Here is a 255,802-nt window from a genome sequence, read left to right as displayed (position 1 = left end):
ACTCGTTAAGTCACACGTTTAATCGGGCATCTGCAACAGGCCCGCGAACGCATGCTGTTGTAAATGGCTGGCAGCCTACTTCTGCAGAGCTGCTGCAGGCGGCCAGCTAGCGCTGTATGATTACTACCTACGAAAACAGTACACTCACCGTTAACAGGCCCACGTTGTCCGTGTCCACCACTCCATGAATATTTCTTAATCCGAGCGTCACTTCGAACACGGTGTCATGCGTGACCACCATTGAATATGCGCCTGTTCGCTAGAACACACACAGCGGCCAGGACCCCAGACTAACGCAACGCATTTGAAAGACGATGAGACAGACAGAGCGACGTTGAGAAGGAGGAGGCACTGGCGGCGCCGCAGCTGCCGACGCTGGTGTTCCGTGACGCAACTATTCGCTTATCTACGCCGCCGTTGTGGGAGCAACGCTGGCCGTGGTGAGCGGGGTGGGGGGGGGAGGAGCTTGAAACCCGCCAGGACGGCGCCGAAAGGCAAACGCTATGGCGCATACGGCGGACGGCCGTTCGTCGCGGAATGACTCCTTGTAAATGGCAACTCTCCTTCCAGCCAGTCGCACAGCGACGCATGTTATTTACCAGCCTCGGGTTCTTTGAGTATTTTGACGGAATACGATTGCAGTGGGCGAAAAATAGTGAAGCAAAACTTGCGGAAAACAAAGTGCACCATGGAATGGCCAGAAACAATAATTATTTCGTCCTCGGTGGCATTAGCGGGAGAGCATCGCTACACCTTTTTCCAGAGGAATTTCTTTTTGCATTGTCTGTGTCTGGCACTTCCGCGTATGGTGCCGCAAACACTTAATGCGTAGTCGAAGCTGTAACAAATTAATCCACAGTCGCGGATGTTTAGAAAGCTTGTCCCGCACCACGAAACGTGCCGAGGTTGTTATAACAAACTTTTTGCTGACCACATGATCAGCACATAATCCCATATGGTTACCCAATGAGCTAGCTAAGCATTTGTAGCAAAGGCAGGGCACGTTCTTGTTAAACGTTGTTAATATAAATGATGGTTGTGCATAAGTGCAGTGACAGCTTTCCGTGGGAATTGTTCATAACCCACGTTTTCGAGCGTAGAAGCACCTCAGCGTACCTAATCAGCTACCCCTGCAAGTTCGTAAGCAACGATCAGGTACGAAAATGTGAAGCTGTTTTTCATGTACTGAATAGTCCGTGTACAGTGCGTTGACCACCGCCATTCCTTAAGCCACCTCCCATATAGACTCCCAGTCTGAACAAGTGTGGGACCTTAAACAATAAGAAGCAGTGCCTCCCCCCCCCGCACACACACACACACACACACACACACGAAATTCGAGGGTGCACGGGCTGATACACACGCATACTTATTCACAGGCGCACACACATACGTATACACACATACGGCCACACACACACGCGACCGTAAACGCACGCATGCATGGGCGTACACATGTGCACAGGCACGCTTAACACAAGCACGGACTCGCACATACACGCGCACGCACACATGCACGGGTGTACACACAATCGCGCTTACACGCACACACACCCATACTCGGGTGAACATTATTTGTGTGTATATAATCCATAGCAAACATGCAGCTTATAACCAACGCTAAGGAAAGCTTTCGTAACATGGATTGCAGTTAATTGCAATTATAGATGAAACGCGATTTGCTTCTGCTGACATTCTGCTGTATTCGGAGAGCACCTTCACACATTCTAAGTCAATTAGGCCGTCATTTAACGCAAGGTCCACATATTCGTGCAGTAGCTGCACTGCTCGGCCACCAATCCGAAGGTCGCGGGTTCGATGCCGGCCGTGGCAGTCGAATTAAGGTGGAGGCGAAAAGGTAGAAGCCTTTACACTGTGCAATATGAGCGCTCAATAAAGAACACCAAATGGTGAAAATCTCTGCAGCTTTCCACTACGACGACCCTCATAATCATATCGAGGTTTTTGAGACGTAAAATCCCAAATATTATAATTATATGTTCTTATGCTGCATATTTTATCTGATGAATCGGCACCTACACCCTTCTCAGGCACGAAAGCACCTTTAGAGCCTATTTTAGGGTGCTATTGAGGCAAGCACCCAAACAAAGGGGTGCTTTTTTTTCAATCGACCATTTATGGGTGTTAAAGGGTGTTGCAAAGGGTGCTTTCTCGTAAAAGCACCCTTTTTACACCCTTTTGGGTGCAAAAATTTTTACTGTGTACTGACATGCCTCACGTCTTTCCTGCTAGGAACTTCAACTGCGAAATAGCAGTCAGGTGCTTCTTTATATAGGCCACATGCAGACCCCATCAGAGGTCCCTATTAGTAATGATGCCCAGAAACCGCTCAGTTCTGGCGTAAGAAATGGGTCGCCCGCAGATTGAGATGACATAACCGGTTATTGCTTTGCAAGTGAAGGACACCAGTGCGCATTTTCTGGTGATACGCAGAGACCACGTTTTAACAAGTAGTTGGTAATCATAGTTGCTGCTCTTCGAAGCCGGGAACGTATCTGAGGACATGTGACTGGCGATGTACAGGCACACATGTCGTCGGCATATATTGAGATCTTAATTGTACTTGGCAAGTATTCAGCAAGGCCAATTAGTGCAAGATTGAATAGCGTCGGAATAAGAACGCCACCTTGAGGAACACTCTTGGAAGTATAGTGCCGTGTGGTTGGGTTGTCTTCTGTTAACACAATGATCTTGCAGCCAGGTAACTCGAAATCCATGGAAAGACTCGACCACCAAGGCCAACCACCGCAAGAGAACCCAAAATGGCTTCATGTAGTACATTATCATACGCGCCTTTCACATCTAGAAACAAAGCTGTACATAGTCGCTTACGGGATCTTTTGTGCCGAACGTACGAAACTAGATCAACGACATTGTCAACGGAAGAGCCCTTGCTTCGGCAACCAGTCATGGAATTCGAATAAATCTTGTAGTATTCAAGATACCACTCCAGGCGGCCTAGTATCATTCTTTGTATTATCTTTTCTACGCAGCTGGCCAGTGCTACTGAACGGTATGAGGTGATTTTGAGTTGGGATTTACTCTGCTTCAAGATGGGTACCGAGCGGCTTACTTTCCAGTCGTGAGGAACATTGCCATCCTGCCACGAAATGTTGTAAAGGCTCAAGAGTTTTCTCCTTGCACCTTCCCTAATGTTGCACAAGGCCCAGTACGAAATACCATCTGGACCCGGAGACGTTGAATGCCTCCAGAGAGCTAGTGCCGCCTTGAGCTCCTTCATTGTAAAAGGGAGGTCCATGTAATAGTCACGGGAACGGCAGACGTCACCTCTCACTGGAGAATCTGCTACAGCTACCAAAGGTGTTTATGACAACAATGTCTATATTCATTGTTAATCCTTCACAGTTGGTGTCAGAAAGAGATGTGTTAATAACCGTCAACCTGGATGCGTCCACGTTATATGGTGCTTTAGCTGCCTAGCACCACCCTACATTGCATACGTTATCTTATAATATTGAACAATAAACACTAAATACGTGAGGACACGTTTTACTTACGAGTTATACCAATCGCTATAAGACAGAGGGACTTGCCACGTTTTTTTTTCTTAAATAATTGCAGTGATCGTCCTCTTCCTGGCTCCGCAAGCATTCCGCAACTGAGCTGGTTTAGCGATGCCCAAAAGTTAGGAGGCATTGTGATGATGATAATGACTCAAGCATTGCAAGCTTTCTGCCCTTCACCGGTTCTTCCACTTACTTCGTTATCACTTCCCCAGATTTGCCGACCGATGAATTTGACAGCGAAAGCTCTGTATGGTCAGGCGAAATGTAAAACTACTCGTCGCGCGAAACGATAACTGTCTTACTTGAGTGCACGTCAGTGACGTCCTTCATCCATTCGCACACATGCCTCCAAGCCAGCGTACAGCAGTTTGACCTTAGAACATTCACACGGGGTGGGTATAGATGGAAGGATCGCGTGATTAGCAGACAGCATTCGACAAAACGTTGCTGACAGCCGTGAGCGGACGCCGAGTTGATGCAGCATTCCACACTAGAAAACAGGCCCGACTGACGAAGCACACGCAGGAACTGCGCATTGAGGATCCAGCAGCCTTCTGAGCCTAATGGAAGCGACAACGGAGAACCGGGGCAATGGTTCTGCTGCCAGAACCACGTTGACGTAGCAATGGCGCAAACGCATTCACTAGGGCCGTCAATCACAATTAGAGAGAATTTCTGAAGAACGCTTGGGCGTCGAATGCGATTCCTGCAACTGCTGGTGGCCGCGCGTTACAGCTTGACTGATTTATCATATGTAGAAATTGCTTGAGCGCCAATTTTCGTTCGCAGCACTGTTGCACACGTCACCGATGAGTAAGGCCACCGGCACCTATGGTGAATTTTGCGTTTTATGAGCCATCTCAGGCTTACGCCCTAAATAAGTTAATCAGCACAGTGAACATACAGACATTCGTGAGCAGCGGTACTTTGAGAGTGGCACCACAAGAAAATCTGCGTCATCCACAGATTGCGCGTAGATGCTATGCTATTCTTCATAATTCATGATTGATATGTGGGGTTTAACGTCCCAAAACCACTATGTGATTATGAGAGACGCCGTAGTGGAGGGCTCCGGAAATTTAGAACACCTGGGGTTCTTTAACGTGCACCCAAATCTGAGCACACGGGCCTACAACATTTCCGCCTTCATCGGAAATGCAGCCGCCGCAGCCGGGATTCGAACCGGCGCCCTGCGGGTCAGCAGCCGAGTACCTTAGCCACTAGACCACCGCGGTGGGGCTATTCTTCATAATTCTTCGAAGAAGCATGATATCGACTACACACCTGCAAGAAATATTGTGCAAACGTTTTTTTTTTTTTTTTGCAGTGACTGACGACAATAAAAAAACATGCCTGAAGTGGGTACGCGCCACAGTGATTGGGTGAACAAGAATAAGCTTTTTTTGTGGTAATGCGTTGTAGGATTGGATGACCCAACTTCACGCTACTCGCAATGTGTAACGGCTGGTTGTTCCTCTGATGTTCTTAATCACTTTATCACTAATATTAGCGCGAATATTTTCCCGACATCAAGCATGCCTATAGCCAGTGTTTAAGTGATGTTTAAGCGCCGGCGTGGCTCAAGGTTAGAATACTGCGCTGGTACGCAGCGGACGTGGGTTTGAATCCCAATGTGTGTTTGGTGCTGTTGTTTAACAGAGTTTCTTTTTCCTATTTCTTAATACATAGGCTACGGACACCGGCGCTGGCGGCGAGGGACAACTATGGCAATTTCTTGTAAAAAGCATTTTCTTGTATGAGATAATTGCTCTTTCATGATAGCAAAACTACCTTTTGCTGTGGAAAGACTTTTATTGAACCAGTACTAGCCCCTTCCCCCCCCCCCCCAAGAAAGAAGACTGTGGGTGCCTACACAACAGGGAAATTCCCGCACCAGTCTCCATAACGTCATAGAGTTTGATTGAGTGCAATAAAGCCTATGTAAAATAGAGGGAATGGTTTTTCTTGAGAGCAAGTGACTTTGAATGCCAGGTTTTGGATCATATCAATGAGGCAATGCAACAACAATCAAAAGAAACACTTTGGATTTCGATGCGTCACCAACTTTTTAGAGCCACACCTTTGACATTAACTTCATTGTCAAATAATCAAACTATGCTGTGTGAATTGACCTCCATGAAGCTTTCTATTTGAAATTGATCAGCCCGAACAAATTTACAGTAGCACTTCAGTGTCCCTTTTAAGTGCGCACATGTGCGCATAGGAATATGGGGAAAAAACTACCGCCCAGTATGTGAGTTGCTACATGCGTCAAACATAAAATTACGTGGAAAATTCTTTTTCTGAGCAGCTGTTGTCAGATACGTAGACTATTAGGTCACTGCGTCCATAAAAAGTGAAGGTTGACTCTTCAATTAACAGAAAAGAAGACGTAGTTTCAATATGCATAGCAAATGGGAGCAGAACAGGTACGTCCTGCACACTAAACGAAAATGACCTGAAATAATCTCAAAAACTGGGTAAACCATTTGTTCTCTAGCGCACTACCTCTCCTGGGTTTTTTTTACCACCTACTATCGAGGTAAAAATTTACTCTCGTGCTAACTGAGTTTTTGAACGTAGAGAGAGTAGTAATTATTTACCCCAGCGAGGTTTTGAGCGAGTATAGAGAGAGTAAATTTTTACTGCCTTCACAACGTTTTTGAGGTGATTTCTGGGAGTTATTTCTGGTGGTAAAAAATAAAAATTGGCGGGTGCATTCACACAGAGTCGACTAATTTATTAAATAGCAGAATTGAATGAATATATTAAACGGCAGAATCGGAGACACATAGATTTACATGCAGACAAACACGCACACACATTAAATGCAGAATAATACACCACTCGAACAGACTGCACGTGTTGCTCAACTACACTTTGACAATACGGTATATATAGGCACGACTTTTTGACCAACTCTGTAGGACCGGTAGGAGAGCTCTTTTTTTGCATTGATTAACAACAACGGTTGAAGCTGCAAGCGTAAACTTATAGTTGGCTGCAGGGAACTAAATGTCACACCGACCTTTTATTATAAATCTACCCAATCTCACCTTTTTGAGTATCAAATAATTACTTGGCACACCGGGCTCATGGCCCCACGCGTGTTTCCACTGCTGATCCACAAGTCCATAAAATATACATAAGTACGCACAAACCATGGTGGCTCAATGATTTTCATTGAGCGACTGTGCACAAACACAGTAGCAGCACGTATTCATCACAACGGGCGTAGAGGAGCGGTGCACGCCTGCACACAAGCTTCTTATCGACGGCGTACTAGGCCTTTTCGAGGAGCACGGCTATCCGATGAAACACAGCTGGCGATCACAGAACACATATCCTGTGCAAATGTCGTCGTCATTTCAGACACAAATGAACACGTGACCGCTATCTTACGGGGACGGGGCGGTGTATGCATACTTCCAACGAAAAACCACCGTGCGGGTTTTCTTCGTGCTCACCGGCAGCCGCTTGCTGGTTCCGTCTGCCTCGTATCGGCTTCGCGCTACATGTTTGAGAACAGTTGGTGCATGAGGTGGGCAATTCGGGCAGCACATTACTCACGCAGACATCGCCTACTGTGGAACAAAATATATGTGATGCTTCTTTCACCTGCCCCGGCGACACACTCCCACTGGTCACTGGCGGCCGCGGCTCGGTGCCGACGACAGAGTGAAGCATTTTGGTTATTGCTTCTCCAGTAGGCAAGCACGAACGATGACACCAGATTGATTTTGTTACCACTGGCAGATATTCGCGATTCGGCTCGGAAGCGAGATATCCGCGACGTGCAGGTTCGGAGGCGCTCGGAAGCGCACTGTCGTTTGACGATGTAGGAAACACGTGAGATCCATCAGCCCAACCAGACACACAGTTACCGAGCTTCTTGCACCGTCTGTCTCCAAGGCACCACCGCCGAGCAAAAGCCAGCAATTTGCGAAAATATGCAGGACAACTTTCCACAGCAGGTTTTCTTTCTTTTTTTTTCTTCTTTTGAGATCCCCCTGTCTTTTTTTTTCTTTTTCTTTCACAGAATGTTGTTCTCGCTCGTTGTGCTTATGCTGCCCCCAGTTCCAGTGAAAGTGCGCTGACTCAAAGTCAGTCCTGAGGCACGTCAATGCCAGAAAAAAAAAAAAGATCTGTGGTCCTCGCGTACCTTTAGGATTCACTGAGAGTGTCACGATGGGGCTATGGGGAAAAGCCACCGAAGCAGCTGCACCTTGCAGTCACGTGGTAATAAACTCTGAAATGCAGGTTAAAAATCACGTGATAGAAAACTTCCTACGTGGTAAAACTGGATTTTGACATCCTTTCACTACTTGCCTGAGAGGTGGTGGTAAAACTATGTCATGTACCATCTTTTACTCCTACACGAGGTAGTAATTTTAAACGCAAGAGAGTTTTCAGAGGTCATGAGCCGCACAAACCCGAAACTCGGATAGTTTTTTCTTACAGTGTGGGACATAAGATGAATGTTCAGAAGGGGTTCAATTACCACGAAGAATTGTCGAACTTTATTTCCTGCTCTGCCCTGGCCGCAGAACGACGCATCATGGCGAGCTGTTACTGCCTGCTCGGTCTGGCTGCGGCCACGGTGGAGGACATTCTTTTTCCCGATGCTTCAAGATGCTATCCTTCCGATCTTTCCTCGAGTTCTGCGCTTATACAGACCTCACCAGTTTAAAGACAAACGCTTTCTCATAGAGCTGCTGCCTGCTATGACAAGAGTTTTTCTTGTCGTGCCTCTCACGTTTTGCATTTTTTTCTCTTCTATCATCTTTATGTGTCCTTCCCTATCCCTAAATGCGCTCAACCCTGCCTCCGCGATGGAAGGCAGACAATATGGACACTCTCAGCTGAATTTCGCTGGTGACGTAGGCATTGACGTCAACGTGGGCGTTATCTTCCCTCACCGTACATGTATACGTATTTCTTTTTTTATTGGAAGAATACCCGCCGCGCCATCTTAGGGATTATTGCGGGGGGCACAGTGCCTCACAGAATGAATCTGCAGTCTTGCGACCAACTAAATCAGCTGGTAACATATTTCATTCGACAATGGCTTGCGGAAAAACAGAATGCTTAAACAGATCCGTTCTGGGATGTATGGCCGTACTTTAAATTTGTGGTCATGACGAAAAAAATGATAATGCGCTGGTTTTAAATATTCTGAAAGATTATTGCCTGTTTTCTTGTTATAGATTGAATAAAATAGTTCCAATCTTGTGAGAATTGCCAATTAAGTTCTTTTTTCATCCATTGAGAGTTTTCAGTTCAGTCATATTTTCCCAGAACAAATCTCGCTGCTATCGACTGAATGCGCTCTAGTGCATGATTGTGTACTTTGTGAAACGAATACTACACAGGACAGGTGTATTCCAGTACTGGCCTGACAAAAGCGTAATATGTTGCCTGTTTAATCTCCTTGGTTACATGTTTAAAATTTTTTTTGTAAAAAGTTTAGAACTTTTCCAGCTCTGCTGAAAACACTGGCAATGTGATAAGACCATCCCCCATCTTCAGAAAATGTGACACCTACCCATTTGTATTTCTGTTTTTTTCCTGGTACCTTCATTGTCTAAGATGTACTGATTTGTAAACTTATTGACGCTTTTGGTGAAACTGACGTGAACGCTTTATTAGTACTTAGTACCATATTATTTTTACACCATACCTCTACGTGATTGAGGTCAACCTAAAGCTGGGTGGAATTCATTTGGTTGGTCAGTTCGATATTCAACACACAGTCGTCAGCAAACGTTCTAATACGAAACTTCGTTGTATCCGAAATGTCATTAGTAAGCACAAGAAAGAAAAGTGGCCCGAGTACAAAACCCTGGGGTACCCCTGATGTCACCGAAACTAAATATGAACATGATGCACCTAGAACAACCTTCTGTTTTCTTGAAGTTAAATAGTACACAATCCATCGGCAAATAGTTTGATGAATGCGCAAGTGCTACAGTTTTTGAATCAGAGTCGAGTGCTATACCGTATCGAAGGCCTTTATGAAGTCCAAAAATAAACAATCAATCTGTCCTCGATTATCTAAAACTGATGCCATATTATGATAAAATTTAGTAATTTGTGTTGTACATAAAAAACCCTGTCTAAATCGGTGTTGTTAAGGCTTAAAAATCAATTGAAGACAGTTGATTCATTAACGCAGAAAAAAAAACATGTTCAAGCACTTTACAACAAATAGGCATAAGAGAAGTTGGTCTGTAATTTGATACATCTGACTTAGAGACACTTTTCAAAATGGGCACAACATTATCTATTTTCCTGTCATCAGGAAGCTTGCCTTCATGAAGTGATTTTTGTAGATAACATAAAGATAACAAGCTACTACCTCGGAGCAATGTTTTAAAACTCTTGTTGATATGCCATTTGGGCCAGTTGCTTTACATTCGTCAATGCACTGTAACAATTTCACTCTGCCATTGAATGAAAGCTCTATCTCACCCAAAGGCACACATTGTTCTTTTTTATTCACGACAATCACTAGTGTAGAAGGGCGGAAAACCAATTTTAAAAAGTTGTTGAAAAGTGTGGCTTTATGTTTATCCTCAGTAACACTCTCGCCACCGTAGCATATTTGATGGACTAACTTTCTCATTACAACATCGTCTTATATACTTCCAAAACGTTTTCTTATTAGGAAAGTCAGTGGCCGAACTCTTAAAATACTTTTTTGGCTCCTTTCAGTTTATTTTTATAAAGTGATGTCAGATCTTTAATTTTATTGAAATATTCAGCGGTTTCATTTTGGCAATATTGCAAAAAGGCCCCCTTGGGTGTTTTGATGAGCATAATGAGATGTCTATTATGCCATGGTTTCTTTATTTTGCTGGTTGATTACATGAGATGCTCGGGACATGGCTCTGAATGAGTCCAGAAACGCGTTCCTTAAATATTTGCCATAACTGCTCAACAGTTTCTTCATCTGCACTGCATTCAAAAGACGTAAATCGATGCTGAAGTCCCGCTGATATTTGCTCAATGTTTGCTTTACTGTACAAGAAGATTCTCCTGGATTCACATTTCTTTGCCTTTACACTAGATCTTGCTAGCTTTGCAAAGACAGCGTTGTGATCAGTAATACCGGGAATAACGTGTGTTTCATTAATGACATCAGGGGTATTACAAAACAACATATCCAGAATGTTGTCAGCCCGCGTACGACTTGAGACATAGTGCACGAAGCCGAGCACGTCAGTCAACGTTTTTCATTCACAATATGTCACTACATTAGAGTTTAAGACAAAGTTACCGTTTTCGCACTCCGCATGCGGCAAATTAAAGTCACTAGCAAGAACTACACACTCCTTAAAAAACGTGATTGATTGATTTGTGGGGTTTAACGTCCCAAAACCACGCTATGACTATGAGAGACGCCGTAGTGGAGGGCTCCGGAAATTTTGATTACCTTGGGTTCTTTAACGTGCACCCAAATCTGAGCACACGGGCCTACAACATTTCCACCTCCATCGGAAATGCAGCCGCCGCAGCCGGGATTCGTTCCCGCGACCTGCGGGCCAGCAGCCGAGTACCTTAGCCACTAGACCACTGCGGCGGGGCCTCATTAGAAAACGTGCAGACAATTGTTCTCAGCTCACGCGTAACATTCGGTTCAAAGACAGGAGGCCGATAAAGAGCACCAACAATAAAACTAGAAACGATCATTTTGCACTACGCGGCACCAAAAAGATTCAGTTTCGTTGTTATCTATAAAAATTTCTTAGGACATGAAATATTCCTTTACAAGAATGAAAACACCACCACCATGTGTTGACGGGACTCTCAGGTATGTTTGAAAATTGCAAGGAAACATTTCAGAGCTCGAAAGTGCTTCGTCGTGCCAAAAGTTTGGCCCCATGACTATGTAAGCGTTCACTAACTTGATAAGGCCATCCAGATCATCAACATTATTCTTAACACTGCGGCGATTCATCATTAGAAGAGAAATACCTCAGGCACCTTGGAACTTTTGTCTCACTTCTTTGTTATCGCGTCACGAACGTTTACTTTTACCACATGCTGCGCATCACTATCCCAACATTAAGTTCTACCGTCAATGATACGCTTATCAAAACAAAGTTTCACTGCTTGACCATTTGCTTTTTGCTCTATATGTATGAAAACGCAAGAAATAAAAATAATCCAGAAAAAGATTCCGGTGCGGAAAATCTAACGTGGGACTTGTGAAACGGCAGTGCGAGGCGTTCATCACTGAGCCATGGAGGAGCGCCTGCTTCAATGTTCAAACGTCAAGCTATTTATATTTACCACTTACCGCTGTTGAGGAGCAATCTCCGTTGGAGAGGGGGGGGGGGGACTCTCCTATTTTTAGCAATACCAGCAAGACGACGCAATGAGCGCGCGTCGCCACATTGTCATGACGTGGTGACGCGCGCTCTCATCACCAGTGCGCACTTAGCAACACGGAAAGGAGGGGGTGGACGCTCACTCGCGCACCCTTATCTCCTTTCGCGGTGGGGATGGAAATCGTACGTCTAGGCTGGCTTAGGGCTTTCACCGAAACGATTCTCTTTCAGTAACAGGGCGCACGAAAATCACTGCAATTGTTGCACAGTTTCCGTTTGCGAAAGGAGCGCGCTTTTCAGACACAGCGAATTAACAATTGAGATGTTTATTCGTGTTCATGTGTACCTGTGAGCATGTGGCGTGTGTCATTTGTGCTTGGCAATCGCGGGGCACGTTTCGACATGCTTGGCATTCTGCACATGACCTTCCAATTTGTTGGTATAGTGTTCATTGTTTCACCTTTGTGGTAAAGCTGTGACTTTTCATTCCTTCCTTTTTCCTTGACTACTCCCTCTCGCTCTCGAGATTGTAAATGTGAAGCATTTTTTGCGTACTAAATGTATCCATCTATCTGTCTGTCTATCTATCAACCTACAAACATATATATATACATATATATATATATACATTCCTTGGCATTACTGTCTGTTAGATCTCATTATTATTGTGTCAATTGTGTCAAAACGAGCCCTTAGGTATACACTTCTTTCCCTTATATATATATATATATATATATATATATATATATATATATATATATATATATATATATATATATATATATATATATATATATATATATATATATATATATATATATATATATATATATATATATATATATATATGTCTGTGTGCTCTCATAATCAGCCCCTTAAAGGGTCACTTACCATGCTCTCAAAACACACACAAAAAACGAGCGCAATATTCTCTTCTCATATATTACGCCACTGGGCGTTTCTGTGGCGCACACAGTAGTTCCCGTGACGTTTATAGTGTACAAGCTCTCGGTTGGTTCATATACGCGAATTATGCAAAGATATTTGTCTCATGCACTGTTTCGATATGTAGCCACTAATCCGTTCTTCCTTCTCTCGCATGAATATCGTGCACGATCAACCAATAACACTTCTTTTGTGTGTTTACAAAAGGGCAAATAGCGATAACTGCGGGTAGCTGAGCAGTATGAAATCATGATACGTTCTAGCGTTATAGGCGTTCACACGGCTCACCTGCTTTTAAAGGGCCCCCACTTCCGCGAATTCAAAAATGAGAGAGTTCTCTCCTCTTCCTCGCTACCCTTCACACACGCGATGCATCCACTTCATCCCTTAGTTGTTAAAAGCACGTAAACAATGTCAGTTCCAAAAATACGAAAATATCGGATACTGCGTTCTAAAAGAGAAGATGGCTACAAGAACGTTGAAGGAAGTACAGATCAAAAGAATGTACCAAAATGTAGGCACGGAAACAAAATTAAGTAATGCGTGACGTTGTTGTGAAGTGAGTTCAAGTCTTACGAAATGAGAAACGTGTACTAATGTTCGAAGAATATGTCAGGGATTCCAAACACGGAAACGCCAACCTTCATGGCAGCTCACACAGCTTTTTTTCTCCTTTTTTGTCCTTTTGTTTGTTTTACTGCTTCCACTGTCGGAGTGGCAAATCGAAAAAAGCCATCGACATCATAACTGTGTGTGGTTTTCAAGCAGACATCCTGTAGTCAGAAAATTGATGGCAGTAGCAACAGGATTAGCTACATAAATTCATATAAAGTTCTGTCAAGTATGGTATCATTATGTAAAAACACGAACAGATGTAAAATAATCAAGCACTTGACATATCTTTAAATTACAAAAATCGTTGGGCAGTGGTAGCACAGAGGAAAAAAAATGTTCATGCGCTTGTTCCACATGAGGCTCATTCCACTGTTGCCGTCAGCGACGTACAGTTATGACGTCACATTATGGGTACAGCTGTATGTTCTATGCAGAAGTGATAATCATTTGCTCAAAGAGTTAGGGCAGTTAGTCGAGATCGTTTACAGGTGCCCAAAAATTTCAATAAGTAGACAAACGTTAGCTACCCTAATTAGTAAAAAAACATTTGGTTGAGACATCCCTGGTTGTTAGACCTACTTTCTTTGTGACATGCAATGCTTTCGTTGACTTAGATTTTAATACATCTGTGAAACGTGACGCTCAAAATTTCGGGAACCTTTCAATTGACTATATTAGTTCAGAAAAAAATTCGTGAGGCTCTTTTGTTGGAACAAAGCGAAGATTGCTGAACTTCTTGAAAAGTTTTAGCTAGCGAAATAAAATACTACGTTTGGCTTGCGTGCGTCGCTATCTTAAGACGTATGGAGTCATGAGCAGTAGCCTGAAAAAACAATATTTATCATACATCTCCTATTTTCTTTTACGTAAGTTGCTAGGTGTAGGATTCCTAAGCAAATAATGAAGGAATATCTCCTCTTTGAACAATACAGAAATAATCAAATAACAGATAGCACGTTTTCGTAGACCCTACACGCTATTTTCATTATCTAAAGGAATACTGTTGTCTGGCGTATTTGTATGAAATCAAAATTTTTATTAGGTGGAAATATGGAAGGTAAATCTAATGTTTCAGTTGTATAGAAAACGCCAAAACAAAAACCTGGAATAATATTCTGGTGTTTATTAGAAAGCACTCGAAAATGAAAGTTACCTTTATCGTTCAGAGATCTTGAATTTAAGCTCCGCCGAAAAACCATGACATGCGTAGATTTAGTGAGCTCATATGTACAGGAGGGTCAAAGTTCTCAGGGCTCTATCCCTTGTATTTTAAGACAGTGTGGTTTGGGAACTCTTGACTCCACTGTAAGTATTTATTGGAAATTCAAGATGGTTTTGCCCTATAAAGCCTAATTACACCACAGTTATCTGACTTGCGCATCCTTCACATGACATCAAGTCACATGGTACATGGCATACACCGAATTTTTTTTTTGCCCAGTAACACGCTTAAGGTCGTGCAACATTGGCGAAATAAAGCCATGGCGGAATAAAGGCAACATGCTTGAGTTGAAATTTGGGCAAATATTGAGCAAAAAATTTATAACAGTAGCTGATTTGTGTACTCAGAAAATGAGGTTTGTTTACCAATGTGTAGTCACAATAGTAAAGCCCACATCAGCTTCAAAGCCTTCTGCAAAAGCAGGACAAAATACGTATTGAGCGATTGCATTTGATACGTAGTTGGAATGCGGGTTGTAAGCCAGGATAAGGCCTCACATTATCGGGACACCGAGCACGCAATTTTCACCAAAAATGAAAGAGCAAAGAAAATTTGAGTCATAGTTGCACCAGTTCGGGACGGCGAGATGTTTAAGCCTGAACAAGGGTTTGGCCTAGTGGAGCATGAAACGTACTCAACGTACTCATCAGGGGCACAAGCATGGTGAATATAACTTAGCGTTGCCATGGTTCCTAAGCCACGACCTGCTTTCGCTAAAACAACGGATATACGTGTAGTAGGTGCATCGCTGTGAGCAGTTTGCAGACAACCCAGGCTATGGTACTGCGTCACATATTAGTTTACTAACACTTATTCATTGTGACCTCGACTCAAGAACCTCCTCTGCGCCTAGTGAGGGAGACTTAAGACAACAAATACTTTAATTAGGTAGCCCACTGGAAATAAAAACCAAAGAATGCAGGGCTATTGAATAATATTTGGGATAGAACAAAACGTGTACTATGACTATCAATACGCTTATGTATTGAACAACCATCATCAGCTATAGGTAATGTAACCCAGTGAATACAAGAGCAAGCACACTTATTGACGTGATCTAACTGAGTAAGCTATCCAGGTTCTTTTCTGATAAATGTACACGCTTTTGATGCGCACGCTTATCTTCTATTCCACAGCTCTCAGGGGCCTGTCTGGCCATCGATCTTTCAGTGTATATTCACCATTGCAGAATAGACGGTCAAGCACAAAAATGTATTCACCTTAATTTTATTTTTTTTCTCTCACAACATTATATGATTAGGTCGGTAATAATTGTCGTCCTAAAGGGCCGTTGTATGAGTTCTTGTGAAAGCACTTGTGGAACGCAAGGTGGAAATCATTGAAGCTTCAACATAGTAAAGTGGCATAAATATTCACCGTGAACTCGTGTGTTTCTTTCCACAGTGTTGCTTCTTAATACACTCTCCTCTGCAGCACCATCCCAAAGGCTGTTCTCTGGTGGGCTTAGGAAGCTGCGCATAAATTACAGTACCAAATAAGAGCTACAAAAGGCAAGAAGCCGGTCGATATGAAGTAGGAACAACGCGATGTCCTGCACGGGAGTTAACACAAAACAAGAGACAAGGATAAGCGATGCCTGTTGTGTCTCCGTGTAGAATATCACGCTATTAGTACTTCGTTTTACAAAACAAACTAGTCCTACACTTCACTTTACTATAGGTCAATATGAACAATAAAGAAGCGTAGAACTTCTCCTAGACAGTATATTTCTATTTCTTCTATGCTTTCAGCCTTCAAGCGATGTATAGACCACTTCTAGCCCATGGATGGGGTATGAGATTATTTAGAATAAACAGGCAGTCAACAAGGGTGTATATGTAAAATATGTTTTTAAAGAGTGACAACTGCCGTACCTACCATACGCCGTTAAAGCCAGTGAGTCATATATCTGAACTTTTGAATGTTCATTTGCTTAACGAGAACTACGTTTAGTATACGACTGCACATAAAAATGGCGGTGAGAAACATATAACTGGGCCATTCAGTTTGCATAATGTGAAACCTAAAGGGTGTACCGTGGTCGCTAGTCTTAACCACAGTGATATCTTTACTGTTTGCTGCTTAAGTCGCGATCACGCTGCAGACATGTTTCTGGAAGTGTGGTTTCAAACACGTCCCTTCATGGTAAAAAATCGCATTTGTGTTTCTGGTAATAAATAAGAAGTGGGTGCCTTGCTAAATTTTGTGAGGAATCCTCTCCCCGCTGCTTAGCCAAAGATATTATTTAAGGCAGTAGCAACAAACCTTTCAATGATAATATTCCTACTATGGAACGGTGGCGAGTAGTGGCCTTTAGTGAATCTGTGCTGAAATTGCCCATTTAGCATGGGCTGTCATGACGACGACAGGATTTGCCGTGAAGCCGAGACCCGATAGTGCTTTATATCTGAGGCTAAAAAGAGTAATATAGAAACGTATGGAGGGGAGGCTTTTGTTGTTTGATAATATGCAATGCACACATATTCTATGGTTCAGTATAAGCAATTGGCGTTGTTTTTCTTGCTCCTATAGCTCATTTAATGCAATACTGCATTCAGAACATTGTAGAACCTTGCCACTTCTGAGGCAATTTGAGAAAAAATTTGCTTATTGAAGCAGACATGCTCTATACATGTCCCCTCAAACTAGTGTCTTTGAAAGAGTACATAGCTAAGAGAGCAGTCTTCAGCTTATTCTCATAGTAAACCTGGATTATGTAATTTATTGAAAGGTATGTTCACAGTTAAATTTCTCTTCTAGTATCCATTTCGCTCACTACCTTTATAGACGTTCACTTTCTGAAAACTCTCATTGGGAATAGTGTTGTGCTTCAAAAAAATGAACTTACGTGGCATGCGCTGGTAAGGTTGCTATTGTAGTAACCACTGTACCACGCGTGGTTTATTTGACAATAGTAATGACAGTTCCAGAGGACCATTTTCTGCGAGAAAAAGACACTAGGAGCGTTATATTTAGACATGCTTCAATAATGGTGAACAAACTACGTTAAAACAAAACAAAAAAGGGCTTGGCAGCTCTGCTACTGAGACACCTGAGGAAGTGCGCCCAATAGGCACACAGTGATTCCGGTTCGTACAGTTCCTACTGCTTCGTATTTAGTGATGTGCCTACTCCAGAGGGCGCGCGATGGACTTCAGCGCGGCGTTTAAACCACTTGGAGCAGCCGCTCGACGTCGGGCTTCCACAGTTCATTCCTCAGAGTACAGTGAATTTTTAGCTGTCAAACTTGCTAATTTAATTTTTTGCAGAGGGGGGATCACTTTACCATACCTCCATAAGCATGTGGTGTTTCCACGACATCAATAAATCCTTCACCGGCACAGTGTAGTGACAGGCACAGTGACAGGCACTTGGGGTGCGTCAGAAAGGCCACTTTTTGCTGCGCTTTTTATTTCCTTTTTGCTATGGCAGTTGCGACATGCACTTTCTGCATTAACACCGTAAGGTCGTTTCCCACTTCAGATAAAGTCCCCTAGTGACTCTGTACCGCACTAATCTAAATACGGTGCAGAAGGAGGAGCATGCGCACGCACGGCGAGGTGGTGAAGCCCTTACTCGTGCTCTGCTCAAGTGAATCATATGCTTATAAAATAGTTTGGCCATTATAAGTACATTATTGCAATTACTTCGCAATTTTTTCTGTTCATTGTAATATTTTATACTTTGGTCACTCATATTAATCCGGAATACACCGTTTGTAGCCTTGTTAGAGCCAGTAGTAAGCGCTTTACTGTGAACCTGATCCCGGCACGTGAGATGTATACAAAAGATTGACAAGCTGGTCTCCTCCAGTGCTCTGCATCTCTCTTTCTATAAACGTATGCATGATACATAATAGTAACGGGTGCTCTAAACGTACCCAAAGAAATCGACATCTAATTCACAACCACCACAGTTCTGCATAAAGAAAGGAACAGAATCCCCATAAAGAAGGGTTTAAGGCAGGCAGACACAATCTGTTCATTGCTATTCACCACGAATTTACAGGAGGTTCACAGGGTCAAAGATTGGGAACACTTGTACATAAGAATGAATAGAGAGTATCTTAGTAACCTGCAAGTTACTGATGACATCGCCTTGATTATTAACTCTAGGTACAAAAACAGTCCATTATTACTGAATTGCACACGGAAAGCGGAAAACGACGTCTCAAAAGTATTATGCATAACACTAAAGCAATGCACAACAGTCCCGGCGGAAAACAGCGCTTTGCGGTAGGTGGAGCGACGCTAGAATTTGCAAAGGAATACCTACCCTTAAGACAGGTTGTAACCCCGGAACCGAACCATGAGACTGAAATAACTAGAATTATACGGATGGGGTGGGTCACATTCGGCAAGCATTCTCATATCATGAATGGAAATCTAGCACTAACTCTCAAGAGGAAGGTACGTGACACTGCATCTTCCCGGTACTTCCCTAAGGAGCAGAGACCTAGATACTGACAAAGAGGGTTCAGCTTAAATTGAAGATGAGGAAGCGAACGATGGACAGAAAAAAATAGGTGTAATCAAGGTACAAGAAGAGAGCAGAGTCGGTCAGCAAACAAACCGGGGTTCAAGATATCATAGTTGAAATCAAGAAGAAGAGAAATGGGCTGGGTACGTACCACGTAGGCAGAATAACCGCTGGTCTTTCAGAGTAACTGAATGGATTCCCAGTGAATGCAAAGGCAAGACGGGGAGACAGAAAGTTAGGGGGGGGCGATGAGATAAAAAAGTTCGCTGATATAACGTGGCTACAGAAAGCACGATACCAGGTTGGTTGAGGAATCGTGAGAGAGACCTTTGCCCCTCAGTGGGCGGAGTGATGATGATGATGATGATGATGATGATGATGCAAAGAACAATAAAGAACACGCGGAAACCTACTGTGCTGATGTTTTCATGTTGTTAATTCTATTTTACAGTATAAAGTGAGGTTCAGTGTAACTAAATTTGCCATTCTCGAAAATCACGTATCACGCTGAACGAGTTTGAAACGCAGTTTTCGATATCAGTTACATCACCTCAATTCCTGGTGACAGACTGTCGCACTTCCTACGAAAAAATGTAGATATTACCCAATCACCGGCACAAAGGGCAAGACTGGTTTCTAAAATACTAGCAGGAGGCTTTTCAATGGTGAAACTGTTCTTAGCCGAGATTTCCCCGTCCGCTGTCATAGCCCTGGTTAGGGGTCTTGCGACGTGGTAGTAGTGGAAGTCGGTAGGAGAGAAAGGTGTGAGCCGCGCCAAGCTGGACGATGGTGAGACCCTTTGTAAAGGGTTAACCAATGAGAGACGCACAAATATGGATGAAGGGGAGCCCGAGAAAGGTAGCTCAGTTTCGCTGTTTTGAAACTGTACCCGAGAAGGAGCTGGCTGTAATTTTTGAGGTATTCTTGTACAACCAAAACTGCTAGGCTATCGAACCCTATTGGTTCTGAAGTCAGATGTCTTACAAGAATTTAAAAAAAGTATAAGATACTTGCCCGGCTATTTTCTTTCTCTTTGCATCTCATAAGTCGTTCAGGGTGGGCTTGTTTTGTTTCGTGGTTTCCTAGGTGTGACAAAAGTATGGTAAGCGACAACATTTTGGGACGATATGAACCGATATTGTTGTAGCTGCTTATTTCTTACCACACTCATACACTTACATTCTTGTAGACATCTATTTTCAAAAAGAATTATACATTTGTTAAATTTCTATTGAATGATGGCAGTCTAGCAACTAATTTTTATAAATTTAAGCACAATGAAAAAAATTAGCCGTTGAATCCAAAAGGGAGCACTCAGTATCCTATTCTATACAAGTTTTTATATTTTTTACTTCTTCATACACTATAAAATGAAGTTCCTGCAAGCCGTCATTGTCGTGTACCGCGCTCCAAACAACGTGTAACGGAACCTTCTATTGCTCAATATTCTACTTGATATCCGTATATTCGAGTTTGTTCCTGTTTTAGCAATAATGTTAAAGCTGTTATTTTATTCAAAAAATTTATTTGTGGCATTTCATTTTATTTTACCTTAAGTAGGGTGGCAGTCTGGGCTTGTTCATGAGATATCATTCAGTGGTAATGCGGAAAAGACGAGAGAAGATTAGAAGCTTGCCAAAACCTCTTTCAATGCTCTCTATTTGAGACACAAATAAGAAGCCAGGTCTTGGCAGAGCCTATAGGCTCATGGGCCTTCTAATACACTGTTCTTTAAAATTGTCTCAAAGACTTGCACACCTATTTCAGATGGTTCCACGCAGACGCCCTTCTTGCATAGGCCGGCCAGTTTGATACTTTCCACCTCTTCACTCGAGCGCTTTGAAATGAAGAAAAAAGCACAATGTCCAGCTAAGTTGAAACAAGAAACTCCTTTAACGTTCCGAAAATAGCGTTCGTTATTATGCGTCTTCAAGAAAAAACTCCACAATTCGAAGTTTGACCTCTGGTCAGCGAAAAATTATCATACGGTTTTCACGCTGGCTAAGTGGTTATGATATACGGCTGCTGAAGACGTAGCTCCAATTTCGACCGTGATGGTCTCTTTTCGCCGGAGGAGAACATAATAAAGACTTGTGTAGTGCGCAATTTGAGTTGAGGTTAAATGACTTCCAGATGTTTGAAACAATGGGGGCCATTACACAAAGACAAGAATTATGCTTATAATGTGGCTTTGTTGCGTGGAACACCCTAAATTCCTGATATACATTGCTGCTCACTTTAGTGAACTTATACGATGGCTACTTTGGCAACTTTGACTATCATTTAAAATGAACATTTGAAATGCTCACAACAATAAACCTAAAGTAAATAATTGATTCCTCACATTTGTTCGCAAGATATATGCTGATTATCACATGTAAGTACTTTGAGCTTGTAGCATTTTTTATGAGCGATTATGTAGAAGTTTGTATTTTCTCTAAAGAGAGAGAGATAAAGATGCAAGGAAAGGCAGGGAGGTTAACCGGACGTACATCCGGTTTGCTACCCTGCACTGGGAAAGGAATAAAGGGGAGAAAAGAGATTGCAGAAAGATGAGAAGGTACACACAATCACGAGCACACTCGGGGAGCACACACAGTCTACAGGCGGTACTTTCTCTACGCAAATAACAAACTACTAGGGCAGACACTGTGCTCTATTTTTTGCCGGGTAAATTGCCCGCGGAAAAATTATGGCTATGGTTAGATGGCCTAGCTAAACAGCCAGCCGAAAAACCGTCATTTTTGTCTTAAACAAGTTTTGTGGGAGACAATATCAGGCAACATTGTATTTCAAAGCAAAGTAGTTGATTCTTGTTACGAAACAAATAAGTTATAGCTTTACTTCCCCTCTTCGCTTTTCATCGCAAAAATTGTAATTGGAATCTTGCTATAAGAATGATGTGTCCGTTTTTGTCTCCTTATTGGGCTCACAATGCTCACTGATCTTCACAAAAGAAATTGGTAGGCCAGGGGAGGGGGTTAAGCCCAAGGTCTGGTATATGCTTGTCTAGAGAAAAAAACAGGTCTGTGGAATTATGTAGCGCTGCCTTTCATTTCCTGCTTGAAGGTCTCAAAATATCATACGTGAAACTGAACAAAGCATATTGCCAAAGGGATCACTCTATACAACTTCAACGTTATTAGGTGAAGACAGGATGATATGAATAATCTACTTACTGTCTCACATGGTAGTGTTGCAGAAGTCATGCACAATAAAATGGCTTACAATGCAAGGAGTATCTTCTTCGTAGTTCTTCACACGTTCTTCTCCAGTCACGTCAGAACATGTGTAGCTACATGACGTCGTGTATCCTTCCTGTAAAAAAGTTAAATTCATTGTATTTTTATTTTTACACATGTCATACTCCGATAGACATTGTCATTGTTTACTTTTCAACACTTGTATCGTCGTGAATGAATGTGTTGGAGTATGTGGTGGTTTTAAAATCTAGCTCTGAAATCTCCTGAGAAAGCGAGTGGCCGCAAAAAGAAGACGCGTAAAAAGATGTTCGCACTATCATTGTTCAATAATTAGGCCACAGCAGAGCACTTCGGTTTCAACTCGCCTAGCTGCGCATGCGCTGAGAACCAGCCGTCGCCAAGCCACCATTTCACACGTGAATTGTCTACATAGTAGCAGTGCCAAGTTTGCCCTGTGGGGCGCGAGCAGAGTACGAGTGACGAAAAATCCACTCTTCCACCGGGGGTGCCAGAGCCAGGTTTGCACAATGACCTCTGGCGCTGTAGTTTCGACGTTCTCGCAAGGTCTGCAAGAGTCTGTAGTTAGACTCTACTGGGTCTACGTCCAGGGAAGACGAGAAGCCAAGAAAGTCATGTTACGCACCCAGGATTTACCGGTTTAACTGTCCCATAATCATGTCACGGCCACTGTAAACTTCTCTTTTCGTGCTAAGCTCTTTTACCTTTTGGTATTCTTCTTTTTCATATCACACTGGCACAGTTATAATCTAGCGCAATGGTGGTCATTTTAATACACATCTACTAATGTAACAGAAAGCATATAATCAAGCTTATAGCTCGTAGCCATTGACCACCCGGGTAAACATTTCTTGCCAAATGAGCAGTGACATGTCCCACGCTTTGTCACCGGCTTGGGCGCCTGATGACGTACGCTGCATGAACATACATGCTGAATTTTGGGACGCACGTTAGAGCTGATGTAAACATATCCAGCGAAACACACGCGGATGCAAATAATATTATCAGCAAACGAAATGACCGTGTAAATACCCGTACGGTATCCGCACGGGTACCACAGCATATTGCCGACTAATTTAGCTCTAGAAACATGCCGATATTCCCGAGAAGCATTCTTGTGGGTTGTAGCGAACTGACCAGCGAGTGTGTCCGGCTTTTGGGTACTGAGCATCCTGGCGGCTGAAGCGTTCATTCTTACTGTTCAGCCAAACGTCGCTACTTGTTTCAGCCAGGTATAGCGTCGTTTAGATGTGCAATCCTTTTTATTGTGACCCCCTAGATGGACGCATGAATGAGTTGACGCTGGTTTCGCGCTGCCTTCGAGAGAAGGCGTGAATACTCTGCGCGGGTGTTGTGTTTTTTTCCCAACTTTATTAACAGCATACTCAAGGAATATTTTCTAAACAAATGATCTTCAGGACATCAATGTATTTTCGCGGCTGGAAGGCGATGTCAACCGAAGTAAAACGTACGACAAGAGAGTTGTTTTAGTACACGACCTAAGCAAACGTTTCAATGTTGGAAATACGATGTAGTTTTTGGGCTTGAGGGCTTGTTCTAGTAACATCACCGTACTGGAGAGCTTGCTGGTTCCGTAGCATACATACAGTAACTCATCGTCAACAAGTCTCAAAATGTACCATGTTCATGAACTCTAAAGAAGCACTGCAGTGATTGGTTTCGTATGCGGAATACGTGTGGACCTCATGGAGAACTAAGGCTAAAAATGGGAGAGCTGCTCCGCCACATCTTTGTCAAAAGACATGGCATCACGTTTCAGTGGGTTCTTAGTTCCTGCGGCATAATGGACAAAAAGCATGCCGACGCAGCGGCCTTATCTGCAAACAAAGACACATTAGACGGATGGATCCCATTCTCAAGGACTGATGCTGCCATGAAAATACAACATATTGCTGATCAAGATGCGAAGTCTCCATCGAATAAAGCAAGTTTAGGGATACATAGGCTGCATCCGTCTCGTCGACTTCAGCCTCAGTCCGGATTCTCAGCTTGAGACAACAATGCTTGGCTGACTGTGGCTTGGTGTCACTCTCACCAAATTTTTCCTTTTTAAATCGGCCTAGAAAACAGTGCTGCTTGCGATCACTGCGACCGCGATGAAATAGAGCACGTTTTTTTTTGTTACTGCTCTCGCTACAGCGCTCGTAGACGGCCAATAGCTGCTGCATCAGCCCGCCTTGACGATTGATTGATATGTGGGGTTTAATCTTCGAGAACCATCATATGATTATGAGAGACGCCGTAGTGGAGGGCTCCCAAAATTTCGACCACCTGGGGTTCTTTAACATGCGCTGAAATCTGAGCACACGGGCCTACAACATTCCCGCCTCCATCGGAAATGCAGCCGACGCAGGCGTGATTCCTACCCGTGACCTGCGAGTCAGCAGCCGAGTACCTTAACCACTATACCACCGTGGCGGGGTCAGCTTGACGACAAACCATTGTCGAGGCAGTCAGTGCTCGAATGGCGACACGATCTGTCTTAGAACAGGAAATCAGTCAAAACCTTATTGAAGTTCTCAGGTCATACTAGCTGATTGAAATGGCTTTATTAGCACCTCCGCTTCGATTATTTTATTTCGCCCATCTCCTTCTCTCTGTGCCTTCCTTCTAATCTTTTTTCCCGCCATCTCTCCCTTCAGTGCAGGGTTGCAAAGGAATTCTGATTCACGTACTTGCCTTTTCTTTCAATTTATTTTTCCCTCTCGAGTTCAGCCCATATTCTAATATAATTTCTACCTTAGATATGGAAGCTAGCAATTCACTTTGTATACATATATGAATGCAATAAATATACTTAAGAACGTAAGAGATATAGAACTCACTCTTTTATATACTCCGTCACATGGCCTGAGTCTTGATGCTAATAAGAAAAAAATTAGGTTACTCAGTTCCAACAGCAATACAAGGCTGTTGGAACGGGTCACTTCGTGATACTTAATCACGAAGCACTCTTTTGACACGCCTGTAAACAAACAGCAAATAACAGTTCTGAGGGCTGTATCGTAAACAAATTTAATTAACGCTTAAACTACCATATATGAATGTGTCCACTACTCTATAACATTTGCATCACTCGTTCCACAAACATTTTTCAGCACTATAGAAATCAATCACCAATATACACATGTCCGGCTCATAGACAACGCTTTTACTAAATCAGTGTTTATTCGGTTGTATTGTTTCTACTTCATCTATAATTAGAGAGGAAACACGTTGTTGCATATTTCATTGTACACAATACAGTAATCTTAGTAAGGGATGCTCGGTCAGCGACATGCCTACATTGAAACATGGTAACAGAAAACATGCATTTATGTAAAAAAAGGTTTACAGCTACTTATTTAGCAAGTTGGAGGTATACTTACGCGCACTGTACAAAATTGTATCCTCCCTTAAAGATACCTATAGAAAAGTATAACACGGCATTTTTCGCGATGAATGAAGTTCCCGCAGCTTTATTTTTCACTGATCAACGTACGTTACAATTAAAACAAAAAGTGAGCCCTTTGTGCTTTGCTTATTTTCTTCATCATTCACTATTTCCATGAACGTTCTTGAAAGCACGTTCTTTGACAAAAAAATCACCGTCCAAGCACTCAGTGCAAATGGTTAACGAGCGAAAGCTTGAACGTTTGGCCCCGGTGTTTAGCAGTGGTTTCAACCGCCGTGTACCACTGAAGCCTTTCAAAATTATTTGTGGCATTTTTACGGGACCTTTTAGCGCAAAACTAGGAATAGAGACCGTAAGAATGCCACTGTAATAATAAACCAACTCGCTTACCAATTACTTATCTAGATTGGTGACATGTTCGTACTCTTAAATGAAGTCAGACACACGTTTGGCTTGGGTTTACCAAAGCGTTTATTTCACATGCCGCACATTGTGCCTCGCGTGATTATGTTCATGGAGGAGTGTAATGAGAGGTTAAATGCATTTCGCAATGCCTTAATCACAGTGGCTCTCGAACCGCAGGCAATCATAGATATCTCAGCCGAAACCAAAGCAGCGCTGAATAAACTCCCGCGGAAAGCGGGCATTGTTCCCCCGTTGAACGCACTCCCGCAATCATCTCGTTGGCGTCTGAACGCCACTTGTTCGGTGTAGTCACTTCACCATGTTGCCTATTGACACGCAGAAATCGGTTGCCCTTTTTCTTTCTTGAAGGACCACGCATTAATTGTTTGGTGCGGCGTCGTCGCAAGCGTTTGACATCGTGATCTTGCTCGGTGGTGTGGTTTGCTGGACCTGACCGCCACCGGCACTTCCATTCCCGTTCGCAATTTAGTACGGCTTGGAAGGCTGCCTGATCATCGCTATACGCACTTGCTGCCAGGACTCAGCCTGCCTGGTCCGTTTTTGTGCCCAGACTGCCCCGTAAGTTCAGCGAATGATAGTTCTCGCACGTTTCTACATTCGGTGCTCTTCTAGAGTTGTCTATGGCATACCCATGCAGAAGGTTTCAGGAGAAACTGAAGTGCACGTGCTCAATGCCAAGAATTCAATGATATGGACGACGTCACTCACTACGCAGCCGATGTTCTGCATGCTTGGGTATGGCACTAAGATTGACGTAACTAATAGGAATACCAATGGAGATTGCTCGTGACACCACGGCCGGATGCATTTTTGTTTCCTTGCCCACATAGAGCTTTCGCGGTAAAATAAAGGCCATGCTCCTCGTTTATGAATGATAAGGTGTTTAATCTGTCCCCTTTTAGGGGAGCTTCAGCTTTATGAGCTGTTTAAAGTAATATGTGGGCTGTTTAATGTAATTCGGTGTTCAAAGTACTATGCTCTGTGTAGAGAACGGAACAGCTGCTGAAAAATGTTACTATCATATTTATTTTGCGGCAGTTCAGACAGAAAGCTTCCAGCTTGCTTTGTTTTCTAAGTTATGTTAATTTATGTGCCACCTTAACAGAAACGTTTTATCAAATGTGGCGATATTACGTCACCAATAGCTCACGAACGCAGTGTATCTGTTCATCATTTAATGTTGATTTTTCTTTTGTTAAATTCAGCATCAACATTCGACAAAGCGCCAAGTTTTATACTCATCGCTGTTTCGCTTTTTCTTATCACAACTATTGTGAATTCCCATTCATTCTATTACTCCTAGTCTTGTGATATTTGGATTCCTATGATTCATGTTTATAATCGTCAGACCTAATATCTCACATATAAGCTGGCGAGATGTGCTTGTTCTCGACGTTTTTTGTTATGAACAAACTATTTTGTAATGTCTTTGTTCAATTTCTAGACCAGTACTGAAAGATCTGTTATTTCCGCTGTGCTAATATTCTCTTACTCTAAGTCGACTTGATCATACTCAGATGCCTATCATAGTAATGTCATTTAAAAGTTCACACATTACTTCGCACTTTTGCGGTACCTTCAATACTGGTTGGTTGTTATCGTTAATCGCGCGAATAAATATAATAAACATTTCTATAGCCGAGTTCTCTTGTTCCACTTGTCGTTCGAACACGTGCCATAGGACTCTGCTCTCTGGAAAATCGGAACACTAATCGCGTTCGTAGCACTATTGATTTGATACCTCTCACAAGGCGCGTAGCCCCTCATTCATTTCACACGCCTAGTAGTCACGACTAAGGTACGTTTATTTCATATTGATTTGAATATTTACTTACTGTTCTTGATTGTTCCGAAAAGCTGCGCTCAGAATGAAGTAAGACTGGACTGAGACAGGACCGGACAAAGTAAGACGAGAGCATTACAGGGATAGAGTAAGGCTAAGAAATATGGTGGACAGTGATGTGAGACACGATTGGAGATGCAGAGGAGAAGAAACAAATGAAACCGAAGCATTTTTCATGAGAAAGAATAAGAACCAGCGTATTCACATTCCCCACTCGTTATTAGAACAAGCACCTATGGAAACCATGAGATCGCGTTAGAGTGGGTGCATAGAGAGAAAGGCTTGGAAAAGCAGCAGGAAGTCACACAGACTTAAACACATAAAGAGAATAATAAATAGACATAGGTAAAGACAAAGACATGAGTACAGAAAACGTGAAAAAAACAAAAAAGAGAAATCGTATATAGTCATGAATACTACAGTATAGCAAGCGAGTGCGAAAAAGAATAGAAGGAGAGCAGAATGAAAAAGTGTTGAGGCTGAAGCACAGTATAGTCATGCATACTACAGTACTGCATTTCTCAACGTCTAGAAATGATGTACCGTCTAGCCCAACAACAAGTTCTTTTACAGTACTGCAACGGAGTTAAAGAGAAAACTGGGGGTAAGAATGATAAAAATTAGGAAGGTTAGGGTAACCCCTTCATTATTTTCAATGTATTGGGGAAATCAGTTCGTAGCTACCGAAAGTTTTTTTTCCTCTACAAGTACATTTACTCTTGCTTACCTTCACACCACTCGACATTACGTAAGTTTTTCTTATAAGCGGAACAAATATAGATTCATGCGAGAGGAGAAATTTACCATTTAGCATTGTGCATTGCCCGTTTATGCAAACTCCAGTTGTCCAAGGAAGCCTTGTCTGCTGAAATATCAAATGAGCGTGCATTTTAGTGTTACCATGTAGTGACGGTGATTAAAAAAAAACTCGGTAGAACCCACGTACTATGGGAATAGATTACATGCGTAGGAATCAGTGAGCTATTCTCTATAAAGAAGCGTTTGGCTTTCGGTCAGGCGCAACGTGATGCATCAACCTCGTGACATTGTGAACGGAGTTGTATGCACATCGTCCGCTTACCAAGCACGCGGACTACCCTGATGTTTAAAGGGTGACTTGTAGTATGACATAAAATCAGCACTTATTTTAGAGCACCGACAACAGTTTAATTGAAACGAGGCGCGTAGTACACCTCGAATCCCATTTCACATTGCTCGACACAGAAGCAACCATTACACCACCGAATGCAACATATGATATTCAGATCATCACAAGCTACTTGTCATGAGTATAAAAGGGCGTGAGATGCATGCCAAGTGGTGGAATGCAGTGATGGTACGCGAGGCCCCAATGCTGCACATGTGTGCCACGTTCACGCACGAGATTGGTTAGGGAAAAGGTCATGGCGCGTGACTCGAGTGGTGATGGGAAAATCCCCAGAAGATGAGGTGGGACTGTCTTGTGGTGCGCCAAACGAAGCAGGTCGTACGAGATTGTCGCTCTCGCAACGAAAGCTGGAGTTTCCCGGATCAGAGGGTAGCGGCGTTGGAGTGCCAGAAAGCTGCCGCCAATTTCGTAAACCCCGAGAGACGCTCTCCAGACCTGTGACAGCTCGAACCCTCAGTTCCCGGGAGAACTGCTGGTCTTCGCCTTCCCCACAGGGCAGCTACGACCAAGTTTAAAGTCCCCAGATTGGAGCGTCGACGGTTAAGCCTAACTTGACAAGGCCCACGACGACCCGATTGCAAGCGGAGAAGGTAAACGCATCGCGAGGCTGATGCGGCCTGACAACGACGACCGTGAGACTTCAAGGACTTTGATGACGGAAGAATTCATTGTTGTTCCAGAGTCGCATCATGAACATTAACAATTTCCAACTATTACGTGACCACTAGTGAGTAGCCTTCGAGATGCCTACTCGGCTAGAGTCAGCTCAGGGCTCGAAACAAACTCAAGTTGTGCTTTTGTGTTTCCCGGTTTTATTTCTCTCGATAGCCGAATATTGCGTACATATTTGTTTTTGCCCTGAACTTAAAGTTCGTTTTTTCTTTCCATTGGTTGTGTGATAAAATTTGTTGTAACGCTATGGTCTCCCATCTCTCTTAATCGAATCCTTTTGCAAGCGCTCTTAAGGTATAATTGTGACATTATGTAGCAATGCTGTTAATATCAATCATAGCATTAGTAAGTAAACTGGTCCTAGGCTGAGCAATGCTTCCGTAGATTCCCCAGTTATCGCAGTGCCTATACAATGCTCATTCTTCTTTTAGAATAAGAAACATACATTCAGATGAATGTTGACCCTAAATCATCATGACGTCTGTATTTTTGGAGTACACAGGTGATGCTTGTTACCTCGCTATAACATTTCATGGTCAGTACTTGAGCCCCCTATGTGGTTGCATCAACACCCATCGGGCCTTATTAAAACGTTTAGCATCTCTGCGACAGACAACAGGCGACTAGGAGCTCTCGGCTGCCCCACACACTCAAAACTGTCGAGAAAGGGCAAGAGCTGGGGTAACATCGCCATCTTTTTTTTCCCGAATCGGGCGTCGCCTGTGCTAATGGCTGCTGGAGTGCCCACTTGGATTCCGTGGTGGCTTGAACTCCGGAGGACCGTTTCCTATTTATTTTTAAATAAAAAAAATTCGTGACTTTCGGCTAAAGTACTCGATAGTAACGTAGAATTAGTGGATTAAATTTTTCGTAACACCCTGACTTTCATTGTTTCAATTGGTCTGATCAGCGCAGATAATTATGTTTTTTCGACGCTTTCCCATTTATATTACCATTGTCTGTTCTCGCTGTTCCTGTGTAAATAGGTGTACGTCACATGTGGCGCATACTCATATGTCACAGCGCGTTATATGAGAGTATACAAAATACGTGTGTATAGGAACTGGTCTGTACGCGACAAAATTTTAAGGTTATTGGTGTCATTACTTGGTAGTCATGTTCGCCATAGTATATCATTTTACTCTAATATTTTCTCATAGCATGTGAAAGAGGTGCGGACGAGAGCACTCAGATGTTGCCGGTTAGATGATATACTCGTAGGTAGAAACTTTCCGTGCTTTTCGTTTGCTCAGGAATGCTTCACATTTAAAAGCAGGATACAGGCGGTAAGACTAAATGCTCTAGTGAGCTGACGTTGTGCGCACCTAAAGTAAATACAAGCGGCACTCACTGTAAAATATAACTTCTAGCACGGACGCCGAGAGTGCTAGTCTTCTAGCAGAAATGAATTTTTCAAGCTTAATTACGTTACATTTGGTGCAAAATGTCGGTGATTTACTGGAGCAAAACTATGTTGCTGAAGTAGGGCCGCACCTCCTCGCGGCTTTGTATTTCTTATAGAAAGGATCGATTCAAGAGAAACATAAATGTTTTTGTTAACAACCCATGTGTCACTGGCGACTACTTGTAACACCTTGAGCATGCCACTAGCCTAGTTTCCACCAGCTGTTCAGATACTCTGTATGTTTTGGTATGGTCTCAAGAATATTGTCTTACCATCCAGCATATATGACCACCATCGTTTTTATATACCTGCGACTTTTGCTAATCCTCGTACCGACAAATATGAGTCGCTTAACATTAAGTATGTGATAGTACCTATATATTATTACAGGTTAAGTATTGCCTAGGACGTTTTGTGCAATCCGTTGATAATTTACTTGCTGGATGCATTTGTCTACAGTTTACGTGACATATGGCGTGCGCCATGTGTCACGTAACATAAATAGTTTCCCATGATCGTGAACCGTGTTCTAAGAAGGTGTGAGTGGTAGGTATGCCACACGTTGCTATGAATGTTTGTAGCACCCTCCATATCATAAATATTATGCACCTGTCATGCGAACATAGAAAACACCATTGTGTGACAATACAGGTATGTCTAAATAATGCATCGGTACTTGGTATCGAAACGTACTGTTCATCGGAAAGGTTGACTGATAAGAGCTCGTGGAATCGCAATACGCACCCAACAGGGCGTTCCGTCGGGGTACGGAAAGTGCCATGCACCATAGAACGGATGAAATTTGGCATAGTAGCATACAAACTTCGGTGATGGCTGCAAGAGCATAGAAATATTGAGGCTGCAATCAGTAATATTTTTATAAACACCGGAAGAGCGTACATTTCTATCGAAAGAACATTTACTGTATAAAAAACTTCACGTAAGAGAGCCCCAAGGACACATCTTTAATGTATTACTAGCCTTAGGCATCGGCACTTCAATACAAACTTGCTTTATTAAAATTTTTTGGAAAAACATTTGCAGTTATAACACTATGGCATTTCAGCTATGTCCGAACGCGCTAAGTTGGCAATAAGTTGATTTCAATAACTTACGGCATACGTCAACTTTACATGTGTGTTTAAAAAAGTGTTTAACGATTCAGAGTACATGGTTCGTAGAGTATGAAGCCGTCCCAGTCAAACTTAAGGTCACCATACCAAACGGCAAAAGTGTTTGAAAAAAAATGGACGATTTAGAGTACTGTGCGTACTCTACTATGAAGAGTGCTAAGCTCACCGAGAATGACATCGTAAGATTCGATTTGTTATGAAAGAGTGCCGAGCAATTTAGAGTACATGGTACTCTACTATGGGAGAGCGAAATTCGGTACCTTCGGGGAAAATCTATAGCAAATGACGATTGAACAGAGGTACGAATATTGTAGGCGTACACGAGGTTTCTAAATAAACATGATACCTGATATTACACTTGCTTTCAGTGTTGGCGCAACATACAATACCGAAGGAACTTAGAATGAAACCTCAACGTTTGCGCTTGTACATGTGAAAGTTATTTTTGTTGCATTCAGAAGGTTTATCCTAACTGTTGAATCTTTAGTCGACATCAGCCTGAATACAGCGCGAAAGTATTATCCTAAGCTTGGAAACAGAGTACCAGGGAATGCGAAGCAGCCCAAACACAATGATGTATTACGTACAGACCAACGCTGGACCTTCCCCTGTGAAAGTGCAGTTGAAAGTCCAGCGTCCATCTGTGTGTAACACATTCTTCTTGAGTACGTTTTTCTTTGTATTCACTGCTATCTCGTTTTAAACTTTATCATTAACCAAGTTAACATGTTATTATGAAATTGTGTGTTCTTACGATGGCAACAGGGGATGTATACGAGGCCTTGTTGCTGCAGAGGTGGCTTCCAAATAACATTATGGTAACTGCAACAAAATTTCCGCATTCTGCTTTAGTTACAAAACAGACATCTAAAAAAATATTGTAACAAATTAAACTTCGCTCCCAAGAAATTCAATATATAAAAGCATGGTTTACAATTACACTTCTTGTAAGCTATTCCACCAGATAACTACCGGATGAACACTATCTGTGTTCAAGACGTTAAATTGAACAATGTTCGTAATTCTGCTGTGGTGGCGCTGCGGTCAAGGTGCTGGGCTGGTAACCAGAAGTTCGGGGTTTGGTTGCGTTATGTCGATGCGACGTGTTGGAGGGCCGCGTGCTTCGCGTTGTCCGAGCAGATTAGGGAGCACAACTTTGTGGAAATTCTGACCTCTATTACGATGTTTTTCATAAATGTGTCGTGGCCTTCACACGTTATACACTACATAGGGTTATCAGTGTTGTCTATTACAATTCCTACAAGGTAATCTTAAAAATTTGATATAGAAGTAACATTGATATTGCATGATTTTAATATTACCATGAGAACATTGACGACTTTTACCTTCCACGCCGACCACAAGGAAGAGAGTAAAGAAGAACATGTTCTTTTGTTAACATAAAAAGTGTAGAACTACGTACATAACTTCATAACGTCTGATAAAACGCCTATAGGACAAGAGGAGTGAACTGGTGGCATTCAAGCAAAGTTAGTTGAAATGACAGTGGAGCCACTGAACGCAGCTGCTCCATCCACATGTCCTTGAATGTGAAGGTAAATTCTTCTCTAATGCATTTTTTTCAAAGCATCCGTCTTTCTGACCAGACTTTGTTCCCGTTGTTTCATTGTTTAGCTGCTGTAATAATGGAATACATTCTGTTATACTGTGCCTGAATACTTCTGAACCTATTGGCTATTTTACTCGTTGTAGCCTCGATTTATGCGAAAAGTTAGTCCACAGCAGTGGTGATGTATATACTATTCTGATAATGTTTGTTTCAGAAAAAAAAGCTAGAATGTGCAATGTTATTCAGCGAGATGAGTCAAAGAACAATATGCCAACTGTCTATGAATTTTTTATTGTGTGAAATCGCCTTACGACCCAGTTTGCGCTTGCAGGAAGTCAACCAAAAATGAAAGTCATGTAATGTGTGCCCAAGCTGAAGCTTCATTTGATCTTAGAGCGCGAGTAAGAAATACCGAAAACCCCGCAAAATCCTTGTTGACTCGAAAGGTGAAGAGATTTCGAATACTCTATAAACGTCAATGAGGCGAATGTTTTTTGACACCCTAAGCTGCATGGCGTGATGAGTAAGCAGAGAGCACGTAGATGCCATGGTAGAGCGTTCCGTTCGAAATCTCTCAATCAAGTGTGTTACATTGGCGTTAGGTCTTGCACAACGCTTCGGGTGTGCTATACTCATTTGCTGGCAAATAGAATTTTCAATTTTGTCGAGAGAAATGTGTGAAGTAGTTTAGGCAAAAAAGCAGACAGTGCAGATGATGCCATTGGCCTACGAGAATGGCTCGAAGACTTGTGGTACAATCTGATAACATTGGTTCAACAGCCGCGTCTAGTCATTTCTCAAGAACGTAATCCTATAGTTAGTTTTTACTTCCTTTTAGGTACAAACTTTGCGCTTAGCTGCAAAATATTAGGATTATGTATGTCACACCTTTACTAAACGTAATTAAGCAGCAAGCAATAATGCTGCAAATGTTCGATAAGTGCCTCAAGAGTATGAGAACAAGTTGTCAAAGTTTTGAATTACAATTTTACGTCACCTAAGTTTGTTCTAAGTATTGTTTAAGCCACTTTATTGTGTCATCGATAACTCAATTCTTCATATAGAAGCTGTAAACGATGGCACTTGAATTCTCTGCAGTTTGATCCCTATAATTTTTATTTCAACATATTTCTCTTAAAATTTGAGTTTATGGATACTATGAACCGCACGTTTGCAATGGCGCAGTGTGACTGCGTTGTAAATGCGGGTATACTCAAACTTGTAGGTCGATATTTTGAACTACAATAGTCGCGTAAGCTATTGAGAAAGATCAGCTCGTGAAAGTCAGGTACATAGTGCTTGATAGTGAATATGTTTCGACAAGAACTACTGAAAAGCTGTGTGCGTGACAGGAAGTAAAAACAAAACAAAACCTGTAGGTAGTGAGCTAGATTATTTCGTTAAGTGAAAATAAAAGGCTACATTTCGACCATTTCCCAAGCTTTCCTCAATGTGACAAAAGTAAGCCTAGTGTTGCTTTTGGTTTTCAAGATTTTTTGGCCTAAAAACACCAATACACTGATGAATAACCGAACACATGTCCTCTAACGTTTTTTGTTCACATTGTTTCACTCACCTGTTCAAAATATCATCCAAAATACCAAATCTTTGCACAAAAACTATGCTACACAGGAAATTTTGTACCACCTTTAAAAGCATGTAAAAGTTTTACAGCTACTTTATTTAGTCTAAACTTCCTGCGAGGTTTCAAATTTCTAAATTTATGAGCAAGTGCGAGGGAAGAGACTACCAAAAGTGTTTTTTTTTTCCTTAGCGTGCTTGAGGGGGGGGGGGGGCGTGGTTCATGGCACACATAAGCCACCTGGCAAAATTGCTTCTTTCGTAGCAGTAACAAACAGCTAAAACAAACACAGAAATCTGGCCCTGTCACTGTGGAGGAGGCAAATGTTGAAATATTTTGTGAAATGCCAGTGCATTTGTGCTCAGTTGACGCCCTACTTCCTACGCGCAACGGTATACATGAAATATGAGGCAGATAATCACAAACGAGTTGGCAAGTGGGCAAACGTTATTTGTTATGGCTTGGAACTTGGTGGGCAATTTTACGTGTTTGGTTAGGTTAATATGACATGTTGACGTGTTTTTATTTAGGGCAATTAGTCAAGTTTCTAATTAAACATTCGCAGTAAGTATATAATGTGCATGATGAACTTATCTGAATTGCACAAGGCAGCTTTTCGCAAAGCAGCGTTGCCCGACCATAGTGGCTTGATTACTTTCGCTCAGCCTTTAATGGCGCGTAGTAAGTGTATGCCCTTGAAATGGCGCAATTTGCATAGGCATTCACGCCGGAAGGAGTAAAACTACAAAACATTTGTAATTTATTTACAGAAAATGAATTTGGCATATTGGCGAATAATATGCTCACATAATCTGGTGTACCTGAGACACTTGCCATCACTAACAGATGCAAAATTATTACAGTAAGTTTGCAATAACTGTACCAACACCCCGTTGGAGTTGTGCAGCGTTAGGCGAGAAACTTATTATTTGTTGGGGGGGATGAAATAGATCATCTTTATGTGCATTGAGAAGGTGGCCAAATTTATGCAACTCCAGCACTGATGACTTCAATATATCTGATAGAGAGCAAGTCTACATCACTACATCGACATGAAGTTCAGCCCCAATGAGTTTAGCTAGGTAAACTCTCTGTGCGTTTGAGTGCGACTCAACCTGGGTGAGCCCCGTATACTCGTATCATAGAAATAACAAAAACGCAGAGAGGGTGACTTGACTATGCCCAGTTTGATGATGCGCGCATATTGAGGGGAATAAGTGGTCAAAACAGAGATACCAAGATGAAATTTTGGCATATTCCAGAGCCTGCTGGAATCAAAAATATAAAAAGCAGGTGTGATGAAGAAGATGTGCCTGCAGCTAGCAGCATCGACAACGCCCGGCTCTCTCGGCTCGTGTTTCGGTTTGTTGCTGTGCCGATCGCTGGACGGTTCTTCACGCTGTCTCGTCACTGTTTTTAACGGCTAATAAACCTCCTCACATTTGGTGGAAGGTGCTGTTAATCTCCGTTGCTACACCCTGGAGCTGCGAAGCCGCACGCTACCGCCTGTCATGACTGACAACGCCACTACATCGACGCCTTCGGCCCAGTTCAACTGCCCTGGCCATCCTAGGCTACGGGACCCGAAGGTCTTCAGCGGTGCGGATGGGACCGACGTCGAAGACTGGCTCGAGCACTACGAACTGGTGAGCGCTAAAAATAAGTGGGATGAAGCCGACAAGCTAGCCACGTGATATTTTATCTCACTGGCGTCGCCGCATTGTGGTTTAATCACCACAAACACAACATCCCCACATGGAGCGTGTTCAAGACGTCATGTGCTGAAGTGTTCGGTCGGCCGGCTGACTGCAAGCAGCGGGCAGAACAGCGCTTGCGCGTCCGCTCTCAGCAGACTGGCGAGTCCTTTGCCAGCTATATTGAGGACGTCGTCGACCTTTGTCGACGTGCGAATGACACCATGCCCGAATCTGACAAGGTCAAACATATCCTGAAGGGCATCGACGACGGCACACTTCAAATGCTCTTGGCAAGAAATCTGAGCACAGTTTCCGAAGTCGTCGGCTTGTGTCAGAGCTACGACGAGTTGAAGAAGCAACGCACTCTGACTCGGCAGCCTCAGCATGGTGGTGAGTCACTGTCCAGTTTCGACACCCTGCCTGACAATTCACCGTTGCTTCAGCAAGTTCGAGCCTTCGTCCGTGAGGAAGTCGCCCGCCAACTTTCCCTAGTGCCCTTCACTCACGAGACCACCACCCGTCTACCTGCCTCGCTTCGCACTGCTATTTCGGAAGAGGTTGCCCAAGCTGTTCTTGTTGCGCACCACGAGCTGCCTCTATCCAGCCGTGTTCACTGCCAGCGTGTCGCGCAGCCGGTAGGCCCTCCTGTCACCTATCCGCCAGCCATGCAGCCTGTGGCTGCGCTCCTAACGTATGCAGCGCAGCCTGTGGCTCCTCCTGTCGCCTGTTCGCAAGTGATGCAGCCTGTAGCAGCGCCGTTCACATATGCAGACGCTGTGCGTAGGCTTCCGCAACCACCCTACACCTCGCGCTCACAGCCCACACACCCGGCTGCTTATACTGCACCTTGGGCGGCACCACCAGTCGCCACACTGTAAGCAAAAACTATCCGAGTTTGGGGTTTTTGCGGCTCATGACCTCTGAAAACTCTTTCGGGTTTAAAATTACTACCTCAATTAAAAGATGGTACATGACATAGTTTTACCACCTCCTCTCAGGCAAGTAGGAAAAGGATGTCAAAATCCAGTTTTACCACGTAGGGAGGTTTCTATCACGTGATTTTTAACCTGCGTTTCAGAGTTTATTGCCACGTGACTGCAAGGTGCAGCTGCTTCGGCCGCTTTTGCCCCATGCCCCTATTGTGACGCTCTCAGTGAATCATGAAGGTACGCGAGGACCACAGATCTTTTTTTTTTTGGTATCGCCGTGCCTCAGGACTGAACTCGAGTCAACGCATTTTTACTGGAACTGGGGGCAGCATAAGCACAACAAGCGAGAACAGCGTTCTGTGAGCGAAATGGGAAAAAAAAGACGGGGGGGGGGGATCTCAAAAGAAGGAAAAATAGAAACAAAACCTGCTGTGGAAAGTTGTCCTGCATATTTTCTCAAATTGTTGGCTTTTGCTCGGCGGTGGCCTTGGAGACAGACGGTGCAAGAAGCTCGGTATCTGTGAGTCTTGTTGGGCTCATGGATCTCACGTGTTTCCTACATCATCGAGCGATTGTGTCCTTCCGAGTGCCTCCGAACTTGCACGTCGCGGATATCTCGCTTACGAGCCGAATCGCGAAGATCTGCCAGTGGTAACAAAATCAATCTGGTGTCATCGTCCGTGCTTGCCTACTGGAGAAGCAATAAGCAAAATGCTTCACTCTGTCGTCGGCACCGAGCCACGGCCGCCAGTAACCAGTGGGAGTGTGTCGCCGGGGCAGGTGAAAGAAGCATCGCATATATCTTGTTCCACAGTAGGCGATGTCTGCATGAGTAAAGTGCTGCCCGAATTGCCCATCTCATGCACCAACTTTTTCAAACACGTAGTGCGAAGCCTATACGAGGCAGACGGAACCAACAAGCGGCTGCCGGTGAGCACGAAGAAAACGCGGACGGTGATCTTTCATTGGAAGTATGCATACACCGCCCCGTCCCCGTAAGATAGCGGTCACGTGTTCATTTGTGTCTGAAATGACGACGAAATTCACACAGGATATGTGTTCTGTGATTGCCAGCTGTGTTTCATCGAATAGCCGTGCTCCTCGAAAAGGCCTAGTACGCCGTCGGTAAGAAGCTTGTGTGCAGGTGTGCACCGCTCCTCTACGCCCGTTGTGATGAATACGTGCTGCTACTGCGTTTGTGCACTGTCGCTCAATGAAAATCATTGAGCTACCATAGTTTGTGCGTACTTGGGTATATTTTATGGACTTATGCATCAGCAGTGCTAACACGCGTGGGGCCATGAGCCCGGTGTGCCAAGTAATTATTGAATACTCAAAAAGGTGAGATCGAGTAGATTTACTATAAAAGGTCAATGTGACATTTAGTGCCCTGCAGCCCACCTTAAGTTTACGCTTGCACTTTCAACAGTTGTTGTTAATCAATGCAAAAAAAGAGCTCTTCTACCGGTACTACAGGGCTGGTCAAAACGTCGTGCTTATATATACCGCATTGTCAAAGTGCATAGTTGAGCAACGCGTGCAGTCTGTTCGAGTGGTGTATTATTCTGCATTTGTTGTGTGTGTGCGTGTTTGGCTGTATGTGAATATCTGTATCACCAATTCTGCCGTTTAATAAATTCAATCAATTCTGCTATTTAATAAATTTGTTGATTCTGGGCGAATGCACCCGTCAATTTTTATTTTTTTACCACCGGAAATAACTCCCAGAAATCACCTCGAAATCCTTGTGAAGGCAGTAAAATTTTACTCTCTCTATACTCGCTCAAGACCTCACTGGGTTAAATAATTACTACTCTCCCTATGTTCAAAAGCTCAGTTAGCACGAGAGTAAATTTTTACCTCGATAGTAGGTGGTAAAAAAACGCAGGAAAGGTAGTACGCTAGAGGACAAATGGTTTACCCAGTTTTTGAGGTTATCTGAGGTCATTTTCGTTTAGTGTGCAATTCTTGGAGGACGCCCGATAACCGACCGATATGCTACGCCTGCTTTACTCCCGGACATGTTGCCCGCTACTGCCGCCGTCGAGCTCAGACGTTCGGCGACTATGTCCGATCGTCGCAACCCGGCAGCCAACCCTTCGCGCAATACGGGCCGGTCTCGTCACCTCGCTATGCCCCTCCCAATGACCCCGACTTCGTGACGCCACGCGCACCCTCTCCTTGTCGGCGATCGCCCTCCCCCATGCGTCGCCGGCCCAGACCTTCTGACCAGGAAAACTAAGCACCGCAGTTCAAGAGGCAAGAACTGCGCCATTTTCGAACTGTCTAAGCCCTCGCCCCTCTCCTGCTAACGTGGTCGCAGTAACTGTTGAAGGTTATTCTACTTTCGCCCTTGTAGACACCAGCGCCGCTGTTTCTGTTATTGCCGCTAATGTCTGCCGTGTATTACGTAAAGTCACGACGCCGCTTTCGGGACTGTCACTCCACACCGCAAGTGCACAGCAAGTAACGCCTCTCGCAGACTGCACTGCAAGAGTGTCCATCGAAGGCATTGTTTACATTGTGGAGTTTATTGTCCTCGCTGTCTGTTCGCATGATGTCATCCTTGGATGGGACTTCCTATCCCGCCATAATGCCGTCATCGACTGCGCACGCGCTGAAGTTGAGTTTTCACCCTTTTGTGATGTCCCATTACTTGACGCTCTTCATCAGCCACCAAAGTTGTTCGTGCATGAAGATACCGATATTCGACCTGAAAATTTCGCACTTGTTCCAGTTTCATGCAACGCCTACACTGATGCTACAGTCTTCTTTATTCCTTCCGATACTTTCACGAGTCGTCGAGCTCTGCCGCTGCCTTTCGCAACGATTGACCTTGCCGCCGGAAGAAGCAATATGTTCATACTAAACCCACTTTCCACACCTGTCACTTTGCTTGCGGGGGAATGTCTCGGCCGCGTGCAGGATCTCGACCCTTCATCTTTGGTTGATGTCCCGGATGACTTCTGCGACCACCCAAAATCACTGTCGGCCATCGAGGAGCCGTCCAAGGATACGTTTTCCAGCGCCATCACCGACACCCTCACTCCCACCGAACATGCCGACCTGCTTGATCTTCTGCATGAGTTCCGGAATTCTTTCGATTTGTCCCAACCTCAACTAGGCCGCACGTCGCAAGTCAAACATCATGTTGACACCGGCCTACACCAGCCACTGCTTCAAAGACCATACCGTGTCTCCACTGAAGAGCGCCGCGTCATCAACGATCAAGCCGAAGATATGCTTCGTAGAGACGTCATTCGACCATCTCACAGTCCCTGGGCGTCTCCTGTCGTCCTGGTGCGTAAGAAAGACGGATCTATCCGATTTTGCGTGGACTATCGTCGTTTGAATAAGATAACCCGCAAGGACGTATATCCTTTGCCGCGCATTGATGACGCCATTGACACCCTTCACGGAGCGGAATTCTTCTCGTCGCTAGATTTGCGGTCTGGCTACTGGCAAGTTTCAATGGCTGAAGCCGATCGCCAAAAAACTGCATTTATTACACCTGACGGACTATACGAGTTTAACGTCATGCCCTTTGGGCTTTGTAACGCGTCCGCCACGTTTGAACGACTTATAGATAATACGCTACGTGGCCTCAAGTGGAATATGTGCCTCTGCTACCTCGACGATGTCGTGGTTTTCTCGCACGACGTTCCTACGCACCTCCTTCGCCTCAGACACGTTTTGACTTGTCTGACCAACGCTGGCCTGCAGCTTAACCTGAAAAAATGCCGCTTCACTGTACGCGAGCTCGTCATCCTAGGCCACATCGTGTCGAAGCACGGCGTATTACCTGACCCAGCAAAACTTCGAGCAGTCGCAGCATTTCCCAAGCCGACGACCATGAAGAAACCTGGCAGTTTTGTAGGCCTATGCTCATATTTCCGGCGCTTTGTTCGCAATTTTGCATCCACCATGTCACCATTAACCCAGCTTCTTCGCGGTGACGTGAACCTCTCCTCCTGGTCCCCTGCATGTGACGTTGCCTTCACCACTCTGCGCCGTCTGCTCACCTCCCCACCTATTCTTAGCCACTTCGACCCGACGGCTCCTACCGAAGTGCACACCAACGCCAGCGGAGTCGGGCTAGGTGCTATCCTCGCTCAACGAAAACCCGGCTATTCAGAATAAGTTGTAGCCTAAGCTAGCCGCACTCTGACGAAAGCCGAAACTAATTACAGCGTGACAGAAAAAGAGTGTTTGGCTCTGGTGTGGGCGCTTGGAAAGTTCCGGCCGTACTTATACGGCCGCCCGTTCGATCTAGTAACTGATCACCACGCGCTTTGCTGGCTCTCCACGCTGAAAGACCCTTCTGGCCGCCTTGTGCGATGGGCACTCCGCATCCAGGAGTACGACGTTCGCGTCGTATACTGCTGCGGACGCAAACACTGTGACGCTGAAGCCCAGTTTCGCTCACTTTTGCCACCAGATCCGACGTGCGGAAACACATGCCTCCAGACCTTGTCATCGTTAAATCTTCACTCACTTGCCACCGAACAACGTAGTGACCCGTGAATCGCATCTCTTCTCGAGTATCTATCCGGTACGCCCAACCTTCCGGTATCTCGATCCCTCCGACGTCAGGCCTTCCATTTTGCCATCCGCGATCAACTTCTCCATCGACGCAACTACTCTCCTGATGGCCGCCGGTGGCTACTGGTCATTCCACGCACTTTAAAATCGCAGGTATGCGCCTCTCTTCACGATGATAGACAATTTGGCCACGCCGGGGTGTTCAAAACATACGAACGCCTTCGCCATCGCTATTACTGGCAGGGCATGTACAATTTTGTACGAAAATTTTTGCAGTGCTGTCCTGACTGCCAGCGGCGCAAATCAACACCGCTACGTGTGACTGGCGAATTGCAGCCACTTCCGTGCCCTGCCAAGACATCTGATCGCGTTGGCGTTGACCTCTACGTCCCCCTTCCATTGACACCAGATGGCAATCGGTGGATTATAGTGGTGCGTCGACCATCTAAAACGCTACGCCGAAACAGCCGCTTTACCGAGCGCTACCGCTCAGGATGTCGCCTCTTTCATTTTACGTCAATTTATTCTTCAACATGGCGCACTTCGAGAGCTCCTTAGTGACAGAGGCCGCGCTTTCCTCTCCGAGGTCGTCGAAGCTCTGCTTTCGGAATGCCACGTCATTCATCGGAAAACGACAGCATACCACCCGCAGACTAATGGGCTAACGGAATGGTTTAACCACACGCTGGGTGATATGCTCTCAATGTACGTGGCATCCAATCATAGCAACTGGGACCGTGTTCTCCCATACGTCACATTCGCATACAATACTGCAATACAAACAACCACGGGATTTTCACCTTTCTTCCTTCTTTATGGACGTGACCCTTTCCATACAATTAATATTCTACTTCCCTACCGTCCTGATGCTTCCAAATGTCCACCTATCTCCGATGCTGCTCGACAAGCCGAAGAGTGCCGCCAGCTCGCCCGTGCGTTCACTGCGGACGAGCAGCAACGCCAGACAGAAAACCGTTGCACCTCTCTTCAGTATCCCAACTATGCCCCAGGGTCTCTCGTGTGGCTTGCCATCACATACCAAACTTCAGGACTCTCATCAAAACTTGTCCCCTGGTACGAGGGGCCTTACACCGTTTTAGAGAAAACCTCTCCGGTTAATTACCTAATTAAGCCAGTTTCCCGATCGGATGACATGCGCCGACGTGCACGTGACATCGTCCATGTTTCCCGCCTAAAACCGTATCATGAGCCTCTCCCTCAAACTTCTTAGGTCGCCAGGATGGCTCCTTTTTCAGCGGCGGCGATTGTGAAGAAGATGTGCCTGCAGCAAGCAGCATTGACAACGCCCGGCTCTCTCGGCTCGTGCTTCGGTTCGTTGCTGTGCCGTTCGCAGGACGGTTCTTCACGCTGCCTCGTCGCTGTCTTTAACGGCTAATAAACCTCCTCACACCGGCATCGAAAAGCTTGTTGTGTGGCACTTTTCTAAACAAATATGACGTTCTAAGGCAGGTAAACTAGGACTCAGTTTCATCATCATCATCATCAGCCTGACTACGTCCACTGGAGGACAAAGGCTTCTCCCATGCTCCGGCAGTTAAACCGGTCCTGCGCTTGCTGTTGCGACGTTATACCCGCAAACTTCTTACGCTCAGCTGCCCACCTAACCTTCTGTCTCACCTTAACCTGCTTGCCTTCTCTGGGAATCCAGTTATTTACCCTTAATGACCAGTGTTATCCTGTCTACGCGCTACATGCCCGGCCCATGTCCATTTCCTCTTCTTGATTTAAACTATGATATCCGTAACCCTCGTTTGTTCCCTAATCCATTCTGCTCTCTTTTTGTGTCTTTAGGTTACACCTACCATTTTTCTTTCCATTGCTCGCTGCGTCGTCCTCAATTTAAGCTGAACCCTCTTTGTAAGTCTCCAGGTTTCTGCTTCGTAGCTAAGTACCGGCAAGATACAACTGTTATATACCTTCCCCTTGTGGGATAGTGGCAATCTACCTGTCATAACTTGAGAGTGTTTGGCAAATGTGCTCCATTCCATCCTTATTCTTCTAGTTACTTCAATCTCGTGATTCGACTCTGCGGTCATTACCTACCCTAAGTAGACATTGTCTTTTACGACTTGAAGTGCACTATTACCTATCTCGAAGCACTGCTCTTTTCTGAGGTGTTTGTACATTACTTTCGTTTTCTGCAGAGAAATTTGAAGACCCACCTTTTTGCTCTCCTTGTCTAACTCCATAATAATGAGTTGCAATTCGTCGCTTAAGTTACTGAGCAGTGCAATGTCACCGGTGAAGTGCAAATTACTAAGGTACTCTCCATTAACTCTTATCCCTAACTGTTCCCATACTAGGCTTCTGAAAACCTCCTGTAAGCACGCGGTAAATAGCATTGGGGACATTGTGTCTTCTGCCTTACACCTTTCTGATTGGTATTGCGTTGCTTTTTTTATAAAGCACTGTGGTAGCAGTTGATCCCCTGTAGATTTCTTCCAGGATGTTTATATATACTTCATCGACGCCTTGATTCCGCAGCGTGTGCATGACGGCTGATATTTCTACTGAATCAAACGCCTTCTCGTAATCTAGGAAGGCTATGTATAGTGGTTGGTTATATTCTGAGCATTTCTCTATTACCTGATTGATAGTTAGAATGTGGTCGATTGTTGAGTAGCCTGTTAGAAATCCAGCTTGTTCCTTTAGTTGATTCAATTCTAATGTTTTTTTTTACTCTGTTAGCAATTACCTTTGTAAATAGCTTCCATACTACAGAGAGCAAGCTGATCGGCCTGTCCGCGACGTCGTTTACGCGAATCGTAGGGATGAAGAGTATGGCGATTCCTTTTTTTTTGCTTTGAGGCAAGTGGTAAAAGGCAAATTAGAGTTAAGTGTAGCCAAAATTGGCGCAACGTGGGCCTGCCAATAAAATATAGAATATCGGTCTCCATGGGTCACTGCAATAGATAACTTATAGACTGAGGTAACGTCAGGAGCACAGACGTCAACACAGTAAAACTCGTTAATTCGAACTGGCAATCTAGTCCCGGCAAAGCCTTGTATACTTCTATTGGTAAAAACTCTAAATTATTCGAACAAATTAATATCAACGGTTAATTCGAGCTGGGCGCCTTTTGACTTTCATTCCTGCTCGTATAAAAAGGTGAAGAATGATCACGAATTGTCCTAAAATTTTCATGCATCCTTTTATGGTGTAAATTTGCTCTGTCTGCTGCTACAGCTTTGTTGCTAATACGGCCACGTGAGGTAATGTTTGTCTTGAGCCATGTCTCCCTGGACAATTTCAATATTGTTCTAAATAAGTTAGGAAAGAAACATTACATTTTGCACGTGTTAACTCGGCCATGTAAAGATCGTGTTTTGGAGCACAAAAAGCTTCGTATATTTTGCAACTAACTTCTCACGTGGATTGAAATCGTTGCTCGTATTTAGCGTATCACTCACTCATTTATAAGTTAAAGTTTGCTGTTAGAGCATGAGCTTAACTTACTAATTCACGTGCTACACACATGCAGTGTCACCTAATTTTTGAGAACCAGTAAAAAGGTGACTTCTCTGCGTTCTCCTTCTACAGTGTGGCGCGATTTCTGTTCCTTTTTACACCTGCCGGCTAATTCGAAATCGTCCTAATTTGAACAACTTCATGGTCTCTTTGGAGTTTGAATAGAAGAGTTTTCACACTATACCTGAAATGAAGCAGGCCTCATGGTACGAAGATGTGATTATAACATGAAACTTTGGTTGGCGTATTCCCCCGATCACGATCAACGCTTAAAGCTTCCTAAATAAGAAATACAAATGTAATAAGTCGGTTCAATAGTGGAACCTCAGTTTATGTCAAGTATACATGGAGTCTGAGTTCGCGATTTACATATTTATTGTCCATTGCTTTTTAATTTTAGATAGCCAGAACTGCAGCAACAATTGAAGTTGCAGTTATCTTAAGCATGCATGTTGTCTTTCTCCGAAACAGTTTGAAGACTAGGCTTCACTCAGTGGTAGAATAGCTTATTGCCACGCAGAATGCTTGCGTTTGATGACAGCTCAGATCCCATTTCTTTTTACATTTGAAGCATATTATGGTCGAACTCAATCCGTTGTGCGGCGTGACCACCCTTGCAGCGCATGCGCGCTCCTTCCTCTTTCTTTTATTCTACGCATCTCCCTCTCTCGCCTCGCAACACCGACGCTCGCTCTCCCCTCACTTTGCTCCAGGCATCCCTCCCAGCGGCGTTTACACTACCATTGCGCATGCGTGCCCCTCCCTCTCTTCTTCTACGCCGCCACTATCGGCTCGCAATGCCGACACTCCATCCCCCTTTCACACTTCTAATCGTCCCTCCCAGTGGCGTCCACACCCCCAATGGCATGCTCGTCCCTTTTTCCTCTCTTCTTTGACGCTCCCGCTCTTTCGCCTTGCAAGACCGACCAAACAGCGCCTGCTAACTACCCTCGCTCCACCCTCTCTCTCTTCTATGCAGCCCTCCCAGAGGAACTTAACCTCGTTGCACATGCACATCCCCTCCCATTTTCTAGCTTGTCTTACGCTTTCCCATTCTCACCTAGGAACGCCGACACAGGAAGCAACACAAGAACGACTGCTTGCACGGCGTGACCATTCAGTGGTCACCTCGTATATATAGCTGCTGGATCTTCAGCTCCAAGGTAGTGTCGGTGGAAGATTTTTCTTGTGCGTTGCTGAACAATAAGAACTCGCGGCATGCATGTTAACAAAAAAAAAATCGCAGCATAACTATAGAGTGAATGATGATGAGTGGGGCCACACGTTCGTAATTTCATCAACGCTTTCATTCGTCCGTTCATTGTTGCTTCTGTCTGTCAATACGTCCGTCCGGGCGACCAGCCTTGAGACAGTCCATGCGTCCGTTAGTGCGTTCCGGCGTGCTTCTTCTGTCCGTGCGTTTATCCATACGTCTTTCCGTGCACCCGTCCATGCATCTGTACATGCGTCCCTCCGTCTATCTGTCTGCATGTCCATCCATAGGGAACACTCCAAGTACCACCATCTCGCATCATTTCATTCGATATTAATTATATACAAGTACTGTCATCTAGCGGACATTAAGCATAACCACGGCCTGAATAATGATGAGTGGGGCGAAAAGTCCGTACGTTCGTTTGTGCATCCGTCCATCCATCCAACCGTGGGTGGATTCGTCGGTCCATTCATCTGGCCGTCTGTCTGTCTGTATGTCCGTCTGTCTAGTGAACACTCTAAGTACCACCATCTTGCTTCTTTTCTTGGTATATTGATTATACACAAGTACCATCATCTAGCGAAAATTCCAAGAACTAAACTCCCCTGTGGCGCATAGCCAAAAAAGGTGGTTACCAAATACGGAAATGATCGGGTGGTGCCCTAAGGAGCTTCGCCCCTAAAAGCGCACTGTGAGTTTCTGTGTCCCATCGGAGTCTTCTGTCTTTGCAGCGATTGACATATATATTACCTGTTCATCACTGCGTTCTTTGCCTATGCCCAGCTTTATCTCCTGAGCAACACTGCGATTAATGCCAACGCCAGTGTCAACGCCACCGCCAGTGTAAGCGTTTGCGCCCGCTGCTTCACAACTACTTATGTTTTTTTTTTTAGTGAGGGTTAATGAATTTTTTACTCTCTGCATTCGTTGGGCCTACGCTGCCTTTGTATGCTTCTCATAACGAAACGACGCAGACAGACCTTGGCTTTCCGAGTGAAGTGTAAGCTAGCGTCCCATGAGGTGCATACTCGGGTACCATCACCAAGAGTATCCGGGTATAAATGAGCACGCCTGTCTGGAAGAAATACTTCTACTGCATGCGCGACATGGTTTAGAGAATACAAAATTTTGGCAAGTATTACGATACAGTCATATTCCCCAAAGACACTTACCCTTCCGTGCCAAATCTGCTCTACACCAAGTGGAAGACACAATGACAAGAGCACCAAGACGTAGGCAGATAGATAGATGGATAGATAGATAGATAGATAGATAGATAGAAAGATAGATAGATAGATAGATAGATAGAAAGATAGATAGATAGACAGATAGATAGATAGATAGATAGATAGATAGTTAGATAGATAGATAGATAGAGAAATAGATAGATAGATAGATAGATAGATAGATAGATAGATAGATAGATAGATAGATAGATAGATAGATAGATAGAAGCACTCAATATGCCTGCAGTCATAGTTAAATTAGCACTCGGAACTCCCGTGGACGCGTTTTAAAATTGCGCTACAGGACTCTTCGGCTAAATTTTCGCTATTTTAGTGCCACTACTTGCACCCGAGTAAAAATTTTTCTGTTGATGCTTTTTGACATCAGCTGATTACAATATATCTTTACACGTGGAAAACATTGTTGTTTTGTTGTATTTTAGTGAGGTTGACTTTTTACCAACTGCTCGCTAGGAAACAGAAAAAAACGTACATTTGAGTGAGTGTGCACACGCTTTACTTATGCTGCCGACTTGCTTCTGCACCAGAACTTAGTCACTTTTCTTTTTAAGTGACGTCTACTGCATCGCGGGGACTCAACTACAATGGTCAGACATTTCTCAATAATCTGCAAGAAAAAGAGCAAATGTTCAAACATTGAGAACAAGAATATTATCTTTCGTTCCTGTACTGATGACCGAAAAAAAACCACACATAATTTTCTCAATTATTATGCCATGGGATATACCTAACGAGCTCCGCCTTGTGCAGCGACAATGAAAGTAATACAAGAGAAGTAAGTAATGCACGTGATGGATAGGTTTTGAAACAAAACACAATGCAACAAAATGAAGAATAGGTTTTATACTTGTTGAAAGGTAAAAAAGTAAAGAAATTAAAACAAAAAATAAAACAATCAAATAAAAACATTCGGGCTGCCAAGCTGTCCCCCCTCTATTTACAAAATGCATTTTAATGCAATAGCTTCGAAGACCTCAATTTGTGAAAATTTCGGTGAGGGTGTCGGCATAACTGGCTGTCAGCAAATTATGATCAGCTTCTCCGTGAAGGAACTATGTGGAAAGTTTTTCATAAAATAAATAATAAAACCACTCGGTTCAAGTAAGAACCAAACACAAGCCGTCTGCATGGCAAACAGGCGTTGTACAAGAAAGTCACTTTACTGTTTAGAATGCACCGAAAAAAATAATAACGGAGGTAATGAAGTAAAATGTTATAAAAGAAAACAAATTTGGTCAGAGACATTGGTATGTTTGAGCCAAAAATAAAACTAGGCCATCTTTGTGGCAAGCAGATGCCCTACCACCAAGCCACGTTACGGCTCCACGTTTATACGAAGAAAAAAAAACGCTATATGAATGCTGTGAAGTGGAAAGATTGTCTTTAGCACACGCAAGATTGTGTGACAGAAGCGTAGAATCTCGCTATTGGTGTCAAAATACGTGAATTGCAGGAATAAGGTTATTGAAAGCCAACCAGTTTCAAAGTTTTCGTACATATTACTACGTCATCGTCTGAAAAACTACCAAAAAAAAAAGAAGAAACTGTGTAGGTTCACGTGTTACCTCAAAAGAGTGTAGTGGGCCCTTCAATGATTCACAAAAGGAATGATTGTGGTGTAGTAGGAACTATACAGCCCTATTTGCAGGAAGTTTAGGAGAGCATAAAAAGGTCAACTTTGCACGCATAGTCGCTCGTTTTTTTACGGCACTATTGAGGGGAGCATCGAAAACCAAAACAAGGCTACCAATCCGCCTTTTTCACGATGCTCCGACGCAAGTGCCCTTCCCTTAGCCAAACAATCACTGAATGCCTCTCTATTTCCGAGGCTTTGCTTTTGACAGTAACAAATGTTCAAGCGCTTACAAAAACCCTACCATGACGGCTCAGGGCAGCACAGGTAAATGAAAATGGCACATTCAGAAGGTGATGCGCCTGCGGCCCAATTACAATAGGGTCCCGGAGTCGTGACGTCGATGAAGTGAGTGGACTGTAGGTTTCAACTATTCATTTGGCCTGACTTGTGGGCGGTAAAATGAAAGTCAGGCTACAGTGATACACACCGGCACTGATAGAGGTGAACGGAGTACCAGCCGTCATTCAAATTACCAGCTGGAAACGCATCGGCATTTATACGTGAGCTGTCGAATATTCCAGCGTAAATGCTAGCGCCCACGCATGTTCCGGAATAATCTGGAATGTTCACGTTGTCCACTAAATTTTAACAAACTGGTCTATACAGTACTGAAGCTTTTCGAACTCTGCAGGCGAGGTTACAGTGTAACGGGGTGATAAAACTAGCGGAAGGACTGTGCGAACATCACGTTCTACTCTTGATCGCCAAGCTCAAACGTCCTCCGGGTTTTGCACTTAAGTTTTGAGTTTCCACAGGGGATTTTTTCCTGCTGCGGCTTTAAAAACTGCTGCAGCGTAAACCTAACTGATTTTTTACTGCTGCTGCGTAAAACAAACTAAAATGTAGTTTTCGTTTGTTTTACTTTGAGCGTGTAGTTCAAATGATGTCAAATAATTATCAGCTGCTTCCTGCACATTAACATGTTAAAGCCACGGTTCCAAAGTTTGTTAGTCTTTCCATCTGATATGTCTCTCAAGTAGACGTAATGAACTAAATGCTTCTAAAAAATATCACAGAGAATGTCAATGGAGCAAGAGTTCTGACCAGTGAACTTTTTTAAGGCAATGCTGTTGCCCTGACGAGGACAAGTCAACTTTCCAAAACAGTGCTTCCATATACAGTACTAACGGATTGAAACAGGGCAATCAGAGCGTGTGGCAGCCTGTACATGTTCGGTCGCTCGTTTGTACTCATGGAACCAAGGTGTTGCATTGTGGTGTAGGGTAAAGGGAAGAACACCTACAGATCAGGATTACTCAATCCAGTTATATTGAGTTGATATTTACTTCACAAAATGCACACTGTCAGCATGGCGCAGCGAGCCTTACGCACATTGGCATGTAGACCGAGCTTACTTGCAGCTATGCACCACTTAATGGCCTCGAGGACATACCGTGGCGCCACCTACGTGATGATGTCACACATAGGACGGCGGGTTGTGTTGTCTGCTTGAACACCGTGTTTCCCGCGGATTTGCTGTGGACGCTGTGCGTGCCTCCTTTTATTTTGAAGCTTGGTGCTTAAAGAAGCGGTTAGAGCTGGCAATACGGTCAAGCAAACTACGAATCGGTGCCCCCGGTGGCCCTCTCGTGTCTAATTTTCATCGTAAGATTGCGACTAAGAAGCAGCGCAGCAATGGGGGACGATGCGAATGGTGGCACGAAACAAAAGCTGCCGTTTTCCACAACTACAATACTATCTGTGACGTCAGAAGAATCACAGCACGAGCCTCTCTAGTGGTGGCCCTCGCGGTCAATATTGTGGTGCCAGCAGACGATCCTGTTGTTTTGTACACTTAGGCGATGTGGAACGCACACTGTGCAAGTACGACGCCAGATTCAGCTAAAAAATCACGACTTTCTGTGCGTTCATAGAAACGATAAACGTCTGCATCGACGCACAAAATGTTTACTTCGTGGTTTCAGTCAAGACATAAAACAAAGTGAGTCACAAGCCTGTCTTATTGTTACATTGAAACAATGTCGCGAATTTTCCTGCACCATTCCGGCAGTGTGCACTCTGTGAAGTGAAGGCCGACACTTTGGAGACCGGAAGCAGTAATCCTGCTCGCTATGTGTTCCCGCCCCCCATTCACTCTATACAACAATGCAACACCTTTATTCCACGAGCACTCTCGAGTGGCGGCACGTTTACCGGCAGCCACACGCTCCGAGTGTCCTGTTTCAGTCATTGAGTACCATACGTTCTTTCTCGAAAAACTTCTGATCACTTCAAACCTCTCCATGAATCTCAACTTCAGTCTCATGAGGTAGTCAAGTTCCACGAGAAAACTATGCACGCTGCTTTAAAAAAACGTGATTGAGTCGAATACGACGTGTCCTACTTGCGAGTGTTGATAGGTTTTGCATTGGTTCGAATATTCTGGTCTCAACGTTTGCTCATTATGCGCGTATGTCAGTTGTAAAGTAAGCTGCTTTTATAGGTTCACACTTGCACAGTACGTGGATGTCTAGTTTTTATACAAAACGTGCAATAAAAAAGTTCTTTATATTTGCGCAGACTGAGTTTCGGGTTACTCAGAAATCAGTCAGTTTAACTTTCGCTTCTTCAGAAATTGTGAACAAAAAAAAGACATCTAAATTTTACGAACGGCCGCATCGCCTAAGCGGCCAGCGGGCCTTGAGGCACGAGCGCATTCCGCTTGCGTGTGAAGTGGAAAAAGGAGACTTCGCGGCAAACCTGCTCTTCTCGATTTTTCGTCTTTTCCTTCTATTTTGCAACGTCGCCAGTGACGTTATGAAATAAATTTTCGGTTCTTGATTCTGTTCTAGTAGGATGCCCGGCAACTGCCAGTTGTAAAAGCGGCGCTGCAATAGCAGAGACCGAATACACTGGAGGCATAGAGAGTTTTCCAGCCCTGCTCTATACTTTTTATGACACGTAACGTCGTGCCAGTAAGATTTAATCATTGCAACAATCCTCATATCTCCCTTCATTCATACTTCGTCTACGTGACCAATCGCGTGACGTTCCTTCCTTTCCTCATCTCTCAAAGCTCCCTCTTTGGATCTTCTCAGACATCCTGTTTTCACCCAAGTCCAGAAAACATTGATCCAGGGTTCGCTAAGGTATTTAGCCGTCAAAAAAAAAGTTTCCAAAATGGTTTAAGAGTACGTTATCAGAAGTCCTTAGAAGTGAGTTTGAAATTCAGTGTTATATATTCATTTATCTCAGACATGCTGCCATAACCAACAGGAATTTCATCATAAATGAAATATAATATACGAAAATGTATCTTGGGTGTGCTAGTAATATAATAATTTTATACGACTACATTCGACGAACCTTTTTTATTTTATGTATGTTTTTAATGTTTCGAACTAAAAATAATATATTTGAGAAGTCCCGTGGTTGCCATTCAAATTTGCAGTATTTATATTTGTTATTGTACAGAAAGAAGTGTCATTTATAAGTATTAGGATAAGCAAAAGAGTTGATGCATAACTCAGGCAGCATATTTGAACGTACCAAATCTCCGTAGAGGACAACAAATGCAAGGTTGTGTTCTTTTCCTTCGGTGATCTGCAAAGCAGAAGATAGGTGATTAACCACTAATTCTTGTTTTTTCTAAAATGTTAGATACATTATCAAGGAACAGCTCTTGTTCTTAAAGCTTTATTACCTATGACCAAAGTAATACAAGGTGCCATAAACTCTTAGTTCAATATTCAAAACTTCGTCATGTTTCGCAAGTTGTGGTCACCTCTGTTCATTCACATTTTTTTTCTATTCATAAATCAAGGATAACAATGTTTAATAAATAAGCATATTTTGACGCAATTTTTGAAAATTTTTACGTTATTGTATACGTTGTGGCCTCATAAGTTTCATTGACTCATCGCAAAGCGACGTGGGGATTCCTCTATATCGCATGCACGCAATCTGGTTGCCGAAGCATATATAACGATCGCCTGTAGGTCAGGCGAATCGCGCCCGTAGGCAAAAGAAGTGTACAACAGTTCCCAGCCCTGCTCTCTGAAGATTCATCCCGCTTCCTTTCTACCAGTGATGCCATGTTCAGAAGCATCGATAATCGCTATGCTGGGTGGCGGCACATCCCTTCATTCGTTGTGCCCCTTTGTCGTACGAGGAATCATTACGCTAGTGCTGTTATAAGTGTGTTATGTTACGCTGGGGGAACACTATTTATGAGGTGCACGCCTGTGGTTCACTGGGGGCAAAGACAACTGGAAATAAAGAAGCCATAATGAGCACAGAAGCACGAATGACCCCTAAGTTGAGTCGTGCTGCTGCCGCTGGTTTGGCTGACAAACCTCCACACACGCGAACGCATATATATATATATATATATATATATATATATATATATATATATATATATATATATATATATATATATATATATATAGGTATGGGATATGGCACAACGGGAGCGTTGTCAACAAGGATAAATATATATTCATTTCCCAACAGTTTCGGGAGGGGACCTCCCTTCATCAGGGGATGAGTTATACTGACATGAGCTTCCAAACTTCCTTGCTGCCGCGTCCCTCTCGCCTTGAAAGACGTTTGCGAGAGTGAGAGGGAACTGGAAAAAGGAAAAAAAAACAAAAAAGGGGATAAAAAAGACGAAAAAAGAAAGAGAAGAAAGAAAGTAAAAAAGAGGAAGAACCACTGTCAACACTGAGAACGAAGCCGACTGTCCGTCTACATCCACCTACGGTTCATATCACGTGCTGTTCAGTTCTTGGCGTGTGTCGGGCCACCCAATATTGTCGCCGCGGTGCCGGGAGGGTCCGGGACGGCGTGCCTAAAGAAAGGGGTTTCCCCGTAATTGGTTGTTCGGCGGGCGGCGGGCGGTGTGTGTAAAGAAAAGGTTTCTCGTTAATGGGTCGGTCGGCTATTTACCCTTAATCTTCGTCCGTTTCCCTTCAACGGTCATGAAGTGGTAGGCGAACGTAAACACTTTGTATGTGCATGTTAAAAAAAATAAGGACAGTGTACACGTACGAGTCAGTCAGAAAAAAGCATGGTCTCCAGCTATCAATCTTTGTCACCAATTTTCTCCTGGCTTACTTCTCGGAGGCAGTTGAGTTTTCTGGGGTCCTCGTTGATACCGGCTACTAATGTACGAAATTTGAAAATAAAATATGCCTCACGCTGTTCGCGCTCGCGTCTGTTTGAAAAACCGGACTGCAAAAGAGTTACGCTAATATTTTCAAAACTGTGGTTTGGCAGGCGCAGATGTCTAGATAAAGGTAGCTTCGGCAGTGAAGTGGTATGGTACCGGTGATTATTGAATCGCAGCCGAAATGGCGTGTCTATTTGGCCGATATATTCTTGTCCGCAGATGTTGCAATGTAGCATGTATATTACGTTACTTGAGTCACAATTAAGGCTTTCAGTTATGCAGAATTTGAAATCCGAGAAGTTCGCTTTGGTTTCACGTGTTGTGAGCATCTGTGGGCATACCTTGCATCGAGATTTTCCGCAGGGATGGCACCCTGATGGAATTTTGGGGGTGTTTGTTTTTGCTCTGACAAGAATGTCCTTCAGATTTTTATCCCGGCGGTACACCACGTGAGGTGGCTTCGCGAAAATAGAAGTTAGTCGTTTACTTTGCCTGATTATGTTGAAATGGCGGAAAAGTATGTTGTTGATTCGTGGCGCTGATGAGGAGTAAGTTAGTACAAGGTTCGTTTGGGAAGTCGTTTTAGGTACTCTGTTTGGTCCCTTAATTATATCATTCCTGTTCACGTTTCGAGTACGTAGTATGGCATCGTCAATAATGTCTTCCGGATAATTTTGTTTCAATAAGGAATGCTTTAGGTGTTCCGCGTGTCTGTCAAAATCCCGCATATCGGTGCATATTCTTCGGTACCGGTAGGCCTGAGAATATGGAATACCCGTTTTGCAATGCTTTGGGTGGCTGCTGTTGAAATGTAGGTACATTTGACGGTCTGTAGGCTTTTTGTAAAGGTTTGTTGACAAGCGGTCATTTTCGACCGTGACAGTAACGTCCAAAAAGTTAATGGTAGTTTTGAAAATTTTGTGCGTGAATTTTATTGACGGGTGCCATTTGTTAAAATCCTCTATGAAGCGGAAAAGACTTCCCTCATCATGGTTCCATATTATAAAGATATCGTCTAAGTATCTTCTGTAGTAGAAAGGTTTCAAGGTGCGGTCATCAGAGCGTATCATCAGAGCGTATCATCAGAGCGTATGGAAAAAATCGGCCATTTCGAAACAACACATCAAAGTCAGAACGAAGGGCACTCGATGAACTACGAAAAAACCCTGGAATTACTATCAAACCGGCCGATAAAGGAGGCTGCATAGTAATTCTAAATACGTCGGACTGCTTAAAGGAAGGGGAACGACAGCTATCAGACACAAAATTCTACAAAGAACTTCCAACGGACCCGACTCCCGAATTTGAAAGGGAGATAAAAGTAACCCTAAACAATCTCCGCCGGGACGAGAAAATTACCGGCAAAATGTTAAAAGCAATGTTACCGGCCCACTCTGTTCCCGGTCGATTCTATTTGCTCCCCAAAATACACAAGGCAGGTAATCCGAGACGTCCGACAGTATCCAGTAACAGCACATCAACAAAAAATATATCAGAATTCATCAATTCTTTAATAAAAAACATCCCCCCAAATTTTCCCTATTACCTAAAGGACACAAACCACTTCATCTGCGAAAATTCAAGTCTCGACATCCCAGGCGGCAGTTTTCTGGTGACCATGGACGTCTGCTCACTGTACACCGACATACCCCACCACGACGGAATAGCGGCTATGGTTTCTGAATATGTAAAATCTGACTCATCAACTAGTGTAAGTGGCGAGGTACTGTTTACACTTCTTGAACTTGTACTAAATTATAACCATTTTGAGTTCAACGGCAAGCATTTCCTTCAGGTCAGTGGCACTGCAATGGGCACGAAAATGGCCCCAAACTTCGCGAGCACCTTTATGGCTTCACTTGAAATCCCATTCATTGAGGGACGCACCTTGAAACCTTTCTACTACAGAAGATACTTGGACGATATTTTTATGATATGGAACCATGATGAGGGAAGTCTTTTCCGCTTCATAGAGGATTTTAACAAATGCCACCCGTCAATAAAATTCACGCACAAGATTTCCAAAACTACCATCAACTTTTTGGACGTTACTGTCACGGTCGAAAATGACCGCTTGTCAACAAACCTTTACGAAAAGCCTACAGACCGTCAAATGTACCTACATTTCAACAGCAGCCACCCAAAGCATTGCAAAACGGGTATTCCATATTCTCAGGCCTACCGGTACCGAAGAATATGCACCGATATGCGGGAATTTGACAGACACGCGGAACACCTAAAGCATTCCTTATTGAAACAAAATTATCCGGAAGACATTATTGACGATGCCATACTACGTGCTCGCAACGTGAACAGGAATGATATAACTAAGGGACCAAACAGAGTACCTAAAACGACTTCCCAAACGAACCTTGTACTAACTTACTCCTCATCAGCGCCACGAATCAACAACATACTTTCCCGCCATTTCAACATAATCAGGCAAAGCAAACGACTAACTTCTATTTTCGCGAAGCCACCTCACGTGGTGTACCGCCGGGATAAAAATCTGAAGGACATTCTTGTCAGAGCAAAAACAAACACCCCCAAAATTCCATCAGGGTGCCATCCCTGCGGAAAATCTCGATGCAAGGTATGCCCACAGATGCTCACAACACGTGAATCCAAAGCGAACTTCTTGGATTTCAAATTCTGCATAACTGAAAGCCTTAATTGTTACTCAAGTAACGTAATATACATGCTACATTGCAACATCTGCGGACAAGAATATATCGGCCAAACAGACACGCCATTTCAGCTGCGATTCAATAATCACTGGTACCACGCCACTTCACTGCCGAAGCTACCTTTATCTAGACATCTGCGCCTGCCAAACCACAGTTTTGAAAATATTAGCGTAACTCTTTTGCAGTCCGGTTTTTCAAACAGACGCGAGCGCGAACAGCGTGAGGCATATTTTATTTTCAAATTTTGTACATTAGTAGCCGGTATCAACGAGGACCCCGGAAAACTCAACTGCCTCCGAGAAGTAAGCCAGGAGAAAATTGGTGACAAAGATTGATAGCTGGAGACCATGCTTTTTTCTGACTGACTCGTACGTGTACACTGTCCTTACTTTTTTTTTTAACATGCACATACAAAGTGTTTACGTTCGCCTACCACTTCATGACCGTTGAAGGGAAACGGACGAAGATTAAGGGTGAATAGCCGACCGACCCATTAACGAGAAACCTTTCCTTTACACACACCGCCCGCCGCCCGCCGAACGACCAATTACGGGGAAACCCCTTTCTTTAGGCACGCCGTCCCGGACCCTCCCGGCACCGCGGCGACAATCTTGGGTGGCCCGACACACGCCAAGAACTGAACAGCACGTGATATGAACCGTAGGTGGATGTAGACGGACAGTCGGCTTCGTTCTCAGTGTTGACAGTGGTTCTTCCTCTTTTTTACTTTCTTTCTTTTCTTTCTTTTTTCGTCTTTTTCTCCCCTTTTTTGTTTTTTTCCTTTTTCCAGTTCCCTCTCACTCTCGCAAACGTCTTTCAAGGCGAGAGGGACGCGGCAGCAAGGAAGTTTGGAAGCTCATGTCAGTATAACTCATCCCCTGATGAAGGGAGGTCCCCTCCCGAAACTGTTGGGAAATAAATATATTTATCCTTGTTGACAACGCTCCCGTTGTGCCATATCCCATACCTTCACGAAGACTAACTGGCCCATTGAATTATTACTCCCACTGACTATATATATATATATATATATATATATATATATATATATATATATATATATATATATATATATACTTATATATATATATAAGTATATATATATATATATATATATATATATATATATATATATATATATATATATATATATATATATATATATATATATATACTTATATATATATATATATGTGTGTGTGTGTGTGTGTGGTGCCAAAGTGACGAAGATTGTGGAAAACAGAAGAAACCACGACGGAGACTTGTTGCCAACACATCATTGTCAGAAATCTAAAGGGGAGCCAAAAGCTTCCCACGTCATCAGAATGGGCGATACATTCATAGGTGAAAGAAGATTGTAGTCTCATACAACAAGCAATAAAGCTATTCACTCAACATTTGCGTTGTTAGGTGATGTTTCCTTTTCCCAACTTTTCTCACGCTTCTGCGCTTGTTAATACGCTTTTTTCACTGTTACCTCAACATGTTATCGAAATCATCATCATCAGCCTGATTTTTTCCACTACAGGACGAAGACCTCTCCCATGTTTTGCCAGTGAACTTGGTCCTGTGCTTGCTGCTGGCAATTCATTCCCGCAAGCTTCCTGTTATCATCCGCCCACCTAACTTTCTGTCTCCCCCTCATGCGCTTCTCTTCTCGGATGATTCAGTCAGTTACCTTAATTAACCAGCAGTTATGCTGCCTACGTGCCCGGATAGTCCATTTATTTTTTTTTTCAACTATGATATCCAAACCACGGTTTGTTCTCTGACCCACTCTGTTCTCTTCTTCTCTCTTAAGGCTACACCTACGATTTTCCTTTCTATCACTTGCTGCGTCATCCTCAATTTCAGCTTAACCCTTTTTGTAAGCCTCCAGGTTTCTGCTCCGCAGGTACCCGTGGTTACTAAGGTACTCTACATTAACTCTGATCCTCAACTCTTTCTGATAGTTCTGAATGATTGTTTTTCTCAGTTTTAAGAGAGTGGTCGTCTGTGTCCCCTCTTTTTTTTTTACTCTGAATTGCAGTCACTTTGAAAAATAGGAAAAAAAACTGAATAAGTCAACAGTTTTGCCGGGCATACCCGCCATCTTGCTTGCGTCACTAGGAACGTCAAGCGTGGACTCCAATAACGCCTCTGGTTCTTGTAGGCAAACCTCGCCAGTCTGCGATACTCGGGCGTGTCCGGATCCTTCACTTCGGTCCAACCACCGGCTCCCACACTTTCTTCCAAGAGGCTCTTCAGTAATAGAAGCAGCAGCATTAAAGCAGCAGATCGAGCCATACGCTCTGTTGCAAAAACCTGCAGCTTTAATAATGTTAGTTGTACGACAGTCCGAGAGGATTTGGCTGTTGCTTCATAAATGACTCGAGGTGCACCGTCACTTAAAAATATGTTTTTTTTTCTAAAATGGAGACGCACAGGAAAAACCGTATGGCAGGGTTTTTCTTGGATGTACTTGAAAAATAGCCATAACTAAAGCTAGAAGCAGTAAAGTTAGCAATGCTAGTGCTTCTATAGCCAAATTTGTATCCAAATAGACCAAGAATGGTATTGTAAGTTCTAGCTTATTCAAATGAATACTCTTCTTAGTATTCAAAGCGAGAAAGAAACAAGATCATATTCTATTTCCTCTGAATTTTCTTTGAAGCCACACGTAAATTACATAGGAAGTTTCCTTTATTTATTTGTGTTTCCAAAGCCCTCTACTACTGTACTTTTTATAATCGTATGTTTAAATTTCAATTATTATTATTGTATTATTATTATTATTTTTATTTTTGTTATTATTAATATTATCATTATTTGTTTGCTTCTTTGTTTATCTTTCAGAGGCATTCCAGTAGAGAAAAGACACTGCACTAGCAAAGAAGTACCAGCACACAGTGAGTAAAAAAATGACGATGAACTGACTTTCAAGAGACTAGTACTTGTGCACTGGTGGGTATAACTCTCATGAAAATGGTTATATGAGAGAAAAAAAGATTCCACTCCTTTGCAGCATGTGGTATACATGACTTCTTCGTTTCAAACACTATAAACTAAATTCTCTCAAAACCAATCGCCTCACAGATTGAATAGCGGCTACGACATTGAACACAGCATGACCTTCTGAAATGCGAACCCCGCAGCCATGACCAGTCCAACCTTCGGTATATTTCCGAAGCCTTAATTTTGATGTTCTACGGAGAGACCAGTCGTACCTCCTTTTGATCATGGTCGTAGGAAGGCGGTATAGCGGAAAGCACTTTTGTCTTTGCAGCTCTTTTATGTGAGCCACTACACACAAGTTGTATTAAGGGTACCCCTCAGCTACTAGCGAAACGCCCTCCTAATCTTCTTGTTGGGATAAATGTTGAACAGTATATGCAGTAACTGCAACCAGTTTTTGATTCCGAGGCTACTTGAGTATCGAGTTAATTTTTTTTTACTCCAGAAGAAACTATTTTAGTCGGTTAGGGTACAATGATACCACCTTCTAAACTCTTCGATATTTTGCCGGCTGTGTGCTTCTTTACTACCTATTCAACGGTGTTGTACTAGTCTCAATGTCTACAAACAATGACTAAATGGCAGATGCAGCCTAAAGAAGGCCTAAGGCGTGCTGTATTTTGAGCAGCAGCTCGGATGCACAATTGTCTCCCGTAAGACAGTTCACGTCGAACGATACATTAATGCATTGTTTGTGCTGAACAGCTTTCTAATACTTTTCAACATAACGTTATGCTCCTTCCTCTGAGTCATGTGACGAGTCATGTCATCATGTCACTACGTCTGCTAACTACCTCGATACCCCCAAATACGTCCCTTTTTCGTGTCCACATTGTTATACCATTCCCAGAGTGCTAAGAGGTATAACGGGCCTTGTTATTCTTTGAAAAATAATAAGAACAACTTTCAGAGTTTTTATGATAGATACTTAACAAGAGATCTTGCATACAATTTACGTACTGTTGCGTTGGTGGGGCCGCTGTGTCGAACAAACTATGGCATACAGTCAATTGATAACCGAATTGTTTTACTGTGCAACAAGATTCCTGAGGTATTAGAATATGCTAGATAGACAAAAAACATTACAAAAATTAAGAAGCAACTTACGAGGGTAATAATCTAAACCCACTTATAGAGTGCGTGTGCTGAAGATTGGTAATGTATGAAATATATTTGCTGTAATCTTTGTTTTTTATCTTTGTTTTCTACATGCACACAAGTTGTATGTATTTCAGTATATGTTAATAGTGCTGATAATGTATTTGTATTTATCGCTAAGGAACAGCTTTGTTTCAATCTTTAACCGATATCCACTGCGCTGGTTGTATTAATCATTGTTTATTTATGATTTGTATGTATATACTTCAATTTTCCATGTACTGCTTTGCTGTATTTGCCCGAGGTGCCTCACGAAGAGTAGACCTAGTAAGGAGAGGCTCTCTCCTTTTGTCCCCTTCGTGGACATTTATGTAAGGAATGTCCAAACAAAATAAATAAAAAAGTGCGTTATCGATTTTTCACTGGGTTACGGGCTATAGATGGTCGGGCAGCCATTAAGTACTCTGACTGTACGGGAGGTAGGTGCTCTACAAGCAGTAGGTTTGTATGCACGAATGTATACAAGCATTTGGGCGTTTGAAGTGTTTAGAAGGGCACTAGTTGGTTGCACCACGTGCTTCTCACACATTGTGTGTGTGTGTGTGTGTGGGTGTGTGTGTGTGTGTGTGTGTGTGTGTGTGTGTGTGTGTGTGTGTGTGTGTGTGATTGTGTGTGGAAAAAACGTCATTCTTGGAAAAAGTAGGAGAATAAATAAATTAATGACGGAATACTCAGCATTCGTGCAATTTCTTCTCGCTGACGTGTATGCACTTTTCATTTTAAACCCCCTACAACAATGCCCCAAGAGGGCTCTATAGGTACAAGTATAAATAAATAAATAAATAAATAAATAAATAAATAAATTTCTTCAGGCCCACTGGCTATCTTGTGCAGAGGAAAAGGGTTAAAAAAGAATAAAAGATAGACTAAAATATGTTACAGAGACAAGAAAAGGAAAGGAATAAATTGGAGTATCTTGCACTACAGACATATCTAAGAACAAAGTGAGTTGTTCAGAAACAAAATTGGTTCCAAATCTGCATGTTACATGGCAAATGTAGTCGAAAGACGATAGTCTTGCGTCTGGAGAGAGTGAACAAAACGTTGATTTGATGTTCTGCGCAAGAAAATCGGTGAATAGTATTCTGGAGGCGCTGCGTTAGAGTGCCTCGAGCATGTAGCGGAGGCGAACGAGCGCATCGAGGCACGTTAGGCACAAGCGCCATCTGGCAGTTATCTTCGAAAACGAAGGAAGGCATGCGTGCCTTCGGAGAAAGATGCGCGCCATTCTCGGAGGCGATAAAATGTAGAACGCAAAGTGACGGGCAGGTGCCACCACCGTGACGTCGTAGCAAAGCGTTGGAAACACCTTTTGTAGCGTTAGCTCCACTGGCCTCGCTGAGCCAATATCGCGTGGCACTGGTCTGCGCATGCGCAATGTGCCCCGCCGCTGCTGCGCGCGGCTCATCGCCGGTGTGCGCGCAATCCGATGCTCTGTGCAGACGGTCAGTGGTGTCACGCACCGGAGCCGGCACCTCCCTCGTACTCGGCTGCGGCCGCGCGCGACTCGCAGCCGCTGGTGTGCGCTTTCCAGAGGAGTGCCGTCATAGCTTTGGTAGACATATGGACGCCGACGCGCGCGCCTTCCCTGTGCAGTCGCCATCTGACACTGCGCCGGAGCAGCTTGATAGGGCCTCTGACTGGCGTTTGCCACTGTGATATAGCCATGGAGAAGGAGAGTGCAAATGGGGCTCAACGGTGCAGTAGAGCGGAGAAACACAACTACCCGAAGTAGTTGCCTGGCAAAATAATTATACATGTGCCACCTGATACGTATGCCGTGTGTGTGTCATTGGAACAGCTGTAAGCATGATAATCAAGCTAATTCTAGACAATCAGGAAAGCTTTCCAGAGGAGGGACGTCATGACTTTGACAGACATATTGGCGCCAGCGCGGGCGCTGCTATGCTATCGGAGAAAAACAGACAATTCCAAATACCGTGTTGGGGCCATAGAAACGGCAGCGTGTTACTTCCCTGACCACCACCGAGCCGTCTTTGTGGCAATACAGAAGCTACCTGGACGTTGAGCAGAAAATATACATGTGCCACATAATACGTATACCGTGTGTGTGTCATTGCAGCAGCAGTAAGCATGATAATCAAGCTATTCCTAGACACTCTGGAAAGCTAAGAATAATCAGCTGAACCTTTGCTAACGCTACGTATATCCTGGCATAGCTGAGCTAAGCTACTGTCATTTTTTTTTGAGCATCGCGTCGCACTGTCAGTGCAGCGTGATGTACGCTACATTCCTTAGAATTACTCGTGTGTGCCTCTTCTAGTATAAAGGCAAACATGCAAAACTTCGAAGTCTTGTAATGGCGCCACAGATGCGGAATAATTGATTTTTAATTCACAATCGCACAACTATCAACGCTATACCTTGAGCAATATTGGTTGGCGCTGCGAATGGGGTTAGCTGTTTGGTGCCATTTGAGGTATAGTAATGGTGGGCAAACAGACAAATGTACAGACAGACAGACAGACAGACAGACAGAGAGACCAAAATTTTTCCGTCGAAGGTCTCCAAGAAAGACTATCATCCTTAAAAGTGTTCAACAATTTAGAGTGGATGGTACTCTACTATGAGAAGGCTGAAAGTCTTCCCTTGTACCGGGTGAAATCAATGCTAATGAACAAGATAAGCACCTTAGAAATCCTGGCTGCGTTTCTTCAGGTACAGTTTGAACTTTATTACTGTCTCTATTTCTTTCATCCAGTCACTCTTTTGTGCAGGTAATAGTTCTACGTGTTTGTATTTTTTTATATCTCTATTTCTTCCTCTATTTCGGTTCTTTTGTCTTTCCTGCACTTTCTTTCTTATCTTTTTTCTATTTTTTCTCGCTCTTTAGTTTATCATTTTCCATCTTTTTCTCTTTGCGTTTAGTCCTCTTGAATTGTCTTCTTCACTTAATTCCGCACTTAAATTTGTTTTCTCTCGACCTTCATTTCCTGCTGCTCACTCTTACATATATACTTCTCACCCTAACGTTCTCTTCCCACCATATTGCTATGTTATGATGTGCGATGCCTTGCTGTGTACTGCCAGAGTGCCTGAGGCTGGGTGGTCAAGACGCTCGCCTTTCATCCGTGGTTACCCATATTCTAATCTCACTATGCGAGGAATATATCATTCCTAGAAACTTGCACTGTATCTATCTTCATGCTGTACTTAGAGAAATTTTCTTAGCTAACTTCGGCGACTTTGAGCGTATATATCTATGTATCTAGCCACTTACAACTTTTAGCTCACCTGTTCGTTTCAACAATGGTATGGATACCAAACATGGTATGGCATAACATGACTGTATGCAGAACATATTTTACTAGTCACAACATGAAAATCGTGACAAGTATGTCATGAACGTCATGATTTACATTTCTTGGTCTTGCAGCTCTTGCAGTGTTTTCGTTCACATGGCATGTCGCGAAACTGGTATGGTATGGCATGATAGCATGGCGAACACAAGCGACATACCCTAACATGAAGATCATGAAATTCGTGTCATGTAACAACATGACTACCTGCCACGCTCATGATGTGCTCACAGCCGTTTCGCTAGCGTCACATATACCAAATTATGTATTACAGTACGTGAATGGATGGCGAAGGTATGTGGCTGGTGCAAACATGATAATCATGGGATGCGTGTCATGTAACAACATGACTACATGCCACGCTCATGGTGCGCTGGCGGCCGTTTTGCTAGCTTCACTTATACCAAATTTGGTATTACGTGACGCCACTGGATGACGAAAATATGTGATTGGTGCAAAATATGATAATCATGTGAAGCGTGTCCTGTACGTGACTACATCCCGCAGTGAAGACCCCAATACATTTCGACTTGACGCGGTGCACGTGCTCGCCGGCGTTCATTTCGTTGCGTTACGCCGGCGTTGCCACGCTAAGCGCCGGTCTTGCCATATACTCGCAGGTGCATGCCACGCTGCGTTGTTTTCACGCATGTGCGTTTCAGCGCGTCCGTCGTCCCTCCATCACGAAAAAGAGGGGGACTCAGCGTTGTGTGGGTAACACATCGGCACGAAATGCAGCATGTCGCATTTCGCGCTGGTTGCCGTCGGGCCGCGCCGACGCACGCTGGTCGCGCCTGGCGTCAGGCTATAAGTGCTTGCGTTTTGATAACGCAGCGTCGCTGTGCTCAGCGTGCACACACGTCATCGCTACTGGGCCCTTCTTTAGGTGCTCGCAGCCGTTGTTCTAGCTCCACATATACCAAATTTGGTGTTACGTGATGTCGATGGTGGACGAAATATATGACTGGTGCAAACACGATGATCATGACATGTGTGTCATGTATCCGTGGCATCCGAGTGCTCTCGTTTTGCTAACGTTGCGTCGCAGTGCCCAGCGCACGCGACACGTCAACGCTCCATTGGAGTATATATATTGGACCCTTTAGGCTGCGATAGCGGCCGTTTTGGTAGCTCCACATATATCATGTTTGGTTCTACGTGACGTCAATGAATTGAGACATATATGACGCGTGTCAAGTAAGAACATGACAACATACCACGCTCATAACGTGCTCACATCCGTTTTGCGAGATCCACATATACTGAATTTGGTATCACGTGACGTGAATAGATGACAAAGGTAAACGACACATCCAAGCATGATAACCATGACACTGAAGTCATGTACGGCAGCATTCACCTCCACGTCGTAAAGTTGGGCTGATTTTAAAGTGACATATGAACCTTTCTCTTTTGTGCTTCGCATATAATTGATTCCTACTGTACGTGGAATCTGCCATTTTTTTCTTTATTCTATATTAGCATGCTGTCTTATTCTTTCTGCCCCTGTATTAACCACATCGCGCATCAGACATACTTCGTGCTAAGCTGTCAAACGAGCACGTGTCAGGTGCGAGTGAAGTATAAGATGAATGACAGCACGAAGATAGCAGCTGTCAGTTCGTGATGATTAAACCATTCTTGTCGCAACTCACAGGTTACGCCTAGCTTAAAGGGGCCCACAAAACCTTTCAAGACCTCCAAGTTTTTGCCCGTATTACTAGTGGGTTGCGTATGCTGAAGGCAAAAAAAATTAGTGCAGCAAAAACTGAAGTGAAAGTGGCGTGCAGTTTGTGGTTATCCAGCCTAAAAAATCAAAATACTAGAAAAGTGACGCCTACCATAAACTCAATTTTCCCTTGGTGACTTGTTACGTAGGATGGCTGCTCAATGAAATGAACTGAATGTCTTTACCTACAGGAAGCTTGCATGCTATATTGCCCTCTATTTCCAAAGTACTACAGACGCTGTTGCGATGGTAAGAAATAATGTAGTGCCTGAAGATTGAACGACACGTGCAAAACGAGGCAGCAGGCGAACGCATCTATATTGTTTTGTAGCTTTAGTAAGCTTTATTTTTGCGTTGGAGTCTTCATATCAACGCTCTTCCTGTTTTCGGCTTAGTATCTCCTAACAACGGCGCCTCGAGCGTTCCCAGGATGCTTCCTCCAGCGCCGAGGCAGTCGACGTATGCTCTTACCAGCTTCGCAGTTTTCAATTTGAATAATTAAATCTTTAGTCTTTTCCGCGTTCATTGAAAAACCATAGTAAAAAATACAATAGTAATTTTTTTTGATGCAATGACATGATTACATATCACGTTACATTTATCCAGTCACAGGCCTGTACCCTCTGTCATCATACCCCATTGTGATAGCTCTGGCTAGTGCCACTACGTGTTTACGTGGCCATAACCGATGTTTTAATATGTTTCCGCTTAAGGGGCTAAGCTATAGATTCAGTTTCAGTTTAATGGTAGTCAATTGAAATGCAAAGGTTCAGTGTTAGTGGTATCCAGACAAGGGCCTCAATGTCAACCCATTGCAGCGGGACACTTTTAATCCGAGACCCTTTTAAGCCGTTGATATGGATGTACAAAACTGCTAAAGGTGTTTCCGAATACCAGTAGCTTGCAAGAAATTCTGCAATTATTTCAAAGTCTTCTGAGCTGAGAACAAACAGTGATTGTAAATGTGTACAACGCTCTGAAAATTTCCCTTCTGGGCCCTTTCAAGGATTCCGCATGTAAAATCAAAAGAACTCTACCAACAAAAATAATTGTGTGATGCAAATGCAGTTCCAAAGCCAAAATAAAGAACCAGGACATCGTGCAGAAAAACAGCCAAAACCGTTAACAATGGCATAAAGCTGAAAGCAACACGAGTTAATACAATAGCTTGGTTGGTTCGGACTATCTACTGTCTTTCACTGCTCTTTGTTTTGTTTTGTGTGGCCAAAAAAAGCGTACCATCAGAAGTATCTAACCTTGCAGCGGTTTCTATGTAAAGCATGCAGAAATTTTAAAACAGGATTTTTCATTCTGCGTTCATTATTCTTTCATCCATAAGGTGAATGCTCGCTACTGTCATCTATATTGGTCAGTGGAGGCGATAAGAATTGTACTGCCGGCGAAAGTACACAAAAAATGCCGCAATATCCACGAAGTGAATGATAATGAGTGGACGAAGCTCCGGAGGTAAACCTGGTAAACCATGAATCCTCCGTACATTTTGCCCACTCGATTTTATTGCAACGCTCCCCCTAGCGTACGTCGCCGCACTATATCGAACGATGACAAGCGCCATATGTGGCATCATTCCTATTTTATAACACCTCGCATCTTTCATAATCAACTACACGTACCGCCGTCTAGTTTACAACATCTTGCATCTTTTGGACGGATGGACGGACGGACGGATGGATGGACGGACGGACGGATGGACGGATGGATGGATGGACGGATGGATGGACGGACGGAAGGACGGACGAACGGACGGACGGACGGACGGACGGACGGATGGATGGATGGATGGATGGATGGATGGATGGATGGATGGATGAATGGATGGATGGATGGATGGATGGATGGATGGGCGGACGGATGGACGGATGGACGGATGGATATGGCTGTACCCTTTAGATCGGGCGGTGGCTAGCGTAATACTTAGAACTGAACGAGAGGTGGCTACATACAGGGGACGCACAGCCCACGCCTTAAGGAGCTTCGCTCCTAAAAATAAACGCATATTCACGGAGAGAATGATGATGAGTGAGACAACACTGCGGAGGGTTTTATCGGTAAACCGTGAAATGTCCATCCGCTGGCCGCGCCCATCCATCCGTTCGTCCGTCCATTTGTCTGTCTGTCTGTCTGTCTGTCTGTCTGTCTGTCTGTCTGTCCCTCCATCCATCCGTCCATCCGTACATCTATACATCGATCCATCCATCCGTATGTTCGTCTGTCTTTATATTTGTCCATCCGTTCATCTATCCATCCATTGAATGATCACTTCAAATACCACCACCTCGCATTTTTTGATCATATTGTAACGACATCGGTGTAGGATAGTTCAGAGCGTTGCGTAGAACGGCTAGGTGGCAGGTCCTGAAGATGGTCATCGGAAAAACGAGGTGGCGAATACTGCCCACGATTCTGTCGGTGGTCGTCTAAGAAACGTTTCCGGAAAAGCCATCTGTTGCGGCACTGGCGGGAAATGTGGCCAACACGATGGCAAGAGAAGCATATTGGTAAACCATCTTGTGTGCGCCACTCAGATTGATTTCGGTATCGCGACGAGAACCACGGGAACGACGCGGCAGCAGCAACAAGTGGGGCGGTGTGGTAGTGAGTGTTAGGATTTATGGGCTGCCGTGCGTTGCTGGAGTTTTGGGGAACTAAGACGCCCATGTAGGCCAACTCTTGTCGCACAACAGCCTGAATAAGAGATATTGGGGCCGAGTTGTCAGGCACAGGGGGTTGATAAGTGGAAAGAGCCATGACTTCCAGCAGCTTGCGGAAGATTTTTGTGAAGTTTGGAGGATTCACGAATGGTCGTGGGGCCACGGAATTCTCGCAGGAAGAAGTTGCAGTGGTGTTCGGATGTCGGGAAAAATGTTGAGTGATTCTCTTGCTTTTGGCTTGTTCGAACCACCGACAATCATGAGCAATTGAGTCAATGGTGGTACAGTTCTTGAATATCAGAATGTTGAAGGCATCGTCGGCTATGCCTTTCAACACATTGATGACCTTGTCTATTTCGGTCTTGTCTTTCTCGGCCTTCCGACACAAGGCAAGCACGTCTTGGATATAGGCGACCTCAACTCGGTGGAAGATTCAACCCGTGACGCAAGTTCCTGCTTGGCTGCCATTTTTCGAGCAACTGACCAGCCGAACAAGTCACGGAGCTTCTGCTTGCACACGTCCCAACACGTCAGGTCTTCCTCGTGCGTCTCGTACCAGGCGCGTGCAGTACCTCGCAGGTAAAAGAAGATGTTGGCCAATGTAGGTGTCTCATCCCACCTGTATTGCTTTCTGAGGCACTCGTATAAGGCGAGCCACTCGTCAACGTCAGTTGTGTCGGTGCCGCAAAATGTACCCTAATCGAAAAGATGGGAAGGAATCCAAGGTGACCGAGCAGGCATAGACTGAACGAACGGCACACTGCCTTCAGGCGTCGTGGCTGGACGAAGCTAACGTCCGCTACAGATATCCAGAGTCGGAATGTTACCCAGCACCTCCACCAAATATGTGTAACGGGGAGTGTTTATTAAGTGAACGCCGGGTGGGCTAACACTGCATACAGTATGCAAGGATGCTGGAAAAGAGGGCAGTTCAGACACAGCCCCACAACAACATCGTCCTCTTCATTCCGTCTGTGTCATTTCTGCACCCGTGCCTGAGGTACCTTTCTATGCCCGTGACATTTTATTCGTCATATACAAGCACCGCAATGCAGCGCACATTCCAAGGACTAAATGAGAGGTTTCTACCTACTACTACTGCTACATACGTCGAGGACGCACGACCAAATGCTTAAAGAGGTTCGCTCTTAAATCCGAAACTGCGCGCTTTTTTACAGGCTTCAACAAAAATTGCTTATTAATTAAACAGATTCCTTAGTTATCGTTTATAGCACGCACACATTTTTGTTGTCCTTATGAGCGGCGGCTGACGCAGTACTCACGTTTCTCCACCGTTGGCATGCAGGCAAGCAAACACACAGCCGCCTGCGCCACAGGGCACCTTTTGGAATCTCAAAGCAGCCTCAAGTGCGTGAAATACAATTTCAAGTCATACAAGTTTATTTTATGCAAAATAAACATATCTGGGATGATTTCTAGTCCAAGCAGTACATTGACCACATCACTGTTGAGTGACGCTAGCAGTTATTTTTTGTAAACTTTCAACGTGAATTCGAAATTCTAATTCCTTTTTTATGGGTCGGAAACATGCTCGTTGCCGCCGATCTCATGGACAATCTTTTCATTTCCCCCAAAATAAGAACAATTCAAGCGGTAGACAGTCCCTTTAAGCAATGACGTGCTCCTGCTGTGCCAACTGAACAAGGATGTGCCTTATCTAAGGTCCCCGCATTGCGAATCTTTTATCTTGTGTATCAATATCTCAACGCAGTCATCATTTCAGTATGAGCCCATGTGACTGACTGGTAACCATTTCTAGAGTCAATCCGAAGTGGCTATGTGATACTTTATATTACATCCCTTGCAGCTCGCAGTCAACCTTTAGGTGCCTTAGTCACACAACTCATGAAAGTTGCAATGGTTGAAACCCTTGTATACTTTAGAATTTGATGCACGTGAAATGCCTTCAGGTGGTCGTAATTTCTGGAGCCCTCTGCTGAGGTGGCCTTCGTAATCATGTGGTTTTGTGACGTTAAACACCATCAGTCATTATTACGAAAGTTGACGCACCAATCGCGTTGGCATACTACAATACAATGAAGCCAGCTGAGGCTTCAGCTTGCCTATTGTAGCTGTTCTTCGTGAATTGATGAAACTTGGCTAAAATCACACGTTCTGTTTAGGTTGTTCGCTCCCTCGCTCGAAGCTCGACGTGTTTGCTAGGAACTGCGGGCTCAATGCAGGACCGCGGCTCTATAGCGGGTGGTTTTCATGCTGCAAGTTACAAGCGTATCCTTATGACCAGCATATCGCTTGACTGTCTTCTATTATGCACGTTCTAAATCTATCTTGATGGTTGGTGGTAGTTGGTGTTAGCCAAACTTTGGTCCCCACATGGAAAGGAGCCGGTGAACATATAGGGCAGCTAAAGTGTTATAGACGATGCTCTGGCGGGAAATATGTCATGTATCTGATAGCTGAAGTGCGTGACATTTCAGTCAGTGCAGATATTGGTTGGCAAACACGGGTTGGCTTAAGCTTTTTTCTTCACCTTCCGTTTGGCTCTGTGTGGCCTACGAAATTCAGTAAACACTCAGCAGTACCACTAAATCACTTTCACGTATAAGGCTTCTCAAACCTAAATCCGAAAGAATAGCCACAGTGCGACAAGAAACACGTCTACAAGTTCATTCAAAGCCGCAAGCCCAAATGCTACGTGTGGCTACATCATCGTGCCTACTGCAGGAGATAGGCCTCTCCCCTGTTCCGCATTGTCAACTCACTCCTGTGCTTGCAGCTGCCACTTTATGCCTACATACTACCCATAACATTAATGGTGGCTGAGCGATAGCAGCGCTAGTTAAGTCTAATGAAAAATTAGGAAGCTCCTCCGAGAAGCGCAGCCATCTGCCTCCCGCTTGCTCTCAAGCTGGAATTTTCGCTGCCGTTGTTGGCGCTATCCCTCTTTGGATATGTTATGTCTTACAGGTTCTCGCTACACAACGGCTCTATGAAAATTTGTACTCGGTGGCTATCGACAAATGTGCACGAATGGTGGTATATGAGACAGATAAAGTAGAGAGTAACAATGTCATATCACTCCTCAATCGGTAAATCTTCAATAATGCCAATTTTATCGTAGCTGGCGACGGGCCCGCTTTCAGAGCTGAACGTTTCATGGAATGAGTGAAAGAGCGAAATACAGAACTACGTTTCACAGCCTCATATTGCACTGAAGCGAATAGTATGACTAAAAGAGCCACAAGGAACATCAAGGCATTCGTTCCGCTTTATTCAGACTTCCCAAGGAATTGAAAATGTTCTTTTGAAGCTGCTCTTAGCCATCGCAATCATTCTCATACATACCGCTCTTTTGATAAGTAGCCCGTGCTACGCTTACCATGGAAAGTCAGGCTGGTTTCCAGCTAATCATCTTCTTGGCCAAACAGACCTTTTCGTACTCATTGAACGCTAGTATTCCACCGCAGAATATGAAAAACGCAAGGTAGCCGTGAAAAGGCCCGACAAGCGTGTTCATTTCACAAGCACACTGAAAAAAAAAAGCTTTGAAGATTTTTTTCTTATGCGAAAGGGATTGCAAGGTTCGAGAGCTTCTTGCACAAGACCGCATGTGGTGAAAAAAGCCCACAAACAAGAAGTTCTGAAGTCAGTTTTGTAGAGCGCAGGCAACACCACTGAAATGGCACCTGTGATGAACGTGATGCCTTGTCAACAAAGGAGGGTTGGTGACCTAGGGGAGCCTGTGTGACGTTCAGAGGAAAAAGATAAATACCATGCATGATAGCAAAAGTAGACGAAAAAGTACAGTTTAAAACTAACGTGTACGACTGTGCGTTAAAAAAAGAACGTTAGATTTTTGTTGAATAAAAGTTTGGTGGATTTCAAAGTTCGCAAGACATTGCAGACTGGCACTGATTTTTTTAGATGCGGAAGCATCTTATACTCGCGCCTTGTAGTGCGCCGTCCGCGCCGTCCGCACCGCTTCTCGAACATTCGACAGCTGACGCGCGCGCATGCGCCGTCGCGCCGTCGCCCACTCTTCCACCATCTGTGCATCCCTTCCTCCTCTACACACCGCGCGTGCTTCACTCCTCCACCATCTGTGCACCCTTCCTCCTCTACACACCGCGTTCGACATCTACAATTCTCCTGATTCTCCAGTGGACGCGCATGTGGCGTCGCGCTTCGAGAACATTCAACAGCTGACAGTGCATGCGCCGTCGAGCTGTATATATACTCAAGGTCGGCGCTCGCTCGCTCAGTTGCCGCTCGTCGGTTGGTTTGTACAGCGCGTCGACGTCCAAGGACGCGGTGAAATGAATTCCAACGAATCCACAAACACAATGATCGACGTCCCTTCGACCAGCGCCACCCTTTCGCATACGTGTGTACGTGTTCACTCATTTAACACCCCCTCCTACAACCACGTTAACCAATTTAGCCATCGACCCAAGTAAGTCGCAATTTAACACCCCATTTCACAACCACGTTAACCAATTTAGCCATCGACCCAAGTAAGTCGCACTTTAACACCCCGTTAACCAATTATATGCTCCGCATCCTCCTCAGTGTTCCCCCGAGGGAAGCTGCGGGCAATTTTTTTTTGTGGAGGCTGCACACAACATTGCCAGTTCACCGTAGAACCGAAATTGTTTCAGGCGAGCTGACAAAGTCATTCTGTCAGATTTACCAGATTCAAAAGCTCAGATGGTAATATTGGCTTAATAATCTTTTCATTTTTATGCTCTTAGGAACACGAGAATATTTGAAGGTGAGGTCTACCATGGTTCCCCTGACGTATTATATACATGACGTTTCTGTTTATAAGACGTAGTATGCATGGGACGTTACAAAACACACACAGACAGGTGGCAAAGAAATAGACTAAAAATAGGCTTCCTCTTCGTATCCATTCGTGTCAGTTTTTCTAGAGCAGAAAATTGTTTCAGTTTTTTATACAAGAAACAGTTGCGTCAGCGGGATATGAACCTACGAATTTTCACTTCTTCGGGTACTTAGCGAACGGCACAAAACGACTCGGTCATAAACCATACCTTCGTCGAATATCTAACGGCGAGGAAATTTTTGTTTATACACAACTACTGATTTATTGACTGATATGTGGCGTTTAACTTCCCAAAACCACCATATGATTATGAGATACACTGTAGTGGAAGGCTCCGGAAAATTCGACTACCTGTGGTTCTTTAACGTGAACCATTACACCATTATTGTCGGTAGTACCCGATGATACTCGCAAGGCGAAAAAGTCTCGTTGAGTGTGAAGACCACGGCACAAAACTGCGCTTACGGTAGAACATGAAGGCGTGGTTAGGGTAAGGCATTACGTGATGACGTCCCAAATGGAATTGCTGTGTCAATAAACGCTCAATAGAGTTTTTTTTAGTTCGGATGCCGCATTTACATGTCTCCTAGAACCTGATAATGATCCTGCAATAAACACTTATTTCAGTTGTTACGACATCTTGACCACGTTAATTCAAACCTTCCTCTCTACAAGTTGCGCAAGTGAAACAAAATGACTCAATATTCTGCGGGGTATCCCAGAGAAACGCGGAAAAATATTGTGAAGTGCAGCCGGTGCCACCGGAGGGTGAAGAGAATCTGGGAGCAAGCGCATCCGCACAGAAGAGTATGATTGTTTGCTTTCCTAGATCAAATGTCTTTGGAATGATCGGTTACTTATTGAATTTTGAAAATTTTTTGGATGAATTTGGAGTGGGGAATCTGCTCACAGTACAAAAAAGTTCACAGGTGTAGTCCAAGAGATTGCGATAAATGACACCTCAGTTTTGAGCACCGTCTTTTCCGTACGCCGATCTTCCATAGCTGCTTTAGAACTCTAGGATTAGTTAGTATCTATGCGCTTGCTGATTATACATGAAGTTTTATTACCAAAACACAAAGCTGCTGCCACGTTTTCAGTATCCGAAGAATATATATTACTAGGCAACACGAAAGTGCTTACCACACATTTACGCTAACTGACGCTATTCTGAGTTGCATGCCGTCAATACACGATTTTTCATCTCCCTCTGATTCATGATAGTGATGTAATGATGTTGCTACCTTACCTTATGCTGCTTGTTGTTTTGCTAGATTTCTTCTTTATCGAACTATCCAGAAAGAGTTGGGTTGGAACGTGGCCATGGTAGGAAATATTGAATAGTATTTTACGATTCGACGTCAAGACGGTATTAGTAGCCAAAGTGTTCACAATGTCCTCGATACAAGCATAGATAATGTAACAAAAGGCATTGAAAAATATGCCCAACAATGCTCTATGCTGATACAAAATGTAGCACAAATGCAGGCAATCGCTGCCCGAATGATACTGGACTTAGGTGAAATATCACTTAGGGGGGGCATGAGAACGGCTTCACATTGTAAGGTGCTACCATGTAAAAAAAGGGTTGCATTGAAACTGAGAACAATATATAAAGACCAAAAAATTTCAGATCATTTATTTTACTAGCACTCTAGCTATGTCAAAGACACACACTCGTCACAGCTGTGAGCATCAAAAATAAAAACGTAATCAGAGAGTGTGTTAAAGTTCAATCCTGATAAGCCCAACCAAGAATAATTGAAGAGAACCTAGGAATGATGACCCTATCACAGAAATGGGGTCAACAAAGCTTCTCTTGTGTGTGACTGACCCACCATTCTTCATGTATTTATCTATTTATTTATTATTTATTTGTTCCTCTTTCTTATTTTCGTTTCGCTTATTCGTTCCTTGTTTCTTCCGTTCGTTCTTTTATCCTTCTTTGCTTCTTTCTTTGTATCACATAACGTAATTTTAAGTTTTCTTTCTTTTCTTTACAAAGCCAATAGGAGCTTCTGTTATGTGTTTCGTAGCAGAACACTTAAAATCCTGCCAGCATCAACGACGAGCATGAGTTCATATGTAGGCAAAAAGAAAAGGTGGCAACGTGATTTGACGTCATCCCGAAAACAAGAGATGAGACGGGATGAGACGCGACTATCTGTGAATGTTCTCGCATTTGTTGGTCTACACTTTTTTTGCCTAACTCACAGCCTGCAGGTCACTTGTGTTCAGGTGTAGAGGTGAGGACGAAACGTTTGGCTTAGTTACGACCCTGTGGTGAACATGATCTTGTTTTGGAGGAGTAATGACATGAAGGTCAACTGTTGAACGAGGTGTTGTGAGTGCTTATGATATCTCGAAATAAATAAGACTCCCGACTCTAGCTGAAACAAGTGGGGGAGGTCCCTCAGAAGTTCACTTTTCGCCAACCAGAAATGGGCTGTCCAGAAGGCCCACGAAACAGCCGCCAGGTACTCCCTATTGGTCTCTACGTACGAATGAGACGCCCGCTACACGCTAAGTGCGCCCTGCAGGAGCAAAAGTTTTCTCTCCCATTCAGTGAACTGACCTTACTCATCAGTAAAAATACTCTATGACAGTTTGTCAAAAGTATCAGCGCTGAAGAGTACAAACTGAATAGTATACAGTAGACCCAGTAGCACGAATAATGCTGGACTCTTTAGCGAACACAAAAATCCAAGGAAGCAACAATTATTTTACTACACAAGTCATTGAGGCAGTCGGCGTTAAGCGATGTGTTTCAATGTGCACATTTTGCTCTCTAAAAAAGTCAGCTTGTATAAGGAACCAACAAGCATGTTGGCAGGTTTTTCACCTCCCGAAAGCTGTTTCGCGAGATGCCTTCGTCACACAATGCGAAATGTATCAGCTATGTTAAGAGATAGTTCAACGACAGATTCAAAGAACAAATCAACTTTATTGATCCAGCACGTTGTCCATAAAAATCTTAGATATAGATGAATGTGTATGTCAAGAAATAGGAGAAGAAAGTGTGAGCCCGCGAGGACAGCTCGCGCTTGGTGGGCCGAAATGAAAGGTTGCCTGACATCAACGCGTTTTTCATATGAGTCGCGAAACTTCGTATTCTGTTCCATTCTACCGACAAAGACATCTTTATTCGACAGCTTACGGCGCTGAAACCCCGGCGATTCCTCCATGACTGGCATAGAACTCGTACTAAGACTGATGCACATTGTGTACTCCGAACCAATGTGTTTTTTTGTGTGTCGTTCGGCACCTTTGAGGGGGCGCTGAAATGTTGAAAGCTGTGTAGACGACGAAAAGTGGTGTGTTATTATTAGGGTCAGATCAGTGTGCTCGAATACAAAAGAAGTTTACGAGAGGCTTCGAGATGGTGACGGACACTGGCTCTTTTCTGAACAGAAGTTTTCCAAACGAGGTGTTTGCCGTCCATCCCTTCTCCTCTTTCCTTAATGTACATGGGACATCAATCGTAGGAAGCTGTATCAAGTAGCTACGACATCCAGAATCAACATTGCAAGAACCCATCAGCCTTAAAATCTCCTGAGAAACAGGAACTTTGCACTGCCCCCGGTGCAGCCTCAATAAAGCTCCTCAATTTTCAAATTTTTAACAAACTCATTTCGCTCTCTCTAGATTGTTGCGCCAGGGCAAAACGGCGTTGAAGTTTAACCAGTTGGATACTCTGAAAGGTATTGAATTTTGATGCCACATGAACTGTCCCGTTTTTCCTTTGAAGTATTGGCGAACCTCTGCAGTGTAGGCACACATGGCAGCCAAAGAGCATCAACATCTATACAACTTAGTTATTCCCACACTTGTTTTCCTTTCAAATCAAAAGCAAAATAAAAACTAGCATCTACTCTGTTGGGACCTAATCGTACTAGACTGCGTAGCCTTTCGGTAACTGGACCCTTTACATTTTTATAACTTGTGTTCCTTTGTAGTTTGACTCAGCTACAGTGTTTAGCACGAGGCTGGTTCGTTTCTAATATTTACAGTTTAGGTCAACGGTTTATTTGCTCTTCATAGGCACATAGGTGTATGATGTCTCACCTATGCCGCTGTCTATTGAACGCTAAAAAAGTGAGCCTAAATTACGTTACTTTGCATACGAGCAAGTACTCTTTGCGTGCTCTTTCATATGTCGTCCTTTTAAAAAACCTCATCTCAGTATGCACGATCGTGAACACACTGCACAAGTTGGCTTGGCCAAAGTAATTCTTCGAACGTTGTTGTAGCGCAGCAATTGAACGGGCAAACAAAAGAGAAACGCTTAACAACCTACAGCGCTAACCTGCAGCAATGTGTGTTACAACTTTGCGCCATGTTTCTCAACCCAGTCGTCTTCTGTGTGCCTATGAAGACTTCGGATATACCCTACAGTTAACCAGCCTACAGAGCCTCCGTTATTTCATGACGTTCAGACCAATATGCGAGTCTAAGTGAGTCCAGGTAAGAAAACGTTCTTCTATCTTCAGCAGTAAGTAGATTCAGCAGTAGTAGTAAGTATCAGCAGTAAGTTTAGATTAGCAATAAATTAAAACGCAAGCATGACCAAGTGATACTACTTGTGTTATACACACATGAGCGCTTACTTATTACTGTAAGTTTATTGACTGAAGAAAATTTCAGTTTGAGTAAAATTTCTGTGAATTTTGGACAAGTGAGCCCTATGCCACGCTGAATATGGATGTTTTTGAGTGCAAAAAAGCTAAAATGAGTATAATTCAGGGTAGTCATGGTAGGTGTAAACCCAAAACATAATATTTTATTCCAGAGTAAGCCTTTGAAGATTCACCTAATTTCACGGTATACGCCTGCACCAAAACTTGGTTACGATCATTGTTAAGTCAGCTCTACTAGGTGGAGGCAGCTGAATTACGGCGATACACTTTTCAGTCATCTGCGAAATAAAACAAAAACAAAATGTTTAGCTGTCAATAAAAGTAAAGCAGTTATTTACTCTAAAGAAAAGACAGAGAGAAGTTACACGTGACAAAGCGCATTTCTTTTCACTGTCTACTATTCGATGTACCTCAACTAATAGGGCAGAGTTCGTTCTTTATAGAAAAATAAAAACAAAACAAAACGTGTAGATACATACGCTTCCCAACGCGTCATGATCAGATGCATGGGGGAGTACACTTTATAGGCAGAGAGAGAAAAAAGAACAAGAAAGATAACTAGGACAAGCCATTCAATTTTGTGAAGGGGGCCATTCTGTGAAGGTGGACACGATGGTGGCAAGCTTCGTATGAAATGTCAGTTACTGAACGAGCCCATCAGCGTTCAAGAAGCTGTGAAATGCTGAATGTGACATTCCGCTCATGCCAATGCTGTGGAAGCGCACAATTGCCGCTCTTCAGTGGTGAAGCACACCGGCAAGCCAAAATCTTAGGTTTGGGGTAATCGCCATCTCGCTGGGCGGGCAACTGGTTCAAGGTGTTTTGTGCACGGACTTTGCTGCTGTGTTCTTCCCGTGTCGCCGATTTATGGCAGCGAAGCAGTTTACATTGCAGGCAGGCAGCTGAGTGTTCACAGATAAAACCTCAACAATTAAAAACTTCGTCACACGTCGCATAGCAATGTGCTTCCGGGAGGCAAGAAAAAAAAAGAGAGGAGAAGAGAAACTGAGAAGAAGAGAAGAAAGAGGTAACGTGAAATGGAAATACCTGGCGTGCCACCAATCAATGCTCGAGCACACATGGTGGAAAGGCAGGCGTCGTGCCACTGAGCTGACACGCGAGCGCAAATAGAGTTAATCAGAACTACACTGTCACCTCGCCAATGAACGATGACAGCGAGTAACATGGTCGTGGAAGTCGAACTCCGGAACCAGCGTCTCCACGTGAAAATATTACGACACAAAACTTGCTTGAGATGAAGATGGGCAAAGCTACAATCACATAGAAGAACACAACAGTAAAATAGAAAACAGTAGAACATCTGTGGCCTACACCCAACCTGGTGGATCGTCCAAGAACCGCGAAAATTGACTTGATTTATTTCCTTTAATTAAAAACTTATACCCACTGGGGAGGATCGACCGACAAGGCGTAGCCCAATTTTTTTTTCTATGAGCATTGCAAGAAAGTTTATGAATGAAATAAAGAACAAATAATGTTGCGAGAACCTCAGAGAGAGAGAGAGAGAGAAAAAGAGAACGAAAAGAAAACGTGAATATTTCAGATTTTGACATCAACAAACCACTGTGTTTTCTTCACCGAACCATTCAGAGTTTGTGTTAAACCACTTATCAATGTTACGCAACAGTATTCACTTGAGTGCAGATTTACAGCGGAATACGTTCAGTAGCCTGAACAAAATTAGCACACCACAATGAATACGTTCCTTTAGTGGTGCCCCAAAAGAGAGCCAGCAAAGCTTAGCACAGTTTCCATCGTCAGCCTAAAACCTATCTTCAGAGAGTGAATAACTTCAGACGCTTCAATAACTGCATTCTCGGAAATTCAGAAGCTGCTGCTCATGCTTAGCGCTTCGTTCTCCTGCTGTCGCCCAGCCGGCTAATAAGCGTGTCAATATTATTACAGTGCTATAAGTGAGACATTGAGAAAAGAATATATAGAAAGGAAAACGTAGATAGTGAATAATAGACATAGAGAAGAAGGAAAAAAAATCACTAGAGGCCGAAAGATAAAAAAAGAAAGATATTTGCATATGCAAGCTACGCTGCAACGCAACTAGGTGAGTAATAGAACTGAACAAAAGGAGGATGTACGGAAGAAGGGAAAGGCCACCAGGTTTACTATTTTCACAGTCTCCCAAATAGTCGACATTTCTCCATTTTTTTTCTCTTTGTGAGGAAGCTTAACTTGATGGTACAATGTACTTGAGTGAGCCTAAAGCACCAAACGTGCGCTTCTAACCTTGAATATGGCAGTACTCATCGCCGAAAGGCACTGTTCGGATTAAAGATTGCACAGGCTACATCGATCGCCCCGTACAAAATTTGGAACGTCATAAAACATTTTTGTATTTTGTTGATTGGTTGACATCCAACACCATGCACGCGTGTCCTGACAGCGAGTGGTCCAACATGCATTCGCTACAATCATTTTAGAGAGGCTAAAAACTTCGACTTCGGCTACGGGCTTGAACATTCTTCTACACCTAGCCATATTTACATTTATATGCGAAAAGTGCGCACACATACACACGCAAAATAAATGTGTACACAGAAAACTTTGTTTCTCATTCTTCCATTCATTCAAACAGTCTACTTTAGTGAAAGGGTATGTCGTTGAGCTGGTATCCGTTGCTTCATAATCGTGCATTGACATACAATTCGTGTTCGTCATACGGCGATGACTGGTTACTGCAACTTGTGGTTTATGCAAATCCAACCATAGGGGGACAAGGAAGGAGTCACAGAGGCAACTGAAATACAGTTTACGTGACCCGATTTTGATATTGTGGCCTTTCACTTGTATTTCTTACACGTTAAAACAATAGCTATTTTCATTATATATTACTTTAACGAAAAGGCTGCGAAAGCTAACAGATAGAAGTAAGAGGTTTCAAAAATCTTATTTCAGGCTCCGACAAAAAGAAAAAAAACAAAGCAATAAATAAAAACAATAATAGTGTAAAGCGTTGTACATCGACGCATATCAGTATTGTGAATGTTTTAAGAAAAGGGAGGTATTGCAACTTTAGTCCACAAGCTTAAGGAAACAAAGACGTTCCTTCTTGCGTAGTAACAGCAACATTCAATTATGCAAGCAACAAAGACCAACGTAGCAAATCCCACATTTATTCTTTCAAGTTACAGTGCTTGCAGTGTATTTTCACGTACCGTGTTTTCGTTGTAGACAATAAATCCAATATTGTACCTCATTCCTTCCGTATACTGTGTGGAGAGAAAAAGTCAATAAAAAGAACCACATATGTGAGTATTTTGAAGTTGTTGCATGTCAGCAAGTAACAGGTGTTGTGCCTAAACAGTTAATGAACATCTAAGCAGTGCACAACAAAACGAAAATAAAACCTAGTTGATCAAGGGCTTGGTTTTTTTGTTGAACAAAACCTAGTTAAGTCAAATGATAACGAAAAAAAAAAAGCCAATCACAATGTTCCCATTGGGCCTCATGGGTTCTTCTCTGTCAATAAATTGCAACGTTAAACAAAGATTGCATATGAATCTCTTTTTTTAGTTCACTTCTACTTGACTATTTATTTTTTTACACTATAGAAAATAAAAACTACCATAACTTTTCAAAGGCTGGGTATTAGTAATATCTGGGGTGCGTTCCCCGTAGGGAAAGACCAGAAAAACGATAGAGGGCTATAAAAATCAATCACAGGTAGAAAGCTCGCGAGAAAACGTTCGGCTCGTGGCAGCCACACCTGTGGTATGCTGGGTCAAACTGGAGGGACGAAGAAACGCGGCCTCTAAACGAAGGTTGTGCCGAGGCATTTTTCCGTGCCATTTAAAGCTCTCATACAGAGTGACGAGGAAGTTTCATGACCTGAAATAGTATTGAAGGATCATGCTTTCAGTAAGCATCAAAAAGGCTTAGCTTTCTTTTGCCGATAGAAGTGCTATCAGGCGTTGTTTAATTAACAAAAAAGTTATTCCCCAGTTGGTACTTTATTCAGCGGCGCATACGGATGAAATTTCAACATGCACACGACTTCCTGAGTGACATTTTGCTAATTAGGTGAGCATATTTAGAGATATACAAAGAAAATATTATTTAATATCCGCGAAAAATCTAGTAGATGCTACAAAATTATTCTGGCAAAAATACGATCAAAGTGTCCTTCACGTAACACCATTCCTCTTCTTGAAATGGCGCTGCATGATGGATTGAATACTCTGCATATACTAGTACTATGAGGTGTGGGCTTTCTCTAAAGATGACAACTTCATGCATGGCGAAGATTTTAGCTTTACGCGCTTGGAAAACTTACCTTCCACCTCGCTTGCGTTACGCGAAAATGCATGCCTCGGGTGTTGCGGGTCTTTTGATCCGCGTAGGCAAACTCCGCTAGGTGACTGTACAGATTCAGGTTGTGAGATCGGTCTTCTATCCATCCTCCAACTTCGAAGCTTTCTTTACAAAAGCTCATTAGCAGCCAAGCGATCAGCAGTGAACTGTTAACTGCAACCATACTCTTGTTTTTGAAACCTGCAGTCACCATAATAATAATTTTCAGACATCAACACACACAAGTGTCTGCACCAGAAAATATTGCTAAAGTTGAGCCATGCCATGGCGAACTCAGCTAAATCGCGTCATCTTTTACATGAACACTATTTGAACACGACAATGCTTTCACATCAACGCGTAGAAAAATCTTCAGCTACATTGAACAACAGACTGCTAAAGCATTTCAAATATCGAACGCAAGGCTGCGTGAGAAGCCTCAACCAATTGGCTTGCCATCTCAAGAACACCGTTTATCCTCATGGCAAAAAAACTTTCAAGTAATGCGGAGGGCAAGTGGTGTGATTAGAAGAGTGCCGCGAAGAGCTATCATCTCGTGTCATCATCTGTTTTCTTCCCTAAGGCCTCGTCGTCACGCCCATCAGCACATCATGCGCGGTTACCTTTCGCTTCCCTACTGCTTGTCTCAACTCGCCAAATGCGCTAAAGAATAAAATTCATGTGATGATTCGCAAAGACGGCGATACTTTATACAGTCAAATGTGGTTGAAAGAACCGTTGCGTGGCCACTGCGTGCAGCATTTATTGAAACAAGGTCAGAATTAAGTTATCACTATACAGCATCCACCGAAACACGACTGTCATACTACTACAAAAAGTCACGGCCTTGCCGCAAAGGTAAACGAGAGAGCAACAAATTGAAAGGTCACGCGCACAACGGCAAGTAGATCGAACCGTGCCCCGCGTTTCTTGTGCACAAATAACGCATTAAACGTGCTCGCAGGAACAGATGAACACAAATAAGCGACTGAGTTGTCACTTCACTGTGTCGGAAAAATGCTCTCTTTTCACAAACGGAGACTGTGCAACAATTGCAGTGACCTTTTTGTGCCCGGTAACTAGAATAGAATTGTTTCAGTGAAAGCCAAAGGCCACGCAAGCCACATGATTCTCCTCGCCGCGAGATAAGGGCACGCGAGTGAGCGTCTACTTCCTCTTCTCGACGAAGCCAAGTACGCGTGGGAGATGAGAGCGCGTGGAGACCCAGGGAGACAAGACGATGCTTGTCACCTGACGGCTGCGCTCACTTGTGCTAGACCTTTAAGCAACATTTACAATCATACTGTAATAATTATTGTATAACCCAACCTTAAATATAACCCACATCGTCAATGGATAACTGCATAAAAACACAAAAATAAAAAATTTTCTGCGTACAGCCACGAACGGGTCTTTTCTTACTATATCTTCATTATTGTTTTGTTACGAGCATACAGGCTTCGAAGCTTGTATATTTTTGCGTTTTAATTATTTGTATTCTCTAGCAACATATAACGTATAATTCTTGCTACAGCTCAGATTAGGCGCTAGTACGTGTAAATAAATGACACCCATACGGCATGACGAGCGAACTGACTACGCCTAACGCAATTAACTAGGTTATGTCGGAATATGAACTGGTTACGTGTGCACACTATTCGAAACCACTCCCACCGCTTTGACCATCGATGGAAAGGAAAAATTTCGTTCTAAAATACAGATACATTTCACTTTATTGCGCAACTGAGGGAAAAACTGGGGACCATTGCAAACCGCGTTTCAAAGAGTGCATTGAACACAGAGATCGCTATAGTGGGTGCGTCAGGAATCAACCTTTTTTTTTTGTTTTGTTCCTTTTCATCGGGCGAAAAAATGTTAAAAATGAAAGAGACTGAGCACACCGTCAACAAACAATCATTAATATGAGAATGAAATAGACAGCCTTGCGGTTGGTCACTCCTTTTTACAGGCATAAAGAGCACTTTACTTACCGCAGCTACGTAGTAATAAAGTACTCTAAATTGCACATCACGTATGGACATTCATTAGTTCGGCTGGTATTAACGAACAATGTATTCCTTCTGCTATCTTTATCATGTGGTGGTGGTTTTGTTTCTGGGTTTTTTACTTCGTATAACAGAGCCGCCTGTCCATATGGTGAACATAAGTACAATCACTTTTTACTAATAGTCATACCACGATCGGCATCTTGGCATTACTCCAGTTTAGAATACGGTGTTCATTATGTGCCCGATAAAGGCGTAGATGATGCATTACTTCAGGATGAATTGTGAATTGTTTTCAAGAAGACATTACAAAGACATAAAATGAAGGCGAATTAACTACCCTTGCTGCGTAATCGAAGCCTAGGTCTAGTGACTTGTGTGATACCTATTTGAACGAACACGTGTCAAGGTGACGAGAAGTTAATAGGGCACGATGCTACACATATCATAGGAATGCACCTAACAATGCGGGAAGAAACTCAACTCAATTAGCAGCTTGCTAATTATTCGAATGGGTATGTTGTACCCTGCAGAGCTGTGCACATCACAACGAAGAACGTGGTGAGACACTATCTGACAGGAGGATCTAGTTATTCACGATGCAGATCGTGGCATGACTCCCGATTATGCACCCGATAAAAGCGTGGATGATGCATTACCTTAAGACGAATTGTGGATTGTTTTCAAGAATATATTACGCATACATAAAATGCAGGCGACGTAATGGAAGACGACGTAACTACACTGGCTGCGTAATGGAAGCCTAGCTTTAGCGACTACTGTAATACCAATCGGAACGAACACGTGTCAAGGTGATAAGGAGTTAATGGAGCGCGATGCTACACATATCATAGTAATCCACCTAGGAATGCGGAAAGACTCTCAAATAAATGAGAAGCTTGCTCATTGTTTGAGCGGGAAGGTTGCACGCTGCAGAGCTGTGCACATAAAAATGAAAAAAGTGATGAGAAACTATTTGACAAGGTAATCTAGATATTCACAAGCATATTGTAAAAGCATAAAAAAGAAACTTAAAACTTCAGCAGAAATTTCTATGTGGGGGAAATGGGACAAGTGAAGCTAGGCGCACGTGAGCTGCTTGGATAGCTTTTTTTCTTTCTTTTAATAGCATCACGCAATGCTGCCTCTGAGCTGCTCCCAACATTATGCCGGCAAGGGGACTATTGTACACCCGCTTGGCAGTACGACCCGTCAGTTGCCACTCGGAACAACGACGGTGATGTGTTTGTATTCGGGAAACGATTGATTGCAGTAACATAAAATCACAAACATTCATGACAATCTTCAAGAAAGGTTTATTTGCTATATTGGAAATAGTTGCTCGCCGATAAGTTCATGATTGTGAGAACATGAATCATTGAAAAAATGCGCATTTAAATTGTCCACGTCATGAATTTTTACTTTTAAGTAATCGTCGAATAGCTTGGCGAGATTGCGAATGCCAGCCAGATTTCGGTGAAACTGAGGTGAGGGCTAGGCACAATAATCAGAATACGCGCGAAATAATTGAGGCATACGAGATAATTGGTTTGGAAGATGACTGCGCCAGTACGGCTCCTTTGGCACTGACGCACAAAGAAAGGATGTATCTACACCCGTCAATCAAATTGTGTCATTGGTGCGTATTACCTCGGCATGACTAGTCATTTTAACTTTGTATTCAACTGTGTGAAACCTGGCTAGTTGAAGTAAACCCTACAAAATGTCAAGTCTTAGGCGTTTCCCGCGCATCTTCTTCCTACACTACTTATATGCTGTATAACTCCGCTCCTAAATACGTAATATCCTATCGCTACCTAGGTATTCACATAACTAACACTTTCACCTGGTTTGTTCACATTAAGAAAATTATCAGTAATGCTAACCATTCGTTAGGTTATATCCAACACAACTTTCCTTCTGGCTCTGTCCCCTTAAAACTCCTCCTTCACTAAACCTCAAGACAAAGTAAACTAGAATATGCAGCATCCATTTAGGACTTATCCACTAGTGTACTAACCTCTGCTGTTGAGCTATTGCAGAATAATCCTGTCCGCCTTATCCTTGGCAACTACAGTCGCCCGGCAAGTATCACTAACATTCAAAGACTCTCTAAAGCTTCCGTAACTTGTCTGTCACCGCGAATTCGTCCGCAGATGTTTTTTGCAGAAAATATATTACAGTCACACCCTGCACGATAACGTTATTCTCCCTCCATCATACATCTCCTATCATTCTGATCATTCCCAAAAGGTGGGAAGCTTGGGATCTTCAACTCGCACATGTTATGACTCATTCATTCACCGAAACTCACAAGACTTGAATACTCTTCCAGGATCAATCACGTCCATTGTCCGTCATTCTCATTTTCATGACGTTTTATACTCAAGTGTACTGTAATGCAACTAAAGAATGATCTTATTCTTATCTTGGCATACTGTCTCATTCTGCTTTGGTTAGTTAAATCTGCTCCTATTACTTGTTTTTACTATGTTAATATGCTTTCCCACCAACTGTCTGATTCTCGCCTGTGTAGATACAACTTCTAGTGTTACTTTTTTAGCTAACATCGTATTTACAGAACAACGTTTATATTGTGTTTCTTTTAATCGTACCACTCCCCTCTATAATGTGTCTCGCCCTGAGGGTAATTATGAATAAAAATTGATAAATAAAAGTTGAATATAACTATATAAAAATTTTTATGATTAATTTTTGTAAACCTTTTCTTGTAACCATCAAACGCGATTGCATAAAAGCATTACGTGTCTGTCCAATGAACTCAGTTGAAAGCTTTCGCTTGTCTCCATCTAGTCCTACATTGAAAGTGTTCCTCTTAAGCAGTGTGCAATAAACTAACAATGATAAAAAGAGTTTGCGACCTCACAAATCGAATGCCACAATTTTTTTTTCAACTTCAAGATGCACGAGCGGAGTTACAGTGATCTGTGGCCCACTTTAACTATTTTATCAATTGTCCCGACAAATGCACTAAATGCTAAGCAGGCAGGGATGACATTGTTGACAGAAGCTACGTGATGCATGCTTCAATATTTTGAGCAATTTTTTTTTAAGATCGTGCTGCTTACTTTCAGTGTAATGGCGAGCACGCGCGTGGGCACTTGGTGGCTCAAGATGGCCCTGATAACTGTGCACTATGCATAACCAAGAATTCGGTTATATGACGTGGTCATTTGGCACATCACATCATTTGTACCAAAAAGAAGGAACAATTTTCAGAATATATGGAAAATTATAATAAACTCCAGGTCAGACGTTGTGCTATCAGAATTCTCTCGTTTGTCCGTAGGATGCCTGACTACCGATCGCCAGTGTTTGCTAACAATACTACAAGAGATTTGCAGGGCCTTTTTAACACATTGAAATTAGCCCAAATGGAGGCGGGTACAAAAATGAGGTGAACAGGTGATACCAACAACTTTTTTATTGTGAAAACCCTACTGAACTGTATATTCTCAATCATGCATATTCCATGACCCATAACAAAAACACCTAGGAAAAAAGATGGAATCATGGATAAATGGCACTCTCTGGTAAACTTTATTCCGAAAAACGGAGTCCTATTCAACCAACGCTAACTGAAGTGTTTTATTGCGTTAGGAATTATATGGACACTTTAGGCTTGATTTCACCGCCGGCGTCGGCATGCGCTGTATATATATATATATATATATATATATATATATATATATATATATATATATATATATATATATATATATATATATATATATATATATATATATATATATATATATATATATATATATATATATATATATATATATACATATATATATATATATAGCGCAGATTTTATGCCAAATTGGGATGTAAATATGAAGAAAAGTTCGTGAAAAGATAACTTGCCGTGGGCAGGATCCGAACCCCGAACCTGCGACCTTCGAATGACGCGTTCGATGTTCTACCACTGAGCTACCACGACAGCTGTCCCCCCGGGCACTTTGTACGGATTATATGTGAATTTAGCATGGGAGTGTCAGTCAGCGCCACCAGTAGCCATGGCGGCGAGTGTGGCACACTCTTTTTGAGCCTGTTTGGCGTCAGGTAGCACGTGAACTTGTTACAAGTAGGCAGCTGACTAATATTCCCTCGTGTACAACCTAAAGACACTAAGTCTGCCAGTACGAGATCCTCGTTAATGAATGAGGAAAGAATTGTTTACCTAAGGGCTCGTTTTTCCGTGTTTTTACACAATAATAATGAGATCTAACAGACAATAATGCCAAGGAAAGTATAGGGGAAAGTATTAGACCAAATAGTAATGTAAATATGAAGAAAAGTGGGTGAAGAGATAACTAGCCGAGGGCATGATTCGTGGGCAGGACCCACGGCAAGCTATCTTTTGATCACCCACTTTTCTTCATATTTACATCACAGTTTGGTCTAATATCTCCCCTCTACTCTTCTTGGCATTATTGTCTGTTAGATCTCATTTTTATTGTGTAAAAACACGGAAAACGAGCCCTTAGGTATACACTTCTTCCCTATGTATATATAAATATATATATATATAAATATATATGTATATATATATATATATATATATATATATATATATATATATATATATATATATATATATATTGTAACGGATATAACAACCTCACAACCGGGACGTCCTATTTACAAGGTTTAATAAGGGCGAACTTGTGCCCAAAGCCAAAAGAACTACACAGTAGCTGGGAGAAAGCAGCGAACGCTCGTCGTCCTCTTCTTCTCTTCTTTTCCGCTGCTCGGTAGCAGCTCGTGCACAGGCTGGGCCGGCTCGTGCCTTCCGGCGGGCTTCATGAGTCGTAGCGATGCCGTCAGCGTTCCTCTTTTAACAACGTCTGCGTTGTACTGCGCCTTAACAATTCCTCGTGGCATTATCCCCCCTCTCAAGCGGCATCGCCCCGATGCTTGCGATGAGGCTGTTTTTTTTTTTTTTTGTGTGTGCAAGTTTGTAAAAATGAGGTTGCAGTACGTCAAGGTATTGGGGTGGCTAGGTTTGGAATCGGTCGTAGTACGGTTTCATCCGTACAATGTGTACACGCTCCGTGGGATTGCGTCGCCTCGAATGCAGGTGGCCTGCAGGCTTGACTTCGTAGACGAGGTCATTGTGTCGCTGTACGATCTCGTAGGGGCCAAAATACCGTGAAATGAGTTTTTCGGAGAGGCCTCGTCGTCGTACTGGAGTCCATATCCACACTTTGTCGCCAACGTCATATCGCGTGTCAAGTCTTCCTCGGTTGTAGCGGTCGGCATCGATGCGGTGTTGGTGGCGTATTCGGTATCTTGCTAACTGGCGGGCTTCTTCCGCTCTTTGTAGAAAGTCGTCAAGATCGGGGGGGTAGTCATCTTGGTCTATTGGTAACATAGCATCCAGTGTTGTGGTAACAGCACGACCGTAAACTAGTTCAAATGGGGTGATTTTGGTGGTCTCTTGCACAGCCGTATTGTAGGCGAAAGTGACGTATGGTAAAATTTCGTCCCACTTTTTGTGCTCGACATCCACATACATGGATATCATGTCCGCTAAAGTTCTGTTAAGGCGTTCGGTCAGGCCATTGCATTGAGGATGATATGCAGTGGTTTTCCTATGAACAGTGTGAGTCATGTTGAGCAGGCACTTCAAAAGTTGCGCCGTGAAAGCCGTTCCGCGATCGGTGATTACAACCGTTGGAGCGCCATGTCGCAGGACTATTTTGTGTACGAAGAATTGGGCCACTTCTGCTGCCGTTCCTCGTTCCAAAGAGTCTGTTTCGGCGTATCTAGTTAAATAATCAGTGGCCACAACGATCCATTTCTTGCCGAGTAAAGATGTCGGGAAGGGTCCAAGGAGGTCCATTCCAACTTGGCGGAAAGGCGCTTTCGGTGGATCTATAGGTTGTAGAAGGCCCGCTGGTTTAGAACGTGGTGTTTTTCGTCTTTGGCACTCGCGGCATGTTTTGACGTAGTGTTGCACTGAAGCTAGTAGCTTGGGCCAATAATAATGGAGACTGATCCTTGCAAGCGTTCGCGTCACACCCAAATGTCCAGATGTGGGCTCATCGTGACACGCTCGAAGTATTTCTTGTCGCATAGTTGCTGGAACGACAAGCAGGAACTTTTCGCGGTTGGGCTTGAAGTTTCTCTTGTAGAGAACGTTTCCTCGGAGGCAGAACAATGCGAGGCTTCGAGAAAATATACGGGGTACTTGTACGTCAATTCCTTGCAGGTGTTCGATAAGCGGGAGTAATTCTTTGTCTGTACGTTGGAGTTCGGCTATTTGAGTGGTCTCGACAATTCCTACGAACGGAAAGTCGTCTTCTTCTGATAGTGGTGTGTCTGTAGGAGCCCGTGACAAACAGTCGGCATCGGTATGTTTTTTGCCAGATCGGTATACGACGGTTATATCGTATTCTTGCAGTCTGAGGCTCCACCTTGCTAGTCGTCCAGATGGTTCCTTTATGTTCGCCAGCCAGCAAAGCGCATGGTGATCGCTGACTGCCTTGAATGGTCTACCATATAGGTACGGCCGAAATTTACTGATGGCCCAGACGACGGCAAGGCATTCTTTTTCCGTGGCCGAATAGTTTGTCTCTGCTTTTGTTAGAGTCCGACTGGCATAAGCTATCACTTTTTCTTCACCTTTCTGCCACTGTATTAGAACGCATCCAAGGCCGATGTTACTGGCATCTGTGTGTATTTCCGTGTCGGCTGTCTCATCAAAGTGAGAAAGAATCGGGGGGTTTTCTAACCTCTTTCTCAATTCGTTGAAGGCGCTTTGTTGCTCGTTTTGCCACTGGAAAGGCACATCTTCTCTCGTAAGTCTCGTTAAGGGTTCTGCGATCTTTGAAAAATTTCTCACAAATCGTCTATAGTACGCACATAGACCTAGAAATCTCCGTACTGACTTTTTGTCTGTTGGCACCGGAAACCTTGCGACGGCGGCCGTCTTATCAGGATCAGGGCGAACACCTTGGGCGCTGACGACATGCCCAAGAAAACGAAGCTCTTCGAAAGCTAATCGGCATTTCTCTGGCTTGATTGTCAAATCTGCCGAACGGATTGCCTCTAACACTGACCGAAGGCGCTTGATGTGCTCCTCAAATGTAGCCGCGAAGATGACCACGTCGTCTAGGTACACTAGGCAACACTGCCACTTCAATCCGGAAAGCACAGTGTCCATCATGCGTTGGAACGTTGCCGGCGCACAACAGAGACCAAACGGGAGAGCCTTAAATTCGTAAAGTCCGTCCGGGGTAACAAAAGCAGTCTTTTCGCGATCACGTTCATCAACCTCGATCTGCCAGTATCCACTTTTCAGATCTAGTGATGAGAAGAACTTGGCACACCGAAGTCGATCTAACGTGTCGTCGATGCGTGGAAGGGGATATACATCCCGTTTAGTCACAGCATTCAGTTTCCTGTAGTCGACACAAAACCGTAGCGTGTTATCCTTCTTCTTGACAAGCACCACGGGAGATGACCACGGGCTGTTAGAAGGCTGGATAACATCATCTTCAAGCATTTCTCGTACCTGCTTCTTGATGACTTCCCTTTCCTTAGGGGAAACACGATACGGGTGTTGGCATACCGGCCTGGTTGTCTCGTCCGTTATGATCCTGTGTTTTGTAATGCTCGTGCGCCGTACCTTTGAACTGTTGGAGAAACAGCTGCCAAATTCCCGCACGAGGTCGTATAGCTGTTGACGTTGAATCTCTGAAAGATTAGGATTTACGTATATTGTGTCGCAGGCATCAGATGGAAGTTTCACATTCGGTGACGTCGTTTCAAGACTGCATATTTCTGTCACTTCACAGAACTCATGAAGAAACGCTATTGCCGTCCCTTTTGCGATGTGCTGGAATTCGTTACCGAAATTCGTCAAGAGGATGTCTGTGCACCCGTTTCGCAGCTGGATAATCCCTCGTGCCACACAAACGCCTCTTTTCAAGAAAACATCCACGTTGCTCTCCGCCACACCCTCGTAGTCGCTGAATGCATCATTATGCACGAGAACCATTATACTGCTCCGTGGCGGTACAGTCACATCATCGTCGACGACGCGCAGTGGAGTGGTACATCGTTCATCTGATCGTGCTACCTTTAAAGCTTGCTCCGTCGAAAAGGACACGCTCGACCTCTGTAAATTGATAATCGCACCATTAGCTTGTAGGAAATCCATTCCCAGTATCACTTCCCTCGAGCACACAGGCAGGACGACAAAGTCACCGACGTAAGTGAAGCCCCGTATCATGACCCTTGCGGTACATCGGCCGGAAGGGGTTATGAGGTGACCACCTGCAGTACGTACTTGAGGTCCACCCCATTCGGTCAGAACTTTCTTGAGTCGCTTCGCTAATTCGTAACTTATCACAGAATAATCCGCACCAGTATCGATCAAAGCATTGAGCTCTAGTCCGTCAATCACCAACGGCAAGTCTGAAGTAATTTTCTCTGTACTGCACTCCTTTACCTGGAAACAGTCGTCGTTATCAGGCTCGTACCGCAGTGGAGGATCTTCACATCCCAAGTCGCCAGCGGCCTCGCCTCCACAGGTCGCCCTCTTCAGTTTCCCGGATTTGGGCTAGGCGAACGCTGCCTAGACGTGCTTGGGAAGGGACGTGGGCTAGACGAGCGGTAGCGCATAGGGGATGGTGAGCGTGGTTGATGACGACGAGGCGGGTCAAATTCCCGACGTGAGCATAGGTATTCTTCAATCTCGGAAGGTCTTTCGCCGTTTCGCGGACACGGTGCATTGATGGCGAATCCCCTAAGACCAGCTTGACGATATCGGCAGAATCGGTACAGGTGGCCAGCCTCTCCACAGTGGAAACACAAGGGCCTACGTGTGGCATCTCGCCACACATCGCTCTTCCGTGGCATCATCTCTCTCGCACGAGGTGGAGTGCGTGTTGCCTCTACGATTTCAGGCGGGCTGCGCATTGTCTGCACATAAGTACTTGGTGTCTCGATCGGCGAACAGTGCAGAGTAGGTCGCCTGAGCACCTCGGAGTACGTTACCGCCCGTCGTGTCGCCGGCACATCACTCCGCGGCTCCCGCATGGCCTGTCGAATTTCGTCTCGGACAACTTCAGCAAGAGACAGCTCGGGGGTGACATCAGGTGACTGCAGTTTCCTTAATTCTTCCCTGACAACAGACCGGACGAGCTCGCGCAATGTGTCAAGATTATCCACGACGCCTGCTGAGTAGACTCCTGCGGATGCACCGGCTACGTCGCGGTTGTACTGTCGGGCTCTCTGCTGAAGCGTCGTTTCGATGGTTGTTGCTTCCGACCGAAACTCAGCAACAGTACGGGGCGGATTGCGGATGAGTCCCGCGAACAATTCTTGCTTTACCCCGTGCATGAGGTGGCGCACTTTCTTGTCTTCCGTCATGCCAGGATCAGCTCGCTTGAAAAGGCGGGACATGTCTTCGATGTACATCGCGACAGTTTCGTTCGTTCGTTGAATCCGTGTGCGGAGAGCTGCTTCCGCCTTTTCCCGGCGATCACTGTTGGCGAACGTACTCAGTAGCTGCCGCCGAAACTCTTGCCACGACGTCAGAGATGCCTCGTGGTTTTCGTACCACACTCGTGCAGAGTCTTCCAACGCAATGTAGACGTTACGCAGCTTGCCTTCCTCGTTCCACTGATTTAGATTTCCCACTCTCTCGAAATGCTCTAACCAGTCTTCGGCGTCCTCGTATGGGTCACCATGAAACACCTTTGGGATGACCGGTTGGCTTACGATGAGTTGTGCCGGCGTAACTTGGCTCGTCATGGTGGTGGCGGCGCTTGTCTCCGTCACCGATGCCCTTGATACAGAAGGGAGTGGCCCAAATTCTGGCAACTCTCCTCGGATACGGCGGCTGACTCGTTGGTGCACCGGTGTAAGCTCCACTGGTTGCGGCTGGTCAGTGCTTGGACTTCGCTCTTGCGTGGGGCTCGGAATCATGTACCCAGCACCTCCACCAGAAAATGTAACGGATATAACAACCTCACAACCGGGACGTCCTATTTACAAGGTTTAATAAGGGCGAACTTGTGCCCAAAGCCAAAAGAACTACACAGTAGCTGGGAGAAAGCAGCGAACGCTCGTCGTCCTCTTCTTCTCTTCTTTTCCGCTGCTCGGTAGCAGCTCGTGCACAGGCTGGGCCGGCTCGTGCCTTCCGGCGGGCTTCATGAGTCGTAGCGATGCCGTCAGCGTTCCTCTTTTAACAACGTCTGCGTTGTACTGCGCCTTAACAATTCCTCGTGGCAATATATATATATATATATATATATATATATATTGTAAAGAAGAGGAAGTACTCCGGCGCAGAGGCAGCAGCATCGAGTGTGCAACAGCGGCTCGAGCTCGGAAATTGCGGCTGGTGCATCGCCTTCCAAGCCTTCCAAGCACCAACCTTTCTGCTTAATAAATCTCCTTTATAATTGGTGGGGAGGTGCTGGGTACCGTCCCTTACACCTTCCCGCTACCATCCTGGAACTCCGTTCTCGACGGCTACCTTCTGCTATGCCGGACGCCGATCAGCAGACGCTTCCATCTCTTCCGGCCACCTGTCCAGGCAGTGTTCCTCAGCGGGAGCCTCCAATCTTCAGTGGAACAGATGACAACGACGTTGAAGAGTGGCTCTCGACTTTCGAACGGGTGAGCGCTTTAAACAGATGGACGGACGCGGACAAGTTGACACGCGTTTCGTTCTATCTCACGGGTGTAGCCAGCCTTTGGCTTAGAAACCACCAGGCAGACGTCCGAACGTGGCCGCAATTTAAAACGTCAATTGTAGCAGTCTTCGATCGACCTGCCGTCCGAAAACTTCGTGCCGAGCAACGTTTACGCACACGCGCACAAGAAACGGGTGAAACCTTCACAAGTTACATAGAGGACGTCGTCGATTTGTGCAGACGCGTGAACGCCGAAATGACGGAAGCTGAAAAATGTAAGCAAATCCTCAAAGGGATTGACGACGACGCTTTTCAAATGCTCTTGGCGAAAAGCCCGACCACTGTTAACGACGTAATTAGCCTCTGCCAAAGCTACGATGAATTGCGGAAGCAGCGAGCGCTGACAAGACGTCCTCCAGCGCACGATTTGGCATCGCTGTCTAGTGCGATCAGTGGTCATGACCACGCGTCACTAATGGCCGAAATAAAAGCATTTGTCCGCGAAGAAGTTGCACGACAGCTTTCCTTGGTGCCTTTCACACCAGAAGCTACCACAACTTTACCATCGTCTCTACGTGACGTCATTCAAGGAGAGGTCGCCGAGGCCTTACCAGCTGCTCGCGAGCCTAATCTTGTGGCTGCTCCTCTCACCTACGCCGCGGCTGCAGCCATGCCAACTCGCAAGGCGCCTGCGCCTCCGTTCCAGCCTCGCGCGAGCTATCCCCCAGCTCCAGTTCACTGGACCAGCACTAACACTGCCAACCCGTGGCGCACTCTCGATAATCACCCGATATGTTACACTTGTCGATACCCCGGACACGTCGCAAGGTATTGCCGCCGCCGGACGCATATCACCAATGAAAACCGCCGTGAGCCTTTCTTCCCGCTTGACTCCAACGCGCGATACGGTTCCTCCACTCCAATGCCAGCCCGCTACCAGGACGACCACCGCCCTCGGCCGGGACGTCTTCGCTCACCCTCTCCACGCCGCCGCTCGCCTTCTCCTATGCGTCGACGGCCCGCACCTAACGAGGAGGAAAACTAGACGACGCAGTTCCTGAGGCAAGAACTGCGCAAGTTTCGGTTTGCCCAAGTCCTCATTTGTCACCTACCAATGTTATTGATGTGTTCGTCGAAAATATCCCTACTGTCGCTCTTGTAGATACCGGTGCAGCTGTTTCGGTAATAGATGCTGGATTTTGCCGCTCAATTTGTAAGGTTACGACGCCTTTCTCCGGATTATCGCTTCGCACAGCCAGTGCTCAACCTGTTCAACCGACCGCAGTATGTACAGCCCGCGTGACAATTCAGGACCTTCTGTATACGATAGAGTTCGTTGTTCTTTCATCATGCTCCCATAATATTATTTTGGGATGGGACTTTTTGTCGCGTCATAACGCCGTAATCGACTGTGCTAGGGCTGAGGTCGAATTTTGCTCACTGGATGACCAAGCGTCCGTCGACACCCAGTTTGCCGCTAAACTTGTCGTTAGCGATGACACCTACATCCCTCCATGCTCTTTTGCGTTCGTGCCAGTTTCATGCAGCGCCATATCCGACGGCACGGTCTTCTTCACACCATCTCCAATATTCGTCGCCCGAAGAGCTCTCCCCCTGCCTTTTGCTGCTCTCGATCTTGTAGAAGGGTCAATCACAATGCCAATTTATAATCATGAGTCGTCGTCTTTATCTCTACTTTGTCGCGAGTGCCTTGGCTACGTCGAGACAATCAGTTCTTCCAGAATTATATCCGTCCCCGATGAGGTGCCTTCTACCTCCGTCTGTGAACTGGCTGTCGTCTCAGCGCCTGACTCAACGTCGGCAAACATATTTCAACCATTCATCTCTGCAGATTTGACATCTTCGCAGCGTTCACAACTCCTCACCATTCTTGAGAGCTACCGCCACTCTTTCGACGTTGAACAAACATCTCTCGGCCGTGCCTTAGCAGTAGAACACCACATCGACACTGGGTCCCACTCACCGCTGCGACAACGACCATATCGCGTGTCCGCTACAGAACGCCGCGTCATTGCTGACCAAGTAGACGACATGCTTCGCAGAGGCGTCATTCGACCTTCACAGAGCCCATGGGCGTCTCCGGTGGTTCTCGTCAAAAAGAAAGACGGTTCTATTCGTTTCTGTGTCGATTTCCGGCGATTGAACAAGATCACGCTGAAGGATGTCTATCCACTACCGCGCATTGACGATGCTTTGGACAGTTTGCAGGGTGCCGAGTTCTTTTCCTCGTTAGACTTGCGGTCAGGCTACTGGCAGGTGCCTATGGCGGAGGCCGATCGCCCCAAAACCGCTTTTGTCACGCCAGACGGCTTATATGAATTCACCGTCATGCCCTTCGGACTTTGCAATGCACCTGCAACCTTCGAACGAATGATGGACAACATCCTGCGTGGACTAAAATGGAAGATATGCTTGTGTTACCTCAATGATATCGTGGTCTTCGCCCCTAACTTTGACACACACTTACGTCGCCTTCAGCACGTCCTTACTTGCTTAACTAACGCCGGTTTGCAATTAAATCTCAAAAAATGTCGATTTGCCATGCGTCAACTGAACATTTTGGGCCACGTTGTTTCCAAGGAAGGCATCCTCCCGGATCCCGAGAAATTGCGAGCTGTTACGGCATTTCCTAAACCTGCCACCATCAAAGAACTTCGAAGTTTCATCGGCTTGTGTTCGTATTTCCGGCGATTCGTCCGAAACTTCGCGTCTATTATATCACCTCTCACGCAACTTCTCAGCAGCTGTAAAGACCTCTTATCGTGGTCCCCTGCCTGCGACGAGGCTTTCAACACCCTGCGACGGCTTCTTACGACGCCACCAATTCTACGCCATTTCGATCCTGAAGCGCCAACTGAAATCCACACCGACGCCAGTGGTGTAGGCCTGGGTGCTGTGCTCGCACAGCGTAAACCGGAACATCAGGAATACGTCGTGGCATACGCTAGTCGCACACTTACCAAGGCTGAGAGCAACTACAGCGTCACAGAAAAGGAGTGCTTGGTCATTGTGTGGGCCCTTGGAAAGTTTCGCCCATATCTATATGGTCGTTCTTTTGACGTCGTGACCGACCACCACGCGCTGTGCTGGCTTTCGACGTTAAAAGACCCATCTGGCCGCCTCGCTCGCTGGGCGTTGAAAATTCAAGATTACGACATACGCGTGGTTTATCGGTCAGGACGGAAGCATGCTGACGCCGACGCCCTTTCCCGTTCCCCCCTGTCCCAGAATGCCACAGCTGACTCCGCTTGCGATTCCACATTGTCATCGCTTGACTTTGACACCATTGCTATCGAACAACGCAATGACCCGTGGACTGCGTCTCTCCTCAATCATCTCTCCGACACTTCTGAACTCCCAAAGACGCGAACGCTTCGGCGCCAAGTTCCACACTTCTCGATACGTGACACGCTTCTCTATCGACGTAACTACGCACCAGAGGGACGCAAGTGGCTGCTCGTCGTTCCACGAACCCTGAGGTCGCAGATTTGTTCCTCTTTTCACGCTGACCCACAATGTGGCCACGCAGGAGTCTTCAAGACCTGCGAAAGGCTTCGACATCGCTACTACTGGCGTGGCATGTATACCTTCGTCCGCAACTTTGTCCGCTCTTGTGCCGAATGCCAGCGCCGAAAATCTCCACCACACGCCTCCGCCGGTGAACTGCAGCCTTTACCATGCCCTTCCCGACCCTTCGAACGGGTTGGAATAGATATTTATGGGCCACTTCCATTGACTCTGACTGGCAACAGGTGGATAATAGTTGCTATCGACCACCTAACGCGCTATGCTGAGACCGCTGCTCTTAAAACGGCTACAGCACAAGAGGTTGCCACTTTCCTACTACGTCATTTTGTGTTGCGTCATGGAGGCCCTCAAGAACTTCTCAGTGACCGCGGCCGCGCCTTCTTGTCCGAGGTCATTGAAAAATTGCTCGCTGAGTGTGCTATTGTACATCGCACATGTACCGCTTACCACCCACAAACCAATGGGGCTACCGAGCGCTTTAATCGTACTCTCGGTGACATGCTATCTATGTATGTGACGCCTGACCACTCTAACTGGGACTTAGTTCTCCCATTCATTACATACGCCTACAATACGGCAACGCAAGCGACAACAGGCTTCTCCTCTTTTTACCTCCTCTACGGCCGTCACCCCTCCCACACCATTGACACCATTTTGCCCTATCGACCACACGCGTCCGAGTGCCTACCGATCTTGGACGCCGCCAGACACGCAGAAGAATGCCGCCAGTTAGCTCGTCGCTTTACCTGCGATGACCAAAACAGGCAAAAGGCAATTCGTGATGCCCAGACCTCAACTCCCGTTTTTCTTCCGGGTTCTCTTGTATGGCTGTCAGTGCCGCATCACACACCTGGGCTCTCTTCCAAACTTCTGGCAAAGTACGATGGGCCATATCGTATTGTCGAACAAACCTCGCCAGTAAACTACCTCATTGAGCCTCTTACGCCACCATCAGACTTGCGACGTCGCAACCGCGAGGTTGTACACGTACAGAGGCTCAAGCAATACCACGGTTCAACGCCGCCTGAACAGGACTAAGTCGCCAGGATGGCTCCTTTTTTTCTCCGTGGGGCCATTGTAAAGAAGAGGAAGTACTCCGGCGCAGAGGCAGCAGCATCGAGTGTGCAGCAGCGGCTCGAGCTCGGAAATTGCGGCTGGTGCATCGCCTTCCAAGCCTTCCAAGCACCAACCTTTCTGCTTAATAAATCTCCTTTATAATATATATATATATATATATATATATATATATATATATATATATATATATTTTGGGGGCATTTAAAATACCAATCCTCTTCATCTGTACATTATCATCATTATCATGTATTGCTCATGCATCCTCATCGTTGTCACGTATCATCATCATCTTGTTTCGTGCATCTCCGCTGTCGGCTGCCGGTTCCTCGGGCCCAATAAAGGCCTTCCAAATCAAGACTTCATACGTGGTGGAGCGTGCTGTTAGATCCCTCGTCATCCTCTCTACCACTCTACTCCCTGGAGCTACGTTCAGGTCGCCGCTTAGGCCAGGTGTCCGGAAATATGTCGCACCAAGAAGAGGTCGGTGCTGCAACCGTTCCCACTCCGCCACCGCGTGCCGCGCCTTTCACGTCATTAACATCCTCCAGCGTGAGCCCCATCCCTTCGCTGGTATGCGCGGGGAAGATGTGGAGGAATGGCTGGACGATTTCGAATGTGTCGGCGCTGCTAACCGGTGGGATAACACCTACAAACTCGCTCACGTGTCATTCTACCTAACGGGTGTCGCGAAGACGTGGTTCCTCAACCACTTCATCGACATCCCCGACTGGTCAGCCTTCAAAGATCAGCTTCGACATGTCTTTGGCACACCGGCTGTCCGCTCAGCTCTCGCAAAGAAAGTTCTCTCTCTCTCTCTCTCTCTATATATATATATATATATATATATATATATATATATATATATATATATATATATATATATATACATAAATTTTCCATATATATTCCGTATATAGAAGCACTACGATCCAGCGGATATTCCAAGGACTAAACGAGAGGTGGCACATGCACACTTTCTTACGGCTTGCGCTTCGGGTCTACTTTTCACCTTTAACCACCCCGAATTCATGGTATATACTAGTTCACTGTATTTATGGCACGGCGGCGCAACGCTCACTAAACCTTTCTAAAACCAAGGAGGCTATGCCCAGCGGGTATAACGTTGCACCCTTTTTCTGTCAGATAGTGCTCAATGTACATGCCAATGGCTGCTAATGGGAAATGAGAAACAGGAGAATTCGGCTTTTACTTTTTTACGGCTTGCGCTTCGTATCTACTCCCCACCTTTAACCACCTCGACTTCATGGCATATACTAAATCATTGTATTCATGGCACTGCAGCTCAACGCTCGCTGAACCTTTCTAAAACTAAGGAGGTTACACCCAGCGAGTGTAACGAAGCAACCTTTTCTTGTAAGATAGTGCTCAATGTACATGCCAATGGCTGCTAATGGGGATAGCAGCGTGCGCGTTAACTAAAAGCCGATTGCTCCTGTCTCTCATTCCCCTTTAGCAGCCATTGGCATGTACATAGAGAACTATCTTTTAATGTTTAACAACGCACCTAAGAAATCTCTCACTGCACCACCTTGGAGGTCAAACTGTTATACTCGTTACACACTACAACGACTACGAGGGCCGAACAGGTGCCGCTATAAGCAGCTTCGCCGATAAAAACAAACAGTATTCTTCTAACGCTGGGTTCACGCGTGCGAAAAGCCGTTATGGATGCTACGAATTGCATTCACATTAGAGAGGTTTAGAATATCCTTTGCAGGCGCTGCGGGCGTTGCGGACATAGATAACGCCATATGCGTTTTAGAATAGCGTTTGCCCTGATGCACACTGAAACGCACATTCGCAGCTGCACTGTAGGCTCGAAACCAGCGTTTGCGTGCCGCATGCGGGCCGCACATGGCAGCCGCTATTTCAGATTTTCTGTGTGCGGGCAGCGAACGCGAACGGCGGTTCGCGTTACGACGCATGCGCAGTGGCAGCGACCATACCTTCAAGGGCTCGTGGTGCGCTATTTTAGGGGCGAATGGCGTGGCTTGTGCGTCCCTCGTGGTACGCAACCACCAGTAGCACATACCCAAAATAGCGGTCCTTACGATTTTGACCTCCAAGGTGGTTCCGGTGGGAGATTTCTTCTGTGCGTTGTTGAACAATAAAAGATAGTGCTCAATGCACATGTTAATGGCTGCTATAGGGAAATGAAAGACAGGAGCATTCGGCCTTCAGGTAACGCGCACGCTGCGATCCCCATTAGCAGCTATTGGCATTTACATTGAGCACGATCTGACAAGAAAGGGTTGCTACGTTATACTCGCTGGGTGTAACCTCCTTGCTTTTAGAAAGGTTTAGTGAGCGTTGGACCGCATAGCCATGAATACAGTGAACTAGTATATACCAAGAACTCGAGGTGCTTAAAGGTGGGAAGTAAACCCGAAGCGCAAGCCGTAAGAAAGTGTGCATGTGCCACCTCCCGTTTAGTCCTTGAAATGTCCGCTGGATCGCGGCACTTCTATATGGAGAATATATGAGGAAAAGATGCGAGATGGTGGTACTTGGAGTGCTGAATAGATGGACGAACGGACACATAGACAGATGCATGGATGGGCGCATGAACAGACGCAGGCGCGGATGCACGGACGAACGCAGGGACGGACGCACGAACAGACGCACGCACGGACAGGTGGATGGACGCATGGACGGTTACACAGACGTACGCAGGAACGGACGGAATCAAGAACGAATGGACGGACGAATGCTTCGCCCCACTCCCCATCATTCACTTCGTAGATATGCTGCCATTTGTTTAAAATCTCTATTTACTCACGATTCTCCTTGCGAAGATTGAGGCCAACGCTTCCTGTGTCTCTTTTGCTAGGCGAGAGAGGGGGCGAGGGTGGCGTAGCAGAGGAGAGATACTGGGAAGAGATGCACATGCGCAATAGAGCACAGATGCCACCGAATCATGCTCGTTTTGCATCTAAACCTAGGGGGCACTTTGTAACTTGTGTTCAACAGCACACAAAAAGGATCAACAAAAACAGAACGCAAAGTAGGCAAGGCACATTTGATCAGGACATCAGCAGATAAGTACGTATATCAGCTTCAAAGCTTTGGCGTAGCAAGAGAATGAGGTAGCTTTTCTAGCAACGCAATGAAGTATTCGATGAGTTGATTTTTTTCCCGCTGCGAGATTGGCCCATAAAGTCTCTTGCTTGAAAATGTTTGCATAAGCACGGGAATAATGCGAGGGTATATATGTTCTTCGTTGCAAATAAACGTTATTTGCAAGTTAATGCTTTTTCTTTTCGTTTATTTTTCCCGGTAGTTTGTTTTGTCTTTTTTCTGTTTTGAGAGGGCATATAACAGTGGTCGCTCAAGCATTTCGTACAGATGACAATCCAGCGAAGCTGAGACATGTGCCCTCAGTGTTGCGCACAGGCTGTGTTCTAGCGAAGTGCTTTTCGTTCTGCATTTATATCTCTATGTTTAAGAAACGTAGTTTTCATACTTTGTATGAGGTGACTTAAGTTTAAAGCTCAACCACCCTTGAAAATAGAAACAAGCGTGATAATCTCTTCCGGCGTTTATAGCTTTTGTGGCCCAATTTATGATGTCACAATAAAATAAGTCATTTATTGGTCAATACAGAGGTATCTCTGACGATTGGTCGCGTAGCCTACTAAGTTATGTAGTCGCATAGCAGATCTGCCTTGACTCGCACGAGGATGATGATGATGATGAAAGGTGGTATCGCTGTCACGTTTCTGGCACTCGCATGAATATCTTGGAGGATAAATCAATTTTACTTCTTTTTCTTGGCTTTGCGACTACGTTAGCAAACATTGCAGCAGCGCAGTCAAGTTGCGCGAAGTCCTTACTGGCTCAATGTTTGCTTTTGACAGCCCACGTGTTTTCTGAAGAAAAAAATTGGTTCCAGATATCCATGAAACACCGCAAGTGTCGTCGAAAGACGATAGTCCTGCGTCTGGAGAGAGTGAACAAAACGTTTATTTGACGTTCTGCGCAAGAAAGTCGGTTAATGATATTCTGTAGGCGCTGCGTTACAGTGCCTCGAGAGTGTAGCGGAAGCGTACGAGCGCATTGAGGCACGTTAGACACAAGTGCCATCTGGCAGTTATCTTCGAAAACGAAGGCGTGCAGCCCACGGAGAAAGAAGCGCGCCAGTCTCGGAAGCGATTAGGTGTAGAACGCGAAGCGACAGGCAGGTGCCACCACCATGACGTCATAGCAAAGCGTTGAAACAACATTTTGAGCATCGCGTTGCACTGTCAGCGCAGCGCGCTGAAAAGCTACATTCTTTAGATTTACTTGTATGTGCCTCTTCTAGTATAAAGGCAGACATACAAAACTTCGAAGTGTTGTTATGGCGCCTCAGATATGCGCAATATTTGCTTTTTTAATTGACAACTGCACAACTGTGAACGCTAAACCTTGAACAATATTGGTGGAAGCTGCGAAAAGAGTTGGCCGTTGGGTGCCCTTTGAAGTATCGTTAGGGCGGACAAAAAGAGAAGTGTACAGACAGACAGACAGACAGACAGGCCAAATTTTTCCGTCGAAGGTCCCCAAGAAACACTATCGTCTTTAATAAGTGGCAAGGGGGAGAGAGCGCAGTGAAGGTGACAGTCTTTGACCTCTGGGTAGTCTAGGGCTCTTTTGAAGGGTATTCGACGAATTTTGAGTGTGTTCATTTCTCTTCTCTCTCTCTTTATCTATCTTTAGAGCTCGCCCACTCTTTTTTCTCCCAAGGTGTACTATACCAGCCCTCCTAGACTGATGAATATTCTTAATTTTTTTCCTTCCTGCCCCTTCCTTAGGGATTTTATAGTGGTGGCGCTTCGTACGGCGCTTGATACAATCCCAAGTGCTGATATCATCCCTTGTGTTGACAAAGCCTCCGTAAATAGAAGCTGGCGCAAGTGCGGAGATTCTTCGAGACAGTAAACGCTAGCATCCAGGGCACAGATGAACGCAGCCAGTCACCGCGAGAATGAGACTCTAAAGACTTACACGAAAATGTGAATAAATAAGCTGTTCTTGTTCACGATCTAAAGTTACCCCAAGTTAAGCCTCAGGAGACTGAGGTGGCATTCAAAAGACTGCGTTGTCAGCTAAGTTTTTTTTTCACAATTGTAGAAAGTTTTTTACCAAAAAATTGTTTTTTACTGCATGCAGCAGCAGAATCACTGCACCCACTCCATACGTGACGTGATACCGGGAACGGCGCATCTTGGAACACGTGACAATTCTGTTTGATAAATCATCCCGTTAACACCACTATCTTTCCTTTCTTTTGTGTTGTTTTCGTGATCACGCGAAGTTACCTTACGTGAGGTGGCAGGGACACCACGATGTGCCCGTAATTACATCACGAATTCTAGCAATCTGCGGCATGAGGATGACGTTACGTGCATCTATGAAAGCCATTATTTTCATTCCCGTGACATTTTGCATGGTGTGATTGCACGTCGCTGAATGAAGTATCTAATAAAGTGGTTGCTAAAAAATTCACTCTTCAGTAGATCCACAACCACCATTTTCGTAGAAGGTACAGAAAGCGCCTAAATTTGTAGCTGTTTATACGTATTTCTAGTAGTTACATCACTCCCATTCATTCAGGAGATAGCTTGATGTTGACTCTAGCATGCTGAGTGATTGCCTGAACCTATTACGGTAGTTAGTTTTCTATCGAGGTCTTCAGACAACTCGCAACGATGCTCGAGACAGTAGTCTGTAAGATAGCAGCATTACTTAGATCTGGCACCAATGCATATAACTGACGTAGTTGACCAGCTAAGTTTTGTCCCCGATCCAATGTTTTTAGCTCCTAATAAGCATGACTCGGCGCTCATGTCACTAAGAATACAAATATTGCTTAAGGACGAAGCAAAAAAGTTGGGGCAAAGAAGTGAACATACTAGCAAAATTGATTACTATAGAAGAAAATATTAGAGGGCTTGATGTTGGATTAGATTTTCAGAATTATCAAGTTACCGACCCGGATGTCTCCTTTAAAATGTGAGCGTCCCCAGTGCTTGTTACAGTACTTGCAACATGTGGATGTATATTCGCGTAAACCACTGGTCAACTTCTTGAAAGAACCAAAAAAATGAACAGAGGCAAATGACTTCGCACCTAGCAGGCAAAGTACTTGTACAGAGTGTTCACAAAGTAACTTCACATTGAGAAAACTAAAAAAGAAATAGTGACGTTGCAGGCGGCCGTAAGTTGCGTTTCGTGAGGACTATGGCAGAGTTCTTATTCCTTCAATTGGGCAACTCACTTGGGCTCATCACAATGACGAATGTCGATAATTCTACTTATACGCTGCATACCTGCCGACCTCAATGAATTTTAGTTTATTACTTTAAAGATACCTTACCAAAGCGGAAATGTTGTCACGTTCGGATATTATAAATTATAGTGAAAGACGCAGCTTTTTTCAGTGCATCAGCACTTCGTTTTTACCTATGCATTAAAAGCTGTTGCCAGCGCACTGTAAAAGGGTGTTACAATAAATTCTTCCTTTTCATTCAAAACGTAAGAAGGCCTTTTATGAAGTCGATCTTAAAATATCTCGGATAATATTCCAATACAGATTGATATACGGTAGGTGATCATTGCGTATCGGTATTCACATCACCATGTAAGTGTGGTTATGTATATGTGTACACACTTTGCGCATAACTACACGGCCAATTTTAGGTGACACCATTCAACAACAATACTTGCATAGTGTACACATCACATGGTTTGCAGCAATTTTTCAGCAAACTTTTCTTTCTTTCGATAAGAACGAATGATATATTTTCTAGCTATGTTATTCAATTTCTCATCAAGGCGCTATGAAGTTGTCATCTGCTTTAAAGGACTCTGCGTGTGTAATGTCTCCATTTTGCAGCTAGAAATTTTATCTATGTAAGACTTTAGAAGTTAATCTTTTTTGCTTGTAAAAGATGATCCACCCAGATTCAGTACACCGCTAAGCAAACAGCCTAAACATAAACCCAAAGAAAACCCACGTGGCTACCGCATACTTATTTCAAGAGTACCATGCCTCTTTTTTTCATCGCCCAGCTGTTGAGTGGTGCTTCAATGAGTGTCTCAGTAGATTTCGCAGAAGAATGAAATTTAAGACAATTGATAATTACTGCAAATTAGTTTTGCGCAATCTTGCATACTTGTTCAATGGTTGTAGAATAGATGATTGATTGCCACCGAGTTGCTAATCTGACTAAATCGCCCTCGTGAAGTTATTGCTAGCAGGCTGGGTGGATTTGTTACTGGGAGAAGGACATTTTTAAACAAAAAGTCATCTCGTTCCTGAGAAATTTGTGTACGTATCTTAAACCCTTAGTAGTACAGACGGCTAGTTTTAATCTTCCCTTTGGTAAGTCATATTGCCTCCTTATTTTACACAGCTTTCCTAGAAGTAACACAGATGCCTTGTAGGTTAGTTGAGATAGAAAGCGAGACGATTTTATATACGTGTTGGAGTTTTGTTAACAAAAAAAGAGCATGGAATACTGTTCTGCAAACAGCATGGATCACGCCCTATTCTTCAAATGCTGCCACCTCATCAAGCATTCAATTAGGCAAAAAAGGCTTACACGACTGCCACAAAAATAAACGATGGGATTTCGACACGAAATTATGTTAGACGCTGTGCGATATAAAGAGGTCAGGCTATCCATCAGAGATTAAACGAGGGGCTTCGGGAACAATATCACTTTTGAGGCTGAATAGCTTTGAAAAATGGTAGGTGTAGCCTTAAGGGACAAGAAGAGAGCAGAGTGGATTAGGGAACAAACGGGGGTTAAGGATATCATAGCTGAAATCAAGAAGAGGAAACGGACATGGGCCGGGCATGTAGTGCGTAGACAGGATAACCGCTGGTCAATAAGGATAACTAGCTGGATTCCCAGAGGAGGCAAGCGGGTTAGGGGGAGCCAGAAGGTTAGGTGGGCAGATGAGATTAAGAAGTTTGCGGGTGAAAATTGGCAGCAGCAAGCACAGGACCAGGTTAAGTGGCGGAACTTGGGAGAGGCCTTTGTCCTGCCCTCGACGTAGTCAGGCTAATGATGATGAAGATGATGATGATGATGATGACGAGGAGGAGGATCTTTGTAACTTCAACCTTCGGACTTCGAAGTACTTGTTGCTGGGCTAGTTTGTACAGCGTTATGAATAAAAATGAAGATTCTGCACGCCTAAAAACCACAAATTCTTCGTGTTTCTTTGTCCTTTTTGGTGTATTTAGGCGTCTACAGTACTCTTTCATAGACTTTCTTCTTGGAGATAAAGTAGTATTATTGCAACAACTAGCTTCTTGTGTTATTACAATAACTTTTCACAGAAATGAACGAATATTTGTATAAACTTGTGGTACGTGCAGCAGTTTGCTAGGTATCGACGGAGACTTCACCAAGCATAATTACTTCACAATTTCCCCTAAACTGTGTGTGTTTTCGTTTTTTTATGAGTACGCGTGCGTTTTTTTTCTCTATCTACCCCCTCTTTCTTGCCCCTACTTCCCCGCCCCCAGCGCTGGGTAGCAAACCAGATGCCAATATCTGGTTTACCTCCCGGCCTTTCCTTTCTCTCTCTCTCTCTCTCTCTCTCTCTCTCTCTCTCTCTCTCTCTCCTAAACTGATACCAATCTCAAATATTTTATTTCCAAGTTAGGCATCGGCACACCGAAGCGTTGCGCTTCCGTTTGTTCTTGAAATCACCTGCTATATATTGTAAGAAACCAAACTGGAGGAACTGCATGTTTCATGTATACATTGGTAGCAATAATGAGAGTATTTGTACTACTTGTGCGCTTTGATTATTGTAGCGCTTAGTGCTCGGTGGCTGATCCGAAGATCACTGGCTCGATCCCGCTTTAGCCGTCAAATTTCTTGTGGAGACAAAAAGCTCCAGGTCATCGTGACTTACAATGTCAGCGCATATTGAGTAACTCCCTCGTTATCCTATAATTCTGAACCCTCCACTATAACGTCTTGTAATATTATTGTACTTTTGGTACGCAAACCGTTCGATGGTATTGTTATCTTCGCGCGTAGAAAATTTATTTAACTCTGATCGGCTTTAGGAAAACACAGGATGCTATACCTTTGCCGCAAGAGATACAATAAATAATTTAGACAATTAACAATTAGTAACTATTTTAGGCTGTGTAAATTACTGCCGATTCACCACAAGTAGAAAACCAACGCACAAGATGGTTTGCTTTAGAAAAATGGCATTCGCGCGAATAACCGCGTTAGAAACATACGTTGTGTTCAATCTAAAAGGCCAGCCATACCTCATGGCCGTGGGTAGTTGCGTGACATGAGTCCTTATATCTGTGGAACTAAATGTGCATCAAAAAGATAATAACGTGCGAACAAAAAAACTCTTAAAATTTACGATACCTTCATGCTGCTCACCTTACCTTTCAATTTCCACACAGAGAAATGCACTTCAAGACTGTTACTGGTATTGAAAAATTGATGGTGAATGGTATTATGGATATTACTACAGTAATAGCACTTGCCAGGTAAGCTAACAATAATTTATTTTGTGACGGCTCAAGGTTTTACTACTGTATTGTTTACAAGAAAATAAGCAGACTCGTGCATTTAATAATTATATCATGCTAGCAGCAGCCAAGCTCTATATTAATAAGTAATAAAGAAATTGAATCCAGAATATGACTGGCTAAACACTTTGTAACAAAAATTTCATTGAAAAACTTGCCCCTCTCTTCTCCCCCGAAAAAAGTAAAACTATTTTTTATAAGAAAATAGGACGGGAAACAAGCTGAATTATGTGGAACTGTTTTTATGTAGAAACAGAGCGCACGCCACATTGGGCGAAAATTTTGTCCAAGTTTCTAAGAAATTTTGGCGCATTCTAAAACTCCTGCATAACTCAGCTGATCAATCTTCAACAGTTTTTTGTGGAAACGGCAGTTGCAAAGAGCGATAGCTGTCTCCTGCCCTGAAATATAAGAAATAAACAAATCATGCAAGTGTTTGAAAACCGCTAACTCGTAGCTAGCGGAGGCGTCTGCCTGCCAGTTTTTTTTGCGGTTCGTTAGTATGCTCTGTCGCGCTCAGCATCTGTCTAAGTGATGCAATTTTTCGGCCCGCACAACTTATTTATTATAACACAAGAAGTACTTTTTTGAAAGAAGTACTTTTTGCGAGGCATTTTCGTTACAAAACTTTGATGCACATGCCAACTAGAAAGTAGTCACGCATTAACGTGCAAATCACTCACGAACTGGGGAAGATTGAATAACCATTCAACACAACTCATAATAGACAAGCGGCCGATTTTGTTTCATATCTAAGAAAAGCGCAGGTAATAATCAACTGTCTGATATTTCTCGTAAGATTGCACGGGCTTGATGTTACGGGGCACGCTTAAGCAACCACGGCCAAAATGAACCCGCGCATATAGAATCCAACTTCGAGGTGGACCGTGCATGTCGACGTTATGGTGCGCAATGTACTGCCTCGATTGAGATGGCAGCTCGAGGTCTTTATTTCTTGTAAAACTTCCATACCATCTACATTTCCCAAAGACAATTTCGTAAACGAGACAATTAATGGTATTAATAAGGGAACTATCGTAAATTGTAAATGCTGCCATTTCAAATCACAGGGTCCTAATTACAGACGCCTATCAGATAATTAAACACATTATTCGCGGTAAACTTCAAAATGAAACATTATCTGGCAATGATGAATTTTCTGTGACATTCTGTCTGTGGAGAAGCACATGTTGCTTACATGCGTGAATTACACGATACACTGCGAGAAGAGAAGGACTCTGTAGAAGCCGTGCCTATGGTCGATTCCTTTGCAACTAACAGAGAGTTCGCGACTTCTCGAAAGTTTCATAGAACTCACAACAATAACTGAACCTTCTGGGGTGATCAGCTTTTAGCCCAGGAGACCATCCAGAATGTAATGTTTTCGTTTATTCTGGAAATAAAGGAAAAAAAAAAAAATCTCTGGAACAAGTCTTCCATTATTTAGTTTGAACATGAACTGGGGGAAGTCCTTGCGATTATCTTCGCGAAGGCATTCATAGAACCTAAGAAAACTGGCGATGTTTGTGATGAGACAGTCCAAAGTATAGAAAGGCTAAAAAGCGATTTATACACCATACCTGTAGGCGTAATTTTTAATTGATGTCGTCATCAGAAACGATATTCCAATATGGTGTTGCCATTTTTGGGCTCCCCTTGCGAGTGCTTTAAACATGCACAAATACATAAACTGTACCAATGTTTTAGCATTTGCAATAAATGCTACCTTGAGGAAGTACGTGCGACAATTTTTGTAACTTAAGAAAAAAAAAACACGAAACTCTGCTGAGCGGGTAGCTTGCCACTATCACGTGGAAGCAAAAGTATTCATGAAAGCTGCCTTTTGAATTCCACATTTTCATGAAATCTCATGGGGCCTGAATCGAAAGGCATGACAGAACTAAAGCTGTGAACGCTGATCAATAAAAGAATGAAAAAATATGACAACGTTTCAAGGAGAACAATGTTTTCATGTGAATCTTGAGACGCTATTGTTTCTCAACACATTTTCGGCAGGCCTTTCGTGACTAAAACTACTTTTTGTCCAAATATTTAAAGAAAGTTTTGTTGTGTAATTTAATTGTCCTCTGAACATTAGTAGGAATCACGTGAACGCCCACCGTCACTTTGACAGCCCTGCTACAACACTAGGGATTGTTAAAGCATGTTTTAAAAGAAAGGCCTAAGAGAAAACACTGGCTCTGTAATGGCAGTTTCGAATTACCGATGAAGTTGTTGTTCATTGGCATTGTATATTTGGCAGTGTATTTATTACAGTTAAAACGATAAACTTCTATGTAACATGAAACGATGAATGTTTAGCACGTGATATAAAAAGGAGGCTACACCTTGTATCAGAACTCGAATTAACAATTTTTGGTCTAACCATAGTATCTTCATTCCTAGGCAGATGCACATGGAGTTAACCTTCATCATCAATTCGAAATGCCGAAGCCAGAGAGAACGCATGCCATGAATAATGAAGGTATTTTACGAATAAATGAACAAAAAATGCAGCAACTTTTTTATTTTGACACTCATGAACATTTAAGGCCTAAACTGTAATGCCTTGAGAGCACTAGCATAGTTGTTAGTTCGCGCTCTGTAATTGTGGGGGGTCCAGTTCGTCGCTGTATGTTTAAAAGCGTGTTTACGAAATGTGTAATGCATATCGCAGTGAAAACTTGACCATGACCCTGGATTTATTTGGGTGAAGCTGCACGCCGCGCTCGTATACTGAAAATACAAATCAGGATTAGGTTGGGTATTGATGTACCAAGTGGCTCTAGTCCGGTGGAGCTTTGTTTTCCCCGTGAACTCCCCCAGACAAGCATAGTAGTTTCGTTATTTACCTAACCTTACTACGGATGGCAATAACTCTCCATAGACCGTTCTTGCTTTGCGTGCTTGTGAACTAAGTGCATGAGATGTCTTCATATTCGCATATTGCCAGGTTTTATAAGCATGTTAGGGCTGCCTTCGTAGACATTAAACACGCCCAGCGCCTGTTGTAGGCAAATGAAACGCGTCGTTGGCTTCGTGTTAGAGCTATGTTGCACTCTTAGGTTTCGAAGGACCTAAATTGTTTTCTCAGTTGTTTGAACTTTCCCATCAAACTAAATAATTTCGGGGTGGTCGTCAATTTATTAAATCGAGTTTTAGCAGCATATATTGAAGGTATGGCGTTTTGCCCCAGAAATTATTCAGTATCGACATTTTGTAGATTTTATTATGTGGCTATGCGCTTAAACGAAATGCAGAAAAGGCATGTAAAAATTAAAGCGCACCCTTGAAGTTGAATATATATACAATTTTGGGAGAAACTCCGCAATGATGCAAACGTGTACGTTTAAAATGAAAGAAGCACGAATTATTTATTAGCTGACGCGCTGATGTTGCAGGATTGTACTTAAAGCCAGTGCAGGGAGGAACCAATTTCGGGAGCGCTCAAGTCAAACTTGTTTCGTTTAAGCAAACTATGTTGAATTTTTCTAAATACTATGTGAAATTATTTGTCCTAAAAAGAATTGATTTGCACATTTTGTATATACTTTTTTCGTTTACGCTGTGTACTTTCTGCAGAAACCTGCCTTTTATATACAGGTTTATATCCTCTTATTGCAGTTTCCGGACGATGATTCCTTAGGCTGGTGCTGTCGTGTTAAATGCCATTCAAGCATAAATTGCGGCAAAATAAAGTAATGTTGTTGGTTAGACAATGTTGCTGGGAATGTTTCTATTTTGTCTAGTCAGGCAGACAGAAATGAAACATTTGTGTTTGCATTGGGACTCAGTAAAATTATATATTGCTCCTGTACCATCTTAAGAAGACAGATGTTTGCCCAATCTCTCTCCCTCTCTCTCATGTAAAGCGAATGCCTATGAACGAATAAAGTTGTGAAACTCGATCATTTTTTGGTGCTCCTGCTTCTGGAGTATATCATATTGCCGGATATTGAACGTCTTACTGAATGGGCTAAAATCTTAAACCTGCCGAAAGTGAATGCATCTGATCCCTATGATTGCAGTTAGCAGCCACTAGCAGACAACTGTGGAGACTATGTTCGCCGCTCTCTACGTAAAAAAACATAAACTAATTCTATGGCCACCTTCACGAGTAATAGGATAACATGAAAGCTGTCATTGTTCAATACTATTCATGTATTGGCTCACCTTTGGCTCGAGGAGTCACACATTTTAGAAACCCACGGCAGAAAGTAAACGAACATTGTGACAAAAGCGTTCAGTAATTAGAAACACTTGTTGTACCGTATAGACTGTAAAACTCTTTCTATATTTTGGGGTTTCAACGTTTCTACCTTGTTAGGACTTTCGTTCTTACTTCCGCAAAAATAAAATCATAGTGACTACACTTTTTCTATATGCAGGCATGTGTAAACCAGCTGCTAGTCTGCACATTAACTATAACGTCGTGCACCTCTTCAGAAAATTATCTTGCTCATGATTTCTCTTCACACTGTCAATCACCTGAACTTTCATTTGGGACATCAAGGAAGTTTAAAGCTTTATTAAGAAGCAACGCACTTTCTTTCACAGGTACAAATATCATAAGAAAACAATTCACAGAGGATATATTTTCCAGGCTTAATTGATCAATAACTGTAACACGCCGCAAGTAGGCGCCACTAGCCCAAGTTTAGCGAACAATCAGTCACTCTTTTCAAACATTCACCCCGGTTTTAGCAGTGCCGCTCTCACCGCTAACTGCTACAAGAAAGGAAAAATGAAAGAAAAAGTATGGCAGGGAGGTTACCAGCCTATAGGCAGCCGGTTTGCCACCCTGTGCAAGGCAAGAGGATGGGGGAGATGAAAATAGAGAGGAGAGAAAGAAGAGGGAAAAAATTGGCAGCATATCCACGGAGTGAATGACGGAGAGTGGGGCGAAGCATACGTCCGTCCATTCGTTCTTTCTTTCGTCCGTCCATGCGTCCGTCTGTGTAACCGTCCATGTGTCCATCCGTCCGTCCATGTGTGCGTCTGTTCGTGCGTCCATCCCTGCGTTCGTCCATGCATCCGCCCCTGCGCCCGTTCATGCGTCCATCCATGCAACTGTCTGTGTGTCCGTCTGTCCATCTATTCAACACTCCAAGTACTGCCATCTCGCATCTTTTCATCATATTGTAACGGACTAGTAAAAGGTAGAGAAGAGAAGGAGAGGAAAGCTAAGAGTCTTGGCACGATCGCAGTGAGCTGCCGCGAACGACCATCGTTCACCTCCTGAAATAAAACCATTTTATCACAGCTCGCTGTAACAGTTGTGGTGGAAGTGCTGGGTAATCGACACCCGAAGACGGAGGTTGAACCGCACGTTCTTCGATGGAGCCGTCGCGTTGCTGTATTTCCACCGATTCTATCTGGGCTCGGCATGTCCCACAACAAAGATGAACGCCGACCCCTATCGACTTCTGCACCGACCAGTTCGGCTCCACAACTGAGAGATGCTCATCCCTTCGCCTGCAGACCAGATGAAGACGTCGAGGCTTGGCTCATTCATTACAAATGGGTGAGCGCCGCTAACAAATGGGATGCCGCTTCTCAGCTTTTTTACATCGCGTTCTTTCTGATGGATACCGCAATAATGTGGTACGAGAATTGGGAGGAAACGCTAACAACATGGCACAGATTTGTTTCTGAAATCAATGAGCGTTTCGGCGACCCAACAACGAAAAAGCAAAGAGCAGAACAGACGCTTATGCATCGCGCTCAAGTGCCAGCTGAAACTTGCACGACATACATTGAGGAAGTCATCACGCTATGTAGGACCATTGACTCCGGAATGTCTGAAGAAGACAAAGTCGGGCACAATCTAAGAGGAATCGCCGAGGATGTTTACAGTTTCCTCATTGCGAAAGACACCTCGACATCTGACGCCGATGTCATTCCCCATTGCCGCACTTTTGAGCAACTAAAGCCGATGTGCATCACGCCGAAGTTCGACAGGCTAGCCAATGTAACGGCTATCGCGAGTATAGACAGCCACCAGGCGCTTGATCTTGCATCAACAATCCGGCAAATAGTACGTGAAGAACGCGGCCTGTACGCGCAAGTGGCACACCGCCCAAGCACTCATCCCCCCTACCAGCCACCAAAGTTTGATCGAAACGTTGCTTCATTCTCCTTGCACCAAGTGGCGGAGAGCATTGAGGATTCTGATGCCACACCTCGGTATGCGCCACGTCTCTACGATAGAGGCCCTGCCTATGACGCACGATCACGAGGAGAACAGCCGCATTCTTATACTCAGGACTCTCAGCCAGACTACGTCCCGCTGCGGCAAGGACAGTACCGACCCTATTACCAAGATGCAACTTACGACGAATACAACGAATTCCAGAGAGTGGCAGAAACCCGTTCTTCGCGTGATAACAAACTTAACCGCCGACAGCAGCGGCCCAGGATTCGTTCCGATGAATATAGTATAAACCATGACTCTGCCATGTGCTACAACTGTGGATTCACTGGGAATATCGCTCGATATTGCCGCCAACAACGCCGCCAATCACGAAGGACACCAGCCATGTCTTCGCCATCAAGACCCGGTGCTTCATGTGACCTGCGGAATACCACCTTGTTTTCAAGGGACCGTTTTTCGCGTGAGACCAGACGCAGTGATTCGCCAGCATCAGCGGAGTTTGACACCAGCATCCAACCGTTCTTGATCATCGCTCGCCGTCTCCTCTGCGTCATTCTTCTTCTCCGCCACCGACAAACAAGCATTCGCGGCCTATGGAGATGAGGTCGCCGGACCGTCTTTTTAAGATATACCAGTGCCTATTGCTATGCTCAAAAATAAAGTGAATGTGTTGATTGATGAAATATAAACGATAGCGTTAGTTGACACTGGGACGACTGTGTCTGATGAGCCTCGCCTTCAGTAACCGCTTAGGTCGCAAAGTTATGATTTCATGGGACGATATAATCACCTTTCGGGGTGTAGGTGGCGAGCGGCTTAATTCTCTTTGTGTAAGTGTTGCCAGTGTTTCATTGGCTCTAAAAGTATTTGTATCCGAATTTCTGGTTCTATCGCAGTGGTCCTTGGCATGATCGCAGTGCGCTGTGATCGTGCCAAGACTTTTCGTCTTCCTCTCCTCTTCTCTACCTTTTACTAGTCCGTTACAATATACTCCTTATATAGAAGCACCGCCATCCAGCGGACATTCCAAGGGCTAAACGAGAGGTGGCACACGCACACTTTCTTATGGCTTGCGTTTCGGGTCTACTTCCCACCTTTAACCACCTCGAGTTCATGGTATATACTAGTTCACTGTATTCATGGCACTGTGGCCACGCGCTCGCTAAACCTTTCTAAAACCAAGGAGGTTACGCCCAGCGAGTATAACCTAGCAACCTTTTCCTGTCAGATAGTTCTCAATGTGCATGCCAATGGCTGCTAATGGGAAATGAGAAACAGGCGAATTCGGCTTTTACTTTCTACGGCTTGCGCTTCGTATATACTTCCCACCTTTAACCACCTCGATTTCATTCATGGTATATACTAGTTCATTGTATTCAGGGCACAGCGGCTCAACGCTCGATAAACGTTTCTAAAACTAAGAAGGTTACATCCAGCGGGTATAACGTAGCAACCCTTCCTTGTCAGACAGGGCTCAATGTACATGCCAATGGCTCACAGCGTGTGCGTTAACTAAAAGCCGAATGCTCCTGTCTCTCATTTCCCATTAGCAGCTATCGGCATGTACATATGTACATTGAGCCCTATTTTTCATTGTTCATAAACGCACAGAAGAAATCTCTCACCGGCACCACCTTGGAGGTCAAAATGTTATACTCGTTACATACAACAATAGCTACAAGAGACGAACAGGTGTCGCTATAAGGAGCTTCGCCCCAAAAACAGAGCACATTAAGCAGCACACGCATGCGCATTCAGTCATAGTCCAGTCTTGTCTTTCGTGGTGTGGCAATGCTGTTAGAGCCACTTGTTGAAGTCCGTGTCGTGTAGGAATTTTAACAGTGCTTAGTCACCTTCTGATGCAATGTCTTCTCCCGGGCACTTGATAGAATTGTGTCCACAGACATTTGGCTGATGTCGATGCGCAAGAACGGATGCCAATGACTATCTCTGGATGTCGTACAACGGGCAGTCACACAGGATGTTGTGTAGCGTCTCTTCACAACGACAGGCATCGCAGAGAGCGTTGTCGGCCATTCCTATGACAAAAGATTTGGATTTTGTGAATGCCATTCTTAACCATAAGCGATCAAGAAGGGTGGCTTCTCTTCGGCCGAGCCTAGTGGGCATGTAGAAAGCCATTAAAGAAGACGGAGGTGTTGAAGATTCGTCTGGGTGGTCTGGTTGTTTGGTGGGCACCATAGTGAAAACACGCCTTCATGCGCAAGTCTTCGAAGATTACTGGCAGTATCGGTCCGCGAAAGTGGTATGGCGTCTTCTCCTGTACCTTCAAGAGCTGCCCGGGCGGCAGTGTCGGCATGTTCGTTCCCTATGACGCCGCAGTGAATTTTGAAAACAAGCCGTTCGCACGGCCCACTACGCAGTGCGATAGCACAGTTTGTAGGGCAGCCCTTGAATCGCTAAAATCGACCATTGTTGTGGTGGTTCCTGATTAACCACACAAAGTGCAGCGCGCACAGCAGCTAGTTCCGCTGCTGTAGATGCCGTGGAGAGGTGAGTCTTAAAGCTGATGGTAACACCTCTTGCTTGGACAACTGCTGCACCAGATGAACAATGGAGATTCGTGTAGCCATCGATATATATATGCGCACTGTCTGAATATTTCTCCTCCAAAAGAAAAAGAGACGATTGTTTCATCACGGGCGATGAAAGCTCAGATTTCCTGCGGATTCCTTGTACACTAAGGTGCACTGTGGGTCGAATAAGACACCAAAGGGGTATGGATGGTTAGGATGCAGGAGAGAAGCCTGAGGGAAGTTTCTCGTAGTAATTCACAGTAATTTTAAGGAACGATGCTTGGCGTCTCTCTAAAGGCAACGGTTCAATGTGATGACAGGGAGCACGCGCAAAGTGTCTGATGTGCGTTCTCAGGACTTTTACAGCAATATGAGTTTGCATTAGATAGTCACCAGCTATTGCAATTGTTGCCTCTGTTGACATACATTTGGGCAGACCAAGGCACACTCTCGGTGCTTGAAATTGTACTGCCTGTAGAACACGAACATGGGTCTCGCAGGTATTGCTCAGCACGGGCATGCTATATCTCAGAAAACCAAGAAACAGGGCTCTGTAGAGTTCCATCATTGCGTCTACTGACATGCCTCACGTCTTTCCTGCTAGGAACTTGAACAACTGGAAAATAGCAGTCAGGCGCTTCTTTATATAGGCCACATGCAGACCCCGACAGAGGTCCCTATCAATAATGATGCCCAGAAACCGCTCACTTATGGCGTCGCCCGCAGAAATGGGTCGCCCGCCGATCGAGATAACATAGGCGGTAAATGCTTTGCGAGTGGACACCAGCGGGCATTTTTTCTAGGGATACGCAGAGGCCTTGTTTTAACAAGTAGTTAGTAATCATAGTTGCTGCTCTTTGAAGCCGGGAACGTATCTGAGGACGTGTGACTGCCGAAGTCCAGGCAGAGATGTCGTCGGCGTATATTGAGATCCTAATTGTACTTGGCAAGTATTTATCAATGCCAATTAGTGCAAGATTGAATAGCGTCGGGGTAAGAACGCCACCATAAGGAACACTCCTGGAAGTGTAGTGTCGCGTGCTTGGGCTGTCTTCTGTTAACACAAAGAATGATCTTGCAGCCAGGTAACTCGAAATCCATGGAAAGACTCGACCACCAAGGCCCGCAACAGCACCCAAAATGGCTTCTTGTAGTAAATTATCATACGCGCCTTTCACATCTAAAAACAAAGCTGCAGATAGTCGCTTATGAGATCTTTCGTGCCGAACGTACGAAAGTAGATCAACGACATTGTCAATGAAAGAGCCGTCGCTTCGGCAACCAGTCATTGAATTCAAATAAATCTCGTAGTATTCAAGATACCACTCCAGGCGGCCTAGTATCATCCTTTCTATTATCTTTGCTACGCAGCTGACCAGTGCTACTGGACGGTATGAGGCGATCTTGAGTTGGGATTTGCTTTGCTGCAAGATGGGTACCAAGTGGCTTACTTTACAGTCGTCAGGAACATTGCCATCCTGCCACGAAATGTTGTAAAGGCTCAACAGTTTTCTCCTTGCACCTTCCCCAATGTTGCACAAGGCCCAGTACGAAATACCATCTGGACCCTGAGAAGTTGAGCGCCTGCAGAAAGCTAGTGCCGCCTCGAGCTCCTCCATTGTAAAAGGGAGGTCCATGTGGTAGTCACGGGAACGGGGGACGTCACCTCTGACTAGAGAATCTGCTACATCTACCAAACTGCTACAGTTACCAAAGAGTTTATGACAACAATGTCTATATTCATTGTTATTCCTTCACAGTTGGTGGAAGAAGGAGATGTATCACTAACCGTCAACCTGGATGCGTTCACGTTATATGGCGCTTTAGCTGCCTAACACCACCTTACATTGTATACGTTATCTTATAATATTGCACAATAAACACTAAACACGTGAGGACACGTTTTACTTACGAGTTATACCAATTGCTATAAGACAGAGGGACCTGCCATGTTGTTTTTTTCTTCAATTATTGCAGTGATCGTTCTCTTCCTGGCTCCACAAGCGTTCCCCAACTGAGCTGGTTTAGCGATGCCTAATGGTTAGGACCGGGTTAACTGTCGGAACATGGGAGAGGCCTTTGTCCTGCAGTGGACGTAGTCACGCTGCTGCTGCTGCTGATGATGATGATGATGAAAGGTTAGGAAGCATTGTGATGATGATATTGACTCAAGCATTTAAAGTTTTCTGCACTTTACCGGTTCTTTCACTTACTCCGTTATCCACTCAATTATAACGGCAGCAAAGCACACCGGCGTTCTCGTGGGATGTCGTCATGTGATGTAACTTAAAATGGCGTTACGATCACATCCGCGGATTTGCCAACCGATGAATTTGACAGCGAAAGTCCTGTATGGTAAGGCGAAATGTAAAACCATTCGCCGCGCGAAACGATAACTGTCTTTCTTGAGCAGTTTCACCTTAGGACATCCACACGGGGTGGGTATGGATGGAACGATCGCGTGAATAGCAGACAGCATTCGACAAAACATTGCTGACAGCCGTGAGATAGTTGATTTTCACCGGGTTGATGCAGCATTCCACGCTAGAAAACAGGCCCGACTGACGAAGCGCACGCAGCAACTGCGCATAAGGGACCAACAGCCCTCTGAGCCTAATGGAAGCGACAACGGAAAACCGGGGCAGTAGTTCTGCTGCCAGAACCCCGTTGACGTAGCAATGGCGCGAACGCATTCACTAGGGCCGTCAATAACAATTAGAGGGAGTTTCTGAAGGACACTTGGGCGTTGGATTCGATGCCTGCAACTGCTGGTGGCTACGCGTTACAGCTTGGCTGATTTATCATATGTAGATATTGCTTGAGTGCCATTTTTGTTCGCATCACTGCTGTACATGTCACCGATGTGTAATGCTACTGGCACTTGTGGTGAAGTTCTCGTTTTATGAGCCATCTCAGGCTTACGCCCTAAAAAAGTAAATCAGCACAGTGAAAATACACAGTGTTTTGTGAGCAGCGGTACTTTGAGAGTGGCACCACAAAAGAATCTGCGTCATTCACCGACTGTGAGTAGATGCTTAAAAGGCAGTAACACCAAATTTTAAACCTGAGATGTGGCATTTATTTGACTGCTTAGTGTACATCAGTTTTTTTTTGCGAGGTATGAATCGAGTTTGTTAACTAGAAGCTATTTTATTTTGAGTGCAAAGTACACACAAGGCTCATCGGTGCGTTCCCGGCCAAGAGATATCGACAGTATTTTGACGTGTTCAGCAAGCTCCTAGGCCATGCCCCAGGCGCCAAGTGAAGATGAGTAAGTAGCGACGACGTCGATAATTTAAGTGTTGTCATCGCAGGGTCTACATAAGGTAATGCCTAGTGGCGACGCCTGGCTGCTTGGAAACAGCTTCACTTGCTTTGTTTTGCTTTGTATGTGCAGTGCGTGTGTGTGAATCCTACGTTTTCGTAGGGTCACTTTGGGTTAATCGTCGTGGATTCTTGAACGCTAACTTGATTATTTGAAGCTACCGGTATCGTGAACAAGAAACACACACTCAGTGTTCATGTGTCTTACAAGTCAGCATGGCTCAAGAGTGTGTTTTCAGCTGCCTCACCACTGGTTTCTCGGGCGCTGATTTCAAAATCCCCGCCCAGAAGAGGATCTAGTCAAAACTAATTCGCCACGGCGGAAATTGCCATGATTTGATATTCCCCAGTGATTTGATTGTCGCTTGTTTACGCTGATGATGGCGGCGCCGACAATGGGTGTGGCAAAGACATGCCCATACACGTACGCACCGAGCAGGTGAAATATAAACGGGAAATCGCGTCACGATATCACTTGGCCGCATTATCAGACAGGGTTAAACCGCTGGAGGTAACCGCTTGGGAGCGCCGAAAATTGGCGGGCTTTGCACCTGTTTTGAATTGGGTTCAAGACTTGTTAAAGTAATCCATATCACACGTAATATTTTGTTCCTCTGTTTTCAATCACGAGCATCATCATCAGCCTGACTACGTCAACTCCAGCACAAACACTACTCAGGCCTCTACACGGTGCCGCCATTCAACTCGATCCTGCGCTCTCTGCTGCCACTTTATCTCCACAAACTTCCTCATTTTATCTGCCTACCTAACTTTCTATCTCACTTGCTTGCCGTTCTGGGAATTCTGTCTGTTGCCCTTAAAGACCTGTGGTTATGCTGCCCACATGCTACATGCCCGGCCTATGTTCATTTCTTCTTAATGATTTCAATGAAGGTGGAAATGTTGTAGTCCCGAGTGCTCAGATTTGGGTGCCCGTTAAAAAACCCAGGTGTCTAAATTTCCGGAGCCCTTCGCTACGACGTCTCTCATATTCATATGATGTATTTGGGACGTTAAATCCCACATATCAATACATCCTTTTAAATTTCCACCATGATATCCTTAACACCAATTTGTTCCCTGACCCACTCTGCTCTCTTCTCTTAAGGTTACACCTATAATTTTCGTTTCTTTCACTCGCATCATCGTCCTCAATTTAAGCGGAACCCTCTTTCTAAGCCTCCTGGTTTCTGCTCCGCAGGTACCGGCAAGATGCGGCTGTTATATGTTTTCTTCTTGAAGGATATAGTGGAAATCTACTATTCATGGTTTGTGAATGTTTGCCAGATGTGTTCCACCCGATTATTATTCTTCTAGCTTCTTCGATCTCGGATATCGGCTCCACGGTTACTATTTTTTGCAACCTCAAGTGCACAGCTACCTATCTCGTGGAGCAGTTCTGTTGCGAGGTTGTTGAACAGTACTTTCGTTATATGCAGATTAATCTTAAGGCCTACCTCTCCATTCTTCTAGTCTACTTCAGTTTTCATGAATTATAATTCGTCTTCTGAGTTACTCAGCAGTGCAATGTCATCAGCGAGGTGCAGGTTACCAAGGTACTCTCGTTGACTCACATCACTAACTCTTCCTATTTTGGGCCTCTGAGAACCTACCGTAACCACACAGTAATTAGTATTGGGTAAATTGCATGTCATCGTCTTTCTTAGTATTCTGCACTTTTTATGAGGCACTGCGGTGGCCCTTGATCCGCCGGTGATCTTCCAGGACGTTTATTTATGACTGACTCGGTATTGTCCAAATGACTGCTGATATCTCTTCTGAATCAAACGTCTTAGAATCTATGAAGGCTATCTATAGTGGCTTGATGTATTCCTAGCATTTTTGTATCACTTATTTGATAATATGAATGTGATTGATTCTTGAGTAGGCTGTTCGAAATCCCGCTTCTTCCTTTGGGTGATTGAATTATATTGTTGGCTTAACTCTGTAAGCAAATACTTTCTAATTGGCAAGCATGCTTTCATAAATGGCTTGTTTACGACGGAGAGCAAGCTGACCAGCCTGTAATTCTTCAAATGCTAGTCGCCCCCTCTCTTACGGATTGAGATGATGATAGCATTGTTCCAAGATGCTGGTACTTTCCCCGTCAGAAAACACTTCGTAAACAGAGCAGTTAATTTTTCCAACACAATCTACCTCCCGTCTTTCAGCAGATCTGTTGTTACCTGATCCTCACTAGCAGATTTGCCTCGTTTCATTTCCTTCAAAGATTTTATGACCGTTTTCTCTCAATACTGTCGGAATGTCATCTGAGCTACTGCTAGTTCCTATATTAAGGTCGTCGTTGTCCTGGCTACTGTGCAGATCTCTGTAAGACTCATCCGCTGTTTTCACTATTTGATCCAGATTGGTACTTAATTTGCCTTCCCTGTCTCTGAGTGAATACATCTAATTTTCGCCAATCCCAGGTTTCCTCTTGACCTCTTTGACGTTTCCTACGTTCCTGAGAGCAAGTTCAATTGTCTCCACAGTATACCTTCTTACATCAAATATTAGAATTACATTGAATAATATTATTACATCGAAGCAGTTATTTATTGGGTCTTAGTTAAGTGGGCCACTGACGTCCACAATTATTGTCACACTTTATGTCACCCTGAGTACATGATATCTGCAAAGTTGATTTGCATGGTTTACTCAGTGCTAACATTAAGAAAGCCACAAGCTTAATTTGGAACACCTGGTACTGCATTAGGTCGTATTGTACTGAACCAAAAGAGGGTGATACGTTTCAAGTATTAAGATTGCCTAGTACACCGATAAGGTTGGTTTATGTGTGCCAAGTGTATGTAGGCAAATATTGTGATCATTGTAAAATCCAGCTTGAAAAGGCCATTGAAAGAACAGCTCTTCGTGGATTATGCTCACCTGCTTCCCAAAGTTGATCAACTGCGGCCAACAAATAAATCACACCCGAAGTGATATGACAAATATGTGAGGTCAGGAAGACATAAGTACGAGTGGTCATGAAAGCAGTGATTCAACAACATCCATCTGAAGAGACTTCAGCATAGTGTACAGACTCTCTTATATACAAATAGCTGAAAACGTTCGCATACAAAGTTAGGCAGCATCTCGAAAGTATGTGGTTCGGAGGTGAATCACTATTATTAGAATATAGACAGAAGCTTGTTTAATAATTAGCTGTGTGAAGGTGTGGTAATGACTAAAGCGAATAAGATAACTTTTTGATGACAGAAGAGAACATGAGCAAGTTTCCTTTGCTCCAAACAGCAATGAAGGCATCTAATTATCGTTACTGTAAAAAAAACGTGTCGTGCTTCTGGCCTTTATCGTTCTCAGAGTTTCATGAGCTAATATACTAGCTCACTGTAATGCAAGCCAGCGTTAAAAAGTCAGCTGAACTTTCTTTTGAAAATGGTTGATAATAGTCGTGTTGTGACTATTAAATATTTATGAAGAATTTAAACGAAATGACAAAATCAATCATTGCCATAGACCTTTTTTTTCAATACAGTGTGCAAAGCTCTAAAGTTGTATGGAAAACGCCGCACAATAAAAAGATATCACCAGCTTCGCAAAGTCCAATAAGGGGCTTATTTATACCGCAGTTGCAAAATACTCGCTGCGATCAACGTCATCGTTTTTAAAAATAGCTATAAATAGGTTGATCTCTTCTAATATGTTATGTCTTCCTAGTAAAAAGAAACAAGACGGCTTAAAGTAGTGAAAATATGGTTATCTGAATGTGTGTACTCTTATTCGCAAGATTCCTGAAATGGGTACTTATCGATCTGCATTCAACCTCTTCTACGATAAAAAATTCTGCTGTGAACACAGTGGAAGCATTGTTGAGTGAAACCTCATCAACCATGACGTATATGTGCTCACAACGCAACACAGTTGTATCTCCTGTCATAGAATCCATGTTGTTGTAGGAATGAACGATGTCGCATCAATTGCAGTTTGATGTTTGAATTAATAGAAAAAGGTGAACATGACTCAACAGGAGATTCAGTTCGTCGATTATAACAAAATATTGGAAAAATACTAAGCTCGCATAGTCTCCCTATCAATAAGATAACTGCATTTGCTTTTTTCAGTAACGGTATTTTAACATTACGGCGAGCATCGTTGTGAAGTGTTTCATGATTGCTCTAGTGCAGTCCCGCATTGAGGGTTATTTCTAAAGGCAAGTTTCATTGATTGATTGATTGATTGATTGATTTGTGGGATTGAAAATCCCAAGGGACCATATCAATTTGAGAGAAGCCGTAGAAGAGGATGGAGAAAATTCCAAAAACCTGGGGTTCTTTTCACGAGCTCGCAAACCTGAGCACATGGGCCTACAATATTTTCGCCTCCATAAAAAATGCAGCCGCCGAAGCCAGGATTCAATCCAGCGACCTGCATGTTAGTACCAGGATACCTTAGCCACTAGAACACCACGGCTGGATTTGAGGCAAATTTACGGACGATAGAAATTAGAAAATTCAGGACTCATATGTTGCTTTCATTTCATCAAAATTGATTAAAAAATACGATAGATGCACAAAAAAGTTTTTAATGAAGGTGCTGCTGATAGCACAAGAAATATTGGGTTTATTTGCATGACCTGCTTCTCTCACCGTCTGATGAAACGAGCAAAAAGTTAAAACGTTTGCATGTGGTTTCGTTCATAGAACATGAAGCAATTCTAAATAAAAAGAAGCGCCTGGCCTACGCAGAAGGCAAACACTATCACAGAGAAAGCTTGTTCTTGTTCACCCATTGTCCATGGAGCATACTCACTATTGGAGATTGGCCAAAAATTGAGTGGTTTTAAAATTATTGTTCAGATTTAGGATAACAGAGATATAATAGAAAGATTACTGATGACCAAGGGAATTGTGGTGCTTGATCTAATGCATAGAATTGCTTAAATAAAGAAACAAACTTATTCTTAAAATAGAGCAATAATCTAAAATTTATACGTATATAATTTTGTAAACACGTTTGGATAATAAAACAGAATAATTAGTGAACCTATTAGTTTCAACAACATAGCCCCAGACGGTCGCGCATACTGTTGCATTAGAAAACCCAGAATTGGAAGCTCCAAAAGACAAAATGACAGGCACAGATAAACCCATACCAATACCACGTAAACGTATTCATAATAGCGTTTTTCGTATTGTGTAACACCGCCCGCAGGTCAGAAAGAAATGATCTTTTGTTTCAAGTTCGTCACAGAACGCGCACAGTGAAGAAAGTGCCTCAGCAGACCTGTGTTTATAGAAATTTAGATTTGGTACCCGGCAACGCAGCATTGTGATAGCTACTTCTTTTTTGAGAGTGTGGCTGAAATCTCTTCGCCAGGGATACAAAAAAGGGCGATATTCAGTAGTTTGTTAGTGCTGTATTTCTAAAGACTTCCATAAGCATACGTCTGCGAAATCGAGCAGCAGTCACATACGCGGATGATGGACAGTGCGGTAGAAACGGTCCGCTAATAGACGACTTAGCTAAGAAATTGGTTATTTCATTTAGAAATAAGCCTTTATGTCTAGGCAGAATCTTCTTTTACATTCCCTGAGAAACTGCTACTAACACACTTGGTGGGTACCCACTACACCATAAATATTCATAATTTTGGTGAAGTAGGCTGGCATTCACTATGTTATGCCTCATAATTCTTTGAAGAAGCATGACCTCGACTAAAAACCTGCAAGAAATACTGTGCAATTGTTTTTTTTTTTCGCAGTGGCTGACGACGATAAAAAATCATGCCTGAAGTGGGTACGCACCTCAGTGAATAGGTGAACAAGAATGAGCATTTGTAATGGGTTGGAGGACTGGATGACCCAACTTTATGCAACTCGCAATGTGTAACGACTGGTTGTTCCGCTGATGTTCTAAATCACTGTATCACTCATATTAGCGCAAATCTTTTCTCGACATCAAGCCTGCGTAAGGCCATACTTAAAATGAGTTTCAAACGCCGGCGTGGCCTAAGGTTAGAATACCGGGCTGGCACACAGCGGCCATGGTTTTGACTCCCAATGTATGTTTGGTGTGGTTATTTAACTGAGTCTTTTTCTATTTCTTGGTATATAGGCTACGGACATCGGCGCTGACGGCGACGGACAACTACGGCAATTTCGTGTAAAAAGCGTTTTCTTGTATCAGATAATTACTCTTTCAAGATAGCAAAACTATCTTTTTCTGTGAAAAGACGCTTGGTCAACCAGTACTAGCACCCCCTCCACCCCAGATAAAGGACTGCGGGTGCCTACAAAACACTGAAATTCCCGCCGCACAAGTCTCTACAATGTCATAGAGTTTGATTGAGTCGACTAGTGCCTATGTAGATTATATTCGTTAAATGAAGGGAATGATTTTCCCTGAGAGCAAGTAGCTTTGAATGCCAGGTTTTGGAACATACCAATGAGGCAATACAACAAAATTACAAAAGAAACACTGAATTCTGATGCGTCACCAACTTTCCAGAGCCACACCTTTGACATTAACTTTATTATCAAATAATCAAACCATGCTGTGTGTATTACCCTCCGTAATGCTTTCAATTTGAAATTGATCAGTTCGAACAAATTTACAGTAGCACTTCAGTGTTCCTTTTAAGTGCGTACAAGTGCGCATAGGAAAATGGGGAAGACTACCGCCCAGTATGTGAGTTGCTAGATGCATCAAATATAAAAATAGGTGGAAAATTCTTTTGCTGAGCAGCTGTTGTCAGATACGTAGACTATTAGGTCACTGCGTCCATAATTAGTGAAGGTTGATTCTTCAATTGCCAGGAAAGAAGACGTAGTTTCAAAATGAATAGCTAATGGGAGCAAAACAGGTACGTACTGGGACTGAAGAGCAATGTTAAGAAGGGGTTCAATTACCACGAAGAATTGTCAAACTTTATTTCCTGCTCTGCCCTGGCCGCAAAACGACGCATCATGGCGAGCTGTTATTGCCTGCTCGGTCTTGCTGCGGCCACGGTGGAGAACATTCTTTTTCCCGCAGCTTCGAGAGGCTAGACCTCCAATCTTTCCTCGAGTTCTGTGCTTACACAGACCTCACCGCTATATAGACGAATGCTTTCTCTTAGGACTACTGCCTGCTCTGACAAGAGTTTTTCTTGTCGTGCCTCTCACTTTTCGCGTTTTTTTTCTCTTCTATCATCTTTATGTGTCTCTCCCTATCCCTAAAAGCGCTCAGCCCTGCCCCCCGATGGAAGGCAGACAACATGGACACTCTCAGCTGAATTTTGCTGGTGGCGTCGACGTTGACGTTGACGTGGGAGTTATATTCACTCACCGTAAATGTATTTCTCACCGTATTTCTTTTTTTTTGGAAGAATACCCACAGCGCCATTTTAGGCATTATTTAGTGGGCACAGTGCCTCACAGAATGAATATGCAGTCTTGCGGCCAACTAAATCAGCTGGTAACACATTCCATTCGACAATGGCTTGCGGAAAAAAAGAATGCCTAAACAGATTCGTTCAGGGGTTGTATGGGCATACTTTAAATTTTTGGTCATGACGAAAGGAATGATAATGCGCTGGTTTTAAATATTCTGAAAGATTATTGCCTGTTTTCTTGTTATGGATTGAATAAAATAGTTTCAATCAGAGATTACGTCTTCGATCTTGTAAGCAATGCCAATTAAGTTCTTTTTTCATACATTGAAAGCTTTCAGTTCAGTCTTATTTTCCCAGAACAAACCTTGCTGCTATCGACTGAATGCGCTCTAGTGCATGAATGTGTACTTTGTGAAACGAATCCTACATAGGACAGGCGTATTCCAGTATTGGTCTTATATAAGCGCAAATATGTGGCCTGTTTAACCTCCTTGGTTACATGTTTAATATTTCTTTGTAAAAACTCTAGGACTTTTCAAGCTCTGCTGAAAACACTAGCAATGTGATAAGACTATCCCCCATATTCAGAAAATGTGACACCCACCCACTTGCATTTGTGTTTTTTCCTGGTACTTCCATTGTCTAAGATGTACTGATTTGTAAACTTATCGACCCTTTTGGTGAAACTGACGTGAACGTATTTATTAGTATTTAGTACCATATAATTATTTTTTACACCATACCTCTACGTGATTAAGGTCATCTGAAGTTGGGTGGAATTCATTTGGTTGGTCAGTTCAGTATTCAACACACAGTCGTCAGCAAACGTTCTATTACGACACTTAGTTGTATCCGAAATGTCATTAGTAAGCACAAGAAAGAAAAGTGACCCGAGTACAGAACCCTGAGGTACGCCTGATATCACCGAAACTAAATATGAACATGAACAACCTTCTGTTTTCTTGAAGTAAATAGTACCCCATTCGTCGGCAAATAGTTTGATGAATGTTCAAGTGCTACAGTTTTTGAATCAGCGTCGAGTGCGATACCACATCGAAGGCCTTTCTGAAGTTTAAAAATAAACAATCAATCTGTCCTCAATTATCTAAAACTGATGCCATATTATGATAGAATTTTATTATTTGGGTTGCACATAAAAAACCTTGTCTAAATGTGATTTGTTTAGACTTAAAAATCAATTGAAGACAGTTGATTCATTAAAGCAGAAAACAGAACATGTTCAAGTACTTTACAACAAATAGGCATAAAAGAAATTGGTCTGTAATTTGATACATCTGACTTAGAACCACTTTTCAAAATGGGCACAACATTATCTATTTTCCTGTCATCAGGAAGGTTGCCTTCATCAAGTGATTTTTTGTCGATAACATAAAGATAACAAGCTACTGCCTCAAAGCAGTGTTTTAAAACTCTTAGTGATATGCCATTTGGGCCAGTTGCTTTAGTTTCGCCAATGCACTGTTACGACTTCGCTGTGCCATTGATGAAAGCTTTATTTCACCCATGGGCAAACATTGTTCTTTTTTATTCACGACAATCACTAGTGTAGAAGGGTGGAAAATCGATTTTAAAAAGTTGTTGAAAAGTGTAGCTTTATCTTTATTCTCAATTACAATCTCGCCACCGTAAAGTATTTGGTGGGCTAACTTTCTCAGTACCACATCGTCTCATATACTTCTAAAACATTTTCTTGTTAAAAAAGTCAGTGGCCAAACTCTTAAAATACTTTTTTGGCTCCTTTCAGTTTATTTTTATAAAGTGATGTCAGATCTTTCATTTTAATGAAATATTCAGGGGTTTCATTTTGGCAATATTGGGAAAAGGCCCCCTTGGGCTTTTTGATAAGCCTTATGAGGTGTCCATTATTACATGGTTTCTTTACTTTGCTAGTTACTTCTAGAGAAGCTCGGGACATGGCACTGAATGAGTTCAGAAATGCGTTCCTTAAATATTTGCCATAACTGCTCAACAGTTGCGTCATCTGCACTGCATTCAAAAGACGGAAATTGATGCTGAAGTCCCGCTGATATTTGCTCCATGTTTGCTTTACTATAAAAGAAGATTCTCATATATTCACATTTCTTTGCCTTTACACTAGATCTTGTTAGCTTTGCAAAGACAGAGTTGTGATCAGTAATACCGGGAATAACGTGTGTCTTATTAATGACGTCTGGGGTTTTACAAAACAACAAATCCAGAACGTTGTCAGCCCGTGTACGACTTGAGACATAGTGCACGAAGCCGAGCACGTCATTCAACGTTTTTAATTCACAATATGTCAATTCATAAGAGTTTAAGACACAGATACTGTTTTCGCACTTCGCATGCGGACAATTAATGTCACCAGAAGGAATGACACACTCATTAGAAAACGTGCAGGCAATTGTTCTCAACTCACGCGTAACATTCGGTTCAAAGACAGGAGGATGATAAAGAGCACCACGAATAAAAGTAGAAATGACCATTTTGCACTACGCGGCACCAATCAGATTCAGTTTCGTTGTTATCAATAAAGATTTCTTCAGACATCAAGGAATCCTTTACAAGAATGAAAACACCACCACCATGTGTTAACGGAATTTTCAGATATGTTAAATATTTGCAAGGAAATATTTCAGAGTTCTAAAGTGCTTCATCGTGCCAAAATTCTGACCCCATGACCATGTCAGCGTTCACTAACTTGATAAGGCTATCCAGATCATCAGCTTTAATCTTAACACTGCGGCAATTCATTATCAGAAGAGAAATACCTTGGTCACCTTGGGACATTTGTCTAACTTCTTTGTTATCGCGTCACGAACGTTTACTTTTGCCACATGCTGCGCATCACTGTCCCACGAGTGAGTTCTACCATCAATAATACGCTTATCAAAACAAAGTTTCACTGCTTGACCATTTGCCTTTTGCTCTATATGTATGAAAACGCAAGAAAGAAAAATCATTCAGAAAAAGATTTCGGTGCGCAAAATCTAACGTGGGACTTGTGAAACGTCAGTGGGATGCGTTAATCACTGAGCCATGGAGGAGCACCTGCTTCAACGTTCAAACGTCAAGCTATATATATTTGCCACTTACCGCTGGTGACGAGCAATCTCGGTGGGGGGGGGGGGGGGGACTCTCTTATCTTCAGCAATACTAGCAATTCGACACAATGAGAGTGCGTCGCCACATCATCACGACGTGGTGACGCGCGCTCTCATCGCCATTGCGTACTTAGCAACACGGAAAGGAGGGGGTGGACGCTCACTCGCGCACCCTTATCTCGCGGTGGGGATGAAAGTCGTACGTTAAGGCTGGCTTTGGGCTTTCACCGAAACGATTCTCTTTCAGTAACCGGGCACACGAAAATCACTGCAATTGTTGCACAGTTTCCGTTTGCGGAAGGAGCGCGCTTTTCAGACAGCGAATTGACAACTGAGACGCTTATTCGCATTCATCTGTACCTGTGAGTATGTGCCGTGTGTCATTTGTGCTTGACAATCGCGGGGCACGTTTCGACATGCTTGGCATTCTGCACGTGACCTTCCAATTTGTTGGTATCGTGTTCATTGTTTCACCTTTGTGGTAAAGCTGTGACTTTTCATTTCATCCGTTTTCTTTGACTACTCTCTCTCGCTCTCGAGCTTGTAAATGCGAAGCATTTTTCATTTTTCGCGTAATAAATGTATCCATCTATCTGTCGGTGTATCTATCAACCTACAAATATATATATATATATATATATATATATATATATTTATATATATATATATATATATATATATATATATATATATATATATATATATATATATATATATATATATATATATATATATATGTCTGTGTGCTCTCATAATCAGCCCCTTAAAGGGTCACTTACTATGCTCTCAAAACACACAAAAAAAACGAGCGCAATATTCTCTTCTCATATGTTACGCCATTGGGCGTTTCTGTGGCGCACACAGTAGTTCCCGTGACATTTATAGTGTACAAGCTCTCGGTTGGTTCATGTACGCGAATTATGCAAAGATATTTGTCTCCTGCACTGTTTCGCAATACAGCCACTAATCCGTTCTGCCTTCTCTCGCATGAATATCGTGCACTATCAACCAATAACACATCTTTTGTGTGTTTACAAAAGGGCAAGTAGCGATAACTGCGACTAGCTGAGCAGTACGAAATCATGATAGGTTCTAGCGTTATAGGTGTTCACACAGCTCACCTGCTTTTAAAGGGCCCCTCACTTCCACGCATTCAAAAATGAGGGAGTTCTCAACTCTTCCTCGCTACCCTTCACACACGCGATGCATCCACTTCATCCCTTAGTTGTTAAAAGCACGTGAACAATGTCAGTTCCAAAAATATAAAAATATCGGATACTGCCTTCTAAAAGAGAAGATGGCTACAAGAACGTTGAAGGGAGTACAGATCACAAGAATGTACCAAGATGTAGGCACGGAAACGAAATTAAGTAATGAGTGACGTTGTTGTGAAGTGAGCTCATGTTTTACGAAATGAGAAACGTGTTCTAATGTTCGAAGAATATGGCAGGGATGCCAAACACTGAAACGCCAACCTTTATGGCAGCTCACACAGTTTTTTTTCTCCTGTCTTGTCCTTTTCTTTGTTTTACTGCTACCACTGTCGGAGTGTCAAATCGAAAAAGCCATCGACATCATAACTGTGTGTGGTTTACAAGCAGACATTCTGTAGTCAGAAAGTTGATGGCAGTAGCAACAGGATTAGCCACATAAATTCATATAAAGTTTTGTCAAGTATGGTATCAATATGTAAAAAGACGCACAGATGTAAAATAACCAAGCTACTTGACATATCTCTAAATTACGAAAATCTGTTGGCAGTGGTTGCACAGAGAAAAAGAAATGTTCATGCGCTTATTACACATGAGGCTGATTTCGCTGTTGCCGTCAGCGACGTATAGTTATGATGTCACATCATGGGTACAGCTGTATGTTCTATACAGCAGTGATAATCAATTGCTGAAAGAGTTGGGGCCGTTAGTCGAAAACGTTTACGGGCGCCCAAAAAGTTCAATAAGTAGATAAACGCTAGCTATCCTAATTAGTGAAAAAAACATTTCGTTGAGACATCCCTGGTTGTTGGATGTACTTTCTTTGTGACATGTAATGCTTACGCTGACTTGGACTTTGATACATCTGTGAAACGTGACATGTTTCTTAACGTCACGCTCAAAATTTCGGGAACCTTTCAATTGACTATATTAGTTCAGAAAAAAAATTCGTAAGGCTCATTTGTTGGAACAAAGCGAAGAATGCTCAACTTCTTGATAAGTATTAGCTAGGAAATGAAATACTACATTTGGCTTGAGTGCGTAGCTATCTTAAGACGCATGGAGTCATGAGCAGTAGCCAGAAAATACATTATTTATCATACATGTCCTATTTTCTTTCATATAAGTTGCTAGGTGTAGGATGCCTAGGCAAACAATGAAGAAATATCTCCTCTTTGAACATTACAGCAAATACTCGAATAACAGATACCACGTTTTCGTAGAACCTACACGCTATTTTTTATTAACTACAGAAATACTTTTGTCTGGCGTATTTATATGAACTTCAAATTTTTGTTAGGTGGAAATATGGAAGGTAAATTTAATGTTCCAGTTGTATAAAAAACGCCAAAACAAAAACCTGGAATAATATTCTGGTGTTTCATAGAAAGCAATCGGAAATGAAAGTTACCTTTATCGTTCGGAGAATTTTAATTTAAGGCCACGCCGAAAAACCGTGACATGCGTAGATTTAGTGAGTTCATATGTACAGGAGGGTCAAAGTTCTCAGGCCACTATTTCTTTTATTCTAAGACAGTGTGGTTTGGGAACTCTTCACTCCACTGTTAGTATTTAAGGGAAATTCAAGATGGTTTTGCCCTATAATAATGAATTACACCACAGTTATCTTACTTGCGCATCCCTCACATGACATTAAGTCGCATGGTTTATGGCATCCACCGAATTTATTGTACTCAGTGACACGCTTAAGGGCGTGCAACATTGGCGAAATAAAGTCATGGGGGAATGAAGGCAACATGCGTGAGTTGAAAATGGAGCGAATATTGAGGAAAAATTCATGACAGCAGCTAATTCATGTACTCAGGAAATGAGGTTTGTTTTGCAATGTGTTGTCACAATAGTAAAGCCCACATCAGCTTCAAAGCCTTCTGCAAAAGCAGGACGAAATACGTATCGAGCGATTGCATTTGACACGTAGTTGGAATGCAAGTTGCAAGCCAGGAAAAGGCCTCACATCATTGGGACACAGAGCACGCAATTTGCACCAAAAATGAATGAGCGAAGAAAATTTTAGTCATATTTGCACCAGTTCGGGACGGCGAGTCTGGACAAGGGTTTGGCCTAGTGGAGCATGAAACATACTCAACATACTCATCAGGGGCACAAGCATGGTGAATATAACTTAGCGTTACCATAGTTCCTAAGCCACGACCTGCTTTCGCTAAAACAGCGGATATGCGTGTAGTAGGTGCATCGCAGTGAGCCGTTTGCAGACAAGCCAGGCTATGGTACTTCGTCACATATTAATTTACTAACACTTATTCATTGTGACCTCTACTCAAGAACGTCCACTGCGCCGAGTGAGAGAGACTTAAGACAACAAATAGTTAAATTAGGTAGCCCACTGGAAGTAAAAACCAAAGAATGCAGGGCTATTGAATAATATTTGGGATACAACAAAATATGTACTATGACTATCAATACGCTTATGTATTGAACAACCATCATCAGCTATAGGTAATGTAACCCAGTGAATACAAGAGCAAGCGCACTTATTGACGTGATCTAACTGGCTAAGCTATCTAGGTTTTTATCTGATAAAGGTGCACGCTTTTGATGCGCACGCTTATCTTCTATTCCCCAGCTCTCAGGGGCATGTCTAGCCATCGATCGTTCAGTGTATATTCACCATTGCAGAATAGGTCGTCAAACACAAAAATATATTCACCTTAATTTTATTTTTTTCTCCCACAATAGGTTGGTAATAATCGTCGTCCAAAAGGGCCGTTGTATTGAGTTCTTGTGAAAGCACTTGTGAAACGTGAGGTGGAAATCATTGAAGCTTCAACATAGTAAAGTGGCATAAATATTCACCGCTAACTCGTGTGTTTCTTTCCACAGTGTTGCTTCTTGCTACACTCTCCTCTGCAGCACCATCCCAAAGGCTGTTCTCTGGTGGGCTTGGGAAGCTGCGCACAAATTACAGTACCAAATGAGAGCTACAAAAGGCAAGAAGCCGTTCGATATGAAGTAGGAACAACGCGATGTCTTGCACGAGAGTTAACACAAAACAAGAGACAAGGATAAGCGATGTCTGTTGTGTCTCCGTGTAGAATATCACGCTATTCGTACTTCAGTTTACAAAACAAACTTGTCCGACACTTCATTTTATTATAGGTCAATATGAATATTAATGAAGCGTACAACTCCTCCTAGACAATATATTTCTATTTCTTCCATGGTTTCAGCATTCAAGCGAAGTATAGACCACTTCTAGTCCGTGGAAGGGGGATGAGACTATTTATAATAAAGAGGCGGTGAACGAGGGTGTATATGTAAAGTACGTTTTTAAAAACCTACAACTAGAGTACATACCATACGCCGTTAAAGCCAGTGGGTCATATATCTGAACTTTTGAATGTTCATTTCCTTAACGAGAACTACGTTTAGTATACGACTGCACATTAAAATGGCGGTGAGAAACATATAACTGGGCAATTCAGTTTGCCTAATGTGAAACCTGAAGGGTGTACCGTGGGCGCTGGTATTAACCACAGTGATACCTTTACTGTTTGCTGCTTAAGTCGCGGTCACGGTGCAGACATGTTTCTGGAAGTGTGGTTTCAAACACGTCACTTTATGGTAAAAAATCGCATTTGTGTTTCTAATAATAAATAAGAGGTGGGTGCCTTGCTAAATTTTGTGGGGAATCCTCTCCCCGCTACTTAGCCAAAGACAATATTTAAGGCAGTAGCAACAAACCTTTTAATGATAGTATTCCTACTATGGAACGGTGGCGAGTAGTGGCCTTTAGCGAATCTGTGCTGAAATTGCCCGTTTAGCATGGGCTGTCGTGACGACGACAGGATTCGCCGTGAAGCCGAGACCCGATAGTGCTTTATATCTGAAGCTAAAAAGAGTAGTATAGGAACTTATGGAGGGGAGGCTAATAATGTTTGATAATTTGCAGTGCACACATATACTATGGTTCAGTATAAGCAAATGGCGTTGTTTTTCTTGCTCCTATAGCTCTTTTAATGCAAAACAGCATACAGAACATGGTAGAACCTTGCCACTTCTGAGGCAATTTGAGAAAAATTTTGCTTATTGAAGCAGACATGCTCTTTACATATCCCCTCAAACCGGTGTCTTTGAAAGAGTACATAGCTAAGAGAGCAATCTTCAGCTTATTCTCATAGTAAACCTGGAATATGTAATTTATTGAAAGTTATGTTCACAAATAAATTTCTCTTCTAGTATTCATTTGCTCACTACCTTTATAGACGTTCACTTTCTGAAGACTCACTGGGAATAGTGTTGTGTTAAAAAAATGAACTTACGTGGCATGCGCTGGTAAGATTGCTATTGTAGTAACCACTGTACCATGCGTGGTTTATTTCACAGTAGTAATGACAGTTCCAGAGGACCATTTTCTGCGAAAAAAAGACACTATGAGCGTTATATTTAGACATGCTTCAATAATGGTGAACAAACTACGTTAAAACAAAACAAAAAAGGGCATGGCAGCTCTACTGCTGAGAAACCTGAGGAAGTGCGCCCAAAAGGCTCACAGTGATTCCGGTTCGTACAGTTCCTACTGGTTCGCATTTAGTGATGTGCCTACTTCATAGGGCGCGCGATGGACTTCAGCGCAGCGTTTAGACAACTTGGAGCAGCCGCTCGACATCGGGATTCCACAGTTTATTCCTCAGAGTACAGTGAACGTTTAGCTGTCAAAATTGCTAACTTAATTTTTTTGGAGAGGGGGATCACTTCGCCATACCCCCTTATGCATGTGGTGTTTCCACGACATCAATAAATCCTTAACAGGCACAGTGTAGTGACAGGCACAGTGACAGGCACTTGGGGTGCGTCATAAAGGCCACTTTTTGCTGCGCTTTTTATTTCCTTTTGCTATGGCAGTTGCGACATGCACTTTCTGCATTAACACCGTAAGGTCGTTTCCCACTTCAGATAAAGTCCCCTAGTGACTCTGTGTTGCACTAATGCAAATGCGGTGCAGAAGGAGGAGCATGCGCACGCACGGCGAGGTGGTGGAGCCCTTACTCGTGCTCTGCTCAAGTGAATCATATGCTTATAAAATAGTTTGGCCATTATAAGTACATTAATGCAATTACTTCGCGTTGTTTCTGTTTATTGTATTATTTTATACTTTGGTCACTCATATTAATCCGGAATACACCGTTTATAGCCTTCTTAGAGCCAGTAGTAAGCGCTTTACTGTGAACCTGATCCCGGCACGTGAGATGTATACAAAAGATTGACAAGCTGGTCTCCTCAAGTGCTCTGCATCTCTCTTTCTATAAACGTATGCATGATACATAATAGTAATGGGTGCTCCAAACGTACCCAAAGAAATCGACATCTAATCCACAACCACCACAGTTCTGCATAAAGAAAGCAACAAAATCCCAATAAAGAAGGGTTTAAGGCAGGCAGACACAATCTCTTCAATGCTATTCACCAGGAATTTACAGGAGGCTCACAGGGCCACAGATTGGGAACACTTGTACATAAGAATGATTAGAGAGTATCTTAGTAACCTGCAAGTTACTGATGGCATTGCCTTGATTATTAATTCTAGGTACAAAAGCAGTCCATTATTACTGAATTGCACACGGAAAGCGGAAAACGACGTCTCAAAAGTATTATGCATAACACTAAAGCAATGCGCAACAGTCTCGGCGGAAAACAGCGCTTTGCGGTAGGTGGAACGATGCTAGAAGTTGCAAAAGAATACCTACCCTTAAGGCGGGTTGAAACCCCGGAACCGAACCATTAGACTGAAATAACTAGAATTATACGGATGGGGTGGGTCACATTCGGCAAGCATTCTCATATCATGAATGGTAATCCAGCACTGACTCTCAAGAGGAACGTACGTGACACTGCATCTTCCCGGTACTTCCCTAAGGAGCAGAGACCTGGATACTTACAAAGAGGGTTCAGCTTAAATTGAAGATGAGGAAGCGAACGATGGACAGGAAAAAATAGGTGTAATCAAGGTACAAGAAGAGAGCAGAGTCGGTCAGCAAACAAACCGGGGTTGAAGATATCATAGTTCAAATCAACAAGAAAGAGACATGGGCTGGGTACGTACCACGTAGGCAGAATAACTGCTGGTCTTTGCGAGTAACTGAATAGATTCCCCGTGAAGGCGAAGGCAAGACGGGGAGACAGAAAGTTAGGTCGGGCGATGAGGTAAAAAAGTTCGCTGATATAACGCGGCTCCAGAAAGCACAATACCAGGTTGGTTTATGAATCGTGGGAGAGGCCTTTGCCCCTCAGTAGGCGTAGTGATGGTGATGATGATGATGATAATGATGATGATGATGATGCAAATAACAATAAAGTGCACGCGGAAACTAACTGTGCTGATGTTTTTATGTTGGTAATTCTATTTTACATTATAAAGTGAGGTTCAGTGTAACTAAGGTTGCCATTCTCAAAAATCACGTATAGCGCTGAACGAGCTTGAAATGCGGTTTCCGATATCAGTTACATCACCTCCATTCCTGGTGGCAGACTGTCGCACTTCCCACGAAAAAATGTAGATATTACCCGATCACCCGCACAAAGGGCAAGACTGGTTTCTAAAATACAGGCACGAGTGCTTTTCAATGGTGAAACTGTTCTTAGCCGAGATTTCCCCGTCCGCTGTCATAGCCCTGGTTAGGGGTCTTGCGACGTGGTAGTAGTGGAAGTTGGTAGGAGAGAAAGGTGTGAGCCGCACCAAGCTGGACGATGGTGAGACCCTTTGTAAAGGGTTAACCAATGAGATACACACGAATATGGATGAAGGGGAGCCCGAGAAAGGTAGCTCAGCTTTGCTGTTTTGAAGATGTACCCGAGAAGGAGCTGGCTGCAATTTTTGAGGTATTTTTGTACAACCAGAACTGCTAGGCTATCGAACCCTATTGGTTCTGAGGTCAGGGGTCTTACAAAAATTTAAAAATAGTATAAGATACTTGCCCGGCTATTTTCTTTCTCTTTGCACCTCATAAGTCGTTCAGGGTGGGCTTGTCTTGTTTCGTGGTTTCCTAGGTGTGACAGAAGTATGGTAAGCGACAACATTTTGGGACGATATGAACCGATATTGTTGTAGCTGCTTATTGCTTACCACACTCATACACTTACATTCTTGTAGACATCTATTTTCAAAAAGAATTATACATTTTTAAAGTTTCTATAAAGTGAAGGTGTTGCAACAAATCTTTATAAATTTAAGCACATCGAAAAAAAATTAGCTGTTTAATCCAAAAGGGAGCACTCAGTATCCTATTCTATACAAGTTGTTATATTTTTAATTCTTCATACTCTATAAAATGAAGTTCCTGCAAGCCGTCATTGTCGTGTACCGCGCTCCAAACAACGTGTAACGGAGCCTTCTGTTGCTCAATATCCTACTTGATATCCGTATATTCGGGTTTGTTCCTGTTTTAACAATGATGTTAAACCTCTTCATTTTATTAAAAAAAATATTTTGTGGCATTTCATTTTATTTTACCCTAACTAAGGTGTTAGTCTGGGCTTGTTCATGAGATATCATTCAACTTTAATGCAGAAAAGTCGAGAGCAAAATAGAAGCTTGCCAAAACCTCTTTCAATGATCTATATTTGAGACAAAAATAAGAATCCAGGTCTTGGCAGAGCCTATAGGCTCATGGGCCTACTAATACACTGTTCTTTAAAATTGTCTCAAAGACTTGCACACCTATTTCGGACGGTTCCACGCAGACGCCCTTCTTGCATAGGCCGGCCAGTTTGATACTCTCCACCTCTTCACTCGAGCGCTTTGAAACGAAGAAGACAGCACACTTGACCAGCTAAGTTGAAGCAAGAAACTCTTTTAACGTTCCGGTAATAGGGTTTGTTATTTTGCGTCTTCAAAAAAAAATCTCGACGATTCGACGTTTGCCCTCTTTTCAGCGAAACATTATCACACGGTTGTCACGCTGTCTAAGTAGTTATGGCATACGGCTGCTCAAGGTGGAACTCCTATTCCGGCCGTGACGGTCACGTTTCGCCAGAAAGAGCATGATAGAGGCCCGTGTAGTGTGCAATAAAAGTGAAGATTAAATGTCTTCCAGATGCTTGAAATTATAGGGGTTCTTAAGCAAAGACACAAATTACGCCTATATTGAGGCTTTGTAGCATTTGAACACGCCAAATTATTGTTATACGTTGCTTCTTTGTTCATTGAACTTCTACAATGGCTACTTCGGTAAATTTGAGTTTTACTTAAAATCAAGTTTTGAAATGGTCACAACAATAAACTTAACGTAAATAATTGATTCTTTACAATTGTTGGCAATAGATATGCTGATTATCACATGTAAGTACTTTGAGTGTGTAGCGTTTTTCATGAGCGATTATGTAAAAGCTTGTAATTTCTCTACGCAAACCACAAATTATTAGGGCGGACAATGCGGTCTATGTTTTCGCTGACTAAATCGCCTGCAGAACATTTATGGCAATGGCTACATGGCCCAGCTAAATAACCTGCAGAAAAACCGTCATTTTTGTCTTAAACTAGTTTTGTGGAAACAATATCAGGCGAAATTATATCTCAAAGCAAAGTAGCTGATTCTTGTTACGAAACGAATAAGTTATAGCTTTATCTCCACTCCGCGCTTTTCATTGCAAAAATAGTTTTAGAAATTCGCTATAGGAGACTGATGTGTCCGTTTATGTCTCCTTATTGGGTTCACAATGCTCACTGATTTTGACGAAAAAACTTGGTAGGCCAGGAGAGGAGTTAACCCACAAATCTGGTATATCCTTGCCTAGAGCAAAAAAAAGAGAGGTCTGGGGATATATGTAGCGCTGCCTTTGATTTCCTACTTGAAGGTCTCGAAATTATTATACGTGAAACTGAACAAAACACATTGCCACAAGGGTTCACTCTATACAATTTCAACGTTATTAGGTGAAGACAGGATCACGTGTATAATCTATTTACTTTCTCATATGGCAGTGTTGCACAAGTCATGCACAATAAAAGGGCTTACAATGCAAGGTGTATCTTCTTCATAGTTCATCACACGTTCTTCTTCAGTCACGTCAGAACATGTGTAGCTACATGACGTCGTATATCCTTCCTGTAAAAAATAAATTCATTGTATTTTCCTTTTTACAGACGTCATTCTCAGATATACATAGTCATTGGTGACTTTTAAACATTTGTATCGTCGCGAATGAATGTGCTGGAGTGTGTGATGGTTTTAAAAGCAAGCTAATAAATCTCCGGGTAAAGCGGGTGGCCGCAAAAATGAATACGCGTAAAAAGATGTTCGCACCGTCATTGTTCAATAATTAGGCCACAGCAGAGCACTTCTTCGGTTTCACATCGCCTAGCTGCGCATGCACTGAGAATCAGCCGCACTTTCACACGATGAGTGTCCACATAGTTGCAGTGCCAAGTTTGCCCAGTGGGGCGCGAGCCGACTACGAGTGACGAAAAATCCACGCTTCCACCGGGGGTGCCAGAGCCAGGTTTGCACAATAACCTCTGGCGCTGTAGTTTAGACGTTTTCGCAAGGTCTGCAGGAGTCTGTAGTTAGACTCTAGTGTGTCTACGCCCAGGGAATACGAGAAGCCAAGAAAGTCATGTTAGGCGCCCAAGATCCACCGGTTTAGGTGTCTCTTATATATGGCACGACCACTGTAAACTTCTCTTTGCGTGCTAAGCTCTTTTACCTTTCAAAATTCTTTTTTATAGCACATTGACACAGTTATATTCTAGCTCAAGGAAAACCAGTTTAATAGGCATCTTTTAATGTAGCAGAAAGCTTATAATCAAGCTTATGACTCGTAGCCATTAACCACCCGGGTCAACATCTCTTGCCAAAAGAGCAGCGACATGTTCCGCACTTTGTCACCGGCTTGGGCGCCTGATGACGTACGGTGCATGAACAAACACGCTGCATTTTAGGACGCACGCTAGAGCTGGTGTAAACGTATCCGGCGATACACACGCGGATGCAAACAATATTATCAGCAAACGAAATGACCTTGTAAATACCCCTACGGTATCTACAAATGGAGGCGGAAATGTTGTAGGCCCGTGTGCTCAGATTTGGGTGCGCGTTAAAGAACCCCAGGTGGTCTAAATTTCCGAAGCCCTCCACTATGGCGTCTCTCATAATCATATAGTGGTTTTGGGACGTTAAACCCTACATATCTACCTATCTACGGTATCTACACGGGTACCACAGCATATGGCCGACCAATTCAGCTCCAGAAACATGTCGAGATTCCCGAGAAGCACTCATGTTGGTTGTAGTGAACTGACCAGCGAGTGTATCCGGCTTTGGGGTACTGAGCATCATGGTGGCCGAAGTGTTTATTGTTACTGTTAAGTCAAACGTCGCTACTTCTTTCAGCCAGGTATAGCGTCGTTTAGATGTGCATTCCTTTTTATTGTGACCCCCTAGATGGACGCATGAATAAGTTGGCACCGGTTTCACGCTGCCTTCGAGAGAAGGCGTGACTACTCTGCGCGGGTGTTGTGTTTTTTTTTTCTAATTTTAATAGCAGCATACTGAAGGAATATTTTCTAAACAAAAGACCTTCAGGACGTCAGTGGATTTTCGCAGTTATAAGGCGACCTCAACCGAAGTAAAACGTATGACAAGAGAGTTGTTTTAGTACACGACCTAACCAAACGTTTCAGTGTTGGAAATACGATGTAGTTTTGGGGCTTGAGGGCTTGTTCTAATAACATCACCGTACTGGAGAGCTTGCTAGTTCCGTAGCGTACATACAGTAATTCATCGTCAACAAGCCTCGAAATGTAGCGTGTTCATGGACTCTAAAGAAGCACTACAGTGATTGGTTTCGTATGCGGAATACGCCGTGGACCTCTTGGAGAACTAAGGCTAAAAATTAGAGAGCTGCTCCGCCACTTCTTCGTCCAAAGACATGGCATCACGTTTCAGTGGGTTCTAAATTCCTGCGGCACATTGAGCTAAGAGCATGCCGACGCAGCGGCTTGATCTGCAAATGAAGACACATTAGACGGATGTATCCTATTCTCGAGGACTGATGCTGCCATGAAAATACGACATATTGCTAACGAAGATGTAAAATCTCTGTGGAATAAAACAATTTTACGGCTATACATAGACTGCACGCGTCTTGTCGACTTCAGCCTCAGTCCGGACTTTCGACTTGAGACAACAATGCTTGGCTCACTGTGGCTTGGTGTCACTCTCACCAAATGGTTCTTTTTTTGAAATAGGAAACAGTGCTGCTTGCGATCACTCCAGTTCCGATGAAATAGAGCGCGTTTTTTTTTGTCATTGCTCTCGCTACAACGCTCGCAAACACCCACTAACTGCTGCGTTAGCCCACCATGACGACAGAGCATTGACGAAGCAGTCAGTGCTCAAATGACGACACGATCTGTTTTCGAACAGAAAATCAGTCAAAGCCTTACTGAAGTACTCCCGTCATACTGGCCCATCGAATTGGCTATAGCACCTCCACTTTGATTATTTTTTTCGGCCACCTCCTTTTCTCTGTGCCCTCCTTCTAATCTTTATTCCCACTATTGCTCCCTTTAGTGCGGAGTAGCAAACGAATTCTGATTCACCTCCTTGCCTTTTTTTCAATTTATTTTTTCTCTCTCGGATTCGACCCGTGCTCTACTATAATTTCTACCTTAGATATAGAAGCTAGCGATTCATTTTGTATACCTATAGGCATGCAATAAATATACTTATGAATGTAAAAGATACAGAACTCACGCCTTTATATACTCCGTCACAAGGCCTGAGTCTTGATGCTAATAAAAAAATAAAGTTATTCAGTTCCAACAGCATTACTAGGCTGTTGAAACGGGTCACTTCGTGATAATTAATCACGAAGCACTCTTTTTACACGTCCGTCAACAAACAGCGTACGTCCAATGTACGTCCAAACTTCAATGTACGTCCAAACAGCGTACGTCCAATGTACGTCCAAACTTCAGTTGCAGAAGGCTTGCTTCGTACGCTTCGCAACCCAGGATGTACAGCGAGTCGTGATTCCGAGAAACCGAAGCAGATAGTCGTCATACCATACTATCACAAGATATCGCACAACCTAAAGAAATTAGCTAAGCGCTCTGAAGTTAGGGTTGTCTTTTCGGCTCCCAAGAAGTTGGTCAGCCTGTGTGGCCTTCATGACCGTGACGGAAAACCCAAAGGTTGTAGTAAGAAGTATCGAACTGTTTATGTTCCCTGTATCATATGCGTTGTTTATCGTATCCCGCTTCCTTGTGGTAAAGAGTATATTGGACAGACGGGCCGTTGTCTTAATGATCGATTAAGAGAACATTGTAATAATGTGAAAAACGGCCAGGGAAGTTGGTTGGCCATACATTGTAAATCCTGCGGCTGCGCGCCGATATTCAATGCATGCACAGTTATCAAGAGAATGTTTGACAAGCTTACTAGAGAGATTATTGAGGCTGAGGCTATCGCTTCACTGGGGTTTAAGTGCGTCAGCACTCCCTCGCTTGCGCTCAGTGATAAAGAATTGTATTTTCTAAGAAATTAATTGTTTGTGCGCATCATTCATGTCATGTGATGTTATTTTTCTTGGTGATATAGGCGAGTGTGCGGTGGTAATAAACATTATAATGGAAGTTAGCGATGGAGATGACAAGGACTTGAAGAATTACTGGCCGATTAGCTTGCTCTCTGTAGTATACAAGCTATTTACAAAGGTAATTGGTAACAGAGTAAACAAAATATTAGAAATCAATCAACCAAAGGAACAAGAAGGATTTCGAACAGGCTACTCAACAATTGACCACATTCATACTATCAATCAGGTAATACAGAAATGCTCAGAATATAACCAACCACTATACATAGCCTTCATAGATTACGAGAAGGCGTTTGATTCAGTAGAAATAATAGCCGTCATGCAGACACTGCGGAATCAGGGCGTCGTTGAAGTATATATGAACTGCCTGGAAGAAATCCACAGGGGATCAACTGCTACCATAGTGCTTCATAAAGAAAGCAACAGAATACCAATCAAGAAGGGTGTAAGGCAGGGGGACACAATCTCCCCAATGCTATTTACCGCGTGCTAACAGGAGGTTTTCAGAAGCCTAGAATGGGAACAGTTAGGGATAAGAGTTAATAGACAGTACCTTAGTAACCTGCGCTTCGCCGATGACATCGCATTGCTGAGCAACTCAGGGGAAGAATTGCAACTCATGATTACGGAGTTAGACAAGGAGAGCAGGAAGGTGGGTCTTAAAATGAATCAGCAGAAAACGAAAGTAATGTACAACAACTTCGGAAAACAGCAGCGCTTCGAGATAGGTAATAGTGCACTTCAAGTTGTAAAAGACTATGTCTACTTAGGGCAGGTAATAACCGCAGAGCCGAACCACGAGATTGAAGTAACTAGAAGAATCAGAATGGGGTGGAGCACATTTGGCAAGCACTCTCAAATTATGACAGTTAGATTGCCATTATCCTTCAAGAGGAAGGTATATAACAGCTGTATCTTGCCGGTACTTAGCTACGGAGCAGAAACCTGGAGGCTTACAAAGAGGGTTCAGCTTGAATTAGGACGACGCAGCGAGCAATGGAAAGAAAAATGGTAGGTGTAACCGTAAAGGACAAGAAGAGAGCACAGTGCATTAGGGAACAAACGGGTGTTAAGGATATCACAGCGGAAATCAAGAAGAAGAAATGGACATGGGTCGGGCATGTAGCGCGTAGACAGGATAACTACTGGTCGTTAAGGGTAACTAACTGGATTCCAAGAGAAGGCAAGCGGATTAGGGGGAGACAGAAGGTTAGGTGGGCAGACGAGATTAAGAAGTTTGCGGGTATAAATTGGCAGCAGCAAGCACGGGACCGGGTTAACTGGTGGAACATGGGAGAGGCCTTTGTCCTGCAGTGGACGTAGTCATGCTGATGATGATGATGACGATGATGATGATGATGATGATCATACTCAAATGCCTATCACAGTAATGTCATTTAAAAGTTCTCTCACTACTTCGCACTTTAGCGGTACCTTCAATACTAGTAGGTAGTCCTCGTTAATCGTGCGAATAAATATATTAACAATTTATATAGCAGACTTCTCTTGTTCCACTTGCCGTTCGAACACGTGCCATGGGACTCCGCTCTCTAAAATATCGGAACACTAATCGCGTTCGGAGCACTCTTGATTTGATACCTCTCACAAGGCGCGTATTCCCTCATTTCGCACGCCTAGTAGTCACGACTAAGGTACGTTTATTTTGTATTGATTTGAATATTTACTTACTGTTCTTGATTGTTCTGAAAAGCTGCGCTCAGACTGAATTAAGACTGGACTGAGACAGGACTGGACAAAGTAAGGCGAGAGCACTACACGGATAGAGTGAGGCTAAGAAATATGGTGGACAGTGATGTGAGACACGATGGGAGATGCAGGGGAGAAGAAACAATTGAAACCAATGCATTTTTCATGAGAAAGCATAGGAACCAGCGTATTCACAGTCCCCACTCGTTATTAGAACAAGCACTTACGAAAACCACGAGATCGCGTTAGAGTGTCTGCATAGAGAGAAAGGCAAGGAGAAGAAGCAGGAAGTCACACCGACTTAAACACATAAAGAGAAAAAGAAATAGACATAGAGAAAGACGAAGACATAGGTACAGAAAACGTTAAAAAACAAAAAAAGAGAAATCGTAGCATAGTTATGAATACTACAGTATAGCAAGTGAGTGGGAAAAAGAATAGAAGGTGAGCAGAAGGGAAAAGTATTGATGCTGAAGCATAGCATAGTCATGCGTACTACAGTACTGCAACAGAGTCAAAAAGAAAACTGGGGGTAAGAATAACAAAAATGAGGAAGGTAAGGGTAACACCTTCATTGCTTTCAATGTTTTGGGGAAATCAGTTCGTAGCTACCGAAACTTTTTTTCTTCTACAAGTACACATACTCTTTCTTAGCTTCATAGCCACTCGACATTGCGTAAGTTTTGCTTATAAGCGAAACAAATCAAGATCTATTTGAGTGAAGAAATTTACCTTTTAGCATTGTGCATTGTCCGTTTATGCAAACTCCAGTAGTCCAAGGAAGCCATGCCTGCTGAAATACCAAATAAGCGTGCATTTTATTGGCATCATGTAGTGACGGTGATTAAAAAAACTCGGCAGAACCCACTTACTATTGGAATGGGTTACATGCATAGGAATCAGCGAGCTATTCTCTATAACGAAGCGTTTGGCTTTCCGTCACGTGCCACGTGATTCATCAAATTCATGACATTGTAAACGGAGTTGTATGCACATCGGGCGCTTAACAAGCACGCTCACTATACTGACATTTAAAGGGTGACTTGTTGTCGGACATCAGCACTAATATTAGGACCATAGACGACAGTTTCATTGAAACGAGGTGCGTAGCACACCCCAACTCACATTTCGTCTTGCTCGACGCCGAAGCAAGCATTACACCACTGAATGCAACATACGATATTCAGATCATCACAATCTACTTGTCATGAGTATAAAGGGGTGTGAGTTGTGTGCCAATTGGTGGAATGCGATGATGGTACGCGAGACCCCAACGTTGCACATGTGTGCCACGTGCACGCGTGAGAATAATTAGAGAAAAGGTCATGGAATGTGACTCGAGTGGTGATGGGGAAATCCCCAGAAGATGAGGTGGGACTGTCTTGTGGAGCGCCAAACGAAGCAGGTCATACGAGAGTGTCGCTCTCGCAACGAAAGCTGGAGTTGCCCGGATTTGAGAGTAGCGGCGTTAGGGTGCCAGAAAGCAGCCGCCGAATTTTTAGACACCGCGAGACGCTCTCCGGACTTGCGGCACCTCGCAACCTCAGTGCCCGGGAGAACTGCTGCTCTTCGCCTTCCTCACAGGGCGGCTATGACCAAGTTGAAAGTCCCCAGATTGGAGCGTCGACGGTTAGGCCTAACTTGCCAAGGCCCACGACGACCCGATTGCAAGCGAAGAAGGTAAACGCATCGCGAGGCTGATGCGGCCTGACAATGACGACCGTGAGACTTCAAGGACTTCGATGACAGAAGAATTCATTGTTGTACCAGAGTCGCATCATGAACATTAACAATTTCCCACTATTACGTGACCACTAGTGAGTAGCCGTCAAGATGCCTACTCGGCTAGAGTCAGCTAAGGGCTCGAAACAAACTTCAGTTGTATTTTGGCGTTTTCCGGTTTCATTTCTCTATGTAGCCGAATATAGCGTGCATATTCGTTTTTGGTGTGAATTTAAAGTTCGTTTTCTCTTTCGATTTGTTTTGTGATAAAATTTGTTGTTCCGCTATGGTCTCCCATCTCTCTTAATTGAATCCTTTTGCAAGTGCTCTTAACGTATAACCGTGACACTATGTAGCAATGCTGTGATTATCATTCATAGTATTAATAAGTAAAGTGGTCCTAGGCTGAGCAATGCTTCCGTAGATTCCCCAGTTATCGTAGTGCCCATACAATGCTCATTCCTCTTTTAGAATAAGAAACATACATTCAGATGAATGTTGACCCTAAATCATCATGACGTGTGTATTTTTGGAGTACACAGGTGACGCTTGTTACCTCGTTATAACATTTCATGGTCAGTACTTCAGCCCCTAATGTGGTAGCATCAACACCCATAGGGTCTTATTAAAAAGTTTAGCATCTGTGCGACAGACAACAGGCACCTAGCAGCTCTCGGCTGCCCCACACACTCAAAACTGTCGAGAAAGACCAAGAACTGGGGTAACATCGTCATCTTTTTTTTCCCGAATCGGGCATCGCATAGGCTAATGGCTGCTAGAGTGCCCGCTTTGATTCCGCGGTGGCTTGAACTCTGGAGGACCATTTCGTACATATTTTTAATAAAAAATTGCGTGACTTTCAGCTAAAGTACTCGATAGACACGTAGAAATAGTTTATCGGATTTTTCGTAACACCCTGATTTTCATTGTTTGAATTTGTCTGATCAGCGCAGATAATGCTGTTTTTTCGATGCTTTCCCATTTATATTACCATAGTCTGTTCTCACTGTTCCTGTGTAAATAGGTGTCAGTCACATGTGGCACATACTTATATGTCACAGCGCGTTGTATGAGAGTATACAAAATACGTGTGTATAGGAACTGGTCTGTACGCGACAGAAATTTAAGGTTATTGGTGTCATTACTTGGTAGTCATGTTTGCCATAGTATCATACCATTTTACTCTAATATTTTTTCATAGCACGTAAAAGAGGTGCGGACGAGAGCACTCAGACGTAGCTAGTTAGATGATATACTCGTAGGTAGAAACACTCCGTGCTTTTTGTTTGCTCAGGAATGCTTCACATTTAAACGCAGGATACAGGCGGCAAGACAAAATGCTTGAATGAGGGGACGTTGTGCGCACAGAAAGTAAATACTGTAAAATATAACTCCTAGCACGGACGCCGAGAGTGATAGTCTTCTAGCAGCGTCTTAAACAAATTAATTTTTCAAGCTTAATTACGTTGCATTTGGTGCAAAATGTCGGTGATTTACTGGAGCAAAACTACATTGCTGAAGTAGGGACGCCCTCCTCGCGGCTTTGTATTTCTTATAGAAAAGATCAATTCAAGAGAAACATTAATGTTTTTGTTAACAACAGTTGTGTCACTGGCGACTACTTGTGACACCTTGAGCGTGTAACTAGCCTAGTTTCCACCAGCTGTTCAGATACTGTGTATGTTTTGGTATGGTCTCAAGAATATTGTCTTACCATCCATCATATATGACCACCGTCTTTTTGATATACCTGCGACTTTTGCTAATTCTCGTGCCAACGAATATGATCGCTTAAACGTTAGATATGTGATAGTATTTATATACTATTACAGGTGTGAGTATAACCTAAGACGTTTTGTGCATTCCGTTGATGATATATTTTCTGGATGCATTTGTCTACAGCTTACGTGACATATGGTGTGCATCGTATGTCACGTAACAAAATAGTTTTCCTTGATCTTGAACCACGTTCTAAGAAGGTACATGTGAGTAGTAGGTATGCAATACGTTGATGTCGATGTTTGTAGCATCCTCCATATCTGAAATAATAGGCGCCTGCCATGCGAACGCAAAAAACAACATTGTGTGACTATACAGCTATGTGTAGCTAATGCATCGGTACTTGGTGTTCAAACCTACTTTGCATCTGAAAGTTTGACTAATAAGAGCTCGTGGAATCACAATACGCACCCAACAGGGTGTTCCGTCGTGGTACGGGAAGTGCCATGCACCATAGGGTGGATCGTATTTGAGATAGTAGCATACAAACTTCGGTGATGGCTGCAACAGCATAGAAAGATTGAGGCTGCAATCAGTAATGTTGTTTTAAACACCGAAAGAGTGTACATTTTTATCGAAAGAACATTCACTGCATAGAAAACTTCACGTAAGAGCACCTTAAGGACACATTTTCAATGCATTACTAGCCTTAGGCATCGACACTCTAATACAAACTTCTTTTAATAAAACGTTTCGTGAAAACATCGGCAGATATAGTGTTATGGCACTTCGGCGAGGTCCGAATGTGCAAAAGACGGCACAAAGTTGATTTCAATAACTTCAGGAACACGACAAATTTACATGAGTGTTTAGAAAAAGTTTTTAACGATTCAGACTACTTGGTTAGTATAGCATGAAGCCGTTCAAGTCGAACTTACGATGACCATACCAAACGGCAAAAGTGTTTGGAAAAAAATGGACGAGTTTAATACTATGTGTACTCTACTAAATAGAGCGTAAAGCTCACCGACAATGACATCGTAAGATTCGATGTGTTAAGAAAGAGTGTTGATTGATTTAGAGTGCATGGTACTCTACTAGGGGAGAGCGAAATGTATTGCCTTAGATGAAAATCTACGGTAAATGACGTACGAACACAGGTAAGAATATTGAAGGCGTACACGTGGTTTCCAAATAAACATGATACCTGATTGTACCCTTGGTTTTAGTGTTGGCGCTACAAGTTTTGAACGCACTGCAGAAAATAACTGGAACCTATTTAGAAGTAAAATTTTGGAACTAACAAATAAATATATTCCGGTAAGAAAGGTGTACTGCAATACTAATTCTCCCTGGTACAAACGACACTTAAATAGACTCTCTAACTGCAAGAAAAGACTGTTTAGAGCTGCGAGGACATCCCAGTCTTCGGCTCGATGGCTAGCTTACAAATCTGCAGCTGCTTCCTACTTAAGTGAACTAAAAGTAGCTAAATTTACCTTTTTTAACAGAACCTTACCATCAGTGCTGCAAAAAAATCCCAAACAATTTTGGAACATTTTACGAGGTAACAAGCATAGCAACTCGTCTTTAATAATCCAAGGTAATGTAATTCTGGATCATCAGTGTGCATGTTTACTTAACCGTACTTTTGCTGAAACTTTCTCTGAACCATCCAGTAGTAATGACATACTTCCTTCAAAGCCGTTTAATTTTCCCTCAATGGACATAATTGTCACTAGCTCGGAAAGAATACGGTCCATCATCAATAAACTAAAGATTTCATCTTCATGCGGCTACGATGGTATCACCACAAACTTCTTGAAAAACACGGCAGAGTATTCTTCTCTAATCCTTGAACGAATATTCACACAGTCTCTTCTTACGGCAGTGCTTCCTAACGACTGGTTAATTAATAGGGTGGTACCTTTACATAAGTCCGGAACAACCCACGATCCAGGTAACTTTCGTCTCATCTCTCTCACATCAGTACCATGTAAAATTTTAGAACATGTCATTTACTCTCACCTTATCAAGTTTCTTCCAGACAATGATTTCTTTACACCCGCTCAGCATGGCTTCCGAAAACAGTATTCGCGTGAAACACAGCTTCTACTTTTTACTAATGACTTACACATATCCATTGACTCTGGAACAATAACTGACTGCATCTTTCTAGATTTCAGCAAAGCCTTTCATAAAGTAAAACACTCCCTACTACTACATGAACTAAGCCTATTAAACATTGACTCATATGTGCTCGCTGGGATCCGTAGATTTCTTACTAACCGCTCCCCATACGTATCGGCTAATAATTTCGACTCGTCTACTACACCAGTTCGCTCCGGAGTGCCACAGGGGTCTGTCCTTGGGCCATTGCTGTTCCTATATTACATTGACGACTTGCCTATCAATATTTATTCAACAATGCGCCTATTCGCGGGTGATTGTGTAATTTATCGCTAAATATCTAATATTAATGACATCACTACCCTCCAAACAGATTTGACTAACGTGCTTATCTGGTGTAAATTATGGCAAATGGAATTAAATGTTTCGAAGTGCAAGTCTATGTGCATATCACGTAATACTACCGCATGTCCAAATTATTTCCTTAACAGCACCATACTCGATCCCGTCCCCTCTTGGTGTGAATATTACTAACAACTTATCTTGGAAACATCAATATCTTGGGAACTTATCTTGGAAGCATCATATCAACTCTGTCACATGTAAAGCAAACCGGGTTCTAGGATTCATGCGAAGAAACTTTTACATGGCCCCTGTTGATTTAAAAAAGCTTCTTTACATTACGTACGTTCGTCCGCGTTTGGAATACGCGTCATCGATATGGGACCCTGGTAATATCACTTTAGTTAATAAACTTGAGAGCATTCAGAATCGCGCTGTTAGATTTATATCATCACATTATCGCTGTACCGCTAGCGTAACTAACATGAAATCAATTATTAACATTGCTTTACTCGCTACACGCCGTAAGATATCCCGTCTCGTACTCTTCCACAAAATTTACAACAACTCCCTTCTGCGTTCACTTTTATTAACCCCACCGTCATACATTTCAACTCGTACTGACCATGCGCAGAAAGTTGCTGTTTGTCGTTTCAAGACATCAACATATTCCCACTCACTCCTGCCTAAACCTTGCAAGGATTGGAACTACCTCCCAAAAACAGTTGCATCCATCACCTCGCCTTGCAGTTTTAAAACATCGCTCGATAACATACTTGGTGTTGGAAATGTAAATGTTTGATTTTATTGTTAGTTTTCTTGTATAATCTACTGGCTGTATAACATAGTTGCAGTTGATAATAGTTGCTTTCCAGTGTTTAATAATGTTGTAGTGTCTTGTCTATGTATTCGTTTCTTTAACATTGTTCGTCAGTGCCCGCTCCCCTCTGCAATGCTGTAAAGCCCTGAGGGTACAATAAATAAATAAATAAATACGATATCGGAAAAACTTAGGATGAAACCTTAACGTTTGCACTTGTACGCGTGAAAGTTATTTTTGTTGCATTCGGAGGGTTTATCCTATTTCTTGAATCTTTACTTGACATCAGCCTGAATAGAGCACAAAATTATCCTAAACTTGGAAACGGAGTACCAAATAATGCTAAGCAGCACAAACACAATATAGTATTACGTACAGACCAACGCTCGACCTTCCATTGTGAAAGTGCAGTTGAAAGTCCTGTGTTCGTCCGTGTGTAACACCTTCTTCTTGAGTACGTTTTTTTGTATTTATTGGTATTTTGTTTCAAACTTCAATATTAACCAAGTGAACATACTATTGTAAAATTGTGTGCTCTTACGATTGCAACAGGGGATGTATACAATGCCTTGTTGTTGAAGAGGTGGCTTCCCAATGACATTATTGTAACTGCAACAAAATTTCCGCATTCTGCTTTAGTTACAAAACAGACATCTAAAGAAATATTGTAACAAATTGAAACTTCGCTCACAAGAAATTCAATATATAGAAACATGGTTTACAATTACACTTCTTGTAAGTTATTCCCCCAGATAACTACCGGATGAACACTATCTGTGTTCAAGGCGTTAAACTGAACAATGTTGGTAATTCTGCTGTGGCGGCACTGCGGTCACGGTGCTGGGCTGGTAACCAGAAGGTCGGGGTTCGATTGCGTTATGTCGATTCGACGTGTTGGAGGGCCGCGTGCTTCGCGTTGTCAGAGCACATTAGGGAGCACAACCTTGTGGAAACTTTGACCTCTATCACGATGTTTTTCATAAATGTGTCGTGGCCTTCACAAGTTATACACTACATAGGGTTATCAGTGTTGTCTATTACAATTCCTATAAGGTAAACTTAAAAATTTGGCATACAAGTAACATTGATATAGCATGATTTTCAATATTACCATGAGAACATTGATGACTCTTACCTTCCAGGCTGACCACAAGGAAGAGAGTAAAGAAGAACATGTTCTTTTGTTAACATAAAAAGTTTATAATTACGTACAAAACTTCATAACGTCTCATGAAACGCCTATACGGCAAGAGGAGCGAACTGATGGCATTCGAGCAAAGTTAGTGGAAATGACAGTGGAGCCACTGAACGCAGCTGCTGCATCCACATGTCCTTGAATGTGAAGGTAAATTCTTCTGTAATGCATTCCTTTTTCAAAGCATCCGTCTTTTTGACCAGACTTTGTTCCCATTGTTTCATTGTTTAGCTGCCGTAATAATGGAATACATTCTGTTATACTCTGCCTGAAGACTTCTGAACCTTTTGCCTATTCTTCTCGTTCTAGCCTCAAATTATGCGAAAAGTGACTCCACAGCAGTGGGGATGTTTCTACTATTCTGATAATGTTTGTTTCAGAAAAGAAAAGCTAGAATGTGCAATGTTATCCAGCGAGATGAGTCAAAGAACAATGGGCCAACTGTCTATGCATTTTTTTTATTGTGTGAAATCGCCTTACAACCCAGTTTGCGCTTGCAGGAAGTCAACCAAAAATGAAAGTCATGTATTGTGTGCCCAAGCTGAAGCTTCATTTGATCTTAGAGCGCGAGTAACAAATACCGAAAATTCCGCAAAATCCTTGTTGACTCGAAAGGTGAAGAGACTTCGAATACTCTATAAACGTCAGTGAGGCGAATGTTTTTTGACACTTTAGGATGCATGGCGTGACGAGTAAGCAGAGAGCACGTAGATGCCATGTTAGAGCGTTCCGTTCGAAATCTCTCCATCAAGTGCGTTACATTGGCGTTAGGTCTTGCACAACGCTTCGGTGTGCTATACTCATTTGCTGGCAAATAGAATTTTCAATTTTGTTCAGAGAAATGTGTGGGGAAGTTTAGGCAAAAAAGCAGAGAGTGCACATGCAACTGGCCAACAAGAATGGCTCGAAGACTTGTGGTACAATCTGCTAACATTGGTTAAAAAGCCACGGGTAGTCATTTCTCAAGAACATAGTCCTATAGTTAGTTTTTACTTCCCTTTAGGTACAAACTTTGCACTTAGCTGAGATATATTAGGATTATGTATGTCACACCTTTACTAAACGTAATTAAGCAGCAAGCAATTATGCTGCAAATGTTCGAGAGCTGCCTCAAGAGTGTGAGAACAAGTTGTCAAAGTTTTGAATTACAATTTTACGTCACCTAAGTTTGTTCTAAGTATTAAGTCACTTTATCGAGTCATCGATAACTCATTTCTTCATATAGTAGCTGTCCCCGATGGCACTTGAATTCTCTGCAATTTGATGCCTATAATTTTTATTTCAACATACTTCCCTTAGAATTTGAGTTTATGGATACTATGAACCACATGTTTCCAATGGCTCAGCGTGACTGCGTTGTAAATGCGGGTACTAAAACTTGTAGGTCGATATTTTGTACTAAAATAGTCGCGTAAGCTATTGAGGAAGATCAGCACGTGAAAGTCAGGTACATAGTGCTTGATAGTGAATATGCTTCGACAACAACTACTGAAAAGTTCTGCGCGTGAAAGAGAGTAAAACAAAACAAAACCTGTAGGCAGTGAGCTAGCTTATTTCGTTAAATGAAAAAAAAAAGGCTACATTTCGACCATTTGCTAAGCTTTCCTCAATGTGACAAAAGTAAGCCTAGTGTTGCTTTTAGTTTTCAACATTTTTCGGCCTAAAAACATTAATACACTGATGAAAAACCGAACACACGTCCTCTAACTTTTTTTTAGTTCACATTGTTTCACTCACCTGTTCAAGATATCATCCAAAATACCAAATCTTTGCACACAAACTATTATACACAGGAAGTTGTGTGCCACCTTTAATAGCATAGAAATGTTTTACAGCTACTTATATTTAGTTTAAAATTGTTGCGAGGTTTCAAATTTATAAATTTTATGAGCAAGTGCGAGGGAAGAGACTACCAGAAGTGTTTTTTTTCCTTAGCGTGCTTGAGGGCGGGGGGGGGGGGGGTCGTGGTTCATGGCGCACATAAGCCACCTCGCAAGATTGCTTCTTTCGTTGCAGTAACAAACAGCTAAAACAAACACAGAAATCTGGCCCTGTCACTGTGGAGGTGGCGCATTTTGAAGTATTTTGTGAAATTCCAGTGCATTTGTGCTCAGTTGACGCCCTACTTCCTACGCGCAACGGTACACATGAAACACGAGGCAGATAATCGCAAACAAGTTGGGAAGCGGGTAAACGTTATTTGTTATGGCTTGCAACTTGGTGGGTAAATTTACGTGTTTGATTAGATTAATATGACATGTTGACGTGTTTTTATTCAGGGCAATTAGTCAAGTTTCTAATGAAACTTTCGCAGATATATATAATGTGCACGATGAAATTATCTGAATTGCAAAACGCAGCATTTCGCAAAGCAGCGTTGCCCGACCATGGTGGCTTGATTACCTTCGCTGAGCCTTTAAAGGCGCGTAGTAAGTGTATGCCCTTGATATGACGCAATTTGCATAGGCATTCACGCCGGAAGAATGAAAACTACAAAACATTTGTAATTTATTTACAGAAAATGAATTTGACATATTGGCGAAGATTATGCTCACATAATCTGATGTACCTGAGACACTTGCCATCACTAACAGGTCCAAATGATTACTGTAAGTTTACAATAACTCTACTAACATCCTGTTGGAGTAGTGCCGCGTTAGGTGAGAAACTTATTATTTGTTTGGGGAAAGGGGGGAATGAAATAGATCATCTTTATGTTCATTGAGAAGGTGGCCGAATTTAGGCAACTCCAGCACTGATGACTTCAATAGATCTAATAGAGAGCAAGTCTACATCACTAAATTGACATGAAGTTCAGCCCCAATGAGTTTAGCTAGGTAAACTCTCTGTGCGTTTGAGTGCGACTCAAGCTGGGCGAGTCCCGTATACTCGTATCATAAAAATAACAAAAACGCAGAGAGGTTGACTTGACTGTTACCAGTTTGATAATGCGCGCATCTTGAGGGGAATAAGTGGTAAAAACAGAGATACCAAGATGAAATTTTCGCATATTCCAGAGCCTGCTGGAATCAAACATATAAAAAGCAGGCATCGAAAAGCTTGTTGTGTGGCACTTTTCTAAAAAATATGACGTTCTAAGGCAGATAAACTAGGACTCAGTTTCATCATCATCATCAGCCTGACTACGTCCACTGCTGGACAAAGGCTTCTCCCACGTTCCGCCAGTTAACCCGGTCCTGTGCTTGCTGTTGCGAATTTATAACCGCAAACTTCTTAATCTCATCTGCCAACCTAACCTTCTGTCTCCCCCTAACCTGCTTGCTTCTCTGGTTATCTAGTTAGTTACCCTTAATTACCAGTGTTATCTCGTCTACGCGCTACACGCCCGGCCCATGTCCATTTCCTCTTCTTGATTTCAACTATGATATCCTTAACCCTCGTTTGTTACCTAATCCATTCTGCTCTCTTCTTGTGCCTTAAGTTTATACACCTACCATTTTTCTTTCCATTGCTCGCTGCGTCGTCCTCAATTTAAGCTGAACCCTCTTTGTAAGTCTCCAGGTTTCTGCTTCGTAGCTGAGTACCGGCAAGATACAGCTGTTATATACCTTCCTCTTGAGGGATAGTGGCAATATACTTGTCATAGTTTGAGAGTGCTTGCCAAATGTGCTACACCCCATTCTTATTCTTTTAGTTACTTCAATCTCGTGGTTCGTCTCCGCGGTTATTACCTGCCCTAAGTAGACATAGTCTACTACAACTTGAACTGCCCTATTACCTATCTCGAAGCACTGCTCTTTTCCGAGGTTGCTGTAGATTACTTTCGTTTTCTGCAGATTAATTTTAAGACCCACTTTTCTGCTCTCCTTGTATCCGTAATCCGTACTCCGTAATCATGAGTTGCAATTCGTCCCCTGCGGTACTAACAAATGCAATGTCATCGGTGAAGCGCTGGTTACTAACGTACTCTCCATTAACTCTTATTCCTAACTGTTCCCATTCTAGGGTTCTGAAAACCTCCTGTAAGCACGCGGTAAATAGCATTGGGGACATTGTGTCCCCCTGCCTTACACCTTCCTTGATTGGTATTCTGTTGCTTTTTTTTATAAAGCTCTATGGTAGCAGTTGATCCCCCGTAGATTTCTTCCAGGATGTTTATATATACTTCATCGACGCCTTGATTCCGCAGTGGCTGCATGACGGCTGATATTTCTACTGAATCAAACGCCTTCTCGTAGTCTATGAAGGCTATGTATAGTGGTTGGTTATATGCAGAGCATTTCTCTATTACCTGATTGATAGTTAGAATGTGGTCAATTGTTGAGTAGCCTGTTAAATATCCAGCTTGTTCCTTTGGTTCATTGAATTGTAATGTTTTTTTTTTTACTCTGTTAGCAATTAACTTTGTAAATAGCTTGTATACTACAGAGAGCAAGCTGATCGGCCTGTCCGTGACGTCGTTTACGCGAATCGTAGGGATGAAGAGTATGGCGATTTCTTTTTTTTTTCTTTGAGGCAAGTGGTAAAGGGCCAATTAAAGTTAAGTGTAGCCAATAGTTGCACAACGTGGGCCTGCCAATAAAATATCGAATATCGGTCTCCACGGGTCACTGCAATAGATAACATATAGACTGAGATAACGTCAACACAGTAAACACAGTAAACACAGACTGTGTTGATAACGTCAACACAGTCAACACAGTAAAACTTTTTAATTCGAACTGTCACTCTAGTCCCGGCAAAGCATATTTGTATTGGTAAAAACACTCAAGGTGATCTTCAGAGGTGATCGCATTCCATCACATTTAAAGGTTGGTCATTTTCGTCACGTTGTCCGACCATACATCCCAAGACCACTACAGTGCCACAAAAGTCTAAAACTGGGCCTTGTTAGTGCTGTGTTCAACAACAAGCAAGCATGCCGAAGTTGTGCCGGACCCCACGAAGCAGAGGCTTGCCAATAAGCTCTCCTAAAATGCAGCAACTGCAACGGGAACCATGAGACCTCGTCCAAAGACTGCCCAATATTGAAGAAGGAGTGGAGCATTCTGAGACAAATAGGTAAAGACGGATCCTCACGAAAGGAAGCGGTAACGGTTGTTCAACGACAGCGTTCCCGTCTACAGCGGTGCTCGAAGAAAAAAAAAAAGCAGTCCTGTGCCGAAAGTGCCTTCACTTACGCCGCCACCGCCACCACCACCGCCACCACAATCACAGAGACCTCCTCCGCCCTCGCCATCAGGTGGGGTACGTCCAGAGGTGCCGGAAGACACTGTGTCGCAAAAGAGAACATCCGGCTTTGACTAACCCGCTTTACCGCGGGTACACATGTCTACGGAACCACAATATCGACAGTCAACAACGAATATGCCCCCAGCAGGCAGTCTGTCCGCCGAAGAGGTAGAAGTTTTTTCTGTATTGAGGTAGCTCTTGGGGGTTATTCGCACTCTATTGGATAGTCTACAGATCCCTGCCGCTAAATAAGCGCTGCAAATCTTGGACACACTAGAACCAGTTCTTGCTGCACTTCAGTAACAAGATGGCGTACCATAGACCACATCAGCCTTTCTGAGAAAACGTCAAGCGTGCTTCCATATTTCAGTGGAACGCAAAAAGTCTACAGTCAAAAACGCCTGAGTTCAGACAATTCATTTTCGAAAATAAGGTTCCCATCATCATCATTTGTAACCGCATTTTTCAAAAATACCTCGACTGTCGGGCAATGAATCGTTTGTTTCTTCATCGTGCATTGAGCGAAGTCAAGTTGCTGGATACATTCGTAAAGAACTCACTTACGTTCTCCAAAGAGTAGATTCTCGCAATGGAAATCACTAGGTTTGTCTATATGTTAAAAAGAAGAAGTTGTCGTTTACGATGATAGGCGCAGATATGGCACCGTCACGTCGACTAGATCAACAGATATTAAATGGTATATTTGCAACGACTCCAGCACCTTGGATATTGATGGGGGACTTCAACGCCCACCATCCATTGTGGGGAAAAATCAGGATAAATCAAAAAGGCACGAACCTAGTTGATCTCGCATCAGAGCACGGGCTTCAGGTGCTGAACGACGGCAGCCCTACTTATCTCCGAGGCATAACTTACAGCCGTTGCCTGGACTTGACATTAGTGTCCCATAGCATTGTCACGAAAATCCAATGGTTCACAGATATTGAAACACATGGCAGTGACCATATCCCCACGTACGTGACAGTCCGAGGTCTGGACGATTCTCCTTCCCCTGCACATTCAAGACTTATGGACTAGGAAGAGTTTCAGATATCAGTGGAGAGCAAGTGCATGCACGAACCGCCGGAATCCATTGAAGAAGTGATTAGTTGTGCAATGGAGACTTCCACGAAGATATGCTCGAAAGAATTGAGATGCACGGCACTCGACCAAGAGCTGGAAGAACTTCGAGTGGTCCGCCGACGTGTCGAAAGACGATACAGATGCACGAAATCTATCTCTGACCTCAGAGAATCCAGACGCATTCAGAAAAAAATCCAGCGTTGAATGTACAAACTTCATGAACAACGGTGGAATAATTTTTGTGACTCGCTAGACCCTCGAAAGCCCTTGTCTCCCGTATGGAAGACTCTTCGAAGTATTCACTCGTATCCGCAACAGCTTCACCCCTTCGCCGCTCTGGCGCTACATCAACGTCGCTCACAGCTTGATGTTTCTAGTGAATTTTGTGCAAAGATCGCCGGCGACACCTCTATACCGATTGATCTATCGCCTCAGGACGTTCCAGTCGCACGAGATCAGCAAATTGAGGTTGCATTCACCATAGAAGAACTTTATGCAGCATTGAATACATGCAGACGCTCATCGTTCCCAGGTCCGGATGGAGTGACCTATACTGCCTTGCGTCACCTAGGCCCGAAGGCACAGCGCTATCTCCTGGACATTTTCAATAAGTCTTGGCATGATGGAATGGTGTCTGATGAGTGGAAGTGTAGTCGCCTGGTGCTTTTGCTGAAGCCCGGAAAGTCTCCATGCGATTTGGCATCATACCGGCCTATAGCACTAGCAAGCTGCGTTGGCAAGGTCATGGAGAGAATGCTGCTTACACGCATGGAATGGTACCTGGAACATTATAACATCTATCCTGATGCTATGGCTGGTTTTCGACGAGGTCGGTCCTCAGTTGATAGCGTTATTGATTTAGTGACCTCTGTCTAGCATCAGAAAGCTCAGAAGCGGCTGTCGGTAGCTCTGTTCTTAGACTTGAAGAGTGCCTATGACAACATGACCCACGAGGCTGTTCTCAATGCTCTTGAAGCAGCTGAACTTGGAGGTCGTGCCTTTCGATGGGTAAGAAGCTACCTCACAAAGAGATCCATGTTCGCTTCAACTGAAGATGGGTCTACAAATAAGTATTTCACAAGTCGTGGGGTGCCACAAGGCGGTGTTTCGAGTCCAACTCTCTTCAACCTGGTTCTCGTGGGACTCACTGAAATGCTGCCACAGACGTCTTATATATCTCTCTACGCTGACGATATCTGCATTTGGGCGTCCGGCGTGACACGGCCTCAAATGCGCGCAAGAATACAGAAAGTGGCAACAATGACATCGACATACCTTCGCTAGCAAGGTTTGACTATCGCCCCATAAAAATGCGCAGCGGTGGCGTTCACACGCAAACCGATGTCTTTCTACTCATTTTGCATCGATGGCAGATCAATCCCATATAAGAGCACTCATAAATTCTTAGGTGTCATCGTAGATCGTGACCTAACCTGGAGCCCGCATGCCACATACCCGAAGAAAAAGCTCATTGGCATTGAGAATGTATTCAAGTTCGTCACCGGAAAATAATGGGTCCCATACGTGCACTCCATGTTGCAGCTTCACACAGCCCTCTTTTTCGGAACTCTCTCGTACAGCCTTCCTGTCCTGTCCAACACGTGCAAGACTAACATCCGTGCACTGCAAAGCGTACCAGCCCAAGCACTTCGGACATGCCTTGGCCTTCAAGATGCTCATCGACAGTGTCAACTATTGTTATTGCACAAGAACAACCGGTCACAACGCATATCATTGTCGAGACGCTGAGAGCGCACATTCGGCATTTATCATGGCTACCGTCACATCATTTAGCATGTTTGACAGCTCGGAGGCCCCATTCTTTGTACTGCGGTATCATGACAAAACATCAGGACATACTACCGCCTGGCTTGAAACTTGCGATGCATCCAGCAACTGCGCCATGGAGTCTTCGTCAACCTGACGTGCGCTTATCAGTTCCCGGAATCTTTAAGAAGGCACGCATGTCAACGCTAGCCCTGAAGCAATTGACTTTGTGTCTGTTGGACGAAAGGTACTTCGACCACATACATGTTTACATTGATGGCTCTACTGATTCCAACAGCTTTACAGGAGCAGTGGTTGTTCCATCTGAAAATGTGTTGCTTTAGTACAAGTTTTCTCACACCACGTCGTCGACAGCAGCAGAGCTCGCAGCACTTCAAGGTGCAGTAAAGTACATTCTTCGGCAGCAACCTAACCAATGGGCCATCTTTTGCGACTCCAGGTCAGCCTTACAGTCACTACGGTTTGTTATGCAGCACGGGTTACATGAACACTCAGTATATCAGATAAGGCACGACTACTACGAAGCGCTCACGAGAGGTCACGATATTGTACTTCAGTGGTTGCCGTGTCAAATGCGGAATTGTCGGCAATGACCGCGCGGATGAAGCTGCTCGATCGGCTTATGACCAAGACCAGCGCACGCCCATACCACTCTTGAGAACGGACGCTGCAAGGCTACTACAATCACTTGCTCACCGTATATCTCTCCTACAATAGAATACGCAGGGTTTCTCCAACACGCACCTGTATTCGATCGACCCAAACTTGCAACTTCGTTTGCCAGGCTCCCACGATGCGCTGAAACTTTAGTGTGTCGCATGAGGTTGGGCGTGGCATTTACGAATTCGTACTCTCGTCTCCTTAGAATGGCGAGCACTTCGGCAGGCAACATCTGCGCCTGCGAGGAAACGCTTGAGCACATTCTATGTCATTGCTCAGCATACCAGACCTAACGACGTAATATGGAAGCCAAGCTTTGCCAGCTGGATTCACGGCCGCTTACAGAAGAGAAGATCCTGGGACCTTGGCCGACGGCTTCCCATACGCGCAAAGCCACAAAACCCCTCTTGTTGTCTTTAAGGACCACCAGACTTCACGACCGCTTGTGAAAGAACTGTGCGAGACCGTGCTGTGTAGTCTCGAGCTGACTATTCATGCTTCTCTTTCTTACTCCTCTTCTTTTATATCTCCTTTTCGTTCTATAATTCTCCTTTCCCCCACCCCAAGTGTAGGGTAGCCAACCGAGCCAAGCTTGGTTAACCTCCCTGCCTTTCCTCTCTATTTATCTCTCTCTCTCTCTCTCTCTCAATTATTTGAACAAATCAATATCAACGGGTAATTCGAGCTGGGCGCTTTTTGTTTTTTATTCCTGCTCGTATAAAAAGGTGAAGAATGATCACGAATGAGCCTAGAATTTTCATGCATGCTTTTTTGGTGTGAATGTCCTCTGTCTGCTGCTACAGCTTTGTTGCTGGTACGGCCACGTGAGGCGATGTTTCTCTTGAGCAATGTCTCCCTGAACAATTTCAATATTGTTTTAAATAAACTAGGAAAGAAACATTACATTTTGCACGCGTTAACTCGGCCATGTAAAGAACGACGTGTTTTGGAACGCAAAAAGCTTCGTATATTTTTCAATAAACTGCTCACGTAGATTGAAATCGTTGCTCGTATTTGGCGTATCAATCACTCATTTATAAGTTAACGTTTTCTGTTAGAGCATGTTAACTTACTAATTCACGTGCTACACACATGCAGTGTCACCTAATTTTTTAAAATCAGTAAAAATATGACTTCTCTGCGTTCTCCTTCTACAGTGTGGCGTGATCTCTGTTCCTTTTTACACCTGGCGGCTAACTCCGAATCATCCTAACTTGAACTGCATGGTCTCTTTGGAGTTTTAATAGACGAGTTTCCACACTATACCTGAAAAAAGCAGGCTTCACGGTACGAAGATGTGATTATAACATGAAAGTTTGGTTGGCGTTTTCCCACGATTACGATCAACGCTCAAAGCTTCCTAAATAAGAAATACAAATGCAATAAGTCAGTTCAATAGTGGAGCCTCAGTTTATATTAAGTATACATGGAGTCTGAGTTCGCGATTAACATATTTATCGTCCATTGCTTTTTGATTTTACATAGCCAGAACTACAACAACAATTGAAGTTGCAGTCATCTTAAGCATACATGTTGTCTTTCTCCAAAACAATTTGAAGACTTGGCTTCACTCAGTGGTAGAATAGCTTATTGCCACGCAGAATGCTTGGGTATGATGACAGGTCAGACCGAATTGTTTTTTACATTTGATGCATATTATGGTCAAACTCAATCCGGTGTGCGGCGTGACCACCCTTGCAGCGCATGCGCGCTCCTTCCTCTTTTTTTTTCTTCTACGCATCTCTCTCTCTCACCTCGCAACACCGACGCTCGCTCTCCCCTCATTTTGATCCAGGCATCCCTCCCAGCGGCGTTCACACTACCATTGCGCATGCCTCCCCCTCCCTCTCCTCTCCTACGCTGCCAATCTCGGCTCGCAATGCCGACACTCCATCCCCACTTTCTAACTTCTAAACATCCCTCACTGTGGCGTCCACACCCCCAATGGCATGCTCGTCCCTTTTTTCTCTCTTCTTTGACGCTCCCGCTCTTTCGCCTTGCAGGACCGACCAAACAGCGCCTGCTAACCACCCTCGCTCCACCCTCTTTCTCTTCTATGCAGCACTCCCAGAGGAATTTACACCTCGTTGCGCATGCACATCCCCTCCCATTTTCTCGCTTGTCCTACGCTTTCCCATTCTCACCTAGGAACGCCGACACAGGAAGCGACGCAAAAACGACTGCTTGCACGGCGCGACCATTCAGTGGTCAAGATTTTTCTTGTGCGTTGTTGAACAATGAGATTTCGCAGCGTGCATGTTAACAAAAAAAAATCGCAGCATAACCTCGGACTGAATGATGATGAGTGGGGCCACGCATCCATAAGTCCATCCGGGCTTTCATTCGTCCGTTCCTTCTTGCTTCTGTCCGTCAAAGCGTTCGTCCGGGCGACCAGCCTTGAGACTGTCCATGCGTCCGTTAGTGCGTTTGGGCGTGCTTCTTCTGTCCGTGCGTTTATCTATACGTCTTTCCGTGCACCCGTCCATGCATCTGTACATGTGTCCGTCCGTCTATCTGTCTGCATGTCCATCCATAGTGAACACTCCAAGAACCACCATCTCGCATCATTTCATCCGATGTTAATTATATACAAGTACTGTCATCTAGCGGACATTAAGCATATCCACGGACTGAATGATGATGAGTGGGGCGAAAACTCCGTACACCTGTTTGTGCATCCGTCCATCTATCCAACCGTGGGTGGATTGGTCGGTCCGTTCGTCTGGCCGTCTGTCTGTGTGTATGTCCGTCTGTCTAGTGAACACTCTAAGTACCACCATCTCGCATCTTTTCTTGGTATATCGATTATACACAAGTACCATCATCTAGCGGAAATTCTAAGAACTAAACTCCCCTGTGGCACATGCCCGAAAGAGGTGGTTACCAACTACAGAGGATGATCGGGTGGCGCCCTAAAGAGCTTCGCCCCTACAAGCGCACTGTGAGTTTCTGTGTCCAATCAGAGTCTTCTGTCTCTGCAGCGATTGACATTATATATATATATATATATATATATATATATATATATATATATATATATATATATATATATATATATATAAGGTGTAGGATATGGCACAACGGGAGCGTTGTCAACAAGGATAAATATATTTATCCTTGTTGACAATGCTCCCGTTGTGCCATATCCCATACCTTCACGAAGACCAACTGGCCCATTGAATTATTACTACCACTATATATATATATATATATATATATATATATATATATATATATATATATATATATATATATATATATATATATATATACAGATACTGCAGGCCCTACCCGGGCCCATGCAGGAGTGGGATACAAACAATACATTCAAGCAATAACTAGTAATACACTGGAGTACAGGGCATAAATGAAAGAATACATAACTATCAAGAACAGAAAAGTCAAACATATTTTCTCGCTGTTCAACAGAACTGCGCTCAACTAAGAATATTTTCAACATTTTTAGCCGGATGATTTGCCCTCAAATGACACTATTATCTGCATACATCACTTATATGGTGAAATTAATCTTTTCTATCTGTTGAGTGAATGAAGCCGTCGAGGCAGCATTCACTACTTCCGCAGGTAATGCGTTCCAATGAAATATTGCGCGAGGAAAGAGAGCGAACTTGTGGGCATTAATGTGGCTAGGTGGCTGCCTAAACGTTTTGTTGTGATTTGTCCTAGCTGAAAGTTTAGAAGGCTGCTGAAGGTATAGTTCAAGTGATAATTTAAAGTCCCCGTGATCAATTTGGTAGACGAATTTTAATCTGGATATTATCCTGCGCTGTTCTAGTATTTGTAGGCTTGCCCTATTACGTAGATTAGTTACACTATGTTGTCGGGAGTAAGCGGAATATATAAAGCGCAGAGCTAAATTTTGGACCCTTTCTACTTTCTTAATCAAATATTGTTGCCAAGGGCTCCAAATAATGTCGGCATACTCCAATTTTGGTCGCACGAGTGCTTTATACGCTTTTAGTTTTAACGTGGGAGGAGTGTTACGCAGTTTTCTTTTCAAAAAGGATAATTTCTTCAGTGCACCCGAACACACATTTTCAACGTGCGTTTCCCAACTGAGGTTACTGGTAAGTGTAACTCCCAGATATTTAACCCGATCAGCTCTCGTGATTGCAGCATTTCCTATGAAATATGTGACATGAAGGGGTAACGTTTTGTTGGTAAACGTAACGGAATTTGTTTTTGAACGATTTATTTTTAGTCCCCACCTTATACACCATTCGTTACTTGAGCGCAAGGCATCATTAAGTTTAATTTGGTCTTCTTGGTTATTTATGGATGGGTACACTACGCAGTCGTCCGCAAATAGTTTAAACTGGATCGGTGGCTCGACACAGAAATAAATATCATTAATATAAACCAAAAAAAGAAGAGGTCCGAGGACTGAGCCCTGCGGAACTCCCGAATGCACTGCCAACTCTTTCGAGAGACAGCCATTTATGGTAACACACTGTCTCCTGTTACTCAAGTAGCTCGCGATCCATGCTACAACCTTCTGCTCAATGCCTATAGCTAATAATTTTGTTATTAAATTCTGATAGGGTACGACGTCAAAGGCCTTAGAAAAATCCAAAAATATGGCATCGGTTTGACCTTTCAAATTAAGCGTTCTAATTAAATCATCAGTTATTTCAGCCAGTTGGGTGACGGTCGACAAACTAGACCTAAATCCATGCTGCTGAGCATACAGTAGTTTGTTATTTTCTAAGTAAGTGATCATGGCCTTAAATATAATGTGCTCAAATAATTTACAGCAAGTACTAGTTAAGGAAACAGGCCTGTAATTGTTAACTTCCAAAGTGGAGCCCGATTTATGTACCGGAATTATTTTTGCCGAGCGCCAGTCATCAGGAATAACTGCAGCGTCTAACGATGCAGTGTAAATGCGATGTAAATATCTTGCCACCCAAACAGCATATCTACTCAAAAAAGTATTAGATAGTCCGTCCGGACCAGGTGATTTCTTTACATCTAGTTTGTGTAAAAGGCAAAGGACTCCATCCTCAGTGATTTCCACTTCTGGCATGAGGCTATCAGAGTCATATGACCGCAACTGAGCATGCGTGGCTGTCCGTGTAAAAACGGACTGGAAAAAGACATTAAATTTGTTGGCAATGGTAGTCGCGTCAACAATACTTTCTCCCTCGACCCTGATCTCTGAAATGCCTCGTTTATCTTTTGACAGATAGCGCCAGAATTTTTGGGGTTCATTCTTCATGAATGACGGTAGAGTATCTGAAAAAAATCTTTCCTTTGCCGATCGCGTTAGTTCTCGCAGCTTAGAAGTAAGGCTTGAAAAATCACTCGTGTTCTGACGCTTGCGCTGACGCTTAATTTTGCGTTTCAAATGAATCAATTCTCTCGTGAACCACAGATATTCCCTATTAACTCGTTTCTTTTTTAACGGCACATATCTTTGCTCGCAAAAGAGAACAATTTCTCAAAAATTTGACCACATTTCATTGACATTATTAACTTGGCTAAAACAATCAAAGCGCGATTCCAAATATTCTAAAATAGCGTTATCATCCGCATGAGTGTAATCTCTCACGAAAGTATCCGACGGTCTAGTAAATAAACGTGTTCCCGAAACAGGACATGACACAGCAAGCAACTTGTGATCAGATATTCCTTCTTCTACATTGGCTGAACAACCTTGGAACGAGCTGCTAACCAGTGCCAAATCAAGGAGGGATGATGATGAACTGTCAACCCTAGTAGCCTCAGAAACTAGTTGTTGTAAGCAGAAGTTGAATGCGGTCGTAATCAGTATATCTGCACTTCGAGATTCTTTGCCACCATAAAAAAAATCAGCCCAGTTTATACCCGGTAGGTTGAAATCTCCTGTTATTATAATCCGGGATCGAGAATTTGTATTATCTGCAAGGTAGTCTTGAATGGCTTCTAAGTATTCGGGCGAAGAACTCGGTGGTCGATACACGCTCCCTAAAAGTATTCTTTTACCAAGAAATTTAATTCTGCACCACACGCTTTCGTGGTTGTTGATGCCATCCAAAACAGTAAATGCGACGTTATTTTTAATAGCGATTGCTACTCCTCCCCCGCGTGACTCCCTATCTTTACGAAAAGCTTGTAAGAAGACGGTATGACTTCCGAATCTTGCACATCTGCATGTAGCCATGTCTCAGTGATTACTAAGACGTGTGGCTGGTAACAGGAGATAACGTCTTCAAGGGAACTGGCTTTGTTAACACTACGCGCATTCAGTGAAACAACTCTGAGAACTTTGCTCACAGGCTGTCATTTTTTCTGCTGCTTCTCGTGTTCACTCAGGTTGTTGCAGAATGACCAGAATTCCGCCGGGCCTGCGCATCACGTCGTGTAACTTCCAGCCGTTGGTTTGAAAGCTCGTCCCAGATATAAACTTTATCGTCTACTTTCAGTTTATCAAACAAGAGTGAAACCTTTGCTCCATTGGTTTTTTCCACTGCTGCCGAATGCCACAACCTGCGGCGTAAGTCGCGAACTCTCTTGGAAAAATCTTCAGATATAGAAATCTGTGTTCCTTTTAGCTTGAAACAAGCCGACATAATTGTAGTTTTCTCACAGTAATCAAATAGCCTTAACATAATAGGTTGGTGTTTCCCAGCACGTTTAAAACCTACTCTGTGGATGCGCTCTATCGAATTCACTTCGACGCCGAGCAAGTCCTTAAATACTTGTTGTTGAACCCTGTCTTGCAGAGATTTGTTATCTTCTTTTGATTCTTCACTTAAACCATAAATCATCAAGTTGTTTCTTCGACTTCGGTTTTCAAGGTCATCAACTTTAATCGTAAGCTCGTTCACTAGTTTCCTCGTCCCCTTGCACGCTGCTTCGTGCTCAACCAGCTTTTCCTCGCATTTTTGTAGCCGTCCAAGCTCTTTTTCAATCGACGCTATCCTTTCTTGAACACCACCTATAGTTTTTTCCACTTGTTTCAGCTTGGCAGAAAGCATGGTGAGCGTCTTATTGGTTTTCGTTTGCTCTTTTAAGGTTTTTGTAAGAAGCTGACTGTTTACAGTAGCCTCAGATTCTGATTCCGAAGACGGACCTGGGTTCAGCTCCACGTCTCCCGATGCTAACAAGAGCAATCTAATGACAATCAAACAGTCACACAGCGAAACATATATATATATATATATATATATATAGTGCAGCATGAATTACCTGTCCATCACTGCGTTCTTTGCCTATGCCCAGGTTTATCTTCTGAGCAACACGGCGATTAACGCCAACGCCAGTGTCAACGCCACCACCAGTGTAAGCGTTTGCGCCCGCTGCTTCACAACTACTTATGGTTGTTTTTAGTGAGGGTTAATGAATTTTTTTCTCTCTGCATTCGTTGGGCCTACGCTGCCTTTGTATGCTTCTCATAACGAAACGACGCAGACAGACCTTGGCTTTCGGAGTGAAATCTAAGCTGGCGTCCCCTGAGGTGCATACTCGGGTACCACCACCAATGGTACCCGGGTATGAGCACGCGTGTCTGGAAGAAATACTTCTACTGCATGTGCGACATGGTTTGGGGAATACAAAATTTTGGAGAGTATTACGACACAGTCATATTCCCCAAAGACGCTTACCATTCCGTGCCAAATCTGCTCTACTTCAAGTTGAAGACACGATGACAAGAGCACTGAGACATAGGCAGATAGATAGATAGATAGATAGATAGATAGATAGATAGATAGATAGATAGATAGATAGATAGATAGATAGATAGATAGATAGATAGATAGATAGATAGATAGATAGATAGATAGATAGAAGCACTCAATATGCATGCAGTCATAGTTAAATTAGCACTCAAAGCTCCCGTGGACGCGTTTTAAAATTGCGCTACAGGACTACTCGGCTAAATGTTCGCTATTTTAGTGCAACTACTTGAACCCGAGTAAAAACTTTTCTGTTGATGCTTTTTGACATCAGCTGATTACAATATATCTTTACACGAGGAAAAAATTGTTGTTTTGTTGTATTTTAGTGAGGTTGACTCTTTGCCAACTGCTCGCAAGGAAACAGAAAAAAACGTACATTTGAGTGAGTTTGCACACGCTTTACTCATGCTGCCGACTTGCTTCTGCACCAGAACTTAGTCACTTTTCTTTTCAATTGACGTCTACTGCATCGCGGGGACTCAACTACAATGGTCAGACACTTCTCAATAATCTGCAAAAAAAAAAGACCAAATGTTCGAACATTGAGAATAAGAATATTATCTTTCGTTTTGGTAATGATGACCGAAACAAAAACTCACACATAATTGTCGCAATTGTTATGCCATGGGATATAACTAACGAGCTCAGCCTTGTGCAGCGACAATGAAAGTAATACAAGAAAAGTAAGGAATGCACGTGATGGATAGGTTTTGAAACAACACACGATGCAACAAAATGAAGTGCAAGTTTTATATATGTTGAAAGGTAAAGAGCAAAAAACCTAGAACAAAAAGATTAGAAATCCATGCAGCTCCCTGCCACAAAAACATTCGCGCTGCCAAGCTGTGCCCCTCTTTGTAAAAAATGCATTTTAACGCAATAGCTTCGAAGACCTCGATTCGCCAAAATTGCGGTGGGGCTGTCGGCACAACTGGCTGCCTGCAACACATGATCAGCTTCCCCGTGAAGGAAATACGGGGAAAGTTTTTAATTAAATAAATGATAAAACCACTCGGTTCAAGTAAGAATCATCGAAACATCGGTATGTTTGAGCCAAAAATAAAACTAGGCAAGCAGATATTCTACCACCGAGCCACGTTACGGCTTCACGTTTATCAGAAGAAAAAAAAATGCTATATGAATGCTGTGAAGTGGAAGGATTGTCTTTAACGTATAATCACGCTAGGTGTCAAAATACGTGAATTGCAGTGATGAGGTTTTTATAAGCCAACCAGCTTCAAAGTTTTCGTAGATATTATTACGTAATCGGCTGAAAAACTATCGAAGAAAAGAAAGAAACTGTGTAGGTTCACGTTTTAGCTCAAAAGAGTGTAAAGGGTGCTTCGATGGTTCGGAAAAGGAATAATTGTGGTATAGTGGGAATTATGCAGCCTTATTTGAAAGAAGTTTAGGAGAGCATAAAAAGGCCAACTTTGCACGTATAGTTGCTCGTTTCTTTACGGCAGGATTGAGGGGAGCATCAAAAACCGAAACAAGGCTACCAATCCGCCTTTTTCACGTTGCTCCGACGCAAGTGCCTTTCCCTTAGCCTAAAAGTCACTAGATGCCTCTCTTATTCTGAGGCTTCGCTTTTGACAACACTAAATGTTCGAGCTCCTAGAAAAATCCTTCCAAGACAGCCCAGGGCAGCACAGGTAAATGAAAGGGGCACATTCAGAAAGCGACGCACCTGTGGCCCAATTACAATATTTTCACGGGTTCGTGACGTCGACGAAGTGAGTGGACTGTAGGTTTCAACTGGTCATTTGGCCGAACTTGTGGCCGTTCAACTAAAAAAAGAGGCTACAGCGATACACACCGGCACTGATACAGGCGAACGTAGCGTCAGCTGTCAATCAAATGACAAGCGGGGAAACGCGTCGGCATTTATACATGAGCTGTCGAATATTCCAGCGTTAATGCTAGCGCCCACGTAGGTTCCGGAATAATCTGGAATGTTCACGTTGTCCGCGTAATCTTAACAAACTGGTCTATACAGTACTGAAGCTTTTCGAACTCTGCAGGCGAGGTTACAGTGTAACGGGGCGATAACAAAACTAGCGGAAGGACAGTGCGAACATCAAGTTCTACTCTTGATCGCCAAGCTCAAACGTCCTCCGGGTTCTGCACTCAAGTTCTGAGTTTCCACAGATGATTTTTTACTGCTGCTGTTAAAAAAACTGCTGCTGCGTAAAACAAACTGATTTTTCACTGCTGCTGCGAAAAACTAAAACGTAGTTTTAGTTTGTTTTACTTTCAGCGTGTAGTTCAAATGATGTCAAGTAATTATAGGCTGCTTTCTGCTCATTAAGGTTTTAAAGCCCCGGTTTGAAAATTTTTGAGTCTTTATTTCTAATATGTGACTCAAGTAGACGTAATGAAATAAATGCTTCTAACTAGTATCACAGAGAACGTCAATGGAGCAAGAGTTCTGACCAGTGAGCTTTTTTTAGGGCAACGCTGTTGCTCTGGCGAGGACAAGTCAACTTTTCAAAACGCTGCTTCCTTATACAGTACTAACGAATTGAAACAGGGCACTCAGAGCATGGGGCCACCAGTACATGTGCCATCGCTTGTGGGTGTTCATGGAACCAAGGTGTTGCTTTGTGGTATAGGGTGAAGGGGAGAACTCCTACAGAGCAGGAAAACTCATTCCGGTTAGTAGAGAGTTGATATTTAGTTCACAAAATGCACGCTGCCAGCATGGCACAGCGAGGCTCGCGCACATTGGCATGTTGACCGAACTTACTTGCAGCCGCGCACCACTTAATGGCCTCCAGGACATACCGTGGCGCCACCTACGTGATGACGTCACTTATAGGACGGTGGGTTGTGTCGTCTGCTAGAACACCGCGTTTCCCGCACATTTGCTGTGGACGCTGTGCGTGCCTCCTTTTGTATTGAAGCTTGGTGCTTAAATAAGCGGTTAGACCTAGCAATACGGTCAAGCAAACTACGAATCGGTGCCCCCGGTGGCCCTCTCGTGTCTAATTTTCATCGTAAAATTGCGACTAAGAACCAGTGCAGCAATGGGGGACGATGCGAATGGTGGCACGAAAGAAAAGCTGCCGTTTTCCACAACTACTATCCTATCTGTGACGTCAGAACGATCACAGCACGAGCCTTTCTAGTGGTGGCCCTCTCGGTCAATATTGTGCTGCCAGCAGACGACCCTGCTGTTTTGTACACTTAGGCGATGTGGAACGCACACTCTGCAAGTACAACGCCAGATTCAGCTAAAAGATCACGACTTTCTGTGCGTTCATAGAAACGATAAACGTCTGCATCGACGCACAAAATGTTTACTTCGTGGTTTCAGTCAAGACATAAAACAAAGTTAGTCACAAGCCTGTCTTATTGCTACATTGAAACAATGTCGCGAATTTTACAGCACCATTCCGGCAGTGTGCACTCTGTGAAGTGAAGGCCGACACTTTAGAGACCGGAAGCAGTAAACTGCTCGGTATGTGTTTTCACCCCCCATTCACTCTATACAACAATGCAACATTTTTATTCCACGAGCACTCTCGAGTGGCGGCACGTTTACCGGCGGCCACACGCTCGGAGCGTCCTGTTTCAGTCATTGAGTACCATACGTTCTTTCTCGCAAAACTTCTGATCACTTCAAACCTCTCCTTGCCTCTCAACTTCAGTCTCTTGAGGTACTCAAGTTCCGTGAGAAAACTATGAGCGCTGTACTAACAAACGTGATGGAGTCGAATACGACATGTCCTACTCGCAAGCGTTGATAGGTTTCGCATTGGTTCGAATATTCTGGTCTCAACGTTTGCTCATAATGCGCGTAGGTCACTTGTAAGGTAAGCTGCTTTTATAGGTTGACACTTGCACAGTACGTGAATGTCTAGTTTTTATACAAAACGTGCAATAAAAAAGTTCTTTATATTTAGGCAAACTGAGTTTCGGGTTACTCAGAAATCAGTCAGCTTAACTTTTGCTTCTTGAGATTTGGGGAAGAAAAAAAACATCTAAATTTTACGAACGGTCGCATCGCCTAAACGGCCAGCGGGCCTGGAGGCACGAGCGCATTTCACTTGCGTGTGAAAAAGGAAAGAGGGGCTTCGCGGCGAACCTCCTCCTCTCGATTTTCCGTCCTTTTCCTCCATTTCAGGACGTCACCATTGACGTTATGAAAGAAATTTCCAGCTCTTGATTTATTTCTAGTAGGATGCCCGGCAACCGCCAGTGGTAAAAGCGGTGCTGCAACTGCCGAGACCAAATACATAGGAGGTATACGGAGTTTCCAAGCCCTGCTCTATAGTGTGTATGACATGCAACGTCGTGCCAGTAGGATTCCATCATTGCAACAACCCTCACATTCCCCTTCATTCACACTTCGTCTACGTGACCAATCACGTGACATTCCTCCATTTCTTTATCTGACGAAGCTTCCCCTTTAGATCTACTCAGACAACCTATTTTTACCCAAGTCTAGAAGGCATTGATGCAGGGTCTGCAAAGATATTTAGCCATCAAACAAAAAAAAAACAGCTATCGAAATGGTTTAGGAGTTGGTTAATATAAGTCTTTATAGGTGGGTTTGAAATTTAGTGTAATATATTCATTTATCTTAGACATGCTGTCATAACCAACTGGAATTTCAGCATAAATGCAACATAATATACGAAAGTCTATCTAGGTTGTGCTAGTAATATAAAATTTTTATACGACTACATTCGATGAAGCTTTTTTACTTTAATTATGTGTTTGATGCTTCGAACCTAAAGTAACACAATTCAGAAGTCCGGTGGTTGCAATCCAATTTCGGAATATTCATATTTGTTATTGTACAGAAAGAAGCGTCACTTATAAGTATTAGGATAACGTAAACAGTTGATGCACATTTCAGGCAGCATATTTGAACGTACCAAATCTCCGTAGAAGACAACAAATGCAAGGTTCTGTTCTTTTCCTTCGGTGATCTGCGAAATAAGAGATAGGTCATTAACCACTACATCGTTTTTTCTAAAAATGTTAGATACATTATGAAGGAACAGCTCTTGTTATTAATATTTTATTACCTATGACCAAAGTAATACAAGGTACCATAAACTCTAAGTTCAATATTCAAAAGCTCATCACGTTTTGCAAGCTGTGGTCACCTCTGTTCATTCGTATTTTCAACTTTTTTCCATTCTTAAATCAAGAATAACCATGTTTAATAAAAAAGCACATTCTGACCAAATTTTTGAAAAATTTTATGTTATAATATACGTTGTGGCTTCACAAGTTTTATTGACTCACCGCAAAGTGACATGAAGATTACTCTAAATCGCATGTACGCAATCAGGTTGCCTAAGCATATGTAACGATCGTCCGCAGGTCTGGCGGATCGCGCCCGTAGGCAAGAGAAGCGTACAAACGTTTCCAGCCCTGCTCTCTGAAGATTCATCCCGCTTCCTTTCTACCATTGATGCCACCTTCAAAAGCATCGATATGCTGGGTGGCGGCCCATCCCGTCATTCGTTGTGCTTCTTTGTCTTACGAGAAATCATCGCACTAGTGCTGTTAAAAAATTTATTCTGCGCAAACAATATTTATGAGGATGACGCTTGAGATTCACTGGGGGATGCTGCTGCCGCTGGTTTGGCTGCCTCTGCCTTCCATATGGCAGACACACCTTCACACACACACAGACGCGCATATATATATATATATATATATATATATATATATATATATATATATATATATATATATATATATATATATATATATATATATATATATATATATATATATATATAGGCAGGCATGGTGGTTGAGTGGCCGTAGCGTTGCATATAGTCTAGTAGATCCTCCGTGAGCGGTCACAACGTGGTTTATTTCGACGTTTCGGCCTAGAGTCTGGCCTTCATCAGGAATAAAGATACAGTTTGTCGGTGCTCAGCTTTATACAATCTCAAATCAGAGGGCAAGGTAAGAGGAGAAAGAAAAAAAAAAGAAAAGAAAAGGAAAGAAAAAAAAGAAAAAAGATAAAAATAATATACGGTGAACGCCCCTCGGGTGCCCCCCTTCCACTTTTCCCTCCACTCCCCCCCATCTCTCTCCCCCCTCTCCCCTTCACCTTTCTGATGTCAGCGGTCTGTGTATGTTTCCGTTCACTAGCGCATTCCTCCTGATCAGACGGTCCCTCCTGGCACTGACGGTTCGGTGTGGGGCAAAAAAGAGCTTTTCAGGAAGTCCTAAGCCTTTAACTGCTCGGGGTCCCGTAAACAATTCGTCGTAGAAGGACGGGGGCCGCCTATTGTAGCAGAGGCTGGTCAGCGGGCATTTTAGGAAGTTCTAAGCCTCTAACTTCTCCGCGCCCTGTCAACATTTCGTCGTAAAAATAGGGGTGCCCCGTATTGCGGTAGGCTGTGCAAGCGCGTGCAATGCGAATTCCGGGATTTAAATCAAATCGAGAACGTGAACAACGAGAGTCATACCTTATCCACCGATTTAACACCCTCGATAGAGGAATAAATGAGAATCCTGGTACACTTGCAGCAATTAAAGCATTAGAAAACAATAACGGCAACGATGAAAATAGTAACTGAGTTCACGGCACTGCAGCTGCGAAGGGCACTGGACAACCTAAAACAATTCCAAGTGTAACTACTCTTCCTAAGTGCAGCTGTCGTCTGTTTTCTGTTTTATTTTACTACCCAATCAATTGTGCCATGCACGACATGCCCAACAGCAACCATGTGCACAGCCGGGAGGCCCCCACGACACGCGTAAGTTAGAAGCGGGCCAGGAATTCGCATTGCACGCGCTTGCACAGCCTACCGCAATACGGGGCACCCCTATTTTTACGACGAAATGTTGACAGGGCGCGGAGTAGTTAGAGGCTTAGAACTTCCTAAAATGCCCGCTGACCAGCCTCTGCCACAATACGCGGCCCCCGTCCTTCTACGACGAATTGTTTACGGGACCCCGAGCAGTTAAAGGCTTAGGACTTCCTGAAAAGCTCTTTTTTGCCCCACACCGAACCGTCAGTGCCAGGAGGGGCCGTCTGATCGGGAGGAATGCGCTAGTGAACGGAAACATACACAGACCGCTGACATCAGAAAGGTGAAGGGGAGAGGGGGGAGAGAGATGGGGGGGAGTGGAGGGAAAAGTGGAAGGGGGGCACCCGAGGGGCGTTCACCGTATATTATTTTTATCTTTTTTCTTTTTTTCTTTCCTTTTCTTTTCTTTTTTTTTCTTTCTCCTCTTACCTTGCCCTCTGATTTGAGATTGTATAAAGCTGAGCACCGACAAACTGTATCTTTATTCCTGATGAAGGCCAGACTCTAGGCCGAAACGTCGAAATAAACCACGTTGTGACCGCTCACGGAGGATCTACTAGACTATATATATATATATATAAATATATATATATATATATATATTTATATATATATATATATATTTCTTGAAAGTCTTCCTGGATTCCGGTCGAGTTATAAGCCACCAGAAGAAGCGAACGAGCAAACGAAAAACGATGCTTTATTGCCAACGTTACGGCCGAGGACCGGCCTTCGTCAGGGCATACGTCGTATGCCCTGACGAAGGCCGGTCCCCGGCCGTAACGTTGGCAATAAAGCATCGTTTTTCGTTTGCTCATTCGCTTCTTCTGGTGCCTTATATATATATATATATATATATATATATATATATATATATATATATATATATATATATATATATATATATATATATATATATATATATAGTAAGTATACGCCTCTAAAGAACGGTTTATCTGTGACGTTTCGATCGGAGACCGATCTTCATCAGACAAAATTTAGTAGGCTCCGACACGCTTTTAAGCCATCGTCCAGCCTAAATGGAGAGAGAAAAAAGAAATAAAGAAAAAGAAAAAAATACATATACCAGTGGCCCAACCACCCATCATGCACTGATTAGCAGCCAAACGATCACGTGTGCGTACTACGCTTAGCGCGTGCATTAAAAAAAAAAACGCCCCTGAGCCAGTGGCAATACCACCCATTATACACTGATAAGTAGTCAAATGACCACGTAAGCGTACTACCAATGGCAGGTGCATTTTTAAAGAAGAATAAAAAAATAAAAAAACGAGTGGTCAAACAACATACAATCACGGCAAGTTTTTGTCCTGGTGGCTAAATTAAGCAAATTCTATTGATAAAAAGTTTGACTCCTCAGATTCACCTCTCATCAGCTTTCCCCGTAGCTTGTAAAGAATACTGAAGTAATGATGAGAGGTGAATTTGAGGAGTCAAACTTTTTATCTCTCGAATTTGCTTAATTTAGCCACCTGGACCAAAAACTTGCCGTGATTGTATGTTGTTTAACCACTCGTTTTTGATTTTTTTTCTTCTTCTTTAAAAAATGCACTTGCCATTGGTAGTACGCACAAGTGGTCGTTTGACTACTTATCAGTGTATAATGGGTGTTATTGCCACTGGCCCAGGTGCGTTTTGTTTTTTAATGCACGTGCGATGCGTAGTACGCACACGGGGCCGTTCGGCTGCTTATTCGTGCATGACGGGTAGTTGGGCCACTGGTATATGTAAATTTTTCATTTTCTTTTTCTCTCTCTCTTCTCTCTCTCTCTCTCGGCTGGAGGATAACATAAAAGCGCGTCGGAGTCTACTAAACTTTGTCGTATGAAGATCGGTCTTCGATCGAACCGTCACCAATAAAGTTTTTTAGAGGCGTATACTTATTTTCTCCTAATTCTACAGCCACCGAAGCCAGACTCTTTATAATCTATATATATTGTAACGAAGAGCGGCGCGGCAGCTGTGGGCCATGGGCTGGAAAGCGAGGAAGAAGAGGCATAATAGAACGGCTTGCCCGATGAACGGGTAGCCCCAGTATAAAAGCTAGGAATACAAGTAAATCTGCCAGTAATTTTATCACTTGGCGGAACTTCATTTGGTTACTGCCACAGGGATGTATGCTCCACTGTGTTTGATTACTTCAATGCAATCAAAAGATTACCGTGCTAGTGAACCCCAACCTTTTCAGATTTTTAGTTTATAATTCGTAGTTATGTCTATCAAAAACAAGAGATGGTTTGACCGCTTGCTCAGCAAACATTTTTTTTGTAGTATCATTTTTGAACTAATTTTTCAGATTGGCTTCATTTTCATTTTAGTTTCATTTAAGTATCCTGCCTCCTGGTTCTTGGCCCATCCCTCTCTGTGGGTGAGCGCCATCCATAAGAGGTCATCATCATTATAATCATCATCATCGAACGGGTGTTGTGTCTGTCTCGCTTATTACATTGGCGCAGCCGTTCAACGAACCTGTGTGCGACGATCTGCGTGAAGAAACCGTCCTACGGAGCGGACGCACTCTTCAGCAGCCCGCAGCTCCTGCTACCGTGGCCATGGCATCCGACCTGGCCACCACGGGTACCGAAGCCAGCGCGCTGCCTGCAGGCGTCCTTGCCAAACCACAAGGTGACTCCACTGACTTGGCTTCGCGAACGCCTCCTTTCCCAGGGAGGCCGTACAGGCTCCCTTGGACTTCGCCTCAGGTACCATCCCTGGAGCAACGTCAGTACCGTCGCCAGAAGACAGGCGTAATTCCTCACCTGTAGCCGCCAGCGAACTCTGCACGGTTCTGCAGGCCAATGCTACTTCGAGCCAGCGTCTTGCAGACACCACCGTCACCTTCTCAGCAGCCTGTGCACGCACCACGTTGCCTCCTCCGTCTATGGCAGAAACTCGTGACTTTACTGGCGTTGATCAAGACCCAACCGTCTGGCTGGATTAAATCCATTCGTTGGCCCGTCGACATGCATGGACTGACGACGTGACGATATCGCTAGCCGTAAGCCGACTGCGCGAGTCCGCCAAAGCGTGGCATAAATACGATGGCTTTAAGCACAAATCCTGGAGTGACTGGACTACAGCCTTCTTCACGGCCTTCCCACCACTTTCATCCGCATATGACGACCATTTCATGTGCATGCAATCACGTTGGCTGCCTCCATCGGAAGACGCCCGTAAATACGTCTACGATAAGCTTGGGCTTCTCGACAAATGTGGCATTACATGGATCTCTCCGGCTGCCCGCCAGTATGTCGTTGATGGCTTGGCTGACCATACTCATGCTGCCATCTTATCTTGCCAGTCACCTGAAGCGTCACCCAAGGTTTTCACTCAAAGGGCAGCCGAACTTCAGCAAAACTCTCGTCGTCGGCTTAGCTTGGACACATTACTGACTGTCCGTTAGACTTACGCCTCCACACGACACGGATGCTTCAAGTGCGGTCGCATTGGCCACAACGCCAAGGAGTATCGTCAACCTTTCCAGACCCGAATCCACTACCAAGCTTGTCAAACTCCTCGGATGTCCATTCGTGTGGAGGGAATAGGTGACCTATCTGCTCTGGTGGATACCGGTGCGGAATGAACGGCGCTACACCGACGTCATGCTCCGGACACTATCCGACCGTGGACGCAACCTCCCCTCTGCGGACTTGGAGGAAGTGCTATGCCAGTCGGAATGCTCGACATTTCAGCCCGGACGGCAGCGGGCACTAAAGTTCTTCCAGCCATTCCCGTCTTTGAAGACCTCCCTGCCGACATGATCCTTGGGGCTGACTTCTTGCTATCTGATGACATTGAGCTCACCATACATCGCGGCCACGTTGAGCTCCGGTCTTCGACAGCTTGGACTAGCTCTACAACCCTGCCACCACCGACAGGTGAGCCGTCCACTCCGCCTACTTTATCTTGTATATTGGCTCGCCATCAGCTCAGCCAGTAATCGCTAGCAATACAGCAGAACTGCCAGGCACTAATTTGTTGCTCCATCGCATACCAACGGGAGATCATTCGCCAATATGCGTACCACTGCGACGATACGCTGAACGATAACGGGCAGTGATCGCAGAACAAGTAGATGAAATTCTTTCCACGGGCATTATTAGGCCGTCATCGAGTCCGTGGGCAGCGCCAGTCATCCTTGTTCGCAAGAAAAACGGATAACTACGCTTCTGCGTGGACTACAGGCAGCTCAATAAGTGTACAATGCCTGACTTCTACCCTTTACCCCGCATTGTTGACGCTGTTGATACAGTACGTCACTGCAAGTTCTTTTCATCGCTTGATTTACGCACAGGGTACTGGCAGATTAACGTCGCGGAGGAAGATCGATGTAAAACGGCCTTTCGCACACTTTTCGGTTTGTATGAATTCAACCGCATGCCGGTTGGACTAACAACGGCTCCTAGTGCTTTTCAGCGTGCGATGAATTCAGTGCTCGGACCATTGAAAAACCAAGCCTGTGTGGTGTACTTAGACGATATCATGGTCGTTGGCAGGACGGAGGATGAACACCTTTGTTATTTGGACGAAATACTACACAGACTCTATGCAGCAGGGTTTCGTTTGAACAAAGAGAAATGCCAGTTTGGGGTGTCCAAGATTTCGTACCTGGGACATAATATATGTCTCCTGTCGGCATTCAGCCACTCCCGGAGCGAATAGCTGCCGTGTCGCAGTGTCCCACACCAACCTGCTTGAAGCAGGTTCAGTCATTTCTTGGTATGGCGTAGTATTTACGAAGGTTTATTCCCCACTTCGCTTCGATCGCAGCTCCCTTGAGTGGTCTTCTTAAAAAAGACGCGTGGTTTGAATGGGGCGCCTCACAAAAAATGCTTTTGAAGCTATAAAACAAAAGCTCAGTTGTTGCCCCACACTAATTCACTTCAATGAAGACTGCTCCACTGAAGTGCACACTGATGCCAGCCAAGTCGGCCTAGGAGCTGTGGTAGTGTAGCGTGATCCAGATGGCGTGGAACACAGGGTCGCTTACGTCAGCCGAACGAAAACTTTCAGACACCGAGCGCCACTATCACTCCAACGAGCTTGAATGTCTTGCAGTGGTATGGAGCGTCAATGATAAGTTTCGACATTATCTTTTCGTGCGTAAATTCACTGTTGTGACTGATAATGCTGCGATAGCATGGATGTTCTCCAAGCAGCAACTTAGCACAAATTTGCCCGGTGGGTAATCACGCTGCAAGAATACCATTTTGACGTGCGACACCACGCCGGGGGCTAAACAACATCGCCGATGCACTCTCACAGAACCCCTTGACTGCGCGCAAGAAACCAGGCAAACCCACATTTTTTTTCGCCCAGATTGATATATACCAAGCCCAACAGGAGGATAAAGATTTGGCATTCATTATTGCATCTATCACTGACAAGAGAAATCACAGTACTCTTGTGATGCGCAATGCCACATTGAACCGACGTCACTGGCGAGCGGAACGATCCGAAGAACGTTACCTCCTGGGGATCCCGAAATCCCACAGATCAGAAATACTACGAGCCATTCACGACTCCCCAGAAGGCGAACACACCGGCCAACGGGCCACCCTCCGGAAACTACAAGAACGTTTTTGGTGGTCGAAGATGCAAAGTAGCGTCCGTTCTTATGTCGCCAGTTGCAAAATTTGCCAGCAGTTTAAGCGACTGCCTGGATGTCAACCTGGATCACTAACACCAATCTAGATACCCGAAACAATTTTCCACACGATTGGCATTGATTACATGGGACCTCTACCCACCACCACTGCGGGAAATTGTTACGTCATTGTAGCAGTAGACTACCTGTCAAAATACGTGGAAGTGGAGGCCGTTCCGTCTCTTGCATCCACTTACCTAATCGGCTTCCTCAAGCACCGATTTAAATGGAGACATGGCTTACCAAAAAAGTAAATATCTGATCGGGCTACAATGTGTAGTAGCGGGGAACTGAAAAAGTACCTTTGGACGGCAGGCGTGCAGGACCACTTCCCATCTACGTTTTATCCTCAAGCAAACGGCCTTAGTGAGAGAACCAACCAGAACATCCAGGCAAGACTCGCTGTATATATGAAGGCAGGGAAAAGAGGAGAGGCTGACTGGGACGTCCACCTTCCGTCAGCCGCTTTTGCGATTAACACGGCACTGCGGACGTCTACCAGGGAAACGCCCTACAAAATTGTTTATGGGAAAGTACCATAGCTGAAAGCGGTCCTCAGTCTGGATGCTCCCATTATAATTCCACGTGCCAACGATCGCAAAGTGGCCTGTCAGAAGATCCGAACTGAGGTGATCAAGAAAGCCACCCACGCACAAGAAAATCAAAAGCGCCACTATGACCGACGCCGTAGGCCCGCTCCTGCTTACAACATCGCTGACGAGGTCCGGGTGCAAAAGGGCACCAGCGGGCCTGGCAAGAAGCTACTCCCTAAGTTCGACGGGCCATTCATAATTACTCAACGTGTAGGAGAAAATACCTAGCGTGTGAACACCTCAGATGCGAGCTTCACTCTCGATAAACGCAAAAGAAACAACTTTGCCGTGCATGTCTCGCGCTTGAAAAAAGCAGTCGGACCGCTGCAGGTGCAATGAACTGTAATTTCTTTTTTTTTTCGTTGTCAGGTCCGTAGTGTGGCCGAATGTAGCGAAGAGCTGCGTGGCAGCTGTGGGCCATGGGCTGGAAAGCGAGGAAGAAGAGGCAGAATAGAACAGCTTGCCGACGAACGGGTATTGTGTCTGTCTCGCTTATTACAATATATATATATATATATATATATATATATATATATATATATATATATGCGTGTGTATGTATGGCACCAAAATGACAAAGATTGCGGAAAACAGAAGAAACCACGACAGAGACGTAATGTCAACATTAGATTGTCAGAAATCTAAAGGGGAGCCAAAAGCTTCCCACGTCATCAGATTGGGTGATAAATTCACAGGTGAAGGAGGATTGTTGCCTCATACAATCAATAAAGCTGTCCGCTCAACATTTGTGTTGTTAGGTGACGTTTCCTTTTGCCAACCTTTCTAATGCTTCTGCGCATGTTAGGATGCTCTTTCTACATTTACCTCAACATGTTATCCAAACCATCATCGTCAGCCTGATTTTGCCCACTACAGGACGAAGGCCTCTCCCATGTTTTGCCAGTGAACTTGGTCCTGTGCTTGCTGCTGGCAATTCATTCCCGCAAGCTTCCTGTTATCATCTGCCCACCTAACTTTCTGTCTCCCCCTCATGCACTTCTCTTCTCTGATGATTCAGTCAGTTACCTTAATTACCCAGCAGTTATGCTGCCTACGTGCCCGGATAGTCCATTTATTTTTTTTTCAACTATGATATGATTGATTGATATGTGGGGTTTAACGTCCCAACAACTATGATATCCAAACCCCGGTTTGTTCTCTGACCCACTCTGTTCTCTTCTTCTCTCTTAAGGCGACACCTACGATTTTCCTTTCTATCACTTGCTGCGTCATCCTCAATTTCAGCTGAACCCTTTTTGTAAGCCTCCAGGTTTCTGCTCCGCAGGTACCCGTGGGTACTAAGGTACTCTACATTAACTCTGATCCTCAACTCTTTCTGATAGTTCTGCAGATGGTTGTTCTCAGTTTTAAGAGAGCGGTCGTCTGTGTCCCCTCTTTTTTTTTTACTTTGAATTGCAGTCCCTTTGAAAAATAGGAAAAAAAAACTGAACAAGTTAACAGTTTTGCCGGGCATACCCGCCATCTTGCTTGCGTCACTAGGAAGGTCAAGCGTGGACTCCAATAACGCCTCTGGTTCTTGTAGGCAAACCTCGCCAGTCCGCGATACTCGGGCATGTCCGGATCCTTCACTTCGGTCCAACCACCGGCACCTTCACTTTCTTCTAAGAAGCTCTTCAGTAATAGAAGCAGCAGCATTAAAGCAACAGATCGAGCCATAAGCTCTGTTGCAAAAACCTGCAGCTTTAATATTGTTAGTTATACGACAGTCCGAGAGGATTTGGCTGTTGCTACAAAAATAACTCGAGGTGCATCGTCAATTAAAACTATGTTTTTTTTTGGAATACAGACGCACGGGGAAAACCGTGCGTCTGTATGACTAGCACTAGCAAAGAAGTACCAGCACACAGTAAGTGCAAAAAATTGACGATGAACTGACTTTCAAGAGACTATTACTTGTGCACTGGTGGTTATAACTCTGATGAAAATGATGGTATGGGAGAAAAAAGATTGCACTCGTTCGCACAATGCTGTATAAACAATTTCTTCGTTTCAAATACTTTAAACTAAATTCTCTCAAAACCATTTGCCTGACAGATTGAATAGCGGCTACGACATTGAACACAGCATGACTTTCTGAAATGCAAACCACGCAGCCGTCAACAGTACAACCTTCGGTATGTTTCCGAAGCCTTCACCTTGATGTTCTAGGGAGAGACCAGTGGTACCTACTTTTGATCATAGTCGGTAGGAAGGCAGTAGCGCAAAGCACTGTTGTCCTTGCTGCTCTTTTACATGAACCACTAAACAATTACAAGTAACATGAAGGGTGCCCCTCAGCTACTAGCTAAACGTCCTCCTGATCTTGTTGTTGCGATAAATGTTGAACAGTATATACAGTAACTGACCCCAGTTTTTTATTACGAGGCTACTTGAGTATTGAGTTAATTTTTTTTAGTCCAGAAGAAAGTATTTTAGTTGGTTAGGGTACAATGATATTACCTTGAAAACTGCAATATTTTACAGGCAGTGCGCTTCTTTACTACCTATTCAACGGTGTTATACTAGTCCACTGTCTACAAACAATGATTAAATGGCAGCTGCTAGCCTAAAGAAGGCCTAAGGCGTGCTGTATTTTGAGCAGCAGCTTGGGTGCGCAATTGTCTCCCGTAAGACAGTTCACGTCAAACAATACACCAATGCAATGTTTATGCTCAACAGCTTTCTAGTACTTTTCAACATAACGTTAGGCTTCTTCCTCTGAGTCATGTCACCATGTCACTACGTCTGCTAACTACCTTGGTCCCCCCAAATACGTTCCTTTTTCGTGTGCACAACGTTATATCATTCGCAGAGTGCTACAAAGTACAACTAGCCATATTAATCTATAAAAAATTAAGAAAAAGTTTGAGTTTTTCTGATACATACCTAAGCAGAGATCTTGCATAAAATTTAGATACTGTTGCGTTGGTTGGGCCGATGTGTCGAACAAACTATGGCATACAGTCAATTGATAACCAAATTGTTTTACTGTGCAGCAAGATTCCTGAAGTAAAAGAATATGATAGAGAGACGAAAATCCTTACAAAAGTTAAGAAGCAACCTACGAATGTAATAATCCAAAACCACTCATAGGGTGCGTGTGCTGAATATTGGTAATGTATGAAATATATCTGCTGTAATATGTTTTTATCATTGTTTTCTATATACACACAAGTTGTATGTATTTCAGTATATGTTATTAGGGGTGATAATGTCTTTGTATTTATCGCTAAAGAGCAGCTTTGTTTGAATCTTTAACCGATATTTTCTGCGCTTGTTGTAATAATCATTGTTTTTCATAATTTGTATGTATAATCTTGAATTTTTTATGTACTATTTTGCTGTTCTTTCCCGAGGTGCCTCACGAAAAGTGGGTCTAGTAGGGAGAGGCTCTCTCATTTTGTCCCCTTCATGGGCATTTATGTAAGGAATGTCCAAACAAAATAAATAAAAAGTGCGTTATCAATTTTTCACTGGATTACGAACTAGATGGTCGGGCAGCCTCCAAGTACTCTGAATGTACGTGAGGTAGGTGCTCTACAAGCAGTAGGTTTGAGTGCACAAATGTATGCAAGCAGTTTGGCGTGTATGGAGTGTTTTAAAGGGCACTAGTTGGTTGCATTACATGTTTCTCACATATTTTTTGATTGCGTGGATAAAACGTCATTCTTGTAACAAGTAGCAGAATAAATAATAAACAAAAAGACAGAATACTCAGCATTTGTGCGCTTTTTTCTCGCTCACGTGTATGCACTTTTCACTTTGAACCCCTTACAAAACTGCCCCCAGAGGGCGCTATAGGTGCAAGTATAAATAAATAAATAAATAACTAAATAAATAAATAAATGAATATCTTCATGCCCACTGGCTATCTTGTGCAGAGGAAAAAGTGTGAAAAAGAAAAAAAGATATACTAAAATTTGTTACAAAGACATGAAAAGGGAAGGAATAACTTGGAGTACCTTGCTCTACAGGCATATCTAAGAACAAAGTGAGATGTTCAGAAAAAAAATGGTTCCGAATCTGCATGTTACATGGCAAATGAACTCGAAGGTCGGTAGCTTGCGTCTGCAGAGAGTGAACAAAACGTTGATTGGATGTTCTGCACAAGAAAATCGGTGAATGGGATTCTGGAGGCGCTGCGTTAGAGTGCCTCGAGCGTATAGCGGAGGCGAATGAGCGCATCGAGGCACGTTAAACACAAGCGCCATCAGGCAGTTATGTACAAAAACGAACGCATGCAGTCGCGGAGAAAGATGCGCTCCAGTCTCGGAGGTGATAAGGTGTAGAAGACAAAGTGATGGGCAGGTGCCACCACCGTTACGTAGTAGCAAAGCGTTGAAAACACTGTCAGTGCAGCGCGATAAACGCTACATTCCTTAGAGTTACTTGTGTGTGCATCTTCTATTATAAAGGCGGTCATATAAAACATAGACGTGTTGTTAGGGCACTTCAGGTATGCGCAATATTTGTTCACTCTTACAAATATGCTTCTCACCCTAACTTTCTCTTCCCACAATTTTGCTATGTTATGATGTGCAATGCCATGCTGTGTGCTGCCAGAGTGCCTGGGGCTGGGTGGTCAAGACGCTCGTCTTCCATATTCTAATCTCACTACGCGATGAATATGTCATTTCCTAGAAACTTGCACTGTATCTACCTTCATTGTTGTATTAATTGCGAAGCATTTCTTTGCGAACTTCGGCGACTTAAAGCGTATATATTTATGTATCTAGCCACCTACAAGTGTTAACTCACCTCGCCGTTTCGAAAATGCTATCAATACCAAACTTGGTATGGCATAACATGACTGCTTGAAGAACATATGTGACTAGTCACAACACGAAAATTATGGCATGTATGTCATGAATGCCATGATTTACATTTCATAGTCTTGCAGCTCTTGCGGTGTTTTCGTTCACATGTCATGTTGCGAAACTGGTATGGTATGGCATGATTGCATGGCGACACAAGCGACAGACCCTAACATGAAAATCATGACATGTGTGTCATGTAACAACATGACTACATGCCATGCTCATGATGCGCCCGCGGCCGTTTCGCTAGCGTTACACATATCAAATGTGGTATTACACTAAGTGAATAAATGACGAAGGTATGTGACTGGTACAAACATGATGATCATGAGATGTGTGTCATGTAACCGTGGCATTGGAGTGCTCTCGTTTTGCTAACGTTGCGTCAAAGTGCCCAGCGTCCGCGACGCGTCAACGCTCCATTGGAGTATATTGGGCCTTTCACGCTGCGATAACGGCCGTTTTGCTAGCTCCACATATATCACGTTTGGTGTTACGTGACGTCAATGAATGAAGAAATATAAGACGCGTGCCAAGTAAGAACATGACAACATACCACGCTCACAGCGTGCTCGCATTCGTTTTGCTAGATGCACATATACTGAATTTGGTATCACGTGACTTGAATAGATGACAAAGGTAAACGACACATCCAAGTACGATAATCATGACACGGAAGTCACGTACGGCATCATGCACCTCCACGTCGTAACGTTGTGCTGATATTAAAGTGACATATCAGCAATTCTCCTTCGTGCTTTGCATATAATTGATTCCTATTGTACGTAGACTCTGCCATTTTTATTTATTCTATCTTAGCATGCTGTCTTATTCTTTCTGCCTCTGTACTAACCATATCGCGCATCAGAGATACTTTGTTCCAATCTGTCAAACGAGAACGCGTCACGTGCAAGAGAAGCAGATGATGAACGACAGCACGAAGATAGCAGCTGTCAGTTCACGATGATGAAACTATTTTCTCGTGACTGACTGATTACACCTGGCTTAATGGGGCCCCAAAACGTTTCAAGACATCCAAATTTTTGCACGTCTTACTAGTGGGTTGCGTATAATGAAGGCTAAAAAGATTATTGTAGCAAAAACAGCAGTGAAAGTGGGCGCGCAGTTTGCGGTTATCCAGCCTAGGAAAATCAGTATACTAGAAAATTGATGCCTATACCCTAAACTTAATTTTCGCGAGGTCACTTAACCCCGTCTTCCTGACACTGTGACGTAGGATGGCTGCTAAATAAAATTAACTGAAAGTCTTTACGTACAGGAATATTCCATGCCGTATTGCCCGTTATTTCCAATGTACCAAAGACACCGTTGCGATGGTAAGAAATAATGTAGTTCCTGAAGATTGAACCACACGTGCAAAACGTGGCAGCTGGCGAACGCATCTATATTGTTTTGTAGCTTTATTAAGCTTTCTTTATGCGATGGAGTCTTCATATCAACGCTCTTCCTGTTTTCGGCTTAGTATCTCCTAACAACGGCGCCTTGAGCATTCCCAGGGTGCTTCCTCCAGCACCGAGGCAGTCGACGTTTGCTCTGACCGGCTTCGCAGTTTTCAATTTGAAAAATTCAATCTTTAGTCTTTTCCCCGTTGATTGAATAACCATGCTAAAGAAAAAAATACAATAGTATTCTTTTTTTTTGATGCAATGCCATGATTACATATCACGTTACATTTATCCAGTCAGAGGCCTGTAATCTCCGTCATCATACCCCACCGTGATAGTTCTGGCAAGCGCAACAACGAGTTTATGCGGCCATAACCAATCTTTTAATACGTTAGAGACTCCGCTTAAGGGGCTAAACTATAGATTTAGTTTCAGATTAATGTTATTCATTTAAAGTACAAAGGTTTAGTAGTATCCAGAAAATGGCCTTAAAGACGACCAACTGCAAGGGACGTTTTTAAGCCCGGCCCTTTTAGCAAGTGGGACCCTTTTAGGCCGTTGAAAGGGATGTGCAAAACTGCTAAAGGTGTGTTCGAAGACCAGTAGCTTGCGAGAAATTCTGCAATAATTTCAAGGTCTTCTGAGCTAAGAACAAACAGTGATTGTAAATGTGTACAACGCTCTAAAATTTCCCTTCTGTGTCCTTTTTAGCATTCCACATGTAAAATGAAAAGAACTCTACAAACAAAAATTACTGTGTGATGCAAATGCAGTTCCAAACCCAAAATAAAGAACCAGGAGATCATGCAGAAAAACAGCCAAAACCGACAACAATGGCTTGAAGCTGGAAGCAACACAAGTTATTACAATAGCTTGGTTGGTTCGGACTGTCTTCTGTCCTTCACTGCTTGTTTTGTGTGTGTTTCGTGTTGCCATAAAAAGCGTACCATCAGAAGTATCTAGCCTTGCAGCGGTTATATGTAAAGTGTGCAGAAAATTTTAAAACAGGATTTTTCATTCTGCGTTCATTATTCTTTCATCCATAGGATGAATGCTCGCTACAGTAATCTAAGTTGGTCAGTGCAGGTGATGAGAATTGTACTGCCGGCGAAAGTACACAAAAAATGAACGCATATCCACGGAGAGAATGATGATGAGTGAGGCAACGCTGCGGAGGGTTTTATCGGTAAACTCTGAAATGTCCAACTGCTGGCTGCGTCCATTCGTCCGTCCGTCCGTCCTTTTGTCTGTCTGTCTGTCTGTCTGTCTGTCCATCCGTCCGTCCATCCATCCATCCATCCATCCATCCATCCATCCATCCATCCATCCATCCATCCATCCATCCATCCATCCATCCATCCATCCATCCATCCATCCATCCATCCATCCATCCATCCATCCATCCATCCATCCATCCATATGCTCGTCTCTCTGTATATTTGTCCATCCTTTCAACCACCCATCCATTGAGTGAGCGCTCCAAGTACCAACACCTCGCATCTTTTCATCATATATTCATCATATACAAGCATTGCAATGCAGCGGACATTCCAAGGACTAAAATGAGAGGTGTCTACCTACTACTACTACTATATACATCGAGGACGCATGACCCACGGCTTAAAGAGCTTCGCTCCTATTTTGCAGGCTTCATGAAAATTCATTTATTAATAAAACAGATGCCTTAGTGATCATTTATGGCATGTACACATTTTTGTTGTTCTTATAAGCGGCGGCGGACGCCGTATTCACGTTTCTCTACCGTCGGCATGCAGGCAAGCACACAACCGCCTGCGCCACCGGGAGCCTCTTGGAAAGCAACCTCAAGAGCGCGAAATACAATTTCAAGTCATACATGTTTATTTTAAGCAGAATAAACATATCTGCGATGATTTCTTGTACAACCAGTAGATTAACACATCATTGTTGAGTGACGCTAGCAGTTATTTTTTGTCAACTTTCAACGCTACTTTGAAATTCTAATTCCTTTTTTATGGGTCGAAACATGCTCGTTGTCAACAGTCTCATGGACAATCTTTTGATTGTCACCACAATCAAAAAAGTTCTTTAGCGGTAGACAGTCCCTTTAAGCATTGACGTGCTGCTGCTGTGCCAACTGAACAAGGATGTGCCTTATCTAAGGTCACCGCATTGCGGATCTTTGATCTTGGGGATCAATATCTCAACACAGTAATAATTTCTGTACGAGATCACGTGACTGGTTAGTAACCATTTCTAGAGTCAATCCGAAGTGGCTATGTGATACTTTATATCACATCACTTGCAGCATGCTGTCAACCTCTATGTGCTTTAGTCACACAACTCATCAAAGTTGAAATGGTTGAAACCCTTGTATACATTAGAATTTGATGCACGTGAAATACCTTCAGGTGGTCGAAATTTTTGGAGCCCTCTGCTGCGGTATCCTTCGTAATCATGTGACTTTTTGACGTTAAACACCATCAGTTATTATTACGAAAGTTGATGCTCAAATCGCGTTGGCCAACTACAATACAGTGAAGCCAGCTGAGGCTTCAGCTTGCCTAATTTAGCTGTTCTTCGTAAATTGATTAAACTTGGCCAATAAATTACACGTTCTCTTCAGGTTGTTTGTTCACTCGCTCGAAGCTCGACGTCTTTGCTAGCAACTGCGGGCTTGATGCAGGACCACGGCCCTACAGCGGCTAGTTTTCATGCTACGAGTTACAAGCGCATCCTAATGACCAGCATAGCGCTTGACTGTGTTTTGTTGTGTACGTTCTGAATATATCTTGATTGTTGGTGGTAGTGAGTGTTAGCCAAACCTCGGTCTCCACATGGAGAGGGGCCGGCGAGCATATATGGCCAGCTAGAGTGTCTTAGATGATGCTCTGGCGGGAAACATGGCGTGTCTCTGATAGCTGAAGTGCACGATATTTCAGTTAGCGCCGATATTGGTTGGCAAACACGGGTTGGCTTAAGCTTCTTTCTTCACCTTCCGTTAGGCTCCGTGTGGCTTACGAATTTCAGTAAACGTTCAACAGTGCCGCAAAAACACTATAACGTATTTAGGCTTCCCAAGCCTAAATTCAAACCAATAGCCACACTGCGACAAGAAACACGTCTACAAGCTCGTTCGAAGCCGCAAGCCAAAATGGTACGTGTAGCCACATCATCAGCCTGTCCATGCCCGCTACAGGAGAAATGATTGATTTGTGGGGTTTAACGTCCCAAAACCACCATATGATTATGAGAGACGCCGTAGTGGAGGGCTCCGGAAATTTTGACCACCTGGGGTTCTTTAACGTGCACCCAAATCTGAGCACACGGGCCTACGACATTTCCGCCTTCATCGGAAATGATACTACAGGAGAAAGGCCTCTCCCCCGTTCCGCTTTGTCAACTCTGTCCTGCGCTTACTGCAGCCACTGTATGCCTACATACTACTCATAACATTCATGGTGGCTGAGCAATAAGAGCGCTTGTTAATCCTAATGAATAAGTTAGGAAGCTCCTTCGACTGGCGTATCGATCCACCTCCCGCTTGCTCACGAGCTGGAATTTTTTCCGCAGTGGTTGGCACTAGCCCTCTTTGGATAGGTAATGTCTTACAGGTGCTCGATCCACAACGGCTCTATAAAAATTTGTACTCGGTGGCTATTGACAAATGTGCACGCATGGTTGTATATAAGACAGATAAAGTAGAGACTAACAATGTCATATCACTCCTCAATCGGTAAATCTTCATTAATGTCAATGTTATCGTAGCTGACGATGGGCCCGCTTTCAGAGCTGAACGTTTCAAGGAATGAGTGAAAGAGCGAAATACGGAACTACTTTTCACAGCCCCGTATTGCCCTGAAGCGAATAGCATAGCTAAAAGAGCCACAAGGAACATCGAGGCATTCATTCCGCGTTATTCAGACTTCTCAAGGAATTGAAAATGTTATTTTGAAGCTGCTGTTAGTCATCGCAATCATTCTCATACATGACGCTCTTTTGAGATGTAGCCCGTGCAACGCTTACCATGGGAAGTCGAACTTGTTTCCAGCTAATCATCTTCTTGGCCGCACAGACCTCTTAGAACTCCTCGAACGCGAGTAATCCACAAAACAAGATGAGAAGCACAAGGTAGCAGTGAAAAGAAACTACGAGCGTGTTCACTTCACAAGCACACCGAAAAAAAAACATTCAAGATTTCATCCTTATGCAAAGTTCATTGCCTGGTTTGAGAGCTTCTTGAACAGAACTGCATGTGGTAAAAAAGCCCGCAAAGAAGGAGTTCTGAAGTGAGTTTGGTACAGCGCAGGCAACACCAATGAATTGACACTTGTGATGAACGTAATGCCTTATCAACAAAGGAGGGTTGACCATATTGGTGAGCCTGTGTTGTGATCAGAGGAAGAAGATAAACATCATGCAGGATAGCAGAAGAAGAGGAAAAAGTCCAGTTTGTAACTAACGTTTACGACTTTGCATTAAAAAAGAACGTTACATTTTGGTTAAATAAATGTTTGACGGATTTCAAACTTCGTAAGACAATGCACACATTTTTGTGGTGGCCGCACACAACATTGTCAGTTCACCGTAGAACCGAAATCGTTTCAGGTCATCTGACAAACTCATTCTGTCAGATTTAACAGATTCAAAAGCTCACATGTCAACATTGGCCTAATATTCTTTTCATTTTTATGCTTTTAGGAACACGAGAATATTTGATGGCGAGGTCTACCATAGCTCCCCTGATGTACTATACATATGACGTTGTATGTATATATGACGTAGTATATATGTGGCATTAGAAAACACACACAGACAGGTGGCAAATAAATAACCTAAAAAAGGTTTCTTATTTGTGTCCATTCGTGTCTGTTGCTCTAGAGCAGAAAATTGTTTCAGTTTGCTATACAATAAAAAGTTGCGATAGCGGGATAGGAACCTACGATTTTTCACTACTCCTGCTACTTAACGAACGGCACAAAACGACTCGGCCATAAACCATACCTTCGTCGTAGATCTATGTGGGCAACTGTGGGCAGAGGTTAGCCAGATGAGGACAGAGGACGTTCGTGGACAACGAGAGACTTTTATATACACGAAGACGGACAAAGGGATACACACAACATAAACTCACACAGATATACACGCGCTCACGGTCCTACGCGAAGGGAGTTAATGTTCTTGTTCGTTCACTCGCATTCTACTCTTGGGGCGTGAACGTTGCGCTTCACCTTGAGCTCTCTGGTAGTCAGGAGGCGGTGTGCCTTGTGCTTCCGGAGTTCGTGCCGAGGCGGGGCCCGGTCTAGAAGATAACCGCCAAGGGCATCCCAGTACGGTGGTCAACGCCTGGACTTGCCCGTACACCACCGAGAACAGCGTACCGCTGACTGCCGCGAACAAACCTGGGACAGCGTCTCGCTCCGAGACCAGAACAGCAGCTGAGACCTGGGACAGCGTCTCGCTCCAAGACCAGAACAGCAGCTGGCCGTGACGCACGCGGCTTCAGACCAACGTGGGTGTGAGGTGGGGCGATGACCAGTCCAGGAAGCACCCGAGGACTTCAACGCTGGGACGAGGCCCGGACACGGAGGGTCAGAACGAGCAGCCGGGGCGTGGCCCGAACTTGTCCTTGCTCTCTGCTCTCTGGGGTGAGGTGGGGCGATGCCCAGTCCAGGAGGCACCCGAGGACTTCAACGCCGGGACGAGGCCCGGACACGGAGTGTCAGAACGAGCAGCCGGGGCGTGGCCCGAACTTTTCCTTGCTCTCTGCTCTCTGGGGTCAGGTGGGGCGATGCCCAGTCCAGGAGGCACCCGAGGACTTCAACGCCGGGACGAGGCCCGGACACGGAGTGTCAGAACGAGCAGCCGGGGCGTGGCCCGAACTTTTCCTTGCTCTCTGCTCTCTGGGGTTAGTCGAGCTGTCCCCGTGGCTCGGGAGCTTTTCACGTGGTACGCGCACGAGCACGCGCATAGGCGCGCTCATAGTTTTCCCGCTATCACCATCATGACGATTCCCGCGCACCCTGAAATACTAAATCGGCCCCGCACACCGATTTTCTACGTCAAATCATGACGCACACTCCACAATCTAACAGTGAGCGAATTTGTGTTTATACACCCCTACTGATTGATTGATTGATTCATTGATATGTGGGGTTTAACGTCCCAAAATCAGCATATGATTGTGTGAGACGCTGTAGTGGAGGGCTCCGGAAATTTCGACTACCTGGAGTTCTTTAACGTGCACCATTGCAGCATTACTCGCGGTGGTACCCGATGATACTGGTGCAGTGATAATGTCTTGTTGAGTGTGAAAACCACGGCACAAAAATGCGCTTACGATAGAAAATGAATGCGTAGTTATGGTAAGGTAGTACGTGATGACTTCCCAAATGGAGTGGCTGCGTCATTAACTGCTCAATAGAGTTTTTTTTTAAATTAGGATGCCGCATTCACACGGCTTTTAGAACCTGATAATGTTCCTGCAATAAACACTTATTTTAGTTTTTACGACATCTTGATCACGTTATTTCCAACCTTCCTCTCTACAGGTTGCGCAAGTGAAACGAAATGACTCGATATTCTGCGGCGTATCCCAGAGAGCCGCGAAAAAAAAATATTGCGATGTGCAGTGGGTGCCGCCAGAGGGTGAAGAGAATCGGGGAGCAAGCGCAGCCGCACAGGAGAGTACGATTGCTTGCTTTCCAAGGTCAAATTTCTTTAGAATCACCGGTTACTTATTAAATTTTGAAGATTTTTCGATGCATTTGGAGGGGGCATTCTGCTCACAGTACATAAAATTCACAGATGTAGTTCAAGGGGTTGCGATAATCGGCACCTCAATTTTGAGTACCGTCCTCTGTGTACGCGGATCTTTCGTGGCTGCTTTAGAACTCCAGAATTAGTTAGTGTCGATGCGTTTGCTGATGATTATTCATGAAACTTTATTGGCAACACAACGCTGCTGCCACATTTTCAGCATCCGAAGAATATATATTACTAGGCAACACCAAAGTGTTCACCACACATTTACGCTTCAGACGCTATTCTGAGTTGCAAGCCGTCATTACACGATTTTTCATCTCTCTCTGGTTCATGCGAATGATTTATAGATGTTGCTACCTTACCTTATGCTGCTCGTTGTTTTGCTAAAATTCTTCTCTATCGAACAATCCACAAAGTGATAGGTCGGAACGGGGGCATGGTAGGAAATATTGAATAGTATTTTACGATTCGACGTCAAGACGGTATTAGTAGCCAAAGTGTTCACAATGTCCCCGATGCAAGCATGGATGATGTAACAAAAGGCATTGAAAAATATGCCAAACAATGCTCTATGGTGATACAAAATGTAGCACAAATGCAAGCAATCGCTGACCGAACGATACTGGACTTAAGTGAAATATCACTTAGGGTGAGCATGAGAACGGCTTCACATTGTTAGGTGCCACCATGTAAAAAAGGGTTGCATTGAAACTGAAAACAATAGAGACCAACAAATTTCAGATCATTTATTTTACTAGCACTCTAGCTATGTCAAAGACACACACTCGTCACAGCTGTGAGCATCAAAAATAAAAACGTAATCAGAGAGTGTGTTAAAGTTCAATCCTGATAAGCCCAACCAAGAATAATTGAAGAGAATCTAGGAATGATGACGCTATGACGGAATTGGGGTCAACAAAACTTCTCATGTGTGTGACTGGCCCACCGTTCTTCATGTATTTATCCATTTATTTATTATTTATTTGTTCCTCTTTCTGATTTTCGTTTCGCTTATTCGTTCCTTCTTTCTTCCGTTTGTTCTTCTTTCCTTCATTGTTTCTTTCTTTGTATCAGAATAACGTAATTTCAGGTTTTTTTTCTTTCCTTTACAAAGCCAATAGGAGCTTCTGTTATGTGTTTCGTAGCAGAACACTTGAAATCCTGCCAGCAACAACGACGGGCATGAGTTCATATGTAGGCAAAAAGAAAATGTGGCAACGTGATTTGACGTCATCCCGAAAACAAGAGATGAGACGAAATGAGACGCGACTATCTGTGAATGTTCTCGCATTTGTTGGTCTACACTTTCTTTGCCTAACTCACCGCCTGCAGGTCACTTGTGTTCAGGTGTAGAGGTGAGGACGAAACGTTTGCCTTAGTTACGACCCTGTGGTGATCATGATCTTGTTTTGGAGGAGTAATGACATGAAGGTCAACTGTTGAACGAGGTATTGTAAGTGCTTACGATATCTCGAAATAAATCCGACTCCCGACTGTAGCTGAAACAAGTGAGGGAGGTCCCTCAAAAGTTCACTTTTCGCCAACCAGAAATGGGCTGTCGAGAAGGCCCACGAAACAGCCGCCAGGTACTCCGAATCGGTCTCTACGTACGAAGGAGATGCCCGCTACACACTAAATGCGTCCTGCAGGAGGAAAAGTTTTCTCTCCCAGTGAACTGACCTTACTCGTATGTAAAAATACTCTATGACAGTTTGTCTAAAGTATCAGCGCTGAAGAGTACAAACTGAATAGTATACAGTAGACACAGTAGCACGAATAATGCTGGACTCTTTAGCGAACACAAAAATTCAAGGAAGCAACAATTATATTACTACACAAGTCATTGAGGTAGTCGGCGTTAAGCAATGTGTTTCAAAGTGCACATTTTGCTCTATAAAAAAGTATGCTTGCCTAAGAAACCAACAAGCATGTTGGCAGGTTTTTCACCTCCCAAAAGCAGTTTCGCGAGATGCCTTCGTCACACAATGCGAAATGTATCAGCTATGTTAAGAGATAGTTCAACGACAGATTCAAAGAACAAAGCAACTTTATTGAGCCAGCACGTTGTCCATAAAAATCTTGGATATAGATGAATGTGTATGTCAAGAAATAGGTGAAGAAAGTGTGAGCCCGAGAGGACAGCTCGCGCTTGATGGGCCGAAATGAAAGGTTGCCTGACATCAACGCATTTTTCATATGAGTCACGAAACTTCGTATTCTGTTCCATTCTACCGACAGAGACATCTTTATTCGACAGCTTACGGTGCTGAAGCCCTGGCGATTCCTCCATGACTGGCATAGAACTCGTACTAACACTGATGCACATTGTGTACTCCGAACCCATGTGTCTTATTTTGCGTAGTTCAGCGCCTTTGAAGGGGCGCTGAAATGTTAAAAACTGTGTAGACGACGAAAAGTGGTGTGTTATCTTAGGGTCAGATCAGTGTGCTCGATTACAAAAGAGGTTGACGAGAGGCTTCGAGATGGTGACGGACACTGGCTCTTTTCTGAACAGAAGCTTTCCAAACGAGGTGTTTGCCGTCCATCCCTTCTCCTCTTTCCTTAATGTACACGGGACACCAATCGTAGGAAGCTGTATCAAGTAGCTAAGACATCTAGAATCAACAATGCGAGAACCCATCAGCCAAAAAATCTCCTGAGAAACAGGAACTTTGCACTGCCCCCAGTGCAGCCTCGATAAAACTCCTCAATTTTCAAATTTTTAACAAACTCATTTCGCTCTCTCTAGATTGTTGCGCCAGGGGTAAACGGCGTTGAAGTTTAACCAGTTGGATACTCTGAAAGGTATTGAGTTTTGATGCCACATGAACTGTCCCGTTCCCCCTTTGAAGTATGGGCGAAACTCAGCAGTGTAGGCACACATGGCAGCCAAAGAGCATCAACATCTATACAACTTAGTTATTCCCACACTTGTTTTCCTTTCAAATCAAAAGCAAAATAAAAACTAGCATCTACTCTGTTGGGACCAAATCGTACTGGACTGCGTAGCCTTTCGGTAACTGGACCCTTTACATTTTTATAACTTGTGTTCCTTTGTAGTTTGACTCAGCTACAGTGTTTAGCACGAGGCTGGTCCGTTTCTATTATTTACAGTTTAGGTCAACGATTTATTTGCGCTCTATACGCACATAGGTGTATGATGTCTCACCTATGCCGCTGTCTATTGAACGCTAAAAAAGTGAGCCTAAATTACGTTACTTTGCATACGAGCAAGTACTCTTTGCGTGCTCTTTCATATGTCGTCCTTTTAAAAAACCTCATCTCAGTATGCACGATCGTGAACACACTGCACAAGTTGGCTTGGCCAAAGTAATTCTTCGAACGTTGTTGTAGCGCAGCAATTGAACGGGCAAACAAAAGAAAAACGCTTAACAACCTCCAGCGCAAACCTGCAGCAATGTGTGTTACAACTTTGCGCCATGTTTCTCAACCCAGTCGTCTTCTGTGTGCCTATGAAGACTTCGGATATACCCTACAGTTAGTTAACCAGCCTATAGAGCCTCCATTATTTCATGACGTTCAGACCAATATGCGAGTCTAAGTGAGTCCAGGTAAGAACACGTTCTTCTATCTTCAGCAGTAAGTAGATTCAGCAGTAGTAGTAAGTATCAGCAGTAAGTTTAGATTAGCAATAAATTAAAACGCAAGCATGACCAAGTGATACTACTTGTGTTATACACACATGTGCGCTCACTTGTTACTGTAAGTTTATTGACTAAAGAAAATTTCAGTATGAGTAAAATTTCTGTGAATTTTGGACAGTTGAGCCCTATGCCACGCTGATATGGATGTTTTTGAGTGCAAAAAAGCTAAAATGAGTATAATTCAGGGTAGTCATGGTAGGTGTGAACCCAAAACATAATATTTTATTCCAGAGTAAGCCTTTGAAGATTCACCTAATTTCACGGTATACGCCTGCACCAAAACTTGGTTACGATCATTGTTAAGTCAGATCTACTAGGTGGAGGCAGCTGAATTACGGCGATACACTTTTCAGTCATCTGCGAAATAAAACAAAAACAAAATGTTGAGCTGTCAATAAAAGTAAAGCAGTTATTTACTCTAAAGAAAAGACAGAGAGAAGTTACACGTGACACAGCGCATTTTTTTTCTCTGTCTACTATTCGATGTACGTCAACTAGTAGGGCAGAGTTCGTTCTTTATAGAAAAATAAAAACAAAACAAAACGTGTAGATACATACGCTTCCCAACGCGTCATGATCAGATGCATGGGGGAGTACACTTTATAGGCAGAGAGAGAAAAAAGAACAAGAAAGATAACTAGGACAAACCATTCAATTTTGTGAAGGGGGCCATTCTGTGAAGGTGGACATGATGGGGGCCAGCTTCGTATGAAAGGTCAGTTACTGAACGAGCCCATCAGCGTTGAATAAGCTGTGAAATGCTGAATGTGACATTCCGCTCATGCCAATGCTGTGGAAGCGCACATTCGCTGCTCTTCAGTGGTGAAGCACACCGGCAAGCCAAAATCTTAGGTTTGGGGTATTCGCCATCTCGCTGGGTGGGCCACTGGTTCAAGGTGTTTTGTGCACGAACTTTGCTGCTGTGTTGTTCCCGTGTCGCCGATTTATGGCAGCGAAGCAGTTTACATTGCAGGCTGGCAGCCGAGTGTTCACAGATAAAACCTCAACAATTAAAAACTTCGTCACACGTCGCATAGCAATGTGCTTCCGGGAGGCAAGAAAAAAAAAAGAGAGGAGAAAAGAAACTGAGAAGAACAAAAGAAAGAGGTAACGCGAAATGGAAATTCCTGGCGTGCCAGAGGTCAATGCTCGAGCACACATAATGGAAGGCCAGGCGTCGTGCCACTGAGCTGACACGCGAGCGCAAATAGTGTTTATCAGAACTACACTGTCACCTCGCCAATGAACGATGACAGCGAGTAACATGGTTGTGGAAGTCGTACTCCTGAACCAGCGTCTCAACGTGAAAATATTACGACACAAGACTTGCTTGAGATGAACATGGGCAAAGCTACATTCGCATAGAAGGACACAACAGTAAAATAGAAAACAGTAGAACATCTGTGGCCTACACCCAGGCTGGTGTATCATCCAAGAACCGCGAAAATTGACTTGATTTATTTTTTTTAATTAAAGACTTATACCCACTGGGGAGGATCCACCGACAAAGCGTAGCCCAATTTTTTTTCTATGAGCATTGCAAGAAAGTTTATGAATGAAATAAAGAACAAATAATGTTGCGAGAACCTCAGAGAGAAAGAGAGAGAAAAAGAAAACGAAAAGAAAACGTGAATATTTCAGATTTTGACATCACCAAACCACTGTGTTTCCTTCACCGAACCATTCAGAGTTTGTGTTAAACCACTTATCAATGTTACGCAACAGTATTCACTTGAGTGGAGATTTACAGCGGAATACGTTCAGTAGCCTGAACAAAATTAGCACACCACAATGAATACGTTCCTTTAGTGATGTCCCAAAAGAGAGCCAGCAAAGCTTAGCACAGGTTCCATCGTCAACCTAAAACCTATCTTCAGAGAGTGAATAACTTCAGACGCTTCAATAACTGCATTCTCGAAAATTCAGAAGCTGCTGCTCATGCTTAGCGCTTCGTTCTCCTTCTGTCGCCCAGCCGGCTAATAAGCGTGTCAATATTATTACAGTGCTATAAGTGAGACAATGAGAAAAGAATATATAGAAAGGAAAACGTAGATAGTGAATAATAGACATGGAGAAGGAGGAAGAAAAATCACTAGAGGCAGAGTGATAAAAAAGAAAGATATTTGCATATGCAAGCTACGCTGCAACGCAACTAGGTGAGTAATAGAACTGAACAAAAGGAGGATGTACGGAAGAAGGGAAAGGCCACCAGGTTTACTATTTTCACAGTCTCCCAAATAGTCGACATTTCTCCATTTTTTTTCTCTTTGTGAGGAAGCTTAACTTGATGGTACAATGTACTTGAGTTAGCCTAAAGCACCAAACGTACGCTTCTAACCTTGAATATGGCAGTACTCATCGCCGAAAGGCACTGTTAGGTTTAAAGTTTGCACAGGGTACATCGATCGCCCCGTACAAAATTCGGAACGTCATAAAACATTTTTGTATTTCGTTGATTGGTTGACATCCAACACCGTGCACGCGTGTCCTGACAGCGAGTGGTCCAACATGCATTCGCTACCATCATTTTTAGAGGCTAAAAACTTCGACTTCGGCTACGGGCTTGAACATTCTTCTACACCTAGCCATATTTACATTTATATGCGAAAAGTGTGCACACATACACACGCAAAATGAATGTGTACACAAAAAACTTTGTTTCTCATTCTTTCATTTATTCAAACAGTCTACTTTAGTGAAAGGGTATGTCGTTGAGCTAGTATGCGTTGCTTCATAATCGTGCATTGACATACAATTCGTGTTCGTCATACGGCGATGACTGGTTAGTGCAACTTGTGGTTTATGCAAATCCAACCACAGGGGGACAAGGAAGGAGTCACAGAGGCAACTGAAATACAGTTTACGTGACCTTTGTGTCCCGATTTTGATATTGTGGCCTTTCACTTGTATTTCTTACACGTTAAAACAATAGCTAATTTCATTATATATTACTTTAACGAAAAGGCTGCGAAAGCTAACAGATAGAAGTAAGAGGTTTCAAAAATGTTATTTCAGGCTTCGACAAAAAGAAAAAACAAAGCAATAAATAAAAACAATAATAGTGTAAAGCGTTTTACATCGACGCATATCAGTATTGTGAATGTTTTAGAAAAAGGGAGGTATTGCAACTTTAGTCCAAAAGCTTAAGGAAACAAAGACGTTCATTCTTGCGTAGTAACAGCAACAATCCATTATGCAAGCAACAAAGACCAACGTAGCAAATCCCACATTCATTCTTTCAAGTTACAGTGCTTGCAGTGTATTTTCACGTACCGTGTTTTCGTTGTAGACAATAAATCCAATATTGTACCTTATTCCTTCCGTATACTGTGTGGAGAGAAAAAGTCAATAAAAAGAACCACATATGTGAGTATTTTGAAGTTGTTGCATGTCAGCAAGTAACAGGTGTTGTGCCTAAACAGTTAATGAACATCTAAGCAGTGCACAACAAAACGAAAATAAAACGTAGTTGATCAAGGGCTTGGTTTTTTTTGTTGAACACAACCTAGTTGAGCCAATTGATAACGAAACAAAATGCCAATCACAATGTTCCCAATGCGCCTCATGGGTTCTTCTCCGTCAATAAACTGCAACCTTAAACAAAGATTGCATATGAAGCTCTTTTTTTAGTTCACTTCTACTTGACTATTTATTTTTTTTACACTATAGAAAATAAAAACTACCATAACTTTTCAAAGGCTGGGTATTAGTAATATCTGGGGTGCTTTCCCCGTAACGAAAGACCAGAAAAATGATAGAGGGCTAGAAAAATCTATCATAGGTAGAAAGCTCGCGAGAAAACTTTCGGCTCGTGGCAGCCACAACTGTGGTCTACTGGGTCAAACTGGAGGGACGAAGAAACGAGGCCTCTAAACGAAGGTTGTGCCGAGGCATTCTTCCGCGTCATATAAAGCTCTCATACAGAGTGACGAAGAAGTTTCATGACCTGAAATAGTACAAGGATCATGCTTCCAGTAAGCATCATGAAGGCTTAGCTTTTTTTTGCCGATATGAGTGCAATCAGGCGTTGTTTAATTAACAAAAAAGTTATACCCCAGTTGGTACCTTGCTAAGCAGCGCATACGGATGAAATTTCAACATCCACACATCTTCCTCAGTGACATTTTGCTAATTACGTGAGCATATTTAGAGATATACGAAAAAATAATTATTTATTATTAGCGAAAAAGTGTAGTAGTTGCTGCAAAATTATTCTGGCAAAAAATGATCAAAGTGTGGCGCTGCATGATGGATTGAATACTCTGCATATACTAGTACTGTGAGGTATGGGCTTTCTCTAAAGATGACAACTTCATGCATGGTGAAGATTTCAGGTTTACGCGCTTCGAAAACTTACCATCCATCTCGCTTGCGTTACGCGAAAATGCATGCCTCGGGTGTTACGGGTCTTTTGATCAGCGTAGGCAAACTCCGCTAAGTGACGGTACAGAATTAGGTTGTGACCTCGGTCTTCTGTCCATCCTCCAACTACGAAGCTTTTTTTACAAAAGCTCATTAGCAGTCCAGCGATCAGGAGTGAACTGTTAACTGCAACCATAGCCTCGTTTTCGAAACCTGCAGTAACCATAATAATAATTTTCAGACATCAACACACCCAAGTGTCTGCAACAGAAAATATGTCTAAAGTCGAGCCATGCCATGGCGAACTCAGCTAAATCGCGTCATCTTTTACATGAACACTTTTTGAACACGGGGATGCTTTCACATCAACGCATAGAAAAATCTTCAGCTACATTGAACAACAGACTGCTAAAGCACTTCAAATATCAAATGCAAGGCTGCGTGAGAAGCCTTAACCAATTGGCTTGCCATCTCAAGAACACCGTTTATCCTCATGGCAAAAAAACTTTCAAATAATACGGAGGGCAAGCGGTGTGATTAGAAGAGTGTCGCGAAGAGCTATCATCTCGTGTCATCATCTGTTTCTTTCCCTAAGGCCTCGTCGTCACGCCCATCAGCACATCATGCGGGGTAACCTTTCGCTTCTTTACTGCTTGTCTTAACTCGGCAAACAAGGTAAAGAATAAAATTCATGTGACGATTCGCAAAGATGGCGATGCTTCATACAGTCGAATGTGGTTGGAAGAACCCTTGCGTTGCCACTGCGAGCAGCATTCATTAAAACAAGGTCAGAAACAAGTTATTACTGTACAGCATTCACCAATACACGATTGTCATACTACTACAAAAAGTCACAGCCTTGCCGCCAAGGCGAACGAGAGAGCAACAAGTTGAAAGGTCACGTGCACAATGGCAAGAAGATCGAACCGTGCCCCGTGTTTCTTGCACACAAATAACGCAATAAACGTGCTCGCACGTACAGTTGAACACGAATAAGCGACTGAGTTGTTACTGTGCTGCGTCGGAAAAGTGCGCTCTTTTCACAAACGGAGACTGTGCAACAACTGCAGTGATGTTTTCGGGCCCGGTAACTACAACAGAATTGTGTCAGTGAAAGCGAAAGGCCATCCAAGCCGCACGATCCTCCTAACCCCGAGATAAGGGCGCGCGAGTGAGCGTCTACTTCCTCCTCTCGGCGAAGCGAAGTACGAGTGGGTGATGAGAGCGCGCACCGTCACGTCGTGATGATGTGGCGCACACGATCATGACACTGGCTTGCTGGTAATACTGGAAACATAAAAGTAACTCCCCGAGATGCCCGTAACCAGCGGCAAGTGGTAGATATGAATAGCTTGCCCTTTAAACGTTTGGGTTGCTGTTTTAAGGAGAAAGCTCGTTAAGCCACGGGTGGTGCGTCCGCGATGTATGTAGTAGTAGTAGTAATGCGTCATAGTAACGAGTAGCTACCTCTACGACCGGACTAGTAAAGTGGCACGTGCGCACTTATTTGAATTGAGGAGGAAACCCACGCACGTTAGTCATAAATAAGAGGAGTGTTGTTTCTGATGAAATAAACCACGGAGACGAGTATCGGTGAATTAATGTTTAACAAAACTTGCCTTCATTTTATGATTAATAAACAAAACTAATATCAGAAGGACGCACATTGAGCACTATCTGACCAGAAAGGGTTGCCACGTTAAACTCGCTAGGCGTAACCTCCTTGGTCTTAGCAAGGATTGGCCTTTATTGTGTTCTTCGAGGCTCATGGGACTGCTTTGTGCTCTACATAGTAGAGTACCAAGTAATCTGAATTGTTAAACACTTTTTATATACACACAGCTTCAGCGAGGGTTGGGCCGCAGTGCCATGAACTTGAGGCAGTGAAAGGTGGGAACTAGACACAAAGCGCAGACCGTAAGAAATTTGTGTATGCCGCTCTGCTAGTGCGGTCGTGCCACCTTTTGTTTAGTCCTTGGAATGTCCGCTGAATGGCGGTACTTTTATATGATGAATATATGATAAAAAGATGTGAAATGGCGGTACTTGGAGTGTTAACTAGTAGGACAGACGAATGGGGAGACGCGCGGATGGAGTGACAGACAGATGCATGGACGAATGGATGGACAAACGCAAGAACAAATGAACAGACGGAACACGGACCGGCCGATAGTAGATGCTTCGCCCCACTCATGATCATGCACTCCGTGAATATGCTTCGATTTTTTTTCGAGAGCTAAAACATGCAACATCTTTCCTGCGCCAAAGCTTGTCTACATACTACAAGTATAGAATTGCTGTGAGTTTAAAAAAAATGTTTAACAATATCGAGTACTTGGTACTCAACTATGGGAGAGCAGTAAGCCGTCCCTAAATAAGAACAACGTCCTAGAACGATAAAACATGTGCAAGTAAACCTTCAGGACTAGGACATAACAAAATTCTACATTCCTCTCGCGTACATATCTAGGCTTTTCACGAGATATTTGCCCGCGTCATTTGAAGTTCTTTATGGGAAGCCATGCTAAGAGACAACCTGTTTCTTTCACATGAGAAGGTGGGCGGGGACGGGGGGGTTAGTCTTGTGCATTTGTTTGTACGACAACTGGTGATGCAATTTTTTTTACCTTAATGATGACTGTCAGCCTTCTATTTTGGCTGTTATCCAGAATCGACTTTTTTACCTCCTCTTTTTTCTTTCTGTCAAGAGTAAAGTGGCCGAAAACTCACAATTGTGCGGTTTCTTGAAAGAAATTGTTAAGGCCATGCAGTTTTGGAAAGCCAGATTCACTTCAGAATATATACACAGTGTATCCAAAACGACACTCACTGCTGCACTTGTCAGCACCCTTTTTTCTGAACTTGTTTACCGACAGCATTATTTATCTCGAACTGGTCATGATGTGTTCTACCGTGTGCATAAATTGTGTATATCGCCAGCAGCAAAAACATTTTTCTTCAAGGTACACACTTCCACATCACCTGCAAAGACGTGGCTTCATAGAAAAAAGTATATACGTGCCCTGGTATATAACTTGCAGACTGTGCAACAAGGCTGAAACAATCAAGCATTGTTTTAATCATTGATATAATACGTGTCCTTTTTGGGCATTCTGAAGATAAACATAAAAAACCTATTACGATATGGTGTTATGGAGTTATTACTCATTGTGTTAGGTTTCTACCATTCAAAAAGACTCTTAACACTAATGCGTCATACAATTTTATTCTGTTATTGGGCCTTTTTCATTATGAAGAAGCTGCATGGTTACCATGAATGCTGAGTCACCTAGCTCGACAAAGTTTGTTTTCTGAGAAGAGGCAGTCAGTGGGCATGGTGTTGTATAGACTTCCGACGCTGCTGCGGAGTGGCCTGGACTTCTTGACTTGTACGTTTCTTTCCCAGTTTTTTGAAGGTTCGTTCAACTGCATGAACTGCGTCTTGTGCATTTGTGCACGTTAGCATATTTGTGACACGAATGATTGTATATCTGTATATTATGTCATTTATTTGCATTGCTTATAATAAGGAAAGAAGTGCTCCTCTGTGGCTTTTTGGTTAACGCCTCGCAGTCACGTTTTAGAGGTCTGAAGTTCAATTTCGCGCTCCAGCGTGTTTTATTGAATTTTCATATTTCTTGCGTTTTCAAATATATAGATATGTATACATATGCGGTGAGTGATGGGGACGCCCACGTCGACGCCGACGCTAGCGCCGGTGGCAAAATATAGCCGAGGGTTGTCCATAGAATTGCTATCGCAATAAAATAGGACCCAGGAAGACAAGACGATGCTTGTCACCTGACGGCTGCGCTTACTTTTGCTAGTGAGCGCAACCTTTAAGCAGCATTTACAATCACACTGTAATATTTAGTGCATAACCCAACCTTTAATATAACCCACATCGTCAGTGGCTAACTGCATAAAAACACAAAAATAAAAAATTTTCTGCGTACAGCCACGAACGGGTCTTTTCTTACTATATCTTAATTATTGTTTTGTTACGAGCATACAGGCTTCGAAGCTTGTATATTTTTGCGTTTTAAATATTTGTATTCTCTAGCAACATATAACGTATAATACTTGCTACAGCTCAGATTAGGCGCTAGTACACGTAAATAAATGACACCCATACCGCATGACGAGCGAACTGACTACGCCTAACGCAATTAACTACTTTATGCTGGAAGATCAACTGGTTGCGTGTGCACACTATTCAAAACCGCTCCCACCGCTTTGACCATCGATGGAAAGGAAAAATTTCGTTCTCAAATACAGATGCATTTCACCTTAATGCGCAACTGAGGGAAAAACTGGGGACCATTGCCAACCGCGTTTCAAAGAGTGCATTGAACAGAGAGATCGCTATAGTGGGTGCGTCAGGAATCAACCTTTTTTTTGTTTTGTTTCTTGTCATCGGGCGAAAAGATGTTAAAAATGGAAGAGACTGAGCACACTGTCAACACACAATCATTATTATGAGAATGAAGGAGACGGCCTTGCGGCCAGTCACTCCTTTTTACAGACACAAAGAGCAATTTACTTACCCCAGCTACGTGGTAATAAATTACTGTAAACTGCACGTCACGTATGGTCATTCATTAGTTCGGCTGGTATTACCGAACAATGTATTCATTCTGCTATCTTTATCATGTGGTGGTGGTTTTGTTTCTTGCTTTTTACTTCGTGTAACAGAGCCGCCTGTCCATATGGTAGAACATAAGTACGATCCATTTGTACTAAAAGTCATACCACGATCGGCATCTTGGCATTACTCCAGTTTAGAATATGGTGTTCATTATGTGCCCAATAAAGGCGTAGAATATGCTATACTTCAGGATGAATTGTGAATTGTTTTCAAGAAGACATTACAAGGACATAAAATGAAGGCGAATTAACTACTCTTGCTGCGTAATTGAAGCCTAGCTTTTAGTAACTAGTGTGATAACTATTTGAACGAACACGTGTCAAGGTGACGAGAAGTTAATGGGGCGCGATGCTACACATATCATAGAAATGCACCTAACAATGCGGGAAGAAACTCAACTCAATTAGCAGCTTGCTAATTGTTCGAATGGGAATGTTGTACCCTGCAGAGCTGTGCCCATCACACGAAGAACGTGGTGCGACACTATCTGACAGGAGGATCTAGTTATTCACGATGCAGATCGTGGCACGACTTCCGATTATGCGCCCGATAAAAGCGTGGATGATGCATTACCTTAAGACGAATTGTGGATTGTTTTAAAGAATATATTACGCATACATAAAATGCAGGCAACGTAATGGAAGACGACGAGACTACACTGGCTGCGTAATGGAAGCCTAGCTTTATCGACTACTGTAATACCAATCGGAACGAACACGTGTCAAGGTGATAAGGAGTTAATGGAGCGCGATGCTACACATATCATAGTAATGCACCTAAGAATGCGGAAAGACTCTCAAATAAATGAGAAGCTTGGTCATTGTTTGAACGGGAAGGTTGTACGCGTCAGAGCTGTGCACATAAAAATGAAAAAAGTGATGAGAAACTATTTGACAAGGTAATCTAAATATTCACAAGCATATTATAAAAGCATAAAGAAGAAACTTAAAACTTCAGCAGAAATTTCTATCTGGGGAAGTGGGACAAGTGAAGCTAGCTGCGTGTCAGCTACTTGTATTGTTTTTTTTTCATTTCTTTTTTAATAGGATTACGCAATGCTGCCTCTGAGCTGCATCCAATAATATGCCGGCAAGGGGACTATTGTACACCCGCTTAGCAGTACGACCCGTCAGTTGCCACTCGGAACAACGACGGTGATGTGTTTGTTTCCGGGCAACGATTGATTGTAGTAACATGAAATCACAAATATTCACGACAATCTTCAAGAAAGGTTGAATTGCTATATTGGAAATAGTTGCTCGTCGACAAGATCATGATTGTGAGAACATGAATCATTGGAAAAATACGCATGTAAATTGCCCACGTCATGAATTTTTACTTTTAAGTAATCGTCGAATAGCTTGGCGAGATTGCGAATGCCAGCTAGATTTCTGTAAACTGAGGTGATGGCTAGGCACAATAATCAGATGACGCACGAAATAATTGAGGCATTCCAGATTATTCGTTTGGAAGATGACGGCGCCAGTACGGCTTCTTTGGCACTGACGCACAAAGAAAGAATGTATTTACACCCGTCAATCAAGATGTGTCATTGGTGCGTGTTACCTCGGCATGACTAGTCATTTTAACTCTGTATTCAACTGTGTAAAACCTAGCTAGTTGAAGTAAACCCTACAAAATGTAAAGTCTTAGGCGTTTCCCGCACATTTTCTTCCTACACTACTTATATGCTGTATAACTCCGCTCTTAAATACGTAATATCCTATCGCTACCTGGGTGTTCACATAACTAACACTTCCACCTGGTCTGTTCATATTAAAAAAATTGTCAGTAATGCTAACCATTCGTTAGGTTATATCCAACACAACTTTCCTTCTGGCTCTGTCCCCTTAAAACTCCTCCTTCACTAAACCTCAAGACAAAGTAAACTAGAATATGCCGCATCAATTTAAGACTTATCCTCTAGTGTACTAACCTCCGCTGTTGAGCTAGTGCAGAATAATCCTGTCCGCTCTATCCTTGGCAACTACAGTCGCCCGGCAAGTATCACTAACAAGAAAAGACTCCCTAGAGCTTCCGTAACTTATGTGTCACCGCGAATTCGTCCGCAGATGTTTTTTTGCAGAAAATATATTACAGTCACACCCTGCACGATAACGTTATTCTCCCTCCATCATACATCTTCTATTATTCTGATTATCCCCAAAAGGTGGGAAGCTTGCGATGTTCAACTCGCACATGTTATGAATCATTCATTCACCGAAACTCACAAGACTTGAATACTCTTCCAGGATCAATCACGTCCATTGTCCATCATTCTCATTTTCATGACGTTTTATACTCAAGTGTACTGTAATGCAACTAAAAAATCATCTTATTCTTATCTTGGCATACTGTCTCATTCTTCTTTGGTTAGTTAAGTCTGCTCCTATTACTTGTTTTTACTGTGTTAACATACTTTCCCACCAACTGTTTGATTCTCGCCTGTGTAGATACAACTTCTAGTGTTACTTTTTTAGCTAACATCGTTGCAGCAAGCCGTTGCAGCAGGTATTGCAGCAGTTTCTTCGTAGCGCGTTAGGTGGTCAACACAGATGACGAGCCATCGATTGTTACTGCTCGATCGTGGAAATGGACCGAGCCGATCGGCACCAACAGTCTCGAAGAAGAGTTAGGAGGTGGAACAGGATGGAGAAGTCCTGGCGGCGTAGCCGTGGGACGTTTGTGTCGTTGGCATTGTTCGCATCCAGCAACGTATTTTTCCGTGTCGTGTCGCATCTTGGTCCAATAGAACCTTTGCTGGATTCGTTGAAGCGTTCTGGCGAAGCCCATGTGGCTGCAGGTTGCGTCGTCGTGTAAGGACCGAAAGACGTGAGCCCGTAAAGTGCGTGGAACAACTAGAAGCAGACGGGCGCCTTGTCCGGAATAATTCTTGTAAAGGACGCCGTCATGAGCCACAAAAGAGCTTGGGTTTGCGTGTTCATTTGCGGAGGCGAACAGAGAATCTAAGGAGCGGTCCTATTGTTGGGCTGTCCGGAAAGTCGCGAGATCAGGGAACTCAGAAGCAATAGCGCCGATATACTGGTCGAAGGTTTCAGCGTCGCACTCAGTCGTCGGTAGAGGAAGGCGCGATAGGCAGTCGGCGTCTGCGTGCCGGTTACCGCTCTTGTAGTCAAGTACGAAGTACTCGAAATTGTCAACCACTTCTTCTAAACACACCGCTCTTGTAGCGTACTGTGAAGTTGAACTCCAGTAAGCGCAAAGCCCATCGCGCCAGTCGTCCAGATGGGTCTCGGAGGCCTACCAACCAGCATAGAGAATGATGGTCGGTGATTACCGAGAAGCGACGGCCGTAGATGTATGGGCAAAACTTGTGCACGGCGAAAACGACTGCGAGGCACTCCTGTTCTGTGACTGTGTAATTTCGTTCTGCCTTGCTCAACGAACGACTCGCGTAAGCGACCACGTGTTCAGCATTGTCATGGCACTGAACGAGCACTGCACCAAGGCCGATTCCACTGGCATCTGTCTGAATTTCCGTTTAAGCAGAAGGATCGAAATGGCGTAGTACCGGTCCTGAAGTCAGTATGAACCGTAGCTGCTTAAAGGCTGCTTCGCAATCCGGTGTCCAGTGGAAAGGGACATCCTTTTGCAGCAAGTCAGTCAGTGGTTGTGCTTTATCGGTGAAATTCGGAACAAATCGACGAAAGTAAGAACACAGGCCCAGGAAGCTACGCAACTCCCTGGGGGACTGCGGCTGCCTGAAGTTGCTGACAGCGGCGACTTTTTGCGGGTCCGGTCTCGCGCCATTTTTATCCACCAGGTGTCCCAGAACCAAGGTTTCACGTTCTCCAAAGCGACATTTTTTTGAGTTCAGTGTAAGCGCAGCTTCCTCGAGACAGGTTAGAACGAGGTCAACGCGATGATTATGTTCTTCAAATGTTCGGCCAAAAATCACCACATCGTCCAGGTAACACAGGCGAATTTCCCATTTGAGGCCCCGTAAAACGGTGTCCATATATCTTTCAAACGTGGCGGGGGCATTACAGAAGCCGAATGGCATAACATTAAACTCAAACAGACCGTCGGGTGTAACAAAGGCCGTTTTTTCTTTGTCAGCCAGATCCATAGGGATCTGCCAATACCCGGATCGCAAGTCCACCGATGAAAAATAGGACACTGAATGCAGGCAGTCGATGACATCATCGATGAGAGGAAGCTGGTACACGTCCTTCTTAGTTATAGAGTTGAGACGTCGGTAGTCAACGCGGAACCTCTAGGACCCATTTTTTTTTCTTGAGCAAGATAACAGGCGCGACCCAGGGACTTGACGATTCTTGAATTACGCCAGAGGTTAGCATCTCGCTGACTTGCTCTAAAATTACCTTGCGCTCTGACGCGGAAACTCGATAAGGTTTCTGTCTGAGGGGGTGCGCAGATTCGGTGTCGATCTTGTGACGAGTGCGTGTGTTGGGCGTCTGAGGTCTATGCGACTTCCATGCAAAATCAAATACTTTAGTGTGCCTGGCCCGCAGTGTAACCAACACTTCGCGCTTATGCGAGGGAATAGACTTGCTAACCATCTTATAAAATTCGTATTCCGTGCCGGATACATCAGCATAGTCCGAATTTGCCGCATTGCTGAGAGCTTCTATGCAGATACTGCACTGCCCTTCAAACATGGCAAGGCGCATTCCCTCTGGTAGTACAACAGACTCGGATGAGCCGTTAACTACCCATAATTTAGTTTTTCCCTCGGTGAGAGACACAACGCAGCGCGGCAGAAAGATGTTTTTTTTTCATGCAAGGCAAAGGCAACGGCTCAATCACAATATCAGGAGAACTGAAACTCGAGTTGGCATTCGAAGCAGCAACGGGCACGCTGGCAGTAGACCATGCCGGTAGAATAGTGTCTTTAACTACAACGAGGTTGTCTCCGCTACGCTGAGGCTGCTGGGCGAGGGCGGACAGTAGAACCTCGCCTGCCCCGCAGGCGACAGTCGCACGGCACTCTTGCAAGAAGTCAATTCCAAGGATAACGTCATGCGTGGAATGAGCGAGCACTGTGAATTGTGCCTTGAACGCTTTACCAGCAACACGAACAGACACAGTGCACACACCTACTGGACACAAAGCCGTGCCGCTGACTGCTCAAAAACTAGAAGATTTATCCCAATAAAACATAACCTTGCGGCCAAGTCTCTCCTTGAAAACTAAACTCATTACAGAAACTGTTGCACCGGTGTCTACCAGAGCCATCGTGGGTGACATCGTCAATGAATACATGAACCTTGTTGTGAAGCATGTGAACTAATGGAGGCATACTTGTGTGCAAAGCGATACGTCCAGCGACCTTGCCTCCATCGGCCGCGCCGGCTAGTTTCCCGGTGGCGGAGAGGAAAGCCGCGGCCGGGGACGGGGAGATGGGGACCGTCGCTGGCGCGTAGTAGGTGGCGTCAAGCTCCTCACAGAGGCAGGCGAGTCACTGCGGATGTTCGGCCGGTACCCGTGCTTCTGGGCAGTTGAATCCGAAGGCCAGTAGGCGTAATCGGGCTGTTGGCTTCGCCGTGCAAACATCGCTGGTCGGTCAGAAAACGTCGTGCGTGGGCGACGTCGCGATGGGCAAAACCGGGTGATATGTCCACGAACACCGCACTGGTAGCACACGGGGCGTTCCCGAGGCATATCGAATGCTGTGGTGTGGAGAGGATGCTCAGGGAACTGTTGCCACTCGGACACAAACGAAGGCGGTTGGCTGTCGTAGCTATAACTGCTGCGGGGTGCATAAGACGACTCTACGTAAGTAGCCTGTGGTGGCGGAGCCCTCAGCCGCGGACTGCGGGTGGAGTAACTGCGCTAGTCGAAACTCGCAGCATTGATGCTTGGTGGTAGTGTATCACACTGCGGGTCTCCAGCTTGCATGGGAACAGAGACATGGCGACGCAGTTCCTCCCGTACAATCTGACGAATGGTGAAGGAAAGGTCGGCAGGTAGAGAATTCTGGCAGACATCGACGGTGGCAACAGTCGTGACGTTGGCCAGACGTCCGAACTTCAATGTGATGCGACGAGTTTTAAGAGCCTCGAAGGTTTGGCAGTGGTTAATCACGTCGGCCACGCATTCCAGGCTCTCCTTGCCAATGAGGAAGGGGTAGATATCATCGGCGATGCCCTTGAGTGTATGGCCCACTTTGTCTTCTTCCGTCATGTGGGCATCCACCGACTTGCACAACTTCCGAATCTCTTCAACGTAGGTTCTGCATGTCTCACCGGTGACCTGAGCTCTCTGCGACAACGTCTGCTCGGCACATTTCTTCTTCGTTGCTGGGTCTCCAAAGCATTTCTCAATTTTCTCCACAAACTGGTCTCAGGTTGTCAATGTGTCTTCATGGTTCTCAAACCATACCAGCGCCGTGAAATCGAGGAAGAGCCCCACGTAAGACAGCTCGCTAGCCGCATTCCAACCGTTCGAACGGCTCACCCGCTGATAGTGGCTTAGCCATTCGTCCACGTCATCGCGGGGTTTCCCTGTGAAGGTTCGTGGCCCCCTGTAGTGGTAGGGCGACGTCCTTGTGGCTGGTTGCTGGTTGTCTCCGTCCGAGATCATTTCTTGAGGTTGTAGTGCATGATCATCATCATCATTTTTTCAATCACCACGCCGCGCCTCTCGCGCAGCTGATGCAAGCTCGAGCTGCGCGAGGATTAGAACAAGCTAGGCACCTGGTGTGTCGGACGAGAACAGCCACCGCGGCTCCGCTTCAGGCGTGGAATAAAGTGGCGAGAGAACGACACGACTACGTTGGCCACCGTCCCGTCTTCCTCTCTCGCTACATTAGTGACCCGGAGAACACGCCCTTCGCCGAGTGGCCCGTGGTCATGTTTGCGCAGCTCTACCCGCCAGTGCCAACGTTCCAATCGACCTACCCCAAGGTACGGTTCATGCAGCTCGATGCCGTTCTGGCGTTGAATGGAGTCACGGACCAGCCGCTGATGCACGCCATTCTTCAAGACGCCCTTCCGGTAGAGTTGCGTCATCTCCCTGGCACTTCAACCTCCAGCCAGCAGCCTTACGATGACCTCTGCTCTGCGGTGCTTGCCAGCTATGGCCTCACTTACCACCCGCTGCTGTTTACCCGCGACTTTCAGGTTTTCCCTGCGTCGCAGCGTGCTGGTCCCTCCGGCCCGAAGCTCTCATCTGACCACAATCTAACTTCCCCGACAACGTCCCCCTCCACCTTTGGTCCGGCCACTAGCGACGCGTGTCCTGCGCCCGACTGCCCATCCGCCAAGGTTCCCGACATTTGGGCTGAAGGCAACCAGTCAGCCACGGGGTTTGTGTTTTCATCGTCCTCGGCCGACGACACTGCAGGCATGCTTACCACCGGCTCGTCTTGGCCGGCCTCCATGGCTCACAACACGGCTGACACGTCAGGTGCTACGACGGCAACATCACCGAACGCCCTGGTGTCTACTATGACTACGGACATCGACACGCCTGATATTCATCTCCCGGTCGCGAAGGCTTCAGTGTCGACATGCCCAAAGGTGCCTCTCCACTCACCTCAATGATCTGCGTGTCCTGCCAGCAGCAACCATCCTCGCCCTCGCAGTCTCTTGCAGGCGAAGTTGAAGCCACAAGCTGTCAACCATGGCCAAACTTCCGAGATGTTGCGACTCTGACCGACACTCCTGAGGATGACGTGCCTGGTCTGCCTATGTCACAGCAGACCGCACATCTCACGCCTGGCATACAGGCACACATCTTCCATACCGACCTGCGCACGAACCGACGTGCACCGACTACTGAAGGTGTTTCGCCAAGTCAAGGTACGCCCACTGAGCCTCCTCCAGAGTCCATATCTGCTGGATCCCATGACACGCCTCCTACTGAGTTCTTGACGGAAACCGTAGGCGAGCTCGCGTGTAACTGGACTGTAGGCACAATCTTTTACAAGCCGCATACGTCATTCACCTCTACCCAACGTGTACAATGCTAGTTACTCACTGCCAACATAAGTGGTCAAGTCCACTCATATTCAATTACCACTCACGTCACGACACCTGCGTACCGACATCGGCACCAGTGTTGTGCACGCCCCCGAAAGCACCGTCAAAGCCGTTGCTTGTCGATGGGTGGTCTGCAAAACTCTATACGCCACTTCTAATTGCTTCGCGCGAAGGGGCCCAATCAGCTTTTGTGCACCCGTCGTCACCTCACCCTGAACGCCTCTCTACCTGCAATGCTCACTCGCGACACCCTGTGTGCTCACAGCTAGTCCCAGCTGATCATCCTGTCACCCACTTGTGTACAAACACAGTTTCCGAACGCTTACTTCTTCGTCCTCGGCGCAACTCCCAGTGTCGCCCACCAGAGACCCAATGGTTCCCGATGGTCACTACACGTTGACAAACTGGACTTCCTAAACGGACACCTTGCGGATTGTCGTTCATGTATATAGTCTATTTATCTTTCTTTCTTATATACACTTCAAATCGCGCAAAGCGCTAGGGGGGGAGCCCTGTAGTGCATGGTTATCATCATCATTTTTTCAATCACCGTGCCGCGCCTCTCGCGCAGCTGATGCGAGCTCGAGCTGCGTGAGGATTAGAACAAGCTAGGCAGCTGGTGTGTCGGACGTGGACAGCCACCGCGGCTCCGCTTCAGGCGTGGAATAAAGTGGCGAGAGAACGACACGACTACGTTGGCCGCCGTCCCGTCTTCCTCTCTCGCTACAAGGTAATTGTGCCAAGCCCGCTAGCCGACGGCTGCGGCGAAGCTCGTGTAGCGGTTCCGTCGTTAGGGGACGGTGCCTCTCCGGTATCACTTGGTAGTAGCTAGCTTACCCAGCACCTCCACCACAATTGTGACGATGGAACGCGTTTTTTTTACAAGATGGGTAATGCAGAGGTGTAGCTCAGCGAAGGATCCACAGCGTCGCTCGTAAGCCAGTCGAGTCTCTTCCTCCTCTTCGTCGAATCTTCGCTAGCGCGTTTCAATAATAATCATGACACGGAAGTCATGTACGGCGTAATCTACCTCCACCTCGTAATGTTCTGCTCATTTTAGAGTGACATATCAACATTTCTCATTCGTTCTTCGCATATCCTCGATTCCCACTTTACGTGGGATCTGCATATTCTTTTTCTTGATTTGCGGTTAAACTTCACACACGGGGTGCTAAGATAAAAAATTACAATACGCAACAAACACTACCAAAAATTAAAAACACTAAGGCTGTCAAGAATCACGTCCTAGAGAGAGAAGAACAAGAGGGCAAGAAAAGGCAGGGATGTTAACCAGTCTGGAACGACCGGTATGCTAGCCTACACTGGGGATAGGGACTTGGGAGATTGAAATATAGAAAAGGGATAGAAAGGAGAGCACGCACAAGCGTTGAGCTCACAAATGCTGATGGCTTTGAACACGTTCGCCATCGCGCGCTCTCCGGTTTGCGCGCCGCCCGAACGAGGGCGCTACAGGGCTCCCCGTGTAGACTGGAAGTCGGAATGTGACATGCCGTTTGTGGTATTCCAACAGAATATCAGTCGTAGATGAGAGGCTTTCTAGGGCGGCCTCCAGGTACGCCGGCTTGAGTCGGTCCAAGCTGACTGTCTCTTCACGGCCGTTCTGTAGTAGAGTGGCAGTTTTGGGGGTGCGGTGAAGGACGCGGAATGGTCCGTCGTAGGCTGGTGTCAAAGGTGGTCTGACCGCGTCGTGGCGCACGAAAACATGGGTTGCAGTGGCCAGATCAGGGTGGGCGAATATGGTCTTGTGTTCGGAAGGTCTGGGTGGAGTGGGCCGGAGGTCTTGAACGCAGTCGAAGAGGCGTTGTAGGAATTGCTGTGGCTGGTCTGGTAGCTTCGTTGACGTCAAGAAGTCTCCCGGAAGCTGTAGAGAAGTGCCATACACCAGCTCTGCTGTTGAGCACTGCAGGTCTGCCCGGATGACAGCTCGTAAACCTAAGAGCACCAGTGGCAAGGCATCAACCCAGGTGGCTCTATTGAGGCGGGTAGTCAAGGCGGTCTTCAGTTGTCGGTGAAGGCGTTCCACCATGCCGTTGGCGCAGGGATGATAAGCCGTGTTACGGCAATGTCTGGCTCCGAGGATGCGATTAAGGCAAGTAAACAGCGAGGACTCAAACTGACGTCCACGGTCTGTTGTCACGGTGCCAGGACAGCCAAAACGGGATACCCACGTAGAAATGAAAACGCGGGCAACTGTCTCGGCTGTAATATCTTGAATTGGAACAGCCTCTGGCCAGCGTGTGAAGCGATCGACCATGGTCAATATATACCGGTACCCCTGAGACTCTGGTAGAGGGCCCACAATGTCTAGATGAACATGGTCGAAACGACGGCCGGGTGGAAGAAAAGGTTGGGGCGGCGTCTTAGTATGACGGGAGACCTTTGTCATCTGGCAGGGCAGGCACATGCGCGTCCAAGCGCGCACATCACCGTTAATTCCGGGCCAGACATAGCGCTGCATGAGAAGACGTTGAGTAGCCCGAATGCCAGGGTGACAGATGTCGTGTAACGAGTGGAAAACGGTGCGTCGTAATGAAGCGGCAACGAAAGGGCGGGGAAGGTCAGCCGAGACATCGCACCACACGCGCTCAGATGATAATGAATGAGGCACCAGGCGTAGTCGGAGAGAACGGGGGTTCTCCCGAAAAGCGGCAAGCTCTCTATCATCCTGCTGTGCCGAGGAGAATGAGACCCAGTCGATGGTTGGCGGTGGAGAGTCAACCACGGCTATACGAGAAAGGGCATCTGCGGCGGTGTTGTCAGCTCCTTTCACGTGGCGGATGTCAGTCGTGAACTCCGATATATAAGCCAGATGGCGGAGTTCACGGGGCACGTACTTGGATGAGTTAGTGCGGAAAACATACGCCAGTGGCTTATGGTCAGTCAGCACGTAAAACGAGCATCCTTCCAGGAAATGCCGAAAGTGCTGTATTGCAGCGTAGATGGCTAGTAATTCCCGGCCAAGGGCGCTGTAGCGGGCCTCAGCAGGAAGTAGCTTCCGAGAGTAAAACGACAAGGGTCTCCACTCGGAGTTAATGCACTGCTGTAAGACGGCTCCGCCGGCCACGCTGGATGCGTCCACCATCAACCGAGTAGGGGCGTTGCTGCGTGGATGAAAGAGAAGCACGGCGTTAGCGACCGCCTGCTTAGCAGCAGCAAAGGCGGCCTGGGCCTCTGACGACCAAGGAATGGCGGAGGACGGGCCGGCGGTCGACCGAAGGAGGTCGGTGAGCGGTCGTAGCAGTTCGGCACAGAAGCACCTGGAAAAATTCACAAGCCCCAGGAATTGGCGTAATTGGCGCAGTGTTGTAGGCTGAGGATAATCCTGAATTGCTTTAACGTGGGACAAGAGAGGGCGTATTCCTTTGGATGATATGTGATGGCCCAAGAACTCGAGCTCAGATGCGCCGAAAGTACACACTTAGAGGCGTTCACAACGAGGCCGTACTGCTGAAGACGTTGGAACAGAGCGCGTAGATGGTGCTCATGATCTTAAGGTGTGCGGCTGGCGATGAGGACATCGTCAAGGTACGCAAACACAGTAGGAAGACCCCGTGTGACCTCAGAAACGAACCGCTGGAAAGTTTGAACCGAATTGCGGAGTCTAAAAGGCATCCGCACGTATTCAAACAACCCAAAGGGCGTCGTGATGTCGGTCTTAGGTATGTCGGCGGACTCGACAGGAATCTGGTGGTACGCCTTAACAAGGTCCACTTTGCTGAAAATTATGCAGCTGTCGAGGCGCGATGTAAAATCCTGGATGTGAGGTAAAGGATAGCTGTCGTGGACAGTCTTGGCGTTAAACGCTCGACAGTCCCCACAAGGACGCCAGTCACCAGGATCACGCTTTGGCGCCAAATGCAGCGGGGAAGCCCAAGCGCTTGACGACGGGCGGATAATGCCGAGCTGCAGCATGTGGTCAAACTCCCGTTTAGCAATAGCTATGCGGTCTCCGAACAGGCGGCGTGGTCGAGCGGCTGCCGGTGGACCCCGGGTGATGATGTGGTGTGTCGTCGTATGTTTAGGCGGCCGAGTGAGGTTGCACGGTTTAGTTAACTCCGGGAAACTCGCCAAGATTTTTTTGAACGGTGAGGAAGGTATCAGCATGCGGATGGCCATTGGAGCGATTACGGACAGGACTCCCGAGATGGAGAGACGAGTCTTACCATCTGTGAGGCAGCGCCGCCGCACGCTGACGTCCAAATCGAAGTATGAGAGGAAGTCCGAGCCGATGATCGGTTGAACCACGTCTGCGATGATGAAAACCCACCGGAAAATGCAGCGAAGGCCGAAGTCGAGGGTGAGAGATGGGAGCCCATACGTTGCTATAGACGAGGCGTTGGCAGCAAGAAGCACTTGCCCCTGTGACTTTGAACGATCAGCCTTAGTCGGGGGCACAACGCTAATTTCCGCGCCCGTATCTATAAGGAACCTGGCGCCCGATAGCTGGTCCGTGACCATGAAAAGGCGGCTGGGACGAGAAGGGACATCACACGCCGCCGTCAGTGATCCCGGCAGGCGTTTCCCTGCCACGAACATGGGGGTATACACTTCGTGGCTCGGTGTCGGAAACGTCGGTGGTACCAGCCGAGGGGTGGAGGGCTGGGACTCCGAGCATCTCGCGTGCGTGGAAGAGCTCGACGACCGGAACGAGGCGAACGAGTCTCCTGCAGGGGGCTCTGGAGTGCGGCAATGGACGCGGCGAGTTCGTCGATGCGGGCCTCAAGGCGCGAAATCACTGTGTCTGCTGGTGCTAAGACAGCGTTGACTGATGGGGAGGTCGCTTCATGAACCTGATCGGCGAGCTCCGCCAGGCGGTCGAGATTGACGTCGCCGGCCGCTGCGAGGACCAGGCGGATTGGCTGAGAAAGGCGTTGGAGGAAGAGCTCGCGAAGCAACGCTGAGTGGGCAGAGACGTCGTGTTTCCCAAGAAGCTGTCGCATCCGGCGCAGTAGTTGGGATGGGCGCCTGTCGCCAAGGTCCCCCTCTGCAAGGAGCTGCTGTAGGCGGACGCGTTCCGAAGGCATGAATCGTTCCAGCACCTTGGTTTTAAGGTGCTGATATGGCGTTGGAGCGGTTGGAGAGGACGTTGGAGAGCTCGCTGGCAACGTCAGGAGGAAGGACGGAGGCTACGTGGTAGTAGCGTGTCGTTTCCGAGGCGATGCGGTACAGGGAGAATTGCGCCTCGACCTGATGAAACAAAAGTTGCGGGTCCTGTGGCCAGAAAGATGGGAGACGCAGTTGCACGGCCGAGACGTCCTGCAGACGTGAGGCTTGTTCGGTAGAGGGTGCATTCGAGTCAGTCATTGTCTTCGTCCGAGGTCACCACTTGTAGGCTCATGCCACAGGAGCGAAAGAGAGACACGCCTGAACGATAACCGATGCCAGCCCGGAACGTGAGCCGTGGCTCCACGTGCCGCGGCCTAGCGCCTTCTTTATTTTCTCCTGTCGGCATCGCGCGCTCTCCGGTTCCACGTTAGAGCAATTCAGGATTATCCTCAGCCTACAACACTGCGCCATCTACAACCTACAATCTTACAACCTCGAGAAACCTTGAGATACTTCCTTTAAAATACTCTCTTGCTGGTCCTCTGTCAGAGTCTCAGTGAAATCCAGCCATTCTGGAGCGCCATATAATATGCAAGGCAGTCATCATTATAAAATTGAAAGGTAAGTCATCATCATTCTTTATTGCTAAATACCTGATCTCATGAGGGTCTAATGGAAAGTTTCTTTAATTGTCTTCTCTAAAACGTCCCAAAAATAAACTCCTTGCCAACAGTGCAGGAAAACATGGTAGATAGTTTCCCGTTTCTTACAGATTACACAGTAAGGACACCAAGACATATAAAAGCCATGCTTTTCTCGTAAGGCTTTTACAGGAAGTGTTTCGATGTGTAATTTAAAACAGAACGTTTTCGCACTTGGACCTGCCGGCAGTTGTTTAAACTCCTTTAAGTACATTCTTACCCTTGTGTGCTGCATGTAGTGCTCTGTACTGTGGGATGGGGAGCATAGTGTCACGTAAATCTTTCTACAGTTTTTTTTCTTTCTAACAGACCACAGGTAGTCAGTCGAAAAAAGAACACACAAAAAGCACGCACTGAGCACAACTTCCTCCATGTATACTTGCACAGCGTCTGTGGTAACATGAGTTCTCACAAGAAACTTAGGCAACAATCTACTTAGTCTTATTTGACACATTTTAGTACGAAAGGATCTCTTGTCTCGTGGAAAAAGAAAAACCTACTTACTAACTGTTAGTAAACAGATGTCCCAGCCCAAGGCCTCCACACTTCACCCATATAAACGAATTCGTGTGACTGCACCATTTTCAGTTAGTTTCCCACACAAACCTTGCAAACATCCGATGTAACTTTTGCCCATTGACCCGACAACATTGCAGCAATAGCATAACATACCGTAGCTTAGACACACACACAAAAAGCATCGACAGGTCCCACGTACTTGGAAATTGACGTTATTCGACGCATACGGAGAGGAGGTGGCCATGTTGGAATTTTGTTGAACTTCTTAAGACATTGGAAACTGGCACAGATTTTTGTGTTGGCCGCAAACAACATTGCCAGTTCACCGCAGAACTGAAATCCTTTCAGTTCAGCTGACAATGTCATTCTGTCAGATTTAACAGACTCAAAAGCTCAGATGTCAACATTGGCTCAATATTTTCCTTTTCATTTTTATGCTTTATAACACAAAAATATTTGATGGTGAGGTCCACCATGGCTCCACTGACGTATTATATATATGACGTTCAAAAACACATAAATACAGGTGGCAAAGAAATAAACTAAAAAAAGTTTCGTGTTTGTTACTATTCTTCTCAGTTGCTCTAAAGCAGAAAATTGTTTCAGTTTGCCATACAAGAAACAGTTGCGTCAGGGATAATAAAACTTACGATATTTAACAACTTCGTCTACGTAGCGAACGGCGCAAAATGACTAGGCCATAAACCATACCTTCATCGTAGATCTAACGGTGAGCCAATTTCTGTTTATACACCATTACTCTCGGCGGTACCCGATGATACATGCACAGCGAATCTGTGTTATTGAGTTCGAAAACCGCGGCACAGAACAGCGCTTCTAGTAGAAGATAAATGCGTGGTTAGGGTACGTTAGTATGTGATGACGTCCCAAAAAAAGTTGTTGCGTCATTAAATTCCCGTTGAGTACTTCTCAATTTTAATGACGCACCTACACGGCTTTTAGAACATGATGATTATTCAATAAACACACGACATTTCAATCATGCTATTTCAAACCTTCTTCCCTAGAGGGTTGCGCAAGTGGAACAAAAACACTCGCCTCCACTCAATTCTGCGGCGTATCCGAGAGAGCCGTCACAAAAATAGTGCCGTGTGCAGGGGGTGCCGCCGGAGCTTGAAGGGAATTGAATAATTGATATGTGGGGTATAACGTCCCAAAACCACTATATGATTATGGGAGACGCCGTCATGGAGGGCTTCAAAAATTTCGACCACCTGGCGTTCCTTAACGTCCACCCAAATCTGAGCACACAAGCCTACAACATTTTCGCCTCCATCGGAAATGCAGCCGCCGCAGCCGGGATTCGAACTCGCAACCTGCGGGTCTGCAGCCGAGTACCTTAGCCACTAGACCACCGTGGCAGGACGAGCGAAGGGAATCGAAGAGCGAGCACATGCACACAGGAGAGAATGACCGCTTTGCTAGATCAAATTCCTTCAGGGTGGTCGGTTCATTTATGAAACTTTCAATATTTCTTGGACACATTTGGAGCGGGTATTCTGCTCACGGTACATAAAATTCACAGATGTAGTACAACGGGTTGCGATAATCAGCACCTCATTTTTAGTACCGTCCTCTCCGTACGCGGATCTTTCATGTCTGCTTTAGAACTCTAGAATAAGTTAGTATCGACGCGTTTGCTGATTATTCATAAAATTTTATCAGCAACACAAGGCTGCTGCCACATTTTGAGGATCCGACGAATTATATGACTAGGCAAAATCAAAGTGCTTACCGCACATTTATGCTTCTGACGCTATTCTGAATCGCAAGCTGTACATACGCGATTTGTCATCTCAATCTCGTTCATACGTGTGATGTAATGATGTTGCTGCCTCACTATATGCCGCTCGTTGTTTTTCTAGGTTCCTCCTCTACTAAACGAGCCACAAATAGATAGGTTGAAACGAAGGCATGGTAGAAAATATGGAATAGTATTTTGCGCTTCGATCTCAAGACGGTATTAGTAGCTAAAGTGTTCACAATGTCCCTGATACAAGCATGGATGATGTAACAAAAGGCATTGAAAAATATGCCCAACAATGCTCGATCCTCATACAAAATGTAGCACAAATGCAGGTACTCGCTGCCTGAATGATACTAGACTTTATTGAGATATCACTTAGGGTGGGCATGAGAACAGCTTAACATTGTAAGGTGACACAATGTAAAAACCGGTTACATTGATACTGAGATCAATAGACCTGTGAGTGTTTCCGCATTTGTTGGTCTACACTTTTTTTGCCTAACTCACAGCCGACAGGTCCCTTGTGTCCAGGTGTAGTGGTGAGGACTAAACGTTTGCCAGAGTGACGACCCTGTGGTGATCATGATCATGTTTTGGAGGAGTAATGACATGAAGATCAACTGTCGAACAAGGTGTTGTGAGTGCTTAAGATATCTCGAAATAAGTACGACTCCCGACTGTAGCTGAAACAAGTGAGAGAGGTGCATGAGAAGTTCACTTTTCGCTAACCAAAAATGGGCCGTCCAGAAAGCCCACGAAACATTCGCCAGGTACTCCCTATTGGTATTTACGTACGAAGGAGACGCCCGCTACACGCTAAGTGCGTCCTGCAGGAGCAAAAGTTTTCTCTCCCATTCACTGAACTGACCTTGACCCATATGTAAAGATACTCCATGACAGTCTGTGTAAAGTATCAGCGCTAAAGAGTACAGACTGAGTAGTATACAGTAGACACAGTAGCGCGAATAGTGCTGGACTCTCTATTGTACGCAAAAATTTAAGGAAGCAACAATAATATAACCACAAAAGTCATTGGAACAGTAGGCGGTAAGCGATATGTTTCAAAGTGCGCATTTTTCTCTGTAAAAAAAGGAAAGTCAGTCTGCCTAAAGTACAAACAAACATGTTGGCAGCTCCAAAGAGCAGCTTTGTGAGATGCCTTTGTCACACGATGCGAAATGTATTGGCTATGTTAATGAATAGTTCAACGACTGATGTAAAGAGCAAACCAACTTTATTGAGCCAGCACATTGTCTATAAAGAGCTTGAATGTAGCTGAATGTATATGTCAAGAAATAGAAGAAGCAGGTGTGGGCCAGAGAGGATAGCTCGCACTTGGTGAGCCGAAATGAACGGTTGCCTAGCATCAACGCGTTCTTCATCTGAGTCATGAAACTTCGTATTCAGTTTCATTCTACCGCCAAAGACATCTTTATTCGTCACCCTACGGTGCTGAAACCCTTACTATTTCTCAAGGACTGACATAGAACTCGCAATTATACTGATGCACATTGTGTACTCCGAACCAATGTGCCTTTTTTGCCATTAGGCGCCTTTAAGGGGGTGCGGAGGATATTGAAAATTGTGTAGACGACGAAAATTGGTGTATTATCACCAGGGTCAGATCAGTGTGTTTGAATGGAGACGACGTGGACGAGAGGGTTTGAGATCGTGACGGGCACTGAATCTTTTTTCAACAGAAGCTTTCAGAACAAGGTGTTTGCAGTCCATTGTCTGGCTTACCTTTATGAACATAAGTCACCAACGGTGGGAAGCTCAAGTAGCCCAGACATCCAGAACCAACTTTGCGAGACCTACAAGGCTTGAAATCTCCTGAGAAACAGGAACTTTGCACTGCTCCCGGTGCAGCCTCGATAAAGACCTCTAATTGGCAAGTTTTTAACAAAATCGTTCCAATCTCTTAAGATTGTTGCGCCTGGAGAAAATGACGTTGAAATTTAACCAGTTCAATACTGTGAAAAGTATAGAATTTTGATGGAACATAAACGGTCGCGATCTCCTTCTGTAGTATGGACCAACCTAAGCATTGAAGGCACACATGGCAACCAAAAACCATCAAGATCTATACAACTTAGTCTTTCGCACACTTGCTTTCCTTTCAAATAAGAAGCAAAAGAAAAACTCGCATCTAATCTGTTGAGACCAAATCGTACTAGACTGCGTAGCCTTTTGGTAACTGCACCTTTTACAAATTTATAACTTGTGTTCCTTTATAGTTGGACCCAGCTACAGCGTTTACCACGAGGCTGGTCTGTTTCTTCTGTTTTTAATATTTGCAGTGTAGGTCAACGGTTTATTTGCGCTCTAAAGGCACATGGGTGTATGACGTCTCAACTTTGTTGTATATTGAACGTTAAAAAATTCAACCTAAATTACCTTACTTTGCATACGAGCAAGTACTTTTTCCATGCTCTAAGATAAGTTGTCATTTAGAAAACCTGATCTCAGTATGCATGGTGGTGAACACACTGCACAAGTTGGCTTGGCCAAAGTAAATCTTCGAACATTATTGTAGTGCAGCAACAGAATGGGTCGACAAACGAGAACTGCTTAACAACCTACAGCGCTGACCTGCAGCAATGTGTGCTGGAACTTCTCATCATGTTTCTAAACCCGGTCGTTTTCTGTGTGTCTATGTCTTGCCAAGCTCGAGTACAAGACTTCAGATATACCCTACAGTTAGGCAGCCTACAGAGCCTCCAATATTTCATGACGTTCAGACTAATATGCAAGTCTGAGTACAGGTAAGAACACGTTCCTCTATCTTGAGTTGGAGTGAGTTTAAATTGACAATATTATAAAACGCGAGCATCACCAAGCGATACTACTCGTTTCATACTCACATAAGTGCTCTCTTGTTACTGTAAGTTTATTTACTGAAGAAAAAATCAGTTTGAGTGAAATTTCTGTAAATTTAGGTCAAGTAAGCCCTATACCACGCAGAATATGAATGTCTTTTGAGTACAAAGAAGCCAAAATGATTTTAATTTGGGGTATTCATAGTAGAGATGAACCCAACACCTAATAAATTACTCAAGAGTGAGCCTGTGAAAGATTCACCTAATTTCTTGGTATACGCCTGCACCAAAACTTGGTGACGATCATTCCTGGGTCAACTCTACTAGGTGGAGGCAGGTGAATTACAGTGATACACTTTTCAGTCATCTGCAAATTAAAACAAAACACAATGTTGAGCTGTCAGAAAAACTAAAGCACTTATTTACTGTATATAAAAGACACAGAGAAGGTACACGTGACACAGCGCATTTGTTTACGCTGTTTATCATCCGATGTACCTCACCCAATAGTGCAGGGTTAATTCTTTAGAGAAAAAAAAAACAAAACTTGCAGATACATAGGCTTCCCAACGAGTTATCATCAGCTGCATAAGAGAGTACACTTTAAACGGGAAGAAAGAAAAAAAGAACAAGAAAGATAAATGGGACAAGCAATTCACTTTCGTGAAGGTGGACACGACGGTGTCCAGTTTAGTATGGGAAGTCAGTTACTTAATGAGCCCATCAGTGTTCTTTACATTGCGGAATTCCGAATGTGACACCTCGATCATGCCAATGCTGTTGAAGCGCACATTTGTCGCTCTTCAGTCGTCAAGCCCAACAGCAAGTCAAAGCCTTACGTTTGGTGTATTCGCCATCTCGCTGGGCGTGCCACAGGTACATAGTGTTTGGTGCACGAACTTCGCTGCTGTGTTCTTCCCGTGTCGCCTACTTATGGCAGCGAAGCAGTTCACATTCCAGGCTGGCAGTCGAGTGTTCACAAAAAACACCTCAACAATTATAACCTCCGTCACACGTGGCATAGCAATGTGCTTCTGAGAGGCAAGAAAAAAAGTTGGAGAAGAGGAACTGACAAGAAGAGAAGAAAGAAATAACGCGAAATGAAAATTCCTGGCATGCCAGAAATCAAACCTCAGGCACACATGGTGCAAAGGCAGGCATCGTGCCACTGAGCTGACACCCGAGCGCAAATAGAGTTTATGAGAACTACACGATGACAGCGAGTAACATCTTCGTGAAAGTCTAACTCCTGAACCAGTGTCTCAACGTGGAAATATTACGACACAAAACTTGCTTGCGATAAAGATATGCAAAGCTACATTCACATAGAAGGACACAACACTAGAATAGAAAACAGTAGAACCTCAATGACCTACACCCACGCTGGCGGATCGTCCAAGAACCGGGTACATTGATTTGATTTACTTCCTTTTCATAAAACACTTATGCCCACTGGGGAGAATCGACCAAGAAAGCGTAGCACAATTTTTTTCTATGAGCATCACAACAAAGTTTATGAATGAGTTAAAGAACGTATAATGTTGTGAGAACCTCAGAGAGAGAGAGAGAGAGATAAACGAAAAGAAAACGTGAATTTTTCAGATTTCGACATGACCAAACCACTGTGTTTTCTTCACCAAACCATTCAGAATTTGTGTTAAACCACTTATCATTGTTACGCAACATTATTCACTAGAGTGGAGATTTAGAGCGGGATACGTTCAGTAGCCTGAACGAAATTCGCACACCGCATTGAATGTGTTCCTTTAGTGGTGTCCAAAAAAGAGCTAGCAAAGTTAGCACAGTTTCCATCGTCAACCTAAAACCTATCTTCAGAGAGTGAATAACTTCAGACGCTTCAATATCTGCATTCTCAGAAATTCAGAAGCTGCTAATCATGCTTAGCGCTTCGTTCTCTTTCTGTCGCCCAGCTGGCTAATAACCATGTCAATAATATTACAGTGCTATAAGCGAGACAATGACAAAAGAATATATAGAAAGGAAAACGTAGATAGTGAATAATAGACATAAAGAAGGAGGCAGAAAAATCAATAGAGGCAGAGTGAAAAAAAAGAAAGATATTTGCATGTTTACTGTTTTTACAGTATTCGCAATAGTCGATATTTCCCCTTTTTTTCTCTTTGTGAGGAGGCTTCACTTGATGGCACAATGTGCTAGAGTGAGCCTAAAGAACCAAACGTAAGCTTTTAACCTTGAATATAGCTGTACTTCTTCGCCGAAATGCACTGTTCGGAAGAAAGTTTGCACAGGCTACATCAATCGCCCTGTAGGAAATTCAGAACGCCATAAAATGTTTTTGTAACTGTGTTTATTGGTTGACTTACAACACCGCGCACACGTGTCCTGACAGCGAGTGGTCCTGCATGCATTCGCTAACATCCTTCCGGAGAGGCTAAAAAATTCGACTTTGGATACGGGCTTGAAAATGTTTCTACACCTAGCCACATTTACATTTATACGCCAAAAGTAGGTACACATACACGTGCGAAATACATGTATGCACAGAAAACTTTGTTTCTCATTCATCCATTCGTTTAAACAGTCTGCCTTCGTGAAAGGGTATGTCGTTGAGCTAGTGTGCGTTGCTTCATAATTGTGCCATGACATACAATTCGTGTTCGTCATACGGCGATGTCTGGTTACTAAAACTTGTGGTTTATGTAAGTCGAACCACAGGGGGAAGAGGAAAAAGTCCCAGAGGCAACTGGAATACAGTTTACGTGACCTCGTGGTCCCACATTTCATAATGTGGCGTTTTACTTGTATTTCTTATACGTTAAAGCAATGACTAATTTCATTATATTACTTTACCGAAATGGCTGCGAAAGCTCATAGATAGAAGTAAGAGGTTTCAAAAACGTTATTTCGCGCTCCGACAAAAAGAAAAAACAAAGCAATAAATAAAAACAATAATTGTGTAAAGTGTTGTACATCGGCGCATATCAGTATTATCAATGTTTTAGGAAAAGTGAGGTATTGCAACTTTAGTGCTCAAGCTTAAGGAAACAAAGACGTTCATTCTCGCGTAGTAACAGCAACATTCAATTATGCAAGCAACAAAGAACAACATAGCAAATCCCACATTCATTCTTTAGAGTTACAGTGCTTCCAGTGTATTTTCACGTACCCTATTTTCGTTGTAGACAATGAATCCAATATTGTACATTATTCCTTCTGTATACTGTGTGGAGAGAAAGAGTCAATAAAAGGAACCACATATGTGAGTATTTTCAAATTGTTGCATGTCAGCAAGTAAAAGGTGTTGTGCTTAAACAGTTAATGAATATCTAAGCAATGCACAGCAAAACGAAGAATAAAACGTAGTTGATGAAGGGCTTGGTTTTTTTGTTGAAAACAACCTAGTTAAGCCGATTGATAACGAAACAAAAAGCCGATCGCAATGTTCCCAATGCGCCTCATGGCTTCTTTTCTGTCAATGAATTGCAACGTTAAACAAAGATTGCTTATAAAGCTCCTTTTTTTAGTTCACTTCCACTTGTTTAGTTCTTTTTTTACACTATCGTAAATTAAAAAATACCCTAACTTCCTAAAAGGCTGGGTAATAGTAATATCTTGGGTGTTTTCCAAGTAGGGAAAGGCTAGAAAAAACGATGGAGAGGTAGAAAATTCAATCACAGGTAGAAAGCTCACGAGAAAACTTTCGGCTCGTGGCAGCCACACCTGTGGTATGCTGGGTCAAACTGGAGGGACGAAGAAACGCGGCCTCTAAGCGAAGGTTGTGCCGAGGCATTTTTCCGTGCCATATAAAGCTGTCATATAGAGTGACGAAGAAGTTTCATGACCTGAAATAGTATTGAGTGATCATGCTTGAAGTAAGCATTATGAGGGCTTAGCTTTCTTTTGCCGATATGAGTGCAATCAGGCGTTGTTTAATTAACAAAGAAAAATTATTCCGCAGTTGGTACTTTGTTCAGCGGCGCATATGGATGAAATTTCAACATGCACACGACTTCCTCAGTGACATTTTGTTAATTAGGTGAGCATACTTTGAGATGTACAAAGAAAATATTATTTAATATTAGCGAAAAATCGAGTAGTTGCTACAAAATTATTCTGGCAAAAATACGATCAAAGTGTCCTTCCCGTAACACCATTCCTCTTCTTTAAATGGCGCTGCATGATGGATTGAATACTCTGTATATACTAAAACTATGAGGTGTGGGGTTTCTCTGAAGATGATAACTTCATGCATGATGAAGATTTCAGGTTTACGCGCTTAGAAAACTTACCTTCCATCTGGCTTGCGTTACGCGAAAACGCATGCCTCGGGTGTTACGGGTCTTTTGATCCGCGTAGGCAAACTCCGCTAAGTGACGGTACAGAATTAGGTGAGTTCGGACTTCTATCCATCCTCCAGCTTCGAAGCTTTCTTTACAAAAGCTCATCAGCAGTCCAGCTATCAGCAGTGAACCTTTAACTGCAACCATACCCTCGTTTTCGAAACCTGCAGTCACCATAATAACAATTTTCAGACATCAACATACCTAAGCATCTGCAACATAAAATATGGCTTAAGTTGAGCCATGCGACGGCGAACTCAGCTAAATCGCGTTATCTTTTACATGAACACTTTTGAACACGGCAATGCTGTCACGTCAACGCATAGAAAAATCTTCAGCTACATTGAACAACAGACTGCTAAAGCATTTCAAATATCGAAGGCAGGGTGCGTGAGAAGCCTTAACCATTTGACTTGCCATCTCAAGAACACCGTTTATCCTCATGGTAAAAAAACTTTCAAATATTGCGGAGGGCAAGTGGTGCGATTAGAAGAGTGCCGCGAAGAGCTATCATCTCGTGTCATCATCTGTTTTCTTTCCTAAGGCCTCGTCGTCACGCCCATCAGCACATCATGCGGGGTAACCTTTCGCTTCTTTACGGCTTTTCTTAACGCTGCAAATGCGCTAAAAAAGAAATTTATGTGACGATTCGCAAAGATGGCGATACTTTATACAGTCGAATTTGGTTGAAAGAACTGTTGCGTTGCCACTGCGTGCAGCATTCATTGAAACAAGGTCAGAAACAAGTTATTATTATACAGCATCCACCGAAACACGACTGTCATACTACTACAACACGTCACGGCCTTGCCGCAAAAGCAAATGAGAGCAACAAATTGAAAGGTCACGCGCACAATGGCAAGTAGATCAAACCGTGCCCCGCGTTTCTTGCGCACAAGCAACGCATTAAACGTGCTCGCAGGAACAGATGAACACGAATAAGCGACTGAGTTGTCACTTCGCTTTGTCGGAAGAGTGCTTCCTTTTCACAAACAGAGACTGCAACAATTGCAGTGACCTTTTTGTGCCCGATAGCTACAACAGAATTGTTTCAGTGAAAGCCAAAGACCACCCAAGCCGCACGGTTCTCCTCGCCGCGAGATAAGGGCGCGCGAGTGAGCGTCTACTTCCTCCTCTCGACGAAACCAAGTACGCGTAGGAGATGAGAGCGCGCACCGTCACGTCATGATGATTTGGCACACACGGTCATAATGCCATCTTGCTGGTAATGCTGGGAACATAAAAGTAACCGCCCCCCCCCCACCCCCCAAAATGCCCGTAACCAGCCGTAAGTGGTAGATATAAATAGCTTGCCCTTTGGACGTTTAGCTTGCTGTTTTAAGGGGAAAGCTCGTTAAGCCGTGGGTGGTGCGTCCACGATGCATGTAGTTGTAGTAGTAGTGCGTGATATTAGCAGGTAGCCACCTTTACGTCCGGACTGGTAAAGTGGCACGTGCGCACTTACTTGAATTGAGGAGGAAAGCCACGCACGTTAATCATAAATAAGAGGAGTTTTGTTTCTGATGAAATAACTCACGGAGACGAGTATCGGTGAAATATAGTTTAACAAAACTTGCCCTAACTTGATGCTTACTACACAAAACTAATATCAGAAGGACACACTTTGAGAACATTCTGACTAAAAAGGGTCGCCACGTTAAACTCTCTAGGCGTAACCTCCTTGGTCTTGGCAAGGATTGGCTATAAATATGCTCTTCGAGGCTCAGGAGACTGCTTTGTGCTCTACCATAGAAGAGTACCAAGTTATCTGAATGATGAAACACTTTTTGTATAGACACAGCTTTAGCGAGGAATTGACCGCAGTGCCATGAACTTGAGGCAGTGAAAGGTGGGAACTAGACAGGAAGCGGAGGCCGTAAAAAAGTGCGTGCATGTCGCTCTGCTAGTCCGGTCGTGCCACCATTTGTTTAGTCCTTGGAATGTCTGCTGAAGTGCAGTATTTCTGTATGATGAATATATGATAACAAGATGTGAGATGGCGGTACTTGCAGCGTTCACTAGATAAACAGAAGAATGGAGAGACGTGCGGATGGAGCGACAGACAGATTCACGGACGGATAGACGCATGAACGGGTGCACGGAAGGACGGACGGATGAGCAGATGGATGGATGAACGCACACATGCGTGGACGCACGGACGGACGCACGCAAGAACGAATGAACGAACGGAAACAAGGACGGCCCGATGTATGCTTCGCCCCACTCGTAATCATGCACTCCATGACTATGCTGCAATTTTTTTTTCGAGAGCTGAAGCATGCAGCATCTTTCCTGCATCAAAGCTTTTCCACATACTACAAGTATTGCATTGCTCTCGCGTACGTATCCAGACTTTTCCCAAAATATTTGCCCTCTTCATTTGGGGTTCTTCATGGGAAGCAATGCTAAGAGAACCTTAATCTTCCGCTTGAGAAGGGGGAGTTTAGTCTTGTGCATTTGTTTGTACGATAACCGGTGATGCGATTTTTTTTACCTTAATAATAAGTGTCACCCTTTTCTTTTGGCTGTTATCCAGAATTGACTTGTTTACCTCCTCCTTTTTTTTGTCAAGACAAAAGTGGCTGAAAACTCACAATTGTGTGCTTTCTTGAAAGAGATTGTTGAGGCCATGCAGTTTTGGAAAGCCAGATTCACTTCAGAATATATACATAGTGTATACAAAACGACACTCACTGCTGCACTTGTCAGCACCCTTTTTCCTTAACTTGTTTACCGACAGCATTATTAATCTCGAACTGGTCATGATGTGTTCTACCATGTGCATAAATTGTGTATATAGCCAGCAGCAAAAACATTTTACTCGAAGGTACACACTTCGACATCACCTTCAAAGACGTTGCTTCATTGAATAAGGATATACCTGCCCTGGTATATAAATTGCAGACTGTGCAATGAGCCTGAAACAATCGAGCATTGTTTTATTTATTGATGTGATGCGTGTATTGGACATTCTGAAGAGAATCATCAAAAAAGAATCACCTATTACTATATGGTGTCATGCTGTTATACTCATTGTGTTAGATTTCTACCTTTCAAAAATACCCTTATAAGTAATGCTTCATACTAATTAAAACTAATTTTTGGAGTTTTTTCATTATGAAGGAACTACATTGTTGACAGAAATGCTCAGTCACCTCGCTCGACAAAGTCTGTTTTCTGAGAAGCGGCAGCCAGTGTGCATGGTGATTGTATATCTATATATTGTATTATTTAATTGCATTACCTATATGCATTAAAGAAAAAAGTGCTCCTCAGTGGCTTTGTCGTAAATGCCTCGCAGTCACGTTTTAGAGGACTCAAGTTCAATTTCGCACGCCAGCGTCTTTTTATGGATTTTCATATTTTTTGCATTTTCACATATGTAGATACGTATACCTATACGTTGAGGGACGGGGACGCCCACGTCAACGCTGACGCTGGTGCCGGTGGCAAAATATAGCCGAGGGTGGTCCATAAAATTGCTATCGCAATAAAATAAGACCCAGGCTGAGAAGAAGATGCTTGTCACCTGACGAATGCACTCCCCTGTGCTAGACCTTTAGGCAACAATTACAATCATACCGTAATATATAGCGTATAACCCAACCCTAAATATAACCCACATCGTCAATGGCTAACTGCACAAAAACACAAAAATGAAAAATTCTCCGTGCGCAGCCGCGAACGGGTCTTTTCCTGTTATATCTTCATTACTGTTTTGTTTCGAGCATACATGCTTCATAGCTTGTATATTTTTGCGTTTTAACTATTTGCATTCTCTAGTAACATGTAACGTATAATTCTTGCAATAGCAAAGAATAGAGCGGTAGTACGTGTAAATAAATTACATCCACAATGCGTCAGGAGCAAACTGACTAAGCCTAACGCCATGAACTACGTAATGCCTAAAGATCAATTGGTTGCGTGGGCACTCTATTCGAAATCGCTCCCATCGCTTTGACCATCGATGGAAAGGAAAACTTTCTCTCTAAAATAGAGATACATTTCACTTGAATGCGCAACTAAGGGCAAAACTGCGGATCATTGCCAACTGCGTTTCAAAGAGTACGTTGAACAGAGAGATCGCTATTGTAAGAGTGTCAGGAACCAGCCTCTTTTTTCTTTCGTTCCTTGTCGTCAGGCGGAAAGATGTTAAAAATGGAAGACTGAGCACACCGTCAACACACAATAATTATTATGAGAATGAAGGAGACAGCCTTGCGGTTGGTCACTCCTTTTTACAGACATAAAGAGCACTTTACTTACCGCTGCTACGTGGTGATAAAGTACTCTAAATTGCACGTCACGGATGGACATTAATTAGTTCGGCTGGTATTAACGAACAATGTATTCCTTCTGCTATCTTTATCATGTGGTGGTGGTTTTGTTTCTGGGTTTCTTAGTTCGTATAACAGAGCCGCCTATCCATATGGTAGAACATTAGTACGATCACTTTGTTCTAATAGAGCCATACCACGATCGGCATCTTGGCATTACTCCAGTTTAGAATACGGTGTTTATTATGTGCCCGATAAAGGCGTAGATGATGCATTACTTCAGGATGAATTGTGAATTGTTTTCAAGAAGACATTACAAAGACATAAAATGAAGGCGAAGTAACTACTCTTGCTGCGTAATTGAAGCCTAGCTTTAGTGACTAGTGTAATACCTATTTGAACGAACACGTTTGAAGGTGACGAGAATTTATTGAAGCGCGATGCTATACATGTCATAAGAATGCACCTAACAATGCGGGAAGAAACTCAACTCAATGAGCAGCTTGCTCATTGTTCGATTGGGAAGGTTGTATCCTGCAGAGCTGTGCACATCAAAACGAAGAACGTGGTGAGACACTATCTGACAGGAGAATCTAGTTATTCACAACCATACTGTAAAAAAAATACAGAAGAAAATTTAAAATTCAGGAGTAATTTCTATGTGGGGAAACTGGGATAAGTGAAGCTAGGTGCGTGTGAGCCGCTTGTACTGTTTTTTTTTTCAATTGCATCACGCAAAGCTCCCTCCGAGCTGCTTCCAACATTTATGCCGGCAAGGGACTATTGTAGATGCGCTTAGCAGTACGACCCGTCATCTGCCACTCGTAACAACGACGGTGATGCGTTTGTATCCAGCCAACAATCGACTGCAGTAACATGAAATCACAAGCCGTCATGACAACCTTAAAGAAATATTGAATTGTTATACTAGAAATAGTTGCTCGCTGACAAACTCGTTATTGTGAGAGCATGAATCATTCTAAAAAGACGCATGCAAATTGCCTACGTCATAGATTTTACGGAACCCTCCGGAATACTTACAAGTAATCTTCGAATGGCTTGATATCTTCGAATGGCTTGTCGAGATTGCAGATGCCAGCCGGATGTACGTAAAACTGAGATGATGGCGAGGCATAATAACCAGATGACACGCGAAAAAAATTAAGGCATCCGAGATTATCCGGTTGGAAGATGCCTCAGTATAGCTTTTTTGGCACTGACGCATAAAGAAATGGTGTATCTCAACCCGTAGTGCAAGATGTGGGATTGGTGCGTGTTACCTCGGCTTGACTGGTCATTTTAGCTCTGTATTTAACTGGTGTAAAACCTGGCTAATGGAAAGGAACACTACTAAATGTAAAGTCTTACGCGTTTTCTGCACATCTTCTTCCTCCTTTACTTATCTGCTTCACAACTCCGCTCTTGAACCCGTTAATATCCTATCGCTTTTTAGGTGTTCACATAACTAACACTCTCACCTGGTCTGTTCGCATAACAAAAATCATTAGTAACGCTAACCGTTCGTTAGGTTATCACCCACGCAACTTTTCTTCTTCCCCTGTCCCCTTAAAACTCCTCCTTCACAAAACCTTATTACGAAGTAAACTAGAATATGCCGCATCCATTTAGGACCCATCCAGTAGTGTACTAACCGCTGCTCTTGAGCAAATTTACAATAATTCTGTCTGCTTTATCGTTGGCAACTACAGTCATCCCGCAAGTATCACATCAATGAAAGACTTCTTAACCCTTCGGTCACTTGCCTGTCACCGTAAATTCTCCCGCATATGTCTTTCGAAGAAGATATATTACAGTCATACCCTGCACGATAGCCTAATTCTCCCTCAATCATACATCTCCTCTACTTTTGACCATCGTCAAAAGATAGGAATGTTGCGATGTTGAACTCTCACATGTTATGAGTATTTCACTCCCCGAAACTCACAAGACTGGAACAATCTTTCGGAATGAATCACGTTCATTGTTCATCATTCCTAATTTCATGATGTTTTCCACTCAAGTGCACTGCAAAGCAACAAACCAATCACGTTATTCTTATCTCGGCAAACTGTCTGATTGTTGTTTGGTTAGTTAAATCTTCTACTGTAACTTGTTTTTACTATGTTAATATACTCTCTCATCGACCGTCCGATTCTCGCCTGTGTAGTTAAAACTTGTAGTGTTATTTTTCATCTAAGATTGTATTTACAAAACTATGTATTGTGTTTCTTTTAAATGTACCACTTCCTCTATATTGTCTCTGGCATTGAGGGTAATTCCAAATAAATAACTAAATGAAATTTGAATTATACCGTATAAAAAATTTTATGATTCATTTTTGTGAACCTTTTTTTGTAACTATGAAACTCAATTGCTTAAACATCACGTGTCTGACCAATAAACTCAGATTGAAGTTTGCGCTTGTGTACGACTAGTCCTTCATTTTAAGTGTTCCTCTTTTAAGCAGTGCGCAATATTGTAACAATGATAAGGAGATTTTGCGACCTCACAAATCGAATGCCACGACTTTTTTTTCATATTCGTGATGCACGAGCAGAGTTACAGTGATCTGTCGCCCACTTTAGCTAATTTATTAACTGTCCCGACAAACGCACTAATTGCTAAGCAGGCAGGGATGACACTGTTTACAGAAGCTATGTGATGCATGCTTCAATCCTATGACCAATTGTTTTTTCTTTAAGATCGTGCTGCTTACTTTCAGAGTAATCGCGAGCGCGCGCGTGGACACTTGGTGGCTCAAAATGGCCCCGGTAACTGTGCAGCATGCATAACCAAGAATTCGGTTATATGGCGCGGTCATTTGGCACATCACATCATTTGTACTAAGAAGAAGGGATCAAAATTCTCTCATTTGTCCATAGGATGCCTGAATATCGATTGCCAGTGTTTGCTAAGAATAGTACAAGAAATTCGCAGGGTCTTCAACACACACATTCAACTTGGCCCAACCAGAGACGGATACAAATCTGAGGTGAACAAGTGATGCCGAGAACTTTCCATTGTGATAAACGCACACTGAAATATATAATGTCGGTCATGTATATGCCATGACCCATCATGAAAACACCCAGAAAAAAAAGATGGAATCATGGATAAATGGCACTCTCTGGTAAACATTATTCCGAAAAACGCAGTCCTATCCAACCAATGCTAACTGAATTTTTTCATTGCGATGGAAATTATACAGACACTTTAGGCTGGATTTCACCGTTGGCGTCGGCATGCGCTATATATATATATATATATATATATATATATATATATATATATATATATATATATATATATATATATATATATATATATATGACAACGCAAGAAACAAAAAAACCCAGAAAAATTAAACTCCGGCGCGCGGTATCGAACGTGGGACCTCCGAGTTCTGAATGCAAGACGTTAAACACTGAGCTACCGAGAGGGTTTTCTTTTTACTGCCTCGCAAATCAATACTCTTCACATTTCACATATTTACAAAATGGTTATACTGCAAGTGCGTCACAAAATACACCTACACAATTCAATGAGGTATCGTCAGCTTTTAGCTGACTATTGATCAATACTTAGGCACTTGTAACAATGGCACAATGTGCACAATCCAGTCTGGTACATCCTCTTGACCCTTTACCACTTCAAGAAAATGGCATAAAGATTTGCAAAAATCTTGGCGCACAGATAGCACTTCTACATCCGCGTTTTCAAAGGCAAATCGGGTTTTCTATATACACTGCAGGCCCAGAAGCATGATTAGATATAGATTAGATTGAGTGGGCACGGCGAAACGGCTTGGACCATGTCGCTTACCACGAAATTCTTCTTCACTGCACAGGTCCTCCTGACAGTGAGCGCCGGATCATCAACCGTAAGCGATGCGTGCCGAGGACCAGCAGCTATCAACGCCTCCTTCGACACGTGTCCGTCTGCACCGCTGTCGTTCCCCGACAAGTTCACCACCACCCCTCTGCATGGTCTGCGCATGTTAGTGACGTCACCAATCGTCAACCCTATAAAGGACTCGCTCCAGTGCTTCTTCGGCAGTGGGCACGGCGAAACGGCTGGGACCATGTCGCTTACCACGAAATTCTTCTTCACTGCACAGGTTAGTTATTCCAACTGTAACATCAGAACGAAAAGTGAAATATTCCTTTTGGTTGTGCCCTGCCAACGCACACTTGCTTGTATATGTTATGATTGTTATGCTGTATGCAAATTGTTGCTTTGCGGCGACATCGAGGAAAATCCTGGTCCAACTGTTCAGGAAAGGTGTGAAAAACTCTTGTGTGGTCAGGCTACGATACGGGATGAACTCTCGGAAATTAAAACGCGTCTCAACGACACTGAACGAGCATTGCGGGATTACGGCTTGCAAATTCAGTCTATAAACAAGATCTTACAGAAACTTACCTTGAAGGCACCTGCCGTTACATCTCTCGAAACTTCGACTGCTTCCCTACAGACTATGATGGCGTGGCAGAACAGCAAGCTAGTAGACTTGGAGGACCGCAGCCGACGGTCCAACCTTGTTGTACATGGCATCGCGGAATCAGCTTGTGAAGAGGAAGAGTCACTGAAAACAAAGGTTATAAGCAATGTTTTTAAGAAAAAACTCGGCGTTGAGTGCAAATCAATTGCTCGCATCCACCGCCTTGGGCGAAAAGAAGGTCAGAGACCAGTTATTGCCTACTTGCAGGATTTTGTAGAAAAGCAGGCTGTGTTGAAAAATGCGCATAAACTGAAGGGAACGAATATTTTTGTACAGAATTACAGCCAAAGCACTTTGAACAAACGCAAGCTTCTCTGGGAAAGCGCGAAACCCGAGCGTGATAGTAAAAAACGCGTCCTGCTTGTTCACGCTAAGCTTAAAATCGATGAAGAAGTGTACATCTGGGACAACGAAAGGAATCATAGAGTTCTGCTGCCCTCACAGCCTGCCTCATCAGCACAGAAAAGCCAGCGTTCACCAGAAACTGCGGCAGCGGCAACTGCAGCAGCGGCACAAAATGCGTCAAACGGCACCACGGCCGATTGACGGGAATTAAGGAGCGCCGACAAAGAACTAAGAATATTAAACCTATACGCTCAAAGCCTTGTCAGCAAAACTGATAAACTTGAATATTTGCTTTTAGAACATAACCCACACATAACAGTTATAACAGAAACATGGTTGCATAATGACATCCCCGATTCTATTGTAGTTCCTGCATCCTATCAAATCATACGCCGCGACCGCCCTTCTCGTGGGGGCGGTGTAGCTATTGTCTTAAAAAGTTCCATTCCGCATGTTATCTTTTCGGAGATACCAGACCACGAGAGCCTATTTTTGAATGTAAACTGTTGGGGTCATAATTTCACGATATGTGCGGTGTATAGGCCTCCAAATGCTCCGTCCAGCTATTTGCAAGTACTTCACGATGAATTATGTATGTATAAAGACAACCGGCTCATTCTATCTGGTGACTTTAATCTTCCCCAAATTATTTGGCTTAACACGAAATCAGTGTTTGATGCTGTTACTAACCCTCTTCTTGATGTTATGCTCATGTGTGACTTAGTTCAGACAGTTCTCGAGTACACAAGAGTTGCCGGAAATGCCCGTTCAATATTAGACCTTGTTTTTGTTAATTCAAGCACACCTGAATATAGTGTCTCTATCAATAGTAGTATCTCTGACCACATGAGTGCCTTGTTGTCTTTTCGTTTAGGGGGCGTTAAGAAACACCGAAAACAAGTCAATAAGGTAGTGAAAAATTATTCTAATGCCGATGATCAATCAATCTCAGACACACTTTGGAATCTTTGTGACAACCTGCCCAGTTCCGTTGAAACATTGTGGAATACCCTGAAGTCTACCGTTCACTTTTTCATTGACAGATATATTCCTACCAGGATTGTCCGTACTAACCAAAACAACCCATGGGTATCAAGAGAAATCATTCACCTTTATGGCAGGCTTAAGCGTGACAAACGGCGCCACTCCCCTCCCAGCAAGTTAACCGCATTGAAAACTCTTCTTGCCTCCAAGCTTTCTGATGCAAAGGCTAAATGTTTCTCGCAAACCCTTCCAAGTTTTATAAAAAGCTGTCCATAAAAGTTCTGGCGTTATTTAGGTGATCGTCCTAAAGACGTCCAACAGATATCAATTTGCGGTTCTGTTACAGGTGACTCGGTCGCTATCGCTAACCATTTTAACCAATATTTTCACTCCGTTTTCTCTCCAATCCAAGATAGTACACCGTACAACATGCCTCTCCCAAATCTGTCCTCAGAATTTATAATCGTTGAGGGTGTTATTAACATGTTACTCAACCTAAAAATTAGGGGCCGAATTCACAAAGCTTTCTCTTTGGCTACGCATTTTTTTAGCCAAAAGTTCTCTTATCTGGAGGGATTACTATAGCGCGGCTATGAATTTAACTTATTCAGCACTTAAGAGGGCAAGGAGGACACACGATAGCCGATGAAACGACAAGGAAAGAAAGAAGTGTGTGCCAATAATATCAAGGTAGCACGCAAAGCGTCTAGCATCGAGGGTATACGATGATAGCCAATGATTTGCTGCATCTAAGTTTCAGTTCCGCGAGCGTCTGCTACAGCGCTTACAGGATGCCGCGTACGTTGTAATAGACGTTTTGGTGGGCTGTGCAAAGCCAAGCACTCGCCTTTATTTAACGACTGTAGCTAAAAAAATAGTTGCTTGATGGCCTTAAGCCACCGAGCAATCCATGCACAATCTCGCCAAGTACAAGTAAACAACACTCGAGGTGTACCACATAAATAAAATCACACATAAATCGATGCATGCAATGTTTGAAAATGTACCTCGAATGTCTTCCCCTATTTAACGTGACCAGTTACCTTACATTTCATTGAAGCTGCGCTGCTACTTAACTAATTCGGTGCAATCTAGCACGGTATAGTGGTGAACGTAAGGGTGTTTTGTACCTATAGTCAAAGGTAGCCTTTGTTACAATATTCTTATTACAAGGCACATGAACGACTTTGGTGCCTGCAGACGAATTGTGCGGAAATAGATAACAGCAGTAATCAAATGAAATTGTGAGCGCAATTTCGCTGGTTCCATGCACCGCAGCGTTTTTATAAAGCCGGAAGGAATGCGAGAACGTGCATGCGCTTACGCTTAGGTATATGTCTACGTAAAATGAGGGAGACTCGTCGGGAGGTATCTCAGTGCTAATGCTTTTCACAAAACACGGTGCAAATATTTCGTCCAGCGTTGTTTGAGCGCGCAAACAAAGCAAGGGACGTGTATACGAGTCTTGAGGTCGAGAGACGTTATCACACGTGCGAAAAGGATGAAAAGAGAGAGAGACTCTCGTTTCGGCTTCGCGAAAGCTTGAAATTGATAGATAATAAAGACAATTTTCTGGCCCAGCAGACGTCAGGGAATGTCTCCGCAAAGCAGGGTCAGATGCTCGGAGAGCATAAAAAAGTGGAGTACGCGTTATATGGGAGGGACAGCCACTCAGAAAGCGAGATGATGTGTGACTGTCCTTAGGTGTGAGAATCAATGCTAATTAAGAGAGTTGAGTTAATGAGCCAAAACTTTCCTAAATAACGATAATGGAAGCAAACTGAGCATTCATCTAGTGAAAGTGACACTAGTGACAGTGAACTCATAATAGTTGATTAGCGTTGTCACAGGCCCATATATATTTTTATTTTCTTATCTATATTTGGCAAACTATGAGAAGGTAGCGTACGTTAGAGCCGGCTATCCCAACGTCTTGACAGTAATGTACAAGAATAAATAGCGCACGGTTATACAGTCACACGTGGCGGTTTCTATCTTCTAGTAACCTTGGGAAAACGCATTCTAACTATTTTTTCTATTTTTGACAAAGTTTCACGGGACGTTTTTGCATTTGGCTTCATTCGAAGGAATGACGATATATCAGCAATAGGGCGAACAGAAGCACTGCTGCAGTGGACGAGCGGTTACAGCGCTCAACTACAATCGAGGAGGTACTTGGTTCGATTCGCAGAATCACTGAGCACTTTTTTTTTTCAAGAGGTTGCCCGGCCTGACATTATGCGTGGTGGCGGGTACTAGTTTTTTGAGAAGTAGGCTTTCGCACTTGCTTCTTTCACTCCCCTTTTGACCTAAAAGCGCTGTACTGTGCTCCTTCAAAAATTAAACAATTGAGGGTTCATAATTTTCTCCTCCATCCTCTATTATCGCAAAAGTGTCCAGTGCTGAAATACCAATATCATACCTGGTATATTACTTTTCACGTCTTTGGATATTCGACCAGCAATCAGTCTTCACGGTGTTTTGAAGAAAATCTACACATGCAGTGAGCTAACTGCTTGCAGCCAAGTTTACTGCCTTTGTAGGGACACGCTTTCGTGCTAATTTGGTGGGCATCATCACATGCAGCAAGATCAAAGAGCACGGACAGTTAGAGCTGACGCAAACAGAGTGATTAGTTTGTGTCTTCTCTCCCGCTATTTGTCATGATGCACGCTTTAGTGTAATGTCGCTGTCAATGGTTAAAATGAACAATAGCAGGTAATCGAGTTCTGCTGAGAGGGTCTCCTATTGTCCAGAATGGAACAGAACAATGGCAATTTGATTTGTGTGATAAAGAGATACCCTGCTTTTGGTTACTAGAATTAATTTCTAAACTGAAGTTTATTTTTTATTAACAACAGTTCCAGTGCAGATGAACGGTGCATGGACAAAATTCGTGTATTCAGCTTGACTAGGTTTGTGACCTTAATTGTAATTGCGAACCGGTATCACAGTATGCATAAATATCACACACATATACAACCACGGGTGATAGCTTGCTTATTCTGATTAAAATTGAAAGGCTGAAAGCGACATATTCAACCAACGCAATGTGTACGAGATATGCCATGTAGAGTAGCTATGCTCGAAACTAATCTTCGCAGGTTCGTTCCATTTTACTTAATTTCTTGCCCATGACTGTAGGTTGGTAAATGAAACTTCTTCGAACACACATATTCTGTGTAAGGTTACATTTATTTTTATGCAGTACAAAACAAATTGAAATGTATAATGGCTCAAAAGAGAAATAACTAGAAACAAATTCAGCCAAATCATTACCAAACTTACTCACCAATGATAAACGGATTCTCATTTAAAAGATACATACATACATACATACATACATACATACATACATACATACATACATACATACATACATACATACATACATACATACATACATACATACATGCATACATACATACATACATACATACATACATGCATACATACATACATACATGCATGCATACATACATACATACATACATACATACATACATACATACATACATACATACATACATACATACATACATACATACATACATACATACATATACGCACACACACATATACATATGTACACCCATATATACATAAATACACACACTCATGTATAAATATTAAAATGAATGGCTATAAAACAACAATTCTAATAGACTTATTTTGAATATACTACAGAAAGTAACTTACGAGGGATATCCACCGGCACCGTTATGTCTGAACACGGTGTTTCTCGAATTATCTCGCAAAAGCTTGATGCATAGTTTTCTGCTGCTGCCCAGTGACAATCAGTTTTTATAAAAAACACAAGAATAAAGCCCTTGACAATGTCATGGTAAAGAAAAGGGCTGTGCATCAATATTTTGTACATGTCTGCAATATCACTCTGTTTATTTACATAGCTTGGCTCATTCACAACCCACTAACAAAGCATGTTGGACACTTGGGCTGAAAGTTGGCACAGCACGAGTAAATTCTAGACAAAACATGAATAATACAAATATAAGCTACTAAGCTCCTTGGTGCAAACAGTGTTTATATTGACAGCTATAGGTGCCATTTCGTTTCCCCAAAACACTTCTCAAAAGTAGAATCAACTTTATTTAGCTAAAGGTTTCTATTCTGGCGCGTCGTGGTGGCTCAACGGTGGAAGCGACTCTTTCGGCCAAGAAAACAAAGACCAATTATTTTTCCAGTTCGTGAATGCACCCCATGCTAACATTGAGGCAGCTGGTAAAAGTGCTTTTGGAGAGAGGAAACCACCACATTCCCACCAGTTGTGGCCTTGGGTAGCTACTTCACTTGGACAAAAATGATGAAAGCTGCAGGCTTTCAGCTTTCAACATTTTCAATTATCTTGCAATTTAGTTCTATAAATGTTGAATAAGAATTATGTGTAAGAATATTACAGGTATCCACTGAAAGCAACCATGCTTGGGTTTTCAATTTGTGCACAGTAAGTGGTGTTCACGTAATCGTATGTATTAAAGAAAAACTAACCTTGCAGCCAGCCGTTAGGCAGTTTTGTGCGCTCGAAGCTCCCAAGCAGATCGCAGTCCTTCCAGATGAGGCTGCCATGCATGCTTCCACGCCCCATCCGCTGAATGATAACAGTCCCAGCAGTGACATAGGCTTGCATAGTTAGGGAGAACGCGTCCTTCCTATTTTTGTACAGGTGCTCCAAGTAATGATGAGGATTGATGTGCCAGAATGTTCAACCGATGAATCACAGAACCTTAACAAACCAATCTCTGCGATCTGTGAAGAGCCAAAAACGAGATATTTAAAAACAAACATTAAAGCACTCACTTCTAATACTTATTTGAGGAAGCTATCACTTCGTTAATGTGACCAAAATCTGCTATAATCACTTTGAAATAAACTGAAGCCTCATGTAAAATTTACGTACCGCAATATATATGTCCTACTGAAGTATAGTACTAGCACAGTGGTAATCGTCTATAGAACTAATTTTCCAAAATAACATAAATTTTTAAGTGCAACCTGGCTTCTGAAAAATAAATTCACATTAACTTTCCAACTATCAAACGTGGTCAATCGACAGGCCCAACCTCATAATCAAACAAGAGCTCACTTGTATCATATCACAAAAAACTTTTTATGTATTTGCATCATAATATATGTATGTATATAACAGTAGTAGTATATTTTTCACGCTTCAACTTACCTTAGAGAAACATTACATCTGATGGGCTTAAAAACTTGCACACGTTATAGAACTGCGTGAATTATAGTACTGGTGAAATTTAGTTCTGCAAGGTGAACTCACCGATGACAGCATTTAGTAGCCGTCGGTGTCATGAGGAACCAAGTACGGCCAACAGGCAAAGGGCATCTGCAGACTGGAAGCTGCCAATGACAGCAATGAAGGGCTGGCCAGGCGTGCACGTCCATTGATAAAGTGTAAGAACTGGCCATGACCGGCTGTTGTCAAGGCTCTAGTGCCATGAAAAACGATGGCCAGACGAACTCGGAAACCTGTAGTTAGGCGATATTGGCCTACAACTTCATCCAAAGCAAGGCACCGGTGAAATCTTTGCTTTTTCTGGGGGCCGAAGGGAAGCTTGACGTTCACGGGCTCTCGCTGCCACATATAACTCTCAAGTTGTTACCGAAGAACAGTCTAGGCGCGCTTCCAAAGTAACATGATCCACAACAGAATGTAGCATCTCGCAGTTTTGGTTGATCACATCACAGCGCTAGGACTATGGTTATCACAAAAAGGAGAAGTGACGACTTAATAAACAAAAGCGCCAAGCTGCCCAACCACAACTTCGCCGGGCAAAACAGTTATCAACGCTGTCTTTCAATTTTCGGTCACACGAGCACAGCTTGTTCACAAGTCTTGGAACGTCAACACAGCACCACTGTTCACAACGAACATCGTTTCACTCCCGAACAGTACATTGCTCTCAAGTAAATAGAAGCGTACGGGCTAACTAGTGGCGAAGCAAGAACCGAGCGCGTAGTTCATACGTTTCCGTACGTACTTGAGGTCACTCAAGTAACGTGTCAAAACGCTGTCAATCCGAAATGTCGCACAGCACCCAACTGAGAGATTGGAAAGTCAAGCGAACGAACTCTTACCGGCACACAAACACACATTGCAGGCTTCTCGAGTGCTAGTTGCCGTCGACACATCGACGCCGATCCCCGCTTGATAACCACACCGACGCACAGGCTTCGCTGCGCTTCACCGTACACCATTGCGCTGCCACAGCTTTCCGCACTGCTTACACGCACCGAAAGAGCTGTTGTAATCACAACACATCTGGTCAAACGCTGAAGTAACTCGTGCGAGAAGCGTTTGCTGAAAGTCGCACCAACCGATATGCTGTTTACGACGCCATGTTGTTTTCGACAACTGCGCAGCACATAAGAGAGCTCTTAGAAAGCACTTGCACTATTTTCACGGCGTGACAAAAATTTCTCTTATGTGCGAGGGAGGTGATATGACGAACAGGACAGGCGTGCCAGATGAAAGAAGTGTTTTGGCAACGTCACGGAGTGAGCTGATGTAGAGGGTATTGCTTCACAACCAATAACAAGCTGTGCCTGTCGGCCAAGCCGTCGTCTGCTCGCGTTTGTCGTCTGCTTCGATCAAAGCATGTGACAGGGGATTCGCCTTCGCAACGCTATTATTCTCAGGTAAAGTGGTCACTACGTCGCACAAAATACATGTCAGTGGCTCGTTCTACCTTTGAATGATGTTCGTGCGCCAAGTTAAATGACTGGTAATTGACGCAGGGATGAATTCAGCCAAGGTTTGCTCCAGAATCGTGAAGGTTTGCGTATTTTCGGTGTCATACAAAGTTACTAGGGTCATTTCATTCCGATTGCTTGCCATAATATCACAGTCCATATCGGTGTCTGAACAGTGAAGGTGAAGATGCATGATTTGTTTGTAGTTCCATGCGTAATCACGTGCACCCCTAATACGCTTTGGTTTACAAAGTACGCTTTGTTCCACATCGTCCCAAAGTGTATCGACAGCTGTATTTCAGAAATCGCAACCATTGGACAGTTAGAGCCAATGAAAGTACACTAGAGCACAAACTTTAGGAACCACTCACTGGAAACTTTCTCTCATTTTTATTTCCAATAGCTTGCAAAGAATGTGCTCCCATTAACCTCTTTGGTGGTAATTTCCTCCAATGAGGCAAAGATCTCGAGTCGCACTTTTAATTGGATGAGATGGAGCGCAACACAACAACATAACAAATAAGGTTGATCCTATGTCATGTCGCGTTCGAATGCACCGACCATTCACGTATCACATTGGTTTTCATCCAACCACAAATCTTTACATGCGTAGTTTTATGCCATTGACGCCCAATAGAATTCTTCAATTACTGCGACTTCGAACTTATTGGACGATGGTGGTTGTCAACACCATCCACTGCGTACAAGGGAAACAACACGCGAAGCTTAAAGTGCCGAAAGAGATAAAAGCGCACCAGCAGTTATCAGGCAGCCCTTAATGGGCGTGAATTAACTCAAAACCAGCCAGGGCACCAAAGTATACCGCTGCGGCGGCAGGTTCTAAGTAGCCACATTGTTCCTAAGAGTGGTCCGGACCACTCTTGGGATTTTCTCTCAGCCATGCTGTTTTTACGCACAATTTCGCTTCGTGAATCCACTTACGAGCACTTTTCGGTGACGTAAGCAAATATAGCAACTGCATCACCATCGCTGACATGTTCCCGGGCAGTCACAGCGCGCTTTATTTGCAGCGGCCGATGTGACAACTATGGCCTCTTACGACGTTTTTTCGTTTCGTGAATCGACTTACGCAACAATATTTCTCTTGCGCAAAAATGTTTTCGTAAGTGAGCTTTGTGAATCCGGGCCCAGATCTTCCGTTGGCCCCGACAACATACCCAATGCCTTGTTGCACCGATACGCTGAGCCACTAGGGCATATTCTTACTCACCTTTTTAGGTTATCATTTGACTGTACCGAAATTCCTGACGACTGGCGCATGGCCTGTGTCGTACCAATCTTCAAAAAAGGGGACCGCCTCTTTGCAAACAATTACCGCCCTATCTCCCTGACTTCTAGCATCTGTAAACTCTTCGAACATGTGGTATCAGATTTTATTGTCTCGTTTTCAGAAGCCAACAATATTCTAACGCCTTGTCAGCCCGGGTTCAGAAGACGCTTATCTACGCTTACCCAGTTAGTAACCACTATTCATGAACTTGCGTCTTCACTCGATAAGGCTGAATAAATCGACGTCATTTTTTTAGATTTCAGCAAAGCATTTGACCGCGTTCCTCACAGTAAACTAATCCTAAAGGTTCAAAAAATTGGCTTACCAATAACACTCATAAAATGGATCCAGTGCTATCTGTCTAACCGCAAGCAGTTTGTTAAAATCAGTAGCTGTTTTTCCGATACTCTCCCTGTAACTTCCGGTGTTCCTCAGGGCAGCGTGCTGGGACCCGTACTCTTTTTAATTAATATTAATGATATTTCTGACGTTATCGACGCATCGTCGATTGGTTTAAAGTTGTTTGCGGACGACTGTGTACTCTTTAAACGAATTCCATCCTCAAGTGACCAAAGTAACCTGCAATGTAACCTCGATGCTGTCTCTGAATGGTGTGAAAAATGGTTCATGGAACTGAACTGTGACAAATCTGTATTGCTCCAGGTAACTAACAAAAAATGCATTCACGTCCTCCTACAGGCTCAATAACCCCACGCTGAAACAAGTAGACGAATATAAATTTCTAGGAGTTACTATAACAAGCCGACTAACTTGGTCCAGTCACATTAACAAAATTTGCGCATCGGCCTCCAGAAAACTCGGGTTCCTCAGGCACAAACTAAAAGCCGCTCCTCCACGTGTTAAATTGCTAGCTTATAATTCCGTTGTTAGGCCGCAACTCGAGTACGCAAGCGCAGCATGGGACCCATTCCTTAAAAAAGACATTCACAAATTAGAAATGGTGCAAAGAAAGGCAGTCCGGTTCACCTTTAATAGCTATCATAGCCGAGCTTCTCCATCGCTTCTCATGGAAAACAACAATATAATGACCCTGGAACACAGGAGGCAGGTTGCGCGTCTAAGATTTCTGTTTTTGCTTAATTCCCAACAATTCAATATTAATCCAGGACTTTATATTCAGCCCCGCTTATCTCGTTCAACTCGAAGCACCCATGAGCACAATCTAACTCCAATTTTTGCACGCACTAATCTTTTTAGGCACTCCTTTTTTCCCCGCACAATCAAGCAGTGGAATAGATTGCCTGTTGATGTGTTTTCGTTGCGTGATGTGTCGGATTTTGAAAAGCGTGTACTTTCTGCAATATTTTAAACATTCACTGTGCCGCTATGTTTCTTTGTGTACTGCTATCTTTTTTTGTACTGCTATTTTTTGTACTGCTATCTTTTTTTTGTACTGCTATTTTTTGTGTACCAATTTACCATGCGGATTGATGCTTTCTATGTAATTAATCTCTGCCCACCTGCTTGGTCTTCGGACTGCAGTAAAAAAAAAATAATGTACGCCTGCCTCGCTTTTAACCGAAAGAAAACGGATGCCTTGTGGACTTAACGGTAATTCTTTTTCAAGTTTCCCTACAATATGTTGAGCCACCGAGAGGTCTTTAAAAGTGAAGCATTTATTAGCGGACTTCGGCGACTTTTAGCGTATCTATCTATCTATCTATCTATCTATCTATCTATCTATCTATCTATCTATCTATCTATCTATCTATCTATCTATCTATCTATCTATCTATCTATCTACCAGCCACCTGCGACTTTTAGCTCTCCTGGCCGTTTCGATAACGGTACCAATACTAAACTGGGTGTGGCATAACATGACTGTATTAGGAACATATTTGACTAGCCATGACATGAAAATTATGACATCCATGTCATGAATGTCATGATTTACATTTCATGGTCCTGCAGCTCCTCCGGTACTTTCATTCACATGGCATGTTGTAAAACTGGTATGGTACGGAATGATTGCATGGCAAACTAAAGCAACAGACCATAACACGAAAATCATGACATGCGTGTCATGTATCAACAAGACTACCTGCCACGCTCATGATACGCTAGCGGCCGTTTCGCTAGCTTCACATATACCAAATTAGGTATTACAATGTGTGAATGGATGGCGAAGGTATGTGGCTGGTGCAAACATGATAATCATGGGATGCGTGACATGTAACAAAATACATGCCACACTCATGATGCACGGTGCCAATTTGCCAGCTTCACTTATACCTAATTTGATATTACGGGAGGTAAATGGGTGACGAAGGTATGATACTGGTGCAAACATGATAAACATGAGATGTGTGTCATGTAACAAGATGACTACATGCCACACTGAAGATGCGCTCGCGGTCGTTTTGCTAGCTTGACATATGGCGAATTTGGTATTACGTGACGCCAATGGAAGACGAAATTATGTGTGTTACAAGCTGCCACTCTAGCGTCGCCAGCGCGAAGTCGGCGACGGGAATGACAGCAGGTCGGTTCGTTCCGTACGCAAGCAGAGACAGTGAAGAGATCAGAGACGTGAGAAAACAAAACAACTTTACTCTAGTGATATTGCAGCACACGGGATCTAATACAACACTTCAATACAACTAACAAAATACATCGACACTTGATCTAACTAAAGAAATATATAACAGAACAATAAATCAGCTTACGAGAGAGAACTATTACAAACTACACAAAGTAACAAGAATAGAACGACGGAGAAGAAAGTTCGAAGATATAAACAGGTTAAGGCATGCGTGTGATGACCGGCAGCGTTGTGTCCCCGACGATCGAATGCGAGAAGTCGAAGAGAGTTCTGGCAC

At 43.8% G+C, this 255,802-nt stretch overlaps 2 protein-coding genes across 3 annotated transcripts; both read right to left on the bottom strand.

Annotated features, from left to right (window-relative positions):
- Nucleotides 1-12,791: 12,791 nt before the first annotated feature.
- Nucleotides 12,792-138,684, bottom strand: LOC142768983 (uncharacterized). The gene is made up of 14 exons (XM_075871665.1): nucleotides 138,660-138,684; nucleotides 137,194-137,288; nucleotides 83,782-83,999; nucleotides 82,664-82,717; nucleotides 60,220-60,375; nucleotides 53,824-53,877; nucleotides 32,037-32,126; nucleotides 28,852-28,909; nucleotides 25,210-25,247; nucleotides 22,371-22,460; nucleotides 20,901-20,979; nucleotides 20,157-20,224; nucleotides 17,512-17,604; nucleotides 12,792-16,135 (listed from the first exon to the last, which is right to left on the bottom strand). The coding sequence occupies exons 3-14, from the start codon at nucleotides 83,980-83,982 to the stop codon at nucleotides 16,037-16,039; spliced, it is 1,080 nt and encodes a 359-aa protein (XP_075727780.1). The 5' UTR covers nucleotides 83,983-83,999; nucleotides 137,194-137,288; nucleotides 138,660-138,684; the 3' UTR covers nucleotides 12,792-16,036.
- On the bottom strand, nucleotides 138,660-193,526 carry LOC119165797 (uncharacterized). 2 transcript variants are annotated; one of them, XM_075871667.1, is made up of 7 exons: nucleotides 187,504-193,526; nucleotides 177,862-177,915; nucleotides 149,374-149,434; nucleotides 143,352-143,441; nucleotides 142,055-142,133; nucleotides 141,313-141,380; nucleotides 138,660-138,752 (listed from the first exon to the last, which is right to left on the bottom strand). In XM_075871667.1, the coding sequence occupies exons 1-4, from the start codon at nucleotides 187,702-187,704 to the stop codon at nucleotides 143,419-143,421; spliced, it is 339 nt and encodes a 112-aa protein (XP_075727782.1). In that variant the 5' UTR covers nucleotides 187,705-193,526; the 3' UTR covers nucleotides 138,660-138,752; nucleotides 141,313-141,380; nucleotides 142,055-142,133; nucleotides 143,352-143,418. The 2 variants fall into 2 exon arrangements, with proteins under 2 accessions (XP_075727782.1, XP_075727781.1); XM_075871666.1 differs by lacking the exons at nucleotides 138,660-138,752; nucleotides 141,313-141,380; nucleotides 142,055-142,133; nucleotides 143,352-143,441 and adding exons at nucleotides 152,554-152,643; nucleotides 173,352-173,486 and having other exon boundaries at nucleotides 149,387-149,434.
- Between the last annotated feature and the right edge of the window lie 62,276 nt (nucleotides 193,527-255,802).

The sequence above is a fragment of the Rhipicephalus microplus genome, chromosome 8 (assembly GCF_043290135.1).
Source record: "Rhipicephalus microplus isolate Deutch F79 chromosome 8, USDA_Rmic, whole genome shotgun sequence".
In the NCBI taxonomy this organism is placed as follows: Eukaryota; Metazoa; Arthropoda; class Arachnida; order Ixodida; family Ixodidae; genus Rhipicephalus; species Rhipicephalus microplus.
Note: the sequence above shows the minus strand (reverse complement) of the source record. Positions and strands in the feature narration are given on the sequence as shown.

Bases quoted from the DNA above. Each gene is read 5' to 3' on its own strand.
- LOC142768983 (XM_075871665.1), bottom strand. From the start codon at position 83,982: ATGGTTGCAGTTAACAGTTCACTGCTGATCGCTTGGCTGCTAATGAGC. The intron at 82,718-83,781 runs GTAAGTTTTCCA...CTCTCCACACAG, and splicing joins TAACGCAAGCGAGGTGGAAG to TATACGGAAGGAATGAGGTA. The intron at 22,461-25,209 runs GTGAGTTCTATA...ACTTTTTTACAG, and splicing joins GTGACGGAGTATATAAAAGA to GAAGGATACACGACGTCATG.
- LOC119165797 (XM_075871666.1), bottom strand. From the start codon at position 187,704: ATGGCTCGATCTGTTGCTTTAATGCTGCTGCTTCTATTACTGAAGAGC. The intron at 177,916-187,503 runs GTATGCCCGGCA...CTTATTTCGCAG, and splicing joins TGACGCAAGCAAGATGGCGG to ATCACCGAAGGAAAAGAACA. The intron at 173,487-177,861 runs GTACGTTCAAAT...TTTTTTTTGCAG, and splicing joins TTGTCTTCTACGGAGATTTG to ATTATTGAGAAGTGTCTGAC.